Genomic DNA, 288,358 nt, shown 5'->3' with positions numbered 1-288,358 from the left:
CAGGACTGGTTTTATAAGGTGCATGCAGGGTTTTGGACAGCAGCTATTGAAAGACAAGCCACTCATTGAATATTATCCCTTTCTGGCAGCAAGATCAGTGCAGTCAATTAGCTGTAAAATCTGAATCATGTCCCTGGCAGGCAAGCTTGGAGAGGAAGCAGCTCCACCTTCCTGCTCTGCCCACAGAGGTCACGGCATCCACTGCACGGCTCTGCCGACAGCAGCTTGCCAGACCTGTCACAGGCAGCCACTGCAGCAGGGATAAGTCAGGATATTGCTCCCATCACACAGCAGGAACAGCTCAACTCCTGCTTCTCAGCATGACGTCATGGAGGCTTTCCACAATCCCAAGACCTCTGCGCAAAACCCTGGGCAATAAATCCCCCCATACAGCATCACGTATGGATGGACATCGTATCTCCATACATCCCTCAACACCCTTTTACTGCCAGGCTCATTTCTTTTTTTTATTGCTGTAGAATAAAGTCTTAAAACTCCTGACTTGAATCAAATGAGCTTTTAGGTGAAGATCCAGATCCATGGAAACAGAATTGCATTGTACAACGACAGACACAGTCCACTGCCCAGCAGAGATCCAGAACTGGGAAAAACAAGCCCATCAGAGCTCCTGCAGTGAATTACTTGCTCTTGGGAGCTGTTGCTCCCCAGTGACTCTTTGGAGTCAACATCTGAACCAACAGAGTTGTGTTTGCCGTTCTATGTTGGCTACAAATCCACTCCTGGCATATATGTTCCCAGTTTCCACCTCCCATATGTGTCACTAGGTCCTAGATCCAACCCTTCCGTCTGGAGATGACTCATCTTCATCCTCCTCAGTGCGACAGGGATTAAACCCAAGGCATATTAACAAAGTAGAAGGCTTGCCTTGGACCAGGGCCAATTTCAGCATGTCAATAATTTATAAAAACACATTGCTCTCCAGCCAAGCAAGTTTCAGTTCCTAGATGATTCAGCAGCAGTGCTACAAGGAAATATGGATGTGAAAAGTCCCTGTAGGAATTTCTGTGTAATTCTGCATTGAAATAAAAAGCCCTGAGACCAGCAGCAGAATGGAAATTGGGAATTAAGGATCATTCCTTCTGTGCCTGCAGGGACTGCTAAAAGCTGGGAAATTTTTAGTGGAGTTTCAAGGCAGGAGGGAAGAAAGAGCAAAGGCAAAAATCAGGGAGGCAGAAGACCCTGAGGTGGAGAAGGAAGGGAAATACAATCCCTGGTTTTGTTTTGGCTACTTTTCACCAGCTGCAACTCTGTTGTCACTAAAAACATTAAAATCCTGTGGGCAGGTAACATGAAAATTGGAGTGAGAAACCTCATAAAACACATTTTCAGAAGGCAGCCTGGAAAATGGGAAGTAGAAAGAGCCAGGGACAGCTCCAAAGCCCATCTGAACACTTTGGGTTTTGGATGTGATCCATCTCTCCTTTAAAAAAGAATGAGAAAAGAAAATATAAAAGGAAAAGTACCACATAACTGCCCAATGTAAATTAATTCTTGAAAGGGCATGGGAAGCCAAAGATTAATATTTCATCTCTTCTGACCTCTTTCAGTTCATTATCCTAATTGTGAGCTTCAAGACTCTGCATGCAAAGTCAGCAGGGATGGGATGGCATGAGGTATAACAACCCTTCTGAACAGATTCCAGTGGGAGATGGAGTGAAGGGGACTAAGAGCTATAAAACCACTGCAATAGCATGGAGTAACTTCAAATGGAGTTACTGGACAAATTCCTGCTTGCTCAGAAACATTTTCCACAAGAGAGCACACCCCCCACTCCCTCCTCTTATCCATTGACTCTAACACCCCTTGCCCTGTGATGCCCAGAGTGCTTTGCAAGGTCAAATGGCCATTTCTGAGCAGCCTGAGCCAATGCTGGACTCACACCATGTCACACAGAGCAGTCTATTCCCCTCGAGTGATGTTTTCCAGACTGCTCCTGGCAGAAGCCTCACACTCACCTGTGTGCAGCCTAGTAGCCACCCCACAGTTTGGAGAGAAGCTCAGCATCTTGTAGGATGCAATCCCGGGATGAACCCAGCCCTGCCTCCCTCTCCGACCTGCTGCACGCCTGCCTGCCTCCATCACTGTTGGTTCTCCACACAAGCAGCAATTTAATTCTTCTTTTCATAAAGAAAATCCATTCATATTTTACTATGCAGCACAGACCTTACCATCTATCCTTATATCCATGGGAATCCCACCATAGGTTCCCTGACAGTCAGGACTGGCTGCTGTACTCAGATTATTGGAATCCTCTGTATTTTAACTTCTGCTGGTTTTAATTGCTGCTCAGCACTGACATTTCCAAAGGATGCTTCTTTGCTACTTTCGTGTAGAGCCTGTTTGTGTTCTTTGCTCGCTGCTGTCTCTTCCCTGGAGCCCTGGCTAATGAATGCAGCATGCTGATGACCCTTCCATATAAATAGTTTAATATTTTAAAATAAATATGGGATGGTGCCATGATTGTGTGGTATTTCATCCAGCCTGCAGCACAAGGAGCTGCACTGACAATGGCAACCATGGCTTTGTCATTCTATTGCTTGTTTGCCATGGAAAGCAAGGGAAGGGACTGCGATGTAACACAGAATAGAATAACACAGCAGCAGATGTGTTACTCCAAGTGTATCACAAGGAGCTGCTCCCCATCCCTGCACAACAGAGGAATGCAATAAAGAGACCCTTTAAGTCATTATTTGGTTACTTGAAGCTATAGGACAGCAATATTATTAGCTGAGCCCCAGAGTAAATCAGAGGAAGGTACATGGGAGGGAATTCTGTTATATTGTGTTTCCACTGTGTTGCAACAGAATTAACACATTAGCTTGACATGTAGCTGATATAATTTATTCCTAATTTTAGAGCAAAATTTATCCTAAGCAGTAATATTAAAAACCAAACTAATAGTTTGGAATAGAAGAAAGACAGAAAGGGAAAAAGCCTGAGATCAGGTCAAATTTTTCAACATGTTAATTAAGTTTTCAGCCCATCAACTTCTGTTGTCCTAATTTTCCTTCTGGGTGTATTTGGATTTTTGCTATATGTAGATCATGTGGGTTAGATCTAAATTTGCTTGTCCCTCACAACCACTTCTCAGGCAGTAAAAAGCTCCTAGAAAGTTCACCCAATGGTACCCAAGGATTGCCTTCACTCCCAGGTGGCAGAAAGCCAGGATTGATGCTCCACAACTTCCACTCCCAGCCTACAACTTTACCAAGGCATGGGGTGTGAACAGGGACTGCTGCCAAGGCAGTGATTTACAGCAGCGCAATCCATCCCCATGGACAAGGAGGAGCAGCGATAGCTGATACCAGCTGTTCCCCAAATGTTTCCACTGAGAAGCCAGCTTCTGGGCTTAAAAACCCAGCTTCCAGACTGAAGAAACCTACTTCTCTGGTTGCAAGCTTCCTCCTGCAGCCAGGCATCCTTCAGGCTCGTTGTGCTGCTGCCTTCTTGCTAGACACCTCTCCCTTACACCTGCTTTCCTCAAGGGGGAAACTGTGCACAGCCAGACCCAAAAACGTGCCCTCCTGCAATCCACCCAACTCAGATAAGCACCTTTTCCCTGCCAAATAGTCATCTGAGCTCTAAAGTGCCAAGTCCAAGCCCCATCAGCCTTTCTTATGAGCCCAGCTCACTGGAGAACCAGGCAGCCCATGCACACCATGGTCCTTTGCCATGGAACAGGAACCATTAGACAGCCTCTTGCAAATGGATGGGGATTGGAAGGTCAGGGTTATTTTAAGTGACTCTGCTCTGAGATTATTGAGGAGGAAGTCTGAAGCTATACCCAGCCTCTTGGTTGCTATTTCTGACTCTTTCCTCCCTGTGCAGCTTCTTTCAGTAGTGGTGTCTGCAACAGCACTGTAAGGGAGGTGTCTCTACACACCCCAAGCCTCACCACCATAGGTGCATTTACCCCTGAAATGGGGAGTGCTGTGCATTAAAATACTACCCTGGCATGGCATGGGCTGTGGCTGTAGATATTAGGAAGGGCAGAGTAGTTGGGTGCCCTCAGGAGGGGCAGAAAACAGCCAGCAGCTCTCCTGCTACAGTTTCTGGACTCAAAGAGAGAAAAAAAATATGTAACGAAAAGACCCTTTCAAAAATCAGCTTTACAGAGACCAAGGCAACACCTGCCTAAGCCTGAGAGCTCGGAGTGCATGCTGAACTCAGGTGAACAGCAGAGAGGTACAATTACCTAATTGCCTCTAAACTGTCATTTACTAAGTGTTTTGCATGGTGCCATGGCCTCTGGAAGAGACAGTCCTTGCCCTGAGAATCTCCCCCCACGCCACCCTGCCTGTCAGACTGGCTCCCATCAGCCAACAGGGTGATAGTCCCTGGGGGGCCCATGGTCCCCACGCTGCCTACCTTTCCTTCACTCTCTCCTCTGCTCCCAAACAGCCAAACACTTGCATTAGTTATGGTTCACTGACTGCCTGAATTTATACATATGTATATAAAATAATCAGAAGTGCCCTATAGATTTAAAATTCCTCTGTGAGACAGGGTGGGCATAAGTGCTACGCTATTAACCACTGGAAAACAAACCTGAAAGGATTCATTAAGCAAGAGGGCAGCTGGGAAATAAACCATTTCCCCCATAGTTTCTGAACAACTGCAGTTCACAAAACATTAAATTTCTAATTATAAGCCCAGGAAGTTTTAATGTAAAAAAAGTGACTTGTGAAACAAAGTATAGGTTTTTCTGCTCATTAAAATATCCCCCGAGTATAATTTCCTTGCCCTTAATCCTGAACCTTAAGGTTTTCACAGATAAGTAGGTAATTAACACAAATCTGGTTCAATTACACAGGTCTTGCAGCATTGCAGGTCTGGCAGTAATGGAGCTGGGTCCTGCTGGATGCTGGGCTCCCCTTTGGGTAACAGCAGCAGGGGGCCTGGTTATCCTGTGGTGTTCCTGGATCACAGACACTGCAAAGCTGCATCCTTGCTCAGCTGCATTTGAGGGAAAGGATTTCACACCAAAATACATGGGAAACAGAGGGCCAAATCTTTGAGGGCATCACTTTCCCAGTGAGAAGCAGCAGCATTTACACTCCTGCAGATCGGCCCTAAACACATTATTCTTCTCTCCAAGCAGCACCGACTGCTCTGCGTCATCACAGACGCCAGCGCGTGGCAAAAAGCCCTCCTGGCAAGAGGGCTGGTGGCAACACACAGCTCTGGGTTGGCTCAAAGCAGTTGCCTGCTCTGTGGTGCATGTCAAAGAAGAGTTTTGTGAAGTCAGCTATGTGGTGGGGAGGAATGAAGTTGTCAGGCAGGTTTGGATCCATGGGGAGAACAAGCCCTATAGTTACCAGGCCCCCTGAGTGAAACTACTTCTGCAGTGCAGGGGTTGGACTGATCCCTCTTAAATCAGATTGGGAATCTCAATCCTGGAAACAACCCAGGCAACCTCAGCCTCAGAAGAGGAGACATAGTTCTATCACATCAAACAAGTCCCCTTTATAGTACCTTGCACTCAGGGGAGAAGCCCAAGGCACGTTTCATTTTAAAGGCAAGGGCTTTCTGCAATTTGCCCAGCTTTATGCACCTCACCAAGGCCAAACAAGGCTTAACACCAAGATCATCTGCCTTCCAGCCCTTCTGGGCTGACTGACAGCCGCCTCTCCCCTTGCATTTCAGTCCTGGGTTTTCTGCATTTATCACAACAAATGCAGTCATACGTGCCACCACAAGTAGCACAAGGCAGGAGAAGCTGAAAGCAATTTCTGTTTCATGTGGGAAGTAAATCTCCCAGTAATGCACTACAGCCTTCTGACCCTCCAGCCTGGAAACCAGAACATGAGAAGCAGGAAGCACAGCAGGTAGAATCCTCCTTCAGCCCTTAGACTGAATCCAAAGCTGCCTCTGCACGTGGTCCATGGCACAGCTCCAGCAGCAGGACCTTCTGTGCTGAGGGACCACAGCCCCACACCACCACTGCCTGCCCCAGCTAAGGGGGACTCAGGCTCACCTCTCCTGACCCAGAGGCTTCTCATTTGCAGGGTCTCAGCCAGAGCTGAGCACTTTGATCAGGGGACTTTGTGATGTTTGTTCCAGACCACCTTGAGTGGAGATGTCAGGTCCCCCAGGGCAGCTCCATCACACCAAGCTCTGTGGGAGCAATCCCCGAGTGCTTAACAGCAGCTTTCCTACACACCACTTCCAGTAACCAAGTCATTTCTCCCTCAAGTTTTGAATGAAAAATAAGATGTAAAACCAAATTATCCACTGTTTATGTACATAATTCCCTGTGCATCTGGATAAGAGCATGCCCATAGCCTCTTTTATGCTGCATCTGATTCTCATTAGGTACTTGTGATTCCTTCTTGATAAGATTTTATTGCTCTCCATGGCACTCTGAGCTATGGCCAGGCTCTTTATTCTCTGCAACTGCCCTGGTATGGCCAAGGACTGCCCAGCCCGACCTGATCCCCAAAAAGCTCTGTCAAATGACAGCCCTGGTGCTTAAGAACTAGAAATAAAGCCAGATCTCTCCAAAGTTAATTTTGTGAATTGGCTGCTGGGGCTTTGCTTACAGTAACTGAGACCAGAGCAGGGGACCAACCAGAGGCAGAGCCTGTGCATGGCCTGAGGCAGCACAGCAGCAGAGCAACCTTCCTTTGGACCAGGCCAGGCTCTGAAGGGATTCTTTAGCAGTTAAACTTTGCATGACTCTGTGGGCAATATTCCAAGAAAAGATATTTTGCAAATATATTTTTCTTTCTCTGAATTACATCACTCCTCACTCTTCTTATCCAAGTACAAAAGCAGATTACAACCTGTTTCTGGGTGAGCAGGTAGGAGACACAAAGGGAATTTGGCTGATTAAGTATTAAGCCTCATCTTGAGAAATTTTAGTATTTTGTTCTTCAGAATCTTGGTTTGACCAGAGAAATTAATGTTCTGGGACATGCACAGAAACAGACCAATTTCTTTCCTATAATTATTGTCACTTTCAATTGAGGAGAACATTATCAAATATAGCCTTTGATGCATATCAGAAACATCTACCTGGAAAGCATTCCTGCTTGTAAAATGCAGATTTACCTTGCAATAAAAATCCCTGCAGTAATCAGCAGCAGAAAGGTTTAACATACTTGAAGATTTCTTCCACTGACAAAGGAACAGGAGAGCTACAGATTTACTCTAAATCAGAACTTATTTATTAATTCTTCAGAGTGACAGAGTTACTCTCATACAAAATCAAAGCCATAACTTCCCACTACCATTATAGCAACCCCACAAAAACAAATAAGCAAGAGCCACACAGAAAAAAAAAAACCTCACAAAACAACCAAACTCAACAGTTTTTCATGAACCGCTGAGATACCTTGGCAGCTCTGATTTTCTGGTATTTTCCCCATAACCAGCTCTTGTGAACAAAGGAGTAGGAAGAAGAAAACAAACAAACAAACAAAAAAACCCCAACCACCTTTATGGCTTATGGGAGTCAAAATTCAAAAATTTCTAGGAACATCACCTGGGCCTCCAACTTACTGCACAGGAGTCTAAAGTCTCACCTGCATGAGGTCTTTTCCCTGTGCCAAGAGATGAGGTTCTGTGACTCTGTGCTACCTTTATACCCCTTATCCACAAACCAGCTCAGCACCTAGTGGCCAGAATTAACTCCATTAAATTTATAAAGCAATTAGAACTGGGTGAGCAATGCCAAAAAAATCTCAGTGAAAGTCCTCTCAGCTTTTTAAACAAATTCATTCCAGCTGGGTTCATGCTCGTAGTGCATCGGCTTCCCACACAGATCCCAGCATGGGAGGTCAGAGGCAGGAAAGGTTTTGGAAGGGTGACTGTTAAGTGAGAATTAGAAGCTGTATGCAAATCTGAGCTTAAGTGAGGGCCTGTGCAAACAGGAAATCCTCCCAGGCCACGTGAATTAAATGGCTAATTAAATCAGCACAAGCATGGGTTCCATGAATGAGCTATGGGTCAGGGATTGGGGGAAAAAAGCATTCATGGAACTGATTAATTGAAGGGAGTTGTGATCTGTCTGCAAATAATTCAATTGAGCAATTAGAGCTGGGCAAGGAAATGTTTTTGCACGTGGCAGATTCTGAAATATTTCTCTGTTTTAGCTTAGGACAAAAGAAATAAAAGCTGAAAACTGAAAGAAAATTCAGACAAGGTCCATCCTGAATCTGCTTACATTAGTTTGAAATGTTTCTTGTTTCCTCTCTGGCCTTATTATAATTCTGTTTTATAATTATTTTCCCTTTGAACATCAAGAACATGGTTCAGTTTGCATATCTGGAAAGCAATTTCATTTTAAACATCAAAAACATTTCAGAGTGTTAAAAAAGCTTTGTCAAAACATCTCTTTTCAAGGTGAAAAAGGCATTTTCAAGAACTCATCATTATTTTGGGAGGAAAAAAATCTCCCAGTTAAAAATCCATGACCCTCTCAGTTCTTTAGCTGCTGCATATTACTGATCTCTAAAGGCAAGAGCCTTGGAGGAGGTTTTCTCAGTTACCTTAAATGATACAACGCATCAAACAGTATTTATTAATTTTCCAGGTATTGGGAACAGAGTATAACCAAGTGAAGCAGGACAGAAGCATCACAGTTCCATATCTCTTACATCTCAATCCACAGCTCTTCTTCTAATTATCTTAGTGATCTTAAATGAGGTGTCAGTCAAATCCTCAGCATTTCTCCAAAGACAAGACTGGGGAGATAAGGTTTCAATGGACCCTCAAAATGACAATGGGGTGGGTCAGTTCCCATCACAAAAGGCTGTAACACAAGCAGGGCACAAAGGCAATGAGGCTTCCTGCTCTCTTGGACTAAAAGTGAACAAATGTGCAGTTGGCCCTGGAGGAAACACCGTGTAAGGACCTGGTCTGACCCCAAACACCCTTTAAAGCTCCCCAAGGGAGGGCCTTTACGTGTAATTTGAAGAAGGCATTGATTAGGGTTTATTAAGATTTAAGATAACTTTGACATACAAAAGCAAGGAGAATGAGTTGGTCAGTTTTCATCATTTTGAAAGTTTCTCCGCCACATCTTAATGACATTTAATCAAATCTTCCATGGGAAATATTTGATTTGGTTGATTGAGTCTGAAGAAATGAAGTTATAAAGTTTATCTCACTGAGGATGGTGTGCAGCTCACAGCGACAGCCTGTTCGAAGTGACTGGCTCAGGAGTGGGATAGGACACACCCTCTCAAATACCACCTATTAATTACCTGGATGTTGGGATTAAAAATTACCATAGGAAGAAGGGCACGAGGGTTGCAGTCTGGATCTCACACATCTCCTCAGTCCAGAAACTTTATTCTTTTTGATCCTGTCTGTGTATGATTGCCACATATTTCACCACGACATGAGTACCTTTGTCAAGGTGATTAGCAATTTTTTATTGCTTCTCTGATAAAGGTGAATGAGAAAAAGCTTCAGCTAACATTGCCAAAGCTTGAGAAAGGATTACTCATCCTTCACGTCTGGATGCTAAAATTAGTCTTACACAAAAAGGTCGTTGGAGCAAAAAATCCTGAATTTTTAATATGATTTCTCTTAAAAGGCCTTCCACCCCAGGATCTCAAATCAATTTAAGTAGAAACTGTAAACTTAATTAGACCTCAGAACAACCCTGCCACTAAGGCAAATCTCTGATTAATGGAGAAGTGTCTATCAGGGGCCAAATTCTGTCCTGGCCAAACTGGCAAAGGCATCAGAAAGACAGACAAAACAGCTGAAAAAAGGCTGAAACAGAAACTGTCCTTTTAAAACACTGGATAGATGCAACCATCACAGACCAAAGTGTTTTGGAAAGAACTCCCTGGAGAAAGAAGCCCTGGACATCCTGTGCTGCTTCCAGGCGTCCTGGGAGCTTGTAGCAGGATGAGGTGGAGCCTGGGGCATTCCTCCTGAGGAGAAGAGGAACAAGCAATCCAAGGTGTCCTCAAGCCCAAGGGTTTCTCCATGCCCCCTGCAGAGCAGTGTCACATGCAGGCTGCACGGTTCATCCCTGAGGTCTGGCCCAGCAGCTCAGTGACACATCACCTGGGCAAAGCAAATAACACTGCAGATAACACTGAAATAGCAACATGTCTCAACAGTTGGCAAACTGTTGGAAAGGTGACTTTATTTTGCACTATGCCCAGGGACAAAGGACTGGCAATGTAATGACAGGGAAATGTTTGATTCCTGACTGGCAATAGAGAAACTGGCAGAAGCACCACCTGGCTTTGCGCAGCAAAGAAACAAGGTCAAGGATTTCACTCATCCCATCTGTGATGTTTTTACATGGCATTTTATATTACAGTGGGAAGAAGAGGTCTTGTCAGAAATCAAGACCCCCATCGTCCAGGAAAAACTCCAGATGAGAGGCAGTGTGTGCCTCAGAGCCATGTGCTCCAGGTCCAGCTCCCCAGAGTCCTCTTCAGGGAAGTAGAGTCGGTGGGATATTGGGGGGACAGCGGATCTCAGATGGATGTGCTGCAAAGACCTTACAGCTCTCCTGAGGAACCGCTGGCGTGGCTGGAGCTCACCAGACAAGGCTGGGGGATAAGGGGGATGCAGATGTAGTGAGGGTCCAGCCCACAGGGTAGGAAATGAGATCCAGCTCTGTCACAGCTCCCTGTGGTGGTGTTTTACATGAATGTACTCCCTTTTCCCTAGACACCTCTGTACTTCACTGACAGTGTTGTAACACCAGCTTAAAGCCTTTTGGATGCTGTAAGCATCCTCCCGCATGAATTATGCCCTCAGTAAAAAAACAATTTCCACTCCCAGTTTCTTCAATTTAAGTTTTCAGACGAAGATTTTGGCTTTGTATCCGTGCTTTTGACAGACACGGGCCCCCTGGGCCCGGTTTGGCTGCACTTACACATTTTCAGTGGAGCTGCACTGGGAACATGGATTTTCTCCCATCCTTCAGTTTCCTAAACCTCAGGTGGTTTGGGGAAAGTTGGTGCTGAAGATGCAAAGAGAGAGGTTGGCAGCAGAAGCGAGGAGCTATTCCCTGTGGCAAGGCTGTGCTGGCTGTCCTCAGGGAGGGGTGCTGGGAGAGGAGACACAGGGCTGGGATCTCCTCCAGGAAGGGATGGGCTCAAAGGTGGAACAGAATTTTCTGCTGGAACCTCATCCCACTCCTCTATAACTCTGTCAGCCCCTTCACTTCCTTCACTGTCCGGCTTAGGCCACTGTCCTCTCCTTCTTGGATCTTTAAGGTCTCTTCCAACCCAAACCGTCCTATGATTCCAAGGGAGCTTTTCCCATAGAGGGCATCCAGGTATTTTCCCTGGATATAGAAATCAGGCTCCTCAATGGAAATTCAGCTGCATCCTGTGTAGAAAAAAACGTTGGCTAGGTAAAGGCAAAGATGTAAACTACAAGCAGAATGAAGGAAGGTTTTGCCTTATGGTTTTACAAGGCTGGTTTATAAGATGTGTGTTACTAATGAGATATTTGATGTAGGCAGTTTACTAATGCCAAACTCCCTCAGAAATGAAAAGGAGTTTTACCTGGGCAACAAGAGTATTAAAATGGCCCCAGAAACTCAAAATATTTGGGATGGATAGTTAAAAAGGAAAGAAGAAAAAAAAAGAAAAAGAAAAAGAAAAAGGAAAACTCCCTCTGGATTTAGTGTATAGTCGTTAACAAGGTATCCCACAGGTAGAACATGATTTATTGAAAACTGGAGAAACTGTCCTGGTTTTGCTAGAATGGAGGTTTTTGTTCTGCTCAGGGCACTTTATATGAAACAGATGCACAGTCGATAAATCAGGCTGTCCTGCAGGAAGCACAGGCTGCATTTGCTGTATAAATTATCATGTTCTTTGTAGGTAAATGCTATGGATGAAAACAGGGGTATTCTTGCTTCTTAAAAAACATCAATTATTACTGCTGGAGCAAAGAATTGGCCTGTAGGATGTAGCAGCAGAGAGAACAGTCAAGGCAAACCTCCCTACAGAAATTACTTTCAGAGTAAGTATTTGATTAAAAGAGGAGACAATGGGAATATTTGGAATTTATGGCCAGCAGGACGTTCTACTTTCTCAAGTTTCCCTCGGATTTTTTTCAAATGGCTGCCCCAAAAAAGCAAACACATTCAAGTCCTTTGAGCTGATAGGAGCAGCAGATCCATTTGCAAACCCCTTCTTTCTTTTCTTGGCAAGGACATTAATCAGCACTCAGGCAGTCTGCAACACGCCATGAGATTTCCAGTGATGCTGTGAGGAGCCACAGCAGGGAAAGCAGCAGGACACAGCAGTCAAAGGAGGAATTGTCTTTGTTTGAGAACTGCTAAAAATATGTATACAAAAAGCTGTAACGTGGGTGGCTTTTAGTAAGAATTTAGAGCAAAAGGATATTATGGTTTTTCAATAAAACTGGTGAGGAGTGATGCCATGGGAGGGGATTTCCTGGAGTTTGGTTCTTGCAAATGATAGATTCGTGAGAGACAGAGCAGAAGTTCACCAACTGCCATTTCTGCGTGGCTGTATTTTCATGTGCAACATTTCCGTGCCTCGCTCCCCACAACATTAAAAGTCTGCTGAAAATGGGTGTTGTTTTATTGAAAATGTCAACTACCTAAGCCTAGGCTTAGGTGAAGGCAGTGTTTTCCTGCAGGAAGGCACTGAGGAGTTCTCTGAACGGAGCAGAGCCAAGGGCACATCGCCCCTCGCTCCATCCTGGCTCTTCCCTTTCTTTTTTTTTTTTTTTCATTTAAACTGCATAAGCTGCAGATGAAAAAATATATAAATAGTAATTCTATATATAGTCCCAGGATAAAACTGCAGTTCATTTTTGACAGCTGACAAATCTAAAATGGGCAGTGTAAGTGCATTACAAAATGATTAAACCTTAAGTTCTCTCGCCCCCAGCTACAGGGCCGCATTAACATTACATTACCCACTGAATAATGCAATTGCTGCAGTTTTATGCCAACACAAAAATATAGCCAGAATAGCCCTTTCCCTTCTATTTACAGCTTGTGTCACAAAAGCCATCTTCCTTGTGGCAGATACAGCTTCCGCTCACTCGCCTTTGCTCGGAGTCAATAAAACAGGAATCCTACAGAGCTGAAGTTGGTTGGAAGCATTTCCTTGGGTTTAAGCCACACAAATGGCATGTGCGATGGGCCTAGGCCTCTGCTCACAAAATTACAGAGGTATCAGACTACATATCCCTGGGGCTGGGGCTGAAATCAATACTGGGTACTTGGGAGAGATGTAATGGATTCAATCTGACCAAAACTTTAATTACCATTTTCATTATGACACCAACTTTTCTATCTCTGGATCTCGTTGAGGTTAGGCAAAATAAGTCAGAGCATTGTGTAACGGAGTGTTGAATATTCCCATTATTTACCCCTCACCAGGGAAGCAGTTCCCTGCAGCAGGCAGGTCACAGGCAGAAGAGGTGGGTAGAAATCGAGTGTCCACTAACCCACCCACCCTTTCCAAGCTGCAGAGGTGACACAGCCATGCTGCCTTTGTGATTTACCATCATACTGGGATTTCTGGACTCATTGATAGCTGCTCATTTCTTGCTGCTTCTCTTTGTGGCATGACATGAATGACAAGATGTGAAAAAAATAATGTGATGAAGGAAAAAGGAGCCTGGCAGAGAAATTTAGGGTTGTCAGTTTGTTTTTTCCCAGCATAAACAGTTTTCTCTGTCTGGGGGACAGCAAACTGGGATTTAGGATGCAGGTTTTAAGAACCCAGGAAGTGGGAATGGTCCATTTGGTCCTGCCTTTGCACGTGTGAAGGGCTCTTTCCTCTCCCTCCAGGTCACATTCTGCTTTATGGTACTGACTTCACTTAATACACCATGGTCCCCTTCAGCTCAAGAGAACAATTAATGAGAGCCCCATTAAAATGCAATGATTTTCATCCTTCCTTGCCTGGCACCCTTGGGATTTAGCCAGGAGTTGCCCAGGGCACGTGTTCCATTGAGCTTCCCAGAGAAGGCACCTGAACAGTAACTCCAAGGGGAACCTCCCTAAAATAGCATGAGCTCAGATCCTATAACTAATACCTATTTTCCCAGAAAACTCAAAGCCATGATTGTAATGAAAGCCAGCTATCAGACTTTCTTTTTAAGCAGCCTTAGCTCAGAAGGAAAAGAAACAGCATCATCCCATTACATATGGAGTGCATTTTCTCTGGGGAAAAAAAGAAATCACTCTTCTTTCAAAAAGTACCATTCTGTCAATATTGCTCCTGTTCACAAAGAGGAGCTGTCAGACAATTCAAGCTAAAATTGGCATCGCACTAAAACCTCAGTATCAGGACTTGAATGAAACTGAGCTGGAAGCACTCACAGTATTACACTTTCACCCAAAGTTTCCCAACTGCTGATTTGATCTGTGTGGCATCGATCCCTGCTCCCTCTGAAAGGCTTGATGGCTTTTTCCTCTGTAGCAGCATGCACAGAAACGAAGAGCAAATGAAGAGCAGGGAGGTTTCTGGGCTCCCCAAATCTCCCTCTCCAGGCAGTTGCCCACAGTCGGTGCCTGCAGGGGAGCTGGCACAGGTGGGACTCGGCATGTGCTGGGACTCAGCCCCTCTGCAAAGCATCTCCATCCTACAGAGCAGGAATGGAGGTGTCCAAATTACTTAAATGAAGCAGCTGCTCTAGGAGAGAGGGAGAGGAATTTTCTTGTTTGGAGTTATCTGACTTCATGGAGGAATTGAGGGATTTTTTTCTATATTCAGTCTTAATTATGAAGCCCCATTGAAAACTGCATATTTGTGCTGCCTTCATGGGGTGCTGCCAGCAGCAAACTGCACTCAGGTGTGTACCCCAAACTCCTGCCAAAGCAGCGTCTCCCCTTTTGCTCCTTGTTGCCTGGGGCCAGGGGTTGGTACCTTGGGAGCTGCACACACCATACAGCCTTTGCCCATGCAGATGCTGGGGCCAAAGCAATTCTTCCTGTGTGATCAAACCAGGAGTGAAACGTAACCCACTTCTACTCCTGCCACATTCAGACTTCTCCAGGATGCTCCTCTTCCCTCTGCTGCCTCCGAGATCTCTCCGAGGATCACAGTTTTCCTTCCACTGCTGCTTCCTCCATGGGTCCCTTCTCTTCCCCGCCTCTCGCTGTGTTCCCTGGTGGGTGATGGTGCCCAGGGTGCAAAGCCACACGAATTGTACCATCACTATTAGCATCCTGTGGCTCCCTCAGGAACATGAATTTCTTTCTGTGCTCTGTCTTGGACTGACAAAACTCAGCTGCTGCATAGTGGCAGAGTTAATTAAGCTCCTCTCCAGGTCCCTCATTACCCACCGTTTGCAATACACAATTTGTTTGCCAGCACCTTGGAGTGTTATTGCTGTCATTTACACCATTCAGTGGTATATAAAAGCAACTGTTTATCTATCAAATACAAAACAGCTTTTAGGATTAAAAAAGAAAATCCTGGGGTTTTCTCTAATCCTGGCCAGGCTGTGTGCTGAGGGGAGACCTCGCTCTGCATGGAGCAGGGCTGGGTTGTTAATGTGTTGTCTCATGTCAATGCTATTCCTTTTCCATTTGGTTTGAGAATTTCTTGTTGCTGTTCTTTTGTACTTGCAAATGGAAAGGAAGTAATACAGACATGGAGAGAGCTTTTAAAGACACAGGGAGCAGGATTTGATAGCCCCATTCAAATAATTCCCCCATCAAAATCCTGTTTTCTGACTCAGAGATAGTTGATGTTGAGTCCATCAGATGCAGGTGAATAGCCCATGGGGTTAAGGACAGTTCTGTAATAGACTGTGTGTTGGAAAGGGGAGAAAATTCCTCCCAGAACTGTGCCAACACTGGTAATACCCAGAGTACCATGTTTAAGCACCCCGTGTTTCTGTACCAGCTGCAGTTCTAGACATGTGCAAAGACACCCCACCAGGCTCCTTCTAAATGTGACTTTTAGAAAAAGAACCACAGTAAATCTATCAGGCCAGAATAAGCAGTGATAGTTATGTCAGTTCTTTAATCCAGCTACAGTAGCTGGCTCAAGAAAAAACTCCTTTAAATCCCACTGCCTTGCTGCAGGCAGCCAGCAGGAAGCTCTGGTCAGGAGGCTGGGGCGGACAGACGGGCACAGCCAGCAGCTGCACACCGGTGTAGTGTTGGTGCTAATGCAATTTAAAGTGGATAAATATGAAAAATAGGTGCAGGGATGGCCAGGAAAGAGTAAATCACCAGGAGCCAAAGCATGTTTAAAGAATAGGATTTGTAGACATCTCCTGTCTGAAGGATTACATTTAAGTGTATGATAAGCCATTTAATAAAGCTCACTATAGCACAAAGTGCTTACTTCACCATCACAGGAAAGGAGACTGGGAGAAATGAGTCAAGTCTAAATTTCTCTTTATCCTCCCTCACAGAATAGTATTTTTTAAAAAGCCAGTTTGCTCAGTTATTCCCAATAACCCTGTGCTCTGTCCCTTCTATATCCTATGACTGTATGAACATGCACTCCAGGTGGGCACAGATTCGTGTTCCCAAGTCAGCTGTTGCTGTGATTGCCCAGACCAGTTCTGCAACACTGAGCCTTGGTCCCTGTGGGGCTGCACCACGCAGGATGGAAGCACCTGAGAGCATTTTATGACTTGTGGAGGACCTTATATATCTGAGCCAGCTCAGTGGCTTAATGCAGTTGTACTATAGTGTCTGGAAAATTAATATGCCAGCATGTGTGCCCAGACAGGAGTCTCTTAATAGAGACTTCTTGCCTTTACCATGATAATGGTGTTAAGTATAAGCTGACATACAGCTGCAGAAAAGGTCTCTGAGGAAGCTCAGATGCACAAGTGCTGGGAAAAAAATAAAATACCTTCAATATGATACTGACTGCCGGGTGACTTTTATATCTGAGGGCAGTTGTGTATTTGCTGCTTATTCTAAGAAATCATCTCTCCTGAGCTTTCATTCAGTGTAAGGAGCTCTCGTTCAGCATAAGGAGCCTGCCCGCTCTCCTGCTGCCTTTTATTATAATTGTATTGACTAGAATAATGCTGCCTTGTGGGCAACTTTGAGAGACCGTGCTGAACTTTGAGAGAGGTTCTCTGAGGATAAGAATGGTTGATAATAGATACAGGGCTCGCTCAAACCCAGACAGGCAGCGAGGCAGCGCTGCAGCACTAATCAATTCCATGGAAAGCTGAAATCCGTCGATGCGAGTGCTGCCCAGACAGCGCAGCGTGGATTAAGGGCTCAGTTCCCCATCCTCTCACACTGAGGGGGTTGGCAGTGTTTTGTAGCTTGCTGCCTTTGAACTTCACTCACACAAATAACTACATGAGGGGTCTGGTGGTGAAGCATTCATCCTTGTATTGACTGTGGATTTTGGCTTTCAGGCTGCAGTCTGTTCTATTCCCCTGCAAAAGCAGGCAGGCAGCCTTGGTGTCTGAAAGGTGGGAGGGGAGAGGCAAATAAAAAGAAGTCGAAAAAGTAATAGAGTTTGTGTTTAACAGCGATGGATGCTGCGTGTGCCCTGAACACACCGGTGCCAGCGGCCAGGGCAGCGCTGCCTCTTTATCTGCAGGGCTGTGCAGCTCAGCATATATTACCTGTAGTAATGTGCCTCATATATACAACTGCCTTTCTGGATATGCTTTGAAATGTTTAATGATGTGTGGCTGAAAAGGAATGATATCTTCCTAATGAAATGCAATGGAAGGAGTGCTCACGCACATTAAGACATCTTATCTGTATTGGCAATTAATAACCCGGGAATTAAAACAAAGTATAAAACCTAAGAGTTTTAGCTAAAGCCACGGGATATGAGCAAATGAAACCCAGTCAGGTTTCCACAATGCTTTGCTGTAGTGAAATCCAGATGTCAGGGAACTCCACCTATCAGCTACTCATTTCTTTTAGACTGTGGGCTTCTCAGTGATTTTATGTCCCTCAGCTGTCTTGAAGTTCATATATTCATGTAATTATATTGCTATAGATTTTCCTCTCAAGTCAGTGGACATGTTTTAAATTAAAATAATCAAGGGCCAACTGCTGGAGTTACCAAATGTTACAGTGAAGACTAGACTGGATATATCACAAACATTTATTCTGGGACCCAACCTCAGTGGTTCACCAACACTTTGACTCAAATCTTTGTGGAGCATCTAAATCAAGTTCACTAATTTTTACAATCACTTTGATAGCAAATTAATGAGTTAAACTCAATGCTTTTTCATAAAGAAATGCATTCACTTAGGTGACAAGTGATGACAGAAGACTGTACATTCTCTGAAAAGGAAGCAAGTGGGATTAAAAAGCCTAACCCTAATGCTTGGTTATGATAAATATTCTTTGAGAAAAAAACCCAAAAAACGGTTGAAAATCTGGATTGAATTGGATTGGATTATCCAAACTATCAGACATGAGGAATATTGAAATACTGCTCTTTGATTTTGCAAGATTACTTTAGTGGATTCTCCTCATTGTAGAGAAAAATAAAACAGAGGCCAAAAGTTATTCAATCTCATAGTCTCCATTTTAAAAATAGAGATCTTCTGATAACCCTTGGCATATTGCTCTTGCACAATTTCAATAAGTGAAAAGAAAGATTTCAAGCTTGCAGCAAAGTTCCATTGCACTTCAGTATAATGATAAATTGTTTTTCAGTAAGGCGTTCACAGCGTGCCTTGACTAGGCAGAAATATTATTTGCATTCTTCCATAAAGAACTTTAAGTTAAAATCATTAGCCACCTTATATAATTTAAGATGCAAAGAAACCAATATATGATTAAAAGTGGATCACAGGGAAGTGACTGTAAAACTGAATTTTAAATGAATGATTTCAGAAGACTATCTTCATCTCCCATGCCTTGTGGTATGTATTTCACCCTCCCTAAAGATTTAATAAAAACATTACTCTGTCAGCACTTGGTAAATATTAAAATAATAATACATGCCATAATTACTTTCCAGACATTACTAACGTGTTCCGATCTGCATAAAGCTTGACTCTCAAGTTACACCAAAACTTTAAAGAGGAGGAAAGTGGTTTCCTGTTCCTACACCATTTACAGGAGGGGCCAGGTTAGTAAAAAGGCTTTGTACCGAGGTGGGTCCTTGTCCTCATCCCAGGAGGCAGATCAAGACATGAACCAAGGGGCTGGTGCACACTTGACTTCATCTGGCTTCTGCCTCCCACGGCTGGAGGGGACCCCGCCCCAGCCAGTAACAAGCAGCTGCATGTATGGATCTAGCGGGGGTTGTTTGTTTAGGGACAAAAATGCACATTATAATAAGAGAATGGCCCATCCTGCTAGCAGAGGGACCTCTGGAGAGACGCTCCAGGCTGTGTCCTTGAGCTGGCTGCTGCTGGAGTGTGGTGCTGTGCTGGGGAGGACAGGGTGAGCCCATGGAGAGGGGATTTTGGGAGACATAAGCAGTAGGAAGAGGAAGGGTTAGTGGCACTGCTGTTTATCAGGGCCCATCACCACATGCCCATGGACCAGTGATTAATTGGTCAGCCAGCGTGTATCAGGCAGTTTCCTGATTTCACATTTGTATCCTGTTATCGTGCAGAAGCTGTAGCAGACGGAAACTAAAGGTGGGAGAAGAGATGATGACGCCCTTGGTGAACAGGAAAAGGTTTCAGTGTCGTGGCTGCTGCAGACTCCATGGTCAGCAACCCCTGGACACGCACAGGCTGTGCTGCTGCACACACCTGGAATGGTGACACGGACCCACAGCCCTCCTCTGATAAATCCCAAGCACCTGGGGCACACTTTGGGAATGATACCAAAAAGCCCAGCCTGCACAACTTCTGCAGGAAGGTGTCAGTAGACTAATGTTCTGTAATACGCAAGGGGCTGAGAAAAGTATTTCTTCTGATTTCTTTTTAAAGCTACATATTATTTCCACACCATTGCCTTGGACATTTGAGATGGAAATTGAAGCACATTTAGATTTAGTATTTTGGTCTAAAACCAGAGGTAAGTGAAAACGGTTTCTTATGCTGCTCTGTTGCATTGCAGATCTCCAGATGGGGCTGCCGTGTCCACTGAGGCCGCATGGGCAAGGGAAGGCAAGCGGGGGGGTTCGGTGGTGGGAGGCAGGCACTGGGCTGGAAGACAAATACAAAATGACCCAGAGATGAGAAGGCATTTTTTGCCTGTGGGGCTGCATAAATCCTTGAGCATTGTCATCCCTTTTCATCCAGGATCCTTAACTGAAGACAGAGAGCTCTCACCGTGATAAGCTTGTGGGACTGACCTGCAGAGCCTCACATTAGACAGCTTTGTGCTCATGGATTTGCACCCTGGTGACATGGGGATGGGATGAGGAGAGGGGTCAGTGCAAGGGACGGTTTGAGCTGTCTCTCCTAGGAAGAACTACCTCTCTGGGTGTCCCAGAGGAATGGAGGTGTTATTCCTCAGTGCTCCACTCTTGCTTTTGTCTGGGACATGCACTTACACAGCCAAAGAAAGGAATTGCTCACCCTGCCAACCTGTCTGAGCAATCTGCTCTTTAATTTTGATAACATTATCTTATGTTCAGTACCTAATGCAGGATGATTTCATATTTTCAAAGATTTTATAAAAAAGTGTGTGTGCATTTATGACAATTGTAATAAAACAATAGTTCTAATGGGAAGAAGAGCCAACACATTTGCAATTCCCTTTCCTGTAATACGCAGTAATTCAGCAATCCTGTCATGAGATAAGAATTACTTTGACAAGAATTTTCTTTTAATAGCTCTGTCTGAAACAGAGTAAATTTCTTTCCTAGTCATTACAGCTCCTGGCCTGCAGTAAATGCCTGATGACTGAGTAAAACCGTAAAGGCAGCAGCCTGCCATCACCCACATAAACAATGCACACACCACCATCGCTTCAGAGCGTTTGAAAAGCATTTCACATCCTTGACTGTTTAAATGAAGCCATTAAAAGACTTGGAAGTGTAAGTGCTCTCAAAGAATCCTTAATTAATTTTGCTGATTTATGCCTTACGCTAAGCATGGGAGCATGGGGCTGAAGCGGAGGGTACACATTGAGAGCGAGATCAAAACCATTTACTTGTAGGAGGCATATGGACAAAAAATGACATGTGCAGTCAATAAAGCTAAGGAACTATGGCTGTTGGGCTGAAGGGTTAGACTGGGAACCTGGTGTGATATGTGATGCATTTCTTGATACGAATTAATGCTAGAAAAGCAGCATGGACAGTTCCACCCAAGCCAATCCCATGTCAGTATGTGGGTCTGCAGTAAGAAACCTCTGCTGATGGCAGGAACTGGCTGAAGCACCCACCAGGGCTCTAAGTAACAGGCAGTTGTGTGAAATGTGGCTCCTGAACAAGATGTGGGATCTCACTGGCTTTGTTTGACCTTAGAGCTTCCAGTGGCAGGTTCTTCAGCTTGTTGTTGCTGTACGTGTCACAGCTAAGGTAAGCTTCCATTCTCCAAGTGCCTACAGCTCCTCAGCCCTTTTCAGTCCAAGAGATTGCTTTGGGAATGTCTACCAAGCTGCTGGGTGGAAGTTTGACTCAGCAGGTTTTTCAAAATCCAGGACTTGTTTAGTCCTTATCTGCACCACACACTGTGGCTCTGTGTCCTTGCTGTGGCCACCCAGCCTTCCTTCATGGGTTTCTAATGGCATCCTTGGCACTGGATATCCAACACCACACAGCTCCCTGTTCCTTATCCCCTCTCTCAGAAAAGTAACTCACATGCAAAGTATGACAACAAGTGAATCTGTAAATCTCTAAAGGTCACACAGCGAAAGCACATTCAATTGAAAAGTGTCTAGAAGTGTTTTAGCTCCATCAAGTATGGTGCATGACCAGAAATATCTGCAACAAGGCACAGAATATGTCCCCAGGCAGCTTGGTTTTCGTAGTCCTTGTTCTGAAAAGACAAGACTGCAAAACTGAGCTGAAAGCAAGAATTCTGTGTGTTACCCCCAGGTCTGAGCAGCTCTGTGACCACGTACAGGCCCTGGCACACACCTCGATATGGGGCTGCTTAAAATGGCATTTTACACCACCAATGGATTGTGCTTAATGTTTAGCAGATATAGCACAGCAGTCTCAGCAGATGTCTTATCCAATTGATTCTTAGCAAGTTCCTCTCTTTTTTCTGCTCCTGAGTGAAAATTGGTTTCATTGCAGCATCTAAATGTGATGGGTATTTTTAGATCTATAATTTATCATATGGAACTAATGAGGCTGCTTTTATTCTATACAGTACAACACACGAATAAGAGCACCAAACTTTCCCAGACCCTGCTGGGATAGCAAGTAAGACCACAGGACTCCTTTCCTATGGAACTGCCTAATTTAAAATCAGTTATTTTTGCTTACTACAAGATTTACAGCTTTTACTTTGGCATTCAACAGACGTGCACAATCCAGTTTTCAGCCCTGATCTCCAAATAAAGTGGATTAGAGCCTGAAAGTGTTTCTCCCTTTTGAAGACAAAAGGAGAGCCATCCTCCTGCAGTAAATACTCTCGATCATTATCTGTGAAACACTGAGCAAAAAATACATAGTAAACATTTGTAACTGAAAAAATAATGCAAGCAATCAACATAGCTTTATCTAAGTCCACACAATTTCCTTGGTGTTTGTGATAAAAGGAAAAAAACACAGAGCACATGAAATTCCCTGAAATTTAGGAGCCTGGGTTAGCCACAGCTCTGCAGGACATTGGTCTGCAGAAGGCACAGGTGTAACCAGCCCTTTTTTAGGGCATTGGGTTTGGAAAAAACAGAAACGGTGGTTTCTTTACTCCAGGTGCTAAAGCATTATCGTGTCTTCTGTTGTCTTATGAGGAAGAATAACATGGGCATTTTTGAAGTAAAGCTGATGTCCAAGCTGACATAAAGCAGTTCATTGCCCATAAGCAGCCTTAAAAAGCAAAAATCCTTACACAAGGCAAAACACCTGCAATGTCCTAAGGTTGGCCGAGACCCAGGAAATGAAGGGAGCTCTCAAGGAAGGTTTTTTTGGAGGGAGCATAATGCCTTTCCAGTGCCTAAGAGTTCACTCCAGACCAGTCCAAAACATAATACAGATCATGGTGTGCCAAACCAAGGAGTTGCATCTCATCCAAAATGGGCACAAACTCTGCAGCACTTCTGAACGGGACCAAAGGTCTACTAATAGGAATAAAGTGTCTCTGACCTGGATCGGAGGCTAGGAGCAACACCTGCAGGGAGAAATGATCACCTTGGGCTCCTGTAGGTGCCTGGAATGCCCATGGCTCCTCCAGTCTCCCCTGGGGAGCTGTGACCATCACCCCACACCGTTGCTGAGGCTGCTGGCAGCCCTTGCACCCCCAGCAGCCTCCAAGACCCCCTTACCTCTGCCAGAGCTCAGACTAAAGCTGAGCCAAAAAGAAAAGTGCTGAGAGAGGGTGACCTAAAACCAGTCTAACCACTCTGCTCTCAGAGCTGGGCTGAGAGCAGCTGGGTTAGACCAGGGAACTTGACCCGTCATGTTTTACCACACAATCCAACATGGGATGAGAAAGCAGCTGCCTCTGCTGCCGCCCGACAAAGAGAGAAAAGAGGACACAGCTTAACCTTTGCAAAACATAACTCTTTATCACACAACTGCTGTGAAAAACCAGCCTGGCAAACACAGAGCTGCTTGAAATGGCAAAGGAAGGCAAGCACATGTCAAGGACACACTACGGGAGAGGGAAATAAGAAAATCCTGAAGTTCAGAAGGAGGAGCCAAGCTCAGCTGTGCCCACCACGATGACAGAATGGCATCTGCTGAGCTGCAAGGTGGCTGTACTTGTGGTGCAAGCGGCCAAGGGCATTTGTTTGTCTCCCCCATAACTCCAAAATTGTTTCATGCTCACTAGAAAGTGTTCCTTGTTTACAGCCAAAGCAAAGATATTCACTAAAAAATAAAAGCATCCCAAACACTGTACTAAATTTAATAGTCATAGAAGCTCCCAAACATTCCTGGGCATGTATTTCATTGATCCAAAAACTTAAGGTTCAAGGAATTAATTTACTAATGAGTCAATAAAATGAACCCACATGATATTTCCAAAACCAGAAAAATCTCTTCATTTAAATTAGGCCCATTCATTTTCCTGAGGACCATGAAAAAGATATTTTTTAAGTGCAGAACACCCACGACATCTGTTATCTCTAACTAGGATGCAGTTACTCAGCAGTCCTACAAACCAGAACATATATTTTTCTGTCTTTAATTGCTGTTTAGTTTTCTGCATTATTAATGATCAGTATAAAGTGTCCAAATATGCCTCCAAAAAAAGAGTGCCTTTAGCTGAAGGACTGCGAAGTTTTTGTTCATGCTGACAGTGATTTATGGCCGCCAAGAAATGTGTTAGATTAGCAACTTCAGTAGCACTGTGTTCAATCTGCTCCATCAGAAAAGTGTTTGTAGCATTTAAAGGCTACCATTGATTATTATCTTAGCTGAAATACACATTTTTATGGCTAAACTTGAGCTGACATCCCGGTCTAATAAAACTTCCTGACAATCAATAGCAATTAGCATGCCCAGCCCTGGATTCATGTGATACCAACAGAGGGCTGGGGGGCTCATTGTCCCCCCATCCTGAAGGGCAGTGCCTCACTGGGTCGTTGCCAGTTCTGCATCCCTGAGCTCCTCCTGCTCCCATACTTCTGGCCTGTCCAGACTCCAGCCTCAGAATTAGAGAATCACAGAAAAGCCTGGGTTGGAAGGCATCTTAAAAATCACCTAGTTTCAACCCCCCTGCCACAGGCAGAGAGGCCACTCACTAGGTCAGGTTGCTCAGGGCCTCATCCAACCTGACCTTGAACAGTTCCAGGGGTGTGGAATTGTTCAGCCTCCAGAGAGGCTGCTGCATCTCTCCAAACCGGTGCGCAGTAAATCAGTTCCTGAGGCGTAATTCGTGAATATAAGTGGGGCCATTACTTTTCAGATCCCAATTTATTTTGAAAACCTTCATCCCAGTTCCAGGCCAATGCAGTAAAAAACCCTAAGTGCACTAAACTAAAGATCCAACCTGTTTTCTGCCTTGCATCTTTCAAAGCAGTCAATAAGCATACGGCTTACTGGGATCAGTGGCCAAGAGCTGGAGGAGGACACGTGGGCAGGCACTGCACAGTCACTCAGCTCTTTGCTAAAGGGTTTTTCTTTCTCAAGGAGAACAGAGCCCCTGCAGAGGCAGGCTGCAAACTCTCCCCTGGGCTCCGGCGGATACTTGATGTGATAGCTGAAGGATATCTAATAAAATGACCAAAGTCTGAAACAATGCAAACAAACATCAGCTGCAAATTGATCCGAAACCTCTGCTCATTCTCTGACCTGTTACTGACACAAACCTTCTTCCTCAGGCGGGGAAGAAGAAATGGAGGTTACTAATTTGCTCCTGATAGAAAGCAGAACCCAGCTTCTTAAAGATTACGGGAAAAAATAAATACAGCAAAATGTTTCCTAGATGAAAGGTTTGAATTATTTTATACTCGTTAATTGCTTTTCGTGTCTAGCACACACTGTCATTTCCAGAAAAGTGCAGTCAGAGACATACAAAGGGGAGAAAACTTTGCAAGCTCTTTTTGGCTTCAGTGGGTCCCTGTTGTTTACCCAAATTCAGCCAGTGGATTACTGTTTTTATTCCATTCATGTTCTCAGAACTTGCTTTATAAAGAGAAATGCAAAGTCATGTGCACTGCTACATCCATACAAATGCACGTAGAAGAAGCTACGAGCTGTTACTCTATTTTACATTATGCCCTGCTGTACAGCACAGTGGCTGGGATTTTTTGTCATTCATACTGTGTTACCCATTACACTGAGGTTTGTGGAAATTTTCCTTGAAACTGATGGCATGGCAAACTACCCTGCTTCAGGATAGATATAAGAGCATTTAGATCCTTATGGAGCTGGAACAGGAGCCAGTGCCCAAAGGTTACACACGAGGCAGGAAGGTAAGTGTGTGAGCAGATATCTGCCAACTGATGCAGGTATCTGCATGTGAGAGAGCACACAGGTAATATCACAGCTGGGAAAAAATGGAAAGATGGAAGGTTTGGGCAGTGTCTGTGCTAGAAAGAGGCTTACAACTACTAGCAGACAGTGTTTTCTGGTGTTTGAAACGTGGGAGTTAAGGGAGGTGTAGGTCTGCATTAATTCTTTTTTATATATATATATACATATATACATATATATATATGTAAATATATATATATATCAGCAAGATATTTGGCATGCTTCCTTGTCCAGACAGCCTGATGCCCACAGCCTCTGTACTGCCCACGATCCGAAGAGCAGCTCTGGACGAGACCCTTCATCCCATTTCTCCCCATTGGAAATGGGGGGGGAGGGGGAGAGGAAAGAGCACTTGGAGAGGGCTTTATACATGAAATTGTTACTCAGCCCTTGGTCCCGAGGGAGAGAAGTGCCTTACTTGGCATGTAAAGGTAATGGAAACAAGGACTAAAGTCTAATGAGAAGAAAACACCACACCGTTTATTAATTTAGGCTTCTGGAAATTAGTTTGCTGAACTTAAGGACTAAATACAGGTGTTAAGCCCAGCCATTCCCACACTAAATTACATGCTCTCCCTTACATACATAACCACTGTCTATTTAGGGTTTTCCCATATTGCCTGCCATTATGGTATCTAGGCAATGATTCTCCTACTAGTAACTTGATACCTGTTTTTACCGTCCTGCTAAAGTACTAGCTAGTACTGCTGTAGTCTGTCCTGAAATCAATTCCTAATGTTACTGTAGGAGCAAACATAAAACTTGATGTATTTTTCTCCAAAGGTTAATATCATATGTTTCTGATTGAGCAAGGAAAAAATTATTTCCTTACAGGGTGGATTTTGTTATGTCTCTTGTCTCTTGTACAGGCATGGGGAGGAGGGGAAAACCCGTAGAGGATTAAGATCAGGACCAAGACCCCATGTTATTGTGTAAAACCCAGCTAGGGAAGTGGTTTCAGAAAGCTACTCTTGAAACTGAGACAATTTGGTGGTTTCTGTCCATATTCCTGTGGGCAGGTGTCCACATTGCAGGTGACAGCACCAGTGAAGAAGTCAGAGCTGGAAATGACAACAGGTACCAGACCACCCAGAGGGACAGCCTATCCTAAAGTGTACAACCAAAGCTTTCCTTACTTTTTTTTTCCTTCTGGTTGGACAGAAAACAGATTTTCAGCCTGCCTGGAGGTAGGTAGATATATCCATCAGGAACACTCTTCCAGCTTTGCAACTGAATTGCATCTGACTCTGTCCAACCTCACAGATGTTTCACAGGAAATGTGCTGTGCTCTGATACTGTTACATGAATCAGCCAGTGCTTCTTTTTGGTATGCTCTAAATTGCATGATCAAGCATGGCTCTTAATAGCTAAGTGATGATTCATTTATGATGGCACCAGAACAATCCAAGTGAGTTTTTACTTTTTATCCTCAATGTAATGCGCTCTGTGTATTCCAGTTTCAGCAAGGTCTGAGCAAATTCAATACTCAGACCAGTATTCAGCACTTTCTCTGCACAGATCTAAACCCAATTGCTACTAAAACTTTAATGAGACCAGCCTTTTGCATTAACTGTATAACAAGAAACACAAGGTTGCCTCAGGTTTGGGGTGTTTGCTCTGCACTGGACGTAAAGGGCTTTAGTCTCAGCTTATGGAATCCTACATAATTCCATGTGTTTTAACAGCTGAAAGAGGAGATGGAGAGACTCAGAGGGTCTCCAGTTGGGGCTGGAGATGAGCAAGCTGCAGTGCCCTTCTTGTCCCCAGCTCCTTAGCCCCATTAAAACTAAACTCAGATGCATTAAGTACATTCCCAATATTGCTTTTCTGTGTAAGCAAACACAAGCAGGGAGAGAGGTTGTGTGATGGGGAGTGGAACACAAGACAATCTTTTAGAGAAGATGATGTCTGTGATAGAAAAAGAGGTAGGGAATGCTTGAGTTATACAAACATTCCTGAAATAACAGGAAAACTTTAGCAGATGTTTCCTCCATCTAATTTTCCCCCTTTCTCCTCTTTTTGTGTGTGGCTTTGCAGATCTCTCTGCTTTCTAAAAACTCCTTTTGTATGAAGGGCCCACATTAAAATGACAGGCTTTATTTTTCCAAAAGACAACTGCCAGAAATGAAACCCTAAATGCTTGTTCCAGAGCCAGGCAAGGATCTCTTGGGAACCACTGGGAATTCCACCCCTATTTCTGATTAGGTTTTCCTCAGCAGTGTAGGAGCCAAATTCTCAGTTGCCTGAAGGCTTTCATCTCAATGAGAATCAGACTCGGAGGAGCTCTAAGGTATCAAATCATATTTACTGTCTCTGTTAGTTATTGGCAAGGCATCTGGAAATACCTTGGGATTAGTGTTTTGATTAGAATACGATCATAACTTTATAAAACACAGATAAAAATGATCTCATTTTTTGAGCCAAGAACTCAACAGACTTGAGGAAGGAATAACTTTTAGCAACACTTTCTACAAGGAGCTTTAGAAAGGATCAAAATCCACGGCTGAGCAGAGTGAGGCGATCCCTGACAATTTAGGATTGGAACAAGGACTTTTGTCAGCTAATTACTCGGCACCCTCCTAGCACAGTTTGCTCGAGCACCCTCTAATGCTCTTGGTCACAGCAGGAGCTGGCATAGAATCCATAGAATCTCCTGAGTTGGAAGAGACCCACAAGGATTATGGAATCAAGCTCCTGGCCCTGCACAGAGCAACCTCAAGAATCACACCATGTGCCAGTCCGAATGCTAACAATGCAAATGGATGGTAGACAAATCTACACTTTTATGGTGAGCAGGACATCATTTGTTCCTGTGGATCTCAGTGGCAGCAGTGGGTCAGCCTGGCCCTAGAAAGTTCTACCCAGAAATCCCCCTCTCAGTGAGCAGACACAGTGAACGTGAGATATATATATATATATATGTGTGTGCATACATATATATATACACACACACATATATATATTCAACCATATGACGGTGACTGGGGTAGGGGAATAAGCAATAAAGAGCCATAAAACGAGGGGTATTTTAGGGTGGCAGGTTAGGGCAGAAGGGCTGAAGCACACAGCTCCTCCTTGGGTGTACCCTCGGCTCTTCCGTGTGCTTCCCCCCTTTACCCGCTCTACTCACGGTTCCTTCCAGCAAAAGCTGTCTCAGTTTCCTGCTCTCACAGCAGAAAGGGTCCTTAATCTCACTCTTTATGAAAAGCAGCACACAGAGAAAAGGCTAATAAGTGACAGATGATGAAAACACCCTGCCTGCTTACCAAGGGTACTTCCCACCCCACGTGCAGGGACACACCCACGAAAGGGGCCCGTTTTCCAAACAAATTTTTCATGTGCCATCCTTAGACTCTGGGGTGTTTCATTAACGTTGGGAGTCGATGATCTTACACGTCTTTTCTAACCTAAGGTATTCTATGATTTTGCTTTGGAGGGAAGAGGCGGTGGGAAGCCGGGAAGGGTCTCCTGGCAGCCCGGGCAGCCTGCGGGTGGCTTTGCCCTCTGCTGGATAAAGCCAGACCTGCTGATTTTGTCCTGATTGCAGATATTTTTACCAAGGGGAGCATCATATTTAGAAAACAGTTCAGCCCAATGAATATTTTCAAACCTACTACCTTACTCTGTCTAGGCAGCTTTTTGCGTTCAAGGTCGGAATAGGCTGGGAAGGAGTGGGTCTAGGAGCACGGATGGAAGTTAAGGGAGTGGGAGACAGACACTGCATTGCACAATACAAAAAAAAAAATAAAAAGGAAGAGAAAAGGCAGGCTGTGTCTGCTGTCCTTTATTGTGACCGTCCTTGTTTCTTTGCAACCTAATATACTCACACCAATTTCAAGTGAGCCTATCAAGATGCCAAATCCAAAGTATATTTCAGATATTGATTCAAATAAAGCAACTGAAATACATCTTACTTTGAAACCTATTTGCAGTAACAGGATGTGCCATCTGCTTCTTGCAATGGTACAAGCCAGAGACTTCAGTTCCAGAGACATATGGAAAATGTGAAGGGCTGTATTCATTTTTGGATATGAAGCTTCAGGAGGAGAGGCCATTGCCTTCAAAATCCCATAGGGGATGAGGTGCTGGGAGCTCCTGTGTGACAGCCCTCACTGGCTGGCCCTGGCTGGAATCCTGCTGAGGGTGGGAATGGGGGGAAGAGTGCCAGGGCTATCTGAAACCACCTGGTGGCTTGGCAGGGGCAGGAGACAAGGACAACAGCCATTCGAGTTTGTGCCAGTATTTTGGGGAATCATTAGATGGCTCAGTGCCTGGGACCAGCAATGGGAGTTTAAGAAGAAGTTTTGGATGGGAAATAACTCCCAGAGGCAGAAGCATTCTCCTTCTCCTTGAAAGCATTGATCAAGCCTACCATGTGCTTTTGGTTGGATTTGGAGGAGGGGGCTGGTTCCCCTGGTCGCAGCAAACATCTCTGTGTCTGTCCCTCACACGGGATCTGACTGGATGACATCCCTCTCTACCATGATACCCCCAGAGGAAAGAGAAATGCACTGACTCACCACCTGGCAGTTTGCAGCCCATCATAAAACCAGGTTCCTGCTTCAAATAACAACAAGGACTATTCACAATACAGCCATCAACAATTTCACCCCTTTCATTTATGGTTTAAAAGACCTTTCTTAATTTTGATTCCAACACGACAACAAGTTCCTGAAGGGTAAACAAGGTCTGAGGAGGGCAAATGGTTTATCAAAGGTCACCTGTAGTGGCACTCACACAGTGACAGATGAAACAAAGTGGTTCAGACCACCCGTGTACCCCTACCAAAAGAAAACTGCAGGAATTGTGTTTTCTTATCATCCATCGGTTCAAAAAGATATAAACACAAACACATCTACAGTATCATCTCCTTTGACTGATTCCAGCCCAGTGCCATTTCAAATAGCTGCAGGATGAAATCCAGTTATTTTGTATTGGCTGTGCTGCACTTGAAAGACAATAACATTAATTTTTATTGTAACAAACAGCCTTAATTAAAATTGCAAAATAAATACATAGTCATGCAGCCTTTTTCCATGTTGGAGCTTGGCATTAATCTTTATTATTGTTATTAAGTGTTAAGAGATGAGAATATTTTGATGAATAAAAACAGTGCATATCAAATCAATGCATTTTTAAAATACATGTTTAAAAAAGGCAGTGGCATGAACATATGACTTGTGAGCTCTGAGGCTGTTATGGCCAGATAGATAAATGCCAGTAATTCATCATGTGCTGTGGGGATAAGAGAGATCAGCAAGAATACTTTTTATGAGTCTGTGGCAAGCAGGCAGCTGTGATGTGCCTGGTCCGTATCCCAATCTCAGCTCCCATACTTCATCCTCAGCTCAAAGATAAAGCAAGCCTGAAACTTTGCTGTCTGTTCTTGGGCACTCACAATAATTGTTTCACAGTAAGTAAAACCAGAAATAAATTCTACATTCTTTTGCCTGGTTCTCAAAAGAGATGAAATCTTGGAGAGTTTCAGCTTTCTTTATTATTTCAGTGATTTACAATCAGAAAAATGGGAGTTTATATCCATTAAAGTTTGATTTTCTGTTAGAAACCAGACCTAAACTGAAGTCAAAGATCTTGAAAATGGAAGTTCAGACAGTCTGTGCTCGGGGTCTTGCTCAGGACTCAGAAGATTCTCCAGTTCATACACCTAGAGGCCCCGAGGTACCATCACTATAACCCAGCTCCTCTGTCATCTAATGAGACCTCTGAAATGTACCCAGCACTTCCCAGATTTAATCCAGGAATTCATGATTGATGGAGAGGATATCTAAGAGAAAGAAACCCACCTTAACTCAGAGACTACAATGAACACAGAATTTGCCACATCCCTTCATAAGGGGATGTCCCAGAGCTTAGTTACCTGTTAATTTACCACATCCATTGAAAATGGTTTGAGTGATTGACTAACTTGGTAGTAAAAAAATCTGACTTACTTTAGGCCAAGGTTTGTTCAGCTGAACACCCTTGCTGTCCTTAAGGTCTGATTTCAATCCCCAGCTCTGCCCCAGCCATCCTCTGTCACCTTGGGCAAATAACTCCCTCCCTCTGTTGCCATCTGCCCCAACAACACATCCTTTGTTTGCCTTGTCTGGTTCCATCATAGCTCTCTTCCAGCTGAGGATTTTCCTGCAGATACATGGCACTCACATGCTAGCAATTTGCTATCAACCATGACTTCTATTTGCTGTACAAATATTTAATAACAATTTAAATGCTGGACTTGATGCTGGATTTAATCTCACCAACAGGTTGGATCAAATCCACCCAGCTGTGAGATAACTCAAATTTGATATGTTAGTTCAGAATTGTTTCTTCATCTTTTACAAATAGAAAGAATATATCAATTACAATATGTTTGCATTCCAAATTATTATCATTTCAGTTAACTAATTCAAGAGCCAGCCCTCTGAGTGCTGAGGTATTGCACATCCTCTGAAAGGGGTGGGAGGTGGCTGTAAGCCCTATTAGCTCTACAAAAATACTCACTGGCACTTTCTCAGTGGGTAAGGGTAAGAGCAGGAGTCATATGGGGACTTCACTGTGCACACCCAGCATATCTAAATTCCCATGTTGCCCATAGTTTACACCAAAAGTACACAACCATGGCATGGGAAAGTAAATAACTCCCCTGCAGCCTCTCAGTGCATTTTCTATGTATTCTTTTCCTGTACCCAGGACTCTGTCCGGGGCTTCACCTCACGTTGCAGCTGGGCTCTCACACGACTCCAGGTTCAGAGCACTGTGCCCTGTGGTGAGTGGTGGCACGGAGAGTGGGTGACCTGCAGACCTTCCCAAACCAGACACCAGACACCCATTGCTCAGCTGCTCCTGTGTGTGCAGAGAATTTCCCTTAATTACAGAGGGGTAACTTTAAGTTCAGTGCTTGTAGGACACAGCTGGAGATGAGGAGCAAGACCCCAGATCTGAGGGTCCAGGCTGCACAGATGTCCTCACTCTGCCCTCATGCACAACCAGAACACACTGGCCAGTGAGAACATCTCTTTTTTCAGCTCTCTGCCCTTCCTGCTCAGCAGTGAACTTTCTCCACACGTGGAATTGTATTTAAGGTACAAATAGGAGGTTATCCTTTCCCCCTCATCCCTCTATCACAGCCTACTTGGCTTTGCAGTATTGTCACTCCAACACTCGTGCAGCTGAGTCAGGCTACGAGTGTGCTTGTGCACATCAGCCCAAGAGAACCCCTCAGCTGCAGCATCATTGCCTGTCCCTTTGAGGAGGGATTAAATCCCCTCATACAAGGGATAGTCTGACCTGGCCAACAAGAGTCCTAAAAAAATGACTAAATGTACTCCTAATGCAGAATGTGTCTCTCAGTGAGAAGCTCCACTGCCTGAAAATGGTGATTCACAGTGAAGTTAAAGTCACTGTGCATTTTATCCTCCCTTGTACCGGTTAATACAAAGCAGTTACACTGATGAATCTCACCAAGAATGTCCTAGCTGTGATGTAAATCAGTGTAGCTCCACTGAAGTGATGGAACTCTCCACAGTTATATCAGTTGTGGAGCTAGCCCTATACATATTTTCTAGAGAAATAGCAGGACTTCAGACAGGGAAGTGTGGTCTAAACGACTGAACTAGTACAAAACCCCCAAATGCAGAGGATACAGAAAGCACGAACCAAAAAAATATCTCCCCTTATGGTTCTGATACCTTTTGATACTGTCAGCTCATTTCCATTAATTTATAACAACGACACTTTACACTCACAGGAATTTTGCCTCAGACATCACTATGGTCAACTCAGGATGATCAAGTCCAAGCAGGAAATAACAAATCCAACTAAATCACACCTACAATTTTCTTATGGGATCTATGTATGTATTTTACCCACCCCAGGCATCCTCCCTCAGAAATACACAGTTTACATGCCTTTGGTATTTTCATGGTTCATTACTCAAGGTAATTTATGACAAGTTTATGTTGCTACAGTACATCATTTTGTAATTTTCTGCAATAAAACCATTGCACTGACTAGTCTTGGTTCTTTATTACATTTGAGGTCACTTGAAAGGGTAATTTCATCTACTGAACATTAAATCATGCAATAATTCAATACTTTGAAGATATTTGAAAGGAGTACTCTCTTCCTCTTCTGCAAGAGCATGTGGCCAGCACTGAGGGTAGCACAGAGCCATGGCCAGGTATGGCTCAGCTTTGGCTGGACTACTGTCAGGGTTGCAAAACACCTTGGTGGTCACCTCTGAAATTCCTAATGTGGTTGGAGTACGCTGGGTGGATATGTATGACATGGATAAGCTGAATGCCTAATTTTTTATTAACAGACATATGTGCACAGGGCCAGCACAGTGGATAGATTCATATTTTAGAAAGAACTTTGGGATGGATGGAGGAGCCTGTGGATGTGTCTCAGTAGGGTTTCCTGCAGTGGGAGCTAACCAGGCTCTTGAGCATTTTCTCCACCATTGCTTACACAGCCAAACCATTGCAACCCCTCGAGATCCTCTAAACTTGATGAATTTGCTGCTAAAATGGTCAAGGAATTGTAGCTGCACAGGAACTGTCTAAGTAATAACAACAGAATAGCTTTAATATTGCTCCATATCCTACAGCTTTACCTCAGACCCCCGAGGACTCCAGGTTTTGCCCACACCAGTGAAGAGCAATGCTTTGTATTCAGGGTGGTCGTTGTGGAGTAACAACTGCTGTGGTGAAAGAAGTGGTTCAGGGGATTAGCACACCAATGTTTTTTCTGTGCAGACGCCATAAGGAAGTTCTCCCACCCCTGCCAAGAGATCAGAGCCTTCAACGACGTTTTTAAATTGTCTCACCATAAAGTTTTAAAAACAATGTTTAAATCATCTGCCTTGGGAAAACTTGAGATAGAAGAGAATAGGAAAAAAAATCAATAACCTCTGGGAGGCCTGAGCTGCAGACAAGTTAAGCAGGAAAAAGGGATGTCCTGAACAGCCCAGCACCAAGAGCAGTGATTCTGACTGCCAGAACTGCTGTTGAGCTTTTGTGCAGTATTGCCAGAGCTGAAATGGAGCTCAAAAGAAGGAGAAACTCTTCTATTCCTCTACCTTGCAGATCTTTTTCTTCATCAAGTCTCTCTGGATAGGAAAACTTCAATTTTCCCCTCACTGCATTAAAGAAAGGCAGTAAAAACTGGCATCAACCTTGTTTAAAGCAAAGTGAGTCTGGTTCAAATACCATTCCATGTGCCTTCCTTACTGACAAGCCTTATTTTGTGGGTGACCTCAGTGGCAGCAGGATGTGGATCCTTTTTCATTAGAAGAGTAAAAGAGTTGTAGCTGTCCCACCTCTTACTTTTCTGGCTGGATGAAAATTCTTCTTTAGCAGGCATTGCAAGGGCAGGTCACCATCACAGGACCTCCTAGAGACACTGGGTCTGTGCCTGGCCTGGGGTGGATGGTGCAGGGAGAGCCACAAGCTGGCATGGAGCTGGAAAGATGAGTAGGCTCCAGCAGAGACTCTCCATCCTTGACTGTGCACATCCTAAATGAGAGCCAGTGAGAGATTCCTGCCCACCTCTACCTGTTGGCGCTCACCACTCTGTGATGAGCAGCCCAGGCTCTCTTATTTCAGAGCTCAGCCACATCCAGTTCAGGAGAGAAAATGATAATGAGCAGAGTGATGGAATACCTCCAGTGACTTGAAGAAGATTCTGTAATACACAGAAATGTGCTGATTGCAAGTGTTGATGCCTGGGACACGCTGAGGCTGGAAACTGTTCATATCCTCCTCCACTTCTTCTACCTTCTAGGATTTTCCACTGTGTGCATTTCTCCATCACTTCTCTTCTTTCTTTACAATTAACCCTTTTGTTGTCCTACTAGCACCTGTATTTCACTGCTGCCTCTCTCCTGTCTTTCTTCAGCAATGGAGGGGAGGAGAGAGGATAAGGTTGTTTGTAGGGAATATTTGGTAGTTCACCTTTGCCATCTCACTCCCTGGCTACTTAACCACAGAGCTGTTCAGGAGGAGCAGGGGTAATTGCAGGAGTGCTTGGACAGCAAAGAGGTCGGAATAAAAAGATAACTCGGATGCTCTGGAGAAACAGCAGGCATGACCTCTGCTCTTCAGTTGTACCAGCCCAGTGCTTTGCTATTTCATCCCTGCACCTGCCCTAACTAAGCCTGTGGCTGAAGAAGCTGCGAGTACCTGCAGAGGAGAAGGTAGATGCAAGATTTCCTAGGAGATCTTCACTTCTCGCCTTCCTCCTCACTTAATGGGGAAAAAGTAGCCTTGGATATGGACTTTTGATTTATGAAAGAAGGAACCCAAACACACTCTGTTTGTTTCAGCTGAGTTGTTAGTCATCAAACTAACTCTTGCTCAGTCTCCAGTGATTCCCAGCTTTTGCTGTAACAGCCTGCATTGCTGTTTCCCTCTGAATTTCAATCAGGTGTCATTACCATGTGCTGCCCACATTCTGCTCAGGATAGATGCCTCTCATAACATACTGGAATTGCTCAATGCAGTGAACTTATTCTCTTTAAGAACCTGAATCACACTAAGTGCTTCACTTACCATCTGCTTTTTTGATTTGCTTACTCTTCTGCTCGCACTGTCTGCAAGAGCCATTTGTTTCCTTGCCTATAAATTCATGGTCCAGAAGAAACTGCAGCATTGTCAGCAGAGTGCTGAAATATGGTTTGAGAATGGACCTACAAAAGAGGCTGGAAGCAAAACTTAGCACACAGTCAAACTATCTGTAATTGGATTTTGAGGCCAAAACATTATAATGAACAGAGTGAAAGAAATAAACAGGATCGTTTATTTTATTCCATCATTAGCAAACTCCTTGGTTACGTGTGATAATTGCTGGCAAAGATTTACATACAGAAATTGTGCCTGAAAATGTTTAAGCCCATTTCTTTATAACAGATCCACCACCAGCATACCAATTACATGACATAAAGTGTATTGAGCTTAGAGAAATCCCACAAGGCTTTCAGCAGCATAACCTGCTAGCCTTTCCCTGCTCTGTGCTTGGGATTGCTTCCCGGATGGACTGATTTAAGCAAGGAATACACATTCTCAGCAATCTGTCATGTATGTTTACAAAATTATCTCTAGAGAAGCCTATAAGTCAGCCTGGGAATGAGAAGTGACAGAAGATCAAGATCTTCAGTCCTCACTCTGGTAACGTATTCATGGATCATAATGGGTGATTTTGTGTAAGCAGGGCACGCGGGTACGTCTCCATTAAGAACCTTTCTTATCAGTCTGTGTGTTTTAAAAAAGCAAAGTTTAGAAATTTGCTAGAGTTTACATCCATTAAAATAAAGAATTAATCTTCAGCTTATTCCCCTGAGAATGCACCATCCTGGGGGTTGACTTGAAGGCCACTGATAGGAAGAAATTTATTGACTTCAGAACTGGAGTCCAGTGAGTAAAAAGCCAAAATGCAAAAAGGCAGAAGCTTGGAGAGAAGGGAACAGCCATACCCATGAGTATATAGAGATCTCCCTTTGGAGGAAGGATATGCAAATGAGAAAGGCATCTGCTGGCTTGTTTTGTGAGCTGGGTTTTGATAGTGGGGGGACTAGAAATAGGAAAATACACATACTTTCCACTGCCTCTACCTGTTTCTGGGCTAACCTGCCTATCTTTTGAAGAAAATAATGTCAAGACTTTGACTCTGAAGCCTTTGCCAAAAAGTCCCTTCCTTTCTGTGTACGCCTGGTTCTCCTGCAGCGCAGGGAAATGGAGCGGCAAGGGGAAGATGGACGTGACAGATGTCCAAACTTGAGCCAGTCATCTCAGCTTTTGCACAGAGTATCTGGGTTATAGAGCACATTGCCCATTTGCAGCTCTGGATGTTTCTCCAGCTCCTGAGGCAGTTTCCAGTGATCCAGAAAAGGAAATGTGTTAAGGACACTGGTGCATCTCCTTCCCTCCAGACAGGCATGGTGGGAATGGCCCCCAGCCAGCAGCACTTCAAATGCCAGTGGGGCAAGGCCAGGGCTGGTGTTGGGTAGAGACAGGGTGGGCAATGCTGCAGTTTAAGGTAGGTGGGGAGTACCTCTTCCTGGAGCTGCAGACTGCAGTACAAGCCATAAACTGCTATTATTTACAATTCAACAGATAGCAAAGGAGATGGCCAGATGAGCAAATCAAAAGAAAGACTCCGTTTTCCTAGTGTTTTCTCACTGAATTCAGTGGACTTGGTGAAAGGAGGCAGCAAAAATCAGAAAGCAGGAAGGAAGCAAGATCAACAGCCACTGTCCCCAGAGCTGGAGGTCTTTTCAGATCTAAAAGTCCTAAAGAATATCTGGGCTGAATTTGGATCTGATGGTGTAGCTTATTTCTCAGGCACGCTTGTCTCTAGCTCAGACATTGTATGTTGCAATGGCATTACTCATTGGTTGTTTTTTCCCTCCAAATACAGAGTAATGATTATTTGATTATTAGACAGCAGCATTATTCCCTCATTACTGTTTATAAAAGCAGCAGGAGAAAGGCATGGATACTGCAGTGTGGCTGACAGAATGGGCAGTAAGACCTTGAGAGGGAAGTTTGTCTTTCACTGTTTAGGGTGTTAGAGTGCAGACCTTAACTCTTCCTGGACCTCAGTGGGGAGACCTAAGATCTGGATCTCATGTCTTTTGATATGAGCTTCAAGATTTAAAAAACTCCTCTTTGAAAGTTTACAGACCCCCTTAGAATCAATATTTAATGCATTTAGAGGAATGACCGGGGAGAAGTGACCTGTGAGAGAAGAGCAGGGTACCATCAGGAAGGTAAAGTGACAGGCTGGTAACAGCAGAATGACATTTTATAATTGAGAGACCTTTGCTGCAGGTTTCACAGGGAGAGGGAGTGCTGACAACAGCTGATGTGTCTTGCTCTGCCTGAGCCCTATCCCAGCCCCTGCCAACAGCCAGTCCTGCTGAACATGCACCTGACCTTTCTGGAGGAGCATGAAGGAAGAGGAATGTCACATTTGCTGAGGACACTGTAATGTAGCTTCTGTCTATTTCATGCACATACCTTTAACACACCAGGTTGGTGAAGCACCCCACTGGAGCTGCTGGCTGAAATGCTTCTTGTGCTGTGCCACTTTCAGGCTGTACTTTCTAGTCTAAGGATGCCCTGGAAGGCAGGGAAGTGAGGAAACCCAGATAACCCAGATAAAATCGGCAGAGAAGGTCCCTGGTGGAATGAGGGAGGGAAGGACACAATCTGTGCTCATACATTCTTCAAAGCCTGCCATGAGGCATTTTACAGCCACCCTAGGTCCTCCAGACCCATGGAGTCACAGGCATATCTGCTCAGATGTATTACCTGGGATCTATTTTCAGCATATTTTCATATTTGGGCACAGCCTGGGTTGGTGCCCCACTGTGCTGGCCATAGTACAAGGACCATAGAGCCGAGACTTGAAGAGATGGACCCAAATGGCAGAGCTACAGGTAACACAGCATGGTAGGATGGCTTGGATTTTACCTTCCAGCCAAACTTTCCTTCCTTTCCAGTCATTTCATTCTTTCATGCTGCTATCTTTGCTCATTGGAAAGGCACATCTTGTACCATTTCCCCCCTTCCATTTTAGTCCCAATACTGACAGTGGAATGAATTAATGGCACAGTCTTTTCTAGTCTAGCAATCTTTGTCACAAAAGTGAGGGAAAGCATGCAGTGAAAATGAAGATCTATCAGCACTGCCATCTGACTGATGGCTCACTCTGAGAGCTGATGTTAAGATGAGAACAGAAGATGAAAAAAAGAGATCTCTTTCTTATTTTAATACCACGAACAGTACACAGAACCTGTATCCATCTTTTTGACAAAGGCTGTAATGAAAATGGCAGCATGCTGGAATGTCACCATACCCCTGTGATGGGCTGAAATTTCAGCCCCTTCCATGGGGACTGCAAGCAGTCAGCTGTCTGCAGGTATTTGGGTTAAAAATGCCTGTCACTCCATGTACTGCATCTTGTCATCACCTGGATGGTATTCCAAGCCCCTTACACCACACAAGTTTTATCACACATCCTCTTTTCTAAGAGTTAATTGTGCAGAGACACCAAGTGCACTGTGTTTGTTTCCTCAGAGTCAGTAACCAGCCACATTTGATGCATGCGTTTTTTATATGCAACACCAGCCAAAAAAACAATGAAATTCATTACACACATCTTCAGCTGTCACGCTGCAGGCATGTTCTTCACTGACCTTTTCCTCTGTTCCAGCTTTTAGGATACCATAATCCTCTCTGAACTTTCACAGGAGCAAAAATAAGGGTGTTTTTGCTTTCTGTATCCCCTGGCAAATCTTACTATTCCCTTTTGTCAAGACAAAGGCACAGCTGGATACTACACAGTTAAGATGCTGTTGTCCTAGGAACAACCTAGGAAAAGTTGGTTTGGACTTTAGCTCTGCTGGTACAACTTTTTGTGAATTTTGAAGACATTACTTGTGCCCAAATCCATCCTGGGAGGAGGAACAGCCTTCACCTGAAAGAAGAGCTGTGTGATTAATACTATACAGGAACAAACAAGGCAGTGTGATGCCAGGGTGAAGGATAAAGTTTTCATCTGCTCCCTTCCCTCCAGCAAACCAGCTTTGCTCATCAGTGGGAGCCCTTCCCTTATTGGATTTCAGGACAATCCTCTGGCGATGAGAACTTTTCCTTTTCACCACTATGTGGATGCGAACCATATTCCCTTTCCTTCCAGGGGAATATCAAGATTGCTTCTTGGAGATGAGCCTTGAAAAGGGGTTGGGATACAGGCAGCAGGAGAAGAGAAGATGGATAATCCAGGGGATTGCCCTCCTGACTTCTGAATTCAACAGTTTCAGCAAGGGATGAGGCAGGCCCTGGACACCTTCTCCTTCATCTTTGGCAAAGGCAGTATGAGCCCATCAAGAGTCTGGTGCTGATGGGCCATGACAGGTATGCAGGACTCACTCTTTCCAATAGGATGGGGTATTTGGCAGCAATTCAGCTTCCTTTGTATTGGATCTGTCCTGTTCCAAAGCCCTGGGCTTACTAATCCTCACTTGTTTCCTGCTTTGAGCAATTTGCATAGTTATTAGGCCCAGCTCTCATTCTCTTCTCTAAAACATGCGGAGGACAGGGCTGAATGAGAGGGAAATTTGATTGCTTAGTATTTTGTCTGCTTGTTACTATCGGTAGGGAGCAGCTACACAGCCTGGCAACAGCCTGCAGAGAGTCTGAACTGCTCTAAAATTAAAAAGACCCAGATTCACACCTCCTGACTCCTCATTCTCACAGGCCAAAAGAAAAAAAGAAAGGGAAAAAGAAAGGCAGAAAGGAAAGAAAAGATGATTTGCTTGCAGAATGTTTCTGTATGTGTATATTTTTCAGAAGGTTAATTGGAAAGGGTGTTTCTATGCCAACAGGGGCTGAGAACAGACGGCTGAACCTGGAGAAGCATCCTCCCCCAAGGAAGCATGTTGGATGCATGGATTGTGTGGCCCAGTGGCTGCACACGGAGCAGGCCAGCAGGAGATACTTCTCGACCGTAAGTCTCCCTTTTAGTGAGGCTGGAGGAATTATTTGATCTGTGCCCTGCCCTAACTCTGACTGCTTCTCTGGTGGGCTCCAGTCTGTGATTTTTGGATCTTCCCCTCAAGCAGAAGTTGGCAGCACTGGGCTGAACTGGACACCTGAAGAGGGAAAGGCAGATCCTTCCCATTCTACACACACCTGGTATCTCCTTGGGAAGGGTCAGCAGGATAAGAAGAACATGCCACAGGCCAGTTCAACAGCCAAGTCTGGAGCTGCTGGAATGGCTGCTCCCCCTCTCCAGTAAGGGGAAGGCACTGGGGGATGGTGGTGATCATTCAGCCCTGTGGCTCTCCAGGACTGGTGTGATGTTTGCCTTGGACAGTGGAGCCGTGGTTTGACTGCAGGGTTTAGAAGCAAATGCTATCAAGATACCAAGTATTTGACATTGTGAGGTATTCAGATCATAGTTATCTGTTCCAACCCTCTTCCCTTAAACATATATAAAGTCTGGTGATGAGCACAAACAGTGTTTTAAAGGGAAACCTTTTTAATAAGTGCATATCAAAGCTCCAGATAAAAAGAGAATACTATGAAAATTCGGCTTAAAACTACTGAAAGAAGGCAGATTATGTTGTGGTTCCTAATGACTCATTTTTTACGCAGGAACCTTAATTTAAGATGGCTTTCAGGACTGTCTTGGGAGGAAGATCCTGCTCCACACACTTTTCCATTCTGAGACATTTGAAGTGCAGATGGAGAAGGAGGCGGCTTAGGCGGCCTCTGGATGAGAAGCTACAAATAGGCTCTAAATGGAAGTGTAAATCATTTATTCTGGGTTTCTGAGGTGAGTTACATAATCACAGTGGTAGACAAGTCTCCAGGACATTCAGATCATTCTATCCCAGCTGAGTTCAGCACCTTTACACAGGTTTTCAGAGGAAAAAACTAAGTGCCCTACAAGACCAGCTGAGGTCTTGCAGCTGGACTGATCAACACCCCTTGGGTCAATCACAGTTTTGGCCCTTGGTTAAAGTAATTTCTGTCTTAGCTCACGTCTGCAGCAATTGCATAAAATTTTACTTTCCCCAAGTTAATCTCAAAAGAACCAACGCCACTTCAATAAGCTATTTCTTTAAATCAGCCTTGGAAATAATTACCAAGAGACAGTGCAACTACAAATCTGTACTCTGCTTAATGGCTGAGCCACTTTTCATATGGGACAAGACAGCACTTTGCTGCCTGCCATGGTCAGTAAAGAAACCACTGAACAGCTCTGCTCCTCCCTTTGATCTGCAGCCTCTGCTGAGGTACTTGCCTGCCTCAGGGTCAGTGCACTTCACAGCTTTAATACTTGCCAGAGGAGTTAGTCAGAGTGCCTAACATTCATCAGAAAAATACCTTTCTAGTGAGTGTTGTGTGCCCCTGTATCTGTTCTTAATCAACACGTAGGTGCTGTCTGCACTGGAAAGCTTTGCCAAGGTAACACTGAAATGATGGCTTAGTTTATTCAAAGAAATGACATAAGCTACAGCAAGAAACACACTGACTCTAGTTACAGTCACAAATTATCTCCTGGACTGAGTTATAGATAAAAGTTCCACCAGCACAGCAATGCTCCTTAGGGATACCATTTTTTCATGACATTTCTAAGCCAGCACAAGTCATGTGAAGGCAGCTATGCCAGCATAAAACTTCTTTTGCCAGCAAAGAAGCGTTGGCCAAAAAATTTAAATTCTTAACTCTTATTGCTTTCCCAGGAGAAGTTTCTAGCATAGACTCAGCGGTAATTTGAGCACTGGGGACAGAGTAATCTACTACATTTGAAATCTCTTCTCTCAGCAAGGTAGGGAAGGTACCTCCCAGAGCTTTTATTCTGTGCTATTTGCAGGGCCCTAACATCATGTAATTTTCTTCTTGGTTTATATAGCCAGAGTGTCTCTGCATCAAAGAAAATGTTCCAAGCAAATAATTTAGGAGATGAGCCACTTCATTTGTGCATGAGAAAAAACTTGTCAGAGAGCTGTGAGGCAGCAAATGGCATCAGCCTCACTGGGCATGTTCCTCACAGTGGATGGTGCTCGGTGCAGGTTCATCCACAGCACCCTGTGCCCAGCCTCAGCAGCTGCAGCAGCTACAGCTGATTCTGCTACAGCAGAGAGGAATGGGAGACAACCTCCCCTACTGCCATAACCTGCGCCCTCAGCAAGTGCCATAGGAATTTTCAAAAAACACCTAAATTATGGGATAATAGCACCTAATTCTACTGATTCTTCATAACTGCTTGATGTGTGCTTTGAGCTCTGCCAGGCAGGTCCTGCTCACCTCCATCAGATCTAGAGCAACCAACCAGAGAGGGAGGGAGGAGGCAGAGCTCATGTCCTGCTTGAAATTCCTCATGTCCCGACTTGGATGTGGTGTCTGTGCTCTTGGCCATGCTATCTGGATTGTAATGTTTGTGTTTCTGCTATTCTCTAGGTGCAGGGTTATAAAATTAGCATTTACATTCAGATTTATAACCCAGTAAAGGCGAGTTCCCTCTAATAAAAACAAGCTCATTTATGAGACCAGATTTCAGGCATGACTTGCAAGAGGGAAAACAACACCCTGTGTGATTCTAATGGCTCACACCTCAGTGGGCAGACACAGAAGACTGCTTTTTCTGCAGCTCTGCTTCTGCTCTCAGCCTTCCCTCATCTGTGCAGTGTCTGAAGTCCTCTGATGCTGCTCTGAGCTGCAGATGTGGCACCGACCCTCTGCAGTTATCCCAGGTCTCCGTGTATTTGCCCTGGAGGAATGAGAACAACTTCAAACCCTGCCTCAGCTTCCCATCCCATACTGATAAACACCCTGGGCCAAGCTTCCTGCCTGAGGTGCCAAACGGTGGCCACAGAGGCTGGGCAGAGAGAAAAGCCCATATGCTGCTGCTGCACTGCTCACGGCCATTTAACACAGGCAGGCAGCGCTCCTCGCGCTCTTGCTGCGGTAATTTGTGCCTGGGTCCATCCCCATACAGCCAAGTGTCCTTCTGCCACCCATCCCGAAGCAGGAGACTCTGGAATCAAGGGGCTGGAAGGCACCTAAGGGTGGTTTTGGACTGGCCACTTTGGGGGAACAAGGGGGATACCTCAGAGCATACACCCAGAGAGATTTTAGCCTCTGACGCAAAGGGTTGTGAATTACAGGACAGGAAAGCACAAGCAACCAAAGACTGAAAGCTACAATTTCTCTCTCTGTATTTACTATACCAATAAAATATCTTCATAGCAGCTGGCTGTAATGTAAATCCTCTTTAAGAACTAATGGCTGTGCAGGGGACCATTAAAAAAACAGTTCCATCATTAAGGATGTTGGTTGGGACACTCTTTGTGGTGTTATTCTACAGGGAGTGCTGCTCTGCAAGGCTGCATGAGCTGCTCTGGGCTTCAATGCTCTGCAGCAAACTGGCTCCCTGGCCCACGCTCCAGATAACGGCTGGATTTCAGGGGGGACTTTCCCTCTCCAAATCAACAATTTACTAGAAAACAGCAAAATCAGCTCCACCTTCCTGCAGGCACCTACCTTGGCCTCTGGTCAGAAGCTGCTTGCTGGCCATGGAGCTGGTGGGGTCACTAAGTGTGACCCCATCATAGCCAGGAAAAGCTCAGGGCACATAGAGGGGTCTGAGCACTGCTCCAAGCTCAAAGCCTTTCCTATGATCCAGCACAGGACAGTGCAGTGCCCTGCTGCATTTCTGTGCAGTGGTTGTGATGCACTGTTCACCAGCAAACCCCACCTTGTGCAGCCTTTCCCTCTGCCAGCTCGTCAGCCTTGCATGTATTTTCAGTGCCTTTTGAATGCAACACTTTCATGAGTACATTTAAAAAAAAAATTAAAAAATCAGCTATCACCTGAAAAACATTTAATTAGTTGCAGAATCAGCTCCTTTTGAAGTAGTAGTATAATCGTTCACCTCTCTCTTTGTTCCTGGAGCATCTGCCTTTAATCTAACATCTTGCAGGCTTTGCAAACAGTGCCTGGTTCTGTGGTGCTGAGCTGCTGGGATGCTGCACTCAGAGGATGCTCTTCCACACCAACAGAAACTATTCCTGTCCATCTCATCACATCTTGGGGTCAGACTTGACTTCGTGGTGCCATTTGTCTGGAATGCTGTGAAGGACACAGGGCAGGCTGAGGAGCGCAACAGAAGTGATCAGACCAGAGAGCCAAACAGTGATGCTGCTCTGCTTGATGGCCTCAATCCAGCTTTGCCTGTGTAGGAGGGTATTGGGAGAAACAAGGATGAAATCAAAGCACGCTGCAGGGATGAGAGCCTGGGGTATCACACTGATCAAACAGCAGCTGCCTCTCTCTTTCTTCCAGCACAGCATCCTTCCTCAGCTGTTCCTCTGTGCAGAGTTTTGGGATTGCCTTGTTGTGCACTGGGCATATTGGCACAAGCCTCACCCCAGTCCCAGGGTACATTGGCCCACGAGCAGTGGGACCAATACAGCCTCTGCCCAGCAGCCTGGAAACCCTCAGTTCCCTCATCCTCTAAATCTTCTGACCTCCACTGGGTCAGGCTGGAGCAGCTACACCAGCTGTGACTCCCTGCCTGGCCAGCAGCCTGCACTTGTTCACTTGTGCCCAAGCCAAATGAAGCAGATAATTGCTGACCTCCTGCTGTGGTGGCTCCTGTTGGAGTAATCTGGGTCACTCTGCTCAGCCTGAGACCTACATTCTGTATCACCACTGAGGTCTCCTCACTGCTCTTCAGCTTGGCTGATGCTGCCTAGTGGGTCCAGCAGGGACTGGGGAGGGACAGACAGTAGTCCCCTCAATCTTGATTTCTACCTTCACCAGCTACAGATGAGGCTCCCACATTAAGTTATGGATGCTGTGGCGCCTCTGCAATACCACAGGCTCCACTAGTAGCAGTCTCTTATTTCTCAGGTGATGGAGCAGATGCTGAGCCCAGCACCCCAAGTCCAGCACCCCACGACTGCAGCCTCTTCCAGCAGCCGCAGCCAAACCCCATGAAATGGGCTGACTCTCTCACAGATTCAGATTTATGGTTTGCAATGTGCTTTCAAGCAGAGAAGTTGGCATGAGGAGCATGCTCTTGCAGGGTTCTGGCTGGCAGCTGCCTGGCAGCATTTAATCAGTTGTGTTCATGAAATCTGACCCAATCTGCACCTGCTGACCTTGGCCCCAATACTTGCAACAAGTCAAATGAACTCAGGCTCACAGATCCATCATTATCTTTTTCTAAGACCTGGTAATCATCCATCCAGTGCATCTTGATGATCTTCATGGAATCAGCACACAAATTCCCGCTTGTATTTATCAGATATTCACAGAGAAAGTGTCCTGTGTAAAGCAAAGAGAAAAGATCATCCATGTATAAGACAAATGAAAAACAGCTGCATCTTCACAGAAAAGATCTCCTCCTGGCCATGTATTTGGGTAATTACTGCAGAATTTGTGTCTCCCTGCTTCCACATAGGTGTAATGGAGAAGACAAAAGTCTGAGTTGCTCATTATGAACCAACAAGCCTTGGTTCCTTTCTCTGAGGTCCGAGGGGTCTCACTCCTCCATGGCCAAATTGTCTCCATGATCACTTCAAAAGAAGAAACCATAATGATGAGCTCAACCCCAGTGAGAAGACACAGTAAGAGCAACCACTTCTGTAAAAAAAAAAAAAAAGACAATTTGCCACAAAGGTGACAAGGAAAATACCCTGTAGGAGGAAAAGTAAAGAAAACATTGCCTTTGGAGACTTTTAAAATGGATGCACGAAGGTAGCCAGCAAAAAGGTTTCATTGAATTTGAATTAGATGAGGATTTTGATGAGTTCATATTATTCTGTTATTGAGGTATTTGAGATAAGTAAAATGAGCCAGCAGAGGGTGGGTGGTCACATAAAGGAGAGTCTCCAAATGAAAGTTCATTTACTAATTATGTAAAGATTAGCAGAGAGCACATGGCACAGTCCAGGGCTCTGCGGGGTCACTCAGACGAGCACGATTTTCACACTAAGGGATTGTTCCTTCCTTTCCAAAACTCATCAGACCTTCACAACAGAGCCCTACATGGTGTATCCACAACTAATAGTGTGTCCTGGCTGAATGTCCCACCTTGGCCATCAGGTGCTCAGGTTTGTGCATGATAGCACTGAAGTTGTTGGTAATTCCAGAGTACATTACATCCCGTTGACTATGCTGGAAGCATTAACTGCAGGGAGAGTGGATGTTGTAACTCTCTATTTTTACAGCCCATTGAAGTTTTCACCTTGATCATTAGAAACCACAGTGCACAACAGATGGCTGATTGACGCCATATAATTTGGCTTTATCACAGCCTTTCTCCTGACTTTCCTTTTTTTGGGGTCTGTGTGTGAATCTTTTAGCATTTCAAATATAAACTTCATTATAAACCATGTAGTAATTTTGTGACTGAAAAGCTACAACCATATCATCAGGAACTGACCTTGGAATTAAATGTTTTCCTCTGAAGTTCTGACTTGATAAAATGTTCCTGCATTTCCATGCTTGGTGAAACTCATCATGTGAGTAGGCAGCCGTGAGATTTTCTGGGTCTGCTTTCCAAGCTTGGCTAATCACACAATTTTAATAGCAATAAATCACTATTTCAACAAAGGGCTGTCTCTTCAGCAGAGACGTGCAACTTTTACTCACAAAGGTATGAATTTATCATGTTTATTAATAGACATGCTCCACTGCTTTGTCTTGCTTTGTGTACTGCAAGCAATGACTCAGCCCTGTGCCATGGGCATACAAATATTATTAATAAAACCTGATTCTGCCACATTTAGACAGATTATGGACAAACGATAAGGAGGGATTTGCATATAAGCAGCCCCATCAGAAGTATATGAGAGAGGATCATAGTTTCTGGTAAATTAGATATGCCATTTCCTCTGGGGGAAAAAAAAAATCTAAGATTCACATGGCCTATCAGAAAGTGTGTTATAGCCTCAAATGTTGTAAATACTCTGCTGGTGTTCGCTGTGATACTTCATCTTGTCCATAAGCAAGGCATGTCAAGATAGTTCCAGAGGAGGATTTGCAGGGCTGAGGGAGCTCTGCCCGTGCTGGGGATGGGGTGGGTCACAGCTGGGCCAGCTCTCTGTCCCTGGCAGGAGCTGTGCTCCATCTCGTTCCTGTACATACTGCAGAATCAAGAAAGCAGGGATGTGCTCACCAGTTTTCTGCTGCAAACACATGCAACTTGCAGCTATTAATTACAGGCAGCAGATTACTCATTGGAATTAAGCTACAATCCTTCATGGGTATCCAACGACCTCCTAAGGTCTTTCTTGGGGTCCCAATTCTGTCCCGCTCTTCCCAGGGTGCTGCTGTACGGGTGGCAGTGGGGATGATTCAGTCACAGTGAAGTGTTTTACTTTGAGGCTTTCAGCTGTGCTTCATGGCATCAGGACGTCCCTAATCAACCCCCAAATCTCGCTGCCAGTGTGGGAGCCCTGTGTGAAGACATCTGGCTCCACTGACATATTACTGCTGCAAAAGGGAAACCAGCCAGCACTGCTGATAGTTGTCAAGGCCCCGAAAAATCTCCATACTGGGGTGCTCTCAGTACCCGCCTCTTATCATAGCTGATAAGCACCACCAGCATAAGAAAACCTACAAAATACTAGTAAACAAGGCTTCCCAGGAGGGAGATAGACTCTCCTCCTTTTCCCTCCCACTCTCTCTCTCTGTGTGCAGGCAAATTTAGCAGTGAGCCAAGATTTACAGCTTTAATTATGAACTTTAGCCCAAGCAGTCATTCTGGAAATATCCTCATGGGGGAAATGGGGAATGGGACCTGGCGTGCGCAGTGAGGTGTACAGCTGTGCCTCTGCTTAATTGTACTGGTTCTGGTCCTTCACTGAAATGATTTCATGCGAAGGGATTTTATCTCCCCTCCTGCTTACTGGTGGTGACAAGGAAAAGAAAATGGGAAAAAAGGGAGCCTCAATCTGTCTTTTACTGTATTATCTAATAAACCAGCAAAAATTAGCCTCAGCAGCAAAGATTAGCCTCTTTCAAGCTCACACACCTTAATTAAACATGTTTAGCTCCAGCTGGCAGCAAGCACAAAATGTTTTACACTGTTAAAAGCTGTTCATTTGTTTTACTGTCCAGACATCCTATTTTTTTACACCCAAAGCAAATCAGGACTCCTAGAAAGAGCCTGACCAGGATGGTGAGTCACAGTGTAGAAACCTCTTTTCTTGTTTCAGAGAGAAGGCTGCAGGTAAGAAGGTAGGGAGATTTCTGTAACAATATCACTTGTGAACCATTTTGCTGAGAAGTAGCACAGACCCTGCCACCATGACTGGGGGTCTTGGTGCTAAAATAGAATCTGGTTTGAGTACAGATCTCCAATAAACAGTCCAGCTAATGGAGTTCATCAGTGCAGTAACAAGCTGGGTCTGACCTCATATTGAAAGTGTAGCTACATCATGATGTGCTTCTGTGTTGCTGAGCCTATAACCCAGCCCTAATGAGGGCTGTACTGAGACCGTGGTTCTGCAGAAGAACCAAAGCAGAAACCAAAGCCGTGTAGAAGGTCTTTGTGTCTTTGCTTATGTGGCATTTTTAGTGAAATAAGCTTTCTGTGTAAGACTTGTGTGATTCTTCCCTGTGAGGATGGGGAGGCCCTGGCACAGGTTGCCCAGAGAAGCTGTGGATTCCCCATCCCTGGAAATGTTCAAGGACAGGCTAAACAGGGCTCTGAGCAACCTGGTCTAGTGGAAGGTATCCCTGCCCATGGCAGAGGGGTTGGAACTAGGTGGTCTTTAACACCCATTGCAACCCAAGCATTCTACTATTCTCTGATTCCAAAAAGGCTATTTGGTACCAGGAGCTTTCTATGAACTTAACAAGCTAATGGCAAGAATCTGTAATTTCCTTCTGCAAAAGGTTCAAGATACTTTGAAAAGCCCAAGTACAGGGAACAAGAAGCAGCTCAGAGGCACAAAATTCAGCAGCAGCATTCCACCTGTCTGAGGCAGGGAGCATCAGGGGACACCGTGCTGGCAGTCAAACAAGCAGGTGAAACAGCTGAACCTGACCCTGGGCTGGCCACCTTGAAGTGCAGAGCATGGTTGTGATCAAATTTTGAAACATGTTTTTCACAGTATTATTCGTTAGACACAACAGATGGGAGCTTGCAGTTCCCTGGGGAGTCGGGATTGGCCGACACCATCTCTGAACACATTCCCTGATCCCATCCCCTCTGGGCACACCGCTGCGTGGCTGATCCCCGGCATGGGCAGGGAGCAGTGTTATGGCTGCTGAAAGATGACATGCTGGGAGGTTTCATTATGTCACATTTGACCTTCCCAGCTTCCCTAATAGATTGTTCTTGTCATCAGGGCCTAACAAAATGCATTACCTTGCTGGCATTTGCTGCTCAGCAGCAAGTACAAATCTTAGCTCCCCAAGCTTCATTTGGACGTCCAGCACACTGATTTAGAAAGTAACTTCAGAGGCTAAAAAGCTTAATTTTTTCTTCCTCTGAAAAGATTAAATTTTAAATCTCTTTCTAAGAAGACATTTGCAGCTGAGCAGTCCTTTTCAACTACATTTCTTTCTTGATAAGATAGAAATTGAAGTACATTAGAAAAATGTTCAACCAAATCAGTATTCTTAAATATTGGTGTGCAGAACACAGAAAAAGTGCCTTTTCTTCTTTATGAGGTCCAAGAAAAGCCCTCCAAGTACTTTTGAAGACCTTGCTTCGCACCTGCTCTGTGCTTCTGCATCCCAAATACCCTCTTCATTATTATTTGAAGGCTCTCAGTTTTATGGTTTAATTTTCAGTTCCATACCATAGTTAGCTCATAGCTGGTGTTTGTGGCCTGTCTTGCCAAAGTTCAGTAGCCACCAAGAAAGGTCATTTTTTCAGCTATATGCTTTAGGTATTACATCACTTCCTGATGTCCCTTTCGATCACAGTTTAATTAGACTGACGATAGCTGTGAATAAGGTTCCTAGTTTTGAATTAATTCTGTTTTCTGAAGGTCACACAATCCTGTCCTTCTGTCATCCTCTCCTAAACTCTGTTAGACATAAGATCTTCCTCATGGTTTCACTCTATGCTGGTTAAATTTCAGAAAAGAACCCATGAGCACCACTATCACTGTCATTGATGGAGAATTACCTTCAGTCCTGTTTTGCAGCCATGGTCTTTAATCCACTGATCTTTGACCACATGCAAACAGAGGTTGTGGAATTCCTCTAAAGACTCTGAAAATACTCACCTTCACTTCCTTTGAAGAGAAATATGTACATATACTTTCACTCTCAGCCCTTCTTTCAAGACCTGCCTGAAACTGCGTAAGATGATGTACTTCCTTTACTAGAAGAAATATTGCATCAACTGGAGTTCACTAATGCACAGCCAAAAGCTGTCATTAAGTGATTGATCATGCATTAAAGATAAAGTAATAAGCTTTAAAACAGATCTGGTAAAGGAAAATTTAACTTACTTTAAATTACCTATAGAAATAACTCACCTAAACACTGACTTAATTCATTATGATCGGTGCCATTATAATAAATATCAGATATATTCATAATTGCATGGCATTTATCTTCAGTTAATGACCTGTAGAAAGGTTATTAAATGGGTTTCATCCTTTGGTTACTATAAATGGAAGAATTCGCTGAGCTGGTTTGCAATCTCTCTCCTCCTCCTGAAGAACAGTTACTGCTGAGCCCTCCTGCAGCACAACAAAGGTGTTGGCCAGCCAGTGGTTCTGTGAGCATTAGGTTTGACATAAAGTCACTTAATCTGGTGCTCCTCACTGCTGCTGCAGGTACTGTAATCAGCTGCATTGTCAAATCCTAGAAGGGAAGTGTGAACTTATCTCATGGCCCCCGTTTGGGAACCATGGCCTGAGAAGGTGCTTGGCCAAATGCTGTGTAAAAGAGCTCATCTTCCATGGCTGTGTCTATTCCCTTGTCAGTGTCCTTGGTTTCTCTAAGCTTCATTAAAGCAGTGGGTGGCCAAGCAGGCTGAAAGACCTTTTGTTGCTAATAATTCACCTCCAGGTCTTTTGGTTCTCCTGGGATCTCAGTTCAAGGATGGTGGTTCCTATCATCTCTGGTACCCTTAATCCAATTCTTCCTGCCTCTAACCGCAGTTAATGCCTGCAGTGCAGAGAGAGCAGCTGCCTGTCCTGGCAATTAATGGCTTTTCCTTGGCTGGTGTTTTATCTATCAATCTTCCCTCTCTGAACTAATTTTAGAAGCTGGATTCAGTGCCAGCTTCACAGATGATCTTTTCATTTTGTAAAGGTGTTTGGCTTTGTTCACTAATAACTTAATTAGAGGTACTCTCCAGATTCCTTCTCTGCTTATGCAGCCCTCGCCCTTTCTCTTTTCCCTGTGTTCTCTTTCCATCAGACCGGTACGTCAGAGCTCAGAGGACCTGGGGTGATGAAACGTGGGAACACTGATGAGTCCGTAGGAGGATCAAGGGCTGCAGCACCTGAGAAATGGTTTGTTGAAAGCCTCTTTCAGTTGCAGCCACATTAAAATGTCCCCTCTTGATGAAAAATGGGGGTGTTCAGGAATCTGGGAGCTTAAGGGAGGAGAGGGGACAGACGTTTCACAGGCCACACAAAACTGTGAGGACTGGCGGTGTGCCAGATGGTTGTGCTGCCCTTCAGAGAGACCTTGGCAGGCTGGAGAAATGGGCTAACAAATACAGAATCCCATGCCTGGGGAGGAATAACCCCCTGAACCAGGACAGGCTGGGTGCTGCCAGGCTGGAAAGCAGCTCTGTGGGGCAGATCCTGGGCATCCTGATGGACACTGAGCTGCCCATGGGGCAGCAGTGTGACTAAAGATAAAGAAGGCCATGGGTCTCCTGGACTATCACCAGGTCAAAGGAGGTGCTCCTGCCTCCCAGTTCACACTGGTGAGACACATCTGGAAGGCTGGGTCCAGCACGGGGTTCCCCATTACAGGAGAGACATGGACATGCTGGAGTGAGCCCAGTAAAGGGCCACAGAGACAATGAAGGGACTGGAGCATCTCATCGATGGGGAGAGGCTGAGAGAGCTGGGACTACTCAGCCTGGAGAGGAGGAGGCTTGGGGGAATCCTGTCAGTGTATGCAAATACCTGATGGAGGAAGTAAAAAAGACACAACCAGACTCTTCTCTGTGGTGCCCAGTGAGAGAACAATGAAATACACTGAAATACAGGAAATTCCACTTAAACATAACAAACAACTTTCTTACCATGAGCAAGGCTGAACACTCAAACTGGTTGTCCAAAGAGACTGTGGTTTCTCCTTCCTTGTGGGTGTTCAAACACGGTGGGACACGTTCCTGGGCAACCTGCTGTAGGTGACCCTGCTTTGAGCAGGGACCAGGCAATCTCCAGAGCTGCCTCCCAGCCTCAGCCACTTGCTGATTCTGTGATTTTTGCTATCTCTAAGGCAAATGACTTCCATTACTTTCATCAGGGTAAATTTTGTCTGCAAATGTTTCTGACATTTTCTGAATTTCTACCAGAAACTGGTGTTGACTCTTTCCTTTCAGGAGCAATAACCATCTGTCCCAACTCCCCAGATGAAAGCTTTTACCTCTTATCAGTAGGTATAGTGGGAGAGAAACAGCAAAGACTGAAAACAGCTTATTGTTTATTGATGTTTGACTGAGTTTATATCCTTTCTGAAAGTCTGCAGCCTTGTGTATGCTAACTATTCTCCTGGATATCCTTCCTATGGATATAAACGTCTCTTTTTTTAAACTCTTTAATAAATTCTTGGCCTCAGTCAGAATTCCTGGAGGCAAGAAATCCCTAAAAATGTGTTATATTAATACAAAATATATTACTTACAAAAAAGTCTGAGTCCAGGTGTGATGGATTGTGCAAAGCCTTGCTTGGATTTTTCCAAAAATGTGACCTGAGGCCTAGGGCTGGAGGAGGGTTGTGATTTGATGGTTTCCTGACCCTTGGCAAAAGAGTGCGATCCAGCAAGACTGAAACAGCAGCCTCTCATTCCAGTGTAACTGTTTTCTGGTTTTATTTAAATTGGAAAGGGGAAAGGGCTTGGGAAGCTGCCAGTGTTAAAGCTTTAGTCACTGACAAGGTAAAATATACTCGAAAATACAGACAGCTCTCCTTTCGCAGCCACAATCACTTTAAAGTTGGAGCTAAACCTCTCCTCAGAGCAGGTACAGGGAGTATGGATTGCATTGAGTCCTGGCCCTATGAGGCTGGGAAGAGATTTGGTGTCTAACACCAGGCCCAGCCCTGCTGAAGGAGGGGATGGTGAAGGGATTGACTACTTTGCGTTGTTTAATTGCCCTCAGCACTGCAATCTGCAGCACTTTGCTAAATTATGGCTAATGTTCAGCTTTATTTCTTTGTGAGAAACAGCAGCCAGTAATGAAGTGCAGCATTTAGTCAATGGTGATAAATAATTCCTTTCTTAACCAGAAAAGCAGTGGGGAAAAAAAGAGCCATAGCTGGGCAATCAGACTCTTCTTTTCTCTCAGATAACATCACCAAGAAAAAATCAGGAGCTTTAAGGAGTCGATGTCCACCCAGGAGTTTATTGGTGCAACAGGGCAGATTTTTCTAGATTTGACTCTGCCATCTTATGTTTAAACCTCAAGCCTATTCTCTCTCAGGCATGCATTACAAAAGAGATTTTAGCTCTCTGCCCACATAACACTTTCTTCCCTCTTGCTTGAGCCTCCTGCTCTTGGCAAGAGCAGTCTCCTACAGAAACAGATGTTTCCCTCTTGCCTATCAAGGACACACTGCTCTTGGGCTGAGGCTTTCTGCTTGCTGGTAGTACCTGATGGGTAAGCCATGCTTCCCTCTGGAGCTCCCTTCTTTCCCTCAGGAAACCCCTGCATGCCCTGGGCAGGCCTGCAAGAGGAGACTGAAGTGAACAGAAGTTTCCCAGAGCTTTTGCTGTATGTCTGCTTTCAAGTATAACAGGGGTATCCTGGGATGTGTTAATCCCCCTCCATCAGGGACTGATTTGGCTCCCTGTAAATGCTTTGGTTGTTTGCACTGTCATTAGAATTTCCTCAAACAAAGGGATCTGCTGGCATCCCCTGTCAGGGCCAAGGAAAGGTTATCAAGAAAACGATACAGACTGACTGCAGAAACTTGCTCATAGCCCCACCAGCAGCTTTCTTTGTGACTGGGGACCCTCAAGGTTCAGTCTTTGTTCAGAAAACCTTAAATTTTATGCACGAATTAAAACAGGTGACTGAGATACCCTGTAAACTCTTGCTGGCTGGTACTGCAGCAGTTCGTAGGTTCCGGTAAGAATAGACCAAATGTCTAGGGATGCTGCTGGCTCTGCCTGGATCCTGGGTGTTTACTCATTAGTTCTTTGTGTGCTTTTCCCTGCAAGGTACTGTTATCAGTGTTTGGAAAGAGGGTACACACCAGTTACTGCACTCGGCTTCCTCTGTTCTGTGCCTCATTAGTTGTAGCCCTTGGCATGTTGATAAAACGTTATCTCCCAGATAAGCTGAACAGACTGTGTGGTTGTCTTGACTTGTGCAGTAATGCCTGGCCTTTGCCTCTCTGGGAAATAGTGGAGCGGAGAGGGTACACGATTAAATTACCTCCTTGGAGGTACTGCCTGTGTACCACCACCACAAGCACTGGTGTCTGAGAGGGGATTTGAAGACGAGCACTGAGAGGTGTCCTGGTGTCCTGGCCTGGCAGCTGAGCAGTGGCAGGGACAGCAGACCTGGTTAAGAGCCAGCTGTGCTGGACTGGGAAAGCAAACACCGGCTGGGGAGGGTCATGCTGCAATGGGCACGAAACAAAGGATCCCTCTATACTTGAATGTCTCGTGACTGGGGGAATTTTGGTGCTTTCCGGGCCACCTAACCACTCTGCCTTTCTGCAACTCTTTGCCACTACATTTGGGCTTGTCCAATATCTAAGGAGTGGGAGCACCTGGTGTTTTGGTGTGGTCCAGAGCACATCATGAAGGAAGCTGAGGCTCACCAAGGTTTGAAACCACATTCTTGGTATACGTGTGCCAGTAAAGCAGCACAAATCATTCCCTCTGAGTCCTCCATGTGCTTTCTCTGCTGTTCCTGCACTGGATTCCCAGTGCAAACACAAAGCAGGCGGGACCTTTTCTGCAAACCTCTCAGTGATGCATGGCTGTCAGCATTAATACAGCAGAAGAAGCTGCACAACCATCTGCAGCACTGACAGAAGCCAGGCTTGATCCATGAGAGCACTGTATGTTTTCAGCAAGGATCAGAAGACCAGCTTACCAAGGAGTAAAACAAAAGAGCTCATCATTTAGTACCCTCATCTTTCCATTCCTTCCAGGATATATATTTGGACCCTGTAAAGTTCTAGCTTTTATTTTCTTCAGCTCTCTAGAGGGTGAAATGGCCAAGATCCCCACTCCAATGAGATAAATGTGGCTAATTCACAGGTAGTGCCATTGCAAAGGGCCCAACCCACTCTCAGGCCTTCAAGCAATCCATGTTTGGTGATCTCTGCAGATGGCTGAAGTGGCTCAACTCCTCTCTAGCAGAAGCGTTTTATGTTCTCCATAGGGGGAAAAAAAGGAGAATAACTGCATAAATTACCCCTGCAAGCAATCTCTTCCCTGTCTTCCCTGTCTGCTCAGCTCCTAAAGGACTAGTATATACTGACTCTAATCAGGCTTGTCTGCTCGTGTCAGGAATTTCAACAAGAGGAAAGAGAGGAGATACTCTGCCTTCCAACCAGCAGAAAGCTTCCTGCAGCAGAGATTGCTCCCAGGGGGCTCAGGCCCTTTTCTCTCATTGATCAGAGGAAAAAGTCACTCCCAGGCATTACCCACTTACCTTGGCCTTTGCTTTCAGCAGTAACAAGACCCCAACTCCCTCCCGATGAGCGTCCAGCTTATATTTTAACAAGGCTGATTTTCAGCTGGGAAATGCCTGGATATTGTCCTGCTTCTCCCATTGCCCAGGCTGGGCTGAGTGTGACCATCTTCATGTAACATAAGCCAGTGTAACCACAGCAAAGTGGCAGAGCTTCACTCTAATCTCAGTGCAGGGAAGCAGGATCATGAAAGTGCTCTTTACAGGTTTCCTGTCCTAATCCAGGGAGAAATTGCTCTCACTGTTCACTGAAGTTAGGGAATTGTAGGGGTTTGTACTTTCCTTTAAAGAGCTTGCAAGCCCTGTAGAGGCAGTGCCTGTGTTCTGTGTTTTAGCACCTGCAAAAACCACTCAGATCAGCAACTTGCCAGAGCTACAGAATACATAAACCTGGTATTTTTGCATCTGTTTAGTATGGGCTGTTAGTGGGAACCAGCTGAGTAGGTTCATGTCTTTTTTGCAGGAGAAAGCAGATGACACAAAATCCCTCTCCTTGTATTTTTAAAAGGAGGCCAAGAGAAGTCACTTCTCTCTCCTGCATGAAACATTCAACAGTGCCCAAGCTCATTATTTGGCACATTTTTTGTATAAATCTCTAGAAGCAAGGAGTGCAGCTGGGAAAAACTGCAGCCTACCAGCCATGAGACACTCGTTTGGATTGACCTGTCCCCTCCCACAGCTTCAGCTGCAGTGGGACCAAGCAGCCCCTTCAGACTGGCTGTGCATTTAGAACTGCTTTCTTTGCAATCAGCTGGTACTTCCCAGCCCTCTCACAAGCCATGAAGATCTGGAAGCTGTCTGGGGAGATGGGATGAAGCAGAAAATAAGAAAACACCAATACTGAGTTGTTAAATGTCTGAATGGCTGGAGCACGGCTCAAAAATGAAACGCCACTCGCAACTGCACTTGGAGTGAGAATATGATATTAAATTGTGAGAATACTGCATTAAATTGTCCCCTTCTTCTACTTGGGCACCACCTGCTGGCAAGTAATTAAATTAGCATCATCAGCCAGATATTAAACTCCGCAGTCCTGGAGAGTATGCCAGGTTTTTTCCAGATTATTAAGCAAGGCAGAGAGGAGAATTTTTTAATCACCTTATGCACACCCTGTACCAGCAATTAGTTACTGTAAATATAACTCCTTGTACATCCCTCCTCTTTAAGTTTGTGATGATTTCTTATGGTGAATGTCTTTGGGCACTACTTGCTCTTGGCATGTGCATGGGAAACCAGGCATGTGCACGGCACAGGCACAGCCACTGTGCTCATCTCAGCTCTCAGTGCTTCTCATCCTACCTGCAGAGTACCCCTGGACCTGCCAAAACACAGACAAGACCAACATGGGACTGGAAGGACAATCATAGAGTGGTTTGGGCTGGAAAGGACCTTAAAGCTCATCTCGTTTCACCCCCTGCCATGGGCAGGCACACCTTCCTCTATCCCAGGTTGCTCCAAGCCCTGTCCAATCTGACCTTGGACACTTCCAGGGATGGGGCAGCCACAGCTTCTCTGGGCAACCTGTGCCAGGGCCTGACATACCTGGGAGCCAAGGCTGTGTAACTTACTATAATCCCAAAATATGAAACAATGGGACTGAGAAATACCAGCACACCTTCCTCAGGCATCCCAGAAGGAGCCACAGCAGGAGAATGGCCCAGGGAGCAGATTTCAGCATGGAAGATCTGCAAGAGGGATACCAGGAGAGAGTGGTCATTCTTAGGAGCTGCAAATAGGTTTCTGGGAGTTTTGACTTCATGTCTGACACAGATTAATCTTCCTTTGCAATGTTTCATGCAGGAACAGGAGCAATCCCCATGCTCAGCAGTGTAAGCCCACTCAAGCTAGCCTGGCAGCATGGAGCTTATCTGCAGTCTTTAGCAATAGTTTGCATCAGCCGTTCCTCTGCTCTTGGCAAAACATTTCCTGCAGCCAGGGCTGGTTTTGCACAGGTACAAGTGGCTTCCTACCAGCTTCTTCCAGCTGCAAAATGGGGAATGTGCAGGCAGGGCAAAGGAGAACATCTAGAGAGTGAAGACAGGGACATATTCTCAACATGGGGATCAGCAAGTCTTCCTCTTCAAGAAGTCATGCATACTGCTGTCCCTTGCAAGAAGGAACAGACAAGTTTTCTGGCTAGTGACTCTACCCAGGACTGCAGAAAAGGGAAAGGGCAGCTAACACAGCCAAATTCTTTCCCTGGGCACCCAATGTCATGTTGTGGTGCATATCCTGGTGGTGGGCTAAGAGATGACACGTAGTACCCAGTGCTCATCCTAAGAAGCTTCCTACTCAGCTTTTGGCTGAGAGCTTCACAGCTGATTCCCAACATGCTGTTCTGTTTCTCCACATTGAGGGGAAAAAGGATAACCAGGACTTGGATCCTGAAGGCTGAGGGGAAATGAGAAGCAACATCCAAATTCCTCATTGCTTGCAAGATGTGTGTACACCACAGGAGGAAACAAGCCAAGAAGAAATCAAATTAAAAACTGTGCTTGTGAGAAATTATGCTGAGAGTGAAAAAGTTCCAAACTATCATTTTTGATGCAATCTGCTGTTGAAGGCTTGTGGTCTCACAGGACCCCTGGAGCTGTGGGAGAGCGGTGTCAGGTGGCTGTGCAAAGGGGTAGGGAAAGCCTTGTGAGACATACGGGAGCATTTATACATTATCTGCCTTCAGCTGGCTGCAGAAATATGTGATTTTTATAAACAGAGGGGCTTTTGGGAACCTCAGCCTTGCTGCAGGGCAGATACTAGTCCATTTTCTTGGCTATGAGCTCAGGGAGACAAGAACAGCTCACTAAAGCCAACATGTCTGTGAAGTTCCCCTGGACCTAAGTGACAGGCTCCCAATGGGATCAGGCAATTTCAAAACCTTATCCCAGTATAAAATCCAGCTTGCCTAAGCAGCCAGCTCCCATTTCCTCTGCATAAGATGCACAAACAGAGCACAAAAATAATAATGGCAAGAGAAGGATGCATGGCCAAGCACACCCCTGCTGTGTGCCAGCCCCATCTGGGAGGCCTCTGGATGAAATGCAGTCCTTAGCCCAGGGAGGAGAAGCCCCTGGGAGAACAAGAGTGGGTGGAAAGGCAGCTTTTGGGACCTGAATTGCTGGTGTTGGGTGTTCCTGGGGTAGCCATGGAGAGAAAGTCCATCCTGGACCTGACCTGAACTTGTCAACCCTGATACCCTGGCCAGCTTACTAAGGACACAAGGCTCTCAGCATGGCTTACAGTGCTTTATTCATTAGCTCATTTACTCATTAACTCCTTGATAAAGAGCTTGAACAAAAGCCCTGCTTTCAGATAGCACCATGGTGCTTATAAACCTCTGCAGAGGAGAGAGGCCCATGGCAGTCAGGCATCCCAAATACAGAACTATCACTTGGGGGCTGCCCAGGGATGTGACCTGCTCCCCAAGAAGACCTCCTCCTTGTACCAGGGGCCGGGAGATGAAGTCTAGTGAGAAATGATGAGAAGGAAGGGTAACCAGGAGACAGTAGAGTCACTCGTGTTTCCCTCAGCTGAAATGTCTGTTGGTATCGAGATCATTACAGGGCCACAAATCTGGGTAAGGAAAGATGCAGGTGAACATCATTCCCAGTTTAAAGATGGCAAAAGGAGACACAGTGCTGGCATCTACCACCACTTCACAGCTCCTGTGTGTTACCTTTCTCAGCAGCATCTTTCTCAGGAGCCTTCTGAGAAGGCAGAGAACATTGTCCAAAGCCTCTGGATAAGAAATAAGGATGCCAAGCTTTAATTAAATTTGTTATTAAAGAATAAAACTCACTCAGAAGGTAACTTTGCAAAAAAATTATCATATCCTGAAGAATTCTTTGTGAGAAATAGAAGCTTAAGGGAATCAAAGTAGAAATGCTTCCTCCTTTATCAGGCAAGGGAACAGAAACCTAGGCATTTAAAAGCAAATTCTGGGAAAGGACCCTGCAATGTGTAGGATGAATGGAGCTGCAGGTGGGATTCATGCAGAAGGAACAGAGGAATGACCTGAAGCTGATGACAGGATTTCCTGACAGTCATGCATCTCTGCTTTTACTTGGCGGCCCTGTGCCTGCTTTGTGACATTCAAAGCTGTTTCAGGTCCTCATATGGGTAGGAGAAAAGTTCTCAAAATGGTCAGAAAAGGGGATTTTTCAATTAAAACCCTGAAAGATCTCCTGGACTCCTTCAGCATGAAGAAATGCATCTCTCCATTTCCTCCCTGCAGTAACAACAGTCCTCCAGCTCTTAGAGAGACACGACCAGCCTCACAAAATGTGCTGCTCCAGAAATTGTATTTAGGATGAAAACTGCACTCCCATCTGGAAGAACTTGGCCTTCCCCTGGTCATTGCTATTTCCTGTAGTCTGAAGGATATGGTTAAAGAAGTGCAAGTGGAAGCACTGAGATGCTGTACCTGGTAGAGCTGCAATTTCTCTGCTACATTTGCCCAAGGGGGAGTGATGCAGCTCCTGGTGGCACCGGGCAGCAGCCTTTGGAGGGAAACAAACCCTCTGCCAGCTGCAAGCCTGCCTTGCTTTGTACATAATGACTAGCACAGGCAGGAGTTGAACATGGCTCCAAGGCAGCACATGAGAGAAAAAATAACCAGCCAACAGTGAAAAGGATTTTAAACATAATTTGTGAGCAATAAGACTTTCCCATGCTGGCTCAGTCTGACAACCTCTCCTCATACAAATTTCAGTGAAGGTTTACCCTAGTGAAAATACAGTGAGAGGCTCTCTTTTATATGTGTTTTAAAGTCTGTGCAATCAAAAAGCTCTTTGAAGCTCCAGGAGCTGTAGACATTGTCTAAAAACATCTGCTTCTCCTTTTCTGCTCTATTTTTCCTCAATGTGAAATGAAACCAATCAAGCTCTTGTTATGGAGGGGAGGCAGGATGGCCCTGTGCTGACAGCCAGGGTTATGGACTGGGACTGGCTCTACTGGGAGGGGTTGGTGGCACCTGCACAAAACAGCAGTGCTGGGTTTCCAAAAGCCAGGCTCTGCTTCCCCTGCTGAGATACACGGGATTTGATCCAGCATGCTCAGGCAGACCAACATTGCTGCAGTTGCTTCTCCAGGTATTTGCTGTCCCCAGCCTTGGAGCTCAGCTCCCCATCCTCTCCTGCAGGTCTGGATGGGGGATTCTCTCTGGATGGCTGATGCTGGAGGACACATTCGCCTGCTGCTTCCCAAAGCTCAGTCTCAGGAAGCTTTTCCTTTGGTTCAGTCCCATCTATGATGGAAAGGAGAGCTTGATGGATGGCAATGTGTCCTCAGAGAGCCCAAAGAGCTTCCCACACCATCCCCATGCCCCTAGCAAGGGAAGAACATGCTGGCTAGCTCACGGCCATCACATAGATCACTTTGAGTTTACTGTGTTCAAGCAAGCTGGAGAGAACAGCTGTGGATTTGTCATTTAAAAGCGTTTTAATGAGAGGAAGCTCATTTTTCAGTGCAAAAGCAGAAGCTCAAGGAAATATTACAAACTGTGAGCATTACTTTCTGCTTCCTTCACAGCAGGTCTGAGCCATCTCATCTGGTGCATTATGAAAAAGTATTTTAGATTTTCTAAAAAAAAAAACCCAACCCAGGAATGATAGTGCAGCTACCTTGCTGCTTCTCCCAGGAGGTAATTGCTTAATAGGAACATCTCACTGCGTCAAAGAAAAATAGAATAACCAGGCTCTTTAGATCTTCTCCCCAGCTGTTACCTACAAGTACCCACAGCTGCTGCCAGTAATTTCTAGCTCCTTATATACCACAGTACAAGAATATCATCACCATAAGCAACCTCATTGTGTAAGAAAATAGTATTTACTAAGCTGGAGTTGATTCCACAGTGACAGCCAGAGTAACATGTTCTGTGTTCCAGGAGAATCAGGGCTGATCCATCCTCAGTGGCAGCCAGGGCTAGCACCCACCTGGAGGTGATGGGTTCCTTTTGTGCAGGTACCTTTCTGCTGAAAACCCAGCAAGCACAGCCAGCAGGGATCAAACGTGCAAGGGGAGAGAGCTCAGGGTTCCTCAGGTGTTGTTTTTGCACCTGAACCCCTGGGCTGAACAGCAGGTGAAGTGGAAGGAATAAGCATCCAGACCAAAAGCACATCTTCAAGAGGAAGCACGTTTAAGCAGAGGGTAAACTGGAACACATTATGTAATTCTGGAAAACCTGCTCAGAGGCAGTGCTAGGGCAGGTGAGGGGGTCTCTCACTGTGGCCCAGTGTTCCCACAATCACCCAGGGCAAAGGTTGTGTTTCAGAGCATCAGTCAGCCCTTCCCTAGCACCCCTAGCCCTGCACCAGGTGTGACTCCTGAGCTGAGGACTATTGGAAGGGCAGGGACTGCCGCAGTGTCACTCCTTCGTTTCCTCAGCACTTTTGTCTTTCTGATATCCAGCCCCAGCTTTCAGTGATTCTGATTTCTGCAATGGCATACTGATTTCTGCTCTCCTCAAGACAACTTCACATAGCTCTTAATCGGGTCTCTAACTGCTGCAGCTGCTGGCTGCAGATTCCCTGTTTCTCCAAGGGCCTCACTCTCATGCTGCTGTGTCAGGCAGGGTGGGCACTAAAAGCAGAACAGAGCTCTTAGTCCATCCCATGGTGTGCTCCTGGGCTCTGTGCTGAGGTTTTTCTCACACTGGAGGTGGGGGCTGGAGGCTCCTTACACTGGATATCTGGTGACTGAGAGGCAGCATTGATGTGCAACACGTGCAGCAAAAAAACTATTTGGGAAAATGAAACGGAAGGAGGTGGGAAGCTCAGTGTAAAATTCTGTGCTCAGCTTGAGGCTGAAAATCAGTGTGTTGTCTATTAACTCACCTGGTTTCTTCCCCCCCATTACCCTGACAGGTCCATCAAAGCAGTGCAGCTGAGTAGATTTTTGTATGGAGACATGAGGAGTGATGATTTGGCATTCAAAATGGGTACAGTTGATGCAGCAAGGAAGAAGTTTGGGGGAGGGAGACTTAGAAATAAAACCGGAGGATTTTAGGATAAAGATTCAACCTCCTTAAACCACACAGACCCAGAAACACAAGGGAAATAATTTTTAACGTAAGAAAAGTAGAACGATGTCAAAGCAAATTGCAATGCAGCGTGAGCTGCATCTAGTGGCCAAGGAGAGTAGTGCTTGGCTTTGGAGGAGCAGTCCAGCCTGGTAGGAAAAGCGACAGCCAGATCCAGGAGTGGAACCAATGCTTCTCTCCTTGCTGCTCACACTGGGACCCAACAGCAATCATCCTGCCTGAGGAAAAGGAGCAGCTCACACTGAATCCCATCTCAGCATTTTAAACTACACCTGTTCTAGAGGTGCCACAGGTGCCTCCTGACCCAGGTTTGCAGCAGCCCTCAGAGCCTGGAGGGGACGCCTCTGGGATCAGCTGCAGTGAAACCAGGCTGGTGCTGCTGCACCACTCCAAAGAGGGCAGCGTGGGCAGGAGATTCGGGCAGAAAGGCAGGAAATGCAGAGCAGGCAGTTTCATGCGTTAGTGAAGACACCCAAGAGCTGCCAGCACAGGCTAAGCCAGTCCCTGCAGTTTCGTATTCTGCTCAGGGCTGTGTAATCCCTGGCTGCACATTATTAGAATCCTCTGCATTTTCTCCTCAGAATTTTGACAGTATATTGATAACTCAATTTGAAAGCCAAGGTGTTTCCTTGACACAGGACTTTTTCTAAATGGAAGGCAGAGTACATCAACCCACGGCACGATTCATTACCCTCGACTCAGAATGTATAACATGTCAGGGATAAAGCCGTGAAGTTTTGATTTATAAAGGCTAATCAAGCAGACAGCTATTAACCAAGGGGCAATGGATTATTAAATGACAGGAGAAACACTGTCAAAACACCTAGTTCTGACTCTTGGAACATATAATTGCTCTTCTTATCTGTCCCAAGTCTTAGGTATGAAAGTTAAAGCAATCCCTCCAGCTCAGATACAATTTGAAACACAATGAGGACTCGATTCAGCATCTATTTAAGCATTTAAGGCATGGCAAGTAATTTGAAACTCTGAATAATATTGCTGAAGGGCTTTCTCAGAGTACTCAGTGAGTTCAAAGATCAAGACCTGGACACTACCTGCTGCAAAACTTTCAGTAAATTGCCCTTGACTGACAGCAGGGTCAGTTTTGGGAGGCACAGCCTGGAGGGATGTGGCACAGCCCACGACAGAGTGTAAGAACAATATCTATGGTCCTAAAAATAATACTCCTATCTGAGCAGGCTGCTAACCAAGCAGAGCTTCCATGTAACATGACTCCCTACAGCCAGCCCACCTTCACTTAAGTGATTCTAGTCAGGTAATGTCTAATAGCATTTCTCAAATAAGACAAATTTGACCATAAAGCAAAAAAACCTCCCACCATGCTGCTCTATCTATTCAGCCTATTTTCTCATAGGGCACTCCCCAGCTTTCCCTTCCACCTGGGCCAGACTGCTCTTCTGGCTCTAACTCATTCCCTGATAACCAGCTAACTTTGAAGACTCTTCCTTCTCTCCTACCCTAGTGCCCTCTGAAAAAGGAGAAAGACACCACCCTTCCCCTCCAGAACTCTCCCATCTGCCTTTTTAAGGGATTGTCACACCCAGCCATGTCAGTGATTGACTTTGATTCCTGGATGACTGGCATCAGCTGAGGAAGGGAGGGAACACTGATCCATTAAAGATAAAGCTGAGCAGTTACCTAAGGAGGGTTTACCAGCCTGGGCTACAGCGAGTTCTGCTCCAGATCAAAAACTTTTTCAATTGAGGAGTGCTGCTGTATGGTGCTTTTGGAGCACAGCAATAGGGTGGGCTGGAAAGAAATAGTCAAATTTTCACTTTATTTTTGCTCTCAAAAATCAAGCTACAGCAAAGCTCTGTTTCTTGCAGTCATTAGCCTTCAGTGTGAAGGAGCTGGTGCACTGATTTTTCTTCTTGCACAGTAAGTTGATCTTAAGCCTTTCCTGAGTATTTTCCTTAGATGAAAGGCTGACCATGTTCTAATCCCCTGCTACCAACCAAGCCCACAATTTAAGTTCTGGGTTGTGTTTGGTTGTTCATATAAGACAACTTTGTTTCCTAATTTTCATGGATGCCTAAAGACAAACACAAATACTAATCCTAGAGACTTTGGAGTTACCCTCTAGCACATTGTCCTGTGTCCAGGGAAGTAGTTTCCCCTTAGTATAGTGAATGCATTCTTGCTCCCTCTGTTTCACAGAGGGGTTTTGCTGTCACAGGTGGATTAGTGCTCTATCTCTCCTCTTTGTATAGATTTTCTTAATCAATCAGCCTGAGATCTCCTGTTGGTTTTAAGCTCTGAAATAATTTCCTGGCAGGCCTAACCTGAGCAGCTGTGTGGCCTCTGGGGATCTTGGGAACCACAGAAGGGGGAGATTTTTTTGTGTCTAAGGGCACTAACAGGTGGAAGGAGAGAGAAAGGACATGACAAAGTCCACTGATATCACTCCCATGCTGGTGGAAACAGTCTGTGAATAGTCACTCAGCTTCCTCTGGCTGGTGGATATCTGTGGCAAGGGAGAATGTTGGTGGCAAATCTCTCAAATAAGGTTTTCTCTTAAATCAATAGAACTACTTTCCTTTGAAAGGGATTCCTTGGCTGCTGCAACACAGTTCGCATTGAGAGAGAAAAGAGCCATCAGGTTTAGATGTCAACAGTGTCATTTCAGTGGAGGCAATGTCTTGCCTCCATGTCAGTCCTGATCACATTTCTGGCAAGACCAGAGTGAGAAGGGCCATTGATTCTGTCCCTCTTTGCTGGAGAAAGTATCTTCAATGTTGGCTGACTGGAGAGTTTGGCTGCTCTCTGACACTGCAGTCTTGGCTGGTAATTGAAACCCTCAGGCCTGTGGGCAGGCACGGAGATCTGCCAAAATTTCGTGCCTAGGTGTCTGTTCCTGGCTCCAGTGCAGGGGATTTCTACTGGGAACAGTCTCCGTCCTGTCCCTCCCTGCAGAGGGCTCTGCAATCCAGCAACCAGTCCCTTTGCTCTACCCCTACAACTCCACAACAGGAACTGTTTCACTTTCATCCTGGAGTAACAAAATTCACTTTGGCCCAAATAACTGAGTAGTTTTGATTTTCAAATTGCTTTATCAGTCTGAGAAGGACAATTAAATGTGCTGGGGATTACAGCTGGGATGGCAGAGCTGCAGGAGAAGTTTGAGATTTCTTCACAGTCCACTGGAAAGCATGTTTTAAGTATGCTGAAAATGAAAGGTTAGTGCTCTAAAAAGGGTTCAAGAGCATTGATACCTTCAGCCTGAGGATGTCAAGACCACATTGTGAAATTGCATCAATACCTTGAAGAAACAAGGTGCCACTATGGCTGCAGCATCAAAAGTAATGTAATGGCTCTTATTTGCAATCAGCAGGTTAAAGGTTTTCTCTGAACTGCAGTGCCTTAGTGGAAGATGTTTATAGTGAGCCTGGCATGGTGAAGTCTGTCACAGCTCATTCAGTGTCTGCAATAAAGCAGAGCTGCCTCAACAGTTCCCAATGCAGTATTTTTCTGGCTGAAAATACTGTTACAGCACATTGAAACTGTAAGTGGGAGAATGAGAGGATTTTAAAGCATATTTAGGCACAGGAGTTTTCGTAGGTCAAAGGGGGAACTTATCATTGTGGTCTTCTTTTTGTTTTGAAATTGTTTTGTAAAGTGTAATGAAAGTCAAAAGCTGGAAAAGGCTTTTCTTTTTAAAAAAAGCATTCAGTGTTTCAGTGGCTTCCACTGTGTTCTCCAGTCTCCCTGCGGCAACCTGGCCAGAACACAGAATCCTCTTCCCCTTCAGGCAGTCTTGTAGGGTTTGCAATTCACTTGATAGCTCTTTGGACTTGCTTTTTCAGGCTGGGCACAGCAGGCAAAGACTGTGGCTTAATTGGGCTGATATTGCTGAATTCGCCTGCCACTTGCTGAAGGAGACAGGGCAGACAACCAGTGGGGTGGGGGCTCCAAGGAAGCTTTTTGATTTGGGAAACCTATTTTAGAGAAAAGATAATTCTTCTGGCATCTTGGAGAGGTTTCTAAATATGCTCACTACCCCTCACCAGGAAATGCAAAGTGTCCTCAGGTGTGGCTGGTCCAGCAGAGCTCTCATGAGCCTCTCCAAGGAGAGCTGAAGATGCTCCTAAGGCAGTAAGAGATGTCCTGTGTGGCACTGAGGCTCCACACTTCATCTGTGACAGTTTTATTGAATAACCCAGGTGTGCTGCAAGAGCATTAATGTATTTTTCAATTTTACTGGACCTTTGGGAGAAAGGTATGAAAACCAAGCATATCACTTAGGCTTCCTGTGAGAGCTATTACTAAATCAGCTCACAGTTTTTTCCCAAGATTGTGTGCCTAGTTGGCTTTTCTATTCTAATTCAAGAGGGAAAGGAAGCTGGAATTGTGTGGCCTTCATTCTCTCTTCTATTTGTACATGTGTCTCAGGAGATGAATTATTTATGATAATGTAATTATAGAAGTGAACAAACAAGTGTATTGTACGTTTTTCCCCCCAGAGAAGCTGCAGTCTGTGATCGGGACACTAGATGGTAGCGTCAGTCCAGAAACATTTCAGTGACGTCTGACAATGCAGTGACACTAAATCGTGGCTGTTTCAGTGGGATTTGCTCCTTGCAACATGAAATTTGAGGTGAATAAGTTGTGATGTGGTAACGTTATTCAGACCCAAACTTTTTGCAGCTAGGTTGGAAAGCTGTAAACAATTTCTAACTGTTTTCCAGAAACTGAGATCTTGAGTATGATAATTTTGCAGTTAACCATTGCTGCTCTACATGAAAACCAGTGAAATCTCTATTTCTGGTGGTGTGAGCACAAATTCTGATCAGAAAAGAAACCCAGACCCTTGATATCTCAATCACTGACACCAGTGATGTTAAGGAAGATTCACAGCCATGTTCCTGCTTGCTTTGTTTAATTATGTTTCAGTGTGAGGTTAAGAAAAAGTGCATGTGAGATGTGAAAATCACCATTTTTAATTATTAGATATCATAGATTGACTGAGAAATTAATCCAATTCTGACTGGGAATAGAACACAAGGATAAATCAGGCATATATTTCTCCTAATGTGACCATTTTGGTTTCAACAAATTGCAAACTGGTATTGATTTCTATACATAAACTATGAACAAAAAAGAATTACAAAACTTCTCAGCAGCCTGAAAAGTCAATACCAACCAAACTAGAATGGCATTTAGGAGAGAGATGCTCAAATGATGAAAATAAATAGCAGTAAAACAGCTTCTCACTTGTAATTTTTATCTAATATTGTATCAGGTCTGTAATGCTTTGCAAGTGTCATCCAATGCATCACTGGTGACTGCAGAAATGTGCAGAATTAATAAAGAAGGTTCCTGGATATGGAATAGCTCCAGCCTTCCTGAAAGGTTTTGGTTTGATGTATGATATTCCACTGATGAAAGTATAAAATCTATTAATTCATAAAGTGAGTCTTATTCTTGAGTTCCAGCAAAAGAAGCCCTTTGCTCGTGGCCCCAGTTTCATACCATGAATTTATCTTTATCCCAACAGGCATCTTCAGCTGTGAAACTGTGTGGTTGTGTCACAGCACTTCTGACAGGAATGCCTATGGAGTTGCAAACATGTGGATTAGAATAAAATCTGGTTTAATACTTTGCTTTAAACAACCTTTTAACACCTGAAGGAGAGGAAGGGAGTAGTGGGTGTGAATTGCCTGGCTGCACATAAAGGGAAACCCAGCAGGAAGGGGAGTATGGACAGGGATGACTGGCATGCTGTGAAATAAATGGGCATGGCAAAAAGCCAAAATATAACAAATATTCCTCAGAAGATATGGGATTAGTTTTTCTGGAGATCCTTTCTGTTCTGTTGTCCTGCTCCTTGAATGTTACTGTCCCAGCATATGATAAGCATTCATAATTTTTAAGGAAAGTGGAAGGAGAAAGGCTTTCTCACTAACACGGGCCAATCATCATTTTGCACTGAACAATCTTCCTTTCCTATGTTTTGGTTTCTCCCCTGGTTTAGAGCAGAAGATGGAGTGGGTGGATGGGAGAGCCCATAGGGATGGACATCAGCAGAGCACAGCATGTGTCATCCATCCATAAAAACACAACTTCCCACTATCATCCCAGTGCCACTCCATCCCTATGGATGGAGCAGGTGCTCTCTGAATGCATCTGCTCAACTCTTCTAATGTTTTGCTCGAAACTGGGAGTTCTGATCCCTCCTCCCTTGACAGGTCCTGTGCCTCTCTCAGGCTCAGCAGAAAGGGAGACCCAGCAGAATGTTCTTGCCTTCTTGGAGAACTCTTCAAAGTGCTGGACTGTCTTTTTTCAAAGGAATTTTGATCAATCTGCTGTTCCTTCAGTAATCTACTCTACTGAGCAGAGAAATCCCTGCTAGACAAGAGCCACTGTAGTTTTTAGGCTCAAATGGTATAAATCAGTTTGTTGTACTGGTTCTGCATAGATGTAAACTCTTGCTAAGGATGGGAGGTTGTTGCTTTCAGTCAGATGAGGGTATTTCAAGTTCAACACAGACTGTCAGGCTGGAGCTCAAATTTTTATTTACTTGTGCCCAACTGCAAGCAAGAGCAGCTCTATCCCTTCTGTGAGAAATATTACTGTTTGACTGGTATCACAGTTTGAAAATAAATTAAACTGAGAAGCAGGTGCTGCATATGACCAGACAAAGAAAAAGTTCAGGAAGCCTTTCTGTATCTTCGGATCAAGATGAATTTCAATAAACTTGGGTTATTAAAAACACAAGCAACATTTACTTCCTCTTTTGACTTGTAAATTAACCTAAACTCACATAACCAAATCTGATGGGAATTTATTTTCAGCTGTAGAGTTCACCACAGACTTAAAAGACAAAATCATAATTGCATATTGTGGACTGCTTCTGCTGCAGAAGTTTCCAGAGCAAAAGTCTACTTTAGTGAAAGGGGGTTGTAAACTTAAAGAACAGTTAGAAATGCAGAATTGGATGTTGCTCATTCAAATGTGGTAAGGATTTTGATTTGGATCCTTTCTCCTTCCCTTTGAAATGCTATTTACCTACATCAGAGTTTAATAAGGTTAATGTGTTAGATGTTCCCCCAGTGTAAATTCTATCAGTGGGAAGAATAGTGCCTGAATAAAGTCCTCCAGCTCTATTCATTTGCTTTCAATGTGTCAAATTAATTTTGCCACATGGGTAATAAAAGCTGTGCTTCTGTGTATTTCTGTAAACATTGTACGATTTAGAAAGTGTTTATGATTTCTTTCAACAATGAAACTTAAACTGTGCGCACTCCAATATTGGTGAGTAATTTCAGAAGTGACTGAGGCATGTAATTGAGTTTGTCAGTGTAATTGTATTTTGGAATAGATAGTGGTGTGGTTTTTTCAGTCATTAGTGAGTCTCGTATTTAGTGTGCTGATTAATTCTATTAGAGGAGTTAATTAGACTGAGAAGGCGGGGGTGAGGATGGATACAAATCACTCTAAAGCACTGCATTTAACTCAGAGTTGATTATTCTGTGCACAGAGAAATGCTGCCTTTCCCTGTTTTGGACTCACGCGTGTGATTAGAGCTCATCAGTGCAGCCCCACGCCTGTGACAAGGACAGACGATGAGTACGGATGCAATTCTCTCTCCTTTCAAGTGTGAACTTCCAAATTAAGGCACTGCAGGGTACAGGGATGACCAGACTTCAAAATAATAAGCTCCTCTGCATACTCTGGAATAATAAAAATAGTAATTACAATATTTCTGGCACAGCCTCCCCATATTGTTTCCTGTAAAGAAAAAAAGGTAATAAGGAATAAAGAGGAATCACTGAGGGCACTCTCTGGCTTTGCAGACTTCAGAAGAGCTTGGGCTCCAGTCTTGACATGGGAGATTCAGAAAGGGGGGATGGAGAATTAAAAGAGCCTCCTCTAAAGCCAAAATATGCAAAATAAATATACACACAATAGATTTTTAAGCAGCATTTGGTGTGTAATTTTTTAATTACCTGGAATATTTCCAATCAGACAAACACAAGACACTGTCAGAAGAGCATTAAAGCAGGCCTTGAGGCATCAACGGAGCTGCACAAAAAGTCAAGGTCCTTTATAAACCCAATGTACATGCTAGAAGATGGTGTAATTTTCTGGAAAACAGTCTCAATCTGAATAGGCATGAAAGAAGGATACTGTCAAATGAAACAGTGGTCAGGACAACTCAAAATCCAACAGTCGGCAGATTTGCAAGGAATTGTGAGGCCGTGTCAGGGAATTGCTCCCAGGCTGCCTGGTTAGGCATTACAGCGCTGTCAGTAAAGATGCCTTTTATCTCCCAACTCCTTCCATGTGCAGATAAAGCAGCTGTGGTCAGTACAGGGCATATTTTAGTAAGATTAAGAGTGGTAACATCTGGTGAATTCACATGTCATGAACTGCTCCTTGCCCATGTACAAAGAGCCCCTGTTCCCATGCCTTTTTGTTTCCCTTAGATAATGGCTTTTCTGCAGCAGAATCCGACCGATAGGTTATCGGCTGGGAATGGCAACACGGCTCACAACAGCACTGTGGGAAGGGACGATCAGGAACTTTCAGCATTGGGAAACTTCACATCGGAAGCCAGCTCTGATAATCCTGCTGAGAGGAGAAGAACTGGCAAGTTTCTCTCTGCAAAACATAAGGAAAAGGAAAAGGGCCCTGGAAAGTCACAGGAAGGTGAATAAAAACTTCTTGTCACCAGCCTCCTTCTGCTGGTCCTGGGAAGGACCTCTTGGCTGCCTCTCACCAAAGGGCTGTGCTCCACAATGTCAAAGAAAACAAGCAAGGGGGCCAGGGTTCTCCCTCTGAGATCTCAGCTTGCTGGAGACACTGTGGGTCTCCTGGAAAGAGTTAGAGGAGCTGTCAAAGCCACTCACCTGCACCAATAAAGCTGTTTAGTTCAGGTTTGGTGGTGGTGTATGGACAGCCTGACAGATGCAGCTGAGTGTGGACAAAGACCCATTCCCTAATCTTCTGGAGCTGCTGTTTCACTTCTCTCCAGGGGCTTTGTTGCAGGTTTGACTTGCAGTTAATAGGAAATGGAAAAGGAAGACTGAACCTTCCTCCCCACTGTTGACCTCCTCTTTAGGAGCAGTCATCTCCATCCAGTCCACTCCTATCCCCAGCCCTGTAGAAGGGAATATGAAGCAGGATTCCATGTGGTCTTACAGGACATAGGCGGCAGTGTGGAGTGATGGCAAAAAGGGATGTGCAGGAGTTCTGGGACAGTCAACACGTGCCCCAACAGCTATGAGAATCTGTGCTCCCTTCAGCCCTCTGCTCCCTGTCCCTACCCTGTCACCCATGTCCTTTGGTCTCTGAGAAACTCTTTTCTTTGAATGAGATGATACTAAAAATGAATTACATCAAGCACAGAGTGCCAAACACACAGTTCATTTTTCTTAAAGCAAACTGTATTATTTTTACAGTTTACATTAAAAAATAGCTGTAGTTTGCATGCCACAGTTCAGCTCTTCAAATAAACCCTTTAGCTCCTTTCTTCAGTGACATCTCCCAATATGTGGATTGTTTCAGCCATGGTGGCTGTTCTGTATGTCACTCCAAGCACTTTCCATCCACTTCCTGGGAGCCAGAGATGGGATTTACCTGATAAAAACTCTGAGCTGAGCAAACAGCTGGCAATGAACTATTTTTTTTTTTTTAAATTTATCCTTGTCTGTACAGAAACAAGTGCAGTTTATTTCTGCCAGGAGGCTGATGGAGCTGAGCAGTTGAGGTGAGGGTCATCCTTGAGTTGGAGCCACAAACCTCTCCCAGGAGTCAGGGCCACCATCTCTGCAAAGCACTGCTGGGCCACATCATTGGGAGGGAGGACCCATCCAACCCCATGGAACAGGGAGGAGTCCAGCTCTCCAAACCTGTGAAAGTCAAGAAAATCCTATTCTATTTGAGTCTTTTCTTACAAAGATCCATCAAAATACCCCAAGGGGTCATGCTGAGCTTGTACCAGGATGGCCTTGGTGTGGTGCTGGTCCATACTGGTTGGAAGGGGACGGAAAATGGATCCAGCGCTAATGTTGCACCCACTCCTTCTCCTAGGAGGGACAACCCACCTCATGTTTCACTAACTCCAGCAACAGCCTTTGGAAGAGACCAGGTCTGTTAATACTCTTTTTTAAAAAGAAGAAGGACCTAAATCACAGCATGACTGAAACAAACCAGTGGCTGAAGAAACCATGTTTCCTGGTTCCAGGGATGTCAGGGATGCTCCTCTGGGACAACCTGGAAATGCACAATTATTTGGGCACCTTAGGGCCATTCAGTAGTAAACTTTTTCTTAGCTCTGCTTCCTGAGTCAACTAAGTCATTGCATTGGCTCACAAAATGACTTGAGAACAGATGTGAGTAATTCCTATGTCAGGGAGTTGGATTATAACCACAACTACAGGCATAATTAAGATTTTCCTTCATTTCTCTTATGAGATAAAATGGAAATATTAGATTAACTCAGCTGTGCTGTAAGACTAACTGCAGAGAGTCTGAAAGACGTGTTCACATGTAAAGGTCACTGCATCGCCACTGGATCATTATTTTACTTACTTTACCCAGTAGTTAAAATGCATGTTTTCTGTCTTTCCCAGGCCTTTCATCTTCAATTGTCCAGGCAGCCAATAAGGCAGAATAAATGAGGAGCATCCAAAAGTTGTACAGTTTAAGGCTTTCTATCATTATGCAAAATCTGTATCATCATTAATCACTTTTTTTTTTAATGAATTTGGGGACTAGTGTTTCTGCTGCTAAGTACTCAAAGGAGTTATTAAATTTATGGCTGTCTGGTTCCTCCATCTGTTTCCATAAAAATTTACTGCAATTATTATTTCAGCAGAATTTCTAAACCCTGCCAAACTGCATAAGAACAGGGAAATCTACTGTAAGCATGAGGGGGAGCTAATGGCATATAAGTGGCAAAAAATCATCTAAAATCCAGATTAAACAAGTCTTGCCTGTAGTTTGGATGAGGGTTAAGGCAGGAAAAGGAAGACTGACAAAATTAGGAGAGCTGGAAAAAATCCTACCCATCCAGGTCCAGCTGTCCACTGCTGGCTACATGCTAGGAAAATATTTAGTTAATTTTCATTTTCTGAAGGAGGCAGCTCCAGAAGCATGTGGGCAGAGCTGCTGAGCACACAGGGGGGCCATGGGGCACTGGGCAGTGGGGTGGCAGCTGGAGGCAAGTACCTGTCCTGGGAGGAATTACTGGGAACAGGACTCTGCTTCCTTGTGCAAGAGCCCTGGCGTCAGGGGGCCTCTTGGATTTTACTACACCGAAGCTGTGGCCAGGAGCATTGCTGCCCTATCACTGGCAGAAATAAGCTGCAGAATATAAACCTGTGCTTCTGCAAGAGTCGGGAAGGAGCCTTCACCTTAGAGTGTGCACATCAGGCATTTGAGGAGGCCATGTCCTGGAGAAGGACCAGTGTCACACCTTTCTGGTGCATGGAGCCACAGTGCTCTCCTCCTGCACAAGAGAAGTCCTTCGCCCTGCTTGAATTTCACAGGTCTGTGGCTGTTTGTAATAAAATGGGACAACCAACATTTTTATGGTCAAAGGTTTGTGTTTTGTTCCTCGTCTGCCACATTATGCTCCTGTGGTGCATCACAGCTTCTTGGGTGCTGTATGTGATCATATCATTGCAGTTCCCCCTTCAGATGGCTTCCCTGGCCCCATTATGCACCTGCTTATTATCTAATAAGAGGGATCCCTGAGTCTTTATTTTCACTGTATTTATGACAGCATAAATTTTTGCAGCGGATAAATTTCCATCTGCTTTTAAGAACAGTGGGAAGGGCTTTTCCTTCTCAGGAACGAAAAGTTGTCGGGTGTTGCCCAAGCTAAAAAAAAAAAAAAAGATGATCCAAGAAAGACTGACTGACTGGAAGGGGTTGGCTCTGGTGTGCCTGAATTGCTCAGGAGGAAGATAATGAAGAGAATGAGGAGAGCAATTGCTTCAATAAATAAACTGGAACATGTGTGAGACCAATACCGCTGGGGGCTGATATATGCCAAGAAGTCTGTTTTTAACATCTGCTCTTCAGCAGCCTTAATATATTATGACCAGATCAATAAATCTTCTGCTGCTGGTGTCAGACATCCAACAGCAGCCAGAGACTGAGGAGGAAATACACACAAAGAATATAGACATGCTTACCTATTCACAGATCCACACATACAGGCATTTCTGTGCATGTGCAGTGTTGTACCAGTGGAAGGATTAATGTGAAATCAAATCTAAAATAGTGCTTAAGTAGCCCTGACACAGAGGAGCCATGAGTGGCTGATATTCACTCCCTGAGATGTCTCTTTTTCTGCAGAGCATAAGATAGAGGGTTGCTATATTGCTGGCAGCTCATATCCCACTCAGTGCATCCAGAGATGCAGTATGTTCCTTATCCTACTGCAATTAAAAGTCTTTTCATCTCTTGCCAAGGCTTTTATGTGCTGCAAAGGCTGAGGGAACCAGGTGAGGTGGTATAGGCATAATGGCCATTTTTAAAAGCATTCTTACCAACCTGCAACCATGGGCAAGGAAGGGCAGAAAAGAGGAGCAGGGGGAAAAAAAAGAAGACAAAAGGAGGGACTGAGCAAAAAATTCTGGCCAGCAAGCTGCTGTGATGATGGCAGAGTCTACACTTGCAGCAGGATGAACACAAATGTCTGTTCTGTCCTCTGCTTCAGGGTATTGTCCCTGCAGTGCCTGGGACAAGCCCCACATGGCTGTTCCACAGTCTCCCCATCTTGCCCTCCAGCCCCTGAGATCCAGCCACAGCTGGACACAGGCCTGGCAGGAGCAGAAAATAGGGTTGACCATGAACATCTTTCATTCAGGTGCAGTCAGATGCTACCTGTGCAAGGTTATGCTCAGCCCATCTTCTTCCCCTGCAGTGGAGATGATGGGGAGCACCCACAGCATTTTCTTGCAGGCAAGAAAGGATGTGAGAAACCATCTGGTTTCTCTTTCTTCAGTCAATTTACTTTTCAAGCCCAGGGGGAGTCCACTGAAGGACTTGGCACAAAGATTGATGTTTGGCCCTTATGGTATTAAGCAGAACTTGTTCATTTAAGACAGGACAGTGGCTTGGAAGAATAGAAGGTTGTGACCTCTCTGATGCAGCAACAGTTCTCCTGACAGAAGGTGATAAATAAAAGAGTCAGTGCCACAGAGTGTATCTGAAAGCTTTGCACTGAACAATATGAAAAATGCTTGCTATGACCCCAAGAACCTTTACATCAAGAAACCTCCTGGGCCCATGGAGGTAAAAAGGTCTTGCTTTAAGTGCTGCCATTGCTGGGTTCTGGGGGATAGCAGGGACTCCAAAAGCACACTTCATTTACTGCAGATGTCTGATTTTTTCCCTCAATATGGCTCCAATGTGCTTAATTTAATGACAGACATGGACCTGGAAACTGAGGAACTTTCAGCTTTTGTGTTTATTTAGCCACTCAACAGAACACCAGCTTGAAATGGTAGATTTCAGATCCTTTTTATTGCTGTGTAAATAGCAGGGTTCTTTCAGAGAGTCAGGTGCTCTGCTGGGTGTTACTGTAATAACTGCTCACAGTCCAGTCATCCCTATATTACAGCTGGAATATGTAACTGGGGCTCCTGCTTCTTCCCGGAAGCAGGATCAAAGTTTTTGTAGAATCACAGAATGGTTTGGGTTGGAAGAGACCTTAAGTTTCTAGTTCTAACCCCCTTGCCATGGGAATTTTCAGGAATTAATTCCTAGGACAGCAAACTGGCCTGCCTTAGACTTTAGGTGGTCAGACATCCATACCAGGGACAGGTGTGGCAGTAATGCCAAAGGAGTCCACTTGTTTGATCACTCCTGATATGAAACCAACAAGTGTTTCTTAATAAGCACAATACAGCCTAAACTAAAGCAAAGTATTGATAACCCACCAGATTACCACAAAAGTTGTATGTTAGAGATAAAAAACCAAGGAGCTGCCTTAAAAACCTAAGGAGTTTGAGAAATGCAACATATTCAGGTTCTTTCTATTTTTGCCTGAACAGCTTTGAGCTTTTCACTCAAAATGAAAATGAAGGCTAAATGAAATGAATACTGCTCTAACATCACCCATCTCTGGGGACTGAGGGAGCTCAGAAAAAAATCACAGTGTTGTAGGAGAGCTGTAATGAATTTGCTGGAGCTGGCAATGGCACTTTCATGTCAGTCACAGACCCTGCTGTGGGCAGATGTTACAACCCAGGTCAGCACGGTGCTTCCCACCTGCAAACACCCTGAGCAGTCTGATGGAGAGGATCTGAGCTGGATGTGAGGTGTCATCACATTCCTGGCTGCCACATTGAAAACTCATCCCAAGTGATGTGCTTGCAGCCAAGGAAATCTTGGAATTGGAGTCTGCCTGAATTTTCTGGTTCTGCACACACTGCAGTGCTTTCCAACATTCACCCTTTCTTCCTCCTCTAGAATCACATTTCCCGTAATTTCAAGTGTGGTTTCCTGCTGGGCGAGGACTGTGCGAGGACTCTGTGCCAAAATCCTCTGCAACTTTTTGAACCACTGATTAATTGAATGCCCTTTGTAAGAAGGGGGAGAGTCAGCAAGACACAAATACAAAATGTAAAAGCGTTTCGGATACGGGTGAAAAACGGCATTTTCCATTCCAGGAGAGCCAGCACAGCTCTTGGGAGGAGGCAGGAGCGATGACCCTGGTCGGGAGGCTTTATTACTTTTGCCGTGCATTGCTCTGGCTCAGGGGAGCATCCCAGAGGTCTGTGCTGGATGGTGTCAGAACCACTGCGCCAGGCTCTGTGCTACAGACACTGCTGCCGATTTCAGGAGCTCTCTAAACACAGAAACAGTTTAGTTTGAAAGGAGACATTGTTTATTCCACACAGGGTGCAAGGCAGAAGTTTCCACAAATCAAGTACCACAAGGCGTAAAATGTTACATCTATTATATGGTAAAATTTACATGAACCCGCCTATCTAATATAAATTCTCTGCCTGCCTAATGCATATTTATTTGGGTAATATGATCTTATGCAATGCTGGAAACACAAAGTTTTTTTCTATTGTAGAAGTTATCTGATGTCATCAGTTACGTTTACAAAACGTGGCAAAATTCATCCTGAAGTGTGATAGATAAATGTTATAATATTGGCTTTCTCCAAATGTTAAAATGAATGATGTTAAAGTATCTTTGTTATTGTAATAGATACATGTTATAATAGTGGCTTTCTACAAATAGATGCTATATGTAAAAGTAGCTTTGTTATAATGATACAGTTTTTTAACAACAACTAATGCCTTTATTTCTGTCATTAACTAAAAACTTAGACATAATAGTGAAATAGCTAATAGAGTTATGCTTGTGAACTGCCTGCTTGGTTGGATTACATCCAACCAACGTGTGTTGAAGACCCCTGCTACTGATATGCCAACTATTGGCAGCTACCGTCTGCAGAAACCATGGACCAAAGGCCACTCTGGAGGTGATGATAAAAACTGACTGAAACCACAGCCAGGAAATGCGCGTGCTGTAAAAAGGCAGATCCAAGGAGGAGCCGTGCTAAACAGTTCCTGGAACATGTAAACCAGCTTAAGGAAAAGTTTGAATATGCATAATTGATGATGAATATGCACTATGATGCAATAGGACAGGTATGGAAAGGGTGTCTCCCAAGTTAACAGGTGTGCTCTTAGTCGAGTGCCAAAGCACCCAGCGCTGTGAAGTTTATTATCTTTGTCCCTTATTGTCCTTTATTAAACCTTTAAATCCTAACAGGAGAGTGAACCTCGTTTTTCACATAAAGACAGAAAATTCAGCTTGAAGACATCAACATCAACTGAGGAAAAACTCGATTTCAGGACTGTTTTTCCCTCAGGATATCATTTATTTCCAGGGCGCATGGAAGAACTGTTTGCTTTCCAACCAGACCCCAGCCACGGGCAGCACGCACCTCTGGCGCACCCACCAGCACTTCAGGGGTGCCAGGAGGAGCCCCTTCCCCCGCTTCGAGAGCGGCTGTGCCGATACTGCACAGCAAACCGCCGCTAAGTATGAAGCAATTAACACTCGGCGCTAATTGCCGGGCGCCGCCCGCCAGGCGCAGGCGCAGTGGGAGCCGTACCCACGTGACCGCGGCCCGGGGCGGCAATATGGCTGCGCCCATGTGCGCACACGGGGTGTGCCCGCAGCGCCGGGCCCGGGCCCGCTGAGCCCTCCCGGGCCGCCAGCCCGGACCGCCAGGCCTGCATGGAGCCGCGGGAGTCCTGGGCGGCCTTGGCGGTGAGTGAGGGGACCCAAAATAGGTTGCTTTACCTGGTGTGCAAGAGCCCGATCCACACGCAGAGTAGAGGTATATTTACAGCTCTGCGCAGAAAGGGGCGCTGGGTGGCAAATCCGCAAAGCCAGCACTGCCACTACCAGAACTTTTCATTATTTCTGCTCTTCACTGAATAAAAGCATAACTGTGTAACTACAAGTTACATAGTTCTCTTATTAATTAGTATTGTATCTTTATTGGTTAATGATTGTCTCGCTTCCCATGGTAATTAGTCCACACCTTCAGTCTTCCTCTTCCTTTAGGTCTGCGGGTTTCCCGGATCGGCGGCTGTGATGTGCCCCTGCCGGAATTACCTTTTACCCAATCAGAGCTGATTCAGCTCAGTTGACAGGCGTGCTTTATTAGTTTCTTACTCTTCTTTGGGGTTCTGTCAAATGTCCTTGTGGCCCATAAATTCTGCGTCCTTAGTGTCCACTATCAGTGGTACATTGTTCCCAACATTTGTTAACCTCCCTCTAGGTCTGACATTATTGAAACATATGCAGCTCTAAACTTTATCAATTCTACTGACAAGTATTTTGCCTTTCAAACACATGGACATCACGTAGAGCCTGTTGGCTGCTCTGTTTCAACAATTAAATCTCTTTTCTTGTTGATTGGGCTTGAAAGTTACAAGGATCTAACATCAGAGAACAGCCTTTCTGAGGAAAAGTGTTTCATATTCCACATTTTGTAGCAGGCCTGACCATTGCCAAGGTGATGAGCTGAGCTGAGGGGTGGCCACAGTTTGTGGCTTCAGCAGCCACTCCAGAACCACGGGAAGCCCCTGACCCTGTCTGTGAAGCATCTACTTAGTGCTGCAATCCCCACCCTAAAAGCTGCTTTTCCATGTGTGATCTGAGCAAGGGGGTGCAGCCCCAGTCACCATAGCTGAGGAACCCCTTGGAAACATCCAGTGCTCACTTGTCGGTTCTGTGTGGGAAATCAGGGATATGATGCCTTGGGCTGGTGTAGGGAGAGCTTCAGGAGAGCTCAGATGCTCTGAGGCAGATGGATGCAAGCAGTGAGGTCATGGCTTGATGCCTTGGAATCAGGTCCTGGTTTTGCTTAATCGTTGTGATGGAGTTTATAGAGTCATTGAATATCCTGAGTTGGAAGGGACCCACCGGGATCATCCACTCCAGCTCCTGGCCCTGTACAGACACCCCAACAACCCCACCCTGTGCCTGAGAGCATCATCCAAATGCTCCTGGAGCTCTGGCAGCCTTGGGGCCGTGACCATTCCCTGGGGAGCCTGGGCAGTGCCCCACCACCCTCTGGGGGAAGAATCTTTTCCTGATACCCAAGCCCAGCCTCCGCTGGCACAGCTCCAGCTGCTCCCTGGGGTCCTGTCACTGATCACAGAGAGCAGAGGTTGGAGCTGTCCCTCCACTTCCCTTGTGAGGAAGCTGCAGACCCCAATGAGGTCTGATCTCAGTCTCCTCTTAGCTAACAGGTATGTCCGGCTCCTGGTGAAGGTTCTTTTGATAACACTACTGTTACTGACAGGTGGGGGAGAAGTTGTGTTCTAGGTGTCTTATTAACCAAAAGTCATTTCTCTTTTCTGCAGTTGTTGCAAACACACAGCTATTGTCACCCGCTGGCAGGTGCTCTGTTAGCTACCTCATGAATTTAAATGACATTTAAGATACAGAACTTTGAGAACTTAAAGAAGCAATTAGTAACTTTTGGTTCATGTTTTACCAGATGCCTATATTAAATCTGATCAATGTTATTTTGAGCAGATAAGGATTTTGATGAAAAAGAGTGAAGAAGAATCAATGCATTCAAAATAGCAACTAGATTAAAAGAGTAATTAACTTATTGATTAAACCTTTAGCAGTAGATCGTGAACAGCTCTCTGAATCCTCTGTTACCCTGAAAAAAATTATCAGTTAACACTCATGTGATTTGTTTTCAGGCAGAGTTAAAAATCTGTGGAGCTGTTTCTTGTGTGCTAATCTCTCTGAGGTAGCCTTCAAACTCTGTTTTCTGTTCTGAATAGCACTACATCTAAATAATCTCATAACAGATTAATATTAACTACTGATTTTTTTTTGTTTTATTTTAAATCAGTTTTTCTGTTTATATCAGCCTTTTCCTCATATTTTTGCCAAATAATTATTTTCTACCATCACCCACGTCATGGGGTAATTTAAAAAAAAAAACCAGTCATCTAGAAACACAGACAATGGAAGAAGATTGAGTCCTAGTTGAATCAATATTTTTAGGCTTTTGTTTTATGAATTCTTTGGATAAAAATCTTCCTCTTTTCTTTATGACTTTGAAACCTTTATTTAACATGATTTCCAGTACCTTAAGGGAGTCTACAAGAAAGGCAGAGAGAGCACGTGGTGATGGAACAAGGGGGAATGACTTCAAACTGACAGAGAGTAGTTTAGATTAGATATTAAAAAAAAATACTTACTGTGAGGGTGGAGAGGCCCTGGCACAGGTTGCCCAGAGAAGCTGTGGCTGCTCCATCCCTGGAAGTGTTCAAGGCCAGGCTAGATGGACTTGGGACAACCTGGTCTAGTGGAAGGTGCCTTTGCCCATGACAGGGAGCTGGAAAAGTTCCCTTCCAATCTGAACCTTTCAGTGATTTGATTATTTTTTTTTCTGTAGGCTTTTATTAGCAAAAGAAAATAAATCAGCTTTACTTTAGGCTTTGTTCAACAAAGGCAGTGAGGGAGTGTGAACACTTTAAATGAAGAACTTTGCTGGAAAAATGTGAATGTGCTTTCTAGAGATGCCTAAGGGGGGAGCAGAATTGCTTCAGTCTCTCCCTGATTTTATCACACAACTGCTGGAGGTGTTGGTCATTCTGTGCTGTCTCTTGATAAGAGACATCCGCTGTCTTGCTTTTCTGTGGAATGGGGAAGTGTTGCATCACTTTGCTTGCACTATTCAAAACACCAAAATTATTTTGAAAATACCTTAGAAATGGTTTAAAAGTCATAATATCTATTACTTTCTTTTGTTGAACCCTCCTTGTTAAAGCTGTGGAAGATGTTGAGTTCTGTGTAAGACTATCAGTTTATAAACTGACCTCAGGAAGGATACAGTCAGGAGTGCTTTGGGTTAAACACGCCTCAGGTACTCACATGAGCACCACAACTTCACCCCTGAAAATATTAATGCACTTTCCTCCATGGTTTTGTCTTGAAGGCTGGTGGAGTTGCTGGTGTCTGTGTTGACTTGATCCTTTTTCCCCTGGATACTGTAAAAACAAGACTACAGAGTCCTCAAGGATTTAGGAAAGCTGGTGGTTTTCGTGGCATCTATGCTGGTGTTCCTTCCACTGCAATAGGATCCTTTCCAAATGGTAAATTTTCTTTGGATTATACTTTGTCTTCTTTAAATAGTAGCTTATGTCACATATTCATGTCTGTGGCTTCCTCTCCTGTGGGTGCCTGGATTCTGTGAGTCCATGTCCAGCTATGAAGAGCAGTTTCTAGAATTATAAAGCACTGAGAAAACTTGAGCAAGGCTGGAGTGAAGGCTGCTGCATGTTTGCTCTGAAAAGCAACCCTAATTCCTTGGAAGCACTCCTGGATATAAGCCTGTCCTTTCCTACAGGGTCACCCTAAAGCATTTCTGGGCGCCAAGGAAGGCTTGAGTCTTGCTTGTCCTGGACACTTGTCATGACCCACTCTTTCTTGGCATTGGAAATGAATGGAATTTCAGAGTGCTTGAGCACTGGAGGTGTTTGAGTTACTTGCCCTGGGGATGCTCTGCCCATCTCCCTGAAACAACAACACTTAAATTGTAAAGACATCAGTAATACTTTTGAAACTGAGGGTTTAAAAGAGTTGATGCTTGTAGTCCCTGCAGAGAAAAGGCATCTGAAACTCCTGATGCCTTTGTCCATTTTGTCTTTGTAGGGAGGGATGAAAAAACAGCAATGTGTGCTGTTGGACGTAAATGTTTAGGAGAACTTTGCTGACAAATCCACTGACACCTTCAGATGTTTGATGTCCTTCATAAGGTGATATAAAAAAATTCAGTTCTTGGCTGCTCTGTTATCTCCTTTTGAGGTGATAAGCATCTTTTGATTAGTAGAAGGCAATTCACATGGCCCTTCTTTACAATTAAAATCTGTTCCCCCTCAAGACATGTCATTTTTTTCAGTATTTACATCTCCAAAATCTGCACTGTAGTTTTATCTTTCCTATGTATGACTGAGAACTGAAATTATCTTTAGGAGAAGGAATAACCCTTAAGGTGTAAGTGCCTTTGTAGTTGACTGCTGCAGTGAATAAACACAGCTCGTGTGTTTCTTGTTCACTGCAAAGAACTTCTACAAATCCTTCGGAAACTTGGAAAAAAATTTTATGGAGCTAAATTCAAAATATTTAACTGACAGTACCTGGAAAAAAGTTATTAATAAACTGCTACTGAAACAGTTTTGCACATTGCAGAATAGCAGAACTGTATCAATGCTTTTTGGGTTTGTTTTTCTTTTCAATTAATCAACTGATTTGTTTGTTGTTCCCTTCCTCCCCCACTCAAACGAAGGACCATCCATTCAATTCAACCAAGAGACCTTCCCTCCCTCTATCTATGGGTATGGAAGATACCAGTTTTTCAAAATGTGCTGGACGTTCATGACTAATTAACACATCTTTCTGTAGCTCACTACTAAATGTGGCCTGGAGTCCTGACACCTTTGATATCAATGGGAGGTTTGCCAGGGGTGGCCAGAAACATAAACTTCTGAAGGAATTATCCCACAGATTCTGTTGATACTGTTGTACTGTTTTGGTGTAAAAATACCCTGGTTTTAACTACAGCTCTGTGATGGAGGAACAGTGCAATGATTGCATGTATTCTTGAATTTCAGCTGCTGCTTTTTTTATCACCTATGAGAATGTGAAATCTGTGCTGCCCCATGGATCTTCATCATACTTGTCCCCTGCAACACACATGGTGGCTGCGTCCCTTGGGGAAGTGGTAAGAAGGAAGTTCATCTATTGTGTGTCCATGGGAGGAGAGGAAACCATTCAGTTATGGAAACTTGGGTTTGGAGTCGTATTTTGTGACAGTTCTTACAACAGCCTCGTTTCTCACTGTGGGCACAGTGCCTTGGGGCTGGGTGTTGAACTAAACACCCCATGCTGTTCCTGCCAGCACTGGCCACCTCTTCTCTCCTGTTTTTGTCACACATAGTGTGTCCTGGCACTGCACTGATAAATTGGAGTGCAAATTGTCTCTGCAGATTTGAGGTAAGGAAATGGGCTGTATGGAAACAGGCTTTTCTGGCTCTTTTGCAACTTAAACTTAGCTGATGGCGTGGGGCAGAAAAATCTGTTGTGTCTGTGGTTCCATATTCTGCTTTTATTAACTGATTTTTTTCTTTTCTTTCCCGTGGGGGCTTAGCTTAGGTGTGTGTTGGTCCCAAGCTACCAGGAGTGTGGAGATGCCATTTATTTCAGCTTAACACCAGGTGCCTCACTACTACAGCAGCACAGCCTGGCTACTTCCCATGGGAAGCAGCTCAGCTCTCCCTGCTCTCTGTGGGATCAACTTTGACACCCAAGTAATTTTTATTCTTCCATGGAAATGTTACTGATTAGATTGAATGAGATTTAGCCAGGAAACTTAATTTAACATACCAAGCACATGAAGATAGGTGAGTGTAGCACCTATAACCACTCTGGTAGTGGTAGATGCAAGGTGATAGGCGTAGGGCTGGGTGGGATTTGTTTGTGTTGCTGCCTCAGGTGGATTCTTTCTGAGCTTGGTTAGAGCCTGTGCTGTCAGGTTATAACTTCTAACTTAAGGCAATGCGCAGAAGTTAGTTCCATGAAGATTCTCTAAAGGCTGTTAGAAATCATCAAGAGGTTATTTACTACCATGGCAATGCACAGCCCTAAAACTTCTTGTTTGCATGATGTGTCATGGAACAGCAGATCCAGGAGGTGTTTTGAGCTTCTCAAGTGCTATTGCAAAATCAAGCAAAATGACAATTGGGCTTGTGAAGAGGTACCAGCGCTTTGCAATAAAATCCACTAGAAGTAAAAGTCTCTTCTTTGTGGAATAGGTTATTTATGGTACACTCCCTGTGCCTGTGAGGATCCTGTGAGAAAATTACAGCCGAGTAATTTAATCAGCAGTAGCCAAACACCAGGTGGCTACAGAGGACTCCTTTCAACAGAACCTGTTGCCATTTGTTCCCCATGCTGGTCTGTGACCTTTACAACTCAGGTGCTTGCTGCTTTCATTTTGGGGCTGGCAGAGATGGTGCAGCGCAGTTAAAGGAGTTGCTCAGGGCTCATGTGCTTGGCTCTGGCTACTCTTAAGGCCAGAGAAATGTGTAACAGTAGCCACTGAAATGGCAGAGTGGCTTTATGGTGTGGGAACTACCATGTTGTAACAGCCATTTTCTGCCTCATTTTCCTGGTTTTTGCTAGCTTTTCTTCTCTTCTTGGAGTGATGGTATGAGGGGAGAACTAAGCTCTAAAGTAACTGAGATAGGTATTTAGAGATTTGCTACAACAAATCTGTAATAAAATAGCACAAACCAAAACGTTCTCATGTATGTTTTATACAAAGTCTTAGTTGATCAATAGAAATATATAAACTAGTCCAAATTGCATCAGGGTGAAAGTTATAATTACAGTTTTATTGATTAGTCGTTAAGTTTTAATCAGGGCATAACCACTGGGACTATTATTTTGTCAGTAGGTTTTTTGATAATACGTACTTTTCTTCATTTTATGCTTCATGATATAATTGCTTTTAAATGTGAAGCATTAAGCCAAAGACTGTCATGTTAGGATTCTTGAAGCGTGTCTTTGCATTTCCACACTGTTTTTTTACAAAACAGAGAAATTAGGATTTATAGCAAGAAAGCGTTGATGGATTTCTAGTTTTGCTGTTCCTTTACTGATGAGTATAAATGAGTCAGATACCTTCTTGTGCATCAATAAAATGTGAGTATGTGCAAAACTTAAATGTGTGTTTGTGCTGACTAATCTGTGTTTTGAATGTCACCTGCTAAAAACAGTAAAATAGGTAAAGAAGAAGAAATACGATAATATGTGAGAAATCAGTCAGATGGGAACTTTTAGTTGTTATAACAGCCACTCTCCTGTACTGTTTACATTCTGTGGAAACTCATGGGAGAAACAGCCCCCTGGTCTGGTTTGGTCCATTTTTCCCATTCCAGGCAGGGGGACACAAAGCCAAACAATAAACAGGCATGGGTTGGAACAGTGTTTTGGTTTTTTTCCTTTTAGGCAGGAGGAATATAGAAAGCTAATCTCATCTCCCAGAGTGAGATAAAGAAAAGAACATACAAAATCTGATCCTGTTAAGCATAATTATTTTTTCCTATAACCGAATCTTTCTGTATAGAGACTCTGAATATCCCATAATACATGAAAAACTGCTTACAAAGGCACATCCAAAACTCTAGAGGGCAGATACATGGTGTATCATCTCATCAAGGAAGGAGAAGGTTGAAGAATACATGAGTTGCCAATGGGGGAAAAGCCCTTATTATACCACTTGTGTAACTGAAATCTGGAGATAGAAAACACACTTAATGCATCCAGGACTTTGGAATTTTTCATCTTGACTCTGCTTTGCCCTGTATGTTTAGTCTGCCTGTATCTTTACAGTGAGCTGCCAAATGTGCTTGGAAAACATGATATCATAGGGAGTGGAAAGGAAAACCAGATGTTCTGAAATTTTAATTTTAATATTCTAAGGCAATATAAGTAACTTGGAGAAGGAGCAGCATTTTTAACCTCCTAGTGCCCATTTTCAGTAGTAACCAGGTGTGTCTTGCAGGCCCAGAGTTAACTGTTCAGCTCCAGATTGATTTGTACAGATTTTTTAATGTTGGTTTAATATGAGTGTGTGTATTAATTACAAGAAACTTTGCTAAATAGAAGTCCCCCTCTGAGCCTCTCCCACCAACCTCCTGCAAATGTGGTTTTATGGGACAAGTTTAAATTGTCCCAGTTTGATGAGGTTTCCCTTAGGAGTGCCAAAGTGTTTGGATTCAGCACAGCTAATTTGGATCCAGCACAGATAATTTTACATCCCACTGGCTTTTCCATGGAGGTGAGAATAAAGTTGTTTGGCTCACATTCCAGAGAAGGGAGCTGACAACAGCCCTTTCGCAGCTAATATTTAGATACTGTTATGGTTACAATCTGAGCTGTGCAAGATATTAGTGAAAGTTTTGGGTTGTTGCCTGTAAATATTGGGTTCACTCTTATCTTTCTGACCTTTTGTTCTTGATGGGCTATTTTTGATGACATTGTCTTTCTTTTTTTTTTTTTTCCCTACTTTGCAAGACAGCAAACTGCCTTGACTTTCAGAGAGGAAGTGTGGGGGAGGACTGAGGACCGGGATGGGAGGGAGATGTCCTGTTCTTTTGGCAGCTGGTGGTAATGACCATGCTCTGGAAGTAGATCACCAGCTGAAGTCATTGAGCTGCTTTTGTCCTTATGCAAGTTTCCAGAGTACTTTTGGATTAGCAGTCTGGAGATTTGAAAAGTTCAAAAATTTGTCACTTCAGTGGGGAGAGAGGATCATGTGATTCCACAGGGCAAGGTGAGGACAGGTACTTCAAGGTGAAATTCCAAACTCACTTCTGTATTCCTGTGTGTTACCACTTGAGGTACTTCTGTGATAAGAGCAAAGTGTGTGGTTCATCTGTGATTAGCATCTGACCCTTCATATTAATAACTTCGGAATTTTTTTATCTGCTGTTGGGAGGTGTCAAATAGGAAAACTTCAGGAATTATCTTTCTGGGGAATTAATTTACCTTTACTAGTATGAACTTGTTTCTTAGAAGAAGCAAGCTTGAATGCATGCAAGTTTACAGTTTACAAATCATGACTCTGTAGAATGACATTTTAATTCAAATAAAAGAGGAAAGTGTATGTTTATTTTATGCTTGTGGGGTTTTTTCCTGCATAAAAAGAGGCATTCTAGACATGATGGACAGCACTGTTGTCTATCTCTGTCCACTAATCAGCCACTTCTTCCCTCTGCCCTGGCAGCATTGTTTGAAACAGTTAACTAGTTTCAGTTTAATAGAAGAGCAGGAATCTCCAAAAGTGTATTGGTGTGAATTCCATGAGACTAACTGACTAGGTCAGAGAAGAAAGTTGTTTTTAGTGCCTGTTCTGAGGAAAAGGCAGAAGCATGAGTCAGACAAATCCGCAGAGTAATGGAATTAAAGTCTCCAGCAGGATAATTGGCCAGGGCTTTACAGCATGGTAAGCTCTGGAAGATCAGCTTGCAGGAGCCCAATCTAACAGAGACGAGACAGCCACTCACATCAGACATGAAGTTAAGATTTTAGGTGTTTCAAACTCCAAAACTTGCATGTTGGAAGATGTGACTTTTCTGTTCAACAGGCTAGTTGGACACTATAGGGAGAGCTGATTTTAATTCAGCAAAGAAGTGGTGAAGTACTTGTGTCTAGACCTTGGGCTAATGGCTTTGAATATTTTAGCTATCCCTCTTCTACAAACTGAACTTATAAATGGACAAAACTGTTCTGCATTTTTGCTTTGCATCCTATCTCCTCTCAACCAGTGTAGTATGTGCTGGCAGATCACAGTATTCAAAGTAGCGTGCAAATGACAGCAGTCAGTGTGTGATGGGACCTTTTCCACAATACTGAAACTTTTTTTTCTATTTTCATTGATCAGTGCCTGTCATTTTAGCTGTGACTGTGCCTTTTGTGCTGTGCAAATCTGGCTGCACACAGGCTTTGAGAAAGGGAATACTCCGACCCTGGCAAGATGAGCAGTGATGGGGAGTGCAACAACGTAGGTGGTCTTTTGAATTAATTGTGGTGGGGCTTGAAGTATTCATAAATTAATCTATGTGAGGTCAGGTCTGCAATACAGATGCTGTAGGATTTTTGCCAAATCCTTATGCAGGAGCAGTGGTTAGGAGGTGGTTGGGAAGGTGAGATTGCTGCCTTTGAGAGGTAGTGGAGGAAGAACAGAGAGTGGATGGAAACTCAACTCAGAGCAGCAGCTGGGAATTGGTTGTAAATAAAGATGAATGGAGGCATGAATCCACAAATGCTGCCAACAAATTCATCATACAATTAGAGGCTGAAACAGCAAATTAAGAACTGTCAAATACCTAGCCAGCCACCCACACTGATTTTCTCTTGTATGCTCCATGCTAACTGCATCTTCTTCATCAGCTGCTCTCCCCACACTGCTTTGTGTAACCTACTCGGTTCAGGGCTTAGAGAACACACTGCTTTGCAGTAAAGTTCAATGTTTGTCATGTCTTCTGATCACAGGGCTGATATTCAGTTGATTTAGAAATATTTGTAGCTCAGAGTGTCTAGAGAGGAAAGCTAATTTGGATTAAAAAGTTATAAGTGAGGAATAAATAGTTTTAAAGTATTTCCTGATGGATTTCCTGACTTACTGTACCAGTCAGCTTTGGAAATGTTTGAGACACTTTGGAATAAACTTACCTTGAACTAATGTTCTATGCAGGTTGTCAGGAATAACTATGAATAGCTCCATATGTGGGCAAGCCTGTAATTCTCTAAGTAAAAAGGCTGAAGGAAAGAGTAAGGGATCAATTAAAGGAAAATACTTAATAAAATACAATGTAGTTGAAATTTCCCTGATCTGGGCCAATGTAACCCCAAGAGAGTGAGCAAATTGTAAAATACTAGTCTTCTTTCAACAGGAGACTTAATGTGTTTTCAGAAAATATTGCCTGTGTTCTCTTGCCTAGAACCTCATTAACGTCTGTCCTCCTGTAACACAGACTGACCCCACTTGGCGCCGTGGAAACAGTTTTATGCTGGATGGGATGCACCATACTACTTTTGCTGAAAGAACAGTTTGGCTGGTGGATTTAATGAGTTTCTTAAACCTTTTAAAGTAAGTTTAACAGACTTTCATGGTGGAAGTGTTGCTGGAAAAGATTGGATCATGCAGATGGTTCTGTACACTGAATTAGGGATCTACTACTTTTCTTAGGTTTTAAGGATTTCTGTGTTTAAATGTGGTAGTAGTTTGTGATTCAAGCATCAACCAGGTTAAGGAAGATTTTTTTCAAGTTATTCAGCTGCCTGATTTTGCTGCTTGAGTTCAAACCAACTGCTTGTGATCGTACTGAAGAACTTCAAAATCTGTGGGACACAGTTTGTGCTGGTGTATGAGAGGTGTGTAGCATCAGGCCGCTTTTGGTAAGTTTTAGGTCTGGTTTTAAAAAGGAAACAGAACTCTACATTGATTAAACATTAAAAGACCAATTGATTAATGCAAAGCACACAAACTTTCAAAACATCTGCAGTGAGAAGTACTTCTGCAAGGAAGTGTTTAGTGTCAGCCTTGTCAGCTTCACAAACTTTCCCTGTTCTCTGCCTGTTAGCTGATGTAACTGGAGTAAGAGTTTCTCCTTGCTGTGAACAGAGCTTGGCACAAATTCCCACTGCTGGAGGAGAAAAGTTTTCTGAGGTGTATCTGACATGTCCAAAGGAAAGGTAGGCAGGGAACCCACAGCAGGATTTGTTGGGAATGTATCTGGGCAATTGAAGAGCCATATGTGGGGAAGGAAATCTGAGAGGGGCAGAAGCCCAGTAGTCCTGAGAGGGCTCCTGAAATGATGGATGAGGAGCCATCTGGGCACTTCAGGCAGTTGGGGTGAAAAGGCTCAGCCATGATGGCCATGGTGAAGGAACAAGTGTGTGGTGGTATAGGTGATGCTCTGAAGCAGGAAGGAGGGAGCTCTGGAAAGTAATGAAACAGAGCTGACTTAGATTTGAAAATGACAGGATGAAATAAATCTTCAAAACAGCTCTGCAGGTTCCAGGTAAAGTTATCTAAGGTGGGAACGTGGAGGAAGTTGAAAATGTTAGTGGAGAAACTCCAGTTTTCCAAATGCTTGTGTCATTTGGTCCCCATGAATGGTCTCATCTCTGAAATAATATGTTTTTAAGCTCTGGGGGGTGCTGAGATCTGAGGGATCTTGCTGGGTGAGACTGTTCTTTGAAGAAATGTTTCCTACCAGCATACAGGGGAACTGCAGTTAAATTGATGAAGGCCTTGTTGTGTCAGTCAGAGGAAAAGATGGGACAAAGAGCTTGGCGTTGTCTAAACTTTCCCATCCAGAGCCCATTAGTCAAAACTTCTTCTCTCGATGGGGTTTAAATTAGGAGTGGAGTCACCTGTTCATGACCCCAGCAGCTTTACACAGGACTGAATTTCACTGTGCTGGAAGGGCTCTTCTGTGCTGTGCATGAGAGTGTGTGTGGGGGGAAATAAGATTTAGCATATGCTGAGGCTTTGTGCTGAAGGTGAACACTTTCCCTGGGGCTGGCATTTAAAGACTGATAGTGGACAGTACGAGTACTGGGCAGTTCTGTCATCCCTGGAGACAATTCCCTCATTAAAATAGGAGTTAATGCTTCCATTCTGTATTCTCTCTGCTCTAGCAGGCAGCACAGCCTGCTGACAGCAACATATGGAAGGACTTGTTCACAACTGCAGTTGTGACCCACAGTGAATTACCAACCAGAGAAACTTGGATTTTTGTTCTGTCTCGGTCAAAAGTGCAGCAGTTACTTAGACGAAGGTTGATTGGTGTTTGAAATGTTTTGAGTTTGTGATTGCAGCAGTTCAGGTGCTTTGTTCAAGGAATATAAGAAACCAAAGGACAAGTGGATATTACATGTTCCTCCTCTTTTCTGCTCATTTTCCTGGTGGTGGGAAGGGTGAGGCAGTTCGTCCTCCATCTGCAGCTCACAGCTCATGTTCCCTGATAGCTAACATTTCCAACCCAAGAGCTGTGACCACAGTTAGAAGCATTTATTTGGAGGCTGAAATACTTTGCTAATCTCATAATATTGCATTCATTTTCCCCTTCTGTTGAAGAGGGGCATCCCAGGGAGATCTGAAGAACCAAGCATAAATTTACAGGGTTTGGAGAGGCATGGAAAGCTGCAGTGCTGAATTCAAGTTTTGTTGAGAGCCTTTGACTTGAACCAAGAGGGACATTTCCCCTTTATTCTCCAGATCCAAAGGAAATCAGTGCAATTTAAGATCTTTCAATTTTAAACTTGACTATTATTTTAATAATTCAGTTATCTGAGAAAGGGAAAAGGACATTTTTCATGTTTCAGATTAAAAATGGTAACTTCCTACTTAGAAGGGAGCATCTGACAGAAATTGAGATGTTCATATTATGACAAACTAACCTATTTTGGGAAGCAACATTTTTTTAATATTAAAAAAAAACCCCAACCAAACAGAAAACCAGCAACAAAGAAACTCGAGCTCCAAGGTAGCTAAGTCTGCAGCAGTATGGTCAGGGCTAATGCAGGCTACACTTAAAAACCCCACAAACCCCAATTTATTGCTGCTTCTCTTTGAATGGGGTTTTAAAGTTGTTCTATTTTTCTTGCTTATTTTACATTCTATTGCAGCAGGCAATCTTTCTGACCTGCAAAAATGGGGTGAGAGATTAGGATTTTGTTAGCAGATTGACTGCAGCTAAACATATGTCCTTTGATAAATCACAGTGTCTTTGTTGTTGTCATTTTTGTGCAGCAGCTTTTCCTCCCTAATAGGGTAGTGATTATCTTGCACAGGTATTGTGAGGTTTAGCCTAAAGTCTCTGCTCTCTGGATACAAGGTTTTATAGTGTCATAAATTATATTCTTATTTGATTAAGAATAAACTTATGCAAATGTCATTTAAGAGAAACTGTCCCCAGGCATGTTCCTTTAGTTTTGTGTTAAGTATTGAATTACATTTATGTGGTGAACATCAATTAAAGCTTCCCAGCCTACTCAGACAGATAAAGTCCTTAAAACTAGCTTCCTGCTTGAGAAATTTAAATATTAAAATCTTTTAGAAAGGGTTCTAAAGGGTTTAAAGCTGCAAAAAAAGAAAAGTTTTCTGGAGCTTACTCCATGCTTCTGTAATAAATTTTCAAGTAGGCTTAGCTATGCAAGCCAGAGATTTGCTCAGAGTCATTGAGTGCAGGTTCCTAAATCACCAGGTGCTCACAAATTCCCTAACAATTCTTTGCCCTCAGACTACCCTTCTCCTGCCACGGAGCAGAACAGTTGGTGGGATTGGCCTCTATGCAGAAGTTACAGTTTTAAGATCAGGTGTTTCCAGTGAACTTAGGTGAGCCCATAGAAAAGCCTTTGGGTGGGTTCCTGGTGCTATTTTCAGCAGATCTTATTTTCTGTTTGCTACAGCCACATTTGTACTGAAAAAAAAAAACAAAACCCAACAAAACCAAAATAACCCTGTTTAAATTGGCATATATAAAGTTTCATGGCATTTTTGAGGCTTTATGTGCACTGGTCATTCTTCACTATCAGTCAGAACAGCCAGCAAAATCTGGTTCCAGCATAAATCCAACCAGGAGATGGCAGCGTTGATTCATGCTAGGAGTACCGAAAAGTTAGAACGCTTTTCCCTGAGCTGACAGAGGAAAGAAATTACCTTAATTTAATTAGAACATTCACTGTCTTAGCAATGCATAGATAGCTGTTAATGAAATAGACCTGGTTTTAGCTTTTGGCCCTGACTGGCTTATGCAAGTCAGTAAATTAAAAATGAACGCAGGTTTTTGTCTAAATACTGGAGTCACCCTTTGACCTGGTAATGATTCAAGATAAGGATTTTGAAATTCAGTGCCCTCTTTCTCAGAAGTCATCATGGCATTAAAAAGCTGGGAAGGTAATAGGTGCTAATATTGTCATTTCTGCATACCTGCTCTGTAAACTAATAATAGCTTTGCTTGTAGCTGAAAAATCAGGTTTTCCTAACACTTAAATTTAAAAATTCTTGAGCCTTTGGTTTCAGTATTATTGTCTTCCTGCCCTTATGGTATGTATACATGTGCATTGACATTGTGTTACCTGACCAGGTAAATAAGGAAGGAGCTTATAGGGCAGCACCTGAACTTTCCCAGGGTCTTGATTCTGTCCTCTTGCTCCCATCAAAAGATGGGAATAACTCCTGGCTCCAGAGCTTGCTTGGGAAAATGAGCGTGGCCTGGCCTCTATCAATGGGGTGCTGTTGTCTGATGCCCTAATGTCAGCTGAAGTGGGTGAGGGCCCACTTCTGGACTCTCTCTGTGTCTGGAGCTGCAGATGTTCAACACAGAGCTAATTTGTCACAAGGTCATCCCCAAATCCGGTAGGATGCACCAGGAATGGCCTGAGTTTGGTGGGCTGTATCATGCTCTTCTGTGGCAAGCAACAGGCTACATCTGTGTGAACAGCCAAGAGATTAAAAAGCAGTTTCTTCCTGAGACCTGGGTGATTAGGAGCTGAATGGGCCCCCTGTGTGAGGCCACGTTATTGTCTGTGTTCCATGGCTGTTAGTCCCATGGTGGATGCAGGTAAAAGCGTGGACGTGGGCAGGTGCTGTGGGACAGCTGCACAGCTGCACCTTTCACTCTTCCTATGCCATTTGCTTATAGCTTTCATGTCTGAAAATTGAAGTGTGGACTCTCTTGGTGAAGTGTTATCTCACTGGAGCTGCTTGAAAATCCTTATCCAAGAAAGCAAAGCCTGGAGACGTGCACTGTGTTCTTTTACGTTTGGCAGGCTTACCTGGAAGGCGCTGCAGTGATTGAGAGTTGAGATTTTTCTGCACCCGCCCATCCAGGCTGTTACTTTTTTAATAAGATACCTGGGAACTTAACTTGCATACTTCCCTTCAGAGACCTGTTCTCCACATCAAAAGGCTGCTGGGGTTGTTATTGATAGGAAGGTGCATGTGTAGGAACAAACAAGGTAACCCGTTGTAAGTTCTGGTGCATAGCGAAAATGTCACCGTGCAGTCTGATATTGGCAGCTGCAACTCGTGGCTTTTTGAATACCAGCAGTGCCCTATGGAGCCAATCTGACAGCACTGCCCGGGTGACATGAGCTTTATTTCCTTTCAGAACAGCACAATGTAATCATTGTTTTTGTTCTTGTGCAGCCACAGACTCCCTTGTAAGTGCAAATTCAAATGGAAGAAGCATCAAAGTTAATTTGAAATGAAATGCACCCCAAGTAGTCCGGGGGAAATGGAGACATTACTTTGTAGCCACCCTTCTCCTGCCAAAACTGCAGCACCCCAGATGTCAGGAAGCCATGCTGCGCTCTTTGTCTGGTCTTGATTGACCAGATTGTTTTCATCCCAGCCTTTTTACAGCTTTCCTCCTGCCTCCATATTTTTAAGGAATAAAAAGCTAATATAAGGACATGGAGTGTTATGAAGCATGAAGTTCTATAAATATTTATGCTGAACTATCAAAAAACTTGACAGTTCTTATTTTCTTGACAGATTGGGGTCACTTGTTATTTTTGACCCTGAGAATTGAAGAGCACATGGAGTTAGATCTGTTTGTAATGACTTTTCAATATTGTTGTCCAGTAAACTTGTAGGAATGTAACAGGATAACAGACTTTTTTCTCGGTGTCTTTGTGAAAATGGAACTTAAACCTTGTACTGTGTTAGCCATAAATGACCACTCAAGTTGCTGTCTCTGTGTAATCTCCAGTGAATTCCTGTACTTTCTTTGGCACACATGGATTTTCCAGTTAGCTGCTTGGTTTGCCACTTCAGATGGACAGCTTTCACCTGGGCTGGTCTGCATTTGAAGTACTCTGTGATCACCTTTATGTCTAGGAACTACAGTGTGTTCCTGAGCCCAGCACAGGATGATCTCAAGGCAGGCTAAAAATCTGGCAAAGGCCTGTGGTGTTCGCAGTGTTTTGCCACCAGTCCTGTCACTGCTTTAAGTATCCCCGGAGCCAACTGAAGACAAACTCTACTTAGAAGTTTTAAGTGCTGATGAATAGGTGTTTTCCAGAGAGATGAGAGGCTTGTAACTGCCATGCTTCAGGATCCTCATTCTATGAAATGATGTGCACACAAGCTTAGCCCCTACCTGAAGCCAAAGTGGCAGGTGAAGGTTTAAAATCCAAGCTTGGCTTTTTCAGCAAAGCTGGAGCTTTGTGGCAGCAGCCACATTATTACATCCAGCTGCAGAGCCTAGTAAATTTATCTGTAGGAAAGGATCAATCCAATGCTTTACCTTGAATGAAGTGTGGTGTGTATTTTAAGGTAAACCTTGGAATATGTTGTGTCTAAAGCTGACCAGAATGTCTCCCGCTATCGGTCACTAGAGGGCACAAAGGAATTACCAAAGAAAGAAGTTTGTTGTTCTTAGTGTCCTGAATCTCCACTTCAGATCTGTGAAAGTGGGGGGAAAAATTCCTGTGACTGCCAAAAGACAGGATGGCTTAAAATTTTGGTTTCATCTGTGATTTTCTCCACCCAAATCTACTTCTGTTTTCGAAGTTAAAAATTCCAAGGGTGCTTCCATGTTCCTGTTAGTATAATTTTGTGATCAGAAAGTACACGGCACTCAGAACAAACACATAAGCTGCTCATGAACAGCTTTTAAGTCCTATAATTAAAAACCTGATTTCCTCATTTGTCAGGTTTCTCTTCTTGGAAGAAGCGTTTGCTATATGAAGAGGAAGCCAGCAATTGCTCCCTGAACCTCTGGCTCTTTTGCAGGTTGCCTGTCTCATACGGGTTCCATCCGAGGTCATCAAGCAAAGGGCCCAGGTTTCCCCTTCCTCAAGCACTCTCCGGATTCTCTCCCACACCCTGTACCACGAGGTGAGTTCAGAGCAAAATTTCTAAAAATTTTCATCCTTCCCACTCAGTGCCGTACGTGTCCTGAAGTATTCCTACAACTTTATTCCAATTCTGTGCTTTCCCAGCACTTTCCCATCTATTCTGCTATTGTTAAAAGTGATTGGCATATTATGATTGAGGAAACCAAACCCCCACCTCCCCCTGGGACATGCACTTATGTGCATGCTCCAAACAACTCTTTTTTTCCTCCTCTTTTTATATGGGGTACCTACATTTAAAGAGGAGGAAAAAAAAAAAAAGAAAAAGATTTAGCTTCCAGGTTCCAAACCTCTGCTTGTATTTATGCAAACAGTCCCTGTCTGGGGCAGCAGGACATTGCGTCTCTGTGTGTAGTTTGCTGAATGGTTCCCAGTTTTGAAGCAGGCTTTGGAGGGGATGTTCAAAAGGCACCATTTCAGAGAGGCTCTGTAGGAGCCAGGAGGAACTCTGGAAATGAGTGCTCCTCCAGTATTGGTTGCTTTTGGAAAATAAGGGCCTTTGTCTTCTTTTCAGGAGTTATGCTGTTCCCTCCTGTAAAAACCTGTTCACGTCTGTTTTAGCAGAGTTTCACAGGGGGGATTTTCAAGCTGTGTTCCATAAGAGAAAGTGGCTCCTAAAAACAGTGTGGGGAAAAAACATTATACACGTTTTCTGGGTGTAAAACCCAGGGAAAGGAAGACATAAATATAACCTTTAAATGATCCACTTGATTTTTATTTGCTTTCAAATGAAAACTATTGTGATAACCCCGCACAGGAGGGTCACTAGAACTTCTTTCTGTGACTTGATCATTCTGCTTTAAAAGCTGATTCTGTCAAAACCATATGTTTTTCCCTTTCCATATAGTTGGCCAGAGAACCACAAGCCTTGCCAAACACTTGAATTAAGTGCCCTATAATAATAAACAACATAATTTTATATACACATTAAATAAGTTTTAATTGTTTTGAGTATTATCAGCTGGTTAAAAATATAAAACATTTTTCTTGATAAAGGCTCTGAATCAAGGCTAAGGAGGTGAAAATAAAACCCTCTAGCCCTGTAAATAATGGAATACAGTATACAGTGTTATAATCAATACAGTCAATTTGAAGCCGAGGTGTGACACTTTAGGGCTGTAATGCTTGCCTCATAATCACCAATAAATTGTGGTCTTTGACAAACTCATTCCCTGTGGATGATGCTTTCTTTTGTTGGTTTACAGGGTATTCAAGGACTTTATCGGGGTTATAAAAGCACGGTATTAAGAGAGGTAAAACACTTGTCATTTTCTCTTTTATTTTTATTTCAGTTGATTCCTTTGCCTCACTTAGTTTTCTAACAAGAGATAATAGTACAATTGAGATCAGTTGCTCTAACCTTAAGCTCTAAATCCCAGCATATTTCATTCTAGGTAAGTTACCAGCCTGTAATTTAAATAGAATACTGATAATGAGCACTAAGAAAACCTTTGATATATGCAAAAATTCATTTGTCATCCTGTCTCCCAGTTCTGTTACTGCTAAATTGAAAAAGGATGGAAAGGTATATGTTAACATGAGAAAACCATAAAGTACAGTACTGGAAACTTTCTCAAGTCTTGTGATTGCATCATGTGAACTATATATGCCAACAATGGTGAACTGGTGGCATCAGGCCAAGTTTAGCACAGACAGATTTAGGCTTTCTTTAAATATATTCGTCAGCAGATGCTGAGGGATTATTTGTCATCTCTATATAGAGAGGATTGTACTTTCTCTTCTTTTTCTCTTTTTTTAATGTGTGAAAGAAATTCATTTAGTCCCCCAGTCTGTAGGTTTGATATGGCATTACTTAACTCTAAATCAGAAGTATTTCACTGTTAGAAAAAAAAAAAAATAGGGCTAAAAATATTTTGACCTGCTTGGAGAAAATTGTTCCTAAACTAAAATCTTTTCATAAATGTACTGTGAATTCCAGGATTAGTGTCATGGAAGTGGTTGATATGCTGTGTGGACTGAGGGCAGATTATAAAAGAAGTAGAAAAACCTGCTCCCAGTCTAAAATTGTTTCAGTATCAGATCCCAGGAGGTCATCTTCTGACAAAGCAGAAGTTGCATCATGTATGTGTACCTCAAATAGAGAGATCAGGCTTGGTTCCTAGGAAAACAAAATCACAGAAAGGTTTGGGTTGGAAGGGACCTTAAAACCCGTCTTGTTCCATCCCTGCCTTCCACTATCCCAGGTTGCTCCAAGTCCCATCCAACCCGGCCTTGAACAGTTCCAGGGATGGAGCAGCCCCAGCTTCTCTGGGCAGCCTGTGCCAGGGCCTCAGTGTTCCTCACAGGGAGGAATTCTTTCCTGGCATGTAACTGGACACAGGCCCTGTTGTCCAGGAAGGGCTCTCTATGTGACATGTTTGATGCGGTGTGTGTGGGTTTGTCTTCTCCTTACATAACTCGAGTCAATAAAGTAGGTTTGGATCTTCCCCCTTTTGGTTTAAACACAGGCTCAGGTCTGTTGTCTGTGTTGCCATTGATAATAAAGCCAGTTGCAGAGGCCTTTTAATCTTCATTCAATAGCTTTGCTTTTAAAAGCCTTTCTTCATGCTGAAAACTGTTTTCAGGACAGTTATGTTGGCCAGCTCTTGTTACAAGTACAGAATAAAGATGGGTATTACCTAAAATAAGAAACACCAAACTTAGTGTTCCTTAAAGTGCTGACAAATGCTAATGCACTGCGGTCTATTTTAGCAGTTTTGAGTGTTTAAAAAATTAGTTACTTGTGCAGAGATGACACCTGCTTTTCTGAAATGTAACCCCCACCATAGCTTTGTCCTGTACTTATTTTCTGGCTCACTAAACGTGTTATTTACTCAGATTTCATTTGCAGACGGGCAAAAAGGGCCAGTGAATACGAATCATTTTGATTTCTCTGAGGGGTTCTGAATAAATGAATAAATTTAGATCCCATTGACTACAGATTTTGCATACTAACAGGTAAATAAAGCACATGGTTGCTACTGTGTGCTATTCTCCTTAAAATTTGTTTTGACATATGTCAGGGTGGTAATTAATTTGCAGACCATATTCATGGCAGAGTGTGTGACCCTGCTGAGATAACTTTGTTTACTCAAAATGGCAACACTTTGTTGGAAATTTAATGGGGGTACTCTCCATTATGTATATTCATAAAAGATCCTTCAGAACTGATTTCAGTTGAAGTATTGCTTTTTGGGAGAATCTGTCCAATAGAATGAGAAATAAATGATTACCAAATGAAATGTGCTTTCTCTTCAAAATGAAATAAATCGTAAGTGATGTTTAAAAAGAAAAAAAATCTTTGAATTTAACACTGTTAAGACTGATGCATTTTTCTAACACCAAATTTTGTAAAGCAATGTCCAATTGACTAACAACAGCTTTTTGCACCTTCAGCTGGAGCTGTTGTAAGCCTGACATTTAATCATGGTATTTTTCCTTCTCTTTGAGTACACTTCTTCCTTTAGGGGAAGTCTTTATTTTCAGATAAAAATCTATATTAATTCATTATTGGACACATCCAGGTAGCTCCATAGCATATATAGGCTGATACTTAATTCCAGCTGACTTTTATATTTACAAGGTTTGTTTACATGCTTTGATTCTCTACCTACACAAAACCCTTTGTTTAGTTGTAGTGGAGAGGGAATTTTTGGGTAGAGGGTCTTCAATACATGATTTTTCATTAAAAAAAAAATTGGAAGACGTTGGGAATATTGATGCTTTTCAGATGATGATATTCTTGTGCTGGCAAAGTTCTTGAGCTAGAATTTAAGAAAAGTTAATTTTAGCTGTTGCATTGGGATAAAGTTTTGTGTATTATATCAAGCAGATTTCTGGGCAGAGATCTGCTTGGCAGCTGACTGAATTTTGGTGAAAATAAGTCTGTTTATAAATGGAGTGTGGTGTGGAAGCCTCATCTTCTTGCCTTAGCATAGCGGATCTCTTCAGGACAGCCTTACTCTGCTCCATGTGATTGGCTTTAGCTGCTGTGCTGGTGCAAGGTAGTTGTATCATCCTTCATTTTTGATTCTCACTCTTACTTATCCCCTTTATCTTCTCAGAATGCTTTCTGAGCAGATGGATATTAGAAGAGAAAGAAGGTGGCTAAATATGTAATGCTTTTGGAAATAACTTTGAGTGAACCTCCAGGCTTGAAAGTTTTGACTGTGACTCTTTTCACCTTTTTGGTGCCTCTTCTCTCACATCTCCATTACATTTTGGTCTTTACATCTTCCTTTGATGTAGTTACACTGAACTAATCCTAAAATGGAAAGGGAGGTGAGGTACAGTGCATCATTCTGTTGGCAGTAGAAGCCTGAAAGAGACATCTGTGCTCCAAGAGGAAGGCTTTTGTAATAAAGCACAAAGTGGGAGTATGGTTATTAGGTTGCTCAATGAGACTTTGAATAAATGGCAGAAATCAGAGGCTGTGAAATGATGTGGAATTCCCATGATGTCATTTCCAAAGCAAATCCAAGTGAGAATTGCCCCTTCCTATGACTGTAGTGTACCAGTGTGCACCAGTGTGGAACTGGATCATGCTACTAAGATCAGTCAATGAACAGGTAAATTTATTCACATTTTCCACAGCAGAGACAAGTTAACTGGTAAAATTTCCAGCCATTGCATAATAAGGCAGGAGCAGACTATAAATCCACTGTAAATCCTTTAGAATTCCTAAATGGGAATGGAGTTCTGCTGCTGAGATCTTATATAAGCAAATGGAGCCAGATTTTTAATTCCTGCGTAATTCATTTTATTAACTATGACCAAGTAGAACATCTGTTAAAATTCCATAATGTTCAGTTCATGGGAAAAAGAAAGAAACCCCTGAGTTCCCATTGGAGCTCTTCCATTTCCGTTAATGTTGCAGGACTCCAGATGTCTTAGAGGACGTTATTAGAAATGAGGGGACAGCACAAAAGAAAAGGAAGTGCTCTGTCCAGTTTCCCTGTGTACAATGAGTTACTTCACTGGCATATCTGTGTGCAGGTTGCAGCTTCACAGTAAATCTGGTGTCCCTTCTGTCCTGAATTACCATGGTTTGGAAGAAGTGAGCGAGTCCAAAGTGGGTGTTCTGTGTGCTTTTAATACAGTTTGTCACTTGTAAAAATATTACAGAAGGACTGGCCTCTAGCTTGGAAGTAGATTCAAAAGGAACTAAATTAATATTGAACTTTCTTAAAGACAAGGAGGATGGAGAATGACTGGCTCTCTGTAACTCACAGATGTCTTGGAAAGACACTGAGTCACTTTCAAACGTCAGTCTGTGCAGGTAGCCCTGGCTGAGCTTGTCCTCTGAGTAGACTTTTCTGAGACAATTCAAACTCTGCTTGTGTTGGCTTCTATTCAGGTGGAGGTGGCAATGATGCTTTACTTGAGAATGTTGTTTCAGAACTCAGAGCTCTGAGTTTGAAAGGAAACCACTGACAAACCTGACCCCACTTGGGTACCACATGCTGCTGGCCTTGCTTTAGGTAAGATAGCTGAGTTGCCACTTTGGGGAGTTCCAGTTCTCTAAGTTAGTGCAGCTGTGGGTTGGTTTGGGGGGTCTGTGTTTGTGTTTTTCCCTTTAGTATATGCAAGGCAGAGCCCTGAATGGATAAAGGCAGCTGCTGCTGTCTTGGGAGGGAGAGAGTGATACAATAACTTTGGGAGGAGAAGGACAGCCAGTTCAAAGTGTGCTGTTGCATTAGTGAGTGGCAGCAGTGTCACAAACAGCAGCAAGTTCCAGAGAGCCAAGGAGAAACATCATCTCCTGAGGAGGAGGTACTGCTTGTTGTATGTGTTCTGCAGAACTGCTGTTCTTTTACGAGGTGTGTCCCAAAAGGGCTGGGGAGTACCTGCAGTGCAGCCTTTGCGGATGAGGAAGGAGCTAAAAGTGAAAAAAACAACAACAAAAAACGCTCTTCTTAAACAACTTACTGCCTGGGAGGGGGAAACTAAAGCAACTAGCAGCAAAATGGGCCTTAAAGGCACACCTGCTTGCATTTTCCTAATTTTAAAGGAATGAAATTTTTAAAAAATCAAATTGTTGGTGAACAAAGGATATTGAGGGGGGTTTGTATGAAAATGTAAAACCCAGCTGAGATATGTTGACCCTATTGACTGAGGGTTGGAGGGGATTTCTGAGGGCTGAGCTCGATAGGGCACACTGCAAACAGGGAACCCAGTTTGTTTATCCATTTAAGGTAGTTTTGCATGCTTTTCTTTTGTTAGGACATCTTTATATAAATATCCTGTTCTCTGAGCTGTTAGAGGGGTTTTTTAAAGTTTATCTCTGTTGCTGTAGGACAGAAAGAATGCTGTTAATACATTCTTTCACTTGCACAATTAAAACTTTGATCTTTTGTCATTCTCTGTGTATTACAGAGCAGATGTCGATAGAAATAGGCAAACAGGACACTATCTTAATACAATATTTGGAAAAATAAACATCCTCCTTAGTGAAATATGTGCACTATCTGTCTTTTGTTACCTTCTGAAAAACTGAGCTGGCTGTATGTTATTTTGTGACTCTAGATAGGTTAGGTTTAACCAGAAATTTGCCAGGCAGGAACTCTAACACTGGTTTTGACTCTTACTGAGCAGCCAGCATTTCTTTGGCTTGGGTGTTTCCATATAGAGCATCAGCAGTCTCATGAAAGGGATGGGGGCTGTAAAATGGATTAACGAGCATTGTGGAAAATTGTGCAGAGCTTATGTGACTTCATGATTAATGGGAGGAAGTTGAAGAATAAGTCCCTGCTTCCCATTGTAACATCTCTTTGTCTTGGAAAGCCCATCACTGGAGTTGTATCAGCTCTTGTATCATTCCAGGTATCAATATTCAAGGAGTTTTCATTTTGAGGGGGCTGTGAGGGTTAAAGGTAATTCTTGAGGGGTAGGAGCAGGAGACAAGTCCGTGCTCTGGGCTAAGGCCTCAGGCACACCCTAGCTTGTGACCTGGAACACCAATAAATGGGTAAAATGAATAACTCTGCTGCTGTAGGTTGTGCTCATTACCTTCTCCCTGCAAATGCTGGAATAGTACTTGCAGATGAAAATGGAGATCTCACAAAGCAGTTGTAAATGACTTTTACAGACTACAAAATAACCCTGGTTTTCCTGATTTACCAGTTGTGGGAAGTAGGTTTTGTGACACGCCTGAATGGTGGACAGAATCCTAAAGCAAATTCCTTGAAGTTTGGGGTCAAGGAATGGGGTTTTTTTTGGCTTTTTTTGGTCAGGCATGTTTACAACCAAGATGTTCTGGTTGAACAGTCTCTTTCTCAGGCCAGGTGCAGTATCCATATAGATTGGCCAGAAGCAGAATTCAGCTATCCTTGGTGCCATGGATGTGCTGTTTACCAATGGAGCACACAGTTACTGCATCTCTCTGACATCAGTGGGTATATTCAGATGAAAAGAATTCCATATATGCGGAGTATTTCTGTATTTTGAAAGCTACAGCCTCGCATCTGGGGTCTTTGAACAGAAAAACCCTTGGAAAGCCATGTGCACTAAAAGGACGGTGTGTGATGTGATAATGCAAATTCTTTCCAGCTGAATGTGTGTGCAAGCAGAGTCTTGCAGGAAGCGTGTCCTGCTCCAGGCTTCCAACAAAGATACCATTTCCATACATTCTCAAAGCAGCTTACTAAAGTGTTTCTGCAAATGCAGCATTCGTGGTGTAGGAATGTGTTTTGTGGGTGGGTAGCAGCACTGTGGGCAAGAACAAGTTGGGAAGAAAAGAATACTGTGAAGAAAAAGTTCTGGTTTTCTTTGTGCCGTGATATTTTTGTTTCTTTTGTTGATTTGTTTTTGTTTTTTAAATAACCTAGGAACTCTATTTGCTTTACTGATTGCTTTGATTTTTACATTTTTCACAATGGTTTGAATTTTTGGCTGAGTGGTGGCTTTTAGTTTTAATTCCTTAGCTGCATTCCAACATGGGCAACTATATTTTGTCTGTCTAAATTCTTTCTGTAGGTCTCAGTTCCTGTTTTGCTAAGTTGTAGAGTAATCCTGCTGATGGCTGGAGGGTTGCTAGGCTGTATGTGGTGAAGGCCATGTTTCGTTGGTGCATGAAGCAACTTCTCTATAAGTGTGCTCAAGAGGGTAATTCTCTAATCCTAGGAAGATATATATGTATAGGGCATCTATTTATATAAAATATGTACAAATATACACGTGGATGCTTCTGTATGTAAAATATGGTATTGCTTTTAATAATTTCTTGTCAAGGGTCTTGGACTCTCTGAAGCAACTAGACCTGTAAATGTGTGTGGTTGGTCTGGAACAGCAAGCAATTTAGCAATTTCCTGAAAGTACAGGACTGTTTTTCAAGGATGAAATTCTTGCCTGAAGTAGACCAAAACATGATTTTACAGTGGAAGACTTTCACTTGCAGGATCATACTGCTGTCAATATTAATAGCACTTACCTGTTTTTTATACTTAGGCTACTATTATCTGGTTTCTCTGCACCTGCTAAAACCAGAAACACAGTTAAAAGAGTCAGCAATCCAAGAACTGAATCTGTAACCCAAAGATTATGGTGAAAGTGTGAAAAAGAAACCAGATCTATGGCAGAGAGATTATGTAATTTATCAATTATGCTAATGATTGGAAGAATGGCTAGAAAGGCACTTGTGAGAGTGTGCCACAAGAACAGTTCTTCCAAGTGCTTAAGACACATCATGCTTCAATTATTTCGAAAGACTACCTGCTTATTATCTAGCAGGCAATAGGAATTGATCCCACTGTTTTGAGTGCAGGAGAAGTGCCCCTCAAAAGAGAAAATATTGAAAGCCATACCTCTCTTCAGGATATTTTAAGGGCCAGAATTGGCTGGTTTTAGCGGATGGAATAAATGCAACAGCTTTTAGCTTGGTCAAAGGGGAATCTCGGGAGTGCGGTAGGAGTTCGTCCTTGCAGTAAACATTTTGGGCAGGAAAAGCGAAACACGCGGATTGGCGTCCCTCCGTCGCTGTGGCACTTCCCGCGCTCGGACAGCAGAGGGCAGCAGCGCAGCGAGCGCGGGGCGAGGCTGCGCATCCTGGAGCTGGTGCTTTAACCCCGACCCCTGGCACAGGGAGCTCCGCACTGCAGGTGGTGTTGATTTCATTCTGGGAACCAGCCCTGTTGCATTTCCGAGGACTAACTTGTGTGAGGAGATAGAGGGAGGTTTAGCTTTTATGGGTTCCTATTTTTTAGCTTTGACGAGGTTTTCATTTGATATGAATGGATTGTATAAGGTCTGTAGCATTCCCCGTGTGTTCTTGCCCCGTGGAGTAATGCTCATGTGCCATGAAGAAGAGGAAGGAGGATGTCTGATCCCAACACCTGTGCTGAGACTTCACGGGCTGTGTAATCAGCTATTTCAAATTTTACTTCACCATCAGTTTCTGTTAGTATTCTGCATTTCTTTAGCTCATGTGTTTCTAAGAAAAATACAATTAAATGTATATTTTTTGGGATAATGTGGTGTGCACCCTAATTTGAAAATCTCATGTCACTTCTTAGTGACAATGTAGTTGGAAAGGCATATGGGAGGTGGAGCAGGGTGGTAACATGATTTTCAGAATTTTTATAGAAACTTAGGCAAAGCAGGCCTGGTGTGTGTACTGCAGATGGAAATAGTGCTATTAAACCAGGCTCTTATCTCACTTTTATTTTTTCTGTTAATTTTATAGAAGCCAATAAAGAGTAAGTGCTGCACATTTTATGTTGGTTGAATATGTGAAAATTGTGTTCTTGCTTTTCAAAGCCAGCAGGTCTAGAGTTTGGTGTGAATGTTTTGGCATTGCTCTGCAATGCTTGGGTCCCTCTGCCAGATCTGGCTATCCCAGGCTTGAATCTTTTCCAGTTAAAGGCTGCTGGTGATGCACAATATGTGACATGGATAGATTTCTGTCCTGAGGAGACTGAGGCATCTCAATGCTCTTTCAGATAGAGGAAAGCCTCAAAAAGAGAGAGAATCATAAGCCAGGATACTAGCCCTACTTTCCCATGGGAGAACAGCCAGTACATTGTATTCTGTGTTTGCATTTGGCATTGTACAGTCTCTTAATGTAAAAGAGAGGGACAAATAAAGAAGGTTCCATGACTATCAGAATAAATAATATGCTGGTACTTCAGTGGGAGGTTATTTGCTCCCTTTTTGCTTTTGCTGATATGAAATCCTGAAGTGCAATAAAACATTTTAGGAGGCTCATAAAATACAAGACCATAAGGTACTTAACTGAATCTTATCTTGCTGACTTTAATGTACTGAATGCCAGCTAAAGCAAAATTTAGCCCATTATTAATTTTACCAGTGGCTACATCCCTTACAACTTTTGGGTGGATGTTTCTTACCCCTTTTTCTCCAACCTTCCCAGCATTTTGCCTCATGGCCTGTGCAGCTGTGCTGCTGATATCTTTTCTATTTCTGGAAATGACCCATGCAGTTAGGTCAGTTTGTTTTAGCCTCACTTCTTGTTGCTGAAGTAGAATAGCACATTTCCCCTAACTGCATGAAAGCCAAGGTAGACAATCTTGATAAATATGATTAATGGGTCTCTCTACTTTGCTCTGCAGCTGAAGGCTTCCTGTGATTCTGTGTCAGCTAGGCAACAGCTCCCCAAACCAACCTTTACATAGAAAGTATGTCTCACATTCAATTATGCTGTTAAAGGTATTTTTATTCCCAGGTTTTGCTGTAGGAAAGTCTTTGCAATTGAAATACAGTAATAAGAGTCTGAAGACATATTATTGGCAGGAAAAGCAGTTCATAAATATTGGTGAGTTTGGATTTCTTAACTCAGTCCTGTTACCTAGAGGTTTGTTTATTATGTTTCCCAAGACGGAATTTAAATCTGGGGCTAGCGAGGTGTTGAATTCCTTGTCCTGATCAGCAGGACAGGAACTATTATAGGAGATAGTGACAAGTGGTGGCAGCTTTGAGTCGATTATAAGTTGTCAGTACTTGGGATGTATTTGTAAGTTACTGTTACGTTTATCTCCCGTAATGTGACTTAAATGTGGTATTCCTAGAATTCGACAGAAGATACTTTCTGAAGTATTGTCAGAAGGAAAACCAAATCAGTATCATATTATCTTGGTGAAAAATGTTATCTAGAGGCTCCAGCAGTTACTCAATTGCTCCTTCACAAATGGAGTTAAAGAATATGGTGGGGGAAATACCCATAAAATAAATGTGTGATTGGTATTAAGGAACACTGAGCTTGCACCTCTCTGTTAATCAGCAAGCACTCAAATTTGTGAGGATATTCTGCAAGCTGTCCTTAAAATTCAGAGCCCCCTGCATGTGGGAATTGCTGGCTGCGACACAGGCTGGATCCATCCAGCTTTCCTGGTGACTGTTCTGCCATTGTAATTGCAGCACAGCAGCACTCTCAATAATTGAGTACAAGCCTTAATAGCAAATAATCCTCTTCAAGTTGTTCCCCCTCCACTGCAATCAGAGGAGAGCTTTGTTAAGGCATTAAGTAACAAATTAGCTACTAAATACTGGTAATAACCTATTTCCCAAAGATTGCTTTTTAATTATAGCCTAAGCTGTGTGATTCCTGAAATCACTTCTCTGGCAAACCAGTGTTTGTGATAATTTCCAACCACAGTAAGTAACTGGCAAAAAAAAGTAGTTTTTAAGTCTTTACTGCTATCTGAACAGATTTTGCTTCTATATTCCTGCCTGCAGAAATACTTAATCAGTGTTTCTTTTCACTGCTGTTAGTATTTCAATTTAACTGTATTAGGCTGCTGTGAAATTATTGTTTTAGTTTTACTTCCACGTACAATATGTGGCTTCATTAGATTTTTAGATAGTGTAGATATTTTTTTCACTTAACCATTACAAGAAACTTTTCCTGTGAGGGAGAAGGAATTAACCACTTTATTTTTTTATGTATTAGTTAATGCAAACTATTTATTTTGCTAATCCGTGTTGCAATAACTAATTAGAAAAGTAAATTAGGTTTAAGCTTTGGCAAGAAGGGATTTTTTTTTGGTATATTGATTGTTTTCTTCCCCAGATTTCAATAAAGGCTGCATGTCTTCTAATATATCATTCCATTTCCCTTCAAACCCGACTTTTTTATAAGGGAGCACAGCCATCAAAATTGGCAAGCATTAAGCTTGATAATTAGTTCAATATAGTGACCAATTCTGTGAATTACAAGTTCAAAGCAACACATGGACATGGATGAAATCAGATTTTGGCATTTCTCACTTAGATTGTTTCAGGACCCTGGAGGAGCTTCTTTGATCTGTAAATAACAACTGTGGTTCAGTGTCTTACTTAAAATACATCAAACGCATTCATGGCTTTTGCTTTTACATGTAGATCTGACTTCTAGTTACAGTTTTGGATCAGACTAATAAAACTGTTTATGTTTTGAGATTTCCTAGAGAAAGCTACCAAAGATAGCTCTACTCATTCTTTATATTTTAAGAAAAGCAGCAAAGATTTCTCTGGTGTGGTGTGCACCCCAGACTACATCAACAGATGCTTTGTGAAGTCAAAAGTGACCATTTCCTGTCATGCAGATCCTCTAACAACCTGTTGGCAATGGGTGTCTTCTTCTTCTCTTTCAGCTAAAACAAGTGAGCCAAGGGTTTATTTTCGCTGTGCTATGTGGTAATCTCATTTCCCTGCTGTATCTTGCACAGACCAGTGTTTTTGCTAGTTCTGAACTTTTTTGGGGGGTTGAACGGTGCTGTGCAGACAAGTAGCTGGAGATGACCAGTCAGGCTCTATTTGCTACTCCTTAGAGATACACACAGGTGCTGACCTAGTTCAGTAAGAGTAACTGCACTACCTCAGGCTTATCAGTTGGTTATAAAAGAGCTGTATGATTTCTTGGTAGCAAAGGAATGTGGGGAATTATGACTTCCCAGCGTTTTACCATCACCTTTCCAGCTGAGTAACTCCATTCCTCTAATTTGACTCCCAGTGTTTGGCTTAGAAAAGTTCAGCATCCAGGGGTGGTGCAATGGGGTTTTTCTGCTCCAGAGTTCTGTAATTGCCTGAGTTCCACTCAAACAGAGTAATGTGAGCTTTGGGGTCTACTGAGGTAGAAAGTTCTTCTCCTATACAACCCATAATATACAACTCAGTGAAAATTCACTGCAACCCTCCAGCCCCCCCCAAAAATCATAAGCCTGAAACTTAGCTGAAAGACAAGCTTCTTGTCTAAGCATCCCTGTCCCTTCTCTGGTTATACTCCCTTGATACCTCACACGTGGAGCTTTTATTTCTGTGGGTGGCAGGAGACAAAACCCAAGCAGGCAGGTCAGATTTTGCCTGATGGCATTAGCCCCGTGTTCTGTCCAGTATCTTGTCTCTCCTTGGGACCAGCTGTGGAATCCTCAGGAAAGGCAGGAGGTAGGAAAGGTGCCCTGCTGTGTCTCAGGCTCACAGCTGGCAGCTGTTACAAGACAAGCATTCAACCTCCCTTCAGTGAGTCCTTGTTCTTACCAGCACCCCTGACAAAAATGACTGTAGAAATAAGGACTACAAATCCTAAACTTTCACATTAACCCTTTTAAATGGATGCAGCTGGCTTAGAGTCTTCTTACACCAATGATTGATATTTTGCGGGGGAGGCAGCTTATATTTATTATATGGGGAAACAAATTCTCCTTCCTAGTTATTCCCCATCTATCTTTCCCTTCAAGACTCTGCTCCAAAACACGCTTATTTCTCTATCCTGCCTTGCAAAACATCATTTTACACAGATAAACTTTGAGTCTCTGAGGGCCAAATCATGCTCCCATCACTGTTCTCCTGCTGACTTCCCTCTCAGCAGAGTTGTGGGCTGACAAGTTGGGTCAAAACTCAAGCCCTGTGTGGCAGAGGCTTCTGCAGGGTGGCTGCATGATGGTCTCTTACCTTTGTTGCAAAATCTTTTGAAAATTGCAGCTCATTGTCCAGAAATCATAACCAGAAGAACATCTAACACAGTTGTGGGTAGACAAGATGTTTCAGAAAGAAATTCTCACCATGAAAATTCTTGGCAGCTTTGGCACAGCTTCATCCCACACCTGTCATGCTTGGCAGAGGTTTTCACTTCTGTATCAGGGCAGGTAAAAAAGCTGTACACATCCAAAACACCCTGAGTTATATAGGTATAGTGTGACATTCCCCAGTGTATTTACCTTTTTAGTACTCTGAAAAATATGCCCATTTTCTGAGTGCTTACACTCCATCCTAAAGTAATGAGTAGGAATTCCATTTTGGATTCACAGCTCTGTCACCAATGCTCTCTTATTGTTTTTTCACTTTTCTTGTAAGTCTAGATATGTGTTTAATTTGTTAATTTTGAATTTTGGATGGTTGAGAGATGCTTACTCTGAATATTTAATGGTACTAACCGTTATTTTGAGAGCATGTAGTGCCAGAAGGAATGCAATTAGAAACTAAGCCCAGGAATTTCTGTGGCAGGTCAGGCACTTCTGGCCTCAGCTGTCATTGACTGGAAGAAGAATAAAGCTCACAGTGCCTCTGCAGACTACTGAAGCATCCCCTTCCTTGGTGTTATGATACAGGTCATACAGTCTGTTGAGAGACAATATGAATGTGCCTGGTGGATAAATGTTCTCTGGGTAAACTGGGATGTTACTGGTTCTTCTCACCTTTTATGATGCACGTCTCAGACTGATGTGAATACGTGAAGTATGAGCTGCTTTGAAAAAACAGAAATGTGCATACATCTAACAACCATGGAAAAAATGTCTGAGGCATGAACTGGATGCTGTGATGCAAACACCAGCCAGCAAAAGAGCCCTGATGTGTTTGTTTTCATTCCTGTACTTTTGAGAGCCTATTTCATGATTGTTGATGCTTGATGCAGAATTTTAGGAGGGTGTTTGAAGAAGGCAGTGTAGTTGTGTGGCTTAAGAGGATGGTGAACCACCACGGCCTCCATGACTGAGGGCAAACTCACCTTCCCTAGGTAGTCCAGATTCCTGTGAAAGAAAATAAATGACGGAAAACAACAATTTGAGATGAATTTTGAAGACATAGTTAAATCTAAATTCTTCAGATTGGCAAACCATGGGGAGAGAATTCTGCCCAAGTTCCCACTGGGCTGTGCCTCGTTCAGAGGGGTGAAAGGCAAGATGCAAAAAATCTTTAGTTCTTTGTTTTACTCTAATATTGGAGTCAATGTGTTGCACAGATCTGCGGGTCAGGTGAACATAAATTGTGCAGTTGGAATTTATCCGGGCATTAAGTTAACCTCTGACTCACCCTACAGTGGTACAGCATTACAAATGTAGTCTTCAAGGGAGGATGAACAAATTTCCTAAGCCACTGGGCACAAACAACACCTTCAAAACCAGCCAAGAATACCTCCTTGTTCCACTGTTCGTCACCCCTCATGCCCTGGGATGTATTTATTGTGGCTAACACTAGGAAAATGCAATCTGTCTGTTTGTGCTCCAAGTGACTCAAGGTACCTCTCCTTGCTTTGTCCAGCTCATATTTAGTTCTGTGTTCTTTAAAAGATTTCCAGACCACCAAGTGTGATGAATCTTAGCTCAGCATATGAATCTCAGTGGTTTGACAAATTAACCTCTTTTGTTAATGTACTTCAGCAGAAGGGAGCATAAAGAAGGGAATGCAAAAGCATGGTTTTCTTGACAGTCTCAGCTGTTTAGGAATTAACTAATTCAGGCCACAGGAATCTTGTTTATTACTGAGGCACCTGAAAAGAATGTCCTCTCACCTGTGATTTTATTTTACCTTCATGCTCTCCCAAACCCCACCAGACACACAGAGCTCCCACTAACAGTGGGAGCTTAGAACTTCCAGAAACAAATAAAGCTCAGGTATATGAGTTGGAAATGGATCTTGTCTTTGTAAGGGAACTACAACTACTCTTATTTCTTTTCCTAAGAAAAGAATTTCCTTTTTCTGGATTTCCCCCCTGTTTTGAATTTAGAAAGGGAGCAGAGCTGAGTAGTAGTGGTAGGAAGAAGCCAACTCAAGGGTCCAGTACGAACTTTGTCCTAAGAAGCTAACTGGAAAATCCTTCATGGGTTATGGGGCAGACACTAAACATGGGACTTCATGCTGAGGTTCATGTTTGACCTCTTAGTCCCCTTGGAAGTGATGATCTTGGAAGAAGATGGCTTAGAATGACTTAAAGTATTTATTTTCCAAAGGTCCATGAATTGCCAAAGTTTACTGTAACAAAATACTGTGTATTTAAAGAGAATTCCTTCTTTTTGAGGAGGAATGTGACCTTGATTAAATTATTTCTATTTTAAATCAACTTTAAGGTCCCTGGAACCTCTGAAGTTCTCAGCAGCTGTTCCTCAGATGTCTCCTGGTCTGTTGGCCTCACAGATTTCCCTATCTCCTTGGGAGGACTGAGGACTCTGAACATCCTAAACAGCCAGAGAGAACATTTTGTGGCCAAGAAAGACTCAGTGGTGCCCTGAGCTCAGGAAAGCACTCTGTAAATGGTCTCCAGAGCTTCCCCACAGAGGCTGTGTGTTAGAGAACCCTGCTAAAGAGCACTTCAGCCTTAATAGTTGTACACTGATTCCCAAACACTGGATCTTCTTTCTGCTGCCAATCTTTCTTTTGTGCTTTATGTTTCCTTTGAGAGCAGAATGCAGGCAGAATCTCTTCAGCTCTTGCTTTGCTCTTTAATCCAGCACCACAAACCAGAAATCCTCAGGGTTTAAGCAGCTTCACCATTTATTTACACAGGTCTGCAGCAGCTTTTTGTTTTCTTTGTTGTTTCATCTGTGGTTTCCCCCCCCCTGCTGTGCTTTGGATGGTTCTGTGTTTGTAGGAAATTCTGGAATTCTGTTCAGCTGCCTGCACGCAGCCTCCCTGTGCATTCACCTCATCACCTCTGCACATGGTGCAGGACAGGACCAGCATCCTGCTCCCAAAGCCATGCTACCTTTTCTTTACTGAAGTAGTTCTGCAAACAGCACAGCCACAGTTTCCTACAGATCTGTACCCACAGCACCTCTGCTTCCCTATTGTGCTGACTCAAGCTCTGCTTTTGTGGCCCCAAAACTGCCTCCTCCAGCCCTGAGCTGTTGGTTGAGCAGATGGTAACAGATGCTGGGCACTTCCCCAGGTGCTGGTTGCCAGCCCACTGGTTGCCTGGCCAGCAACACCAACAGCTGTTGACTCTTTCTGCAGTCTTTCCTGCAAAGTGGGGTTGCCAAATTGAGACTCTTGGCTCAACCAAGATGCTTACAGATGTGTTTGAGATTTTTATTTGATGTTCACATAAGTTTTAGGAGCTCTGTGTTTGCTGCTGTCTTATTTGCCTAAAATCAGATGATGAGTTCAAAAGCTAAGGAGGGGGGGGAAAAGAAGGCAATTTGTGCACCACTTCAATAGCAAAGCAGTCTGAAAATGGAGCTCTGTACAGTCAGAGACATGATGTCAATAAATATCCTATTGAATGGCTCATGTTCCATTACTTACCAGTACAGTAGTGAAATAATTAATTTTTGGAGAGAGATTACTAGCATATGGTATAGATGGAAACCTTAGTACTGATGAAGTATCATTATCCAAACGAAAAGTTTATTATCCAGACATTGTGTAGTTGCAGCTGATGGAAGGCAAAACCCAACAAGGCCAGTGAAATTTGGATCAGGACCATGTAATAGTCTTACTAATAGGCAAAGGCATTGGGTTTTACCATACTAACAAAATATTGCCATTTATTGTGTGTCAGGTACCCATTGAAAATACATGGGCTGCAGTCCAAATACCTGTGGAGATTAACAAGTTGAAGTTTAGTTCAGGGCACTCCTGAAACCACTAAGGTATGAAAAATGATGAATACTTGTTTGTACAAAGTGTCCTCAGACTTCATCAGGGCAGATGTCCTTTCAGGAGTTGTTATAGGTAGTCTGTGAGTAACCAAACCATGATGCACATCTGAGGCACCACTTTCCTTCTCCTGCTAAATATGAGACTTTAATTGAAGATTTAGTTATGGAATTTTGTCTGTATGAGCAGAATTCCGTAGTTTATTATAGTGAAATGCCTGAAATAGCAAAAAAAAAAAAAAAAAAATCTTATAAAGGAGGATCAGGGAGTTTAAAACCAAGATATTAGAATTGCATGGTGTTGCGTGTGCATTGGGTTGTGGCCTTTACCCACTGAGAATCAGACTTGCAAATGATGTGTGCTTGCAGATGTGGAGCTTTTCCTTTGTTGGTTTATTTACAATTAATTGTATCCATACCAGATAACTGTCACAGGTACTTGAATGGGCTTAGAAATCTTTTTTTGAAGAGATATCTGGTACTTTGCTGCTTTTAAGCTTTAGCACAGTCAGTTGGGTTTTATGTAAATCTGTCAATGTCATTTCCACCACTGGTGATCTTATTTCTGACTGCAAGCACTACTATTTAATTCTGTCAAAGGTGTTTCTGTAATTAAATTTATAGTGCAGCTTAATAACAGTTCAGAGAGCATAAAACTTCCAATGTGTTTTAGTTCTATTTGAAAATGGATACCCAGGCTACATTTTTGATCAGAAACAGTAAAATTGGATAGCGTTTTGTGACCCTAAAGCTTTTCTGTTCAATCACACCTTGACATTCCATGTCACTGGGTTGGAAAAGATTTTTGTACAAGAGGGTTTTGAAGTGTTTTAATACATTGAGAAAAAAATCCCAATGAAACAGAACTGTTGGCATTTCTGTGTATCAAGAGCTGTTCTGCTCTCCAAGCTCCTGTTAACTTAAGTGTGAAGTGCTTGACTGAGATGTTTGCAGGGTCAGGCTGCTTCCAGGCATGGAGATGGAAGATATCCTGGTCTCCTTACTTGATGCAGCATCTTGAATTATCAAGAAGTTACTAGTACCTTGTCTCTCTCCTTCTTGTATTTTTCCACGAGAATAACCAGGAGGTAAAAGAAATGTTGCATAGCAAAGAAATGATTAAATAGTCCTTTGACAGTAAAGAAATTACAGCATTAGAAAATCCTATTGACCAAAAGTATTTTTCAGGTTTTAGGAACTAAAGTATCATGAATATGGACATAGTACAAATGCCCAGATGCCACAACTTGAATAAATTTTTTAATCAAGGATACAGGTGTATTTTTGGATGAAAGAATGCAGCACTGAGCGCTGCTTCCTTTTTAGCCTGAGCTTTACCCCAATATATCCTTTAATGCCTGTGTTCTGACTAACAGAAAACCTTTGATTACCAGTGCCTATAAAGAGCAGATGGTATCTTCTGACTGTGTTTTAATATGAGTATGGATTGAGACTGTGCATATTTTAAATCAACTGTGTCTGTAAACTCCATTCAATGTTACCTGTGCTTTGAAGAACTTCAGATATTTAATATGTCTACAGACATCTCATAAATTCTTATTCACACCACCTGCTTCCATGTGCAAAGTTCCTGCTGTTACAAGTAGAGCTTTGATGAATATTTCGATTGCACTATAAAGTTCTTTCCTTCAAAGATATGGATTTTCCTCATGGAAAAAGCTTTGTTTCTGTTCAGAAACACAAGGAGAAAAGGACTATCTTATGTCTGCAGCTCTCTGTTGTTGCAAGGGGGGTGGGAATGAATAGTTATTCCTAGAGCTGTAAAGAGCAGAAGATAAAGGATCCTATTATCCCAAAAGATTGGTCAAAAAACCAAATTTAGTCTGTGCTTTAGATTTTTGGTACTAAAGCCATCTCTTCCCATAGTTCTGACATGATTGCAATATTACTCTGTGTTTGTGACGTGCTTGTTAATCTTGTGACCTTCCCTCCCTGCTCTCCTCCACCTTTCCAACCATTCATCGGAAGTATCAGAAGTCCCAGTTACAGGAACCTGGCTGGACTTTCTTTGTTTTCCCTCTCCAGGAATCATCTATTTAGAATGAGATAGACTTTTACATATGCAGCTGTGTGAAACTCCAGCACCCTTTCCTGAAATGGGATGCTTTAGTGCCTCGTTAATACCAGTTAGAAATCCTGCTTTACAGCATTACATCAACAGGAGCAAGGTGGAAACACAAGTGGAAACACTGGGCTGGGGGCTGAGGTTCTCAGTAGTGCTTTTGAGTGTTGTTCCCATCTTTGTAAAGCTGCAGGGTTCTTGGGAGAACTGTGTGCCCCATATCTGGCCAGGAGGTTTATAGAGCTTTAATCAGTTATCTCCTTCTCTTCCTCTTCTCTTCCTCTTCTCTTCCTCTTCTCTTCTCTTCCTCTTCTCTTCTCTTCTCTTCCTCTTCTCTTCTCCTCTCCTCTCCTCTCCTCTCCTCTCCTCTCCTCTCCTCTCCTCTCCTCTCCTCTCAACTCTCCAGTAGAGAGCTGTTTGATCAGAGTTGACTTTGTGAGGTCTCCCCTAGAACTTCCTGGTTCTTGGATGACACTTGGAAGATGTCATCATTTAATGGTTTAATTTTATCCTGGAGCATTTGGGTTCCATGGAAATCTCTGGTATGTGTGTACATACACCCCTGTAAGAGGAAAGCTGAGATCTTGCAGCTATTAAAGATTGTTTGTGTTACAGTGTTAGGGTCTGACCTTTCACCATCCTGATAGAGGGCTCTACAAGAAACCTGGATCACGTACATGCTGTTTTAGGCTTCAAAACCAAACTGGGAATTTGCAGATGTAATATGAATGTTCCCTGTGTTGCTGGAGAATAAGATCCACAGGTGAGATGTATTCTTAAAGAAAATGCTTATCCAGGTTTTTTCCTTCAGGGAATTTATGCTTCTGAATGCAGCAGTAATTGTGAATGGAAAGGGGTTGTGTTCTCAGGTGGACCTCACGTGTGTTCCCATTGCGCATCTGAGCTGGCACATTATGTTTGGGTCCTTCAGCCACTGCTGTAGTATGAATAATCCACAGAAAACTGATCAAAAGCGAAGCCTAACTGTTTTACTGACTGTCCTCTTGGCAAAAGGTTATCTTTGAGCTGATGACCTTCTAGTCCAATGGACAAGATGAAGGGCTACCATTTTTCCCAGATGTCAGATGCAGAGAGATTGAGTGCTTCGCCTGAGGTTATGCTCTGAACTTCCTATGCAGTTGGGGAATTCTCCTCATTGCCAGAGCAGTTTCAGAAATGAAAGACCATCCTGCTGCCTCACTTAAGGGTTTTTGTTGTGGACTAACAGTTGAGCACACACGTGGCATTTTGCAGCACACTGAGGGTGAAACTGTCACACTGGCTGACTGCTAATGATCTACTCTGAAATTCAATGTACGTGTGTGGGGACTTCTCTCCTGTTCACTTTTGAGCCCCAGATAACAAAGTCCTGTAGCTCAAGCTCCTGCACCACAGCGAGCCTCAGGCTCCACAGGCTTGCACAGACTCTTAGGGCTGTACTTGTTTCCCACAATTTTCTGCGTGTTTGTCTTTAAACGAACCATGAAATGATTCAGTGCCCGCATGTGGTTTTAATAACAAGCGTATGTGGGCAAATGAGAAAATACAGAATGTTTGACTGGAAGTTTCCAGCACACACTATGGGTTAAAATCGAAGTAAGTTTGTAGTGCAGTGTTGTCAGAGTTGGTTAATTACTTTGTGTTAGGTGACATTTTAGATGATACTTTTCTCTCTAACCTTGTAACAACTGCTGAGTGGTGGAAGACTAAGCTTAATTAGGGGGAGATTAGGAGCAATAATCTCCAGCTTGATCTTCACTGGGATCTCATTGTTTTTCTGGGAAGTTTGTGTCATGTTGTTGGTTTTTCGGCTTTTTTGTTTGGCTGCTGTTGTTGATGTTTGGGGGGGGGTTTGGCTTTTTGAGAGAGAGAAAGAAAGAAAGTGCAGCAAGTAGCTTTCTGATCGTGTTTACCTGAGAGTTATGTCAAGGGCTTATGCTTCTACATCTTGAAAACTACAACTGTTGTAGATCACCATGGCTACAGGCGGTCTTTTCAGAGTCTAGAGCAATCCTTCCCTTTGCCATGTGTCCTCAGCTTTGCAAAATGCTTCTGAAAAGACTTTGTGTCCTTCATTATTATTTTGTTAGAATGAAATAAGGTCTCAGATTTTCAAATTCACTTTTCTGTTCTCTTTTCCCACCTCAGACGTGTTAATCTCTGATGTTTCCTCTTCCACGTTTTACTGAAGGGAGATTTACATTCCACTACCCTGAGATCAGAAGAAATTTGTTGCTGTCAGACGAGAGAATCTTTCAGACTATTCTAGATCTATGTTTTCTTTTGCTCCCAAACTTGAAGGGTAAATGTTGGTTTAGACTTTACCAGCCTTTTCTAACAATCTGACTTAAGTTTGCTGATGAAAAGCACAGTGAGAATTGCCTTTGGCAGCCTTTAATATCTTTGTGTAGGAAAAGGAGGTGGAAGAGCAATGGCAAAGCCACAGGAAGGTGAAATGATAAATAAAGACAAGTACTTGAAAATTTTCTGTGAATGGGAGAAGAAAAATCTGTTCCTAAGCCTGTGATAAGGAGGTGAAGAAGTAATGACTTGAATTGCTCTGGGGAACTATCCAACAAAGCAGCACCTGAGCTGATCATCTGTGCAGTCCATCCATCTGGAGAGGCTGCTAATACAGGTTAGACAGACTAGCTGGGAACAGGCCCTGCCCTTGGTCAATGGCCTTCAGATCTTATTTTCTTTATCAGGCTGTAATTCCTGTGAAAGGCAGATGCAGTTGTAAGAGAGCAAGAAATGCAAGGGAGCAGAGCAATTCCTCTGACAGCTGTGCTTTAGGTGATGTGCAGAATAAGAGACTTAAGTAAAACAGGTGGATAAAGCCTTTAGAATTTGTTAAATTCCATGTATCTCCACTTGTGTTATTGGAGGAGTTGTTTTTCTCAGGAATTTTTTTTTCACTATCTTCAGTGTCAAAGCCTCTGTGAGTGTAGAGGTCCCTGAACTTGGTGCACAGGTGTGTATATAAGCTGTGCTGGGCTGCCTTGGTTTCTTCTCACTCATCTTAGAGCACCAAACCTGATTGCAAAGAGGAGCTACATGAGTGTAGGTCTGCTGGAAGCTCTGGTCAGTGTAGAGGTCAGAAATGACAGCACAAAAACTGTGGTAAAATTTGCTGTAAATCCTGCAACCTTTATGTAGCTGACTTAAATAAAACTTACAAAAAGTATTTTTAGCCCAGAATTTTGAAACATCCAGGCACATGAGCTGGGGAAGGCCAAGTGGTGTGTGTTTTGGGGGTACAGAAGGTTTCAGGAACACACTGAGGCTGAGGGAAGAGCAGTTCCCACAGCTGTTCCTGCTTCCTGCTTCAGTGTGGAAGTGGATCTGACCCCAGGCAGTTTGTGGGACTTCTCACAAAGTCAAAGGCTGTAGCATCCAGGCAAATACTTGCATGTTCCAAAAGGGAAATGCACTTCTCTGAGGCACAAACATCCCAAGGTGCTGCAGATGATAACACCTGTATGCAGTTATTTTATCTCTGGGCTCATCGGGCCTTAGGAGTGGAGCAATATCTTAAAGGACCTGTCACAGCAATCCTTGTTTGCCCCCAAGGTGTCTCCTGAAGTGCTCCTGCAGGTAATTAATCACCTAATAAAACACACTCTTTGACAGTAGGTGGAATTTGGAAATTAATTTGCACCCCTTAAATGAGGCTTCTAAAACTGTAATTATCACGAAAGAAAGAAATGAGCTGTGTCAGGTGTGTAAATGATTTATTTATCAGGAATAAACTGTCACCCAAGTGGCACCTAGCTTGCAGTGTCTCGGCTGCATTTCTTTAAGCAATTAAGCAATGGCATTTGCCTTCCTTCCCATATTTGCAGGTCTTGGGGCGAATCTTCTGTTGTTTGGGAAGTGTTTGGTACAAAAGTGACCTGTAACAATATTATAGCTGCCTTTCCAACATTCTTTTTCTTTAATGTGTGATCACTTCTTGCTGCCTCATCAATCCCTGCTGGATGCCTTATCCACTGAAGAGCCTCTAGCCTCGCCAGAACTTGTGCAGCCCAGCTGGCCATTTCGATTTCTCATTATCTCTCCAAATGGTGGATTTTGTGAGCTGGATGTTGGTAGCAACAGGAAATAGAAAGGGGAGGAAGTTTTAACTAGTTGGCTGGACTGCATATGGAATAAGTTACCTGGAATAAGAGGAAATCCAAGATATCTGATTCTCTCTCTCTCTTCTTTTTTTTAATGATAGAGGTTTAAAGATGCCTGAGAGATGTATTTTTTGAAGGTTGTGAGAGAGCACTTTTTAAAAGAATCCAGATAAGTGTGAGAACAGTAACATTTTAAAAGCAAATCGTTTACAAAAATATTTACCTTAAAAAATACCCTTTCAAAAGTGTGTTACCAAGGTGTCTGACTGTGCACCAGAGCATCTGAAGACTTACTTTAGCTGCATGTGCAAAGGGGACGTGGGCTTCCCTGCAGCCTTCCCTGCAAAATTGCCACTAACAACTGTTCTAGTTGCTACAGCTGAAATGCATTTGTTGCTGACAGTGTAATTGTTTGGCTTCAAAGGGCATACAGTGCATGTAGTCTGTGGGACATGGAAGAAAATTGTCTCATTATTATATATTAATCTTACATTATTGGTGCATTTATTTCTGAAAAAGCCCAAGAGGATTTCTATTCACTTGTGTCAGACTGGCTTCTAATGCACAGCTCCAGGGAAGGGCCGTGCTTCATTATTTCCCCCATACTTGTTTGCCTGAAGTTGAGTTGACTTGAAAAAGGGGTGAGGGTGCTCAGCATCACTGGCTTGATTCAAAAGTTCTACACACAGTGAGATTTCTTGAGTTAAAAACCCTTGAGAAAAAAAACGAAGCAAGGGTGAAATCAGTTCCAGTGTCCTTTTGATTTACATTTTAGTCGTGTCATTCCTACACCAGAAGTGACTTCTGCTGCGAAGCATCACAAACACAAACAAAACAGGGTGCCATTCAGAAAAAGCCCCTGTGATGTGATTAGATTGGCGATGCCATATTGTAGCTGTGAGAACTGACAGATTGAAAACAACTCGTGTGAGCAAAAAATACTTGTGATGCTGACTCTTCACTTAGGGGCATGAGTTGGAATAATGCTCTGCAAAATCCTTTCAATATAAACTAACATGTTTCTTCTTTTAAGTTTTACCACAAGGTATTTTTGCTGTATTACAGAGGTTTTTCAAAGTGTACTGGAAATATTTTTCATGCAAACCAAGTGGCAAAAATTAAATGCTCAGGAATGCAGCTGAAGGAGCAGTCCAACCACCCTGAGCATGTCCTGGTTTGCTTGAAATATGGTTGCCCTTTCCAGGTACTCAATTCATCTTGAGGCCAATTTTAACAGTGCTCAGTGCAGAAATGGCTGTTATGACATGCCCTGAACCAGCTCTGGTTCAGCTTGTGTAAATTCTCCATGTGGGGTGCTTTTGGAGCTGACAGGTGGAATTTTATTGTGATCCTATTTAACTATTCTACCACAGAAAAGGCTTTTGGAATTTATCTTACTGAGTTGCTCTGTGTTGCAAAGCAAAAGCACAAGTTCTTTACTTTGTTGTTTTTTTAACCAGCACATCTTTTAAAGGCTCTTGCTCAGGGTAGGATCTCCCCAGTGTTCAGCTGTGCTCCCCAGCTGGGCACTCTCCAGCTGGTCTGGGGGCACAAGCCATCATGTCAGGGTCTTTTCTGTCTACTGGGAATTCCCAGCGTAACAGGCTATATTCACCATATCCATCAGCATTTCAGAAAGAATTTGGGAACCTCCTTTCCACCCCAGATTAGTCCTAGGCCTGTGACAATGATGATGAAAATTCCATGCCCATGGAAGGGGGATTGGAATGAGATGATCTTTAAGATCACTTCCAACCCAAACCATTCTATGATTCTATGACTTCCAGACAAACTCAGGTCATTCACTGGCATCAGGTCAGCTGAGTTTTTCAAATTGCATGTGAGAACACAGAATCAGCACAGTTCACAGATTTCTTTATTCTTTTCATGACCCCAAAGCCCACTAACAGCACATGGTGATACTATTTAAAGAAAGGTGTGAATGGAATTATATCCTTTGATTGAAAACCACAGTTGATTTTTGCTCTTGTATGCAGATTTTGGTTGTTTTGTCTGAAGTGGTCTATTAGCACTTGCCCTGAGATAAAAATTGCTTTTTAACTGAAGAAAGGATTCTGGCATGAGTCAGAAAATCCCAAAGAAGATAAATGAAAAATGTAATTAAAATACCTTGAGTTGAAACATTATGGGAATTGTAATGTAAAGCTTGCTAATCTCATTAGAAAAAAATCCTGGTGTAAGTCACCTGGTTATATTATATGCTGCTAACACCAGCCTGCTCCTTTTCAGCCCAAAAAGTTACAAAATTGTACTGTAAAAGGGACTTGCTTTGACTTGCTTTGAAAGCAAGTGTATTAGGCAGCAGCCTTGCTTTTCTTCCTTTTCTCTTTGGTTCTTAATTTTCTTGGTAATTTTTCTTTTCTGCACTGTCTGGTGCCCAGTTCCTTGAGTCCAATTTGCACTACAACCTCAGGGACACCATGTCTTTGATCAAGATCAATATTTTTTATTTCAGATGCTGCTTCATAGTTTTGTTGAACTAATTTAGGCAGATACATCCCAGCCAGGCTCAGGGTGAAAGGAGCATTATCCATGCATTATGGGGACTGTGAGTAGCACCCAGAATAAGGCATCCAATCCGTCCATAAGGCTCCAGGAATAGAAACAGTTCTAGAGACCTACCTAAGGGCAGCTTTCCCAAGCAGTTTCTACCCTACTGTCCAGTGAAAAGGTAAAATTTCAGGAGATTCCTCGTGGCTAGGGAATGTCTGGCTATTTCTCAGCAACATTTTCGTGTTCAATTTTCTTTCCTCTCAGGTAATGCCTGTTAGCATGAAAATTATTTCATTGCTGGCTACTTCCCAGCTGGAAAACAGTTGGGAAGACTATGGTTCAAATCATATATATGTAAATCCCATTGATTTTGTCTGTGAATCGCAGATAAAATCCTGTACCTACCCACACAACTTGAGCCATTGCCCTGTGAGTTTTGTGAATGTACCTGTGACAGCAGGGAACTGGCAAATCTGCTGTTACGGGCATTTGACATGGCTGCAAAACCAGCGAGGAAAAGAAATCATTTCAGTCAAACCTTCTGGATGCAGAATGGCCTTTAAATGAATTTAAGCTGTGAGAGCAGCATTTCCCATCCCTTGGCATTTCCCATCCCATTCCCTCTGGAGGCCATGCTGCAGTGGGCGTGCAGTTTGGCTTTCTCCTTTTGGTGTCAATGTTTTCCACAGAAAGAGGTTTCTTAAAGGGACCATCAGTGCAGCAGATGCTGTGCTCAGACCTGCTGCGTGAGAGAGGAGCGTGCTGGGAATGGTGGGATCTGATCCCATCGTGGGGCCCTGGCAGTCACTGCTTGGCTGTGGTGCTGAAGCTCTTGATGGAGCTCCAGTCATGTTGTTCCCGTGCCTTGTCCCCTCTTGGGTGTTTGAGATCACTTTGAGCTCCTCACTGTATATCTAAAGTAACACACAGAAAAGATTACACTATGTTAGCTGGCTTTTCTCTTCAGTCACCATGTTGCTTGCAGCCCCACATGAGCAAAAGCACTTTGTTCAGACATCAGTTCTACAAAACACTTCGGCCCAGCTCCAGCTCTGGAAGAGCTGGAAGATTATTGATAAGCTGGGAGTGTGAAGAAGACCATGGAGTTTTGAGAACTTGTGTTTGGTCTTTAACATCTTTAAGGAATAATTTTGTTCCCATTCAGCAGTAGTGAAAGCTGTTGTCATGCCCAACTGGCAGCTCATCCCCACATGGCCACCAGTGGGATCGGGGCAAGGATTGGAAGAGAGAAATTGAGAAAACTTGTGAGTCGAGATACAGACAGTTGCACAGGCAAAGCAGAAGCCAAGCAAAGCAACACAAGGAATTCATTCACTTCATGGACAGGCAAGTGTTCAGCCCTCCCCAGGACAGCAGGGCTCCATCACACGTAATGGGGACTTGGAAGACAAATGCCATTGCTCTGAACGTCTCCCTTCCTTCTTCCCCAGCATGACACCACATGGTCTGGGATGTCCCTTGGGTCAGTTGGGGTCAGCTGCCTCTGCTAGGTGTCCCCTTACTCCTTGTGCACCCCCAGCCCACTCACTGGTGGGGTGGGGTTGGGAGCAGGAAAGGCCTTGTCTCTGTGCGAGCCCTGCCCAGCAATAACTAAAATATCCCTGAGTTATCAACACCGTTTCCAGCACAAATCCAAAACACTGTTCCATACTGGCTGCTGTGAAGGAAATTAGCTCTAGCACAGCTAAGCATGTGCTTAAGTGCTTTGCTGAGCATGGAGGGGATGATTTATGCTGGTAAGGTGGAAACTTGGTAGTGTCTACTTTGCTGATCACAGCTCTAAGCAGGATTTCACAGAACAAGTGTGAGCGGCTGTTGTGCTCTGCAGTTCAGTTCCCTCAGGCCCTGCCGATAGCCCAAAGCTACTCCTGGGCTGTGTGAACAGAACTGCAGGATGAGAAAATGAAGAAAATAAGGGTTTGTATGTGCTGGGATGTTCCAGTTGTTTAGTTCTCTCACCCACCAAAGCACCCTTGTTCCCCTTGATCTTATTCCCAGGCTCTCGTAGCCTGGCACACTTTCCTCCCATCCGAGCTGGGTAACCCAAGTGTGAGAAATTGTGCAGGTTTAGCTTTACGGTTAAACATTGTGATTATGAGAGATTCTCAAGGAAATGAGGTGCCTGTATAAAGACGTGCAAAGGAGCTCAAAGGCTTATGATGAAAGCATCTTCTCCAAAACTGGATTAAAAAAAATCACTGAGAGTTATGGCTTTTATTTCCACAGTTCTTACACCGGTGGTGCCATTGTACAAGCAGGATTTAGGCTCCTTTGAGGAAGCCTGCAAGAGGTTCCTGAGAGCAAACCCTCCCTGCTCTGTGCATGCAGCCAGCCTCACTAAAGTTTTTTCCCAGCTTGCTGACAGGCAGGAAGTTGGGGGATGCAGCCGTGAGACGGCTTTCCCAGGGGCTTGACTGCCGTGGACGAGTCTGCACGTCCACACCTGGGAGGGCAGCGAGTCCCAGGTGGCCCAGCAGTGTCCAACCCGACATCCTACAGCTGCTACCTTGGGGTGGGGGTGGAAGAAATGCTCCATTAGGAGCAGAGTAACTCTCCAGCTGCAGTGGCAGGGAGGTCTGCTGGGTCCAGGAGGCTTCCTGTTTAAATAGTTACAGAGTCTGCAGAATTGGTTAAACTGTCAGAAAAGAATTATAGAGGGTAAAAAAAAATAATAAAGGAACCATCCTTCCTGTATCTGTGTGTGCATTGTCTAACTGCTCCTTTGGGCTCAACCAAATGCTTGCTGGGATTTTTCAGTTCACTCTAATGAGTTTTAGATTAGGTCTTTTGTAATGTAGAATCAGATTAAAGTTTGTGGAATTGTAGCTGCTGTTCAGGAAAGTTTTAATACGTAAAATCTAAGGGAAATCTTTGTCATAAGGCAATAGGTCATTTCACTTCTGCAAGACCATGTCCTGTGATTGGGCAAAAGCAATGCAACTGTTTATTAAAACAGCTGAAAATGGCACCCACAGAAGGAAACTAAAGCCCCATTTTGTGAGATACAAAATTCTGAATGTGAAGTAAAATACCTTTACATGGACAGTATTTCCTAATAGGAATTTGACATTAGTCTGCATTCTTTCTCTCTGCCACATGATGGAGATAATGATGTAAGATATATAAAGAGTGCTGCACAGGCCTTAAACTTCAGAGAAAGAAGTTTCAGCTTGGTTTATAGCAGTTGTTCCATTAATGTTGGTTTTGCACTAGCATTGAGTATGGAGTAGTTTTCTCAATAGTATCCATGAAGTGTTTTGTTTAAAGCAGTGTTTGCTTACTTGTTCTTTTTGGTATGGTTTGGATTTTTCTTTTTTTTCCTCCACAAGGGCAAATAAGCAGGAATACCCTTACCAAATAACCAGGGGTAGTGATGCAGCAAAATACCAAAGTCTGTATTTGGTAAAACATTCAAAAGAACTTGGTTAGCTTACATTAACTGTATTGGGACTTTAAATTGTACTTAAATGTTAATGGTTTGGGCTCAGATATAAGTAAGGCTGCTGTGTATGTTCTGTGAAAGCAAGGAATTTGCAGCAGTTCCTGTTTAACAAGTTTTAAAAAAGCACATCCTAGAGCCTGCTCTCACCATGAGATGGGTCTGTGCATCCTGGGAAGGACATGGTAGAATCCAGATTAGTTGATCTTTGTGTTGTACTATTGAACCTTTGCATCTACCCTCTTCTTTCTCCATCTAGAGCATCAGTCCTAATCCAGAAGCTGTGTGCAAAATTCCCAGCAGTTTCAATGGCCTTTGGATCTGACCAAGATGCAAAGGCAGAGATGGATTTCCTCTTGGAAATTTTTTTAGTGATACTCAGAAAACTCCTGGCAAGAGATGTATTTAATTTTTATGGCAAGAGCTGCTGTGTTATATTTGTAATCATAATGTAGTAACAAGACATTTGTAACAAAGCTAGTATAGGTTGAGATATATCCAGGATGGGAGAAACACATGTTTCTTCCCCGTCTGTTTTTTTGGGGGTTTTTTTGTGGCTGTTACTCTGAGGACAAGACTGCCTTTGCTGATGCCAGTGCAATTACAGCTGCACTGTTTTCCAATTTTTTAGACTGAATATTTGCTGGATGAAGCAATACTCTCACTCCTCTCCACAGATCCACCTGCCATGTGAGTCAAACATGCTGTCTTTGATTCAAATCCTGGGTTCAGTTTTGGGCCTCTCACTACAAGAAAGACATTGAGGGGCTGAAGCATGTCCAGAGAAGGGAATGGAGTTCAGAAGGGTCTGGAGCACAAGGAATAGCTGAGGTAGCTGGGGGTGCTCAGCCTGGAGAAAAGGAGGCTCAGGTGGGACATTACCACTCTCTGCAACTCCCTGAAAGGAGTAGCCAGGTTGGGATCAGTCTCTTCTCCCAGGTAACAAGTCCCGGGGTAAGAATAACAGGCCTCAAGCTGCAGCAGGGGAGGTTCAGATTGGACATTAGGAAAAAATTCTTCACTGAAAGAGTTGTCAAGCATTGGAAGAGGCTAGCCAGGGAAGTGATTGAGTCACCATCCCTGGAGCGATTTAAAAGTAATGTCGATGTGGCACTTGAGGATGTGGTTTAGTGATGTGTTTGGCAGTGCTGGGTTAACAGTTGGGCTCAATGATCATAGAGGTCTTTTCCAATCTGAATGATTCTTTGATTTTGTGAATCTATGCTGCTTGTTTAATTCCTCGTGCTTAGGTTCTTATATCACCTGATCCACCAGTCCAGTGTCCACTTGAGAATGTTTTTTTCTTTGATTAGCATTTCCAAGTTTGTGTTTAGAGGCTATTCCTTGATAGGTACCTTTCATAAGGCATTTTTGTAATTATACTTACCTTTAAAATGTCCCATGTATGTAAAATGTCCATTAAGATGCTCTCAGAGTCAGTGAACTGACGTGCTGCCCAGACAGTGTGTGTGTGTGCACCCATGGGCTGATGTAATAGCTCCTCCAAATGTTAGGAGTTTTTCCTCAGAAGACTTTTTCCAGAAATGCTGCTCTCCATGCTCTTGGGTTCTGCTCCTGTTTTTTTCATGAGAACAAAGATTAGTCCTTCATGCTCCTAAACTCAATGCATGTGCATGACTTAAAGGCATTACCTGCCAATAAATGGGAGATTAGCTGCGGCTTGTGTATTTCCTGATCAGTTCAGGTTTTTTCAGATGGCTCGTTGTTATCCCGTTTCCTTTAACGATGGGACACTTTAATGAGTTTGCCATCTGACATACATCTGCTTCCTGTTAAACAATACCTTCATTCTTCTGGAGCTGCTAAACTCATCTTTTATCCTACAAGATTTTTATCTGTGCCCTGAAAACAGCATGTACAAATCGGTGTCAGCATATTAATTTACTTGCTAAGGGATTTTTTTTAATATGTTGTTGAAAATGAATAGCAAAACAGGCATCTCCTTTAATGCTTATTTGTTGGAAAATGGGAGAACATGGATATTATTTGTGTAATTAGGGGCTGGTCACTCCAGCTCATGTTTGAAATCCAATAAAATCGACTTTTGTGGCTGACATTATACAATCTCTAATAGTTATTCTGTTCTCCCAGCAGAGTAAGAAGGGGTTGGGGGTGGAATTTGATGGTTTTAATGTTGTTTCTTTGAGGAAAGAGCCTTCAATAGCTCAATGATGGTCTGTGTCACGTGTGTGCAAAGTTAGGGCTCTGTGATCATCAAGATTCTTAAATCAATCCAGCCTGCATTGAGTTTGTGCATCTGCCTCAGTGCCTCTCTTTTTCCCATGTTTTGGGAACACGCAGATTGTTGTGCTGGATCTCTGACTATATCTTTCCCCTTCCCTGGTCAATATTGCCCCTGCAGAAAAATATTTTTTCCTTTATTTCTCTTTACTTTTTAAATCACAGAACCTTTTTCTCATAGAGGGTAAACTGAATTTTCCTTTTACTTATCTTTACTACATAATATGCCATACAAGTGGCTTTTATAATGAGTGTGGTGCTATTATAAAGAGGAAATGTGGATGTGAGGTTCTGCCACATAGGTCCAAAGGACATCTGTGAGAATGGCTTGTAACCAAATTAAGGGACCCTGTGGGGCACATAGTGTTTTGTCTCGGAAAGGAACTTAGCTCCAACCATTCACATATGCCAGGTGACAAGTGGAAATACTTTGGGGTTAGAGCTGGGGAAACAGAGGAAGCAAGGTGCAAATATTTATTTGAGAGTTAGCGGATGCCTGAACCAGAATAATGACTATAATTCAGGAATTTTGTATTTCTTCCCATTTGTAGCTTGCAGTTTTCTCCCAGCTCACACAGGGTTAATGTTATTTGCTTGAAAATGAGGGAATTGCTGATTACTTCAGGTGGCTGCTGGTGCATGATCTGAAACCTTTGTTTTAATTATACTCTTGGCATTGTTGAGATTGATGTTTCTACCACCCTAAATGCCATTCCTTTGTCTCTGGCAGTGCTGCACAGCCGCATGTTCAACACTGAAGGCCTGTGAAAAGTTGTTTGTTGCAAATGCAACTTGATAGTTTCCCCTGTGATGGCTGAGCTTCCCATGGGGTTCCACCTCTCTAGCTTCCTGCAGTTGTACAGGAAGGTGCTGTGTGTGAGCTTGGTCTTTCACTGTTTTCCTTAAGGAGTGAAGCCAAGAGATCTTCCACGGTCATTGCTATGCCAGCGTTGTTAGACTTGCCCCAAAAGCTTTGTTTGTTTTTGCATCAGTGTTTATTAACAAAGCCCTCCATCATTTGTTTAACATACAAACTTGTCTGTTCTTCCACCCTCTCCCAACCTTCCATCTCACAGAGCTGCAGGAACACAGCTGATGGCTTTGACAGTCTTTTATTCATTTTAAGATTACAAATTACCTTCTTGTAATTTGGTTCCTTGTGGAGTCTGCAGTTTTTCGAGGAGGGTCTGGGAGACAATATTAATTGAAGCTTTGCAAGAGAATAAGTCTGCTTTGTCAGCTCTGGGATATCCCATCGATGATGGGTCTTAAACCCCTTTACCTTCAGTCAGTAGAAAAGCTGTGAAACTTCCAAATCTTCTTGATGGTGGCTATTGCTATGACCTCTGACGTGACCAGGGGCCAGGCTTGCCTCATTTCATGCTGTCTTTTCAAAGCTCATCCTGGGGAAAGTATACTTATAGCTGGAACATCAGTTTATCATAATCCAGATGTATTGGGCAAGTGCGTGAAGAATTTTAGGAGGGCAAGACACTGAACCAAAGTTGCTGTGATTATTAACAGAAATGTTTAACTCCAGTGGGCTGATAGGGTTGTTTATTCTGCTTTAACTTGAACCTATTAAAAAGACTTTCTATCCTTTATAAAGAAGCTAGGAAAAAACGGTATTGTAAAAGGGACTTGGGTAAAGGAACGATTGTTCTCCTTAAATTTACTGTTTATGCATCCCTAGAAAACAATACATTTTTGCTATTCAGAAGTGGGTTATTAGACTTTTCTTTGCAATTACAATGGAGAAGGCACAGTTTGGCACAGCAGCTCAGTACTCCTCATAAATACAGACTTGGACAGTGATGGCCCCTCTGTCCTTGTCACGGTGAGTGCAGGTGACAGGTTGGGTGCAAGTTTGAGAGCTGCCCTGTGAGGATGAAATAGGTTCTCCCTGAAGTGAGCAGATGTTCTTGCTGCTGGCCCTTGTGACATTCATACTCTCAAAATCCTCTTCATAAGTGTTTGCTTTTCTCCCATTGCTGTTAATGTAGGGAATAGTGGAGGTGTGGGTGAGAGCAATTTCTGGGATGGAGGTGCATTTTCAGGAACACTGAGAAAGCTCTTACAAGGTGAGCCTGTTCCTTGTCTGGCTGTTTATGCCAATCTCTCCTCCAGTATTTACTCTAACATTTGTAAAAACAGATAAGTCTTCTGGAGAGCAAAGCCTGCTGAACTGGGGACAGGGAAAACCTGAATAAACAAACATGTGCCACAGATTAGTGAGAACATCTGTAGGTTTTATACTGTTTTGAGAACACATACCACAGTTTTTCATTTCTTATGCTTTTTTGGTTTCTCCCTTTCTGTCTCTCTCTTTTCTTCTTCTTTTTAAATATATTGCTAATAAAGGTTGGAGGTAGAAAGCACAGCTGGACTCTGCATGACATGCCACTGTTTAATTTCTAGCTTGGAGGATGAGAAGAAGAGTAGTTTTATTGTATCCTAGAAGAGAATAAAGCCACATGCAAATACCAGCCATGGACATCTGTTTCCTCTTTGTGTGAAAGAATTCTCATATTTGGAAGGGAATCCCAGTTCTGAAGGGGCTGATGAGGTTTTGTTTTTTTTCTTTTGGTTCTTTCCCCCATTCTTTACCACTCCTTCAGCATGCTGCCCTTGCTCTGGCTGCTGTTTTCCTCAGGACAATGTCAGCTTGCAGTTTAGCATCAGATATCAAATGGGTGAATTTTGAGGTACTTTAAAATGTTGTGTTGTAGTTACAAAGAGCATTATTAAGTTCCTCCTTAAATTTCTTTTATTTAATTAAACCGTATTTGGTGGGAGGACTTTTGCTCTGTCATCAATCTTCAGTACTTACAGGTTGGTATTTTTCTTTAGAAGCGAGATGTGTGTATCTGCCGCTCTGGCCAGGAAGTGCAACTATTTCTAAAAGTAACTTATTAAACTTAATAATTTAAAATACTTTGTATCAGGAGAATTAAGTAGATGTGTAGAAATAAGCATCTGCAAAGTTCATTAACTTAAGTTAGGCATCAGGTGCTAAGGACTACAGGGATTAGAGTAAATGATAATTTCACTAACCTATAAAACATTTTAGAATAATTATTTGCAGCTGTCTGGGGGCTTTAAATTTGCCTTGTGTGTGTGTTTAAGGGTTGACTCTGATGAACAAACAGCACAGTTATATAACATTAGGCCAGACATGAGAACTGGTACTCTCTGTCTATTTTATATTAATGTCGAATGAGAGGTTGGTGGAGCTTGCCAGGGTTTCATATTTGCTGGCAGCAAGTTACCCACATGTGTGGACCACATTTTTATTGTTGCCTTAGCCTATTTCAGGCAGAAATATCTCTGTTTAACAGGGTATGATTCTGTTCATTGCTGAAGAGCTTTTCTTTTAAGAAACAAAATACGAAAAGGAATGAAATGCTGTAAGTGTTCAAATTAAGAAGTGTCCCCAGACTGCAAGATTTTGTCACATCTGCTGTGGTGGAAGAATAAAGGGCAATAAGCCATCTAAAGGCTTTTTCATGGTCAGATGAGCTACCCTTGCAGAACTATTTCTTTTTGCGTATATTAATGCTACTTTTGGGTGTGGGCTGTTTAGTCTGGTCTCTTAGGGAGACAAGGCTTATGCAAGCAGGGTGTTTGCACACATGAACACACAGCAGCCTGCACAGCCCTTCCACATCTTGACCACGGAAATGTGGTGGAAGGACAGAGGCTGCAAAGATAAATAGGAGTTCCTATAACATTCTTGAAAATATGTGTGTGAGGGGAGAATAAAGGTGATTAAGAGGTTTGAGGGAAGGTTTGCAATAGGAGCTGAACTTTCAACAAGGGGTGTGGAACAGATCTTGAGAAGAAATGTGATGGAGCTCCCTGTCATGGGAAGATTGCCGAATGTGGCTTGGAAATTATTTGGCTTCAGAGAATCTGATGACAAAACATGAATCTGCAGGAAGACAGACTCCCTTTCATTCCAATACCCCTGAAATTGCTTGTGTGGGTTTTGTTTTTAAGTCAGGATGTCAGACAGGATTCAATGGGTGACTGCAAGAGATGTAGGACATCTCTTTAGGATCTTCTTAGTGCAGCAAAGGTGCTGCTGGTCTGCTTGGTGATGGTGGTGCTTTCTATTTTGTTGGGGATTTTCAAGTTTTTAAACTAGTAAAGTGTGACTTACAAATGTTTAGACCCTTATCCTGCAGCCCTCCTAGAGAGGAGGGAGCCCAGTGGCTGTGCAGGTCCCACTGACACACATCCAAAATCTTCCTGGGTGTTTCGGATGCTGTGCATTGCTGCATCCCATGGGACATGTGGGGAGAAGGGAAACCCATAATCCCCATCCAGCCCTGGCTCCCCTGAGCAGGACACAGAAAGCAAACACCACTAACAATGAAAATCAAATAGCACTTGTGAACGAGTTTCCCCTTTGACTGAAATGCTTCTAGCTAGGAGATATAAAGGGAATTATGTCAAAAGCTTCCCTTGTTGTCTTATTAACAGCTGCATCATTTTACCACTCATTCGCAAGCATAAAAAAGCAAAACTTGGAGGCTGTACTTGAAAGCTTGTTTTGTTTGGTGTACAGCTGGATACAGAGCATTTCCTTTTTTTTTTTTTTTTTAACAGATTTGAAGCAAATGTGTTGGTTATTGCTACTTATTTTTACTTATTTTTTTGGTCTAGATATAGACGATTATGTTGCTTTTCGTTTTACATTGCGAAGAAATTATTCCATATAACTTCAGTTCAACAATGCTGCAGTAACATGTGGGTGTATATATATCTTTTCATAAATATATCACCACACATTATTGTCAAAGATCTGGACTTTTTCACCCAGTATTAAAAATGAAATTTAATTGCTACACTAGAGTTTCAAGACCCTGATAAATAAGAGCCATGTCTGACCTTTATTGTGGGGCTCTGAGATGCCACCAGGGATATTGCTCGTTGTCCAAGATGACAAACTTCCTCTGAGATTTCAGTTTGTCAGCTCAATGTACAGCAGTGACATTGATTTCTTCTCACTGCCATTTCCTGCCTGAATAGATAACAAATTTTCTGTTGCAGGTGTCTGTCAAGTTTAGTTTTGCCTGACAGATTAACTTAATTGACTCATTTATTAATCATTACGTGCAGCACAGGGAAGCAGACAATACTCTTTGACTCCTGTGATGTTGAGTGGATGTTCCATTTCAGATTCCTTTGTGTAGCTTGAATTTAGGTTTAATAAGCCATTCATATCTCTAGTGAACGTTTTTAACCTGACATCACTCAGAGCAAAGATATCTGCATTACATAAGCGTGATCCATGTTGAGTATCTACTCCTTTTAATGGTAAAAGATGCATAAGTGCTTTCTGAGACGAAACAATTTGATATATGAACTGCCAAATCAGCCTAAACTAGGAGGAAAATTAAGAATGATAAAAGGAGAAGAAAACAGGTAGTTGGAGGAAGATTTGAGTCTGGGGTTGACTGCCTAACAGAGAGGAGGCGATAATGCAGAAGCTTTAGGAAGGGGCAAAGCAGACCCGCAGATACAGCTGTTGGGTGATCCTAGGACAGGCCAGTGTTTTCCTGGAGACCCTTTTCCCTAGATCTCTTGAGACAGATATTCAGCCTGGAGATAGCAAAGGCAGGGTTGGTACCAGAGGTAGGCATTAGACAGGGCTTCTCAGAGTGGTGAAGGGCAAGGAAGAATGTAGTGGAGAGCTTTGTGGAGGAAGAAATATAATAGAAGGCATAAACTTGGAAAATGATGTCTCTTGTTGCAAAGTGCTTCAGTGTGTTCACAATGAAAACTGACTGATGAGTTGAGGTTTTTATCAGGGCAAAATCTGGGAAGGACATGGAAATGCAAAGGCACTCCTGGGACAGGTGGCAGCAGGAACGAGCCTAGACAGAGATACAGGCTGTTGCTGGACAGAATAACCCCGTGTTACAGGCAATAAGAAGAGAACCACCAAGCTTCTCCCTGGGGTTTTAGTTGGGTTGTGGTAGCTCCTCACAACCTGCTTTTAATTCTCAGCGGAGCCTGTTCATGGGAGATCATGGGAGATGTCCAGGAACGTTTTTGCAGCTGATGCCCAACTGCAGAGCCCTGGTTGCAGCACAACAGCTCAGCATCTGTGAGGGTCTGCACTGCTGAAGATGTTTTTTTGCCAAGCTGTGTTCCTGGCCTTGGGAACGTGTTTCTTGAACCATCCTTATGGCTTTCTTGGCTGACTGTCAAACCAAGAATGTCCCTGCACTAGATCACACTGCTTATTGCTCTTCTAGGCCACCCTGGTAACAATACATTAACCTCTCAGCAGGGAATGTGATAAACAAAGTAAAACTGCTTTAGTGAAACCAGTCATTTAATGGCAGCATACATAAAGTGTCCGTAAAGATTTGTAAGTGTAATAAGCTGCAGTTCACTGAGGGAACAATAACTGTTCCTAATTTAGCCAGTTGAGGAACATGCCAACCCAATTTGCTTTTGTAACATTATGTTGGTTTTTTTTTTCTTTTCCCACCTCTCCAGATTCCTTTCTCTCTGGTACAGTTTCCCCTCTGGGAGTCCTTAAAGGTAAGTTCTCTTTAGTGATGGAAATGTAAGTTACACATTTTGCAAAGGTTTTCCATGGTAACTTATCTAACTCGATTATTTTGATTATGGGTGTGTCCAAGAATCAGTAATTATGTGCCAGCCTACCTGTGCATGTGAAGATCATTTGCCTGAATATCTGAAAAAGAGCAGGAATATCTAACCACTGATCTGTGGCATGCAGGCTAGATTTTACTCACAGCTTGCCAGAAATCTTATCTTCGGCTCGAACTTTTTTTACTGCTTAAAAAGAGTGGGAACCACCTTGTGTTGTGTGATTTCTTTTTTTTATTTATTTTAACTTTTTTTAGTGTTTTGGTCTTCATGGTAAAAGGAAATTGCGAATGAGAAAACTGTTTCAGCCTGGGTTTTGTGAACATCACTGAAAAGCTATTTTGATTGGCTGCATGTACTTTATTTTAAAATCATTTAAAGAAGGTGTCAGTAGATGATGTTTTAACAGTGCAGTTGTTTGGAATGATATGCTGTTCTCCCACCAGCAGCTGGTTGCTCTGTTTACCATGGTCAGAGTCACGATCCAGATTTTTGAGTGGACAGTTGGATTTGAAGACATGTAATTTCTCCATCCCTCTCTGTTTCTTTGAACTCACTGCAAAAGATGAAAGGAAGGGTTTTTCAAGTGCTTGAAGGTCATAGGGTGGAAGCACAAAGAATTATTGCAGATCATTAAAAGCACTGTAGCAAAATATCTTTATAAAAGAGGAGCTGGAGAGAGAAACTTTCTTCTTGGTAGGAGTGCTGGACTTCTGAGCAAGCTCGTCATGGAGACCCAAACTGGGTCCTTGTATGTTGAATTGGGACAACAGTTTGTCCTCTTGCTGTGTGTCTGTATCTGGGGCTGTTTGGGGGGGACAAGTCCACAGTGTGAATGTTTGCATGTAGAGGCTTCAGGGAGTTCGAAATAAAGGTGAGTCCACAGGCAGGAGGAGAAGGAAAATCATCAAGAGCTTTTGCAGAACTGAGCTGTGTTCGTGGAGGATTCTGTAGGTACTTCATGAGCTCAGCCTGCTGTGGGGTCTGGGTATCATCCCACTGCACAGGGGAGCTTGGGCTGCCTTATTAGGAATCTGTTTCCCTGCCAGTGTCCAGGAATGGCTTTCTGTAAACTCTTCAGCAGTGGTACTGGCCCAACCTGCTAATGGTTAGTGCAGCAGCCGTGTTTGGGAGCAAGAGGTGGCAGTGCTTAAAGGGAAAAAGTGCAGTGTTCGTGCCAAAACCACATAAACCAGAAACATTGTGTAGCTGTTTTCAGAATGTAAAGTTGTTTTAACTAATGTCCACGTAGCTGTGACAGTAAAATGTATTGTTTGCATTACAGGCTTTAAAGAAGACAGTTTGAATTTAGCTAACTGCAGGAGTGAGTCACTCAGAATGAGGCATCATGTTTAATCTAAAGAGGTCAGTGCAGATCCGAAGAGAAACAAAACTTGTGTCAGTTTGTTCCACAAACCTGTTGCATTATATTCTTCTGATGTGGAGTCAAGAGTAGAGAACTGCAAAAATCAGTCTGGCATACTTAGTCACTTTGGCTCAGCACAGGGAGAGAGAGCTTAGGGTTTGTCATATCAAAGCCAGGCAGTGAAAGCAGAATACATTTTGTTTATCTGAGTGAAGCTCTTAAAAAATTGCCCTGACAGTACAACAAAGGACAAAAATCATTATGGTCCCATCAAGAGGATGGATGTGGCCAATAGCATCACTGGGAGTGTGGTTGAGGATGTAGGGCTCCTCACGGGTGCATGAAGGGAGCATGAACAGACAGTAATTACACAGAAATAGAAATGCAAAGGACAAGAGAAAAATGGCACGAAGCCTGAACAGAAAAGAGTTATTGAGATGATGCCTGAGGGACTATTCTGCACTGTATTAATAGGATTACTTGAGAAAGTAACTGTGGGAGCAGTTGTGTCTGATGTGTGTGGGCCATCTCACTGAGGAGAACAGAACAAGTGCTGTGGCTGTGTCATTTTTAAAACCATTAGTACGAAGTTACATAAGCTGATGGAAGATAGACTCAGTCTTATGATTCCCTGAACAAGCTAATCACCATAAAAATGAGGAAAATCTTTCCACTGTGAAAGGACAGTTAGAGAGGCACATGGAAGAAGAAGAGAGTTTCCTTTTCCTTCAGATATGGCTGACTGCAGCCAGCAGCAGGGTGTTAAGCTTAAAGAAGCCTAATAAAGGCTTGTCATAGGTAGCAAACTGTGTGTTTCTATATCCCATTTTCTCTATGTGCTTTACTCCGAGCTGCTCTGGTTATTCCTTATGCGTTAGTCACAGAGTTTACATGCACAGTTTTCTCCTGTCTGTGAATGTGCACCAGCTGTTTCCTGTGAGAGCAAACTTGCATGCCATGCACTAAACCATATTAAAAGAAGAGGGAGCATTGTATAGATTACTGAACTATAAGGTTACGTTGGCTGTGGGTGCTGGCAAAGGGAGGATTGCAGTAATTAGCAAGAAACAGATACTGCTTCAAGTACAAGTCTTACTGATAGTGACCCAGGTGAATACACAATTTAGGAACAGGTAATAGACTCCTTTCTTAGTTCACAATGGCTCAAGAAACAACAGTAAAGTAATTATGGTGCTTTTAATTAAAAATAAAGTCTTTTTAAAAAAATATTTAGGTAGCATCCACTGCTATAAGGTGTGCTTAATGTCCTTTCTCTTCTCAGTTCTCCATTTTTCTCAATTTTTAAAAATTTTGTTTGAGGCACAGATTATTGCTATAAACCAAAAGAGAGAAGGAAACTGTGCTATGGTGTATCAGATTTCAGGACCTTGTAATTCCCAACCAGGGTGGGGTAGTGTAGCTCTTTTCTGTCTCTTTAGTCCAAGTCTTGCAGGTAAAACAATTTTGAATTCTTCTCAGAGTTCAGGGAAAGAAGGGAACGTGTTACAAATTTTATTCACTTTGCTACACCAACCCTCAGAAGACCACCGTGATTGAATATTACTGTGACAGTTTCATCAAGTTTACATTCTTTTGTGTGGGGTTAATGCTTCTGATCCCATCTCAAAACCAGGTGGCCCTGAAGAAAGGCAACAGAGCATAGATGTAGTGTTCTTCCCAAATACCAGCCAAGCACAGAGCCTTCCATATTAGTTCAGGTTTTGGAATTAATGTTGTAAGATCCAGTCCCCTTGTTTGCTGCCATGGAATTTCCAGGGTGCCTCAGTAACTTGCTTTGGAAATACTATATGTGTGTTCTCCACTGTGGGAATTTCACATTGTGGGCTGTGTATTTGGCATGGAATTGTTGTGGGTTACACGGAGCCTGGTGTAGCTCCTGCTTTCACCCTGCTGCCAGGGCTGTGCAGTCTCTGCTCAGATGACTGTGGCCTCGTGGAGCCCATGCCTGCTGTCTTAACTTTAATTCTCTTCTGTTCAGACATTTTATTCAGCGCTTGTAATCATCATATCCGAGTTCCTACCAGCAGCACATAAGTGATTTATCATAAGTTTCATGTTTTAATCCATAATTCTTTTCTTTTAGAACTGAGAAAAAAGACAACTTTCATTTCTGCTGGGGGGGGGGGGGCGCATTACAGAAATACAGGGCATCAGGTGGGGTTTTTTTCAGTAAAATAGCATTTTAAAACCCTACAGAAAATCAAGATTCTCTGGTAGGTTTGAGTCCAGAAACATTTTTTCAAAAATGCCTGTTTCTTAAGACTCAGTGGAAATGGTCAGATCCCGTGGAGAACAGTGCTGTGTGTAAGATAAACCCTTCTCAGGTGAAACAAGACTCAGTCCTCTTGGGTTTTATATTTCTGCATGTTGGCTGCACTTCAGAGCCTCTGAGAATTACTCAAATGCAGCTGTACAGGGAGAATGGTCTCTTTATAGACCAAATGTATTGTATGTCTGGAGAAAAGGCTTTGGTAGGCAGCGAGGAGGGAAGGAGCAGGCGGGACAGGAGGACATAGGCCTCAAATGAGTTGACTTAAAAACAAGGGGGTTTTTGTTTGTTTAGTTGGTGGATTTTTTTAAGGAAAACAAACCTACTGTCCTGGGAACCTTTTGTCTTTTTCATTAGACAGGTCTGACTCTTAAGATCAGACGCTTGGACATTGCTAAGACTATGGAACATCAGGGTCAGCCAGCCCTGCCCCTACAAACCCAACCTCCCTGGGAGGGCTGGCACAGACTGTGCTGCTCCACTGGCCCAGGAGCTTCAAAGAAAGATAAAAATCTTCAACTGACCATGCTCAAGGTGATGTCTGACTCTTCTGGCACTCAGTGGGACCAGGATTTCAGTGCTGAGCAAAATTTAGAACTCTTAGACTTCCTGCAGATCTAGTGAGCCCACAATTTTTTATCACTGGTTTTAGCAATAAAATAATTTTCTCAAACCTGTAGGTCTCACAGTATAACAGGTGTTATACAAAAAGAGAATGGGGAGAGTCCAGCCAATCCCCTGTGAGGCTGAGCAGGATCAGAGAATTGGCTGGGTCAGAACAGGAGTTCCATGGGTTGGTTCTAAGCTAGTTTCTGCCCACACAATAGAGAGCAGGTTTGGGGTTGGACTTAAGTCCTTTGTTTTCTGTTCAGGTGCAGCTGTAACCATAGGCACAAGGCACTTGTGTTGAGGGGCATGTGCTGGTGCACTGAACTATAGATCTAGAGGACAATAGCACATGTGCTCATTTGCTTGGTTCTCTTGGTTCCCCCCTCCAGAGAGCTCAACTTCTGGGGGCTGGTATAGGCAGTATAGGGTGTGAACTGATTTTAGGGTCAGCTCAGCCTTGCTGTTGGTCATCAGTGAAGATAGATTTTGAGATATATCTTGAAACTTGCTGTGCAAAGACTGCTTGATGGCTTTCTGTGGAGAGTGAAGACTCCAACCTTGGTTGAAGTTCATTGCACCTGATTTTTAAAGTTAATAAGAAGGAAAAGTTTACAGAATACTTCTGCCCAGGCAGGTGGGGTTCTCAGCAATAATATGTGTTTATAACTCCACCATTGAATCAATAAACCACATGCTATTTCCCTCCTAAAATTTACAGTCAGATCTGTTGCTGCTTAACAGGGCAAGTAGAAAATAGAGGCATGCAGCCAAACTAGGCCTTGAATGGCTCTTTCCCTGCTCTACAGGTAGGTGACTGTTTTCCTTTTTTCCTGGAGAAGTCTAGTATTTCTTTCCTCTGTGCTCAGCTGCATGTAAGTCAAGAGTAAATGAAACCCAGGCCCAGCTTTAAAGCCATTTCCTTGCAGGCAGTGTAGTAAGTGTTCTACCATGCCTCGCTCCCTCTTTGAGTAACAGTTGGGCTGATTTTGGGATTAAGTCCTAATGGTTAAATAACACTGTCTGCCATTTGCTTAGGTGCTGAATCAGGAAAACAGCTTTGCACGGGGCGTTTGGGGGCGGGATGTAACGTGTCCATGCCATGAGCAGAGCGGCTGCATTTTTCTCACAAAGGAACAATGCACCCAACAGCTGTTGAGCAAACAGCCCTGGCTTTATTGCTGCCACAATAAGTGTCATTCACGCTGTCCTGGGGCACAGCCCAAGGAATGCTGCACACCATCTGCACCAAAGGGAGAGAAACAAATGCAACCCTTGCTCACAGCACTGCAGGCACGTTTGGGGAAAAGTCAGATGGCCTTGGATCATCAATGCAGCATTTAAACAGACCAGAGGAAAACAGGCTTACACAGTCCATAGATACAGAGCCAGATTGTGATGCTCTTGGTCATGCCCAGGCCACAAGAGGTTCTCTAGAAGTTGCTGAGCTTGCCAATGACATCTGGGGATGTTTGAATATCAAAGAGTTTATTTGGACACTTGTTATTTGCTGAAGAATCTTAGCAGATTTATGTAATCCTTCCATGTAATTTATTCACACACACCTATGAAGCACAGATCTATTAGGCAGTAGCAGTGCAGGTACTCAAGGAAAACCCTGCTGGCTTTGAAGTGATTTTTTAGAAGTGCTTTTTCCCTCCCTGTATGTCCCTTTGTGCCACGGAAACTGGGTGTAGCTGTTCTGCCTTGCCATGGGAACGCTGTTTCGAAGAACATTTCCTTTTAACCAGGCTTTTAGCACATCCATTTTGATTTACATCCAAATGGGTCACAGACATCAATGCAGTATTATATGGGCAGAAAAAGGGAATGAAATGCTTTTAACATGAAAAATACGCTCTTGCATATAGGCCAACTTTTGTTCTCTTTCAATTTATCTAGGATTTGGGTGGGTTTAATTCTAGGACTGAATTCAGTACTGGCGTAAGTGAGCACAACTCCATTAGTGCAAATGGAGTCTCAGCATTTATGTCAACAGTGAACTTAGATCATTGAATTTTTCCCATGTTTGGGCTTGCATGTTTCCTGCAAGATAATATACGCATGTACTTGCCCATATGCTGCACATATGCACATAAAAATCCACTGAGGAGGACTTTTGGTTCTTTGTTCCGTGTTGACTTTATGTATAGAAACTGCAATCAACTTGTGAATTTTTTGCTTCTCCTGTAGCTAATGTGCCATGCATCTGTAAGGGTCAGCCATGCAGAATGCCACGTTGTGAGTAAAATCCCTAGTAGGAAAGGCAAACATGAAAATTGCTTTTCTTTCCTCAGTCTGCAGGACCGCACACGCACACAGATCCATGTGATTAATTTGTACTGATTTTTTTCTCCCCCGTTATCATGAAGTTGAACACTGTTGTGAACAGAGGGGTACATAGAGATACTATAGATACTTATCATTGGAGTGAATTGTAATATTTATTCAGCTGCAGGCCTCAAGTGTAGTGTATGCCACGAGTTCTGGCTTGAAGAATAGCAAGGCCATGGCAGAGATGTCTCATTCTCTGTGATGCTTCCTGCAGTGTTGGCGGTGTTGGGCTGGTCATCAGGTTTGAGAGAAGTGTGAGTATTGCATTTTCCTGGATTACCAAAGCTTAGATGTCCTGAATATAGACCATGACCTGGCTGCGTTGAGAACACAAAGCTGACAGCTGATTTTTGCCACAAACTTTTACTACAAATGCGTGGCAAAGGTGACAGGCATGCACAGGTAAGAGTTGTGTGCACTGGTCAAAGGTTATTGGCCATCTGGAGGCCAGGTGTCCTCAGCACTCTGAGGAGTCCACGTTTGTGGGCACCAAATACTTACCCGCAGTATTTAAAAGCAGGGGGATGTATTTGCTGCCCACAAACATGGACAAAAGGAAAAAAGTAGTATTTTCTTTTTTTGTTTTTAGATTGAATGGCCTTTGGTATATCCTGAGAGTGACTTTTCCAATGCTCCCTCTGCCCAAAAAAATAGGGTGTCCTTTTTTTCTCAGTATCAAAAGAGCTAAATAATGTTTGTGGTGAGAATTAGGGGACACTGGCCTATGGAGCAGTAAGAAATGGGATCGCTAGGAAGAAAAATAGGGTTCTGCCCACGAATAAAACTTGACCCTTCTCTGTGAACATTATCCCTGTGAATAATTGGAAATATGCAGTCAGGCTTCCCGCTGTGTCCCATCCCCTGAGGCCACACCCGCTGTATTGCTTTACATGGTGTAGCAATGCACAGCGAGATTTACATATATATCACAGAAAAGTGTTTACAAAAAAAAATTAACATGTGATTGAGCTGGGAAGCTGCAGAGGGCCCCAACTGTATGAGTTTCCATGCGCTTCAGCCAGAAGATTTATTTCCAATTTGTTATTCATAAGGGAAGAGAGAGAGAGAGATTGGGATGGGGTCCTTTGAAGTAGAAAACAAAGTCTTCTATTCAGCCTTCCGCTTAATAGAATACACATGACACAGGCTTGGCATGGCGGCCGCTTTCATGTAATGTGCTCCTTGTCATTTTGCTTTCCTAGGCTGCGAATGCTAGTGAGAATGGGTATTGCCCTGGAAAAGTCAGGTTACCCTCTGCAGCCTTCTGCAGCAGGAGCACAGTGTGAGCAGGTAGAAGGCTTTTTGGTGATGGTGGTGGGGAACCCAAGCTGAGCCAACTGCTGCAGTCGTGTTGCTCATAATTCCTGGATTGTGTTTTACGTTGCAGGAGCATGTGAAGAGAGAGCAGTGTCGTTGGGGCTTCTGCAGGCATTACATGGGCACTTCTGCCCTTTTTTGGAGCCTCTGAGCTGCCCCCCTTGGGCTCTGAGCTCTGCCTGACCTGAGCTCTTGCTATTATCCTCCCAAGTGGAAAGCTCTTCTGCTTCTGTGCAGCATCTAGGATGGCAGAGTGTGCTCTAAGCACTGTATCACTGCAGTAACCAGCAATTTTGTTTAAAGTCAGTGTTTTGGGGAGATCTGTATATGGATCCTATGTTTCTTTCCAGGAACAAGGCCCTGGTTTTATAGTAATCTAAAAACCTCTAACACCTTCTGTGCATTGCCCTGTTTTAATGGTATTTAAACCCACTCAAAGGGTGAGTGTTTTTGAAGAACTTACAGGCCTGACTTACCACAAAGCCCTGTCAATTAGTTGGTCCACAGGCTATGAGAGAAAACATGTGTTAACCTCCAGCACATCATCCTGGCCCACAGCATCGTGTGGTTAGAAAGAATTTGGACCGGAGTCCTGCTGGTCCTCTTGGCCCTGTGACACTTGTTCCTCTTGACTTCCTCCAGGATCATGTCCTCATGCCGTGCTTCCCTCTTGCTCTTCTGCATGTTCAGGTTTGGAGCTCTGGGTGAATCACCGAAATTGGAGATGGAAAGAAACACATGAAGTCATCTCATCTTGCCCTTGCCAGCGCAGGATTATTCCCCACAGTACAGTCTTGAGTGCCTTCTCCAATCTATTTTTAAATGACTCAAAGGAGAGGGCTTTCCTCTCCTCCCTAGGGAGGCTGGCTCCGCGCTTCAGTAGACCTCACTGTTGGGGAATTTGCTTCCTGTTCTCCAGCCTCAATTCTCCTTTTCCCTAATTCAATTGAACTGTTGCTGGCTCCACCCTTTTAAACCATTTTCCATATTGCATGACTGTTGCAAATACCTGTTGTCAATTTGCAGGCATAATGGATGGGAATTCAACACCGTTTGCCTTGCTTGGCAGAGGCTCTTTGTGCAGAGCTGCACTAGGAAGCCAGGCTTTATCAGAAACTAGATTTTAGAGCTACATGCCAAGAAATCAGAATGACCTTTTCCCTCTTCTTCGGACACTGACATTAACATAAAACCCCATCATGACTGAGAATATGCTGGGCTTCTGGCAAAGCCATGAACGTCTGAATTAATGGGCTGGTTTTCCTCTTAGTCCTTCAGCAGCTCTTCCACAGTGCATTTTTACATGGCAGCAGTAACTGTTCTGGGTTCGCGGGTTTAGCTATAGATGTACAGATGTTTGGAGAATGTTTAATTAAAAAATACAGTAATTCTGTTTTTATCAAAAGAAAGCTGTGGCTCCAGCAGCTCAGTTTCTGAACCCTGACTTTCAATTCAAGGTTTCTTAAGCACCTGAAGTGTTTTGCAAATGGGTGCTGAAAGTGGGATTTATGCTTTGACAACACCCAGATACTCTGGAAGGTAGTTTGTCTAAGAGAGTGTGTGTCCTTCTTCCATCAGGACTGAGTTGCAAGAGAACTGTGTGTCCAAAGACTGTAAGTTATTCCAGAAAAGCATATTATGGTTTTGAAGAATTATGAATCTCTATTTATTTATTTATGAGATGAAAATCAGTTTCTGCTGTGGGTGACGGCAGAATAGCAGCCCATACCGAAAACACCAGGAAAAGAATGGCTAGCATTAAAGAGGCTGGAACCCCTTCAGTGCTTTCGTACAGCAGAGCTGCAGCTATTTAGCTGTGGCAGGGTACCAAACAACATTGTGGCTGGCCATTGTTGCTTGAACAGTTTGATTTTTAAAACATTCAACTGAAATATAACCACCAGCCAAGTTGGAAGAAGCGAGTCACAAGGACAGCATGTTAAATGAAGAGTCAGCAAACAAGAGAAGGGTTCTCCTGCTCTAGCAGGAAGTGGCTGCACTGCAGACCAGGAGCCCAAGAGCAGTATCTCAGCCTAGCACGGCTATCCAGTTGCTTTTAAGAAAATTTTATAGTACAGAAGTAACATGTCTTTAAAAAGTAGAATGGCACAGCTATAAAATAAAATTGCTGATTTCTCTGTGGTGGGCCTCAGAAGGGCCGTGGATCCCATCCCTTTTTGCTCAGTACTGATCCTCACATCATAAACCGGAAACCTCTCCTCCAGACAGCTTCCAGTGTGAAGTGTTTCAGGAGATGGGAAAGGGGTGATGGAGCAGGGTGAAGGAGGAGAGAACACAGTGACTGTAGCTGCCACGGTAAACCCCTCCCAGCAGACTGGCCTTTGCTGCTGGTACTGACCAGGCTCATCAAATAGTGTGACGTGACTTGAGAGGTGTTTTTGGAAGGCACTGTTTAGTTGGGGCTTTAAATGTGTGTGTTTAAACACTGCTGTGAGTTAATGGATGGGAGCAGGGTGTGTGGGAGCCATGGAGAGGAGGGTGTGTGGTCCCTAATGACACCAAGTGAAAAACAGAGACACACCTGCTTTGGGATATAATGGGAGTGAGAAGAGTAATTTCTTAATGATGGGGGTTTTTGGGCAGTGTGAGGGGAAGGGTTGGTTTAAGAAATGTAGGGGAGAAAACAGGACTTGTATCTGGTGGTAGTGGAAGCTGTTCATTTTAAATGGGAGCCTTGGGTACATCGAGGCTGAGCTGATACTGGTTCTTGCATGCCACTCTCCTGCTCAGTGTTTTGCTTTATGCTGTTTTATCTGCCAAAAAGAAAATAAATTCACAAAATATTTGCAAAGTTGCATGGCCACAGGCTTAAATACATACATATGAATTCCCTGAAAGCAATTTGCTTCAAGCCCTCCTCAGTTCCAGACGTCTTTCTCACTCCATCTGCTTGTTCAAATACACAAGCTCCTTGGGAAAAATCACTTATTACATCACTCAAAAATGCCACAAAAATAGCTTTTCTCTTAAGTTCCCATCCTCAGAGTTAACTCACATGGGGATCAGATAGATTCAAGCATTTAATAACTTTTTATTTTCCTTTCTCTTTAAACACAGGATCTCTGGTCATGGAAGCAGGGTCACGTGGTGGATTCTTGGCAGTCAGCAGTCTGTGGAGCTTTTGCAGGTGCAAAGGATTACATGTTATACTGGGAAAGACTAAAGAAGAAAGGGAAAAATGTGCAAATCTATTAAGTATAGCAGAACAACATTCCTTTGTAATTCAAGTTTGTTTAGAAGAAAACGGATCCAGTTGTTTGGAAATACGAAAGTCAGCAAAGGAAAGAGAAGAAGAAAAAAAAAACTCAACTAGGGTGTCTGTTTGAAAGACAACCAATTTGTTTTTGACAAATTTCTGTTATTTAAAAACTGTGGCCCTGTCAGTCAGGCTTTGTGATTATTTCAAAGTTGATTTGTAAAATCCTCATCCAGGAGAAACCTTGCTAGGGTGGGGGTTTGTGCAGCTGTTCGCTCTGAGCACTTCCCCAGGGGCTGAAGTGATTGCAGAGGCCGTGATTCACCATTCCTGTGACAGCTCTGACAGCCACATAGATTAACTAGAGGCAGGAGAGCAGAGGGCCAGCACTGCTCAGCCTGGAGGCAATACCTTCTTCAGCAAAAAAACCCAGAGGATGAAACATCTGGGCAATCTCCAGACACTACAACAAGAATAAAGAGTGGCAGAATACAATACTGCACTATTTATTACCAAACAAGCCAGAAGTTAATTGAATTTTTCAGTAGTCTTCTTGCTTGATTTTAGCCTACTGTACTTGTTCCCAAAAAAACAAAAAGAGGGGAAAAAAATCAATTAATGACTCATCAGTATAGCTGACAAGTTTGAGGGAGGAGAGATTCAACTGTCTTAATAGAAAAAACAGATTAATAGTAAAGGGATGGATAGCCAGAGCTTTTTCCCCACGGAGCTAAAATACATGTTGAGATTCCAAACCAGTAAGAGAATATGTGGAAAAAATAAATCCTGTTTAAAGAGAAATGATAGCATTTCTTGAAAAAGAGATTATCAAAAGCAAAGCTTGTTCTTTGATAGCTTACAAAATCAGAGTCATTACACTGTATGTAGTTTTTTAAAAATAAGTTCTGTTAGGGGAAATGAAGTATTAATAGCAGCAGAATTCCAGCAGAGACTGAGGCTTCATTTTGAAGGGCACAGAAACTGCATAGCTGAGGGGAGGCAGTGTGGCTGTTGCTGTACAGAGTTAAGTAGATTGGGTGTGTGAGCAGTGAGGGAATGGTTTAGGTAGAACTGATTCCATTTTGGGGCCGAGAGAATATTTTAGGTGACCTCTTGTGGTCTTGTCCAGCTGTATTTTTTCTGTTTATGTTGATGGGAAGGGAGTTTTATTCTGCTTAAGATCCTGCTGTTGGATTTTACACTGACTTCATCAGTCAGTGCAAACAAAATAAGAGCAAATGAAGCAGATCTTTCATTTTTCTTTTGAAACAAATCAAGCTAACAGACTAAAAATGCTTTAAAATTCAATCTGTATGTCTGCAGGTGTGATGGGGATCATTACCTCTGTTGATTTCTTTACAGTTAGATTGATACAAAAACTGCGTTCAGGCATGTTCAGAGAGCTGGAAAGGTTATCTGATTTACCCAAGGCCTTACAGAGTAATTTCCTGAGGTCCAATTTGGTGTCTCAGCTGGAAATTTAGCCCAGTGCCTCCAATTCCTTCTCTGTATGTCCTAATTCTGACCAGTTGTGCTTGGACTTGCTACTATTTAATGGATGTTCAGCACTGTCTGCTCCTTTTCTAGCAGAAATCTTGCAGAAGGAGCGCCCAGAGGCACAGCTGTGCATGGACATGTGCTCACTGTCCTTTGGCACACACTGGGGACACCAACACTTGGTGTTGGAGGAGACACTAGGTCCTGGAGCAGCACAGAGACTTCCAGGTCCATGTGGTGGTAGATGAGACATTTGGCCTGGTTGCCTTCCTAGGCTCTATTCCCCAAGCACGAATCTTTGAAGAGCTGGAGTCGTAATTTGTCGATCATGTTGTAATTGGTGAGGATGAATATTCTCTGAGTTATCCTTCCTTCAGCCTGGTTTTTCTTCTCTGTGCTTTGTCTCCCTATTCTTTCCTTTTCACCAGCAGTATTGTAATCTTCCTTTCTCATGTGTCCTTTGACGACCTGCTTCAAAGCTTAGGAGGTTGAACTCTTTTTGGATCAGAACCTTCCCTTCTGTCTCCATTGCCTCCCCCTGAGGTATGGAACAAGCTGGCTCTGATATTGATCTATTCTGGTACCACATCCATTCTATTTCACTGAAAATATTTAGCCTTTTTGCTGAGGGGAGGCAGTGGAACAATAATTTCCTGCATTCTGAACAATAGATTCCAGAGTTAAAAATTATTGACTACCTACATGTAGCTTCAGATGAGGGAAGAAAAAGCCAACCAAACTCTTTATCCCTTTCTTTCCATCCCAAAACAAAAAAATTAAAACCCCATCAGTTCGCTGGGAATAAAACAAGGTGGATGTGTGCATAGAAGTGATTTTAAATCACTGTGTTATAAACCTTAAAAGGCAAATGTTATCCAAAAAACAACCTTTGCACACAGATATGCTGCCAAAAGCCACCATGGTGGTGGTGGGATGGTGAAATCACACAGACAGGCTTTTCTCCTGTGTTCTTTGTTTGAATTCAATACTTTCTAAAAATATGTTAGAGGTCCTGAGGGGCAGGGTAATAAGCTGAAAGAAACTGAAAGAAAAGTCCTGTTTAGCTTCCCTTTATGGCACACACACATGTGTGTGTCTGTATAAGTTGGTTATAACTATTTGGTGAAGACAGAACCAAGAGCAACAATCTGTTGAATTGCATCCCCAGTGCCTGTGAAATGGCAGCAGTTTCAGCCAAAGTGCTGCAAGAGGCCCAACGCTGCCGTATTGAGCCCTCATATGTAAGATAGATGTATGTGATCCACGGGCTTTTAATGGAAATATAATAGGCATGAACATAAATATTAGAGATTTGGAATCCTCTCTGACTCATCTGTTAATAATTTAATCCCTCAGTGCCTTGTCCAGCTTTATCATCATCTTTGGTGTCTTAACAGAGATGTTTGGAGCAGCCAGGGAGTGGGAAAAGGTGATACCTGAGCAGTCAGTGGGGAAGAACCCAAGGGTAGATCTAAACGAGATTTTAAGCCTGAGGTTGTGTTTTAACCAAACTAAGCCTGAGGTTGTGTTTTAACCAAACCTTGCCTCGTGTCTGAACTGTTTGGGCACCACCCCAGATCTGGGCAGGGTATGGAGGCAGAGGAGGGAAGCATGTCCCCATACAGACATGGTTCTGGTTTCACCCCATGCTCAAGTGTTCTCTGGATTTAGACTGCCTGGCTGGACTACCCCAGCCCTGCAGTGTACCAAGGCAGGCTATCCCAGGAGAGCTTCTGTGTGGGTTTTCTGTGTTCTCCATGGAAGTAGGTCAGTGGCAAGGAAATCCTGCCATTGGGTATTAGCTGTTGGGAAAGAAGAATACTGCCCTGGAGCAGCAAGGTGATCCCCAGCTTGTCAAAGAACCTAATGTCCATTTAATGTGACTGAAAATTGCCCCTGTTAAGCTGCCTTCTTTGTCACTGCCATAAGAAAAAGTGTGGCTTAACATTAAGAATTAATGCTGTGTGGTGACAAAGTCACCACGAATGGAGGTGCAAGTCCAGTGAGTCATAATGCACTAATGAGAGCTTTTTGCACATTAACAGGGAGGATTTCCCATCACTTTTGTTTTGATCTAATCAGCTCTGACAAGATTACACACTGTGTCTAAAAGCCTCTTTAACTCTATAGCTCTGAATAAATTTTTGAGTAGTTCTCAAGATTTCCCTGCAGAGTCTGCTTGGAACATGCTCCTAACCCTGAATTGGTTAAATCTCTGGAGGGTGCAGTGCTTTGTCTTGGTATTTCTGCTGAAATCCAAAGACGTTCTCAGATCACTTCGCTCTACTTTAGGCAGGTGGTGTTCCCACGCTGATAAAGGGCCAGAATAACTTCCTTTTAAAAAAATTTAACATGGTATCAGTAAAATAAAAGTTCAAATAAGAACTTATTGATTGAAGAGTTCTGAAAAAGACCATTTGTGAACTTGGAAATCAGTCAGTGTAAGAGGATGCTGTGAGGTTTAGCATTGGACCTGAGCCACTCAGTTTTTCAACCTGGAAATTGGGATGTGATCCTGAATCGGTCCTGGGTAATCTCCAGATGTCAGTACAGAAAGTAATAATGAAGAAAGCCAATAGTACAGTTCCACTGGAATTTTTTTTCTTTTCCTAAGATGAACTAATTCCAACAAGGAACAAATTGCTGTCTCTTGAAGTGAGCTTGACCTACAGAACAGGACTGGTATTGCAGAAGAGAAAGTGGGGGTCTGGCCGTATGACAGGAGCTCAGAATCAGGGAGAACCCCTGTAATGGCCAGAAGGATTCCCTGGACCCTTGTGAAAAGGGGAGGAGAAGTTAAAATGGTACAGAAAAGCAAGACGCCAAAACTGAAGGAGAACTTGTCTTCCTCCCTTCATAGGATCTTATTTGAGGATTGTGTACCTTTTCCTGTAGCAGCAAATTCTACAGGCTGCGAGAACCTAGGGTTATGAATTGTTCCCAGGTGAAGTATTTCACTCTGCTCTGATGCTTTTAGTTGTGTATGACAGCTAAAATGGTAGAAAGTGCCAGCAGCAACCATGGGGAATATCTTAAGTCTTCAAGTCTTTTTATTCTTATTGCCAAATAAAGGTAAATCATTTTCTGCAGATGTCTGTCACCAGCACTTCCATCAAGGACTGGTCACTGGGAAAGTGTGAGTAGCAGGGGGATTTTCTGTTTAACGTCCTGACTTGGTAAAGTTTGGCTGCTCAGCTGATGTGTGAACGTACAGTGACCATTGTAACTTCTTGGGAGATGGGTGATGAATTTTCCACTACTGCACGAAGGTTTATTTTCCCAATAGAGGAATTTGTCACTCTGCTAGAAGTACTAAAGAGCCAAGAGCCTTCTCCCATGTGAAAATCCATCTTTATGCATGTTTGCTGAGCCCAAGTCATCCCCAGATCTGTCTAGGGCAAGGGAGAAAGGAGCCTTCTCCAAGACTGAGTTGGTGAATGAGCCTGGACACAGACTGCCTGCAAAGGTGCCTTTTTCTCCATCAGCTCTGCAGAGAAACCAGGATGATTTAGGAGTGGGAGTCTGGATGTGTTTGGGCCTTTCTTGTCCACCTGATACTCTGATGCTTTTCCTGGTTGCTGATTAGTGGAGCAGACTCCAGCCTCATGTGGCAGTTCTTGGTGAGTTCAGTGAGAGCAGGAATTGAATGATTTATTTAATAAATAAGTGATTTAAAGATCCATTGGGCCCTATGGTGTATTAGTGCACTGCACAGCCCTCCTATTTTCAATGAACAGACAGTTTGCATCTGTTGTATCAATCTGGTGATTGGAAGCAGTCAAGTTTTAAGTTCCTTTATCCTGTTCCTGGGTACCTCTGTACTAAGCTTTAAGAGGTCACTGTAAAATTATCTTGAAGTTTTAGAGTTAAGGCTGGAGAATATTCATTTTGTCAGACTCTGTCTTCAATAAAAAGCAGTCCCCAGCAAATGCTAGCTTTAATCTCATGTTTTTGTCAAGCATATACAAACTTGCTTTTAATTTAGCCGCTATTCTGCTGCTTGTTGTGCTTATGAAGCATTTTATTGTTGCTGTTGCCATTCTGAATTGATTGGTAAATCTGTACCAAATACTTCCCAGTGATGAAAAAAGAAACACTGAAATTCAGTAACAAAAGAGTAGGGAAGATCCAGATGTCAGCTGGGGAAAAAATGAAAACCAATCAGCCTTGATTAAACTTTTCAGATAAGAATTTGGGAACATCATGCCAGGATAAATTGTGTTTGTTCTAATCACTCTTATCAGCCAAGACTGAAGCTGCTGCCAATAAGAAACTCTCAGGAATAAATGCATAAAAAAAGTTACAGAGATCTGATAAGGGACATAAGTTAGTCTGACTAAAGTGTTGCCATCAGAGCTGGGTGATGCTTTGTGATTTTTTTGCTTGACACAGGCCTGACAGCCATGTGGTTCACTGTTTAATTTTAGCTTGGTCTGTGGGCAAAGGAAGGGCTTCTACATCCAGACTTGTAAAGCCACTATTTTCCATGGAGATTATTTTTTACCATTCTAAAAATACATTGCTGACATGAGTACCAAAGTTTCTATCCAGACCATTCTCTCAAAGCCTTTTGGTCACTTACGCAAAAACTGGCTCACAATAAAAGGATTTTCTGACCTTAAAGAAGGTCCAAGAATTGACTGGAATTTAGTTTAACTTGCTCATAGTTTCTGCTTTGACTTCTTGAATACAGCCCATTTTTTCTGCTTTTTAGTGAGGTATCACTGCTAGAAAGCTTCCGGCATAGTGAACCACATGGGCCAACCTAATGGGAGTGGAAGCTGCTCCTAAACCAGGCATTTGGGCTGTTCACTAACTCAGCTTTCCTGCTATTCTTGTTTGAGATCCAGGGGACTGCACATGTGCCTTACTGCATCTCCTGAACTGTCATGGGACATTCCTTAATGAACTGTAAGAAGTCAAGTAGGGTGCCAGCTGGCCCAGCCTCCTCTGTCGGAAAACAGAGGTTTAATATGTTCAAGTTAAGGTGGTTGAGAGAGAGAGATGCAGGTAAAAACACAAGCCAGCAGGGAAAATGGATTTTTTATTACTTCACAGATTTTAGAAGAAATGTTTTTTCCCCCCTCTCCCATCCCAAGAAAAGAGAGATCAATTTTTCTACATTCCATAAAACTTGGAACAGAAAACAGATTATTTTTGGCTTATTCCCTGGGTACTGTGTAGGCTTCAGTCTTTGGAGTCACTTTGTTCCCAGCTGTAGCAGATACAGGATTTATACAAGCTCCAGAGGAAAAAAAAAATTAGGAGGAAGAAGAAAGATTTCAGAACTAGTCTCTTGCTCTCTTTTCTCCCCCCTTTCTTCCCCTTTCATTCTTCACTTACTGCTGCTCCTGCATTTCAGAAGTTTCCTTCACTTTGGCTCTTCCTCAGCATGAATTACTCTTTTGAAATATTTTGAACAGAGGAGGGAAAGATTAGAGTTGATTTTAGGATGGGGAAATAAGGCAAAGGGAATAAAATCCTGGGAGGAAAAGCAGCAAAGCTGGTCCCTAGATAGCACAAGAGGCCAGGCTGTAGTCACAGGGTTAAAATACAGAGCCAGACACACACATGTTTGGGGATGAGACATGCAGATGGATAAGCTGAAGATTTCTGGCTTTCAGGAGGAAAGTCACAGCTGAGCTGGCTGTGGCAAGTGACAGTAATGAGCTCCAAGGGTGAAGTTTGGGAGTGAGTAGAGAATAAAAATGCCCCTGAGAGTAAGATGGCACTTGTGGCAGCAGACTTCTGACAGTTTTCTAAGACCCTTGGGCAGCTTCACATTGTTGTTATCCAAAGTGGAGCTGATTTAATCTGTTGGAGATGAGCTCCATCCCAAACACTGACTTGTCTTTTTTCTTTGAAACAGTCCCAGATCCAGTTTGTGTCTATCTACTGAGGAGCCCAAGCATATGTGTTTCAGATACAGAACATGTTTCTATCTTTCTAGCATTTACATGGTCAGACTTTAATTCTCTAGGCAGAACACAGTGTGACTGGTTTATTTTCCCATCTCTGCAAATGAGTAAGCAGTTTCTTCCTTCCAAACTTGCTGTAGATGTTGGAAGTGGAATCTGTTATCCTTGCAACCTTCATATGTTCGTATATGTACAGAGTCCAGAACAAAAAGACAGTAATTCCCCTGGGGATGTTTGGATTTACAGTTAACCAGCAGAGAGCTGTTTTCTAAAGTCAATACACAGTAACAAGGTCTGTGTACAGACCTTGGACAGACGTACCTGGGCTCTGACGTGAGGGAACGTGCTGTGGGCATTAATAACAGAGCAGTGTTGACCACAGCCCTGGGAATTATAGGCAGTGTGGCATTTATATTCACACAACAATGTCTCACTTGTGCTTGGTATTTTAATTTTCTCAGGTGGATTTGCAGCTGCAGTCACCACACCTCTCGACGTAGCAAAGACGAGAATTATGTTGGCAAAGGTAAGAGTGAACAAGGCCACCAGACAGGCTGGTGAATGGCCTGGGTATTCCAGGGTTTCTGTAGGGTCGTTACAGACTGAAATCCAGCACCTATTAATAATCATTTCTGGTCTTGTCCTCGAAGGCAGGAGTAGATGTGAACAGGCACTGCATGCAGAACTAATGAAATTGTTGTGTTCCTTTCCTTGAATGCTCCTCTCTGGTCCTTTCCCAAAGGAGCTGTCTGAAACAGACTTGGGCTTGTGCTCAGCTTCCAGAATCTCATGCAGTGTCTTTAGGAGAAAAGCCTTGCAGAGTCAGACACCCAAAGTTAAATTGCCCATCAGGGATTTATTCAGCTGTTGTTTTGAAAATTCAGAGTGTGTGTATGTCTTTTCTGAGGAGGGCTTGGTACTGGGTTTTCTGTCCTAAAAAGTTAAGCTACAGAGATTGTGATGGGGGGTTGGCAGAAGGAAGATTGCTTATAAGATCAGTGAGTTTAGTAAGTTTAGAAATTGCTACTGAGTCTGATGTTCCCATCATCATCTCATTGACCCAGAGCAGAGCTGACAGCCACAGAGCTAAGAGCCCTTGGCAGGTGGATGTTCCTAAAGCCTTTCTCCCAGCCCTGAAGAGAGCTGTTGTGTTGGTGAAGGATGGGCATTGTGAAGTTTCTGTGGGTGTTTTTCACCCTGTTGCTCTGGTCTCTCAATTTGGGGTGTTTCTTGTTGATAATGTGCACCTCCCCAGCTGAGTCACATCTATGCTCACCATGTTGCTGTGTTGTGTATCTGTCATTGCTGGCTTGTGCCTGCTGCAGCTTCTTTGTCTTTGGATAGTGTCAGTGATAAACCTGTAAGAACTGGGTTTCATTTATCTCTGCCTCTCTCCTGAGCAACCAGGTAAAGAAATGAGGATGCTCTGAGGTGTTCTGGGACCATTCCATTTATATTAGTCATCTCACATTAACTAGGTCACACATGGAATTTAATTGTCTCTAGTCCTGCTGTTTGTCCTCTGTTTTGCACTCAAGACAATTTTCACATGCATTTCACTACTCAGGGGTTTTTTTGGTTCTTTTAAATCTAAAGGAGCAGCAAAGTCACTTGTTGGTGCTTCGAGACTGTATTTTTATTCATATCTTACTGCAGAATCAGCTGCTGGATGTAGAGCTGAGTGTAGTGCAGAAGGGACCGGGTGTCCAGTTCTGAACTAACCAGCTCTGTGACCTTGATTGCTTTGTTCTTCTGTGCCTCTGTTTCACTTTGTGTCCTTTATTTCATTCCTGGAGACGAGGAGCTTTTGCCTGTGCCTGGGGTAAGGAGGTCGTTAGGATGTCTGTAATTCCTGTCATGTAGCACTAACCAGGGACAGGTGCTCAGTAAATAACTAAACCTCTGCCAACAGTTCCCAATCTCTCTCTCCCTGTGGTGCAGGCTGGTTCCAGCAATGCCAGTGGGAATGTTCTGGCTGCCCTTGGTGGCATCTGGAGGACACAAGGCCTGTCAGGGTAAGGACATGCTGCACCTCAGGGGTTGTGTGTCTGTGTGTTAGGGGGGTGTGAGAGGATGGGATGGGATCTGTTTATATTTAAATACTGGCATACAGAAAAGCCTTTTGATTGCTGTACACCTGGACAGGGAGCAACAGTCAGGTAGCCAAGAACAAGTTCCTCAGGGAGGTTGAGTGTCCTCACTTTAGCACTGGCTGGGGGCAGTGTCCAGGGAAGAGCACAGAAAAGGGGCATTGTTGGGAATGTATCCAACCTCTAAGCCTAGCTCCAGGTGTCAGAGGCGAGGGTGGCTTTGTGTTAATAACCCATGATGGACTTTTCCCTGTGAATGTGTGCGTTTGTGATTTGTATCCATTTAAATTCAGGCACATCTCGTTGCAGCGAAGACAACAGTTTTATTTGAGGGGTGTGAATCACCTCTCCTGAGGTGTTGGGAAAGGCCAGCATAGGATCCACATGCCCCTTATGGACAGTTTTTCCTCCTCCTGGCAATTTCTTTAGATTTGAAAGCACCAGCAAGGTCTCCTCTGTTCCTTTCAATTGTCCATTCTTGCTGCGAAGTGCAAAGTGAGCAGGCAATGCCAGCGTGGGGAAAAGCTGAAGCAGATGGAGGGAGCCGTGTGCTCCCTGACTTGTGCTTTGAACCTCCTGTTAGGTCTGGCCTTGAGCACGTGGCCCCAGATTTTTGCAGTGTGGAACGCATTGCAAAAGCGCAAGTTTTCTGAGCCAGGCTTGAGTACAAAGAGTAGGTCTGAGCAGCCACAGATCAGCTCTCCAGGGCTTTCCTGCTGTAGCCAGAGTGTAGGAATGTTCTGGGCTTTCCTCTGACCGGCTGTGGAAGTCTGGGGTGATGTCCATCCAGTCTCTTAAGTGCCTCACTTTGTCCAGTCCTGAGACAGAGAATTGCTCTCCTGACCTTGGAGCAGTGTAGGAATACAGAGTCTTCTGCTAGTGTTTCTACAACATTTTGAGGTGTCAAAATTATTATTGAGTTTTACTGACACTGCTTCACTTACACTACCTTGTCCTCTTTGAGTGTGTGTCTTATACCAGTAGTTGGCCTCTGAAAGTGAATACATGTCTTAACTTCTCCAGTCCATGAAGTTCAGCCTGTGCTTCCTTCAGCAGGGCTCATGTCTCACCTGCCTTTGGCCTGGAAGAGAAATGAATGGGTTTTTTTGAAGCTTGGGGCTTTTCCCTGTAATTTTCCCTAGGTTTTTAACCCTCTCACTCTTTCAGGGCACTGTTTTAACCTTTGTTGCCTGAAGCATTGTGCACATCGCAGCTTTGCGGGGGACAGCTTTCTCAGAACATCTGATCTCTGCTTGCCTGGCTAATAAAAGTTCAACCCTCTTTCTACACATGTGGGAAATAATTCAAAACAAATTGCAGGAAGTTCCTGAACACCGATTCCAGGAAGGTATCCAGCTGTCCCCCCCGGCAACACTCAGGGATGGGCTGTCTCAGGTTTGCCTCTTGGAGGGGATGAGGTGATGTGGCAGTGGATGAGTTTGGGGTCCTACATGGCTTGGTGGACTCTAAGGCATGTTTTGAAAGGGACTGGAAGAAGTGAGGCCATGTCGGCTGCTGGTGGAAGTTGAGCTCTGAAGGGTGTGAAGAGGCCTGGATTTGACTGAGAAAACCTGCCCCATACCCCAGCCAACAGCAGAAAGTAAAAATGTATGTTTGTGTTCTTTTCAGGGTGGTTCAGCAGTGCCCTTTTCTAAACAACCCAGAATTAAACTCTGCCCAAAGATAGTACCAGTGGACTAGGACCAAAGGGAACACAATTCAGTTGAAATCAAAACAATAAGAGATCTGGAGAAAAAGTAACATGTAAAGGAGGCCAAGCTGCGTCAGCTGCAAGGAAAAGGAAGAAAGTCTTGGGAAAAATAAATGCAGAGGCTGTCATGCCTGCTGCCAATTATAAATCTATTAATCAAAACCAATAAAAATGTCAGGCTTTTTTGGCCAGTTGCAACATGACATGATTTATGGCTCCTCTAATAAATCTCGTACTTGAAGAGGAGGAATTCTGATGGCAGAAAGACACATTGCTTATTGCCACCTTATTAAAACCAGAGCACAGGGCTCAGCTTCCTGGTCTGCACCTAGTAAATCCCTCTGCTTCATGCCAAGAAATTCCACATCCATTTCTGTCCAGGGAGAGCCAGGACTGTGGTAGGGGTTAGGATAGCAATGGGGTGAGTGGATCTGTGCACCTCTTTGCTCTTGCCAGAGGGGTAGAGGAATCATTCACAGGAAAGGAAGTTTGCATCTTGTCTGACAGCTTTTCACACAAGGAGATGGTGTTTTAAAGCCATGGATGAAGCTTCCCAATTCATTGGTGAGAAACACAAGGATTATTGGAGTGGTAATGCTGGTGAGGTGGCCTCTGTGGAGCTGGGGATGGAGCTGGTGGTTTTGCACCAGGTGTCCTGTCCTCCCATGAGCTTCGTGGTTGGAGTGAAGTTGGCACGTGTGAGGTACCGATTTAATAATCCCTCAACATCGTTTAGTTTTATTTGTTGAAGTGTGAGTTATGAATCTCGATTTCAATGGAAAAGTACCAGAAGGGCACATGCCTCGGCAGTAACAGCACATGCACAGAGAAAGGCTCTGTTACTGGGCTACCCCATCGAGGGGAGGAGAGCAGCTCTGCCTCTGAGCAGAGAAAATTGTCTTCAGGGAATACAGAAGGGTCCTATCTCTGGGGGAATTCTGCCAGGCAGCCAACCAGGGGGGAGAAAGCCTCCACCACCAGCCTGCGAATTACACCCCGAGAGGCGAGGTAACCCTGTTGTGGGGTGAGACTCTCCAGACTGTCCACTAATCTCCTGTGAATGGGAAAACCATGGGAGGAGCTGTGGGATATAAAAACCATTATGAACAGCGTCACTTCGGCTCATTGTGTGCCATTTATCGGCTGCCCGAGGCCTCCCCGAGGAGCCCCGTGCCTGGCGCTGCTGCGGGCCCGGCCCTGTCCTCGCTCTCCTGCCCAGCCTCTGCTCGCCCCGCTCGGCGGCCCCGCTCAGCCTGCTCGCCCCTCGGTCCCTGCTGCCCGCTGAACCCGAGCCATGCTGCTCCTCACAGCCAGCCCTGCTGGCTGCTGTGCAGAGCACAAGCTGCCCACAGAGAGAGCTGGGTGCAGAGCTGTGGCCAGAGGAGAGCAGCAGTTTGTGTCAGTATGGCCACCTCATTGGTCCAGAGGGTACTTCTTAGGTTACACGGTGCTTTTTTCAGCACTGGCCCCTCTGTGCTGTGTCCAGGCCCTGCATTGCCTTACCATCTTTCCCTGGGAAGTGGTGGAATCAGCAAGCCTGGAAGTGTTGTAAAAGTGTGTAACTGTGGTGCTTGGGAACGTGGGTTAGGGGTGGGCTTGGCAGTGCTGGGTTATTTTGGGCTTGTCTTTTTTCAACCTAAATGATTCAATGATCCAAAGTCTAACTGCAGGGGTCCTGTTAGTCTCCTGTTAGGAACTGAGGAGTGGCAGAGTGCCAGGTGAAATCTCCAGAGAGCAAATCCAACTAGACAGCAGACCTCTACCCACCAGAGTGGTTTCTGATGGGGCCAGCAGAAATAAACCCAATTTATCTCATCTGCTGATGGGCGCAGGCATGGCCCAGCAGAGAGCAGTTCAGATCAGACCTGCCACAGAGCTCTGCTCTTTGGATTTGGGACCTGCCTGCAACTGTTCAGCTCTGCCCTCATGCAGAAAGGGAGCCCATGGGGAAAGTGTGGAGAGGCCACGGGTGGCAGGTGGGAACAGGAACTGGGAGAAGCAGGGCCAGGATTCTTGGAAGTGATGGTTGGTAATAGGGGTTGCCAGGGATGCAGCTTCTGGGTTAACTCAGTTATGGGCCCCTGTTTGTGTAATAGCTGTGTCTCGAGTGGGCTGTTCTGGAAACAAATATCTGCCCCTGCTCCCGTAATGAGGCTCCCTAATTCGGCAGGAGAGGGATGGTGTGTGCTGCTCCCTAGGATTTGCCCTACCAGTGCTCTGTCCATACATGCCTTGTACAAATTACTCTGTTTTAAAGCTGTCATTATGGTAATAGACCCAATTGCTGTCTAGTAAAGCCATAAAATGTTTCCATCTGCCTGTGTGCTCCAGGCTCCTTTGCAGAGCTCATTATTGTCAGAGGTTTCCCTGTGCAGCAGGAGCAGGGAGCTCCTGAGCAGCCAGGTCTCACCAGGAATTACACCATGTCCCGCTGTGGGCACGCTCTTAGCAAGGACCATGCAGTGTTTGGAAAAGCCAGGGACAGGATCCCTGTGGACCTCAGCCAGGCCGAGGGTGATAGATCTGGAAGGAGGTGGGATGCCAGATGGATTCAAGCCTAATGTTTAATCCTTGCTTGCCACAAAGGAAGCCTGTAATCCTCTGGGAGGATACACTGGCCTGTCCTGAAGATGTTAAACCAACTGTGAGTTTAGATGTGTCAAGCAATTGGCTTTGCACAAGTTTCCTGTTAATTTCAAAGAACTATGAAGATCAGGCACCTAAAAAAGGTGAAGGTGCCATAAATTGAATATTTCTTCTCCTTCACGGCTATTGCGTGTTGCTGGGAATGAGCCGCTGCAGTGAGCAGGGCTGTCTCTGCAAGGGGGAGCCCCTGACACAGAGGGGCTGGTGGGGGCAGTGGAGGACAGGATGTTCCCACCTGCAGACAGGATCTTCCCAGTCTGCAGCTCTTTGTGGGCATGTGTCCGAGCTCCCCTTTCCAGTGGCCCATAATAGCCTCCTGCCTTTTCCTTCTGCACCTGAGGAGTGTGGAGAGGGCTTAAAAATCACAAGCTTTGGGAGTGCTGTGTTGGGGAAGCCCAGACGGATTCGTTCAGTGAGCAGTGGGGTGGGATTTAAGAAACCAGCAAGAGAGAGTTTTTCTTGGCTTTGTCTTCCGAAGCCCCTGCATCTGTTCCCGGTTTGTCCTCTTAAACTGCTTTTCCTTTGCCTTCAGCTTGTTCGCAGGTGTTGTCCCACGGATGGCAGCCATCAGCCTGGGAGGCTTCATCTTCCTGGGGACATATGAGAAGACTCGGCAGCTGCTGCTCTGAGCCAGCCCGGCCGCTCCTGCGGGGGGAGAAGCCGGAGAAGCCGCCGAGGCAGAGGAGGAGTCGGGCTGGGAGCAGAGCCTTCCTCCAGCACCCCTCACAGCAGCTGTCCTGCAGGCTGAGAGCCACTCTCCCTGCTAGAGAAAACTAAATCCTCCAATAATCCAGCTTCCCAAACATGAAATTTTCCTGCATGGAAAGTGGGTGAGGTCATTGTGAAGAGTTGTGCCAAAAAAGTAATGTTTGGGGGGTAAACAGCTAATTACGGTGGCTGCGAAAGGCGTTATTAGAACTCCTGCAGGGAAAGTGTTTTGGAAAGCTCTGGCTCGGGGGCTGTGGGGAGGCTGAAATAAAGCAAGTTTTCATCGTTCAGTGGCACCTGCCTCGTAACAGGGGAGGGGAAGGGGCCGATAGAGTTACAGCCTGCTGCCCTCCAACAGCACCGAAAGGATTCTGGCTTGGGAGAGCTCTTTGTAAAAGACAATAATCCATTTGTTTCTGATTTGAGCTGTATTTGTGGAAGTTTATATTCCTGTTTATACGTACAGGTGCTCAGCAAGCATTCCTGTGAGGAAGCCAACGCAGCTTTATTAATCACACTCACATTTCTCCAGTAAAAGCATGGGCTTGTATTATTTTACAGCAGTGCTTGTGCAAAGACATGGAGCTCTGCCTTCCTTTGGTCTTCATCCCTCAGCTGCTGAAGCAGTGGGAGGATGGAAGTGCTGAAGCACGGGAGGGAGGCTGGGAGGGTAAGGCAGGGAGAACATCGGAGTTCTGCCGATGTAAGGGTGGATCCCGAGGGCTCTCAGGGGGCTGCTGGCAGGCAGAGCAAAATTCTGGTGCTGTTCTTGTGTAGGAAACAGAAGCTGCAGCAGTCAAAACGGTGCGGGGAGGAGTGTGAGGAGACCTTATTGCAATTACTCAAAATTATCACCAGAGTCGGCGCTGGCGGTCAGGTTTACAGCACCAGCTTGGCTGAGTGGTGGTTGAGGAGGTTTAGCTGTGGAGGGTGTTTCTGAGGGCAGGCAAAGCCAAGGGACTGTGGTGGGTGATGGGTTCCTGCACGGCCGTGGGTTGGGCCATGATACTGGGCAGTTCCTCATGACTGAGCCATGCCAGGTCACTGGTTCTGGTGGCACCGTGCGTGCTCCGTGCTCGCTCCGTCCCCGTCCCCGTCATCCCAACGCTGATGTACTGGGGATGATGTGCTGCCCTAGGGTGCTGTAATTTAACTGTGAGGCTGTTCCCCTCATGAGGACGATGTGCAGGTGTTCAGAGTCTGGAGGGAGGGAGAACAAATGCCAGACCAGCTTAATGTACTGACCAGGGGACACAAGTGACACCAGAGCCCCTGCCCAGAGCACCAACAGCCCAGGCTGGATGTTTTGTTACACAAATGACATGTAGTAAGACTTTGTAGAGGCCAAAACTTAGAAAATAATTGGCAGACAAGTAAAACATAGAGAACAAAGGACATAATTCTTAAAAATAATCTTCAGTTAAAATTGGGAATTCAGCCAAGTCCTGTCTTGGCTGGTTGGTAGTGCTACTCGTTACCATGGCTTGCTGTAGAGGTTGTCTCTTTTATGACATTCTATACATGCATCCTGTATATATGTATCAGATCCAATTTTAGGGGCTGGGAGGAAGATTTATTACTCTGTCTCAAAAGTCTATCACATTTTCTGTTTAAGCTCTTTAAGCATGGTGAGGGGGTTAGCACTACAGTTGATGCATTTAATTACTTGAGCTGTAAATAATTATCTTTATGTCATTGGGTCCAAATGGTGCATTTTTTGTTTTTATTTAATGTTGCAGAATCAGTTTTTGTCATCACCTCAGGCCCTAGCCTCTTAAAGCCTCTCTCAATTTTAAAAAATTTTAACTCCTACATATGTTAAGGAACTTTGAGTATTCTCAGACAACCTGTTTTATACCCAAAGTGATAATTTCAAGGGGGAAATAGTTTTAATTTTTAAAAAATATACAGAAACTGAATTGAGATTTTTAGTTAAAGCAAGAATTCAGGCTTATCTCCAAAGCTGCCTCTGGAATTTCCATCCAGGGTGGGGTTGGGGTTTGGGAACACCAGAGGTGTTCACAACTGCTGCTGAGTCTGGTGCTGTCCTGGCCGTGTTTTTACTTGCACACATGCTCACTCCCCCAACTGTTCTGTTCGCACTGCCAAGACAGGGGGACTTGCCAGATACTAAAGCAAGCTGATACATTGGAAATGTATTTCTTATGAGTTCTGTATTGTATTTTCCAATCCAGCCCCAAATTCCACCCCATCCACATGCCAGGCTGTCAGAGCCTCATGCTGTTCCCCAGGATCTCATGGCCCAATTTCAAGAGCAGGTACTTTGGCAGTTAATCTCCATTTCCATAAGAGAAAGACAGAAAAGAGTTATAGCAATGGATTAGAATTTTATTTAATTTTCAACTGAAACTCCCAAAAGCTCACTCTCAACAAATCAGCCGTAATATTATAAATGAACCTTTATTAAAGACACTTCAATGCCATTTGTTAGACACTTCAATATCTTACATGTTTTTCAATGTACAACATTGTACCAAATTTTCTAATAAATAAATAAATTTGTACACAAAAGTAATACTTCCTCTTTCACATTGCCTCTTAGAAGCAGCAAATTCACATATTTAGTGGAAGTCATAACATTAGGCAGTTAACTTTATTCAGAAACATTATTTTCAATGTTAACATGGCAAATATGCTTTGTATCCACACTGGTGATGACACTGCCGCCAGCAAAACGAGCCCATTGAATCATTCCCGTCTTCCCTGTGTCCCTGGTTCCACGAGTCGGTTCTGGAGCACTTTTCCCTTTAGCGAAGGGAAAACTGCTCAGTTTATAATTTTCTAACATCCATTTCCTTTGCTTTGAATAAACTTGGCACTCAACATAATTCACCACCTGTCTCAAAGTGCAAATGTGTCAATAGTCAGGGACTGGGACAGACAGGTACTGGCTGAATTATGCCTGGCTTCATCCAGGGGCAGCTGCTGCTCCCTGACCCTGAGGGCCTGAGGTCTTTCCCTCACAGGAGCTGGTGGCTCTTCAAGCTAAGGCTGGGTATGACCACCTTGTAATAAAACCAAGGGGCAGCTTGCAGCCACTCCCTGAAACCCCATAGGTGCAGTAGCACTGGAGCAGGTCCCTAAGTAATGGATCTGAAGTGAGCATGAAGTGTTTCTGCCCTTATCTCTGCTGCTTGTTCTGAACAGCAGTCCTGGCAAAGGTGGATTCCCAGACTCAGCCTCAGTGGAACTGGTATTTGAGTTGCTCCATAGGAAAAAAGTGACAACCCCCCTGTGATAAACCTGCCCCAAAGTAGTCATCACCAGAGTTAGCAACCTCATGTTAGCAGAACTCAAATCATCCATCCACAGGTACCAACAAACACCACCAGAAAGCAGCCTTTCTATAAATAAAAAGCATCATTGTGAAGTCAGAAGTGACAAAGATCTGTTTGATTGAGGTGGGCATTTCTTTATTACCTGCCCCCTCCCATTAATGGACAAGCTTAAAAGACCACATAAAAACATTTGGGACATTTCCATTTAAAAGTCTGTTTCAACCATGAATCCACAGTTTTCCTTATAAAACAAGTGTATTTCTAACTAGCCCAGAATTGCTACACAAGGCAGTGTAACTCACTTGAAGGTGGTATTTTCATATAGAGAGTCTGGCTGTTCAACTACATAGTGTAATATTATGTTGCAAGGAAAAAAAAAGTATTGGATGAATTAATGATACAGCTGTCCCCTTAGGAGTGCAGTTTGGTTTTGTTGTCAAAACAGCTCTATGGTTTCAAACCCCCCCAGAACAGATGTTTTTTGGGAGTGAAAATGCATTATACTGGCATGGGTTATTTATTCTAGGCAGGGCAAGGCTGGATCATTGCACACACCTCAGACAGGTGGAGCTGGGTCCCTTCGGAAGGGGAAGGGCCTGTGGTGAGGGCTGTGGTGCCCAGTGCTGTGCCAGCACACATGGAAGGTAACACCTCCTATGATGATATGTTTGAAAGGTGCACTGTTATGAGACCACCCCTGGTTTACTGCTCAAGTTATTTATTTTGGTAACTGCTTCCCAGTCATAACAGCCTTTTCCTCTGGTTGTTTTGGGGCTCTGTACTGTTGCCGAGTTACTTAGTGCCTCCTGTGTGGTCCACTCTAAAGTCTCACACAGTCACAGTTCAAATAGTAATTTTTACAAAGTTTTGAAAAATAATAGAATTTAAGTTCTTCCACCAACAGGAAAATATCAGGTTGCTATGTCATTGCTCACTGCTTTTTTTTCTTTATAAATTTCATTTGACACAGTTGAACCTCTCTGTTATTAAATGTGTTAAGTACAATAAATTTCCAAGGGGAAAGAAATTTGTGCTAAGTAATGCAATTGAATCACAGAATGTCTTGGGTTGGAAGGGACAGAATCACAGAATTAACTAGGTTGGAAAAGACCTTTGAGATCATCAAGTCCAACCTATGACCTAACACCGCCTTATCATCTAAACCATGGCACTAAGTGCCAGATCCAGTCTCTTTTTAAACACCTCCAGGGACAGTGACTCCATCACCTCCCTAGGCAGCCCATTCCAATGCCCACTCTGTGAAGAATTTTTTCCTAATGTCCAGCGTAATTTCCCCTGGCACAGCTTAAGGCTGTGTCCTCTTGTCCTGTCAGTAGTTGCCTGGGAGAAGGGACCAAACCCCACCTGGCTATATCTTCCTTTGAGGGAGTTGTACAGAGTGATAAGGTCACCCCTGAGCTCCTTTTTTCCAGGCTAAACAACCCCAGATCCCTCAGCTGCTCCTCACAGGATTTGTGTTCCAAGCCCTTCACCAGCCTTGTTGCCCTCCTCTGGATGCATTCAAGCATCTCAACCTCCTTCCTAAACTGAGGGGCCCAGAATTGGACACAGCACTCAAGGTGAGGCCTCACCAGTGCTGAGTACAGGGGAAGAATCACTTCCCTGGTCCTGCTGGCCACACTATTGCTGATCCAGGCCAGGTGCCATTGGCCTTCTTGGCCACCTGGGCACACTGCTGGCTCATGTTCAGCTGCTGCCAAGTCAGTACCCCCAGGTCCCTTTCTGCCTGGTCCCTGTCCAGCTGGTCTGTCCCCACCTGTAGTGCTGCAGGGGTTTGTTGTAGCTGAAGTGTAGGACCCAGCACTTGGACTTGTTAAACCTCATATTGTTGGATTTAGCCCATTTATCCAGCCTGTCCTGACCTTAAAGGTGATCTTGTTCCAGGCCCCTGCCGTGGGCCAGGAGACCTTTCATTAGTCCAGGTTGCTCAGAGGTCCCTCCAACCTGAACACCTACAGGGATGGGACATCCACAGCTTCTCTGGCAACCTGTACCAGTGTCTCACCACCCTCACAGGGAAGAATTTCAATTTCTTCCATATCTAACTTAAATTTTCCCCCTTTCAGTTTGAACTCATTACTCCTTGTCTTGTCACTACAGCCCTCCTTATATTGAGGGCACCAGAACTGTGTGCAGAACTCCAGGTGGAGTCTCACCTGAGTGGAGCAGAGGAGGAGGATCATCTGCCCACAATGCTCTGGATGCAGCCCAGGACACGGGTGGATTTCTGGGCTGTGAGCACACATGGCAAAGGCATGTCCAGCCTCTGATCCACCAACACACCCAGGTCCCTCTCCACAGGGCTGCTCCTGGTCACTGCTCCACCCAAGCAGTACCTGGGATTAACCCAACCCCGGTGTACATGGTATAAAGGAACTTCCACTGAAAAGAGGACAATCCCTTTGGAACGGTCTGGCTTTTAAAAGTTATGCTTATGCATTTAAGGCACCAGAATTATTTCTCTCACAAAGTTTAACAGCAACCTGATACTGAAAACAATATTGCCAAAATTGTAAAATTTCACTCAGTTTTCCATGCACTAAAGATTAAAATAGCCTCTGTAAAAGATATATATTTTTTTATATATATTTATATATGAAAACTCTTATGTACAATTGTATCAAATACTTTTCTCTTTACACAATAATCCCTTGCATTTATGTGCTTCATATGCAAGTTGACTTTTGAACACTTCATACTTCTCAGGGAAGTTTTAAACTATGTACAATCAGATGACGCTCGAACAGGAGTTTGTTCCCCATACAAGCTTGTTTCTCATACCTCAGTTGGTTGCCTTTGCCAGGCCATCAGTTCGAGATTCGAGGTAGAAGTAAGTAGCCTATATACTCTGTGCAAAAAAAAAAAATTTAAAAAGTAATAGTGTGTTTGTTAATTTGCACATGGCAGTCAGTGTGTGCTCTCAGTCCAGAGACCTGTTGGGTAGCTTGGGCTCGTGACCAGAGTTGAAGGGCTGGGCTGCGGTGCCACTGGGCAGGAGAGCCTGCTCCACTTCTGCTTCCCTCTGCAGATCCAGGAGTGCTGGGGACATTTCGGGAAGCACATTCAGTTGTTTTAATGACCCTCCTGCTGGTGAAGCTCTCACCAAATTAAGGTTGTTAAGCTCTGAAGGCTTTGCTGCTGCTTGTGAAGAGCCTGCAAAACCCCAAAGGATCAGCATGGTTAGGTGATGCTCAGCCTGCTATCTTCCATGACCCTGGAGGTCTTTCCCAAGCTTAATGATTCTATTCTGTGCTCAAACCAACCCCACCGCTGCCATCCATGCCTGTGAGCTAGTTGAAAAGGCTGAGGGGAGCACATGGGGCTGTACCACAACCCCGATGGAGCCCCTGGGGATCAAAGGTGACCCCAAGGAAGGACGTACCGTGCGTGTCTGCGAGCAGCGCGCTGGCCATGCCCTCTGGCCTTATCCTGTCGTGGTTGCTGGGGTAGAGGGTCCCGTCTGTTTCCACCCTCTTGCCACTGGCAATCCCATTGCAGGGCTGAGCATGAAGAAGGCTGGTGCCTGCACCCCTCTTCCTATGGCGCTCCTTGCTGCTCAGTGCATTGGGGTGGGTGTTTTCCACAGTCTTTAGGCTCTCAGAGTAGCACTCGGAGTCCCTGGGGTAGATGTGGACGTTCATGCTGTCCGTGCTGCTGCTGCACTCTGTGCACACCACGGGCAGCCCATAGCCTTTGGCAGAGGAAGGGAAAATCAGCAAAGGAGGATGAGCAGCTGGAAGTGGTCAGCACTGGAGCACACAAATCATGGAAGGAAAGGGCAATTCTGTGTAGTTCAGGGGGGAATCTCTCATTAAATAATGTGGACACTTTGTGATTTTACACAGGGCTACTACACACCCAGTTTTCAGAACTCTGTAGCCACCATCACTAAAGGTAGTTCCAATCAATAGCTTTAGTTAGGGATTCTTTTTCACTCCAAAGAAGTTGTAACTTTCTTTTTTTTTTAATAAACTATGCATTTATTTCCTTTTCCAGACTTTCTAATCAGGGTAGAAATGCAAAGTGGAACTCTCCTGTAGCTGCTTTAAAATACCAAGTTACCTTTCTTATTTTTGTACTGCTGCTTTACAAGGGATCACCATCAGCTCACACTGTTATCTCAAGATACATTATTACTGGTAGTGGGAACAACAGATGAGCAGAATTCAAAGCAGCAGGAGTTTCTAATGTTGAAAGTTAATTTCCTTAGTGCACTCAACAACTTTCCATTATTAAACTTTACATTAGTTTCTTCTAGAGGGAAATTTGTTTCATTGACTGGTTTTCTGTGGCTTTTACAATACAATGTTAGAACAGAAAGCACATCCTAAAAATAGAAAAGTATGCGTGTAACACTGTAAAAATTGGCAAAGAGCAGAGGCAGGTGTAGTGCCCAAAACAAATTTTAAATTTTTAAAATAAATAAATAAAAAAGCTGAGCTTTGAAGTCAACAGCCCTTTTAAAAGAGCATGAAAAAATTTAACACCTTCAGTTTTGAAAGTGCTCTCATATTCTAGGAATATCTCAAATCAAAATTCCCATCAGCCAGCTGGACAGAATGGCAGTCAGGAGCTTTACTCTGCCTCTTTCTGACAGTTCCTCAGATTCCAACTATCCACGCTTGAGAGAGGATCAAAGCAAGCAGGAGAAAGTAAATTTTCTGTGCTTGCACCTGATAATCATTCTGGGCTTTTTTTTCTCTGAAGGTAACAATTTCTTGTGTTAATGCTGTCTGACTTGGAGGGCTTTGTGATCTGTACAAACACGAAATGCCTTCCCAGATTAATGGGTTTTGTACCTGTCTTATCTGGAACAAGCATTCCATCAGTCATGTCCTCAGTTTTCCAAGTGTCTTTATTATAGCTGACACACAGCTTGGGCTGTCTACAACCTACAGCAGGAGCTTCAACATCTGGACACCTTCCAGCGTCAGTCTGACACATACCTGTAACAAACAAGCCATCTGGTTAAAGATTACAGCCCTCTGCTCACACTTAGGTGACTTGTTGGTCTTATTTCTACTGGAAAAATGGAGAAAAAATAGCAATGGAGAGAATAGATAATTTTCATCTAACATTTAACAGAATAAATGCTGCACAGTCTCAGGAGCATCTTAGTTCAGAACTCTGAACTTCTCCTTCCTCATGTGCTGTGTTTAAATAGTGTAAAACCCCAACATTTAATTTCAAAGCCTGAAGGCAGGGACAGGCAATGCTAATGCATTTTCTAGTATAACTATGTGTAACTCTGCTGCCAAAAAAAGAATCCAAAATTAGCAAAAAACCAGTCCTTGGGGCCTGACTGAGCAGTTTCTGAGGCAGTCAGCTTGTGGGAACACTTACTTCTGGGAGAGGAGAGCTCTGTGAAGTCAAACACAGATCCCTGCTCTGCATAAATGCAGGAGTTACATTATGAAGATCTCTGATAACTCAGAACAAACACAAACACAGAAGTACTCTGGGCTGTGATTTCTACCTCCCATATCAAGTTCAGATCCAGCATTACAGAATGATTAAACCATTTCTCACCATTGCTGTCAATGTGTCCTTTGGGCTGCTGGGTATCCACTCCAATGGCCACTTCCTGCCTCTCCGAGAGAGTCCCTTGGGAGGACAAGTAGCTTGGCACGTCAGGAGGCACAATAGTCTCATCTAGAGCAATGGGAGCAAGGAAACCTCAGTTCCCAGCAGGATTTTCAAAATAAATTCACATTTTCAAGGGGGATTTGGGACCAGATCTAGAACCGGTTATTTTCTGTAGGTGCAATGGAAACTGAACTGCCTAAATATTCCTTTCCCCTCAGAAGCCCCATTCCTGATTTTTCAAAGCTTAAAGCTGTGAGAGATAGTGCTGGTAAAGGCACTTTGAGGGTTTGCATGTGGCATGGTCAGTACATAGTAGGTGGAGTAGAACTATTTCTTCAGAATAAGTAAATCCTTCTCTTTCCCCTGAAATTCAGTCCCCTCTTTGAGTCAAGCCCTCTGCCTCCTGAAGTCAGGAGTAAAAGTATTCTGCACAACAAGCTCTTTGATTCCCGTAAGCAGGAAATAAGTCTTAAGCCTCCTGGCTGTCCTTGGCTTTCTCCATTTTCTATCAGGTAATTTCAGTTTCCCTTGCCATACAAAATCAAGTGAAACTCAATTATATCAGGCATGAAGCCCTGGATTTTCAGGACTGAAAAAAGAAGTTATAAAAGAATCCCACTAATACATCACACTGCTAACAGGCTATCCAAGACTTCCTACCTAACCCATGTCTTTAAAAATCCTTTTGTACTCTGCCTAAAGCTAAGCATAATATAGGAAGGCTGCAAATCCCAACAGGCTGGGAAAGTCTTAGGCTGGTTCTTACATACTTCTGTTTTGTTCAGAGGCTGTGTAAAGAGGTCAGGAGACTTTATTCTTACTGCAACACTTATTTCAGCATGAAATTATCCCCTCTGAGTATCAGGAGAAAGCAATAAACGCTAATTCTTTCTTTAAAAAGTAACAGATACCCCCCATCAGCAGGGCTAGCTCTTATAGCCAACATGGAAAAAGGGATTCCATCTTCAAAGTCTAATTTTTCAAGTTTTGAATTCAAAATCTTTGAAAATACAGATTTCCAAAAAGTAAGACAGGTTCCCAGCATCATGGACATCATCCAGACTGCCTCAACAGTTACCACGTATGGTCACGGAAAACCAAAGTAGCAAAGCAATGGCTGCAACTACTGCCAAGTGGAAAAGACCTTCCTTAAAGAGCAAGCCAAGGGGAGAAATGCAGCTCTGAACATGCTTCAGCAGCATGTGAAAGCTGGTTCCAGCTCTGTGAGCCAAGAGAACCAGGGAGATAAGCCAGCTGCAGTTCAGTGCATTGTGTGGCTCCCTGATGGGCCGGCTCAGCCTCAGTGGGACATCTGGCAGCACAAAAGGTTAGAGGGGGCCTCAGGACACTAGAGCTACCTGTGTTGGTGACACTGTACTCTTCACTCTTCTTCCTGGTCTGGTAGATGATGCAGACCCAGACCAGGGAGGTGAGCACGATGCTGCAGACCACGGCGATGGTGATGATGCCCACGGTGGTGCGGTCCTTGCGGCAGCCCAGCGACTGCAGGATGCTCACGTGGCTGTGCGCGCGCTCCGTGCCCAGCGTGTTGGACATCTCGCACGTGTACTTCCCCGCGTCCTCCAGGACAACGTTCCTGACGATCAGCAGCTGGTTGCCCGAGGTGAAGTGGTGCCTTTCCGTCACCACCAGGGGCTGGTCACCTTTCAGCCAGGTGATGCGGGGCGGGGGACTCCCCGTGGCTTTGCACTGGAGAGCCATGGTCTCACCGACAGAGACCACGTGGTCTTCCAGTGGATGGACCAAAGATGGAGTCTCTGCAGGAGAACAAACACAGAAATTAATTCTTAGGGACAGTGTAACATCAGATTTAACAGTGCTGAACATTCCTGATGTTCCTGCAGACACAGCAAAGCACAAAGCAGGCACATGCTCAGGAATATGGCAGCTGCACACCACAACAGATCTAACAACCACAGCTAAGGCCTCACTTCCCACAACCAACTGGTGTTAAGTTTTCCCAACAAGAAACTTCTGAGGACATGGGCCAACAGCTGACACGTGAATTATTTCATAGGGCAAGAGAGACAAAGTGCAATTTCCTTTTGAAGTCATTTTCCCAGAGAGCAAATAGGCTGGTTGAAGGGGCTTCCTCGGCTCAAGAGGAGATGCAACATACAGCTCCTTCTCTAATTTAAGAGGTATTTTTCATTAGTGAACTACAGTGTAAAAGAATGAAACAAGACTAAGCAGAACATTTGACTCTGTCTTTTCTTTATCTGCAAGTGGTAAAGAGCTTGAACAGCCATCCCGCCCAGTTCCCACTTGCACTCGGCCTCCTGGGGCACTGGTGCATCTTACCCAGGACGGTGAGGGTGGCATTGGCCAGCACGGACCCTGCAGAGTTCTGAGCTGTGCAGCTGTAGACCCCCATGTCCTCGATCTTCACATCCGTGATGAAGAAGACGTCGTCGTCGGGCATGACGTGCATGCGGCGCTCGCGGGCCGCAGGGAAGTCGGTGCCGCCGTCCTTCTGCCAGGCGATTTGGGGCGTGGGGTGTCCCTCGGCTGCACACTCCAAGCGTGCCGTCGTCCCCGTCCGGCTCGTGATGTCGTGGGGAGTTTTGATAAATGATGGCAGCACTGATAAAAGAAAACAAAAAAAGGGCATGAGCAATTCTGTGGGGGAAACACCATTGTCTGGGCAGTTCTGTTTTCCTTCCCACAGAGAGGATGAACATGACCATTACCCACAGGCAGGAGGATGTCCACCTGCTTCTGCAGGGTATCTCTGAACTGCTGGGGACTGACCCTGTGTTTCTATAGAGCACACCTGTCTGCAGAATCCATGACACCCCCAACTGAGATCATTAGAGCTGGGATCAAAGCTAATTTTCTTCTGTGAAGACCTGGGAAAAAATCCATTATTTGTCCTACACAGAACTTCCAATCACTACATCCCTCTTCTTTGCATCCCTTTGTTATTCTTGTTTTCATTGGGCAAAGAATCTACCTGAGCAGCCAAAGAGAGGCAGCTAAAGCTGTTAAGAACATGCATGCTGAAGTGCTTGGTTGGATGGCAGCCAACACAAAATGGTGTGTGCTCCTCACAGGGCATTTCTCAGCATCCACTGAGATACAGACAGCTGCTGCAGAGGTTAAGAGCTCACCACCAGGAGTGGACCCTTGGGAAGAACTAAGTGGGTCCCAAGGAACTGTACCATGTACGAGCTCAGGCTGAGGAGAGGAATGAGGAAGCAGCTCCCACTCACCATTAACAGTGAGTCGGGCCTTGTTGGAGTAGGTGGAGCCGAAGTGGTTGGTGATGACGCACTGGTACCGCCCCTCGTGTGCGAAGGTGACGTGCCGCAGGTGCAGGATGGTGGTGCACTCCATCACCTCCCCGTCCTTGGCTCGCACATGTGCAAAGTTCTCGATCTCAGCGTTGTGCAGCATCTCGTTGTCCTTCTTCCAGGCAAACATCATGGGGGAGCTGCTGCTGCTGGCAGCCAGGCAGGTGAAGCGGATGTCCTTGCCAAGGACGGCCACTGTCGTCTCAGGTTGGATGATGATCTGTGGCTTGGGGAAATCATCTGGGAGGAAACAGCAGCAATAGTCAGTGCTGAACTCTGAGGGGAGACTGGAGCAAGCCAAGAGGTGAAATGAGAAATAAGCAGTGCTCTGTAGAGCAGGTGTGCCCCACACAACTCCACTGAGTGGTTGGTTTACGTGGGATTGTTGTTCCTCTGGTTCCTTCAGTGGGCTGAGATGGTCACCTAGTTACCTCAGACACCTACAGGACACCCAGCTCCTTTACCAATGTGGCTGAAATCTGAGAAAGATGCTATGATCCGAAGAAAATATTCAGACCATATTTAGGCTGTCCTTCCTTGTACAATCCATGCATGAAGAGCACGACTGAACTTAAAACCTCACCTCCAGACCTGTATTGGCATGAAGTAGGATGGGAGAGGACACTTAAAGGGCTGCAAGTGTCACCTCTGGGAAAAATTTCTCATGGGAGGTTTTAGTGAGGTGGGGATTGGTCTCTTCTCCCAGGCAACAGGACAAGAGGTAATGGCCTCAAGTTGTGCCAGGAGAGGTTTAGATTAGCTAACAGGAAACATTTCTTCCCAAAAAGGGCTGTCAAGCACCGGAACAGGCCTGCCCAGGGACCAGGGATGTGGTGGAGTCACCATCCCTGGAGGTATTTAAAAGATGTGTAGATGTAGTACTCGGAGCCATGGTTTAGTGGTGGGTTTGGCTGTAGTAAGTTAATGGTTGGATTCAAAGATCTTAGAGGTCTTTTCCAACCTAAAGGACTCTCTGACTCTACGCAGCCCATGCTGTCAAAGCAGAAGCAGCTGTATTTGCCTGTCACCCGACCGGGGTGGAAAGCTTTGCACACTCTCTCTGCCCTGAAGACTGTTGGTTTTAGCAAGGTTCCAAGCAGATTCATTTATTAGATTTCTACAAATGGTGTAATTTAATATCTGACTGAGGTTTAATTAAACAGCCAGGCCTCTGGAACCAGGACTACTAGTGCCTGGAGGACTTGGCAGGCACCGGGAAGCAAAGCTGCATTTGCTTTGTGATGTTGCTGTGGGGATGGAGCCTTCAGAATCTCTTCTTCCAGATGAGCACAGCAAGCCTCCCTCCCAGCCTGCTCAGACAGAGGCCACCTAGGCAGAGCCTGTCACTGGGGGATCAAGAGGGACACTGGAACAAAGCTTCTGCTCCATGTTCAGTGCAAGTCATGCATTCAGCTCAGTTAAATAGTGTTTGCAAAAGCTCATTTTTCCTTCAAACAACCATGTGCAGCTCCACCCAGGATCCTCACTGGTTGGCTCCACTGCACAGGGTTTGGCTCCCAAACCAGGCCTTTCTTTTCCCCAAAAAGCTGGATGCCTGAGCAGCATTAGTTTGGCCTCCAGTGATGATTTAAATTTCTTTTTCTTTATGAGAAAGGTAGTAGATGTTTATGTGTTCTGGGTATTAAGTAAAGCTGCTTTGAAACCATAGCTCAGGTGAAGACTCAACTGAAGTATTTGGAAGAAGCAGCTGTGATGGAGGGATTCTCCTCTGGGTTTTGTTTTTAACTCTTTGTTGTCTCCAAGAGGGAGAAAGATGGGTGAGGAACACAAATCCGCAGAAGAGCTCAGAACACTGCAGAAGGAAATAAAATTACAGCTGCAGTCTTGGTACTGTCAAACTGAGAGGGCTGGGGAAGTGTCTGTGCAGCCCCATCTGGAAGTGGAACAAGCCTTAGTCCCTTTTGATTTAATACTCAGAGAGCCCTGTAAGGAATACTCTGGATGCAAGCAATGCAGTGTGGTTTTGGTGGGAAATAAATTGTAGCCAATGACAAATTTTTAAAATGCAGGCTTGGGCTTCCTTTGATCCCACTGAATAACAAAACAAAACAGAAACCCTCTCATAATAACATGCTGGTAGTCAAAGAAAATGTTTCCCAAGTGACTCCTACCCTTCATACAACCTCAAAACACGCAGGCAAGACTTACCACACACAAAACTCTCTGGCTGGATGGCAAAAATGCTCTTGCTTTTCAGTGACTCAGGATGGGCACAGGTGGCCACCACGAAGGACTGCAGCTCCTTCTCCACTAACCACTGGGGCAGCCACTTCAGCTGGCAGTCGCAGAGGAAGCTGTCGCTGTTAATGTGGCTGCAGGGAAACAAAACCAACATGAGCCTGCTGTGAGTCCTGCACGGAGGGAAGGCTGGGAGGCTCACAGCCCTTTCATGTTAAACACATTCCTCCCGCCCCCCCAGCATGGGTGGAGGGAAAAAAAAGGACTGCAGGGATGTCCTGGAGGCATTAAAGATGTTACAGACATGACACATTTAAAGAGCATTTCATCTCCACATAGACAGCCCCACTCCTGTACTGCAGTGACACTCTGTAGCACCTTGTACTTATTAACCAGCTTGCAGAGTGATCCCCAGACAAGCAGTGTCAGTGAGTTCCTCCTCTGCCCCTGTGGTTTGAGCATCTTTGGTGGGGACCAAATTCAGCACTTTACTGCTGAACAGAGAGAGGACACCCAGCTGCCACTGTAAGGCCTCGAGTTCCCTCCATGGCAGAGCAGTAAGCAGAGAGGCCCTGCCTTCCACTGGGTGAACCTGGAGTTGTGTTTACTGATTAGCAGAAGCAGTAGAGGAGGAAATGACCAAAGATATTTGTGTAAACCCCACACAAACAGTAACTAGTCTGGAAAACAAAACACATTTCTCAGCATCCTGAGATGTTGAGAAATCCTGAGTTCCAACCCCACCATTGCAGGATTCTGTAATTCTGTGATCCAACACTAGCTTAGCACCTTATGTTAGGAAAAGAGGTGTGAAAAAGGGGCCAAAAAAAAAGGGAGCTTCAGGATTAATGTGGGTTTTTTTCAATATTCTGGGCCAAATTATGGCTCAGCATAGCTCTGAGGCCAGTGAAGAACTGTAAATTTAGGGCATTCAGACTTTGGTCTGGTTTGCAAAACTCAGTCTGATCCTTGGAATTAAATGTGAGGATGCCTCAGAGACTGGGAAAATGCCCCAGAGAGAGCTCTTGTCCTGCAATACTAGAAGCTATGCAAGAGCAGGGTATCAGGAACACAGCAGAACCCCAGCTCCAGCACTGCACTGTAAGATGTGAATCTCCTGCTGTTTTTCTACCCAATACCTCAGGAAATCCTGAAGTTTGAAATGAGCAGGAAAGTGAAAAAGAAAGAAATGGACTGGAGAGGGAGGGAATATAGGATTTGATTTTTCCAAGCTGTCCACTTTGCTCTTCTAGAATGATGTGTAGTCTCTAACACACATGATGGCATAAAACCCTCCTGGCTAGTTGGGACAGGTCACAAGATCCTTCAGCATAATGCATTCTGCATGTAAATGCCCTCTAGCTGAACTTCTCCATTTTATAAACATTCCTTCACAGTATCTGGGATCTCACTATCTCTTCCTAATAAGATCAATCTTTCATCTCAATTTTGTTTCCAGAGCCAGTGCAGAAGATAAAGTTTTTAATCACACAACAGACGCACAGTGTTTATCTTCTTCATTCCCAGTCACTGGTATCAAGTGTCACTGCTAACAGTGACCATCTGATTCCCATTTCCAATGTCAGGAGCAAGAACCTGTGCCTACCCAAATACCAAGTAAGTGATTTTGTGTTCCACAGACACTGCACTACTCCAGGGCATAGCAACACACTGACAGTGGATTAAATATTTATGGAGAAGAAGAGAAAAGGAAACCAGGCAAGACTGGAAACAGTGTCTGATAACAGTGCAGAGCCCCAGCCTGGAGCACAAGCAGCAGCTCTGATAACACATCTGTATTTTTACACCAGAAGGCTGGATGACAAGTGGATGCAGTTCAAATGCTGCTTATCACTGCAGTATCAGTCCTGTGTGTGCACCCTAAACACAGGTACAGCAAGGGAGCAGATGGACCACTGGGAATTAAGTCCATGGTGGTGTGAGCAGGAGAGCTGGCTAATAGGACCAGGGCTGGACTTCCTGAATGGAGATGAATAATTGCACAGGCACAAACGTGCTGGAAGATCCTATTCTGATGATCTAATTTCACTCACTATTACATGCAAGATGTTCCTGTGACAGCTCCTCGTGTAAAAATACCCCACAGAGGAGGACGGAGGGGAGGGGCAAATAAATGAGTGGTAATGTGGATAACACCCGTGCTGCTGCTCACGTCCAGGGCCAGGAGGATCCCTCCTGCCTAATGGTGTGAGCAGGGCAATCACTTACAGCTGCTGCAGGCTCCTCATCCTGGCAAAGGCATCGGCTTGGATGGAGCGGATGGCGTTGTCCCCAAGGTTCCTGCAGGCACAACCACAGGCAATGTGAACAAAAGGGATGCTGAGGCTGGGACAGAGCCTCTCCACATTGATTTAAACAATGACTCCAGTAGCAGGTGATTTGGTAGCTCCTTGTTAAGGCCTTGTGCACTTTCGGTGCAGAGAAATGCTCCTCAAAACACCTTTATATTATTAAAGTATTGCTGAACAATAGCCAGCCAACAAAAATTACACTTAACTAAATCACTAAGTCATTCCCTACCCCATCTTCTCACTACGCTTTCTCAGTCTGAGCTACCTCCATCATCCATAGCTCGGAAATTCCTCAGCCCCCTCAATAACCAAAGATAGTCAGGAATGTGGTACCCCAGGCTAGACCTTCAGCAAATATAAAAGAAAGCAAATACTTGCACACTACACAGCATCTGAGGAATTATTTGAAAGTGACTTGGAGAGGATATTGTTGGGTTTAAAAAAACATCCCAGTATTTCCAAAGGAAGGGGTTCTTAAAAGCCTCCCTCACAACTATTGCTAATTAAAAAAATAATTTGTTCTCTGAAAAAGCAGTGTCAGATTTAGGGCTGAAGTCTACTAAGTGACATGTAGGGCAGATGAGCACTACTTAAAGAGGACAATCTCAGTAGAGCATTAAGGGCACCTTTATTTGAGAATGTACCCCCAGTCAGGCAGCCCAGATCTTCCAGTGTGCTCTCGATGGCCATAACATATCATACAATCAACAGCCAATAAAACATGCAGAGCACAGTCACATATACTTGTCTTAATCCAAGAAAGAAGGTTATTCATGAATCACTGCTGGAGTCACCAGCCTTGGGACACAGAAAAAAATTACACAGAGGCAACCAAAATTTACTTCTTGCAAATGGCTCTAAGGGGGTTGTGCTGAATGGGGATGTTCAGTGCCTGCATCAAAACCAGTCATCTGCAACATATGTCACTGCCAGAGCCTGGGTTTAGGAGGAAGTTGAGGCAAAGGAGGAGAGCCTTTTTACTGCTAACAGCCTGCAAACAATATTGTGCAAGTCAAGGTGATACTCCCAAAAATTAAGAGCATGCAAATTTGCCATATGTTCTATAACTTTGTTCCTAGCACAAAAAAAGGCCAAAGTTGAGGCGGACTTATAATGAGAAGGAAGCAGGTGGCCCCCACAAATGGACTGGCTTCTCAGTTTACAAAGACACTATTAAATTGCTAGCAGATTTCTCAAGCAGCTACTTTTGGCAGACCCCCCTTCCCGAACTCTGAGGCATGGTGGGTTACTCACAGGTGCTCCAGGGCCTCCAACCCTGAGAACGCTTTCTTGGCCACTGACTTGATCTTGTTTCCAAACAGAGTTCTGCAGTTTCCAAACATCCAGTGCCAGATAAACAGAAAGAAAATGGGGAGAGGGGGGCAAAAAAAAAAAGAAGGAACGCAATTAGTGTGGCTTTATCTGATATACACACTCAGTGTAAGTCCCAGGAAATCTGAACTGCACAGAGATTAAGAGGGCTGAAGCACACTCACTTTCCTGCTCCTGAAATTAAATCCTTTTATCTGTATTTGAATTTAATAGTGATGACAGCGCAAAAGGGAATGTGCCATATCATGTAAAAAGGCAGGTTTGCTCCTGTGCTTGGGAACCAGCTTGCTGAGTAACAGAAGGTCCCCTCTGTTCTTCACAGGCTGGCTGTGGACAGGATTAAGTGCAGTGACAGTTTAACAAGATATTGGTCTCTCCCCACAACACTTTTCATTTCTGACTTCTTCCCAGACAGGAAAAAGAGTGGTCATTTATTCACTGGTACTTGGCCTGAGCAGCCATCAGCGCACAGAGCTGAGGACTGCCCCTGGGCTGCACATTTACACAGCAGCTGACTGGAGGCACTGCTCATTCCTTCCTTGTAAATACAACAGCAAAGTAACATCATGCAACAGATCACAGCCAAGGGAAAATTTCTAGGAGCAAAAGGCAGAACAGGTAATGTCCAGAGCTGAGGAGTGGGCTTGCTTGCATCTGTGACCAGAGAGCATTCCTCCAAATCAGCAGTGGCATGAAGGGGACTATCACCAGAAAACAGCCAGCTGGAGAGGTCCCAGCCCAGCTGCCATCTCCAAAGCAACAGTTCTCCCTAAATATTGACCAGTGCTAATGGCCAGGGGCAGGGTTCGTGCCAAATGGATGGTCTCCTCACCTGTTTTAATAAAACACCAACCAGTGTTAACTAATTAGGAACTTTTTTTTTTTGCTTTCCTTCCCCAGGCTCCCTCTAAGGTTTATCCTTCAGGTGCATCTGTTACCACCACACAATGTCCAGTGCAAGTCATCACCCACACCTCAGGTGAAAAAAAGGCACATCTGGTGCTGCATTTGATTTTGAGTTTTCCTTCAAGAGTTGTACTTCAACACAGGGTGCAACGTGTATCTGCACCCTAAAAAGACCTAACACTATGATGGTCCCACTGCTTGCTTACTGTCCAGGGAAAGAACAGGGATGGGGCACGTGCAGCCATTCCATGAGCAAATACATTTCCAAGAACTTGTCAAGGCTTTCCACAAAGCACTTTTCAAATGTCAGCATAATTTGGTTATATATTGGCTCCCAGAAAGCCTGGTTTCAAATACCCCCAGCACCAATAGATGTGTGCAATCATGTGTGCCATCATTTGGTAAAAGGGATGTTGCATTAATGAAGGCTTTGAAAAATCCATTAGAATGATTAATACAGTAAATAATTTACTATATGTAAACTCTGGTCAAATGGCTGCATCCAGACACACTGATTTCTGGCGCCATATCTCTAAATAAGGGTGTTATAAGGACGAGGTAAGGATAAAATAACGACCAGAGGAAACAGCCTCAAGTTGCGCCAGGGGAGGTTTAGATTAGATTTTAGGAAAAATTTCTTCAGAGAAAGGTTTGTAAGCATTGAACAGACTTCCCAGGGAAGTGGCAGAGTCACCATCCTTGGAAGTGTTGAAAAAACATGTGGACATGGCACTTCAGGGCATGGTTTAATGATGAGCATGGTGATGGTGCTAGGTTAATGGTTGGAATTGATGATCCTAAAGATCTTTGCCAACCTTAATGATTCTAGTGGAAGTTAGATGGGCAACTGCTGTTGAAAAAATTATGCTGAGCTTGGGTTTGATAGCTGCAGATTTCTATTATTGTTCAGTGGATTTTGGACTTTGAAAATTGGAGATACTGCTGGTATCTGTTTATTTTTCTGTGCAGACATAAGCAGTACATCTGGGGATGGGAATACACAACTATACCACTTGTGTAGGTGCACATGACTTGATGGCTGGACATGAGAAACACCTAACACACTTAACAAGTCAGGCCTCAGCAAACTCATTACTCCTTGCAACTAATTTCAATCAATTTCAATTTGCCTCCACAAATCTGAGAGTTTGAACCCAGCAGCCCCCATCAAAGGGCTGTGGAAGGCTGGAATGTGAAGGCAGCAGAACACAGCCACAATTAACCATCCCACTGCTGTCCAAAACCTCCTCCATGGGGCAGAGCCAGGCACAAGCTCTCCTGGAGACTGCACCAGTGTAATTACATGCCAGACACACAACTCATTGCAGCATTTTCTCCTCCAGCCAGTTTTGCACCTGCAGGAAGATCTCGCTGAGTAAGCCATCAAAAAGCCGGTTACATTTAGCAGCTTGAATAATTAGGAACCTCCTTGTTCCGCAGCGATTCCACCGGTGCTTTTTATGCTTCAGTGCTTCTCTACTCCCTCTTTCTTCAAGCAACATTTTAATTTAGGCCTGTGCTCTCCATCCTGGAGAGCTTCATATATAATTCAGAGAAGGCTAAAGTGACTGGCCTCTCCTTCTCTATTTAACACCTTCGTGTCAGCGAACAACCCTCTCTGTGCTAAGTCCTTTCAGAGGCTAATCTGTGCCAGATCAAAGTGGAACGGCTTTTAAGGCAATCTCCACAGAGCTGAGGTGATTATTAATTCATCAGAAGGTCTCCTCTGAAGTGCCCATTTATTTTTTGTATGCTAATGCATTTAAAGCGGTTGATGGTTTAAACACAGGCCCTAAATCACACAGTGAAATGTTTGCTGTAAGGGCTGATCTTTTATTTACAAAAAAATCCTGATACTCACTTCAGCCTTAGAAATCACCAGTTTGGGATTTATGTGTTGATAAGCTAAAACAGTTCTGAGGAGAACCCTTTAAAAGTGACCACTCACAAGTATTCTCAAAATGCCTCAAGAAATTATAATAAAATAATTTCATGTTCTGAGCGTTTTTTAGCCTTACACTCCGGCTGACAGTGAACGATCCCAGCAAGCTGTCTGTCCCACAGCAGTTCACTCTGTTAAGTAATCAAACCACTCCTGTCTGCCCCAAACCAACCTGATCCACATGCTCTTCCAGGCTATGAAATGTGCTGCAATCCCCTGCACAAACCTTCCCTGCACATGTCCCTCAGCCAGACTCAAAACTGGCCCAAGTCCATGTGCAATGACAGACATCAGTCAACAAAGGAAAGAAAGACATAAACCAAATTTCTTTAGACTTGCACAAGCCTTTAGTGCATCCTTGGCTACTGGCAGCCCAAACCAGACATCTTTTGGAGGTGTTCCTTGTGCTGGGTGATAAACTTCCCATCAGGCCACGGCATTTTACAGAGGAGAGCAATAGCTGCTCTGCTCAGAGCTCCCAGCACATAATCCCACAGGTTGTCCCTGCCCCCTTTCTTCCTCCTTCTGCTCCTTGCTGTTCCTCCTGGCCTCTGCCTGACCCCCACAGCTCATCAGGGCTCACTGCTCCTGCTCTCCGAGTGAATCCTTTTCCTGAACTCTTTCCTTCGATGCTGTCTCCTCTGGATTTATCACCATTCTCCTGATATCTGCACCCAGCATTTCTAACATATCCTAATCACTTGGGGCCACTACTTTTGCTCCCATGCCAGTGGCCCTGTTGGAGAGATGTGTCACCAGCAGTGGTTGTCCCAAAAGGACAGCTCTCTCTGCTCCTTTCCACCAGTTTCTCTCCCTTGTCAAAGCAGCACTACAGACTCATAATCCCTACAGCCTGCAAATCCCACTGGATAAAGTCTCTTCTCCCATCACCCTTGCAGCTGCTCACATGGTTTCACTGGGTTCTTCAGACAAACCAAACACTTCAGTCAGGCAGGCAAGGACTCTTCTACTCACCACATCTGCTCCTCTGCCTTTTTTCTGGCAGTCATAGGAAGATTCCCTGACTCTGCATGCACAGCAATTCTTACTGACTTCTCTCTCACCCCCACACTACTTCTGCTTCCCTGCCTGGCTCCCCCCATCCTTAAATCCTTCTCTGCCTTCTGCCCTACTTTACGTGCAGCTACAACTTGGTTCCTCTCTGCGTGGACCCAGCGACTCCCCTCAGCAACGATCAAATGCCATCTCTGTCTGTGATTTCAAATTTTTCTTCTCTAAGCACTACATCCCCACAAATCCTGCCATGGCTCATCCCACTCCCCGAGGAGTCTCTAATGAGAGCGTGACAATATCCCGCCTGCCAGGATTCATTCCAGCCATCTGCTATCCATCGAGGTACTTTTACTGCACCTCTGGCTGTGCCATCCCAGCATCAGAGACAGCGGCATGGGGGGTGCTGAGAACTTCAACAAAGGCAAGAGGTAATGATTAGAGACTCTTGATTTGTCACAAGCCATCAGAGACTCCTCTGACAGGGCTGATTTATATCACCCATTTCAAATGGAATAGGGACTTGTACAGAGCAATGTGAAAATCCTTGTGAAGGCCAAGCAAGCCATAAACATTTGCAAGGCGCATGCTTGCCTTGGGTTTCTTTTTATCTCTTTAAGAGCCTGTGCCCCATGGTGCCTTTTATTGTCACTGCACATGGGACCGAGCCCAAAAGATCACTCTCAGACAGAGTATCCCACAGAAATGAATTCTGTTTCAATCCTCTGTTGTAACAGGAAGTGGCGTGATTTTTCTCTTCTGTTTATTGTTATTTGCTGCATCAGTCAGTGCCTCACTGAGGATTGCAAGGGGTCGTTTTTGTTGCTTGTTTGCTTTTGGAAGTGAGGAATGGTTGTGCTGAATTTTATACACAAAACCAGCTTAAATTTCTCTCTCCTGTGTGTCTGAACTGCAGTATGTGGCACCATACGTTCACCATTTTGAAAGGAAATAATTGCCTCTACCTGCTTAGAAACATCAGTGCTTGAAAACCACATTTGCACTCTTGCAGTGAACCTGAAAAACTACTACATCTCAGATTTTCTGTTGATTTTTGTCTTGTTCCAAGATGAGGGAGGCTGCATAAAAAGGGACAGACCCAACCCTACACAGGCACACAACAAAACTGGCTTGCAGAATTCAAGCCCAGGGATACTCACAGCTTGCTCAGGTTTTCCAGGCCAGTAAAGGCTCCATTGGTATCTTCTATTGTGCCTGAGATGTCGTTGTGGTCCAGTTCCCTGGGGAGAGGACAAAAGAGAGCTTGGAATCAGCGCCTTAGTCCAAGTGTCACTGTAACAAACAAGTGGAGGAAGCTGGAGAGTGAAGCATGAGAGCTTCCCATTTTCTCCTGAGTTACCAGAAAATGCAGAGTCCTGCAGCAAAGCAGCACTAATCACTTCTCCTGCACTGACACATGGTGGGATGGTGCAAAACAGAAAGAGCCCTAGCTGAAACCCTCTGAGACAGCTACTTTTTACCACGTAGGTTTCTGTCCATTTCTAGTTCTGTGTATCCAAACAGGAGGAGGAAGATTAAAATAAACTGCTGAAAGAAACAGCGGTCCTTAAATGCTACTACCATGAAATAACATCACTTTAGGTATTCTAGTGTATACATGTATTTGTCTATAGCTGAATCCTAGGAAGATGATTTGGTATATTTTCTACAAAGCTGCATTTTTTCTGGCAATGAACTTGAAAACTCAACAAAGGAAAGTGCCAGCATCGCTACACCAGCCTAACTTTGTGTAACCATTTAAAAAAAACCAAGAGAATTCCTTTTTCAGTTAGCTTCTTTTGGCTCTCAAATTGACCATCAATTACAAGAGCCAAAGAGGTCTGAAGAAAAACAAGCACACAGAACAAACAGAGAGATCCACAAAAGCTGTTTAAACAGTCTGTTTAAAAATCCTTCCCTCCCAGCTTTTAATTCCAGCTAGCAATGAATACCCAGCAACACAGACAGAAATTCATCATTTCCAATGCTAAGAAAAAAGAAAGAAAAACTAAATAGGCTTTGTTGGTTTTGTTACATCACTCTGATTTAAAACCTGGCAAAACCCAACACCAAAGCAAACTTCACTATCCAGATAACCCCTGAGCCTTCAGGTACTCCTTTCGCACCTTTTGAAGATGATTATCAGAATGTTTCCAGATAAAAAAATATTAAGACCAAAAAAAGAAAACCAAGTCCCCCTGCATTTTGCAACACTCTTGACACAGGCATCACAGCGTGGCTTCTGGGCTGGGCAGGATAAATACACAGTAACTCACAAGAAGGGAAAAGAAATTTAAAAGAAAGCCCCAGTTGCAATATGGGAATAGCCTTCCCTCAGCTGGCTGCAGTCTTTGCTCCTTTCGCTGCTTTAGGGTGAACTGAAGATGTGAAGGCAGATGGCCAAAAGGCACAATTCCTGGTTCTCAGCTGGCTTCAGCCTGAGACCTGAATCTCATGTCCCTGGAGAACCCTGGCCTTAGCCAGCATCATTGTGGATGTCAAGGTGATCTGTGGATTGCTCTGTGGCAAAGGGATGGACAAAAACTTAACATCCTTGTGGGGTGTGGGTGCACATAATGCTGTGGTGGCCAAAGAGATGAGTCCAGGAGACATGCTTTGATGTGCTGGAATTTCCAGCACCATCCGAGTCGGACAGGAGCAAGTAACATCCTCCTGGAGCTTAGTTTCTACATTTTCCCAACAGTTGCCAAGCCAATGTCTGTTGTTCTGTTTGTTTTTTAAGGGAAAATCCCTTCTCAGACATTTCTCCTCTTCAGTTTCACCACGGGCTGCTGGTCTTTGGAGCGGCAAACCCTTTCCCATGGCAGAGACAGACAAGTGGGAACAGCCTGTAGGAGCTTGACACACACTTTTATTAATTGACTGCCACACATTGTGTTTTCTTGAAAAAGGGAAAGAAAATGGTACTGCTTGTTCATCCAGTGGCAACTCAAAGGTTTAGTGTTAGAAAGGAGGAATAAAAACCTTTTTAACAAATGAGTGAAAATAGAGAGAGGGAGAAAAAAAGAGTGGGGTATTTTAGCCCAGCTCTCTTTGTATTCCAACTCCTCTCCCAGCCCCTGTTGCCAATTTCCTATTCTTTCTGGCTGGCTGAGCTTGAATGCTCGAAGCCTTGTTAATCATTGTGCTCAGAGGTCTCCGGGCCTGACCTCTATTTGAATAGCTCCACATTTCAGCAGTTTCACACCCACCAAAGGCTCCCCAACAATAGCCCATAATTAAAGCATGCTCGGCTCTTTTTCACCAGGTGCAGGACCCAATAGGCCTTTCTCTTTATTAAATTAGAGCTCGCTCACACACTCCCTCTCCATCTCCCCCCTCTGCCCTGGACATAAAAGAGGCTCCACATTCACTGCAGAGCAAAGAGAACGACCAGCTCCCCTTCTCCTCCATTTTTCTTTGGAAACCTTTAGTTCCGGTCTTGACAGCTGCCTCAGAGAGGTCCCTTTCTGAATGCCCAGTGGCTGAAAGGCTTTGGCTTAAGTTTAAAAAAAGCAAACAAAACCCAAACTCACTTTCCAGTCACTTCCTTCACGATGAACTTCAATAAAGAAAAGAGTAAGATGCAGAAAGTCCTGTAAAGAGGGGAGATCTTTCTGCTCCCATTTCCTTTTAATGACTCAGGCCACAATGGGCTTCTGAAGAGGAATAAAAGTATCAAAGTGTGTTCTTTTTCTTTTGAAGGAAGAATTAAATCAGTTTGCTGAACCCAACCAGCCTGGGAATGTGTCTGGTGCTGTCACAAGGACTGTGAGAACTTTGTGGTTTGCCAGATGAAGGTGCTGAGCCTGCAGCTCCCAGAGAAAGGAGGAGAGCAGCCAGCAGCCCTGCAGGTTCCAGTAAGGAGACCGAGACAACACAGCTGCAGAAATGGAACTGGGTTCCTCATCTTCTGATGTTCATAAGACAAGCCCAGATGTACTTCAATCTAACGCAGCTTTTGGGTTAACAGTGCATAATGGTACAGCTGCATCCCACAGAAAGTCACACTGATCTGTCTAATGGGCTCTACTACTCCTAAAACCTTACAAGCTGGTATTTGGATTAGCAAGCTCATTTCCAGTGTCACATTTCCAGGTATTATATTGTGTGAGTGGCTTTAAAATAAAAGTCTGTGGTAAATGGCCACAGCCAGCACTGGATGGATCATTTTGCAATTCAGTATTAAGGCACACGAAACTTTGCCCTTGGCAACTTTTTGGTTTTTCAGGGTTTACCATGAAAATCAGAGCACAGAACATTTCATGAGCCCAACTGCATTAAAGACTTCCAGTTACTTGCATGGTACCTGCAAAAGCTTCTTATTTCTATGACTGGATTGAAGACTGGGTGAAGCTTCCTGTGTTGTTACACTTCTGGTACAGTCAGACCCCAAGCCCAACTTCTACATTGCTTTGTTTTGCCATTGCTTTTTTCTTAACATCATCTTACCCCATAATTTTGTATTTAATATTCAGTTTTTTCTAAAAAAAGTAACAACACAGAAGTGCTCAATAGCACATTTAAGAGGATATTCAAATTTCCAGTGTTGCCAGTGGAAGGAATCATTCCCTGTTCCTTTTGAGTGCAGAATAACCCAAAAGAAACTAATCTTTTCTAAGCATTTCAATTAAAGTCAATATGATAGCATGAAAAATACTGCTATTAGCTGCAGGAATGAGACCTCAGGGATTTCTGGTCTGCTGAGGTGGTTTCAGAAACCTGAAACTGCCAGACATGGCACCCAAGGCACCTCCAAAGCAGAACCATTCAGCAGAACACAAACTGGAGGGAACATGAGTGTGGTCTGACAAAAGCTCAGAGCAACTTACAGGACACGTAAGTTTTTGAGTCCCCTGAAAGCACCTTCTGCAATATGATTGATGGAATTGTGGCTCAGCCGTAGCACGTGCAGTCCCCCGAGGTCTGCCAGGCTTCCCTCATCCAGCCTTGTTAGGTTGTTGTAGGAGAGTATCCTGAGGAAAAAAAGGTAACAACAGCCCTTGTCAATCCATCTGGTATTTTCCAAACTCCTCTGAGCCAACCAGTGCCTGCCTCCCACAACCACCTTACACGAGGTGAGGTACTGGCTGCATACATAACAGCTGGATGAGGAAATAAGACTGCAGCCTGCAAGTATTGCCACAAGATACCCATTGGGAAGCCTGGATGACACTAAGGGAGCAGGAGGCAGTTGGTACCCAGCTATGGGGAAATTTTCTGTGCATTCTACAGAGAGAGGCTGCCCCAGAAGTGACTAAGACCAACAGCCTAACACACACACTGTCAGCTACAGCAGGGATGAGCTTCTCCTGCTCCCATGCAGCTGGGTGAGGGTCTGGGAGTGCCACCCCTCTGTCCCCACAGGTACAGGCAACACTCAGATGGCTGTGTTCAATCCTCACTTCCATTTGGACTCCCTCCGAGGCTTACAGGGAAAAGCAGGCCCTGTTCCCCACACCCTGTGAGGTGCAGAGTGATGTCACACAGATGGATTTTGGAGTTCACACACGCTCTTGGCAGGGTCCAGATTTCTGTACTCAGGAGGTGTCTTATCGTTCTGCACTTGTGCACAGCAAGCCCCAGGCTCTGGGTGTGGGTGCCTCTGCTCCACCCCAGTCCAGAGCCAAAAGCATTTCACCACAAGGCAATTGAATGCTTCTTTTCACGCACAGAAAGGAGGTGTCTGTAGTAAACCAGCCACCTTTCCTTCCTCCCACTCCCCTTTGTCAAGAAGCATTGTTTGCCTTAAATCCTCTCCACTTACAAGAGACTATTGGAGGGTTGGTTTTTTTCCTAGTTTTCCATCTATCTCTTCCCCTTGCCTGTATTATCTCTGGTGTGGGAGATTGTTTTTAAACACTACTCCTGCTGCAGTTTGGAAGCTGGCAGGAAGGCAGCTGCTTTTCTCTCCCAGCAAGGTGCAGATGAGGCTTTGGAGACGTGACACTGAGGGCAGGCATTGGGAAGCTACAAGCCACTGCAGTCTCCTCACACACTGTGCAACGACCTTCTATCCAGAATAAAGCCCTGCTGTGGAAAGCCAGCTTGGACTGTCGAATGAGGGACCTCTCAGAGTAGCAGCAGGCACCAGATTTTCAAAACAACCTTCTTAGTGACCGAGACGTACAACTCACTTCAAAAGATATGACAGTTTGGGCTGCTCAACTTTTGAAAAAGTGGAGTTAGGCAGCTTTGAACAAGCACTGAAATCTTTCACTGTATGGACAACAAGAAAAAAATTTCACTGAGTTTGAAACCTCCAAATTCCTCTTCTAGTACTGCCTGTTAATGAGTCTGCTTAAAAATGTGTCTAGGGCTTGCATGAAACTCACTGCAAAGCCAAAACCTAAGTCAAAACAGACACATACTCCAAAGCACTGAGAGCGTCATTTACTTGGCAAACGTGCAATCTTTTAGCTGTGTGAGTGGGCAGAGGGCAAGCTCTGGAGAAAATTCAGCAAAGATTAATGAGTTTGAAGGTATGGGACAACATACCTTCATTCCTAAAGAAGCTAGAGTGTTAGTTATGAAGAACTGGCATCTGGTCAAAATTATGTCTTCACCTGCGATTAAAGAATTTGGCTTAAAAAAAAAATTGTTCAAAGTAATCCTAAACCTGACTGAGAAAATATATAGTTCCTTTTGATTCTACACATAAGAGTTCCTGCCACAACTGGTGAAGGCACATTCCCTCTGTTTGTTCTGATGTCACCCCAAGATGGACAGACAGCAGCAGGACTTGGAGACTCTCTCAATGGTGTCACCACATGGAAGGTTCCAGAAGCGATTGCACCTGGCGGTAGCTTCTTCAACATTGGGCTCTGCTTCCTGCCACAGGACAGGCCAATTCGCAAAACATCAGGTTTCCCCCCTCAGCAGTGTGGATTATCTGGTTGAGAGAAGCCAGCAGATCTCTGCTGCTTCCCTGACCTTGGCATCTCTCTACCAGTGAGAAATCACTGGAATGAATAAATGGCAATGTTTGTCTACACAACCCTTTTGGCAAGAAGTGGGAGAGCAGCTCCCTGAGCACCATGCCAAAATTGGTACAGAAAGGGGTTAACCAGAACCCTGTTGTGCAGCTGGGGCTGCTGCTGCCAGCCTGTTCTGGACCAGGTACATCTAACATACTTCATTCCCATTGACCAAGCTACAGGTAAAAAGGGAGAGACCCAGCAGGCAAGGCACCATTTACCTCTGATGAAATCCTGTGCTCCCACTGTGGTTTCTTCCATGATACTGATGCTCTAGCACCTGACTGGTGAATACAATCAGCCCTTTCTCATGCTCATAACAAGGCAAGTGCTTTCTTTCCTTGTCAGCTTTTAAATCAGACCAGAGCCTTGGGGTCACATTTTGTCCCAGCAACTGAATGAGAGAAAACTCCTCCTTCAGATGACCAACTCCCTCCTTAGAAGACTTTGAAATTCATTCCCTGTACAACCACAGTGTTTTCTGGTAACTGAAACCCAGTAGATTTAGCAACAGTGGAGGTGAGCAAGGATCTTTCCATGAGGAATGAAACATACACAGATAACAAAGTGCAAGAGTCAGTCTAGATGTATCTATGGCTTCCTTTCCTCACCCTTGAATTTCAGCACAGACCTCTTCTACAGGTACTCTCTGGCTGTGAGAGTTTCAGTTTGGAGATCTGATGGCTCCCTGCAGCAGCCTTACCCTAAAGGCAACACCTGCAAGAGCTTGTAGTACTTTGCGGGGATGTGCTAACACCCACACAATCACCTTTCTCATCTCTGTGACTGTGTCTCTGGCCTCAAACGGCAGCACAATCCTGCCTGGCAGATCAGGCACACCCCAGTGGCTCATACCACCTCACACCACCGGGCATTTTCCAAATCTACCCCATCCTGCACCAGCATGAGTGAGGCCTGCACCCGAGTTTCTGCAATTACTGCTTCTAAGACAGGACAGCTCACTGTTAGAACTGCATGTTGGATGAGATCCCAATCTGTACCTGAGAAAAAGGACTCAGCATGACATGCAACTCCAACCTAAACCTTGAGGGTTTGCAAGACAGTGTCAGGTAGAGAAGACAAGCTTAGCCCTGAAAGGTGCAGACGGGCTTTACCCATCCCATCTAACCCAGGCTGAAGTGAAGCTCAGCACAGGCACCAGATATTTGGTCCTGAGAGCAGAAAGCTCTCAGAGCTGTGCAGTACAGCAATCTGCATTTGGCTGTTACAAGGATTCAACTGTAAGTGCCTTGGCAAGGCAGGTTCGCCTTTTTTTGATGCTTCAGATTTTAGCAAACCACAGAGCACAGTTCCAGTTCTGATCTCTTGCCTTGAAGATCTCTCCATTAACACTGCCTTAATCTAGCAAAATATCATGTGAGGATCTACACATGAAGGAACTGCAGCTGTCCACAGAACTGTGTCAGGCATGTGCAGTTCTGCAGCAATTTGAAAAATTAGGTAATTTAACAATCACACATGTATTTCACTAAAACCAAAAATAGAGTACTTCCTTGTGCCCCCAAAAAATAACCAACGCCTGAACGAATGATTTGGGTTCAACAGAAGATCACAGGGCTGGCATGTTAATTCTAAACTTAAAGAAATTACATGTGTCATGTCCACCTATCTCTGAATCCACAGCCCAGAAGTTTTGGGACTCACAGCTGAGTGGGCACATACCAACCTCTAGTAGGAGAGCAGAGTGAGACCTCTGGCAGCAGGAAGCTGCTTTACTATTCTGCTTTTTGGTGGATAGGAGAATCCCTAACAACATCTAACATTTCCCTGCACCAAGCAGAATGAATTCCAGTTCCACTGACCACGTGTCAAGTTCTCCAAAGAAAAAAGTGAATCTTTCCACAGTCCCACCAAGGGGATAACAGCTACTTCTGTAAATACTGCAGGCACCCATGTCTGTCTCTTCAAAAAGGCTTTGAGCAGTGTCACAGACCCAGAAGACACTCTTGTGGGGCTGCCCTCAGCAGCAAGGCTTTCTTTCATTTATCAGGCTGTATTCACAGCTGGAAACCTCAGGAGAGCAAAGCCAATGTATTTACTTTTCAGCAACTGAACCCTACAGAAAGGATAAAGTGTAAACAGGAGAAATAAGGAGAACTGCCTTTAAAGGGCCAAATCTTTGCTGGTTGAAAGCATGATTGTTCTTTGTAAATACAGAAGATAAAGCAAAGCTTCCTTCAGGCTGCAGAGTTATTTTATGGCAAGTTACAAGTCTTGTAACTCGCTAGCTAAAAATGCTGGCAAGCCACAGCTCATAAGCTCTCCAGGTCTTTGGGCACTGTGCATTTTTAGTGGGTTCTAGCCTTTGTTTCTGGTGCAAATGTATTTTAACCAGATGCTCTGAAGGTTGTAACATCATAAATAACAAGGGCATCACTTAGGAACCTGCAGTTCCTGCATTTCTACAGGTTGATACAGTGGGAGCTGTAAGCCTTGAGAAAATTCCTCACTCCCGTCTCTCCTGCCAACATTACACAACACAACAGAAACCAGCTTACAGCTCATGCAGCTTCTGGCAGAAGCTCCAGCCATCGGGGTTGATGCGGGATATGGAGTTGTTGCTGAGGTGAAGCTGGTGCAGAGAGGAGAGGCCATAGAGAGAGCCACTGTTCACTTCTGTCAGGCTGTTATATTCCAGATGGCTGTGGAAAAAAATCAGAAGGAATTGACAGATAAGCAGCACTGGTCAAATGCTGAAAGGATTTCCAAAAATAACTGGGATTTTTGCCATTCGTACACACCTTCCTGCATACCCATGGACGCATGCATGTGTGGGCATTTCTTGTCAAACAAAGGATAGAAATTCAAGGACAACACAAAGGAAATGCCCAGGAGGAGATGTGACTGCAGAGAGAAGCTCCACTGCAAATAAACTGGGCTTAAAGCATCCCATTCAAGTTTGTATTTGCAGAGTCTCAGCTGTGTGACAGCAGCACCCAGAAATATGCTGCCTTCATCATCTGGGACCTTGCAAACACACCTAAAAGCCAAGTGTGTTGGAAGCTTCAGGTATTTCTCTGCAACTTCTAATCAATATTCTCTGGTATGGAAAGAAAACATCACTAAGAATGGCCAGCTTGGTTTCCAGGTATCCCAAGAGGTAGAATAATCCTGTCTGCAACACAGAGTTTCCATATATCAGTCAAAACAAATTTGCAGAAGCCAGATATTTAAAGACCAATTGAGATCAATGCTGATTGTTCAAATAGTCAGACTTTCAAAGGAATAGTGTCACAGCTTAAAAAAACAATACTCTTTTTATTGAACACCTGGTGAAGCAGTGAGCTTTTTTAAACTGTAGGTCAACTAAACAGCTGGTGCAGCAACTCTGAGCAAGCAGGACAAAGAAAGAAGCACGAGAAGTGGAATAGGTGCCCACAGATCTCTGCTAAAACGAAGAGAAGGATGTGACAGCAGCTGAAGCTGAGGCTGTTTAAGGGAAAAGAGCCCATTTCTCCAACTTACAGAATCTGCATTTTGGCTAGTCCCCAGAAAGCCCCATCAGTCAATTTGCTGATGTTGTTGCGCTGGAGTTTCAGGACTTCCAGGCTGTCCAGTCCCTGGAACGTCAGGCCTTCAATCAGGCGGATGCGATTCCGGTTCAGCTCCCTAAAATCACCAAGGCCATACAAGTTTATTAAACCCCAGTCCTTTCTCACGAATTCATCTGTGCAGCACACAATGGGGACAGCAATGCCAACAACTCCTCTGTCAGTGGTTCCCAGGAGACAGCAGAAGAGCACCGGAAACTTTCAATCCAAGAGCTATGCAGGAAAGGCAGCTGGGTGCGATCGCTTAAACAAACTCACCCTGGGACAGACTTTCACTACAGAGAAATAACAGAGTGCAGCAATTCCTCTTCATCCCTCCTCTCTCTGCATTTCTTTTAAGCCATTGATCCTTCTCATCAATTTTCACACTTCATCCTCCCTCAAGTGCAGACACCATTTGAACCAGAACACTCAAACGTCGGCATTATTTCCCTTACAACCCATTGTTTTTACAGGACTTGTAATTGTCCAGTAAAAAGGTGCTCTGAAACATGCAGGTGCCCCAAAAGGGTGGGCCCAAGAGGAAACTTTATGGCCAAGTTTGAAAGGAAAGCTTTCAGCTTTCTGACAAATGTCACTTTTTTTTTCTACTATCAGAAACTAATAAAGAGTGAAAGAAGTTGTTTCCAATAACAATGTAGTCTTACTATTTTCTGTGTACAAAGATTTCCAGCCTGGTTCATTAAATTTATTTTTAGTTTCCATGGGTGGGGAAGGACCCCTAAATGTTGGCAATATCTTTTTTCTGAATAGCAATATGAACATCATAACAGCACACTTTAGCAACCTACATCAGTCTTATGGATTGCTTGACCCACATATACCAGGTGAAAATCCAATTCTGTAAAATCAGTGGAAAACTTCAACACCATGCACTAAAAGCTGAAGCTGGAGCTTTTAAAATTGATACTTTTCCACACATACAAGATTAAGCTAAAGATAGTTCCCTATTCAGTGTTTGTGTTGAGGAAAATGGTGGAAGTTACAACATCCGAACTTGTTTTGGAAAAGATGAAGAAGCCATAGAGACTTTAAGCTTACTTTTCAACTGCCTAAAAAAACAATGTTGAACTTGCACTCAAGTTGAGTGTAATTAAAGTCAAGTAAGCAATAAAGATTTTGCAGGCCTAAAGTCCCTTGTCGTACTGCATTTCCTGGGCTATTAGTGAAACAGGCTTTGCCAGGAAAAGAACTGTACACAAATTCTACAACACACCAATCTGGATAACTTGCAATTCATTCATGTTTATCTGTAGAGTTAAACAACCAGCTCTGAGGCTGTCATTAAGAGTACCAATTATTCCATCTCTCAGTGCAAGCTGTGTTCCTAAACAGACTGAGTTGTTTTTATTACAGCTCTGCACACGATGCAGTCAAACACAGTGAATTAGAAGCCCTCACTCAATGGACAGTAACTTCCAACTGAGAGGCGACAGACTTTTCAGATGCATATGCTATTGTGTCCCCCTATCCAATCCCAAACTGGCCATAAATCCTGCATGTATGCAGACACAAAGGCACACACATTCCTTGGGCACACCCTGGCTTAAGGATTTGTCTCTCAGTCAAGAGGTTGCCACTTAGAGGTGCAAGTTCCAACAGCATTTGTGGACTTCATGTTAACAGACAGAGGTGGACCTCCTGCCTATCAAATTTGATGGAAAGATTGCAAGGAGCCTTAGTCTGTGCCCGTTTCTCCAACAGCAGCAGAAGGGAAAAGCTCAACCATTAGTGCTACTTTTTTACACATGAAGCACGTTTATAGCTGCAGATATCTGTGTGTCCCCATGCAGGCAGAACAACAACTGTGTGTGTGTTAACTCATCTGAGCTGCAATTTTCTCTGCCCAAATATCACCTCACAGTTTAACAACCTTCCCTCACTGCTTTTTTATTGTCACATAAAGATACCTGTGTGGTCTTGAAACGCTAACATGGCAGCTGAGTTCTGTCATTCTCAATAGAAACGTCTTGCAAACCTCTCTTACACCACAGACACCAGCAACTTGCAAGGGAATGGGTTAGTCTCACTCTGTCAAGTGCAAAAGATGCTGATGTCTGCTGCAGCATCCCTCCCTCCCTCCCCACCTGATCCAAACAATGGCCTGAAAAGCCAAGAGCTACAAGACAAAAAGGACCCTCTCCCAGAGTGCCTTACTAGAAGCTGGCAGAGGACTGCTGCAGACTGGATTCTACATTTTATAGATAGTAGGTGAGGAAGGGTGACATTTGGTGTGCATATCCCCACGGACATTTTGACTCCATAAAGTGTGGCTGAGCTTAATTAAAGTGGACATTTGTACTCACAGTTGTATTAGCCTGGGCAGCCTGAACGCCTTGACAGGAAGCTGAGTGATCCTGTTTTTACTCAGACGAAGTGTTAGCAGGGACCGTGACAGGCTATCAAAAGCACCAGGCTCCAGGGTGCTGATTCTGTTGCTCCCCAGGTAGCTGCAATAAATCACAGCAGAAAAATGAACAGTTCTGTCAGAAATCAGCTTTTATCAGCATTTAGTTGGTCTCCAGACAAGCTGGTGAAACTAGAGAGATGGCTTCAAACCAGCTGGATTTCTGTCTGCACAAAGGGCACAGGGCCTTTCCCAGAGCCTGTGATGAATGTGGAGAATTGCTGGGCACTTCCAAAGAGCTCCCTGACATCCTCCTACTTGCACAAGGCAATCAGGAGTGGAAGCCAGAAACTGGAGACTATTCCAGTGCAGGATGATGCTATTCATTCCCCATTTTCACCTCAGTATCTGTCCCAGAGGTGTTTCTTATTTAGATCCTAGTCTTAGCCACAGGGGGCTGTTTTTGCAGGCCAACAGGCAAACATCAGTCACACCACCACTCTCTTACACCCTCTTGCAACCAGGAGCACAAACTTGAGTGTAAACTTTAATGCAGGCAGACTATTTGCTGCACCTCTTCAAAGGTACCTAAAATACAGATTATTTTATGTCTCTCTGAATAGGCAAACATCCTCCTGGGGGGGGGGGGGGTGTTATTCTGCTTGACCCCATTTTCTTCAAATAATCAGAGACATTTCTGTTCTCAATATTCAGAAGCCACTTTAATGATGAAATAGTTGTTCTCTCTCCACTCTCCTTAATGCACATGGGTTTGCAGTTGTAAAGACACCCACACCTGAAGGATGAAGGATACCTTTTCTCTGCAACACAATTAATAATAATCTGCATTCTTTATAGCTACATCAGAAACAGCACTCAAAAAATAACCTGACAATAGTGACAATATGCTGCCTTCTAGCTCTCCTTTGCACTTAAAATCCTGACAAAAAATCCCATACTTCTTATGTTCATTACTTCTTTTTTTAAAGGTTTGAGGCCCTTTTCTCCGCTGTGGTAACTCAACAAAAGCAGTTCCCAACAAGAAAAACTCACAGCTCCTTTATGTGAAGTCCCTGTGGAAAGCAGCCGTTTCGGATTTCCGTGATGTCATTGAAACTCAGGTCCAATGTTTCCAGGGTAACGTAGGGCTGCAGTTGACTGGCTTCAATGCTGCGGATCCTGTTGTGATGCCTGAAACAGTCAGGAGGAGAAAAAGAGACTATTTAGTTCTCTTAGAAAAACAGAAAGAATATCCGAGGCTGCAGCAGGCCCCCAGGCTGGCCCCGAGTTTGTACACTCAGAGTTATGGTGAGTTTTCAACAGCTGTCTGAGGAGAAACCCACTCCAGAGAGACATTCCCTAATCCCCTCGCTGCTCCTCTGGCTAGAGACCAGCTCACAGGTATCTGCAGGCTTCCAGACACTTTTTTCCTTCTACAGAACCCTTCACTCCACTCATCAGTTTTTCTTCCATTAAGCTGGGCTCGTTCTCCTACAAGCCTGCACTTCCAAACTGGATTTGTTACGTGCAAGGACTACAGGGCTGGTTTTGAATCCCAAAGGCAAGGAGTGCAGATCAGTGGTTTAACCAACCTGCCAAGGCTTTATTCAGAGAATGGGACTTTCAGAGAAGGAAACAAATAAGTAAATACAAACTCAACAGAAGTTACATAACATTCTTAATTCCTAAGTATTCTTCTGAAAATTCCCATCTTTGCACTATGTTACAACAATTTGTAACACACACAAATAAGAAGTCTTGCAAATGTTCTTGCAGGCGTTTCCTCATCTTTTGCTACTTTTGTCCCACTGTAGGATTAGGACAGCTCTGCAGTGCCAGTGCCTGCCCAAGCACCGACTGCAGGATCAGACCCTGCACTCACCTGTGTTTGTTGCCTTACCAGGACAGCCTGAGGGATTCAATCTAAGGTTTTCCTTTAGAGAAGGTCCTGCCAACCGCCCTCAGGGCTTCCACAGCCACTGAACAGTTAAATACCTTTAACCTTTAGACTTCATCTGTATTCAACAAGGTCTAAGTAAAAATCACCCTTCCACCGAGTTCTTTCCTCTGACTCCTTTCTGGCCTGAGTCAGTAGAGAACAGTAATCAATTAAAAAAATACATTGTGCATTAGTCACAGGAGGCAGAGCACATGCCTGATGTGAATTTAGACCAGTCACTGATATTACTGGCAAGGCTTTGAGTGAGGCACTCCAAACGGAGACACTCACCAGACACTTGGGAACTTGCTGAATAATAAGAGATAGTAGAGAGAGTTCAGACAAGTCCTGTGCCTTAATCCATCCAGCTACCTACTGGGTAAGCAGAGGAGGGGACAGCAGCCAATGAAAGCACTCCTGAATGCAAGTCCCAGCTCCCCTGACAGAGCATCAGCTCTTAAAAACGAAAAACTGAGGGATGTCCAACCACAGCCTTTCAGGCACTGAAGCTCACAGCTGTTTAGGAGCCCATCTTCTCCAGCTTCACCCCCATTCAAGGCTCTCCCAGTGGTTCAGACAAGCCCCTTTTGAAGAAAACCTCCTCCCTTTGGCAGCAAATGGCAACAGCACATGTCATGGGACCTGCTCCCCACACCGTGATCTGCTCCTTTACCCTCCCTGTTATTAAAACCAGATTTTTTCACCACAACATTTGCTGGTGTCCGCAACAGGAAAACTGTAAAATCTGCAACCCCAGAACAATTTACTTTTGGGAGACTCACCCTTTAAACAGCCAGCACATGGCCCTGGCTTAACGCTGGGGGAAACAGGCACAGAAACACTACTTTGACTGAAGAGTTTAAATGATAATTAATTCAGTGCAGGCCCAGAAAACATTAAGGATAAATTTTACAGCTCCATAGCAGTGTGCTGCTAATACAATGCAACAAGGTGTCAAGAAAAATCAAAGGAAAGTCATAATTTATGTCTCCAAACTGGTTATTCCATGGGTTACTGGCACACAGGTCTCCACAACCACAAACTGTTTCAAAGGCAATGACATGGCTGCTATCCAAATGACCAATATTCATTTACAGCTAGGAATAAAGTCTGAATTTTCACATCCATGCACCTAGTAGAACAGAGGTACACTGAATTTAGAGTACGGGGAGACTAAAATACAGGAAAAATCACTATACCCAGAATTTTGTGACCTCCATTAACTAAACACATGGACAAGAGGAATTTCTTTCCCCCCAGGACTAGTTTCTTTTTCAATTAACTTGATCAGTAGAATCACAAGTTCAGAAATTTTAATCTTTTTTTCCTCCTCAAAAGAAGAGCGCCCATTAAATGTGTGTCCAAGCCTGATTCAGGAAAGGACCTCAACACAGACATAACTGAAAGCAAACCACGAGCACATTTTCTGGAGCTCTCCTGAAGCAGGGGCTGTGAGTTCAGCTCTGATCTCATCTAAGCTGTGATGGCTGAGATGAATCTGGCTGTAAATTAACAGGAAATGAAGGCTTGTACAAATGAACATGGAGAATCTATAAATCACCTGACAATCCCTGCACAGGGCAGTTAAGTCTGCAAGGGACTGAGAGCACAGAGTGAATTTGGACATGAAATGCTCTTCAGAAGCCAATGTTATTTTTTTGGAGTATTAATATTTCTGTGCTTTGGTTGCTCAACATATATCCACTGTGCCCGCCTGCCAGATCTCCCAGCCCGTCCCAGAAGACAGACTCGAAGAAGGGAAGAAAAGGACAGGAAAGAACTATTTTGTTTGAGCCACATTCGCAGTTTCCAGGTGACTTCTGTTTGCCTCTTACTTTTCATGTGCTGCAGCTGGCAGATGAGATGGATACGTTATTTTACACAGGAAAAAAACATGTGATATGAAGGCAACATCACCCAAACCTTTTACTAGCTTGATTACAATTTATTTTTCATTCTTTTGTTAAGAGCCCAAATGTGATTTAACCCTTACTCTTACTACTTGGATCCTCTCAGCTCTCCTGCCTTTGTTCCCCTGTTCATCGCAAGGGTGTTTTACAGAAAAAAAAGGACCAGCAATGTTATGAATTTGCCTCTCCCCTTTATCACTGACTGGAAAAGGGCTGGATTTTTCCCAACCACTTCACACTGGGTTGGCTTCAAACGTGACAGATCAGATTTTAGTACCAATTGCCAAAACCAGGCGTTAAAGCACAAATAATTGGTGCTTGCACAACCAACACCTCCAGGTGTCTTTTCCTCTCCCCACTCCGTAGGCATCACAGCCTGGAAACAGCTTTCCCTGCCTCACTTCAGCCAGTGTTACCTCAAGAGTATACAATGACAGGGCTTCAATGTGAGATTGTGCAATTAGAGCCTGGAGTGGGAGCCAAGTCTCTTGGTTTCTATTCCCAGCTCTGGCACCGACTCATCTGCTTTGGGCAAGTTAACCCCTCTCTACCTCTGGCTTTCCAATGTGCATGGAAAAGGACTATCCAGCTAGGATAATGCAGCCTGTGCTGAGGACTGAAAATCCAGAGTGAAAGAAGCTCAAGTGAAAAAGAAATCATAGGAACTAAGGAGCCTGTCCAAGTCCATTTAGGTTTGTTTATGAATATGGGAGGATCTGGCTAAAACAACTGAACTTCCAAGTTCACACCCAACGTCATTCCCAGAGACACCTCATCTGCAGCTAATGCAGACCTGGAACTGTAACACCTCCATGCCAAGCTAAGGTAACTTGGAGTCAGCAATGATCACTTTTACACTCTGTACACATGGCACTTGTTCAGGAACTTCTTCATCCTCGGGTCAGCACCAGCTACAGCCGCAGAGGGAGAGGAGAGCTGGGCAGAGCTGCTCCAGCCCCTCAGTTTAACCCACCTGAATCCCAGTTCAACACCCTGAGGTAGCACAGCCTCTTAGCCCTTGCACTTTGCACCGCCCTTGGACAGACTTCTTGGGCTTACAGGAGATTTGGACTAACCTCAGCCAGTTCTTTGCTGAACCAAGCCCATGAGGACCCCATGAGGAAGCAAACGCGCGCTCTCTGCTCCTCTGGGCTGAGAAAAACAAGCAGAACGTTCCAGCGAAGCCAAAGCGTGTTTGGGTTTGCTCTCTGTCGGGAGGGAGCTGAAGGGGGCGGCAGGAAAATAACAGGTGGCGCAAAGTCAAAGGCTTGCAGCATTTCCAGGAATCTCAGCTTGTATTTTAGAGGTAAAGTTACACTTTAATCCCGATGTGTTTCCTCATTTGAAGCGTCTTTGTGAATATTTATTTGATAAACAGGCTGTGAAACATTTTCCACCAGACCTAACAGGGGAAGAATTCACCTTCCTCTTTGCAGCAAGCAAGGAGAAACGCCACTCAGTTTAATTTATACTGTAGCTTCAACCTCCTCGCGTGAAATGGATGCAAAGAGCAGCACAAACACATTCCTTTGCTGTTTGAGCCACATTCACTCCCCCCAGGTGCTGCCCACTCGAAAGCTGACAGCGGAAAATCCAAGCAAGCAGACCCCCGGATGGGAATGCGTGAGGGGCTTGGCATTGCATTTAAATCAGCCCAAAACCTCCTGGTTTAGAGAGAGCTTGAATTAAGGCTGCCGTAGCTGCTGCGAGTCTGCAGCGCAAATGTTCGGTGTGAAGGGAGGCTAAAGTCAGGGAGAAGTCACATGCCTGGCCTTCATGTAGTGTCAGCTTACAGATCTGGCCGGGCTCACCAGAGAAAAAGGAAAGCTGTAATACAGCAAACCTATTAAACCAGCACCTGTTATAGGCATCAAAAATAAAATCGAGCTTCTAAAGAGGGGCTCCACACCTCGGGCAGGGTTCTGTTAATATGCCAGCACATTTTCAAAATTAGCGTACGAGGGAGATCACAGGACTAGAAAGAGATAGGATAGATTTAAAACGTTCAGGGTTTGGTTAGTATTTCCATACTGACAAAGTATTGAAGTAATGAAATGCTGGAATCAGAGTGAGTTATGGGGTTTGCTACTGAAGGACAGGCAAGGTTTGGTGCCAGAGACTGGCCACGCAAAGAGAGGGACTTCAAAGGCAGAGTAACCGGAGATGGATCACATACACTGTGACTAACACATGCCTGGAACTACCTGCCCTCCTCCTCCTCAGCTCAGAGGAGATGGAGATCCAGTACTGATCCTCCTAGAAACACAGAAGATCAAAGACATGGATTCCTAAGCTTTCACCTTACATGATTTGCCATTTGATTTTAGCCCATCACTCACTACACAAACTCAAAAACTGATAAATAAAATCATGGTTTCAGAGTAGAGTGCAATGCAATTGCCTGAGCAATTTTCCTAACAGGCAAGGAGGGTAAATGATAATCTGGAAGATGAATTTGTCTTTACAACAGCAGCAATATCAATGTTTCTGCTGTTCCTGGTCACCTTATTACAGTCAATAATCGGAGATCTCTTGAGTGATTTTTATTAACGTATGGAAAGAAGGAAGGGGAACAATGTCCTCAGGACCTGCACATCAGCTTTGACTCAAAGTTCAAACAATTTATCAGTGCAGAACTTCTTATATGATTTTAACATTTTATTTATAAATTTTACTTCCAAAGACTTATTTCAGAAAATTTTTTTCTCTACTGTAGCCTGTGAAATGTCTGCCTTGGAGTAGAGTGAAGCCACCTCTGCAGCAGAAGATGAAGTAAACATGCAGGTGACATGCTGGAAGTCTGTGCCACATCATCCTCTAGCTCTTCATATGAGACCTTCCCAGAAGAACTGAACTGGCTGTGCATGAGCCCTCACACTTCCCAAGTGCTCTGGAAACCCCCACTAGTTGTCTGACACTTTGCATTGTCTTATCAGCCTTTCCAGAATAATCCATGAGGCACAAGATTTTGGACTGTCACAAGAATGTGTATTTTTATCCAGCACAAACACACTGTATGTACTTATGGGAACGGCCCCACTGTCCTTTCAGAGTAAGGCTGCATGGGTTATTGTTTGGACAGGAAGCAAGGATGCATGGAAGCAGCCCCCACTTTTCTCAGATGCTCTGAATCACTCCTTCCCCTGAGGAATCCTGGTAGATTCCCAGGCTGTCACAGATACAGCTCTGTTTGTTCAGGTGCTGGCTGCACACACAACAAGAGCAGAGCAGTGGCAGGCCAGGCAGCCACTGCATTTTAGGGTCAGCCACACAAAAAAAAAACCAACCCAAAAAACATCACCCCCAAAAAGCCCAAAACCGGAAAACCAAACCCCAAACAACCAAAAAAAGCCACCTGCACAATTTTTTATGGATATCCGAACTTTCCCTTAAAGGTTTACGTGCTCTACCCAAGACCATAAATTAGGATCTTCCCTCTCCCTAGCACTCCTTCAAAAAAAGGTCTAGGATGCAGCAGACATAAAATCCATGACCATTTCACAGTGTTTTTCACTTAAAATCATACATAGGAATAATGCAAGAACAGACTGATGGACCTATTCCAACTATATTTAACTAGAGCAGAAAATCTGAAGACAATTTCTTCATCTGCTGTACATCAGCTTCAAACCAGATATATTCCAGGGGACTTTTATTTATCAGGTCATGTTCTCACCCTGTTTTGTGGTTTAGGATGGAGAAGCATGAGGCAAACTACCCCCAGCTAAACACAGATGGGACGAGACAGGGGGTTTGAAAAACAACCTGGGTTATCGGGCTTTTTTGAAGGAGGAGGGGATGAAAAAAATTCAACCTTTCACAGTGAAGTGACTGTCTCTGTTCCAGGTCATGGATGTTTGGAGGCAGAAATCAGTCTGGGGGATGAGATTTGCTAATTCACCCCTTTGGGCCTGGGAGCAGCTGCCACCTGCAGAGGGCTGTGCTATGAACTCTATTCCCACAAGCAAACTCTTACTCACACAAATAGTTCCACTGCAGTCAACAGGACTATTCATGTGAGCCCAGTGTACCCAGGGGCTGTGTTTTCCCTGTCTATTAAAGGCTACTCTGTGGTCACTCACGGGACCAAGCTCATCTGCCTCTCACATTGATGGACTGAAACCACTGACCCTGTGCACTCCCAGTGGCCTCAGAGCATCCTTGTGCCCAGGGTACCCAACCATGGGCAGATGTTATCCTGCTGCCAGGCACACTCTCACAGCTCTTTCGTAAGGCAGCCACATGGACAAGAGGCAGGGATCAAGCATTCTCTTTAGAATCTGTCATAGCAGCTGGACATAAGCAAAGGCCTGGATCTGATGAATAGTCATTAATGGGTTTTGTTAGGTTCAGTATGAACCGCATGAAGGAAAGCCTTTCTTCTGTTGTAACCAAAACCACCACATACCCAAGTGAGATACATATTCTCTTTGAATATTTCTGCACTGTAAACTTTCTGACTTCTTACATGACCTTATGCTGTGTGCCAGATCCACTGAGGTAAGTCATGTCATTTTTCAAAGCTCTCTCCCTCACTTTGATCTACATTTCCTTTCACTGGATTTTGACTTGCCACCATATGATTTTGGGTATTTTTTGCAATATACAACTTCCTAAGCCTTCAGCATTTCATTCCACTATGAGAACAAAATGTGTGGGACAGGCAGGATTAGAAGTTAGTCATCTTTGAAACAGAGGCTGTCTTATCTCTTCAGCAGATTACACAACCTGCTATGACATGAAAGCAAATTAAGATTCCTGAAGACAAGACAGTCTCTGTTACAGGCACAGTCCCCCCATCAGCAACTGGGTGGTTCTAAGAGGACCAGCTCTCTTCTGGTTACACAGGATGTTTCATCAAGATTGTGCTCTGCAGCAGCTTTTAAAATGATGCATTCACAAAGGACACAGATCCATTAAACAGGCTGTGCAAAGCATCTCTCATTGTCTGGCACAGCTCCTCTGTAATGAGCCTCCCTGAACTTTTATGAACTCAGTACCAGAGCACAACCTCATGGCCTCATGTGCAGCTTGACCCCAAACCATCTCAGTGATTATATGCAGAGCCCTGAGCGCATCCCTCGATGGAGGACACACCTGCAAGGGTTGGGGCCACATATCTTCAGCAGGGGCTGCCCAGCCAGTGATGCAGTTTGGCCAAAGGCACAAGGGAGGAACAGGATCTCTAAGCCACTGAGCACCATCAGTGCTGGTTTTGAAAGGGGCAGTTTGCAAGCACTCACAGCTGCACTACTCTTTCACCCCCTCCTCCAGCTCTCATTCCAAACCACTGCTCCCGTCACTTCTCACATTCCCTGACCTCCATCTGGAGCAAGCACTGAGAAAGGCTGCAAAGGAGAGGAGAGGCTCTTCTGAGTGCTGAACTCTGCTAAGGAGGAGAATTGTCCTATGGGACAAAAAAGAGAAGAAGGAAGAGGAGTCATATAAGGTAAATGGCAGTTTTCATACAAGAATTCAGGAAACCACAGGGCTCTGCACCAGCTGTCTGAATGGGGTCGTGGGGCTCAGCAGAGACTCTTTGAAGGAAGGGCTGCATCAGTATTTGAAAGGGGTCATTCAGTTGCTGGCGGATGACAGTCAGGTCAGTGTTTCCATGTTCTACATCTCATGTCTTTGGTCTGCTACTCTCTTGCTCCACCACTGGCTTTTCCTCTTATGCTTCTCCTTCAAGGGCTTTGTTCTGCTGCTGATACATGCCAGCCAAACTCAATTTTCTATCACAAATTAAATGCTTAAGCAACTCCTTGAAGCCAAGAAAGAGGCCAGCTTCACCCCACCAGTTGCTGCTCTGATGAGTTCCTGCTCTCCACAGCCCCACACTTGCACGGCACCCACGTCAGGGCTGCTGCCTAGGCCCCCCACCTTATCATTGGCCTAGAAGATGAGTCAGGTTTGTGATAAGGAAGAACAGACACCTAAAAATCAGATTCAGCCCAGATGTCAATGGAACTAGCACAGGGCAGGAACTGGAGCAGAGAGAGCAGCCTCCTTTCATTTCATTGCCTGCAAGTTTTGCGCTTCTAATCAACAAGGATGGCATTTCCATTTGAAAGCCAAGAAGGTCCAAAAGCACAGGGCATGGAAGCACTTTTATCCTTAAATCCTGATACTGATTTTAGTTTCTCTTTGTGTAATACATGATCAAAGTAAATAAGATCCACCACAGCTTCTCTTAGATAGTGCATGTGTTCTGTGGGTGGTTTTGTTTTGCTTTTGACTCTCCACGGGAGTGAGGAGGGGAAAATAACACAAGTGGAGAAGCAATTCAAGTGCAAACCAAATGCAATGGCTCTGCCCATGATGCTGCAATTTTAATCCAACTTGTAACTGCAAGCAGATTTCTTGATAGCATGCACTGTCTGTGCCTCTAAGCCACAATGTGACACAGGGGCTTTTCCTACCTTTGACAGGAACACAATGAAAGCAGGTGGATTTAACTCCACTGACGATAAGAGAGGTCAATAAAGGACAACACACTTGAATACATCTTCCGGACTATCAAACTCTTGGTCTCATGGAACTTGCGGCAGAAGCTGCTAAAAGACCTGCCTCTTGAAAAAGGCAGCATTTGAAGAAACACATTTTTGACTGGCCAGTCAAACTCCTGTTAACACTTGAGAGATGTAGATAGGCTGGCGTTTCATCTGCTCCAACATGACACACACTTGTGCTCTGTTGAAAGGGCTTATCTGTCTTGTCAGCAAGGTCACAGGAACAGGGATTGCCTCTGGGCAGAATTCACTGAGCTCTGCTTGGCTCACACTGCTCAGCCTGCAAGAAGGAATAGCTCCTATGTGGAAAAGCAGTGGTCAAGTTAGCAAAGAAAAGAGCTGCTCTTCACAAGTCCAGGCACCCTGTTACTAATAAAGCTCATCCAGTAGGAAGGGTGGCTCTGGGAAACCCCAGAACAAGGTGTCAAAACATCCAGGGAAGAGAAAATTTGGGTTTTAGGGTAGAACCGCCTCTGGCTGGTGTAAAATAGGCTGTTCAAGGTTCCCTGGTGAAGATCTTGTAAAGTGTAAGCATTCACCACTACTTAGCCAGTAAGTTCTTCAAGCTTCTTTAATAAGACCATTTACTTCTTCAGTTCCTCTTATTTTGAAAAAGATGACTGCTTTCTCAAGAAAACAATCTTCAGGGCAAAAATATCTTAGTAAGATCACCAAAAGGTGTTCCTTTTCCAGGGCACCTGAGGGATTACCAAAAGTCCAATCCCTTGGCCTGATTGCTCATTGCTAATCACCACCCTGTTCAGCAACTGCTTGCACACAGTGTGTGATCTGCAGTAGATGGACTGGACAGGAGATGATATTTAAGTCTAAAATCCATGAGCCATTTATAGATTCTTTCTTTTGCCATCAACTCTTAATTCTACCTCTCCCCAATTCGTTTTTATCTGCTCAGATCTGACCACTAACACAGTTGTCTTTTCACTCGGACAGCCCTGCACTCCTGTTTCATTTTCCAGCTGCCTTTGCTATTTTCCCTGATGTGCAATTGCACATTAAACGGTTTGACAGGCAGAACATGTACTCACCCGACCACTTATTCCCAATCAATATTCACGTGGAATTCCTGTTAACAAGCACAAGTTATGCACACACATAAGGGAGGGCGGCCTCTCAAGTGATCACTTCATCTGAAGGTGTGACAGATCACTTTCTCATCTACCTTAACCTCCAATCACATTTTCCACACCGCACACCCCCAGCAGGGCTGGTTTTGCAAGATAATCACTTTTGACATGATCTCTATTGTTCACCTCTGCAATTAACTGGGGAATTTGACATGGGTTAAAAATAAGAGAAAATCCAGCACATAGCTGGCTTTTATTCAGTTAGAAATGAGCTTTCTATAGACTTTTTTGCTAATCTCTTCCAACCTGAACACGGCAGGATCACATTCAAGTGAACATTTTCTTCACCCTACACTATTCCTAATGGTGCCAGTGTTTCATGGCACCCAACTTAAACCCCACAATTCTACCCGCACCCCTGTTCTTACTTCTCTGGGCATCTATCTGATGCTCTCAGCAAGCACCACTGTCTACAACCAGGATAACTGACAGTGACGACTAACTGGTCAATCTCAGTAGGGAAGCAGGAACACATTCTGAGAGCTTCCTGATTTTGTGCAATTTTGTCAAAAACTGAATTGGTCAAGCTTTCAGAGAGGAAAATGGGTAGAGAATTTTACCCTGAAATAATTTAACTTGCTTTTACTGTAGCTTCAACTTCACTTTTACTCACCTCTGAGCAAACTTAATTGCCATTACCAGCAGTTTTTAGGCAGGAAACTCCAATATGCTAAAAAAATGTTCAACACAGGAAGCTATTGATATTTGAAATCTGCTTGGTCTGTGAAGATTAACAAAGGAATTGCTTTTGTAGATGTGTGCTTTATTTGCCATATGCCATTAAATGTGACAGTCAATCTACCACAGATATTAATAGTAGCAAGTTTGGGCTATTCTAAGGCTCAAATATGAAGCTATTTTTCATACTGACCTTAACAAAAGATCATGGTTGCAAATGACCCTAACAACTGATCTAGGCTTGATCTGTACAGGGACAGAACTTGGAAACCACCTTGTGCATTGTACATAAAATATGCACCTGCCCTCGGAGATGCTTTACATCCAGGAGTTCCATCTGCGCTGAGGAAGATCCTCTTCAGCTCAGAGGAAGCAAATCCGCCCAAAGCGGAATTTACTTTGGGGTGTAATGAATATGTGGGTCACGCACAAAAAGATCCTCTTCCAGTATTCCAACTCCCAACCTTGCGCTCTGTCCAACAAGACCGCTCATGTCCTCTCCCTCCTCCAGACACATACTAACCCATCATGGCCTGCTAAGCAGCACACAGATGCCAGAGCAGATCTGGCCCAGCTCAAAGCAATTCTCTACAAGAAGAAGCTGCCACGGCTGCACAAAACGCTCATCCTTGTTAATACACAATAGAGTAGCCTCCAGGGGTAACTGTTATTTCATGAGCTGCCACCAACTTTCACTATCTTTATCCTCTGGCCAATTTTTACACTACACTGTATGTGCCCAGATTACTTTCTGATGCTCTTTTGTTGAGTCTGATAACTGTGTGCTTTACCGCTGTTGCTTTTATAGAAGAAATGATTACTCATTTCCCTGCAATAGCCTCAGATCCTTTGCCATTTCCATGTGCTCGTGTTATATCTAAAAGCTCAAAGAGGATATGCAAATGATTAGAACAGTTCCAACAACCCAAAAGAGAAGTCAAAACAGCGTCTCTTCTGGTGCTTGGGAGCACATGATTAATGACAGTTTCCTCCACTGGGAAAGGCTCCTGCAGTCTTTGGCCTCAAAAGCTTGCAGACTTTACGCACCAGAGCCTTAATATGAACTCTGAGCAAAACAAACTAAAGAGGTGGGTTTCAGAATATCTTATGCCTGTACACTGCTGCACACTGAACAGTCTGACTATTGGCATTCTTTTAATTTTCCCTTTCCATATTAATATTTCACATTCAAACCCAGAAGCTCAGTAGTGTAGCCTGTAGTGTGGACCAAACTCTCAGAATGCAGCTCTCTCCATCTGTGAGGGGAATTGCTTAAGCAAACACTGCAGAATTGGCCCCTGCAGACATTACACCTTGTAGGTGATGCAAGCAGGGGTTGGGGGTGAATCTGTTCCCACTTATGTATCTACACATGCCTACACCACTTTGCCTTAGCTCCCAGAGAAAGTTTTCTTTGGGCCAGTAATTAGGAAGAGTGGAAGGCAGTGTGGTTTTCTGATCTGCCCAAGGCACGTCCTGCACACAAGCAGAGCCTGCTGACTTCAACCAGACCCCGCACACGGCTGCGTCTGAGTCATCTGGATTTTGTGCTTATGAGCACAAAACCTCTTGCTGCGACCCAGATGGAATTAACAGAGTAGTCTCCTTATTTCTAATTGTTAGATCATCCCTTTTTAACTCCAGCAAAGATGACTTGCAGATTAAACCCCTTGGGGGTCAAGGCAGTTGTTCTGTTTGTACAGCAATTAGCACAGCAGGATCCCAGGCCACAAATGGCCTCCAAGGCTACGTCTGTACTATCGTGTTAGCTCAAACCTCATTCTTCCTGTAAGCCAAACTTCCCAGCTCTCAACAACGCCTACACAGAGGTTTTTACTCTGGCCTAGCCAGGAACAAGAAGTGAGCTCACACCTCGTGTAGAGACCAGCTCAGGCTTGAGCTGTGCTCTATGAACAGCACAGATGCAGCAGTTTTGAGCTCTTCCCTCTAACAGGGGTCACCCTGGGAGGCTGCCCTGGACAGAACTCCAGCTGTAGTTCTGATGCTCAACCAAGTCTGCACCATCTTAAAAGCAAAGATGAAGTGAAGTCACAGATCTCAACCCCACCACCCCAGCTCCCGGGAGATCTTGCAGAAAGATTTCTGCAAGAATTTGTGAGATCCCACTCAGAGCAGCAGGGCACAGGCTGGTTGCATTGTTTCAGCTCACAAAGCAAGACACCTTTGTCTTGGGTGAAACCAGAACAGCAGCTCAAAGAATCTAATGGACCACATGGGTTTTCAGAAAGAGTCTCTGCAAACCCCATCTGACAACTCAAGTGAAGCAGTGCAAACAGCACTAAAATAACAGCTGCTTTCCCAAGCCTTCGCATGAAAGAATGAGGCAATAGCTCAATAGTGTGATCCTGATTCTGCCACATTAGGGACCTCTGAGACCAGCCAACTTTAATCTACTATAAAGGTCTAATGAGTGTCAAAGAAAATCAAGGTTAGACAAGACACAAGGGTCACAATCTTTACAATGTGGCTAATTTAACTCAAATTATAATGGAATCCCCAGTACTTAAGAGGAAAAGCTCTACAAGAAAGCATGCAAGTCAAATGGAAGAGACTGGCTGAAGTCTTTGACCTGTTTTACCCAACATCCAGCTGGAATAGCACAGAATACCCTCCTTTCCATGAGGATCATGCTGCCCCAACCAGCATCTGAGCTCATCAGCCCTTCTTCAAGCAGTCCTAGCATGTTCCCTGCCACTCCCAGTTTCCAATTCTCCGTGTATTTAGTTTTCAAATTTTACATGATCTATTTTGCCTGGGACACAGTAGATCACTTACCCTTCTCCTATTAGCTCTCTGTTTAATTACAGTTTAATGTGAATTGATCGTTACATTAATGAGTCTGTAAAGAAGATTGATTTTCTTCAAGAGACTTTTCTGCTCAGTTTGGCAGCAGAGTAGGCCTATTGATTTTGCTTTCCCCAGTAAATACACTGCAGTGTCATTGCATCTTCTTGTGAATCAGCTAATCCTATTTCACACTCTTTTGCTCCAAAAATCCCTATTCTGAGCTCCTTGTTATCTGTGCCTATTCAGAGCAAGATGATGGGGCCAAAGTATCTTAAACAGCTCTGCCTGTTGCTAACACACAGCTGACTGCTGTGGGTCACTGTCCCCTTTGTTCCTAAATGGCTGGGGGCTTAAAAGACTTACAGTGAAAGAAATGAAAGTTATTTTTAAGTGTTTAATCTGTTAACTTCCTTAATTCCCAGTCAGCTATGGATGTGGCAGAGTGTGCTCTGTTTACCACGCTTGCTCCAGAGGTCTGGTTAGCACTCTCCACTGAGCCCTACAGCTGCCCAACAGCCTGTGCTGGTGTGCCTGTGTCAGAGGATGCTGACTGAATCAGGCTTGGAGCCAGGGCAGAGGACAAGGATACACCTCCATCATCCTGTCCAAACTCCCCAAAACCCCTCCAGGATGCATTTACCCACATGCAGCTAAGATGCAGCAGTGAAGACAGGCCCCAGAGTAAGGGCTGAGCTTGTGCCTGCTTGGGGGTTTGTAGGAAACCCATAATAACAGACCAGTGCAGGGTTGATTGCAGCTCCTTTAACCTGGCAAGCCTAAGAGTCCTTCCACGCAAGTTCATGAGGAAGTTGGATATAAACAGACTAACTTCTGCAAATAAATGGTTTCTTCCATTATCCCTTTCCCCACCAGATCAGGTAACAGGGTCTTCTCAAGAGCCTTCAGAGTTAACACACTGTAGCTGCACTGGGATGGGAAATCCTCAGCCAAGGGCATGTCAGTGAAAACATCCTGCCATCAACTCCCAAATGTCCAAGTCTAGGAACTGTAACTAAATTACAAATGCTGTGGGAATTTCAGGCAAGGTTCTCCTCTCAGCTATTCCAATGTAATTTCGGAATGAATCCAGATTCAGTCTCTCCCCCTCCCAGCTGAATTTCCTGGCTTTTGTTTGCACTCACAGATGTTTGCATTTAATGTCTGTCTTTATTTGGTAACCCGTACATAGATTATTTTTCCCTTCTGTTCTATTAAAAGCCTTATCAAGTCCCTTATGTTTGCTCTCGCTGCAATGAACAACTTTGGCAATATTTTCAACATGCAAGACAAACAAACTGATTCTTCGAGGAATAACTAAACTGAACCAAACTTCATGGCAGCATATTAGGACAAAGCATTTTTGATACATATGTTATGTCTGCATCCATCTGCAGCCTGGGACATCCAAAGGCTTGCAGAAAGCTTTGAGAATTCTCTCTTCAACAGATTCTCACACGCTTACATATATACTGAACTGGCCTGTGGTCCTCACATATGTGGGGTCAGGCAAGTTCTGGGTGATGGAGACAGGTATGGAAAACCCAAAAGCAGTGAATGCAAACCAAAGCTCATTAAAAAAACCAAACAACAACAACAAGAAAACAAAACAAAAAAAACCACCCAAACAAAACTTTATGCAAAAGTTGAGTTTAGCAGTACAGCAGATGTCTTTCTCCCAGCCCCAAAAGGAGAAAAAGTGTCTTCTCCTGTTTAGGAAGAGCAGGAGATGAAGTAACTCATTTAGGAGGGCTGTTTTGAGTGACAAATATACAACCCTTGCTTTTATAATACATTAACAGTCCTTTGGAAATACTTAACCACATGCTATATACAAAACCTACTTCAGAGGTTTGTGAGGTAAACACACTTCACACATTTCTAAACACCGAAAAAAAAAGGAAATGTATTTATTTTTCTTTAGCAGTAAGAATACACTGTAACACTATACACTTAAACATAAACCAGTTTCTCAGTACACAAGTCTTCATTATGAGTCTTCACCCTGGGTTTGGTTTGGCAGCCTCCCCAATTATTACTTCACAGATTGGAAGGCCAGAAGAAACCAGTATGACCATATAATCTGACTCCTTACATCATACAAGGCTAAATAACTTTACCCACCAATTTGCCTATCAAGCCCATTAACCTAGGGTTGAACTAAAGGACCATCTTTTAGGAAGCCAACCAATTGATTAAAGACTCCCAAAGATAGAGAAAGCTTCACTTCCTCAGCAAATCATCCCAATGTGAGTCAGCAACATCGACTGAAGCAGGTACGTTAAAACATCTTTCAGGTTATTTTTATCTCTGATAAAAATTAAAAGGAAATGCAAGGGGGAAAAAAGTGGCGTTCTCTAATAAAAGCTAAACAAAGAGACCCTTGTTGCAGAAGTATGACAGCAGCATTACAAATCCCACTATCAGAGTTATTTACGTGTAGCAGCTGAGAAGAGCATTTTGGATTTCTGGAAAGTGATACTAAGCAGGTCTGTTTGGAATACCATCCTTTTATCATTTGGCTTTGTACCTTCTCCTTCCTTCTCCACCACTCTAAAATTTCAGAGAAGCTGTAAATCTACTGCCTTCCACCAGTCATTATTCCTCCTTTCCAAACTGCTTATTTCATTTCAGGAATAAAAAACCCAAAGCTCCAGCAATTTGGTTCTTTGCCAACAGCTAAATTAATAGCAAAAATAACAACAGGGGCTTGTGGAACTCAAAGCATTTACAGACTTCATGAGAAAGAGAAGCTGATCTGGGGGGCCTAAAACTATACCCCTGGATGGCAAATTCTATGCAAGCTTTCCATCCGTAAGTAAGATTTCTGGAGCTCTTTTTCAAACCCTGATGCACAGCACAAATGTGGCAGCATGGTAAGTCAACAGATCAAGGCTGCCTCAGAGTAAATCAGAGCCTTTTGAGCAAGAGAGGCCAATGAGCTGGAGGTGTGGTCACAGGCATTTTGCACCACAAGAAGTACCAAACCCATGGAAAATACAGATACCTGCCTGCGGGTGTCCTGCAAGGCCATGCAGGCTGGAAGCCACCACTTGAACTGCTCTAGCACTTTGTTGAAGTTCCTATTAGCTATAAACACTTCCCAGGAACCTGGGAGGTATCATGCATACCTCAGCAAAATTCCTTCTCAGTGCACATTACAAGCAGACACATGCAAAAACAATTTTAGAAATCCACACTCTTTAGGTACTAAATAGTTTGATATTTTAATATTTTATTCCCTTCAGCAGCACCATCAATCCAAGATCCTCACTAGCAGGTACACGAGGGCTCTCAGGTATCTAATGCTTCTGTGGTCACCTAAACTACCAAAGTTAGGAACTTCAAACCTTCTGCAGATCATGCTTTACAATCACTGCTCTCTCAAAAGGAAGTGTTAAAAAGAAGTTGAAAGAAACCATAAAAACAGGTCTGGAATGAGGACCCTACAAGATTAAGATATTAATAGTCTCTGGCTTTAAGAGGAAAGAAGAAATGATCAGAACAGGGCCAGGAAAAAAAAGAACAATAAAGAAAAGATAAAATTTAATAGCGCAAATATGACCTAATGGTTGAAACCCAAAGACAGAAAAGAAAAAAGAAGTTTTATTCAACATGTGGAATTTACTGACATAAGTTACCACTGACCATAAGCACCTCACACAAATCATGCTATTCAAGATGTTGTTTCTTAAATAAGGTGCCAGCAAACCAAAAAATGAAATCTAGAGTCAGCAGGAGTGTGACACACATGGAACTCTCAGAGGCCACTAAACCCGCCCCACAGAGAGCCCAGAGCCAAAGGAGGTGGCAGTGACTTACAGGTGGAGGGAGCGGACGCTGGAAGCAGCGGATCCCAGGGAGGGAATGGCAGTCAGCTCATTGTTGTCCAGTCGCCTGCAAGAAACAGAAATTAAGGGTTGAAGCCAAGCATCCTGTGCCCAAGCATACAGGAGCAGGAGAGGCCTGGCACTGACACTGGGGCGGAGGCCTCCTTCTCAAGGGGTTTGCCTGGACCTCTGATGGCCACACCTTACTCTTTAATACGTGAGAGCCACCATCACTAGTTCTACCATACTGTGTTTACAAGAGCAAGGCTTCTTTTCCCCCCTGCCACCCACTCCCTAAAGTGTCAGGGAAGAAAGCATTGTGCCACAGCCCTCCACTAGGCCTGTGTTTCCAGAGTCATCACAGAGTCAAGCTTGAGACAGGAGATTTTTGCACCCAAGGCCATGGGTCCCACTGCCTCAGGACAGGAATTTAACCCCTTCCCCAAGCAGCAGCCCCTGCTCAGCCCCTCCACACCAGATCAGGGCCTGAGGGCACAACCGAGTGGCCTCCTCTCCACAACTTGTCTAATTGGGCTAGTAACCTGCCCATCGTCAGAGCCTTCAGCGATTGGCTCTGTGCTGGACATAGAAGTTTTGAACAGCTTTTTTTTCCCTGCCCCCACAAACCAGGTTTTGTTAAACCAACACACCAGGACCAGCTCTGAAAGTCCCAGAGGGATTTCCCCACAAAGCCAGCAGGACACAGTGCTGGGCACAGGAATGTCAGCAGGCACGGGGCCCTGCTCCAGGCAGCCGGGGAGCACAGGGAGCCCCCGGGTGAATGGAACCGCGGGCCACCCGCTCCTGCGACCACCAGCACAGAAACGTCCCCTGCAAGGGCCTAATGCTCGAAGTGTTTTTCTGACTGAAAACAGATCCTTGCCACGTGACTGGCTCTTCCTCGGTTTAAAGAGCCCTTGTTTGTACGGTGAATTAGTCAATTAATTACTGTAACAGTCGCTCGTCTGGCTGCTTGAAAATTACCTAATTTCTCAACCTTCTTGCCCACTCCCCCCTCACGCCGCTCGATGCAGTGATCACAGCCAAGCCCTGTCCAGGCTCCCCAGGACGCCCAAACACCACCTCAGATGCCATTGCTCCTGCTTGAGGCAGAGCCTTGCAGGGTCACTGCAGGCCTTCTGAGTGCTTCCCTTCCACAGGGAATCCTGAAAAGATCACAATTTGGGTGCAAAGCACAGCATCCCAGAGCTGCACAGCTGAGGTGTGCTAAGCCACAGGCACGAGCAGGGGCAATCCTAAATTATGTTGGGGTTTTTTGCTCCCTCTTCTTTCCTTTAACACTATTTTTGGCAGGTGGGAGAGGGCAGTGGCACATTTATCCCAGAACTTCCCTTCTGGCTCCTCTGAGAGGAGGCAAGATATTTGATTTCACGAGAAGTTCCAAGCACTGCTGGGATAAAAGCTTTCCTCTGCCTCTGACATTATACCCGTGCCTTAAAACGTAAGGGAAAAAAGCCATATGCATTGCAATTCAGCAAGGAGCTCCACTCTGCAACTAAAAGCTCACTGTTGCTCATATTACAATATGGTCTAGAACTTTCAAAGGTACAGAGCAAGCTGGAAAGAGCATTAAAATGCTTATTTGTGGCATGTTTTCATTAATATCCAACTGAGCATCTTTTGAAGAGGAAGGACCTTGGGTCAGCTCTGGTTAAGCAGCTCCGACACCAAACAGCGTCTGACAACTGGTCAAACCCTCCTCTGACCTAAGTGTGATATTCATATATCAGCCTCCTGTCACGCCAGGAGTCAGTCAGAAGTGGTTCTCCCACCTCATTTTCTCTCTTGGCTCACAGGCACCACTTGCTGACACAGAGGAGACAGCCAAGCTCTCTATTTGCCTGGGATTTTCCCCTCATCTTCTCTTTTCCCCCACGAATTGAAAAAGAAAAAAAAGAGAGGGGAAAAAACCACTCAAAACAGAACAGCCAGGTTCAACAACTTTAAACTTTCAGTCTCCTTTCTCTTCCCCAGCGCTCACCTTTGATGACACAAACCCGCTGCCTCTGGATGCTGAGCCAGAGGAGGAGGGGGGGGCCACCCATATAAAATATTTACAGTCCAGTTGCCAGGCTGGTGTCAAGCTGAAATGGAGCCTGCTCAAAAATAGCACAGCTCTCCAGAGCTTTCAGTGAAAGGCACTTTAGAAAATAAAAGGTGAGTTGTTTGGAGAGGAATTTTAGCATGGTTACTACTTTCTTTGCTACCAATGAGCTTAGAAAGCCTGAGAGCCGTGAAACCTTCAGTGGATCCCATGATCCATATGACCTGTGGAAACCCCAGAAAGGACCACAGGGCCTACCCCACAGAAGCACCCTCCATCCATCCTTCCAACCAAGGAATGAGAATGGATGGACCCCAAGGGATTGTCATTAGATGAAGCCACCAAAGGGGATGAGAAAAAGATCATGTGTCCTGAAGGAAAGTAATGTCCCAGTCCAGCCCCTACCCTGAGCCTCCAACACTTATTGCAGTGCATGTGGGACCACAGGGTTCTGCATCACTTTGAGCCACTAAATTTCATCCTACACAGACTTAAAACTTTTTTTAAAAGTTTCTCATAAAGGCCACCAAAGCAAACCACACAAACAACTACCTAAACTCAGGGAAAGGGAAAAGTGCAGGGTAAATTCTATTACTTTATCACAATCTCAGTAAAGCAAAACAGAGCATTGAAGATAAGGTACGAAGTTTAAATCTTTTGGTCTGCAGATATTTTCTTAAAATCAAGGGACAACAAAATGTTTTCAAAATATACCACACTAATTATTCACATGGAGAGACACACACAGAGTTTTAAGCCTTGTGTAATGCTCAGGAACCACAGGCAGCATGTTTGAAGCATCATGGGAGGTTTCAGGTCTTATCAATGCATCTATTATTTGGGGCAATCTCTTTCCCTGAGGGTGCCTTGGTTTGCCCAGCACAGCATGCACAGAGAAACACTGACTTACTCTCGAGACATGCCACAGCATGATGCTTACTTCATGAATGTTTGTAAAGTGCTTTAAAAAAAACCCTCAGAAAGAAGATGCTCTGGCAATATAGATGTGGTTCTTCTTGTGAAATGAAGTTTATTTCAGTGGTCTGTGGTTTAGCTCTTATTCAAAAGCAACCAAGATTAGTAGATAGGGCTTTTAATAGAGCTTCTCCCTCACACTTCCCAGACCCTGCCTTCCAGGCTGTGCTCCAGACCTCTGCCTCCCTTCCAGTCTCCCATTTCTGACTGCTCCCTTTCCCTCCTACTCACTCTTCTGCTCTCTCCCTATTCCCGTCTTTCTGACACAGCAAGCAGCTCTTAACTGCCCATTACTTTGTGGCCTGCATTGCTTATCTCCCCTGAAACCCTGACACCTTTTCATAGTGTTTAACTGTTCAGTGCAGGGCTTGTCCTGCTCTACACGCATGCAGCACTTTAAGGCTCAAGGGAATTCCCTACCTGGGGAATCAGAAGCCACACACATTTCCCACCCCATGCTCCCTGCAGTCACACGCCTTCAGGCACTTCCATGAATAAAAGCTATTGCTAAGCCACAGTCATGTTAGGATAATTCTGATGTCTCATGGGATCAGGGCTGCAATTCTTTCCTTTAAGCACAGAGCAATTTAAGGCTTTCCACAGTTTAAAGAGAAGTTGAGAAAACAGATCCTACAGGCAGTGTTCCACTGACCCACATCACTTTCTCTCTAAAGATCGTGAAGAGCTGATTTCAGAACACTGCAGTCACTTCTGATATATATTCCTCACTTAATCATGATCCCCAGCAAGTCCCTACTATTCATATAAAGCAGAGGAGCCAGGGGCAATCAGGCCAGGAGAGAGATGCTACATTAATCCCCATAGTCCAATCCAGCAGGCATCAGTAAGGGAGAATTCCACTTTTTGCCTACTTACGAATCACAGGATCTGGCCCCTCCATGAGTCCCAGAGCCAACACTTAATGAAAACAGACAGAGGACAAGAGAAAATGCTTGATAGAGCACAGTATTGTTTCTGAAAGGAAATGTTTTCTCAGTTTCCCATGAGGCATCAGTAGCTCTTCAAACAGAGCCCAAACCTCAAGTATGCCAGCGATTCACCAGGCAAACATGAGCTCATTACCTCAGCCCACCGCCTGCAATTTCAGTCACTTTCGTTTTTCAAACCCCAAAATTGGAGCTCCAGGAATCCCCGTGAAGGGTTCACAATACAGCCCCTCTCTGAGTGAAACTGCTGAGCCTTCACAGAGATCAGGAGCTTGGAAAACCTGCAGTTCCCTGAAACGGGTTTCTTTCATCAGCAAGGCGGGCCTGGCACAGCCACTCAGACCTTCACCAGCTCCTCTTTTCCCCAGCAGAGCAGAGACAGCCCTGCTGGTTTACCCTCTCCTAGCAAAGACTTCCAACAGAATTTGTTCTGGTTCCAAAAGGAGCACAAATGTCTGAGAGAGGAGGAGACACTACACCTTTGTTTCCTGGGAGATTTGGGCTAGGTTGGCATCAGGCATCACAATCCAGGCTGTTCTGCCTTGCTTCAGGGTTACACTTTCAGCAAGGAGCTTTGTGTGTATGTTCAGGTGTGCCAAACTGCTCCCTTCGAGCATTGCACAACACCAAGGGAGGCAAACTCCAATGATTTCCAGTAACAGCTCTGCTGTTTTAATTGGGATGTTGTGTTCTGCTAATTGATTGGTTTAAAGAAAGCAGCACAGGTACAATATGGAGGGAAAAAACCTCCACACCAAGTCAGACCTGCTCATCAACTTAGCTAAAGGAAGGTACTGTCTTAGGAAACGAGATACAATTTCCTCCTGGCCCAGAAGCAGCCCTGGCAAAATACAATTAAAACCTTTGAAGGAATACTTACACTTCCTGCAGGTTCGACAGCTCTGCAAAGGCAGAAGGATCAATCTCTGTCAACTTGTTGTAGCTCAGGTTTCTGTTAAAATAAAAGACAGTGAGATCAGCAAACTGCAGTCACCCTGCTCAGCAAAACAGAGTCATCCTAATTATTCTGGATTGCACTGGAGGGTTTGGGTTTTGGCTTTTTTCGAAAGAGAACTTAAACGGGAGAGAAACTTAAACGAAAGAGAACTTAAACAGCACTTTTCTGCTGAATACACTAGTGAGTTTAGTTCCCTGACAAAAATGTTATCTAGCTCTCCCCAAGCTTCTTCCTCTTTTGCATTAGATTAGTGTGGTTTTAATTTGTCTTCATATTACACAATTACATTTATTATTCTACTATTGGTTATTCACAACCACAAAACTAATCACAGATGAATAGGATATTTCCTGACAAATTAAAGTCTGAACTGAAACAATCAACAAACCTTCCACTAAATATTTTATAGCTATATTCACATGGAGTATTTTTTTATACCACTGTGTGTTACAAAGGAAATACTACATATATAGGTTTGTACACTTACTGTGTGCAACATAAAATATATTCTACATTTTCTAACAAGATTATATAATAAGTATATCACTTAACGGTGATATTTATTTAATCAGTGAATACAGCTTGCAAGCCACACAGTAGTACACACTTTGGTCCTCAACAACCCCAGCCAACGCTCTCCAACTATCCAACAGCCCAAATCTAATCTGAATCATATTCTAGCACTGATGGGTGACAAATGGGTTGTGCCATATTATCTGAAAGCAGCCTGGTGGGAGAGCAGACCTGCCTCACAGGACATCCCTGATTGGAAACACATCCAGAGCTCAACATGCTTCAGGCAGGAACACACTGCAAGGATTGCTAGGGACAGCAAACAGGCAAAATAATGCAAATTAAGTGCCAACTCCAGAAACCACAAGCAAGAGCTTTGCCACGCTGTGCTGTAGCATCATACTGTGCAACAGCAGAGTCTTCCCTCCAAGATATGCAGTCTCAGCACACCACACAGGACAGGTCGAACCTGCAGCTAGGGACTAACCAGGAGAACACAGATGAATAAAGACCAAGTGACTAATGGTGCAGAAAGTAACAAGTGCTTTAATTACTATTCTCTATGCAGTGCTGGCATGTTTCTGTTAGTGTGTAATCTAAAGAGGGAGGAGGCAAATTGATGGGTGGTAGCAGAAAAACAACCACAGTAAATTGTAAGGAAATTGTGAGGGGGACTTCTTTAATTTCACTTTGCTCCACACCCTGCTCTAGGATATTACCCTGGGTAAAAATCAACCCTCCTGCCTCCTCTGCAGGGAGGTTACACCCCTCTTACTGCACCTCTGAACACAACCCAAAAGATTCATGGCCTGATTTTAGATAAGCCCTCAAACATTGAGCTGCTTTTTCAAACCACCAAGCCAGTCTGACTAGAAAACTGGCCAATCTTCCCTGGTTTGGGTTTTTCTTTGCTTTAAAACTGTGCCCACAGAAAGCAAGCAGGTCTGGAACCCAAACAGGTAAACAGGACCTAAATCACCGAGGCACCTACGGAACTTTTACCAGTGCTCCATGACCCAAGAGCTGAGGCAAGCATAAAGAAAAGGCAGCTGCCAGAAGAGCATTGATGGAAAATGCCTCTTGAAGTGCTCACACTAACACGCTGCATTCTGTGGCAAAGCAAGGAGAAATCCAGGCTCACGGCAGCCTTACAAATACCAAGACTTGAAAGACTACAAAGCTTACCAACTCTGCATGACTAGCAGGAAGTGATAAACACCTCTTTCAAGCTAAAAAGCAGATATTGATCACCTGCCCTCTTGTAATGCATTTATGGGAAGTCCTCAAAGCATTCCCCTGCACGAGGGAATCATTTGATGGCTCTCACATCACACCATTCACCATCATTTCAGAGCAGCCAGCTCTGAAGGCAGCTCCTTACATCTTGCCCAGAATGTTCAAATTTTTGCCAATACCTGCTGTGGAAGAATGCTCTACAAATCAACAACACAGGCGGGCTCTTAACAGAGCCTAGAACTGAAGCTATACAGGAGTGTAAAACTTAACCAAGCATCTCAGTTTAAAATATGCTGTCCTGTAAGCCCCTACTGTCTTTTAAAACACTCAAGAGACCTTTAAATCAATACCAGCCTACAGCAGATATCCATTTCACTATGAACTCAAAGGCATTTATCTAAATAAAAGTCAAACTGCAGTTTAAACTCGGAGTGTGTTTGAAAGCCAAGTCCATATTATTCATAGCACAATTACGAATTAAAGTGCAATTTGCCCACAGATTATATTACTACTTTTTTTTAAAAAAAAAACCACACAGTAAGATCAGGTTGGAGCTTGTCCCTGCCTGATCTACAGTCAAAAAGAGAAAATACAACAGGTAATGTCCTACAGGCTCAGCACAATAATGCCGACACAGAAGTATGAGTGACAAACTATAAGGGGGAAATAGAGGCAGACATGACCATGCATGAATCCGTTTTCATGTATTTCTGTGCCTTCTACTGCAGCCAATCTTTACATTTTTTAAGGTAACATATTTCTCCTCAACATATTCCTCTGCAATAGGCTAAGAGGCTATTTTATGAAGCAAGAAACAAGAACATATGCACCAAAACTAATCATCCCTACACTTGCCAGAGGGACCAGATCCCTGGCTTAGCCTGTGCTCAAGTACTGAGTGACACTGACGTGAACCTCTGAAGTTCACAAGTGAAAAAACAAAGATCTTCATAAATTAAAGGATTTCACGGCCACAGTTTAATGTCACCCAAAGTGACTTTCTGATTATTGTTGCTGCCATTCAGGACATCTGAACATCCAAGTCACTGCACAAGTAGCTGGCTCTTCCGATAGCACAGACAGATTTTGCTGCTCCAGCAACATAAAGACTTTCCAATACTTGCTGCAGAAATGCAGGCGAACTCCATCTTTTTGCATGCCAAAGTCTTCAGTTCTCCCAACACTACTCACTCCAACCACCAAGTATCCTCACTAAACGGACAATACACTGTTCAAAAATCAGTGGGGAAATGAAAGCTAGAAATACAGTCAGTACAAAATAAACAGGAGACTTGAAATTACATAGATATGCCAAAAAAAAGTTTACTGAGTTTCCAACACTAGATGTATGTTAACTTATATTAAAATACCAAGAATTTCTAGCCTGAAGCATTAGCAATGAAAGGATGTGTTTCCCAGAACTCTGATCCCCTCACTAGGCAGTATTTGGCATGCCAGTCACAGCATTTAAGTGAGAGAAAGAATTAACGTGCTCCAATAGATAGATCATTGGGACTGGGAGTCAGGAAACCTCTGTCTATTCCTGGCTCTCTTAATCTCCTGCTGTGTGACCGGGTCATGTCACATCACCTCTCCAGAGCTTTTGTTTCCACAGCCACCCTTTGTCTGTCTTGTCTATTTAGACTGTAAATAAAATTGAGGTAGGTATTGTCTTGGTTTGCCCGATGCTGATGAAATGAGGCCTCAATCTTGGTTGGGCTCCAGTAATGCAAATAAATAAGGGAACTCAAAACTTGAGGTCATGGGTGCACACGATGGTCTCCCACCCCTAAGCGTGGGTCCCAAATGTCCAGCAGTGAACGAAGCACTGCAGGGGCTTTAATGTCCCCACCAGTTTGGCCTCTCTGAGCTGAGCAGACCAGCAGTGCAGGCTGACTGGAGATGCCAAGCCTAGGGGCACAGCTGTCTTATCAGTGAAAGCTGTCACATTTACTGTTCCTCTGTAGCACAGAATGCACTCCTTCTTGAGGAGCCCCTTGGGATGATGCCACACAGTCACCCAATGATCACTGAACAAATGCTTCTGCCATCAGGTTTCCAAAATGTCTTCCTCAAAGAAAGAGAGCCATCAACTCCCAACATCAAAACCCTGCCCTTTCCCAAATCAGCACTTGCCCTACCATCTGAGCTCTCTCTCATCCTGGGCATCTCTTCAAAGCCACAGTTTATAAAGCATCACCTACAGTGTTTTATGCCAGTTCCAAGAGCCCATGACTTTGGGGTGCGTTCGGCCCATTTCCTGGCACCTGCACATGAGGTTAGCTGAGCCCAAATGTGGGACTGCCCACAAACTGCCCAGTGCCCTGAGCCTGCTTCTCTGCATAGGTACATGTTTCTGTTCAATTACTCATGGAAGGATATTTTGATCCCTCCAAGGCAACTGTGAAAAGGAAACAGAATTCAATTAATAGGAATTCAGGACAAGAGCCTGGGCTGCGAGTTCAGGGACGCATCCTACGAAGGTTAGAGTTTACAGCTGGCAGAAGAGAAAGAGCAGAACCACGAACCTGAGCGACCCCTAACAGTCAGATTGGTTTTTTCGTATCAGCTTCTATTGAACAGGGAAAGGTGGTGGATGTTTTTAAACTTTATTCTGACTTCCTGGCATGAGAAGTGCTCTGCATATTATTTATCCATTACACACTTCAAGTCTTCCTTGTATTGGCTAATCCAACAATGTAGGGTTTTCCCCTCCTGTCACTAAGATGCCCATGATCAGGAACTGAGAGCCTGTTAAATCAATGTGGGAAGGGCCCTGTTCTGTCTTTTCAGCCATTCCAGTCTCTAAATAAGAAAGCAGTGTTTGCCTTCAGCTGGCATTGTGAAAGTGGCACTGTGGATCGCTGAACACTGCAGACACTGAAATGAAATTGTTAAATAACTGGTATATTCAAACTACCTCCCAAAAGAAATAATGCTGTCACAGAAGGAGTCCTCTTGCCAGTGAGGAAGGATCAGTCAGTTCTTTGACCTGTGAGAAGCCAACCTTGCCCCACTGGGCAAGGTGCAAGGTAGACCACAAATTCATGTACAAGTTTTGGCTCTGCTTTGGGACCTTGACCAGTGTAGAGAAAAGCTACCTCTGTTGAAAACAGAGGTGCCTGTCTGGCTCTCCAGACAAAGGAACAGAGACATACATGGTTCCTGGTCTCTGCTCACCACGACGACGGCTGAATTCTGTTCAGCAAGGTGAAGGTTTCCAACCCTTACGTCAAAACCATTTATCTGTCAGTGCAGAAGATTATGTCAAAAGTGTTTCGGCACCTTTTGATGACAGCCATTGGAGAAAAGGAGGATGGCTTGAAATTCTGTCACTGCCAACTGTGGCTTTCATTAAACACTTTGTCAACCGTTGTCATAACACAACTTTTCATTGCTCCTGCACAAAAGGGAGCCGAGGGCCCAGAACAATTGAGCCCTGCAGTAGAAATTCCTCTGGCTCATCTGTTGAAAGATAGCTGCCTAGTCTGCAGCTTACTGAATAGGCACCATCCTCTTCCCACATGTTTGTAGATGGCTTTACAGCGCTGGAATGGAGGCCCCATGCACACTTGAGTGGGTATGAAAAGCATGGCTGCAGCTGAATTAGCCTGGGGATGGGGGCCAGGGGAGCAAGAGAGGGAGCACACTGCCCATGCTACAAGTGTACAGCTGAGCAGGAAGAAAGCACACTCAAATGTCTCTTTTAAACAAGCTTGTGAGGTGCCAGAGAGATGGCAGAGTCCTCATTAGCAGTGACAGGTCAGCATTAATGCTGAAGCACAAAGCCATCAAAGCAACTGCATGGATTCAGGTGGTTGTATGGACTGTCAGGAAAGAAAGAAGTAGCTTTAGTCCATTTTTGATTCCTGTGCACAGGACAGGTCCAAATTCTACTCCCATGAGGCAAGAAGCAGCCAAACAGCTACTGCAGCCTCTTCTCATCAGACCTGTGCTCCAGTCCCTTCCCCATCTCCACTGCCCTTCTCTGGACATGCTCCAGGACCTCAATGTGTGTCCTGTAGTGAGGGGCCCAGAACTGAACCTAGGATTCATTGTGTGGCCTGGCCAGTGCTGAGAGCAGGAAGGTGATCACTGGCCCGGTCCTGCAGGCCACACTATTGTTGGTACAAGCCAGTGTGCCACTGGCCTCATTGGTCACCTGGGCACTCGCTAGCTCATGTTCAGACAGCTGTCAACCAGCACCTCCTGGTCCTTTTCCACCAGGCAGCTTTTCAGCCACTGTGCCCCAAGCTGAGCCCCTTGATTTCTGTTACAGGGTACTCCGAGTACAGTGTGCTGCCTACAAGTACAAAGCATCCCGCTTACAAGAGACTCCAAAATGGAGCACAGAAATGGCCCACACCAAGCATGGGAAAGAGCTACCTCCTAGAAGGTAAATACAGGGCACCAGAGAGGTGAATGTCTCAGATTGCTGCTCTAAGTGCTTTGGAGAGAAGGGGACTCTGCAGGACACAGGGAGGCCACACAGCACCCACATGGGTGAAGCTGTGCCCCACCACTGAGAGGATCTGTTAGTGGCTCAGCTGATGTGCTCACTCAGGCTTTACTTATGTCCTTGTTCAAAATAGCAGCAGCAGCAGCATCATATTGGCTTGGGTTAACAGCCTGCTCATATAAGGGGCTTTATGTGCAGGAGGGAGTCAACTTAAGGGCAGCCCTCAAGCCATAATATGAACTAATTTGACAGTGAAGACAAACTTTGAGAGGTCATCCAGACACCAAGAAAACTGCACCATGAATCACTCTCAGTCACAACCAACGATACCATCTAAAGGAAATTCCTGTAGCATGATCCCCAAAGAATTGATACCATGCCGATTCCAGAGGATGCGTGCAGCCATTAATGCAAAGAATACTAATTAAAACCACATCACTGAGAAGCATTGTGCCAGACTACAGTTTAATTTAGCATGTGGTTGGTATGGTTCAAGAAATTTGGGAATTATCTTACCTTCAAGTAACTTTCAGGGACACACTTTCAACCTTGACCCTTCCTCCTGCTCTGCCACTCTGCACTCACAACTTTGGGTGTACAGAGAGCACATATCCGGCAGAGAGGTGCCTGGTGAGCACCCACCACAGCTGGTCAGCTCACACAGGACTGTAAACGTAAATATCTCTATCATTGTGGACTGACAGACTCCAACAGGCAGCACAGGATGAGCAGCCACACTCTCAGGGCTGAGGAAGGGCAGGAGTCCTCTGCAGGAGCACTGGGTAACACTGAACTGCTGCTGGGGCTTCCACATCTCCCACAACAAGAATTTTTACAAGCTTATTTGTCTCTTTCAACAGGGCAGTGTCAGGTTATTTTAGGCCCTGTCTGGCTTACACAAATGTGTTTTGACAAAATCTAGGATCCCATTTCCTCCTATTTTAATAATCTTAGCAAAACTCAAGTTGAGTTCTTGTCTGCTTTTTTCTTTTATTTTTCTTGGAAGATCATCTCCTCCAAACACCCCTATTTTATTTCATAAGGCAGAAGGCTTAGATGTAACTTAATCTACATAATCACACATATATGCAAATACTCCACAACACATGTACAAAGCACCTGGGTAGCTCAGGTACTCATGGACCTCATGCTATGACTCTGCACCATCAGAAGAGACATGAGGATACTCATTTCACCAGAGCTTGATCCTGGCCCACTCAGCAAGAGTTTTCTCAGTATTTCAATTGCTCCATGTTCCAAAAAAAGTGAAGTGAGATTTCAATAAGTGAAGTAATTTGAAAGTCATCCAGTGGTCTCAGTGGCAGGGGTAGGACTGTGAACCCCTGTTCCTGCAGTGAGACCCCCCCAGTCCCAGCAGCACTCGTGGATGGCACATGAAGAGCCCCTCTGTTTCCTGGGGACATGTACAGCCCTCAACAGCAGCTACACAGGGACTCAAACCAACAGAGGATGGCAGGGCAAAGGAAGCACGAATGACAAGGTATCCAACAATGCTTTCTCTGCTTCTGAGAAGAGCATTAGCCACGGGCACACAGCCTAAAGCCACTGAGGCCACAAACCCTCCTGGTTAGGGTCACACGTTCCTCTGCTCCCAACAAGACAGCCCAGTCAAAGGCAGCATTGTATGCAGGGAACAGGGGATGCTGCAAGGGTTAGGGCAGGCAGGATTTAATTGCAGCAATCTTTCTCTATATTTGCCTCTTTTATTAAGCTGCACTGCCTGAAGGAGACTGATCCTCTCCAGAACACTGAGGCATCAGCTCCAAGGATTGCATCAAAGCAAAAACACATTTCAAAGGGGGCATGAGCATCTAAATAAGAATAACTGTATTTAATTTCACATAAAGCAATCTTGCTTTGCCACGTGTGACAGGTAAGCAGTTGGAAGGAAAAGCAGGATGTGGAAGGATTTTTAACCCACAAATAAAACTCCACCTGTCATCTGCCCTGACACCCATAGGGTTTGTTCTGGGTTTATTGCTTTAATTAAAGTGCTAACTACTGCCATGAGAAAGACATATCTTAAAACCAAAATCCTGCAAGTTGGTTGCTCAACTGTGTATGACCAAACTCACCTTTTTCTAATTTGATAGCAAATTTCTTTCTTGGTGATTTTGCATCCACAAAGCAAAGCACACTGTGTCTTAAACCACTGAAGCAAAAGCTGGATGGCCCAGCTCATAAACAAAATACTTACCAAATAAATTGCTCCTGCTTCCATCACTGCTGTGTTTCTTTGGTAAATCAATAAAGGCCATGACTTCTTTACTAACATTTTCAATTAAGGTTCCCCACTGTGTATTCAACATATTAAACCAATTTATTGAGGATTAACTATATAATTTACTATACATACCTACCTTAGAACTGCTCAGCCTCCATTAACAATAACAGGCTACACTGATAAATCAGCATTAAGTGCTATTTACAGTTTCAAAAATGGCTCCTTTTGCAAAGCAAATATTTTCATCTGAAAGTTGTGCAATTCTTCACAAGTACTCACAGCAGATAAACCATGTTAAACCTTTGGCTTTTTCAGATGTTTGGGAAGACCCACAGCAGCATGTTTGACTGCTGGCAATCGAACCCTCCCACCACATGACTTTGCAAAATCCAGCTGTGGTTTACAAGTTGAGCGCAGAGAGGAGAGAGATAACTCAGAAATTCCTCAAACACTGTTCAAAAGTTTCCATGATTTTAGAAAACTTCCAAGGTCAATCATTCAGTAATACTGAATAATCCGTATTTCAAGTTTTCTCCTAGAACACAGAATTGTAATGTGCTCTGCTGTCTTTGGGGATTCAAGTGGTTTCAATCCCATCTGCAAGTGTTTCTGGTAAGCTCAGAGACCTTAACAGCCTAAATGATATTTTTCCACTGCTCCAACACCACTGTTCATCAGAAATAATAATTTAATTAATGCACAACCCAGCACAACATTCTTGCTGCCACTATCCAGCAGCACCTCATATGCAGTACTGCATTCCAGGATGGGGGATCACCAAGCCCTGAGGAAGAAATTTCAGCACACAGCTGGAATCACCCCTTTGCAGAGCCCACCATGAGTGAGACTTGGCACAGCCCTGCCCAGTCAATCATTAATGGTGGGGAGAGGGCACACAACCCTCTCCCACTGTGTTTGCTCAGCGCTTCACTTGCTCGTGGCTCTTATTAATAGTTAATCAGGAAGGCCTGATCTCCCCCAAAAAACTTGCTTGCTTATTTGTGCACTGGTTAAAACTAGTCAAGCAAAGAGTTGGGGGAAAAGTCTTTAAAAAACAGCGTGCAGATTTTTCCCGCACTCCAGGCTTGCTCCGGCTTCTCCTGCACTTGATGCTGCTTTTCACCCACACAAAGGGGCTGCACCACCTCCTGCTCTCACACAGTGATGGTACCGAAGTGTTTCTAGAAGCCTTTCCCAGAAAGAACCACTGCTGTACTGGTCTCCACCTGGCTGGCCACAATACACGGCTGTTTCACTGGTGACTGCTCCTCCCCAAGCACCCAGTGCATCTGCTGTGCTGTCATCCAGGAAAACTCTCAGCAGATAACACAGACCTGAAGCTCTGCCTCGTTAGATGTGCTGCTAAGTTTAAGGGGCCAAGGGACCAGAGCCAGCACAGCCCACCCAGCTGGACCTGCCAGGACAGAGGCAGTGGTCATCTCTCCTGCCTCTGCTCCTCTCTTCCCACCTGGTAGCCGTGACTCTGGCCTCACAGAACACCCAGACAACTCTGCAGCTTTTCATGGTGCAAATAAAGCCCTCTCTGATCCCAGCAGCAGTCCGAGTGGAATTACTGCACTGGACTCCTTGCTATGCCCACCATAAACTCACTCAGTTTGAAATCTACTGGAACAAGGACATTCCTGGCACTTTCCAATACCATGGGCTGAAACTGAGAGGTTGGCCAAATCCAAACATCTTGTGTGTGGAAAGGAATGCTGTATATAACCTCAAACCATCTCAAGGACTAGTACCCATGGGCTGGCTATGGCTGGCAGCGCTGCGTGCTGCAGGGCCAGCTCTAATTCCCCAGAGGTGTGAGGAACACATGGCAGACAGCTCTCCATTTCCAGTTTAAAAATAGTTCTTCTCTGTAATAAAGAACAGCACTTTAAGGGCAAAACCTGAAGATTTTAAGCTAAAAAAACCCCTAAGCTGACCACCCTGGCTGGAGGTGTGTGGTTTACACAAGCACCCACCCCCTTTCCTTTCGAGTAATCAATGGCCAATCATAATGCACTTCCACTCCAAGCACTTTTGTACTGCCAACAAAGCCCCAAGCAATTTAATGGATTTCTAACCCCAAATTGGAAGCTGTACTACATCCAACTGATTCAATTTGTTCAGCCTTAGAGGAAGCCCCGGGAACAAAATGCTAGAAATAAAACCACATACACTGATAAAATTACAGAAATAGATACACCAAGAAGCAAATGTTCTTTCCCTTTTATCTGACCTCCAACTTGGTTTACTTGACCTTCAAGATAGAAAGGCTGCCTTTAAAACAAGCCATTTCCACCTAGATCAAGAGTAATGAGAGTGTGCATGAGTAACTGTGTGTGCATGTGAGTGTGTGTGAGCGTGAGTGTGCTCTATAGAAAGTACTTTCCTACCTCGATGTTAACATCAGAGTCAGCTGTCAGGACAAGCATTCAGACTTTTTGGCGTAACTCCTGTATTGGTTTTTGCCACTGGGACAGCAACAATGTCAAAGCAGATGGAGCTGAACCCCAAGTCTGTGCCCAGAGAATGCAACAAAGTCATTGAGAGAACAATTAAACCTACTGCTGCTTTACATGCCAGCCTTCACATTCCTTATATACAGCAGAATCTCACATGGGTACATTCACGCTTAAATAACTTGCACATGTACATGACTTTCACCATGTGCATTTACAGACACAAAGGCAGTTTAAACACAAACATGTATCCATGCATGTATGCATGAGGCATTACAATTACAGTGATGTACACAGCTAGAAAAGCTTTATCAGGGGAATTTGGGACAGCTGTACAACTTACGACTAAGCTGTGAAGAGTGCTGGTAAAAAAAATCTTTATTGCGCTCTGCCCCAGCATATAATGTCACATCTTTTACAGAAGCACTATTTTAAAAATCTTTGAGAGCTTTACAGTTTTTATTGGTGCTGTTTTTCAGCTCCTTCCACTTACAAAGCCAGATTTCTGTATTAGTGCAACTCAGATTGCAGAAAGCCTCAGAAGGAAAAAAAGTTATAGGCAATTAAATTTTAGAAAGTTCTTCAAATGAGCTTTCCTTTTTCAAGTCCAGTATCTCATAACTTTGCAGAACTAAAAGTCAGTCCTTGTTGCCAGTAGCTGCAGATTTTGCTCTTCAGGTCTCTTAACCTTTCAGGAGCCCTGGGCAAACAGGGCTCCAGGCAGAGCCAAGGGGAAGCAGCTGCTCATTTGCTCCTGCTCCCCACCTCTGTGTTGGGGGCACTGGAGCTGAGCTCAAACCCTGCATTAGCATCAGTCAGGCACCAAAGCTGAGCACACAATTCTCTTTCAGATCAGAAAGGTATTTTTTCATCTACTTCAAAGGGCTATGATGTACTTTGCTGGATGGATGCCTTGATTTATTATTCAATGAACTCCCTCAGATTTGCACAGTTTCTCAGCTAAAAGCATCACAGCTAATTCAAAGGGAATGTAGATGTTTACGGTTCAGTCCAAGAACAAACTTTCCCTTCTACAGGTTTTTATCCTTTCCATGTTGCAGAGGGATGGGGAGGGGAACACGTCCCTATTCTTTTGCTATGGGAAACAATTAAGAACCCACTCACTCTCTTGCAAAATTGCTGGATTCAGAAGGTACTTGATAAACTAATTTCTTCTTTTAACTATTATTACTGGAATCATACTGCTCCAGTTGGCATTTCAGATAAGATTTTTTGCATAACTTATCTTCATTTCTGCTCAGCAGAGGATGTATATGTGTCACAGGAGCTCCAGTCCCAGCTCCAAGGACAGGGAACCCCTTCATCCAAATGGATGCTGCAGTCCAGCAACAAATTCTGCAGGAAGATGTTAAAAGGCAGGCAGGTCCTTCCCTCTTGCTTTGAGCCCATCTCACCTGGGCATAATCCAAAATAGATGCCATCTTAAACTTACCTAATGGCCTCTAAAAGTATTTTTTAGAAGTCTAATAATGAAACTCCATGTGGGTGGCCACCTGGCTGCCCTGAAAATAGAAAGCTAATGCTTGCAATTTTGCCAGTAACAGAAATACCCTTTCCCTCTTCCAAGTGGTCCTTGCAAGCCCAGGCACCGTGCCAGGGGCTCACCATTCACTACACGACCTGCAGTTCTCACAGGGCTCCTTGGCTTCCCACCAACTCCTGCTCCAAAATATGATTATTTGGGAAACATGAATGCAGAAGGTGCTTACAAGGTTTGTTATTGCACAGTGAGGGACACAGGTGCACTCACTGCTTGGAAAATTCAAACCACGTCCTTTTGAGAGTAGACAGATTAATCTCTATGAAGAGAATAATAAGAAATGTCACCATTTCAAGGAAATCAGAGAAAGAATAGTTAGGGCTTGTGGAAAGCACTGCTGCTCTAAGCACACACAGCAATGGGAAAAAAGTGCAGCAATTGACATGCAAAGATGAAGAAATCCTGAGATGAACCATGATGGAGAAGCCAAAGCACCCCACAAGAGGGGACATGGGAGAGGTTAAAGCGGACAAGCCCAAGGAGACCAGAGGGTGACAGCACCTCACCTGGCTGAAAAACCACAGGAAAGGAACTCCTGTGCAAGTCATCACCACATCTGTGCAGCCATGAAGAGCAAATAGCTGCAGCAAACTGCCAAGCTGTGACCTGCCTGAAGGGGAAAACCTTCCTCAGTGCTTCCCAAAACTGGGCACTGCCAGGAGCAGGACCCTGGGTCAGACGGGCAGTGTGGGAGCACATGCTGTGCACACTCCCTGTTCCCGGCTGGGCCAGACTTCAGCAATGCCACATTAAAAAACACATTTTCCTCAATTTGTCACAGCAAGTGAGGTATGAAATAAAAAATCTTTCCAGATCTTCCAAACCCTCCAAGTCTTTGCAAACCAATCAAAACTGTGTAAAAATAAATTGCAGTGCATTTTATAGGGGAAAATAAACTCTACTGCAACTGGAAACACATAATCTTGCTTTTCTCTAACAAAACCTACAGGAAATGGCTCTGCAAAAGTTAACTAAGTGATACTGAACTTTCTCCAGGGTGTTGTATAGGAAATAACTGCAAAAATGACTGCCCAATTTAACCTTTTGTCCAGACTGCACTACAGAGCCACACCACAGAGGTATCTGGCTGATGTTAACAATCCTCTGGTGTATTCTCTAGAACTGCAGCAGAGAAAGCAGGTTATCTCACACATACTCACCCTTGCCACAGCACAAAGCCCAGGCAGCCAACTGCTGATAGAGAACAGAGTTTTACAGTTTTCCTCTTCTGTGGCCAGCAATTGGTTTTTATTTTGTTTTTTAAAGATGTGGTGCAAAAAGCAGAGCAGATGCCTGCGTGCCCTGCATTCAGACCTGTGCCAGGCTGGCAATGCTGACATACCAAAGGTGACCCATCCCCCTCTACATCTGCCAGACCATCCATCCAGTTGTTAGAGATCTCATAATATGATACTGGAGTATTTCTGAGTGAAACCTCTTTTAGCATCCATCACCAACACTCACTGAGCTTCTCTCCCTTTACTCACCACCTCCACCACCCCAGGAGGGGCTGCAGCAAACACCAGGGAAGGATCTTTTGCGCCCAAGGCATTTCAGGAAGGGCACATCTGCCAAGAAACCTGGTGTCAGTATTAGCCTGGAGCTCTGCAATCACGCAATTCCACAACCTGAGCCAAGCTGCCCTCCATCCTTTCTCCTCCACCATCCACATGCTCCAGAGTAGAAAAGGTGCTGCTGCAAATACAGGAAACAAGGTTTTCAGCCTTCATTTCTTTTAGCTGAAAAGGAAGAACTTCGGCTTTATACATACATATATACATATACATACACAGCTATATACACACACACCCCTACTGAATCCCCAACATCTAATTCAGTCTTCACTTTCCATGAAATACACTGTATTGGGGAAGAAAAAAAAATCTAAGAAGAAACCAAGGCTTTTCCATACCCCCACAAAGCTGGGGTCCTGTGTAATTGCTTTAACCGGGACAGAGCTTCAAGAGCTACAGAATTCTGCTTGATCACATTAGCCAGCAGGAAACCATTTCATTCTCTTTTTTCAGCAAATTTGACACCACCACCAAAGTTGCTCCAAGACATATAAAAAAACCACACCCATAGGGAAGAGAGCCAAAAAATCAGTCTAGAGCAAGGGAGGCTCACAGTAAAATGCCCCCCATGGAATGACACTGAATTCAATATACTGAAACAGCCACTGGGAGGGAGGCCAATACACAGGAATATTGCAATCAGCCTTGGGAATTAGCTCTAGTAGGTTGTTTCTTTTCCTGCAGCCCCATGCTTACGTCAAGTCACATGAATACAATTACATAAACTGTACCTTTTCCATGAACACCTTCACTGGGATAAAGGTTCTCATTTTGCTCCACATAAAACACACCCTCCACAGGTTTATAAGCTTTAATTGCTTCTACCATTAAACCCATAAAAGGTGCCCAAATAAGTCTATTTAATGGTTACACATTAACCATCATACACCTCCAGGCTTGTGTAATCCACCTATTTGCTAAAGCAAGAAACTGCTCCTAGGCAAACTTTTGAAAAATGTTGCTGCTGCTGAAAATGTTCCATTTCTGTTTACTAATAACTTTGTAAATTGAAAACTCCTACCCATATCTGAAGTTTTCTGCTTAGTTCTTGTAGGGAAAAAGCAAGCTGGTTTTCAGCACACAGAACCAAACATCTCTCTTGTGGCTGAGTCTGGATGCTGGTCCATAAGGCGACACAAGAGCAGTACAAATCCAGGCTGGGAAGGACTTGGGTGAAGAGAAACACATGTGTGTGTGTGTGTGTGCGCCCGCAGAGACAGAGCTCCTCTGAACCCGAGGAGAACAAGTCCCTAGGAAACATCATAAGCCTGGACAGCCAGGAGCGGGGAAGCTGTTCACATGAGCAGCACCAACAGGAAGCATTAGCAAGGGGTTCTAGGACAGCAAACACCCAAAACACTTATTGGCAATTAAGGTCTTTCCCCCAGTGAATTCACCCATCTACCTTCACTTGCTACTGGGTACAGACACACTGCAGGGTGTCTGCAGCTCCTGTGGGCAACAGCAGTACGTGGGACAGCACCAAATAAATACAGCCTTACCACAACAGCCCCTGAACGAGCCACTGCAGAAAATCTCTGCAAGGCTACCTGAAAAAGCTCTCTTGCAACACTCCACACCCCATGGACGAGGAGGGCTGACAGCGTTTCAATTCACTGCCCTGACTAAGGGGACATCAATCACCTGGTGCAGCCCAGCTGCTCTCGTTATGGCACTAAACGTTACCTTGGGCACTGACAGATGTCCTCGTGTGCCATCACCCACCTCACACACACATGCAGTTGACAGCAGGGACACGAGGCCAAGCCCAGCACCCCCTGCCTCCTGTGGGATTGGGAGAGGGTGAGCAAGACTGAGCCAAGCAGCCTGAGTGTGATTAAGTGTTGATCAAATCCAACTATTTCATAAAGTTTCTGGTATGCCCAGCCAGCTTCAACAGTCTCTGGACTTTGCTGTGAAATCCCTAGGATACTTACGATAAGCTGGCAAATGGCTCCTTAGATGCCTTTTTTTTCCCCCTCCTCTTTAATAAGTAAAATGCACACTGAAATCCAGAGATGCACTCTGACATCCCAGTGCAGCTTCCTTCTCCAAGCACTCCCTGAGCACTCTCAGCACGGGCACCAGAGCCCCACACTCTTTGACTTGGATCCCTATGAGAAGGGATGATTCTATGGGCAGGACCCTGAGCAACCTGGTCTAGTGGGTGGCATCCCTGCACAGGCCAAAATGACTGGAACTAGATGGGTTTTAAGGCCCCTTCCAACCCAAGCCTTTCTGTCATTTCAATGATTCCATGACTGTGGAGATAGATAACATCACTTTTTCCCTAAGCAGGTCCCCCTGCCCCCACATCCCCTCTCCCACACCAGCCTCCCAGCCCATCTGCAGACCCACTTCCAGGGGGGCAGACAGACAGGGGCACTTCGCACCTCCCCACCATAAACCTGTCCAAAGCAATTATCCAGCCCCGCTCCAGCTGGGAACACACTGCTGCCTCATTTATAGCACCAGAGCTGCAAGGGCAGCAGGCAGCTGGCCCCAGCTATGCAGGGAGAGAAGCTGAAAGTCTCCAACAGCAGAGGAAATGCAAACACAGGGGGCTCACACTAACTGCCCCCCTGCCTGTACCCATCTTAAAAATTAATCCCAATCGTAAAAGCTGGAGGGCAGCCTGTATTTCAGGCCAAATAATAAGGGGAGGCCTTTATAAATAAGGAATCATTTACTATTCAGAGGGAGGGGAAATTATAAAGGTTATTTAAATTAAAAACAAACCACACAAACAAATAAACCTCACTGTCTTTCCCCCCCAGCCCCACGCTGGCTGCCTGCTCCACACATGTTATCTGCAAACCGCAGGGAAAACCGTTCCCTGCTCCGTCCGTGCTGTTTCACAATCTGCTCGCTCTGAACCTTACACCACGTCGGGAATTAAACAAACATTTCCTCCTTCTTCGGGATTTCCCCCTGCCCCATCCAGAGCTCAGCTCCAAAGTCCAGCTGAGCAGCAGGCACGGGATTGAGGTGGAACTGTCAGCTCGGAGAGGTCAGCACACTCCCCACCACCTCCAACAGCCCCTCAAAAGCATCCAAGGGGTAGCTGCTGGTGGTGACAGAGCACACAGATGCCCTTGCATTGGGAAAAGCGGGAGGAAAGCTGGGGTGGGCATGTGTCCATTGGAGCCTTCCACAAAAAAACGCCCAGAAAACAGGAGAGGGGTTCTGTGAAACCCTGAGCATCCATCCCACTGCTCCACTAACGGAGAGTAAATGCACCAAGGCCACCAAATCCCCATTCCTCATTTTTTCATGATCAGTGGGGGGAACTTGTTTGTAGCCATGCTCACAGAGGAAACAAGGCCATGGATGTCTGTCCTCTTCCCAAATAAGTCTAAAACTGGGACAAGACCAGAGGGCTGGGAAGAGTAAGTGAGCTCCTGCCAGGCTGCAGAACCAAGGGCAGGCAAGGGAGGGAGATCAGCCAAGGGGCAGCACAAAACCTTTGCCCTTGGATGGCCTGGGCCCATCACTGAGGAAAACAGGAGCCCCCCACACTCCTAAAATACACCACAGACAGCCAAGGTGGGAAGGGAGGGCAATAATAAAATACAATCCAGAGATAACAGGAACACACTGCAGAAGTCAATTAAAATCTTAGTCAGCCCTGGAGACACAAATCCTCAGGAAACCAGACTTCTTGTGCCCATTTCCATGCACGTTACTGAGATTACAAGTAACTGCAGCAGAAAAATTCCATGAGAAGTCTTCTCATAATCTGTCCATGTTACCAAACAGGTTTATGTTACAAATTTGGGGTTTATCTTCCTTGGAAAACTCTGGTCATAGCAGGGAACCAGCAAACCGAGAGCATGATTTAAACCGAGAGCATGATTTAAACCGATTTAAATTGGTTGGTTGAATTTTTGTGCGGTTGCTGCTATTTAATGGCAATGCCTCATTAAAATGTGGGATAAAGGAAGCTTTTGTTAATGACCTGCTCTTTCCCTCCTCATGTACCTTCCCCTCAGGGTTTGAGATCACATATAAAACACATCCCCAAGCTCCTCAAGGGATTTCCTTTTTTTTTTTTTTTTCCAGCAAAGCTAAGGCTGACAAGACTTGACATTCCTGAAATGTTTAAATGGGGGAAGAGAGAGAAACAACATTTTTTCAAACCCACTTTATGCATCAGAGACAACCAAAAATTGGCCCAGGGCCAAAAAAAACCCAAAAAAAATCAAAAATATTTGCGAGATCATCTTAAATACTCCCAATGTTCCTGATGGAAAAGTCCCCAGCTGCACAGCGGACCCAAGGCCCCATGCTGAATACTGCGCATTCCTGGAGGGAGCTGCGGAGCAGGCAGTCAGAATCGACAAACCACCACACAGAGCTGCCAGTCTGTCCCCGAGCACTCCATGGGGACAATGCCACCACCGGCATCGCCCACAGCAGCGCTCAGGCTCTGCAGGGACCAGCCTCCCCCTCCAAGCAGGTGGGGAGCCCTAAAAAAAACCCAAAACCCACATCCCAGGGACTTGGTAATGAGCTTGGGATTAGGAAACCAGACTAATGAAGAGGCAAGAGCCAAGATATCCAATTTCTGCCAAATACCAGGAAAAGCACACTGCAATCAGTAGCCATTATATTAATTAATTCATACACCAGCCTATTTTGTAGCTTTTTCCAGGCTGGGATTTCACTTTCCTGATGCTGTGGGACAGAACTGGGCAAGGGAAAGGGCGCAGATGGAGCACTATGGCTTGCAATAAAACCACTAAAGGTGATACAAACCAGATGTGGATGGTAACCCCATGTGTTCCGAGAGGTGTTACAGCTCCATACGTCAGACACAGCATGTCAAACACTCCAGAGCAAGCACCCACAGCGCCAAAACACACTCAGGAGTGGGGAGCATTCCAAGGGGTGCAGAATGGGTTAACAGGAACCCACCGAGCTCCACTGGCCAATTATCCTTCCTCAGTTTACTAGCACAGAAATTTGGGCACCAAAGAGGACCACAGTGTTCCACTTGTGCAGTAAACTTCTTTCACCAACATCACTTCACACTTTCTAGAGTGCAAAGTTCGTGCTGATATTGTTGGCTTTCCTGCTCCCTGCTTCTTGGCACCATCCCTCCTTCTTGGCTGTCCATTAATATGCAATCAGTACATTAAAGGCTTTGTTCCACAGGCCCAGCCAGGCTGCAACAGCCTTTTCCAGCAAGTGCTGTCTTGTGCAGGACAGACATGCAAATACGTTTCAGTGCTCCCAAACAGTCAAATTAAAACCCCAAGCCCTATATTCCCACCAACTGGGTTTTACAGAACAAGGAATTACCACCATCAGTGCCAAGAGTGTCCAAAGAAAACCTGGAAACTATACTGAATTTGCACCCATTATGCTTTACTCCTCTATGCACTGAAGTTTTGCACCATTTACAGACTGACTGATCCGAGGTTCATGGCAAAGGCTGCCTGAACACACTGGCAGTGAGAAAGTTTCCACCACTTGTATTTGAATGATGAATCGGTGGGATGCTGCAAACAGTCTCCCAGAAAATACCACCTGTTTTTTCAGCTATCCTCTCTAATCTTCCAGATCTGAGCAGGAAGCAGGATAGCCCTGCCTCATTTACCATCACTGTGGTTGCATGGAAAACCATGTCACCATATATCAAAGTAATTCCTGCTCTTTTGGGAGCATTTTTTGAACGGTTCTGCTCCCCACATGCCTCGCTCCTACGAGCTCCTTCACCCAGCAGCATTCATTTCAACCAGGAAACCAGTGCAGCTCAAGTTCCCCTGTAGTTCTCTACAAAAACAACCCATCAGCTGCTGGCTAACAAGCTCCTCAATTAAACACCTTGTATTTCCTTCACAGACTCCTCTTCTCCTGCCCCTGGGCTTGACTGTTTCAGCCTCTGGTCCAGCCCATCCCCTCCTGGCCCACCCAGCATCACCTCCTGCCCTGCTGTCCAAACAGGCACAGAAAACTTACCCCAGCCTCCCATTATATATTATTAAATCCTGTCTTACTTTTCTTCCCTAGGAGACTAAACACAGGCTCTTAGTTCAATATAAAACTAAGTACATGCTCAAGACAGATCAAACACAGTTTAATTGCAAGGAGTACCAGAAAAAGCACTCTGGCCATTTTAAGCCACACTAATAAGTTTTCGTCCCAGTTTTTCAAGAGTTGCTTATTATGGAGATGAGCCCAACTGGAAAATCAAAATCAAGAATCCCTGAACTCTGAAGGAAGGTTTATCTGAGCTTGGGGCCATATCTGCACTGAATGCAGCACAGCCAAATAACATTTTTCCATTAGTTTTTATCACTATTGCTTTGTGTTCTCCCCCATGAGCACAAGGTCCCATCAGAATTTCTCCAGACGGCCCCCAGTCCCATAAATTGTTAGAAATCTGGACTTACATCAGTGGGATTACAGGAGAACAGACAAATGTGCGCATGCTGGATGGAAAGGGGACATCACAGTGCTTTCAAACTGGAGAGTATTTTTCATTTATAAATAAGTTTACATTTTTTGGATCCAGGGGCGGACAACCCGCTCAGTCTGTACTGAGACCAAAGAAATATCATGTGTGAGCACTAACCACAGTGTAGCAAAGATAATAAACAACAGACAGGCAGCCATATGCAGTGAGCCTGGTGGTTTTGGTAGGGGAGGCAAATTAAAAGAAAGAGAAACACCAAATCCAGCAACCTAATCACAGCTAAAGGACCTACTAAATTCCAGAGGGACTCTTTTGTCCAAATTTGGCTGCAGGAGTAACCTCTAGCAGGGACCCAGCCCCCTATAGCCCACTGTACTAATGCTCTTAGGTCTCAGAGCAGGTCTCAGACCTGACACAAAGGAAGGCCAAGCGCAGGTACCTGCAAGCAAGGAGGGACAAAGTGATGTCCAGGTGGCCATACCAGGCAGGGGCAGAGCACAACACGGAGTGGCACACAAGTCCTGGGGCAATGCTCTGGGTTAATGTGCACAAGCACAGTTCAAATTCTGCCCCAAAACAGACCTGGTGCACTCTTCTAAATTTATATAGGAAACAACTACAAGAAACAGGAACTTAAAACACACTGTGCACCTTGCAAACAGGTACCATGTTTGCAAATATAACCTTACGGGGTATGAGAACAACAGCCTGTACTCAGCACCCGGCAAGCGAGGGCTGCTACGGGCAAAGGTTTGCTGGGCTCCTTTGGAAGCCTCCAGCCTCCTGGACTTCACCATGAGAACTGACTGAGCTGGACTGCAAACCTCCTACAGCAGCCTCTGCTTTCTCAGCAAATAAAGCTGAAATGAGTGCCGACATCTGTATTATCCATGCTTTTACAAATATTTTTGATATTACGTTAAACAATATCCTTATACCCCACAGAAGAGATGAGTCTTAAAAGGAAGTGGGACAACTCTGCTTGCCAAGCTGAGAAACCTGGACTTGGAGCATCTCTGTTGAAATCAGCCTGCCAAGACCAATTTGATGTGTTTTATTACTGCAAGGAATTCCACAAATATGCTGGCAACTTTTGAGCGTCAGTGCGGGTTCCTAGGTAGGAAAAAACCGCCTTAAAAATACACATTTTCTGGATTTTGCAAACATTTACCAGATGTAAACTCATGGGCAATTCATCTGCCATGACAAGTGTGTAGACATCAAATCTAGCAGAAGAGGCTGAGCACCCACCTCTGTCGTGAGTGAAAGTCAACAGCCAGATATGCCTGGCTGAACAAAGGTTTGTTTTCAATTATATTTCAAATTCTTCTAACAATAACTGTGTGGCGTCTGGCACCAACACATCTGAGCCTTTGAAGTGGTTCTTGACTTCAACCGGAAAAAGGGGGAGAGCAAAAAAGGGAATCAATCAGCAATTTCAGTCTGACTCAAACCTCTTCTCTGAAGAGAAAATGTTAATACCACAATCCCCCAGCACCATGAATGTGCTCACAAAAACAAGGAAACTAAAAAAAAAAAAAAAAAAACCTATACTTGGGACAAAACAGCAATGGGTCTGCTCTGGGGTTTCACCTTTAGAAAAGGTAAAAAGATACACAAGGTTATGAGATACACGAGTCAGTGGTCCCAGACACAGGAGTCTTCCTGCCTCCCAGCACCTCCTTGCAGCTGCTTTGGGTGTTGTGACACTCCACATCCCCTTTCTGGTCACTCATGGTCATGCCTCTAATAAAGAGCTCATGGCAAGAGACATCCATCCAATGCATAAACCCAATGTTTGGAGCATCCATGAGAGACCAGGACAGCAACATGGGTTCTGCAGAGCACAGACTGTGGGGTGCTGGTGGCCACCCAGCCGAATCACCTCTAGATGTGCAGAGAAGAACATTCCCAGGAACCTTAAGCAGGTTTGCAGTACCTGCAGGTACAGGAGTTGCCACACACCCTTATTCCCCTTTCTTTTAAGTATCTAAACTCCTTTTCAGATTTAAATGACACTAAGATCACTGGGGAAGTCAGTGCAAGAACAGGGGAAGCCTCAGTTTTAAAATCTGTATCTTTTTTATCTGGTTTATTCAAATAAGCACAGCTGTAATTTAAGAACAACAAGGTGGCAGAGCACAGCAGCTCTCAAGACTGGGAATGGTGGTTTTGGTCAGAATTATGTTAATTTAAAGAGGGATAAAAATGCCTTATTCGTTTTTCCTAAGCCATGCCCAAGTCCTACCAACTCTTTCTTAGGTCAGGCAGTTTCTGGAAACATTTTCTGGCTTAAAACATTTGCAGAATTTCAAGAATTTGCTCCACAAATCTTGAGGCTGCTTTGTTCAGGAATGCTGACATGTGGGCAAAGGGAAACCAAAACTTTCCTTGAATGCTGGAAAAAACTTTAAACCCTGCCCAAGATGAAAAATGCAACTGTCAAAATGCTGAAGGAAGTGTGGGTTTTCTGTTGCATTTCAAGTATTACCCTGAACCCGTTTCTTCCAGGAGGGGAGCGTGGCTGTGCCAGGACAGCCTGCGTGCCTAGCAAGGCTGATGGCCTCCATGCGCTCCCCTCAAAGCAGGGCTGGAGTTAGGAATGAATAAATAAAACAGTCTTCCAGATCAAGTTTTCTTGGCCTTTACAGAGATGATCATGCTGTGAAAGAGCTCTGGGCAGAGAGTCTCTTCTCCCAGACAGGATCCATCCACATCCCAATGCCCCCCCATCCACAAGCACCAGGGGACAAGCCACACTTGGTCATTTGCTTGCATGGCTCCTGGGACAATACTTGACTTTTCCTCTGGAAATACCCATTGCATTCCATGAAACTGAGAAAACTAAACCTCTAGCTTATCCATAAAGCCTAATGTTTATTGGGTTACATTAGGTGAGACAGACCTTCACTGCTTTAATTACAGGGCCATTTTCAGGCCGAGGAGTCTTGCCAAAGCAATGCCCAGCTCCTGCCTGCATCAGCTTGGCATTTATTCCTGCCCTGCTTCCCAACAAGTCCCCATAGACACCATGAGATGAAGGCTGGAGGGATGCTTTCAACCGAGGGAGACCAGTGTTGTGGTCTGCAACAAGGTCTGCAGAGCAAGGCTGGAAAACAACCACTGTGGCAGGCTGGGCATGGGTCAAAGAGCCACATACTGCCCCAAAACACCATCAAGTCTTACACACAGAGTTGGTTCGCCTTGGCTTGAAAGCCCCCAGTGGAAGTGGCCACAGTGGATGGTGAAGGAGTCAGGAACTGAAGGCCTGGCAGGGTGAGTGGTGCTGGAGGGCTCCCTCCTGGCTTGTCCCCTGCCTTTGCCCCCATGGACCCAGACCAAAACAGGCATCCTGCAACCCCCTCCCAACACCACGGGAATGCCAAGAGAAGGACCAGCTCTGCTCTTCCACATTTGGCACAGTCAGGTGGCTCCAAAGCCACCCAAACAAGTCAAGAGGAATTCTGCACTTCAAATCTAAAAAGCAGGAAAACCGTCAAAAGGCTTTTCAGTTATGACAGACCATAACCTCCCCAAATTATTTCAATGCACGTTTTCAATTCACTTCCAATCCCACCCCAGTCTCATGAGGGCTGTTGCTGTCTATTACACAGCATGTTCAGGAAACTGACTTCCCAGAGGATTGGAAATTTTCCTGCCACCAGCTGCCATCAGCCCAGGGAGCCTGCAGGGATGGGATGGAGCAGCCTAGATAGGTGGTGGTCCAAAGGGAGATCTGGGGAATGATGCACCCTGCAATGGCAAGAGACTGTTTTATAACCAGCAGTCAGAACTACTCAGGAAACCATAGAGGAAGCAACTGGAACTTGTTGGACAGGGAAACTTCCCCATTTTGTTTCCAAATGCACAGACCTGTAAGCCTGTGCTGAATTCCTGCTCTTTTAACAATGTATCTCGCAAACAAAGCAACATTAACACACAGCCCCAGAAGTGCTCAGCTGCCACCTCCTCCTCCCCCAAAAGGCTGGATCTGTGTTGTTTTGACCTGAAAAAAACCCCATCTATGAGAAACCTAAAGGGCTTAGTGGTGCACAGCCTGTTCCCCAGCAAGCCCCATGCTGGCATTACGACTTGCACACAGGGCACTTCAAGCCCTGCCTTTGAGCTGGCTCAAGTATTCCCAGCTGGAGAGAGAAGCAAACAAAGTAAACAGCAGGACACAGAGCCCAGCCAGCCTGAGCACACCGTGCTCATCACACACCGCAGCTGCAAGAGGAAACATCACTGAGCACGGGCTGGGCACAGGGACATGCAGGGAATGTGCTGGGAAAAACCTTGTGCAGTCCGAATAAAGGAGAGCCTGGGAGCTGCAGTAAGCCTGGGAGACAGGCAGAGGGATGCAGCACAGTCCCAGTGTCCCTGCCAGCTGAAAGGACAGCCTAGGCTCTTGTGAAGCAGACCACAAAGTGGTAACACTTGAGACAAGTGCTAGGAACCGTGAGAGAAAAACTGTAGTAAACAGCCTGGGCTGGGATTTGGCATCTCCCGAGGATGCTGCCCGGCTGCATGGCTCTGCCTTCTCCTCACAGGGGCTGTAAATCCCAGATCCCTTGAGCAGCCAGCGAGGGAAGGGGCCCCAGGCAACAGTCCCTGCCCCGGTGCTGCCAGGGGGATGCAGACACCCAGGGCCACTCCTTCTCACCCACAGCTGACAGCCCAGCAGGCCATGAAGGCACCTTCTTCCTGGGAATTCTGCATCAAGAGGAGCAGCAAGTCACCAGAACCAATCCCTAGCTGTGGCCGTGGCAGTCACAAGAGCTTGCTGCTTTGGCTGAGATGCTCCTCCACTGCACTGGTGACATCACTTTAGACACAGAAAGCCATGCTGGTCCCCAAAGAGGCCAGGATTGGGGTGCTTTCTCCATGGCATCCCCTGTTCACAGGAGCAATGCAAGGGGTAACCCAGCACCAAACCCTCTGCTCCTGGCTATGGATATCAGGTTAATGCCAGCACTATTCCAGCAGGACTCTGAACACCTCTTTCACCAACCTCCTAACAGAGGTAAGCACAGCCTTGTCTCACAGCTGGGTCTCTGTCATCCACTTCTCCTGCAGGGATGGTTAAATAGCACTGCTCTCTCCCACAGAGATTCTTTGATTTCTCATACAGGAAAATCTCACACTGCTTCCCTTCCCTCAGTGGGGATACAGCCACTCTCCTCAGCCTGCTGCCTATGGGAGAGATAGACATTCCAAAGTTGAGTTCACCCCTTAAAGTAAAGCTGGTCAACAGCATCAAAAGCTCTGGGAGAAGAGAACAGACACATGGACCATTGCACAACCTCCTTCCTCAGGAAACCTGGGCAAACAGCAGTACCTGCCTCAGAGAGATTATTGCACCAGGGAGGAGCAAATCCAGCTGTTGTTTTAAGGAGACAGTGTAAGCCAAACACATCCTGTTAGGTCTGTACAAGTTTCTGTCTGAGGAGATTAACTCAAAGACCAGTACATGTCTCTGCTGGTAAGGTCAGCAAGGATGAAACCAGAGCTCCTGGAAGAGCTTCAGCTCACCAAGGAGTCAGAAGCCAAGCAACTTCACTGGGGAGCTGGACTCAGCCTCACAGAGATAAATAGATGCTTTTACTGAAGCTGCAGGAGCTGAAGGAGTCCCGCTGCATGCCTGTGGGCTGGAGGGACAGGCTGCCAGCTCCTCGTCCAGCAGGCAAAACAAGTGACACGACTCTGGAAAAAGTGCTCAGAGATCAGGGGTGAAGCCTCAGCTCTGCAGATCTCCTCCCAAACCAGAAAACTTCTTGCCCACTCACATAGCAAAGGCAGAGTCTACCTAGGTACCCATTTTAGTATTATTTTCTAACTTACTGTAACAGGAAAAGTTTATTTATCCACTCTTATGAACTGTCATTCAACCCCTTAATTTAATCAACCTCAACAGCTTTTGGATGGTCACCACCTCAATAACAAAGGTTGGAAAGTGGGAGAGGAGATATACAAGAAGTTTACAACCATGTGAAACAATAAAGATGGCACGACTCTCACAAATCTTTCCAAATCAGAGAAGTCTAAAAATACACACTATCCTTTATTTACTGATTTATAAGCAAAATGCATGCTGTACTCCAAAAGAATCCAAAGGTGTTCAAAAGCCAGAAACTCAGACTTAGATGACTTGTTTAAGGAGGAAGAAGAATGAACAGACTTGTTTATAGACCAACAGACAGGAACAGCACAAAAGTACATTTAGCAGAGAAAAAGCACAAACTATTATGACACCTTTCAAAATAAAACATCACATGGTTTGTTTGAATCTCCTAAAACAGGAGAAGTCTCCCCATATTGCCAAAACAAATGAAATACAAGTGTGGATATGACTCTGCCCCGGTTCAGAAGGAGACAAAGGTTTACAGTGAGTTACATGGACAAACAGCGCACGGGATGCTCTCCTGGCTCCCAGGAAGGCCAGACCACAGGCAGCAAAACCTCCAGCACGAGCCAGATGCCCTGTGTCAGCAGCACCTGGCATTTCTGCCCATGCCTTTGCCATCACCACACAGGTGGGTGAGTGATGAAGTAACTGGGCATGAGAGAAGGGGAACAGGATCAGGAACATCCAGGATCAAGATATACCTCCTCACCCTTTGCAAATGAGAGAGGTCATTGCTGACACAGGCCATGGACACACCCCTGTCATACCCCTCCATCCTCACATTTCCCTGGGGCTGCAAAGTCTCACGAGAGAGGAGGAAATCCCATGGCTCCATGCACCTTTCAGCTCCAACTCAAAGCAACCACTTTGTGCTGGGAAACAGCCAAGTTTGGGCTGCCTGCTCATGGACTGGGCTGCTGCAGAAGAGCTCATCCTGTGCAGACTGCTAGAGGACATTTTCTAAACCTGTGCTAAAGGACTGTTTCTAGTGCTTTTCCACAGCTCTGGAACCCAGGTGAATGGCAGAGCCACAGCAAAAAGCAAGCAAAAGGTGCCTGGGGCTGCTCCCCAGGCAGCAGCGACGGCAGAGTGAGCTCCAGGCTCCCCCCCTGCACACAGCGCAGCGAGGAGAGGCACCAGTGTTTGGACAACTGGAACACATTTAGGGGGCAATTTTTCACAGGGCCTCCAGCCAGGCCGTTTCCTACGATCACTGTTTTATTACCCAGGACACAACACATAGACCAGCAGCTCCCCCACCCACAAAGTCTCCCACCACCCCACTCCTACACAGACATCACCCACAGCGAGCCCCAGCGGAGCACCTACGCACACAGGACACCACCAGCACCGCAGTTATAAATGCAACTACTACAAATCAGTGTCCAGCAAACCTGTCACCTCCAACTGAGTATCTTCCACCAGTTCAACCCCAGCACCTATCTGCACCAGGGCTCAGCCAAACACTGCCACACACGCTGCATGCACTGCCCTGCTGGACAGCCATCACTTCTTAGTATTTTTTATATGACAGATAACATTGAAAACTTGTGTTTATATTGGCATGCAGCAGGCTAAAACACACTAAAAGTGAAGTAATAAAGCAGCCTGAATACCAGCTAGGCAAAGTATATTTGGACCTTGCAGGTCAGTATTTTGGAGAGAGGCTCATGAGTAGCTGGTGTTGATGGTGAATTCTCCAGAGCAGAGGTGTATTCACAGCATTGAAAGACAACAGGGTTCCATCCTGGCAAGTGCCCATCCCAAAATCACAAGCTTCAGGCAACCAGAGAAACATGTAAGTGGTGAGGATGAATCCCTGTCCCTGTGTGTGGGCAAGTGGGAAACAGCACTGCCCAGACCTGGCATTCTGAATTTCTCATTTCCTCCTTACACCTGAGGGTTTGTCTGCCTTCCTGTAGGGAGCAAAAAAACCTAAAAGTTGGAGGAGGTGGTCTAGGAAAAAGCATTTCAGTTCAAGATTTCACAGCCAAATTTCCACTGAATTCAAGAGGGTGTGTTCTCTAATCTGAAAGGATTCATCTAAAAAACAGGCACCTTCAAAGGGGAAATGTTTGCAATATGCAACTGAGTATAGTTGAGTAGGATTTACAAGAATTACATTTAAGACTGCACCTCTCCCAATTTCAAAAAATGAGACTGCCCCAGCAGGCCCAAAAAAGACACCAAAGGAAAATTCACAGAAGTTACTGCCCTGTTATGAGCAGCAATATCGACACTACCCAAACCCTGCCTCCCACCCTGGAAAAAAAAGACAAAAAAAGACAAATTCCCTTGCACATAAAATCTTTATCTCCAAAACAAAGCTTTAGGCAGCTAATGCATCTTTAAATGCAACTTGTGTATAACATTTTAAGAATCTGTAGCTCTACATCAAATTGTTCAGTTGTTATGTCTCCTATACTTTTCCTCCTGAAATCCCCACAAAGCCACTGTGGGAAGCTACAAAACTGCTATGGCAGGTGCACATAACCAACCATCCTGTTTGCACATCCAGCATGGTTAATAAAAACTACACAGATGGCTGCAGTTTGAGACCCTTCCTTCAATTCTTACTCCAACTGCAAATGGACCCATGTGGAAGTGAACCATGTTCCTGGAATTGGACGTGACACGTCATCAGGTCTTGAGAGGTGTCCCTAAAATAGCAGGCCCTGCTTCTAGGCATCTCCAAAATTATATGGTTGTGGCCTGAGAGACAACGTGCTGAAAACATAATGAGGGAGTGTAACATATTACATATGTTGTGGTCCTGCTCTGAAGCCAGAGGAGGCTGGGGTTGTAGGACTTAGGCTGCAGCACAGGACTTGGTTAACTATTAATGGATGACTCAGCTACAATAATAATAGGTATTTCATGTCGTGCATTAGCACAACGGCACCCCGGTCCTTGACTTAGGCCTCTGTGCATGCTAGGAAAAAAACAATATATCGTAGTACATCATTTAATAGCTGGATGTACCAGGAAACAGGTATTCTTCCAGGGTTTGCAGTTCCTGCACACCCTGGAGCCTCATACTCTGCTTCTTTCTTCCCGTGCACTGAAAACCAGCAAGGGACCTCAGAAGAGAGCTGTCGGGGGTGCGCAGGTTTGCATGAAACCACAACACAGGCCCAGGTGCTTTATTTATTGTTTTTCACCAAAGCTAACTTCTATGTTAAATCACTCACTCCCCTCACCCTGCAAGAGGTGCTAATTCCTGCCCAGCCCAGGTCCTGCAGAGCTGATCAACCTGAAGCCTGGATTTTCCACAGATGGCTCTTAGAAGCAACATTAATCTAAATTATCTCTGCTGCATTCATCCACATGATCCCATCCAGCTCCACGCTGCAAGACAAGGGAGTCACACTGGGTGATTAGGTTAGCAGCACAAAATGATTGTGTTAAAAGCTGATGAGCTGAGCTAACTCAATCCAAGGTGTCTGGCAGGGCAGCCAATGAGATCAATTAAAAGCCCTGCAGCCCTAATTGAGAGTTTCTGGGTGCGGCTGACATACCAGTCAGGGCCAACACACAAATCAGGGACAATACACAAGTTCTGAGCAGAGCTGGCTACTGAGGAATGAGAGCCATCATCCCAATTTGCAGCCACTCTAACTTCAAGACAAAACCTGAACCCCTCTTCGGGGGATCAAAGCACTCCAACCCCAAAGGCAGGCAGTGCTTGGGCATGCCCAGGGTGACACTCAGCAATTCCCAGCTGCCCTGCTGGGAGACGCACGTATATTCATGAGCACCTGGGCTCATGAAGCAGAGTCAGGAGGGCATTTCAGGGACAATTCTTGGGGGATTTGCCTCAACATGAAACCACCTTGAGCCCTTCCAGCAGGCTCTTCTGAAGCTGCAGTCTGGGAGCATCCTTCCAGTGCTCCCGGACTTCCCTGCACCAGGTGAGGTTCACACATCAAATAAAGCCCCATTTCGAAGAACTTCTACATCTGCCTAAATCCCCATCAGAGACAGGACTCCAGCAGCAGCTTAAGCAGGGAAGTGAAATCTCACCCATGCTGGAGAAAGCATTTAAGTACCTGAAATGCTTTGTTGAAGTGTCTGGGGTCCCAGACGTGTTACATGTTATGTCTACCACCTTTAGCTTCTTGATGCCAACAAGTGAAGGGATAAGACAATCAACCTCGCATTGGCTCCTTAAATTCCAAGCAGGAAATCCCGCAAAGCTCAGCCACCCCCAAACCTTACATCCAGAAAACTGTAGAGCACTTTGCACAAGCAAAGAAAAAAAAATATTAAGCTGTACCTAACACATAATAGTTGATTTTTCTAGAGAACACTTGATGGTGTATTAGTTTCTTTTCAACTGCCTACTGAGACGCTGGTTCCTCTTCCCTGGGAATTTTCCCTCTGCAGCTCCTCCTCCCCCAGCTCCCAGACCATCCATTCTCCCCTTTTCAAACTGCACCCATTGTAAATGGCACTGAATATTAACACAGCCCATTGAGCACTTGCATCTTTTGTATGGGACCCCTGCGTTTCAAATTGCAGTCACTGTAGAGAGGAAAAGTCTCAAAGTGATTAAATGCCATGAAGTTTCTCAAAAGGGGAGAGGAATATGCAGAGGAGACTGAGGGGGTCCTAGAGCCTTTCACTAGAAGCCAGGGGCTTCTGTGAGAGCCAGAAGGGCTTAAGTGGGGGTATTTTATCCTTTGTTATCAATCAGGTATTTACTTTTAATCCTAGTCTGATGAGCTAATTTCTGCCCCGGCTGTGGCTCAGTGAGGGGTGGAGATGAGAAGCTCAGACAGCAGATGCAAGATGCAGAAGGTTCGCTGTTAACTGCTGCCCTCCTGTAGGAGCTGATAAATAAATACTGCGGCATGCTGAGGGTGGTCAGCAAATCCACCGACACATGTTCACACAGGAAGGGTGGATTTACTTGCAAGCACATGTATTTATTTGTGCTTAAGCAGCAGGCCCGGAGAGGCACTGCTTTGCAAGGAGGGGCTCTGCTGTTACCCACCGGGGCCAAGCTCCAGCGCAGGAAATGCAATCCCGCAGGGTCCAGAGCCATCCTGCAGCCCTGAGGCTGGGCACTATCCGGAGCAGGGCCACTGGCAAGGACAATGCTCCGGGAAGCACCAGATCTATGTGTCACTGCAAGCCATGCAGGAGTTCTTTCACAAGCACCACCAGCTCCCAGCACTGTCCCACCTGAGCAGGAAAACCTCCTTGGAGCACCACCCAGCAGGGAACCACTGGCTTCGCAGGATTGGATTTCCACTGTTGCCCCAGGAGGAGGGAGAGGGACCAGCCACCTGCACCGATCCACATCCCTTTGCCGAGCCATCCTTCCAAGCGCGGCAGCCCATCCCCGGGCAGCCGGCACACGCTGAGAGCTCCGCAGCTGCGCGGGGCCAGGAGCCCAGGGTGACCATTACTTAATCTTTGTTCCATTATTTCAGCAGGCCTGGAAGCAGGACATGCAGGAGAGGTGGTGCCAGCAGCACTCCCCCCTCCCAGCACTGTCAGCAGGAGAGTCCCCCACACCACCTCCTCTTCCAGCATCTGCAGGAGCAGACTTACTCCAGAGCCCAAGAACAAGTAATGCCCTTCTCCCAAAGGATCCCATGCAACCAGCATCAGCACAGCCCCTTACCAAGCAAGCAAAGAAGCTACCCTCACACGTGAAAGCAAAGCAACAAGAACTGATACACGAAAACCCCAGTTTAGCATGCAATTTAAGTTTATAGGTAATTTTGAACATTCAGCTTCATTGCTTTGGACAAAATCTCTTTGTATGTACACACTTGAGCACAGCAAGAGACTGCTCCTGACTTCTAGTTCAAATGCACTTCCAGGCCCTGAAACCACTGACAGGCACCCACAGGACTTTTAAAAGCATTCAGACACTGCCCTGATCTCTCCAGAGAGCAGCAGCACCATGCAAAGAGCCAACCCGCACGCAGCTGGTGCCTCGGGGCAACTTATCCATATAGCCAAACCCTGGAGCCTTCCTGAGAAACAGAGAGCAGCTCTTAGCCTAGCTCTCCTGGATACTTGAGGACGCTGCCTTTTCCCAGACGTGCCAGGCACGTGCACACTGACCCAGAGGCAGAAGGGTCCATGTATGGATGGTCAGTATGCCCCAAACATCCCCTAGTCATTTGGGTTAAATATGTACAATACAGCTGTTTAAAATTAAAACTTTCTTTCCTGCAGACCATGTTAGCAATGAATTAGCTATCCAACCACAGCCACACGGCCCCCTAAATCTTCTCACCAAAAATCTGTACCTAAAATACTATTGCTTTATCACTAAATAGGAAAGGAAAAAAACCCTTAATCATACATGATACCTAAAGGAAATCTCTCTTCTGTTACTCCTCAAAAATCAAGATTCATGATGAGAAAAAAGCAGAGGATGCGCCACATCACCAACAATGCTGGAGCCCTGGCTTTTTCGGGGCACAAAGCATTCTGTACTTCAGCTTAGCCCTAAACTTTATGCCACACTTAACACTCTATTGTAAAAACAAACTTCAGACTTAAACACCACAACACACAAAACACCTCCAACAGCTTCAAGGGGAGGGACTGCGAAGGAGCTCTGTGCACATCAGCTGCCCAGCAGAGTTTGATTCTCCCGGCTGCCCCCACGGAGCAGGAACCCTTCCCAGCTGCAGGTGGGTGCTGGTGCAAGGACAGGATGGGTCGTGGCAGTGTTACAACGTGCCCTGTGCAGCAAGTCAAGAACACTTATATAACTGCTACACAGCGCTGAACTGCCTGTTGCTTTTAAGAAAAACAAAACCAAAAAAACCCAAAAAACATCCATGCCACGCTACATCAAATGTGAGCGACTCCAGCCCCTCTGCGTATCACCTATTCCCTCTGAAAGCCTGGGAGAAAAATTACAACTTCGAGCTCTGCTGCCAGCAGAGAAATAACAATAGTTTCAAAAAGCCCCAGTGCTTTTCCTCGGTACTGATAGTCCTGTTGACAAAATACGCGGCGTGATTAAGTCTGTTCCAGAACCCTCCCCGGCTGCCGAGCCGCATTTCCAACCCGACAAACAAAAGCTTTATCTCCAACACACTGAAAACCGATTCCAAGCACTGCCTCAGCATTGTGGCTCTCGTTAGGAATAAAGATAAACTGCTAAGGAGGGATTGTTCAATAGCGCCTTAATGAAGTTAAAGCACTGCCACCAGAGTCACTGGAAACTGGATTTATCTCGTCTCCTACTAGCGATCGAACATGCCCAAGCTTATCACCCCGGGGAGCAGACACCTCCGGCGGGACACAGCCTGCCCAGAAGGGACGGAGATGAGGGATGCACAGCTCCAGCATCGCCTGTCTCTCCCCAGTTTACGGCTGGAGAACCCGCACCCCCTGGGCAACACTCCCGCATCTGCCACGGACCACTGCAGACCTTCACGTTTGCCTTCTTTTTCTTTAAGAGGGCACGTTAAAAAAAATTAAAAAAAAAAAAAAATCCAAGAAGCATCAGAGATACTTGCACAGACGTAAGTTTTCTCTAGCACATGATGCTTTTATAGAGGACATTAAACCACTAAAAAAGTGTGTTATCAACTCTCTGCACAAAAAATGAACACTTATGATCCCACCAAGCCTGAAAAACATGCTTCATCCCTGTGTTCACAAACTGAACTAGGTAACTTTAATCACTATTTGGTAATTAGAAACAGTATTACTTTAAAAACAAAATATTTGCAATAGCTTCAGCGTCTTCTTTTTATAGTAGCTGTGGAGAAAGGAAAAAGCCTTAATGTTGCATTTTCAGATACAAAAGCCACCATTTAAACCAATTCTTTGGTTAGTTTGTAACATACAAAATTACAAACTGTATTCTAAGTGTCTAAAAGATCAGTCCACAGGTCCATAGCAGAAGATTTACACGTGCTGTTACTTCACCAATAAAATTTAAACTCAACACAAGACACCCCAAAACCTGCTCCATTTGAAAAAGACACTCCCGGGTATTAGCACTCCGGAAAAGACCACACAACAATAAATTTGTTCTGTCTGGGCTATGAACGCACTTCCTTGCCCGAACAAAGATACGCTGTCCTATTTTAAGAGGTGCATGGGAATGCTGGAATTATTACAAGCTTGCTCTGAAAGGTGATGGAAGGATCCTTCAGAGCAACTCAGCAACAGGTGAATGGGATGAGTCAGGGCTTTAATGCAGAGGGCACACGTTCCTCTCAATATGACACATGATAATTTCACATAAAACAAGGCATTTCTGCAGCCAAAAGCAAATACCACCAGGAGAACCTGACAAACCTTTAATAATTCTTCTTAATAAGGAGCTGGATGATCTCCAGCAACATTTCAGTGTCCATCCTCTCTGCTGGCAGAGCTGAGGAGTATCTATTACAACCAGGCGTTTTAGAGATTCAGTAATATATAAATCTATTCGAACAGCAGAGAGGCCCCGAACAGAAGCGCTGTTTCCCAACTCTTCCCTTCTGGATCCTGATTTCCTCAAGTTAATTAATAGTTGAGGGCACTTATTTTTACAAATTTGTGATTGCACACACATACTCTCAGTGCTCCTGGACTGTCAGTGCTGAGCACACTTTTCCCCCCAGATCTCCTGAGCTTCAAGTGTCTGACGTTTAATTCCAGCTTTGACCAGCCCAGAGCAGCGGTCACACAACCGGAGCAGACCCGCTGCCCTGCCCGGGAAATGGCAGTGACACCGTCCTGCGCCTGGACACGAACCTGAGCACTTTAAAACACCCTTCTAGGGATAAAAAACATCCCACGGTGCTGCAGCAACCACCAGGTGCCGGGCTCTAAGCTCAGCTGCCACCCAGGACATACGATACACCGCAGCCTTATAACTTCGCTAGACACGCAAGTACTGAGGGAGCGCAGCCAGCCGCGCCGCTTTACTGGAAAACACCTGGATTTTACTGAAATTCCCCAGAAGCCCTCAACTCCCTTTCGATCCCTCGAACTTCACAGCCTAAAAAGTTGGCAGCATTAAAAGCCAGAAGGGCGGGCGCGGCCGCGGCGCTGGGGTTCGGGCACCCGGGCGCGCCCCGCTCCGCCGCCCCGGGACGGCGCGGATGGATGGACAGATAGATGGATGGGTGGACAATGTCCTAATAAGGATTCGGAAGCCCAGGCTAGCCGTTATCTCCAGCAGATCCCATCGCTGAGAGGCCAAACCCGCTCCCGGCTCCCTTTTCTCCGGGAGACCCGGAGGCCAGCCCCGCATGGGACCGAGACACGGGGAGCCCCGAGCTCCCACTTCTCACCCGGGACCGGCATCGCACCCGACGCCTCCATCACCCCCGTCCCCGCGCCGGGTGGGCGCCAGAGGGGACACGGGATCCCGGGACAAGCTTCGCACCGCGCAGCCCAGCAAGGCGCTAGCGCCCGCTTCGCTTACATAAATAAACCGGAGTTTCGCGGGGATTTTTGTTTAAAGTTTTCCTGTTGTTGACAACAAGCCAAAGAGCAGTGGTTTGGCTGCCCAGACCCCTCGCCTCGCCCCCGGTCCGTCCCCGCGGGTCCCCCCTGCCGCTCCCCGCCCGCGGAGCCCCCCCGGTACTCACACGTGCCGCGGCCAGCGGGGCAGGTCCCGGGGCAGGGCGGGCAGTGCCAGCCCGCCGCAGCTCAGCGCGTCCCCGCCGCAGGCGCAGCCCGCGGGGCAGCCGGCAGCGGCCGAGCCCAGCAGCCCCAGCAGCAGCAGCAGCGCCGCCGCCGCCCGTGACGGCAGCGCCATTTTGTATCCGGCACCGGGGAACGTCCGCGGCGGGAGGAGGCGGCAGGAGCGCTCACGCCGCAGGCGCTCAGCGCCGCTCCGCCGCCCGCAGCATCGCCTCGGCCGCCGGCCCCGCCGGGCGCTACGGCACCGGCATCCACCGGGCACTGCCGGGAGGATCGAGTCCGCGTCCCCGCCGCGGGAAGCGCCTCCTGCTGCTCCTCCTGCTTCGCGCCGCACGGCTCGGGCTCGGGCTCGGCGGGCGCCGGCGCTGGCCGGTCCCGGTGCGCTCCCGCGGGGTCAGACCCGCCGCCACAGCCGCCCGCCCCGAGCGCCGCTCGCCGCGGACCCACGTTGGCGACACCGCAACATGTAGCCGCGCCGCCCCCCGCGCGCCCGCCCATTGGCTGCCGGGCGGCCCCCGCCGCGCCGCCATTGGGCAGGAGCCCCCCCCCCGCGGGGCGCCGCGGCGTCCCATTGGCCTCTGTGGCCCGTCAATCACGGGCGCCGGGGCCCGCCCCCCTTTCCCACTCCAGGTGTGAACGCGGGCGGCCGCTGCCCCTCCGCGCTGCCCCTCTTAAAGGGGCCGCGCCCGGCGCTCGCTCCCCGCGCACCAAAACCCTCCCTCCCGTAAATCTGGACAATCTGCTGGAACACCGGGGCCTGAGGGCATCCCTGCACCCCGGCGTGTCCTTCTCCGGACGCCACGAAACGGCCGTGGGACTGCACTCCACAGGGACACGCGTGTCCCGCCATGACCCCGTGGCAGGAGCGGATCAGGTATTCACGCGTGTTCCAGACCACACCTAAGCAGAGGCTGCACTTCCCAAATGTACCCTTAGGCGTGGAAGCCCAGCACACGGCAGAGGTAGAGGAGCAGGCAGCCCAAAGCGGGTCGAAGCGTGACTCACCAGGGAGCTGCACCAAGAGCATTACGGGCACAACTCATTTTAGAGCAGCGATGCGCTCTGAGGACTCGATTTAGAGGCTGCTCCCGAGCTCAGTGGAGAGCATCCAACTGGCTTTGGTCAAGTTTGGATGTGGCCCAACACAACATTTAGGGGAGGAAGCTCACGGAGTGTTCACCCACGGCAGGCGGGAGTGTGATTTAACCCCTTACAGCAGGAGTTGCGTGGGGAGAAGGGGGATATTTTAGGGAAAGAAACACATATCACAGCCCAATCCTGCTTCCACTACCTTCGATTAAATTTGCAACCTTCTACTGCAGATTCCTCCTCAGCGCAGGGACAGAGCCGTATTTCCGTCCTGTAACAGAACAGGGCATTGCACTGCAGGATGCTTCAATCATGCTGTTCATCATATGTATCTCTTGCCATAAAACAGCCTGCACAAGGGCAGTGGCATTTCAGGCTGCTCAGAGTGGGACCCAAGATGTACAAATTCCTGAAAGTCATCAAAGATGGATTGGTGTCACCTAGAGAATAGATTGATTCAGCTGAACAAAAAAATCGGGTGTGATGTTGAATTTGCTGATAAGCCCAACCAAAGAAACTCCATTTGGCCCACAGGTTGTGAGAGTCCCATGCCAAAGCCTCAGTGTCTCTTCCCCATGCAGAATGTGGAGTTTGGGCAGCCTCACAAGTCTCATGAGGAGGATGAAGGCACATCTGTTCTCCATGCCCACGTGTAAGAGCCAGCAGCAAGAAAAAGCAGCACGCTGGAGCATTATCAGCAACTGACAGAAGAGGAATGCAGGTGACAAGCCAGCCTTTAGAGTGATGAACAATTTGGCTTTCAAAGCCTGGGCTTCAGTATTCCTGCCTGTAGTCCTAAAACTGGGCAAAAATCTTGCAAGGTCTTTCTTGACCATCAGCATCAGTGATTGTGGTGATGAAATGCTACCTTGATGATGATAGGGAAGATGTGAGAAGAGACTCGTTTTTGGGAAGCTATCACTCTAGATGAGGACATTCTCACCCCGTGCCTATTCTTGTCTTTTAGATTTCGTACAAATTGGTCAATGGAACCTTGAATTTCATCTGAGACAATGCACAGGGATTTTCTAGCTTACACAGCCAGCTGCCTGACACAGACAGCAGTCAAGTCTTCTGCTGGACCCAAAAGCACTTTTATGGAGAGGATTTCTTCTTCTCAGTGGGAGAAGGAATCATAGAAATAAAAAGACCTTTTGCTTCTTTTACAGTGTTTTCAGATTTGACAACCAGGCTTTTCAATTAACTTTAAGAATTCATGTTAATATTTTTTAAGAGCAAGAGGGTAGGTATGGGGTTTCCCATGGAGAGAGAGAGTTTTAGATAACCTTTATAAAACAGAAAGCTAGAAGCAATTCTGCTGGAACCTGGGTCCAATCATCTCAGATGTGCACAAGATACCCTTGCACGGAAAATAAGAGCAGCTGGTAGGAATTGTGCTCTCCCTCATCCCTGAGTCAATGCCTGTGATGGAGCCTGTATGCAGCATGGAGGATGTTTCTTCCTCAAACCTCATTAAATCTAATTAAATAGCTTACAGAAGTATTTATGAAAACAAATTTTAAAATGGCAAAGGCATGCCAACACGGAAGATACTTCTAATTCTGCCGGTGTCTTTTTGTGGATTTGGAGTTGGTTCAGAAGTGCACACTTGGAAGGTAATTGCTGACAGCATGCAGAATCCATCAAGCTATAATTAACACTCTACTATTATTCTAATTGCCTCACTCAAGCTTCTGTGTTTTTTAATTGTAGAGCAATTCACCAATAGAGAATTTAATTGCAATACATATTTTATACATTTTGGGACAAAGTACCATTATTTCCACTTCAGCAAAAATGTTCCTCATTTTTTAATAGCTTTCTTTATTCCTTTCTGGGATTTTAAAGTTTTTTTCCCCTATACAGGAATTTGATTGCAACCTCTTGTGAAATTAGCAATGATATAATATCCAGGAGTGCCTGGAGGCTTCAGTTTGGATCACGACTCTGTTAAGCTAGGAACTGTACATACATGTATCAGACACAGCCCTGAGGAGCTTGAAATCTAAACAGAGAAAACGAACTGAGGTGAGAACAGAAGTATTATCCTGCTTTACAGCTGGGGAAGCAGCCCCAGATGACTCACCTTAGGCAACCCCACGCTCCTGGGGCACAGCCAGGAACTCACACGAGCCCTGGGCTCGGGGCACCCTTCATCTTCAACATGAACTAAGTTTGTGTCTACTAACCACCCAGGATCTACAGTCGCTTTTCACAGGTGCCTTGACTTTCAGAGCAAGATGCAGCATTAAGGAGGAGCCCTGGTGGTCTGCAGAGCACCCCAGAGGTGTCACACTGGATGGAAGACAATGGCAATGCTGTCAGGCTTTGGGAAGGATGCATTTGACTTCTTCTGGGGCAGGCTGAAAGTTGGAGGCAGTGAAAAAAAAAAGGATGGACCTTTGCTCATGTTGGCTATCCTTGCATTTGACATTTTTCATTCTCTTCTCCATTCACTTCTATCTATAGGGCTACAAATTCCTCTGTAACAACATTTGTCTTCTTCTAATAACTTTCATGGTGGCTTTACACCCAACACGAATGGGTGTAAATGACTGATGCCATGGCTACAATCCCTTGTATTGTAACGCTGGTGCATTGGGGTGTCAACAAATATTATCATGGTGCCAAATACTTAAGAAGTTTTCAGCAGGTGTTTTGTGGACAGTGTACAAAGTCACAGTGATTATTCAGCACAGCAACAGTCACATTAATACATCTCTAGCAATGGCCTTTGGTGTTAGCTGCTCATGATTTGGCTCCTGCCATCCAGGTTGCTAGAGATGGTTTCTCTGGTATGACCAGATCAACCACAGCATCAGCATTCCAGAGGTTTATTATATGTTCTGGTTACACCAGATCCACAAGGACAATTTTATGGCTTGTTGCCACCCAAAACTGGTCTCTTGTCTCTCTTGGATCTCAACCTTGCTCCTCAGAGCTTGTTCTGTTGGTACAACCTGCAAGATGCATGATGTGATCCACAAGTGCCTAGAAGCAATGACTTGTGATAACATTACTTCTCACTGCTTAAATGGGTGAAGCCAATTCAGCTTAGCAGGAGGCAGCAAATGACAGTGAGACTTAAAGAAAGAGATGATCAAAATCAAGCTTCAGTGTAGGGTCACTAACAGTGCTGACATGAAAGTTTACCTTGCAATGACACATAAACCTTTTCTTCTCTTGAAGTTAGAGGCTGGTGCTTGAACTCTGGTCCTCCAGGAATACAGTCTTTGATCAAGACCAGAGCACGCTTTGTTAATGTGAAAGTTCACTTGAGTAGCTGCTGTCATTTCATTTTTCACAGGCAATGGGTTAAATTGTTCTCTCAGCCCAGGATAGCACAGGCAGTTAGCAAAAAATGGTGCAAATAACTAGATCCAATTAATTAAATCCAAGTTCTGTCACAACTTTGCCACCTCCGATTCTTTTTTTTTCCCCATCCTGAAAGACTTATTTTTGAACTGTTGTATAAATGTGTGTGTATTTGTCTCATCTTTCTAAAAGCAGACTATCAAAATAGCATGACAGCAGTTTCTTGTCAAGACAGAAGGGAGAAAGAAATGGACTGTTAACACTAGAATGTTGCCTGCCAATTGGATGGGCAAAATACATGATAAGAGTGAAAGTTTGAGTGTAAACCTGTCATACTCAAACCTGGAGATTACACTCATTTGCTTAAAAGCTTTTTTTTTTTTTTTTTTTTTGTAGACAAGGCAATGGATTGACTCCAAGAGCAGGAAGAAAGCTGGTAGACCTGAAGCCTGAACACTGTCTGCTTGGATGACACATTTCAGCATAACATTGCACTAACCATTCTTGAACTCCAAAATCCAGAAGTTTGCCCAAGCCCAGGGAGAGATTTGGCCCCATGTGCGAGCTGGCAGGCTTTGGGCTTTGCTCTTCAGATCTGGACTTGGACTCAGATCTGTGCCAAGCCTCCAACAGCAGGAGCAGAGCTGGAGACACAGCTATTCCCAGCAGTGACTAGTGCTAACAGTGTTTATGCCATGAGGAGTTCTATTAACTGGCATAATAACCATAATTACATGGTGTAACCTCCTCTCATTGCTCTCACCTCTAGGCTGAGATGGAAGAGTGACATTCTTGCAGCCCCAGAGGAATGTGTTAGATGAAATGATGCAAGTGGAGCAAGGAAGCTGGAATCCAGCTGCAGATCAAATTGGAGTCACCTGCCCCTGCCCAGAGAATAATGGAAAAAAATAATTAGAAATATTGGAGGAGGAGTTTAACTTCTCTTTCAGATAGGGATGCTTTAAATCAAGACTATTTCTTCACTCTGGACAAGTCTCTAGAAAGGTCTAGAGACTCCATGTGCAGCTGAAAAACAGTAGATGCTTTATTTTGCTGTAAGCTCTTGCCTCAATGTAAGTGGGAAAATGAGCCACCAACTTGCCTAATAAAAGTAATGAGCTCTAAATTGTTTTCAGAGTAAAGTTTGTATTTCCTTGCTGATGGCTGTTGACTTCCATGGCAAACAAAGGTAACTCATCCTGCCCCAAAACAACCCCCACCTCTCTGTGGGCTCAGATAAGGAAAAGTCCACATGGAACAAATGCAGGGTGCCCTCTGAAAAAAACTGCGAAGCTGAATATTTATTTAATAGCTCACTGTCCAGTCTTTATTCTGCAGATGAAGGGCACCATCAGCAGGGGTGGTCTCTGCCTGGCAGGGTTTTCAAGGCAAGTTTAGCTGAGGGTTGCACAAGTTAGGGCTGTCCTCAGAGGTCCAGATCCCATATAACAATTAAAGGAAGATGATTGCAGAATGACCACAGCAGCCAGACTTCGGAAGCATCTGGCAAGCAAGCCCTGCCTTACAGGTCAGAGCTAGTTTTTCCCAACTGTTGTCCTTGATCTTTATCCATGCTGGAAGTGGGGCAAGATACCTTGTGACAACTTTTATTGGGACTCATTTACTGCCTCTGTGATTGCCATGGGCTGTTACTACCAAACTGTCTCTTGTTGCTTCATCTGGCTGGAAGATATTAAGATTTGTCCACTGCTTCATCATACTTTGATCCCTTGTTTAGGAAAGAAATCTGTTTCCTTGCTTGAGTGCCTCATTCTTGGCTAGGGATTGAGCTGCAGGCTGATATTTCTGTTTGGCCCTTGAAGCCAACTCTTAACCACACTTCTTATCCTGCTGGTACCACCCAGGAGTGCATCAATCCTGCAATACAAATGGCACAGCATCATTATATGAAGAACAAAATATGTGGCAGGGCCCTGCTGTGGCTTAGAGGCTCTGAGAAGAATCTCTCAAAATATCTTAGACATCTGCCATGTGTAAAATCTCATGATTGTTCTTCAAATTCTTCTGTGGATACATCAGCCTCTCCTCTGCTCCTCTATTGGTCTCCCTGTGCCAACACATGTGCTCTTAGCAGCAGTGTGTAACACAAGGCTTGTTTTCCTCCACAGTTCTTCTACTTGTTCAGTACCTGAGGTGTTATCCTCCAATTCGAGGCACCCTAAATCACTCCCATAATGCACAGTTGAGATGGCATGAAGGATTATGATTTCATGTGGGAATAAGGAAGAGCAGATGAGGGCTTAATAGACACAGATCCCAGTTTATGCCAATGCCATAACTAATTAGAAACAGGGGAAGCAAGTAGATGGAAAATGTCTCAAACTTCTCTCAGAGCCTGCCATGGCACATGAATGAGTCTCTGGCATCACCACGCCATCATTGCAGTAGCTGGACAACCTTGTCCACGGATTCAGTGACGGGTGTTTGGAATTTGTACATAAGCTCAGTGTCTTCAGCAACACCCATTTCTCAGAACACGCCTTCACCTCCCATAAGATGTGAACAACCACGGGAAGTTCCAGGGATGCAGAACAACTGTTTCCATTGTATCCCAAGAGGATTGCATTCCTTTTGCCTTAAAGATGCTGTTGCCATCAGCTCTACAGAAAGGCACACTGCAGTGTAGAGCTCACACAGAAATAATGAGATTGAATCCCTTACCAGCTTGTGATCTGAGGCAGCACTGTTTGAAGAGGCACAAGTTGCCTTATGCCCCCTGACACCCAAATTTAAAAAAGAGAAAAAAACCCCCACAAAACCAGAACACTCCACCATGATGTAATTTGTCTCTTAGATTAGAAGAAACTACATAGAGATTTTAGCCTCACACGTGCTGCTCCAGAGAGGAGCTAAATTCAGCTAGGATTTCTTTTTGTTCTTTAGCTTTCATATTTTTCTCCAAGAGGTTTACATTACTCCCTTTCATCCCATTTGGCCAGAGCCTCTCCATTCTGGTTACCCTGGACAATATTTTCTTTTGGAGAATCCATAATCAGACACCTTGAAGGTAAAGGCAGACCAACCAATCCCCTCTGCTCCTCACATAGCTATGGTAGCATCCTCTACTCCTAGGGCACAGAGAGAGAGCTCTTCCTGAGAACAACTTAGGGAACAAGCAACATCCAACAGAACCCCCAAACAGGAAAACTGGAAGAAGAAAACAAAAAATGCTACTCTTACCTTCCACTTACCCCCCTTGTGATGAGGTTTTTGCAGTCGCTGACTCCAGCTGGAAGCAATACAGTAAAGAGCCACATGCCCTGTGCCCAGGCTTGCTGAGAGGAGGAAGGGGAGCTGAACTCCTTCCCTACCACCTGATGTTGCACAAGCCCTTAGCTACACAAACCTTCCCCCTGAACCACAGCTGTCCACAGCAGAGGTGAACTCTCCTCTCTCCAACATCTATGGGGTGCAGGGTGTCTGTGCTTGGGTCCCTGGATGGGCTACACCTGTGGGCTATCAACAGGCTGTCTCACCTCCCAGGCACCACCTGCACTGCCCCAAGCCTTTATCCTTCAAGGGAGCCTTAAGGGTGAAGTGGCAGGTGCTTTTCTTTTTGGTTTGGTTTCTGTTTTGTTTTGGTTTTTGTTTTTTTTTTTTTTTTATATGATGGACTTGCTGGCTATTATGCCAGAAATAGCAGAGCTATGCTTCAGGTCACTCCTTGTTTCTGGCCCTAGGAGTTGTCCTTTTCTGGGGAGAAGGGAATGTGCCTAGGGTGTGCTGGATAGTTTTGAGTGCATGGTGGAGCCTTATGACACTTGGAATATCTGTCAGGATCCCAAGCTACAACATGAGGGATAAGTGAATGAGATTCGCTTCTCTTGTTAAATGCTCTTTTATCAAGTGCTATCTGGTTTTGGGTTGTTTACCTCCAGTTTGACTAATAATTGCTGAGTGGCTCTGAGCTCCTACATTGAAGTGGTGCCTCTGTGTGAGGTGTTTCCTCGGAACTTCAGATGCCTTCTCTGGTTCTGTACGGAGTTCAGACTCGGATGTGGTCAGGAGGGCTTGTTGCTTCCTGTGCTAGGAGCATTTTCCGATTGGTTCCATCAGGATTGATGGTTGCCCTTGGCTCTTTGCCTGAGGCTGTTGAGGCTTGGGCATTAGTTCTCTTAAATGTCTTCCTCTGGCAGAGTGCAGCAGAGACAGGAGGTGTGTGTGTGCCACAGTGCTTGTAGGCAATGCCCAACTTAGCCTGGCTTACCTCCGAGATACCCAGATTGCATAGACTGGGACAGCTTCCTCACATGTGGCAGCCTCCAGGCGACTGGAGTCCTCCCATAGATCATCCATAATTTGATAAAAGTTGGCTCTCTGTATTAATGTAAGGCAAACCGTTGGAAAAAGCCATTAATCACAGCAAGTGTCGGTGGCTGCTGAGTGCGCACCTGCAAGGCTGCAGCCTTGGGAAACAGCATTTGAGCAATCTGCATGGCTCTGACAGAATGCCTGTGAGTTTTTCCCATTACATCACTGCTGGGGCCGGCACAAAGGCTATCTGGGTTGCTGTGGAAAACAATTCTACTTTGATGACTGATCCAGGCATTTATTTAGGCAAAGCAGAAGCAGTTGCATTGGCTCATTTGATCTGTGCTGTTCACGGGAGACAACTCAGTGCATGCTTTTGTTATACTTGCTCTTGCTTGCAGAAGTTCTTGACTTTTTTTTTTATGAACAAAACTGTCTATCCCTTCACGTGGCAACTGTGCCAGTGTCACAACCTTAATCATCACTCAAATTTTCCAGATGGGATTTTTTCCAAAATCTGGCTCAGAAGAATTTGCCCACATTTAAGGAAGTCACTGAACATGATACTGAAGAACTAGAAAAGCATCTGTATGTTACAAGAAAATAAAAGACAGGATGCAGCATGTGCAGGCATGGGTGAAAATAAAACAGCTGCTTGATTTCTAATTGCATGCTTTGCTTTTACACAGGAATGTGTCAGTAGCCCCCTGTGTCCTTTTGCAGTAAAGATGCAAAAGTTCCCTGAGAGAGAAGGAAATCTGTTACAAAAATCACACTGATCTCTGGGGCTGTGGCTGGAGCACCTTGCAAAACATTTACTTATTTTTTAAAAATTCATTCTCTTAACATTTCTCATATGTTAGTGGCTGTTATGAAAGGTTTGATAAATGGTTTAAATGAAAGACTTGCAGAAATGGCCAACTGACCCCTTTGAAATTTTGTTTACTCTCTATCTAGATATTAATTAAGATAAATTGACCTTCTGAAAAAGCCCCCAAAAAACAAGTGGGGCTTTCAACAATGTAGTATATGAAAATAAAAGGTGAAACTTGGTGGGAGAGGCTGACAAATGGATGTTATGCTTTTCTCAGGTTTATATCATATGCTGAAACAAGGTGTCACTGCAGGATTTTTCTGTGTCACAGCAGTTTTATCCTGTTTTAAATGTCTTCTAAGGGTTAATATTTCTCACCCTTAAAGCTGTGGGAGAGGAAGGGGTTTTCAGCTCCTTATTTTAGAAAAATTCTCAAAATTCTCCTAATTTTAGAGAAAGGCCACAGTAAATAGCAAGGCATTACTGGTTGAAATTGCAAGAACCCACAGTGAGGAGAAATCTCCTCCACCCTTCAGTAAGGTAAAGTCACTGGCAATAAATCTCTCCTCCTAACCCAGTCTTTGAAAGATTCAGCAAGACTTGTCCATAACTGTTTCTTGCATAAAAGGTAGTTCTGGTTGTCCCACTCTACACTCACAGGTTCACCAGCACCCCAGGGCAGCTCCAATGGGAACTGTCTCTGTTCCTTCTCTTCCTGCAACAGGTCACACAAGCTGTAGGCACTGAAGATTTTTAGGTCTCCAAAAACCAGGAGGACAGCCCAGGGCGTGGCTCCAGCCAGGAATGCCTCTCCTAAAACCCTGCACACCCTAATGCGGAGGATCGTAAAAGTGGAGTCCGGACAGCTGGAAGTCACGTCTTTGGGATAATGGAGTGTGCAGATTTGCATTGTGGTGTATTTGATCCAGACTGAATGTCAGCTCGTCAGGGTGCTGACAGAGCCCATGGTGAGAGTCCCCTCCACAATGTCCCTCATCAGAGCAGTCTTTCACATCCTCTGCCTTTGCTGCTAGATCATTTGTCGGCTTTATGAGCTCTAAGAATGGCACATCACCATCTCTTCCTAATTCTTGTAACCAATTTTCCACAAATATTATAGGGTGTGTCTATTTATTTATTTATTTGTTTGTTTTTGCAAAAGGGATTTTTACCTAGCTTTAACGTGTCCTCAAAGGCCTGCTGCAGTGTGAAGCTGGAGGAAGGCAGAGCTGTGTGCGTGCCTGGTATCGCCTGCATGCACCAGACCCTGCAGCTACTCATTCCTTCTTGTGCAGGCAGCTGAGAGCGTGACAATAGCACTTGGATGTCATCCCATTTCCTCTCCCTTAAACCTGAGTGTTGTCTTCCAGGTGTTACAGACGTTTTTGAAGTCAAAACACTTGCCAACTCCAATTAAACTTGTGGTTTGCAGACAAATTGGGAGCCGGCCGGAGAGGAAGCTGGCAGGAGAACAGCTTTGTACATGTACGGGGTTCCAGGACAGCTGAGTTTCCAAAAATTTTGTAGAAATAGTCATCAGGGCAGAGATGAGATCATAGTGATGTGCCCCTGGTAAGAAGGGTACAAATGCACAGCTGCATAGTGTCTGCAGTGAAGGACTCCTCAAGAGCAGGGACCTGCTGTGGTTGGGTAGGGGGTACTCCTGTTAGAGACTGAAAATTGGAGAATTCAGATTTAATTTGTCCAGCTCGTGGTCCCAAAGTCCAGTCTCAGTGCCAGCTCTCTGGCTGGACCGCCTGCAGGGGCACCAGGGGCTGCCTGGGCATGGTCTGCTCATGGATTTTTTACAATGAGGGTGGTGTAACACTGGCACAGGTTTCACAGAGAGGTGGTGGATGCACCATCCTTGCGAACATCTGAGGTTAGGCTGGACAGGGCTCCGAGCAACCTGATCTGGTTGAAGATGTCCTCACTTGTTTCAGGGGGGTTGGACCAGATGGACTTTTAAGGTCCCTTCTAACCCAAACTATTTTGTGGGGGTTTTTTTTTGGGGGGGGGGGGCAGGGGGAGGGGATGGTAACCTCTACATTTTCCCTCCTTCCCTCTCTATTTGGCTTTTACAAGCTCCAATCCTTCCTTTGCCCCGATTCAGTTCTATATTCCCCACTTACTCCCTGCAGGACCTGGTCAGAAAAGGGCTGATCTACTCTCACCTCTTTGCAAATGATTTCTGGACATTTGAGGTCTCTGTTTATGCGAAGTGTTAATCCAGTTAAGAGGCAGCTTGGGTCCGTTTGCAATGCATTTCTTTAAAACGGAGAGGGAAAGAATTTTCCCAAACCGGGAATATTTCAGACACCTTGTGACGAATGTTTTTCAGATTGCATAAAGACCATGTTCAAACACTTGGGTTTTGTTTGGGGACAAGGGAGAAGTTATTTTGATCCTTTTCCTACTTGCAGTATAGGGAACAGACACATTTTGAACAGCAACATAAAGACCTTAAATTTTGTCACTCACTTGAAATGAGACACTTCACCTGGATTTAAAAAATGGATCAAAATGGGACACTTCACCTGGATTTAAAAAATGGATCAAAATGGCCTCAAAATTAAACATTTCCTGCACAAATGTTCATTGCGAAAATATTTTTTTTTTCCATGGGAAAATATTGTATAGTGGGGAAACTGCTCATTAGTTCTAGCATTTGATACTATTGGAGAAGTCTTTTACAGTTTTAAAAAAAAATTGCTTCTTTTTTTTTTTCATTCACTCTGCCAGCCAAAGTGGAATCTGAGACTAAAGTCAGACACAAAACCAGGAGGAAGCAGTTTATTAGACTGGGGGTGAGTTTTGCAGCGCATCTCGCTGTCCTGCTTTAGTGGTCCTTCCAACCTGGCTGGCAGCATTGCAAAAGCACCCACAGAAAACGTGTCCCTGGTGTTGCAATGATGTTTGTCTCAGGATCCTGGTTCAGCTCTGGGGGATTTCCAGCCCTCTTGCTGCAGTTACTTGCTGTTCTCTGCCTGCAGGCACCACAACCAGCTCCCCAAGTGCCTGTGTGCCCTCTCCTTGTGCCATACCCTGTGGGATTTTGCTTGCTGCACCCTGTCTGCCAGGCACCACTTTCATTTACTGCCCCTGCTAGACCTGTAAAAGCTTCATGCTGATGTCTCTGAAAGCCTTAGAGTGCGCTGTGCTATGGCAGAAGAGAAGTGCTTGATTGCTGTGGTGAATGCCAGGATAGAGAGGACTGGGAAACAGTGCCAAATGACCCTTTAAAAAATACTTTCTACTGCAAATGTAGGATTTTGTATGTTCCTTGTAGGAAGTGTTTCTGGTCCAGGCACCGCTGGGGCATTTTAGAGGTCAGAGCTGGGGAGCTGGAGACCTCCAGGGAGGTCTGTGGCTCTGATGGCTGGAAACAAGCTCACATCCACCGTTCTTCCCACCAGCAAGACTTTTCCTTAGCCGTTCCCAGCGTTGGTGGCCCTGTGGTGTCCCAGGTGGCCAGGCAGCATCTGGGTTTCCAAAATCAGTCGCTTTGCCTCATCCTGCGAGCAAGAGCCATGCCCTGCTCTTTGCCCACCACCCCAGGAAGGACGTGCAGGTCTCAGTGGGTGATACTTGTTCCTCCTGGAAACATCTCTCCTCCTGCTGCCTTCTTCCTGACTGTGTTTCTGTTTTTCCTCTCGACTGTTTCTCCATCCTCCACCTCCCCCTGCCTCCATCTGGTTTCTATCTGGACTAAACAGATGTTTTTCCACTTCTTAAATGTCCTGTACGCTCACCTCACCAATGTCTAACGGGGATTGTTCATTCTTCTTTCCCCAGGTGTAAAACTTGAAAAACTGGAGGGGCTGGGGGAGAAGCAGCTTCTCTTAATATCTTGGTGTGCATTTAGTGCTGGTGGAGGGATGAGGGAAACCTTTCCAATTACTCACCTGGCAGCCTAGAACCCTCTTACTCCTTCCAGGTCCCGTTTCCATTGCTAGTGTATACAGAGGATCAGACCTGTGATTTATGCTGGGGCAGTGTGTATAATATTCTCACTTTCATGTTATAAATGTTTAGCAAATCCACAAGGTATCAAAAGAACTTGTGGAGGAGATTTGCTAAGAAGGGCTCATGGATAAACCTTTCGGTCTTGGCTGCAAAGCAGACATATACAGTTTATTGCTTCCCCCTGCTGCAGAGTGACAATAGGTTAAATGTAGACTTTTCCTTAAAATAAAAGTTCCCCACTTTGCAATTCAATCAAGCGGTATCTGTCATGCAGAGGTCTCATGAAGGATTTATTCCCATTTTAAGTAATGTTTTGGAGGTGCACGCTCCATATGGAATACATTAGGCAGCGGGAAGGTTTGCTGGCATGCTCGTGGGGCTGGGAAGGTACATGTGCTGTGGGCACAGGGGCTCATCTATGGGGATCTGCTTTCCCCTCGCCCTCTTTCTCTCTTTTTCCCCTTACATGGCTCTGAAGGTCTTTGAGGGAGGGTTTTCCCAGCCTTCCCATGGAGGGAGCTGAAGCATCAGAGCCCACTGCCAGGGGTCAGGCAGGAGAAGGCCCCCAGGTCCCTGCCCACTGAAGCAGGAACCCAGCAGCTCTCCCAGTGACTGTGGGGCAGAAATCCCAATGCTCATCCCAGCTCAGGTCCTTGAGACAGTGTTGGCACAGCAGTCCCCAGTCCCTGCAGGCCTTGCTGGGGTTGCAGAGGTGGTCTCTGAGCTGCTTTGAGTCCCAGAGGTGCTGGCAGCTACTGCTGGTGTCTCTTTCTGCTCAGCTCCCACAGGTGGACTGAGGGTGGGACTGAGGTGAACAACCATCTTTTTCTCTGGAAAAAACCAGCTGCTTTCTATGACAGGAACTGAATGACCAAGTAAAATAATGTAATTTGGAAGCTGCTCTCTTCTTGGCTTTTGTATTTTTTCTTTTTTTTTGTTGTTGGCTGGACTCTTTCTCCCGTGAAAACAGCAACCAGAGATAGGGTAAGCAATCAAATCCTTGCATGGCAAGTGCCTGCCAGGTATCACAGCTCTCTGCCACCTTGGGAGGTGGGCACTGGCCCCTGGCCACCCTGGCTTCTGGGTCAGGCTCTTCTGCTTTGCTGTAGGTTATGGAAACTGTCCTCCTTGGAGACCGTATCTGTGAGCACTGGCATTTTCCACGCTGCCTGCCAAGGGGGCTGCGCAGTGTGGATTAGTGACTGAATGTGAGCACAGCCTGCTCTCCTGGGGAATTTGGCTTTTGTCAGGCACCAGCTGCTGGGACAAGAGCACCCACATTATTCTCTGCAGGTGCCTGGCTGCAGAGGGCTCTTTGCTGTGCCACAAATGAGCTGGGAGAGGTCCCCATGGTGTGCTTGGGCACTGGTGAGGAGCAGCAGGGGGTGGGATTTTCTTCTGCTGTGAGTTTGCCTTCATAGGTGTCCTCTGTAAGATCCATGGTCAGAGGGATGCACCCATTCCAAGCAGGTGTGAGCACAGTGCTGCACTGTTAGAGGGGCTCAGAGACATAAAATAGTGGATTGCATGGAGTAAAAAACCAAACAACTAAAAAGCAACAACCTGATCAATTTGAGGCCATTTTAATCCAGATTTACCTGTTACACAGCTATAGGTTTGCAGCACTGTGCACCTTGGCACTGCCTTACCATACTACATGGTCACAAAGTCTGCAGCTTCCCTGCTCCCTGGGACTTTGGGAGTTTGGGCACATTCCCTGCAATTGCTGCCAGTCCCAGAAAGAGCAAACTTAGCCCCATGTACCCCAGGGGAAGCCCATAGTGTGAGGCAAAGGGAAGAGAGGGTTTCAGTTGCTTTTATGAAAGTACATTGTAAAGACAGAGAACACCCAGCCCCTTTGGCCAGAGGGAGCTGGGTCCCTGCTCAGCACTGCACCCATGTGAGGTCCCTTCAGAGAAGAAACCCTTCTCTGGGTGAAGTTGGTGACCCTCTGCAGCAATGCTGGTCTGTGTGACACCAGCACCACTGACAGCAGAAAATATGTTTAGTTCTTCACAGAACATATTTTCCTAAACTTCTTTCTAACCTTGAAGTCTTCGGCCAGAGTTTTGGCATTTCATGTTCCCCAACCCAGTGAAAGCTGAGACTTGGTGTGGAGCGCAGGGGGTGCAGCAGGCGCGTTACTAATGGGATGTGAAAGTGCCATATGGTCCTGAAAAATCACTGTCAGTGAGACAAGGTTGAGGAGCCCCACCTCAGAGGGGCACGGAGGGAGAGGCAATTAATCATGCTCACCTCCTAATAAGCATGTGAGCTCCAATACCAACCAGTGCTCTTGTTGGAGGAGCAAAACTTCAAAGCCTGTGGTGCCCTGCAACCCTGCAGATGCACAGGGCAGTGCTGAGCCGAGGCTGCATCCCACTGGAGTACAGTGTGTGCACCTGAGAGCACTGAGAATCAGTGACAAATGTGATGGGGGTGGCTATAAATGCTGCCTTTGGACAGGGATGTTGTGTTTTACAGGGCTTCACCTGAGGTGTGCAGCTCACAGCATCCCCTGCTTGTCCCAACAGTGGTCTCTGTGTCTGGGGGAAAGTGTGCTCCTGGGGGTGTCCAGCTGGAGAACTTTCACTTCTCTTAAAATGTGAGGGGTCTGCAAAGCCAGGAAGATTCAGCTCCCAAGAGCACTTGGCTGTGCTGGCCTCCCCGGGTCGGAGTCCTCATCAGATCCATTGTGTGAACGCAGTGCTTAATAAACACATCCCTGAAGCCCCCAGCTGAGTTTCCCCCACTGGAAAATCAGCAGCTCCTTTTTCTTTTATCTTTAAGCTCTTGCTGGATGAAGCTGAAAGTGGTATTGGGGAAAAAAAAAACCCCTGTTTATTCAGGCTTTTCTTACTTTAACTGACTTCCCTTTGTCACAAACACCTCTATTTCACACATTTCCCTCCTGCAGTACCGTCCTCTGGCCACAGACAGGCTCGTTCAGCCCTTTCCACTGTGAGCAATGATGGCACTGGGAGGAGGGTGCTGGAGGAAGAAGCCCTTCATGTGCCTCAGGGAGTTTTTCCCTGCTTTCTACTGAGACTGGTTCTCCAAGAAGGGCCTTGAGGGCATCTTTGAGTTTGCTCTCCTGTCTGTGCCAACGCTGGATCTCCCTGAGGGGCTCAGCCCAGCAGTCTCAGCCCAGCACTGGCACAGCTACTGCAGGAGCCACAGCACTTCATGTGGGGTATCCAGAATAAAGGAGCTCAAACCAAGCTGTCCTTGGCTCGTGTTTAGCTCTGGTTAAGCAAACAGGCTTTGCAAATTCTGTGGTCTGAACAAGCTTCCACTTGTATTTCCACATGCGGCATCGTCCCGAGCTGTAACATAAAGCAGATCCCATAGAGGCTTGTGTGTGGGAAGACCTCTGCCCAGGCAGGGATCAGCCACCCGTGTCCTCCTTCTGGCAGTGCTGTCCGGGCACAGAGTGCCTTTGCAGCATGGAGTGGAGAGACCTGGGGGCGAACGTGTGTGGCATGTTGCTTAACTGTAAAAACCAATACCCAGCCTAGGCGAGGGCTTTTGCTGGGAGTTTTTTTCAGATGTCTGAGCCTGAAAATTAGTGTGTGTGCACACATCTTCATCTCCCTCTAGTCCACTGTCAGCCCAAAAAGACAATTTCCTTTTCCCACAAACTCTGCCTCTCTCCTGTGCCCAGGAAGGCATCACTCTTCTGAGCAGCACTGCAAAATGGGTGGCTTTGGTTTCCTGCACCCACCCTGGTGTACCTGTTGGGGGAAGAATATCCATCTGATGAGCACAGTTGTGTCATCAGTCACAGGGAGGGCCCAAGAGCAGCCAAGCTGGAAGCAGCTGATGCTCTGAATGGGTTTTGAAGACCTCCCACTTGCTGTGGCAAGGGACACGCGGGACTTGGCTGAGCACACAGGGTTCCAGTTGGGATCGAGCAGCAGCAGTTATATATCAAGTTATTTCTGGCAATTCACCATATCCTAAAAATATAGTTCATTAAAGTTTCTTGCTGTAGCAGCTCTTGTGTCTCAGTAAAGGGAGGTAGGCTACCGAACCAGCTGTGGGTTTTTCTGTGAGCTTGCTTACTGTAGTTTTGAACTCTGTTGCTCAGTTTGCCAACTGCTGTTCTTTCTGATGCTACCCAGTTGTTTCGCATGGCCTTGAAGTGGTTTCCCAGCTATTTGAACTCCCTAAATGACAATGCTTCATTATTGTCTGATGAAGAAGTGGATTCTTCTGTTTATATGTAAAGGTTCCCCTCCTTCCCCCCTACCTCCCTCAACATATGCAAAGGCACTGCAGAAACTGGAACCAGATAAAAAGAAGAAAACAGGCTTTAAAAGCAAGTTCTGAAGTGTAAAGATGTGAAGGCCACTTAGAAATCATTGCCTTGCGCTTTCTCTCACACTGTGATTCATTTGGTCCAATCCATCATTGATTCAACATGCTCATGGGCCAGAGCCTTCAAAGACAACTGTGCATCTGCTTTAGCCATTCATCAAGGAGGAGCACAAAGGAGAAGGGCAAAGGAAAATGTATTGCCAGCTCCCTTTGGTGCTGTTTAATAGGTGTGAAGGAAGGACAGTGGAGAATCTGGGTTAATGAAAGCCAGGACGACTGAGGAAGTGCCCCCAGGACATATATTTTTCAGCCTAGGTATGGACCTTGCTAAATTTGATTCTTCAGAGGAACTTCAAACACTGAGCAAGAGAGCCAAAATGAGGTCAACATACAGAAGAGTAATCCAGTGCAGGTGGATGTTCTTCCCCAGATGTGGCCACCAGTCTCATGGGGACACCAACTGGAGAGGGGCTGTGGACCATTCAGCTCTGTTGGTTTTCATTTCTCTGAGAAACAGCGAAGTATTTTCAGGGAGATGGTGCTCTGCTGCTCCAGAGAGCTCCCATAGCCTGATCCTTAAAGATCTGAGGCTCCTCATTCAGCTGCAGCTCTGCCTGCAAGTTGCTCATCTTGCATGTTTGCTGTAAGCGCAGCCCTGGTCACTGGACCAAGCCCAGATGTCGAGCTGTATGCACGTAGTCCTGGTGCAGGACCTGAGGGCACCTGAGGGATGCCTGAGCTCACTGACTCCCTGCTAACACAGGCATCTGTTCTGTGGGGGACAGGTACCACTGAGCCATCTCCCAAGCAACAGCACCTCCTCTGACCAACCCAACCTGGTGGCAAACTCAAATTATGGGCTCCAGGGGAAAGTATCTTGTCTTAACACAACCTGAACAATATTTCCTTGAGGTTGCTGGGCTTATTGCTTGTGTCATCTGTGACCCTGCTGAGCTGTCTAGTGATTAAATCAGGGCTGGTTTACTTCATGTGTTTCTATTTATTTTCTTGCCTTCTCACATTGTTTCTCCTGGCCCTCCTTTACCACCCCATTGCCCTCCCACATTCTCTGTCCCTCCTTCTCATGCACCCTTCCCCATGTAGAGTGGAAAAGAAAGAAAGAGATAGCTGCTTTTTAGGAACAGGTTTGACATTTGTTTGTTCACCTTTAAAACCAAAACATGTTGGAGGTGAAATATTCTTCTTGTAATTCTCCAAGTCTGTAGGAAAAAACAAAAGGAAAAATAAGACTATAACCCGTGAGAGTATCATGCCATCTGCCTGCACAGCCCCATGACTCTCCACACACACGTGTTCAAGTGATGCCAGTGGACAACAGCAAGTGGGACAATAGAGAAGAGGCTTGGTCTCCACCTTTCTTCCTGTCCAAGCAGAGTCATAACTGCAGGTGGGAGGTGTGTGAGAGGCCCTTGGTGTTTCTGATGCTGAATCCAGAGTGCCACCAGCTGCACAAGGAGGGTGAATTCACAGACGACCTGAGTTGTTCTGGTGTAACATCTTTCCCAAAGAGTGTGAGGTACTTGAGATGTGACTCTGCTCTCATTGGCAAGGACAGGAGTTAATATTAACAGAGTATCAGATTTTTTTTCTGGGCATCCTTGAAGCTCACCCCAAATTCCTGGGCCAGCCAACCCTTGTTTAACAGAGAGGGATTATTTGTCCTTCTTTACTGTGAGTTTGTCTTGGTGAAGGAAGGTTGTTACAAGTTGCACAGAGGGAAAAGGACATTCTGTACAATACCACTGGGAGGGCTCTTGGCAACTTACTGGCTGGTACAGATCAGCAAGTGATAGAACATGTCTGATGTTACTTACCTCACTTTGGGGGAGGTTAAGGCCTCCTGTGTTCTCACCTGATACTATTTATCACTGATATTAAGTTCTTTTCAATCAAAGATACTTTGCCTGAAGTTTTCTGAAGACTCTTCCAAGTAGTTGAGCAACAATTTGTTCTCGGAATAAACCAATTTGCAGCTGGGGCCTGAAATGCTTTGAAGAAGATGAGTTTATACTTGCAGGCATTCTGCTTTGTGCTTATCTTGATTTGGCCTTGCAGATCTTAGTCCAGATTTATAGCTGAGCGCAGTCTTCGGCTTCGGCACGGGGAGGGAAAGTACTGTGCTTCCCAACAACATGTGAATGGATGAGCGCTTGTCCAAAATCTTTCTCCTGTGAATTAAATAGAGCTCCTGGACTTGGGTAATGCATGGTCCAGTGTGTGCTCCTTTCTCTCCTTTCCATACTGCAGGATAAAGATGGAAGCTGCTATGAATTATTGATCTTTGTGCTTCAGTTCTGTAAAATGAGAGTTTGAGGTTGCAACCTCCCTTGGAAAAGTTTGGAAACTCTGGACAAGAAACCTGTAGAAGTTCTGTGAGGTTTTTTTTTTCATTTTAGTGCATCTGTCACACAAACCCTCCTATATCTATATTTATGTGGTTCATTTTTCAGTACAACTGCAGTGACTTTCTTTTTTTTAAGTCTGTATGCAGCAGGTTGGGATTTGCTTTTCTTGGCTGTTTCCCCTTCAGCCTCCGTTAGTAATGCCCTTGCTTTAGCTTTTTTCTCTTGAATTCCCTTGAGTTCAGTCCATTTTTGAGCTTTAAAACTAAGAACCAGGAGATCTGTGCTCGTTTGCTTGCAGCTCAAATCAAACACAGCCACTCTTCTCCACAAGTTCATCATTGTTACAGAAATATTGTAAATCATTCTTGTGAGTTTTGAGTTTGCTAATGAAGAAAGCAAGACAATGTCTGCTGCTAAATGAGTGTACTCATGTTAAAAGGCTCTTGATGGGAATCCGGGGCAGTGAAGTCACATAGCCCTAGTCTGGGTGTGGTCAAAATTGCGAGCAGACATCGGGTTTAGATAAAACAGAGTTCTAGCACTAGTGAGCTTTTATTGAAAGTTAGTAGCAGGGATGTTGACCTTATGTTTGGCAAAAGTAGACTACCCAAAACATGTATGCGAGGCAGATGGGGAATGTGATTTAATTAAAAAAGAAAATATTATGATATTCTGAGAACAAAGTGGTAAAATCTTCTGGCTGTGCAGGAATTTCTTTTGAGAAATGGAAGGCACTGAAAGGCAAGGCTGGGAGCGGATGGGATCTGAAATGTCCTTCCACAGGGGGGAGGAAGAAGGACGATCCCAGGGTATCTGCTGGCAGCAGGGTTATCAGTTACTCCTTGAGCAGGGATGGCTGGAGAGCTTCCAGGCACATTTTTCCATAGGAGGGTGCCAGCTTGCTGCAGCCCAGGCATTTCGCAGAAGAGGGTTTGATTGCAGCTTGATAGTGGCAATGGCTCCCTGCCCTGCTGGCACCCCCCAGCCCCACCTGAGCTGCCCACCTGTGCCTGGCCCTGGGGCTCTCTCCAAGCCCCCGGGTGCTGTGCCAGGAGCTTTGCACCGACTAGACCTCAAGGCACCAGGTGATGCAATGGGGAGGAGGGAGCTGAGCACAGTAAACACGAAGGGCCTTCACCCATCTGTGTTCCCATTCATCTGGATTTCCCTCCACCCCTCAGGGACTTTTAATGAAGACCCAGAGCCTGGGATTGCTGGCTCCCAGATTCTCTGTTCTTTGTGAGGAGTGAAGCCCTTTGAAGTGTTGCTGCAGTGAGGCAGGTTTTTGGGACCAGGGAAGCCCCACAGGAGGACAGCTGTGCAGTCCTCTCCCAGTGGGAACGATGTGACCCCGGATTCTTGCAGGGTGGGATAGAGCAACAGAAACTTCCACTTGTTCCCCTGAGGCCTTGCAATTACGCTCTGCTCACTGCTGTCTGTCCGCTCCTGCCGGCCTTCACCCTGTCCAGGGATGAGGCTGCAGCTGCTCCCCAGCCCCACACGAGCAGGGGGGCAGAAAATGGGTCTGTGTGGGGCAGCTGCAGCCCACGCCAGACAGATAAACAAACTGGGGCTTTCCTGAGGGAGGGAATGCAGCCACAGGGTCTCGCTCTGCTGTGGATCCTTGCTACCCACGATTGATGCCTCTCCGGGGACTGGAGAATATTGCTGAGTGGGCAAGGGCTTAGGAAATCAGGCAATTTAAGGGGCTTTTGTGTGGATTGAAGAGCCCCCAGACAGACACCTGCTTCTGAAAATACATGCCAAGGGCACCAGTTGGGTGCAGGACGTGGGAAAGTATCTGTAGGTTGAGTCAATGTGTGCCTGCTGTGTCAGAGTGGGGTCCCTGAGCCAGAGGGAGCTGGCAAGGGCACAGTTCTGGATGCAGGTACAAGGGTGAGCTCCTTGCCTGGCAGAGATGGTCTCTGGTGGGTGATGGAGAGATGCCTCAGCTCAAGGAGGACCTCCCTCTCCATGGGGCTGCTCAGGTACAGCCATCAGCCCTGCTCAGAACATCAACATCCAAGCAGCAGGGTGCCTTCTGTCACAGGCTCAGCCCTTCAGGGAAAGGTCCCCCAACCTCTGGAGAACTCCACCTCTTGAATGACCTCTGAGAGCTGCAGACAGGGCAGTACAGCCTACAACCCTGATCCTCCCACCATCATCCAGTCCTGTGCCTGTGCAAACCCTGCAAGCTGCCTGCACTGGCTCTGGGGGTCTGTGGGGACCAGGGGAAGCAGGTCTGGCTGCAGCTTCCAGGCCTTCATTTGTAAATAAGCACCTAGCTGCTATGGTAATGCTTATTTAATTTCGGCTAAGCATTTCTACAGCTGTTCTGCGGGAATCATGCTGCTTTATGCAAAATGTTAATTCTTGGCTGCTCACAGCTGCAGAAGTGTATTGGCCAGGCACAGTCCTAAGGACAGGTTCTGCTGCCTGGTGTGGCACAGCAGTGTGGGCTGTCCCTGCTTTGGACTTCATGGAAAGTGCCAGTAGCTCCCCAAGACCCTTGCACACAGCTTACACCAGACAGCACCAGTACAGATCTGTGCTAGCAAAGCAGGTTTTAAATTGTAAGTTACCTATGGCGTTTTAAAAGAAAAAGGATGCTGGTCCATTCCTCAGATACAGCTGTCTTGTTCTTTTCCTGCCCTCTGCCCAGTCACCCTGTGCCAGAACTCATGCTGGGTTTCCTGCCTCGACTATATAGGATTGAATCTCCCCTTGCTCCTCATCCAGGTTTTGAATGACCAGGGTGGGTCAAGGTGCAGAAGTCAAGGGGACAGACACTAAACACGTGGCACAGGCACCTATGACCCCAGGGGTTACAAGCTGTTGGTGGAGGCAGGAGGGTGTCAGGGAACTGCTGGGGGTGGTCCTTGCTTTGAAGCAACCATCAGAGCAGAGCTACATCAAATCTGGTTGTGGGATCACAATGTGTCCGCTGCTGCCATTTCTCTTCCTTAGAGGTGTGGGGACACACCAACCATCCCCAAAGACCCCACAGAACCCCCCGCTCCACTCTGCAGCACACCAGAGTCACATTGGTTCCTCTGCAGCTGAAACCTCTCCCAGCCATGAGATCGATAGACTCCAAGGCTGAAAGGCTGCCAAACCATCCTGCTGCAGCAGGTGGGCCCCGCTGGCGAGGAGGAGCTGCAACGAGTGCTCACAGTTCCCAGTGCTGGCTCCTCCGGTGCTGCGAGCAGCTGGGAAGATGCTGCTGTTGGCCAAGTGTGATAAAAGTCTCCCTCCAGCCTCCCCTGGGCTGGGGTGTGTTGGAAAGCACGGCTTAGTTTGCACTGGGGGTGAAGGCACTCTGCAAAAAGCAGATTTTAGGGCATGATGGGCTGAAGTCAACTCTCTGTTGAAGATTTTGGGGCAGGCTTGGGGGAGCAGCAGGGTGCTCTGCAGCTGGCAGCCTAGTCATGGGCTCAAGGTTGCCATGGGTCCAGTATTGTCTCAGGGGGCGTAAACCTTTGTGCCAGGTGAGATGACACTGGGCACAACCGTGCCACAGACCCCAGATGGTGGTGGGTCCAACCATGCTGTGGTTTCCATCACCTGAGATGACCCTGGGTCCAAGCATGCCATGAACCTGTGCTGACAGTGCTTCCAGGTTCCAAGCTGGCCAGGGCCCCAACCATTCATGATGATGACCTAACATCATCTCAGGTGGTGCAAAGCTTTGCAGAGTTGTTGGGTCCATGCTTGGACACACCATCATCTCAGTCCATGGCTTGTTTGGACCCAGCATCATCTCAGGGGGTGCAAAGCTTGCAGAACAAACTTTGCATCCCCTGAGATGACGCTGGGTCCATGGCATGCTAAAATAAGCCCACTTTGACAGGAGCCCGTGCGTGAGGTGTCTCGCAATCTGTTTATAGCTCAGGTTTGTCTCAGAATTTAAACACTGCAGCGAGGACTAAACGCAGCGAGCCCCATGTGGGCTTTGTTATGACATTTTGTTGCAGGCAGGAGGCAAGCTCCGGCTCCAATAACAAACACCCAGTGTTATGACACTTTTACCTTTCCAACTATTTATGCAAGCACAAATATTTTATTTTAAGGTTTGAGACACAACGTTAACATAAAGCAGTCTCATTCCTTTCAGTACGGCCACGTTCTCACTTGGGGAGCTGTTGTTTAATGAAAAGGTTAATTGTGTTTTATAGGGCTGTATTGCCTGCCTACCAGTTTCTGGCTTGGAAGGAGGTGAGGTGAGGCTGCTAGTGCTCGTGCCAAGTTATGGGCTGTGAATACAGGCAGTTTCTAGGAAGAAAACAAAATGCACAACAAGAAGTGGCTCAGAAACATGGGGTTTTGTGGTACAAATCCATTTAGGTGCTACAAAATTAATTTCATGTGAAATAATTTCCAGCTAGGCTACCCCACCAACACCCAGTGCAGTGGAGGATGAAAAGGGAGTTTCAAAGAACAAGGACTATTTTCTGCTCAGCCGTAAACACACTAAACACACTCAGCCTTTCCCTTCCATAGCTGCACCATGTTAAATCCTACAAGTATTTTCCTCTCCTGAGGTTGAATTAATTAACTTGAAATTTCTTAACAGTCCATAATGAGTGTGGAGAGCAGAAGGAACTGAAAGTTTAATCTTGACTTGTCAGCAAATTCCTCCTCCAGCAGCTGAAGGAGCAGCAGCCATGCACTTGCATAATGCCCTGGTATGGCCACCAAACTGTTTTGATTAAATGGATTCTGGGGGTTTAGGAAAACTACAAATTTTATAGCTCTGGTGTTCTCTGCAAAAGTGATGTAAAACATCGTAAAGCTGCCAAACCACCACCGCGGTGCAGGGATCCATGCTGGCCTCCTCTGCAGCAGGGACTGTCAGCCTCAGAGAATGCTGTTAAGAAAATAATTGAGATGGAATTGGCAGAATGGAGTGGGGGGAGGTTTGTGCATTGCAAACTTTTGTTCTCTCTTTCTGAACAGTTAGTGTCTTTCGATCTGTGCTACTTAGAAGCCACGTCTGAATCTGGCCCGGTGTTTGAATTGGACACTGGAGAACTGAGTGTTTCTTTGCAGCAGCATCAGTCACAGCATCAGTAATGGCATCATACCTGAACTTCTCTTCTTCCATTTGAAGAGGTTTAACACCTGTCTGTATCACAGTACTGACTCTTTCTGCCTTCAGAGTGCACTGAAGATGGATCCAGGGGAAATTTATTATCTAAATGGTTTCAGAGTAACTGTTTGAAAGAAGGTGCTATTGGCCCAAAACCTCATGTAGGGAGTCATCCCCTGTCCCATATCCACTCCATGTTGCCACCTGACAACTGCCCCAAGCAGTTGTACCCAGCTTCAGCTGCCCCTGAAGGGTGCACTTTCTCCTGGATGTCTCCATCAAGGTGGCAGAAGCATGCTGTGGTCCCCAAGTCAGTTTGTGCCTCCTCAAACCTAATTCAGCTGGCAGAGCTTGCTTTGTTTGTTCACTCATGAGTGGGGTGATGACCTGGTGCCTTGCAGTAGAAACAGGCTGGAATATATAGTCTGGATGTAGGGCTTTGTCAGCTCCCTCTGTTGCTAAACCTCCCAGAGTTTGGGCTGGATGGAAGCATTGGGAATGGTGCACCCTCCACTGGGAGGGATTGTCTTTCTCTGAGCTTTTGGGGAATACTCCCTCTTTTGGAAAATTTTGATATAGTTTCCTATGGGTTGGAGAGAGAAAATGCAGCTCAGGGTTTCTTAGGGAAAAACTGGATTCCTGAAATCAAATCAATTGCATTAAAATTATAGTTACAACTACAGCCACTCTTTTTTGAGAACAGTGCCAGAGGGATGTACTGAGTATGACTGATGATTCTAATGGCCAAGACCTGAGAATTTCAACATCCCAGGCCCCGAAGAAGAGTCAAACTCAGAGCAGAAGGGGACAAAATTGAGCCCTGTTCACTGCCAAGAGGCAACAGGGAGGATGGGTGTACACAGAAACGGTCAGCACTGCCACCAGACCGTTCACTTGACTCTTTCCTTCTTTTTTTCTTCTTTTATTTTATTCCTTCTCCTTGTCAGCAGAGCAAACCATGCTGCCAACACTGTTGAGACAAAGTATTCAGTGGTGGTAGGTCACCGGCATGGACCAGGGGGGATGTTCTCTGCAGCTCAACCATGGTCCCAGGCGTGCTCTTGGACCCAGCATCATCCCAGGTCTGTGGCACCCTTGGACCCAGCTCTGAGACAATGCTGGTCCAAGCACATTTGCAGATCCAGCATCACCTCAGATAGGGACAGGAGTCATGTGAGGCAAAAACCGTGCTCTGAATGAAACTGGTGGAAAAAATGTAGAATCAAAATACTGTTAAATACTTCTAATGTATAAATGTAAGTTCTTTAAACCTGAAGGTTTAATTGATATTTTTTTCTTCAAATAACAGACTAATGTCAAGTAATTTAAGCCATTTTACAGCAAAGGCAATTGAATAATTGCTAATGGTTTTCAGCTGAATGTATTTAAAGTCAGGTCACAAATCTGAGCTGATTTAAAGAACAAGGGGCATTCCTTTCTCTTGAAAAAGAATTTGGTTAACAATGGCAATTAGAAGGTGGGATTCAAAGGAAAGTTGGAATTTGAGTATGAGCCTTGGCAGAGCAAGAGGAAAAGAACTGACCTGATGAAGAAAAATTGTGAGCAACTATGCTGTGGAGTGATTAAGGAGAGAAAAAAAACCCCTGAGACTTTGCCATTAAAAATTTGAATTATCTTAATGTGCATTAAGGGGTGAAATAAGGTTTTTTTCTGTGGAAATCAGCCTGGTGCAAGATATCCTGGGCTGTGGCTGCACCTTTCATCCATTCCCAGGCTGGAAAATGATCTGGATGTGGGATGATGGGCACTTTGGCTGGAAGATCCCATGGGGACATCGTGGCATGCAGCGCAGTGCAGACTGGCAGGGGGGCACTGCCACAGGCTGTGTGTCTAGGGGTGGTCACAGGGTGAAGATTTAAAATAACCCCCAAGCTCGGGAGAAATACCCCCGAATATTTGCACGGGTGTTCTCAGAGCAAATAAACCTCGCGCTTTTACAAGGAACACTTTATTGATACTGCAGACAAGCTGGGACTGCAGCCCCAAGCTGCTGTTGGGGCAAGCCATTGTTGTGTTTGTTCTCCTGCTGCTGGCTCAGGAATTTGTTGGCTTTGGGAGCTGGCAGGTGCCTGTCCTCACGTTGCCGCACGTGTGTCACCTGGCACTGTGCACTGCCACGTCTGCTGCCTGCCCTTGCCTCTGCCATGGGTGCTCATCCTGCTGCTGGGGAAGGCATTCAAACTTTGCAGCAGGCAGATCAGTGCACAGTACCTCTAAAACTGCTCTACAGAAAAATTCCAAGATGTATCATGTCCCCAGCCTGGGGTCTGAGGGATAATTCAGTATATTCATACCTGTCTCTGTTGCAGTTGTCTCCTGAAGCTAATGGGGACTTCAGTTTCAGTGACATCTTACAGTAGTGGCCTCCATGTCCCAGTGATGAGACTGAACAAATCTGTGCCTTTTGCTGTTCTCTGGACTGGTCTTGCTCTGCTGGTTCTGGAGTCACAGGAGGAGGAAGACAGGAATTCCTCATCAGCTTTCTTCAAATAATAGAAAGTGGATTCCTTGTCTCCTCCTTTTTTGTTTCCTTTTAAGGTAACTGGTTCTGATTCTCCAGAGGGGAACTTACTTCTTACCTCAGTATTTGTTCAGCTTCTCTGAATCCTTCTTTGCCCGGTGTCCTCCAGGGATGGAGTGTCCTGTGGCAGAGTGGCACATCCCTTCTTGTCTCTGAATTGCTCTCCTGGGTGGAGTTTCCCTGAAGGTTGTTCACCATTCAGCTGAGCTCTTCCCTGTCCCTTCTGCTGCTGTGGGTCACTCTGCACCCTGTGCAGTGTTGTGGGCACCTTCCAGAGTGAGCAGCACTGCCTCTCTCAGCACTGAACTTCGATTGCTGTTGCTCTGTTTGCCTTAGAAGATAGACCTGCATCTGCTGTGTGGCTATTTGGAAGGTTTTAAACACCCTGGCCTGATTTCTGCTGTAATCTCACTCTTTTCTTCTGCCAGTCACCACAAGTGGCATGTGGAGGTGTGATCTATTAGCACAAACCTGCATTGAACTTTGTCAGCATCATTCAGGATGTGCTGTGGGCAGTTTTTTCTGGGACTTGCAGGCCTAGGACTTCTTTCTGGCAGTTCAGCAGTGCTCATGAAGCACTCTTGCAGCCCTTCATTGCAGTTCTCATGGGCTTTTCTTCTGCTTTATGGCTCCTGGCAGAAGATCCTTCCTCACTGGATCCCATCTGTTCAGCATCCCAGCTGAGGTAAATCTTGTTAAGGTCTTCTTCCCTGAAGATTCCCTTCTGGATGCTCCTGTTCTCCATCAGACTTTGGCAGCCTTCATCCTGATGTCATTGGGGTGGCTCCTCATCTGAAGTCATGGCTCTTCATTTTCTTTCTCTTGTCCTTTACTTGCTCCCCAGGGCTCTCAAGGCATGAGATAAGCAGAAGCCAAAGAGCAAACAAAGCTACCAGTGCACTTTTATCATCTTTTTGCCTTGGAAAAGGCGCTGGGTCTTGCTCTTTGCTGTTTTCTTTGCTGTCACACAGCTTTCCACTGCAGTCTAACATGGGAACAGTTAAGCAGTGTAAATAGCAAACAGGTTCACGTGCCTAAGTACTTCCAGATGCCCGAGCAGGTAATGCTTTGAAACGTGTTTTAAATGAGTGCTGAGTTTTGACCTGCAGGATAAATGCTGGCTGGCATGACACAAATAATACCAATCTTGAAAATTATCTCAAATTATCCCCACTGGTCGTAATGGTGGTAACAGCTCAGGGACTGCCCCTCAGAGGGTGATTTCCTGCCAGGATCCTGTAGAGCCCTGCAGTGACTGTCACCGACTTGTACCTTGAATTACCACATCTCTGCTAATTATCTGTTTCCTCAGGAGGTCTAAACACAAAACAAATTTTTAATTTATTATCTGTTCATATATCCATGCTCAGCCATGCCCAATCTCTGTCCTCCTGCACTGGTCCTAAGGAGCTGAGCACTGCATGGTCAGCATTGCTCATTCAGAGCTGTTTCTTTTGGTTGACTTTCCTTATGCAGGGATTTTGCAGCTGGTTCCTGCAGGATAGAGGCGTTCTTTTCCCTTCTCTCCCTCTCATTACAAACCTCTTTTTTTGAGGAGGATGGTGCTTGTCTTACTGCAAGAACAGCATTACAAAGCAGTAATAAATCAAGATGCTTACATATCTCCCTTACAACTGTAGACTCCAAACAGCTGAGATAGCCCCAGTACACTGAGGGACATAATTAGGACAGGTTGTGTTTTGTGTCCTTTTAGGAAGAAGATTCTCTGTAACCTCTCACACTTGATATAGCCTGTAAATCAGAGCAGATCAAACATCATATCAAACTGGTACCAATGTGAGAATATTCTTATTGCCGACAAAATGGCAGGCAGGGATTGGAGGTGAAAACCTGGATTCCACTCCTGGATCCTTCAGGAGGACTTCTTGTTCTTTAGAAATCTTGGCATCAAACCCTGGCTCAAATCCAGTGAGCTCATGAGAGACAATTTCTATAGAATTTTTCATTATTTACATGCTCTCTATGTTTATTTTTTTTTTTCCTGCTGAGAATGAGTATTTCATGATGCTCAGGAGAGAAATTTATAGGCAAAAAACATCAGGTCTGTGTGTGGGATAAACCAGTGAGCTGGACCATACACTGTAGTATTGCAGAACAAAATCAAATTGCATTTCTAGTAACTGTTTACAAATGCTTGCTTCTTGGAAACTGTCTTCTATATGTGAACAATGAATTAACCTACCTGTTTAAAATTATTATAGAGGGATTTCTTCGCTTTGTGCTGAGTGATAACAAACATCCAACAGAATTTGAGAGCCCTGTCTTCCTCTAGCTGTTAACATTTAAAGTTTAATACTAAAATACAACATTAAATGAATTATTCTCTCTTAACTGCATTCTGTCTGCTCCCACTTTCTCCTGCAATAGCTGTAGGAGACCTTCCCTAATCTTTCCAATTAACTCGGTATTTCCTGCAAGGCTGACACTGAAGAGGGTAAGAAAGGAGTGTAAAGTGAGGAAAGGCATCTGTCAACTATTGGAAATACTTTCCGTGTTAGAAGTTGAAGGGAGCCCACACTGAAGCCAGATGATCCAAGGAGAACAATTGCAGCGTTGGCTTGACAAGAATGTGGGTGATTTGTTATAGATGTCCTCGCAGTAGGCACCTGGTTGTCATGTTCATATGAGAATACCTTGGAGATATGCTAAACACATATCCTGTTTCAATCAGGAGGGCTGAAGGGCCAGAGCAGGCAAGGTTTGACTTGCATTTTCTGAAAGACATAAATTATCATTTGTTCCTAAATCTCCATCTTTTCAAATACCTTCTCATTCCTCTCTGCTGTCCCACGACTATTTCAAAGCAAGCTATGAGAGTCTGTGTGTTGGGTAGGCAACTGAAAGTGTGTGTTTTACCAGCTGGAGGCTCCTGACCCTTTTTGGGGCTAAGGCTGTGTGCAGAAGGGTTTTGGTGGTCTGGTTTTGACTATGAGCTTTATATAATAGGTCAGCAGAGACCCATTTCGGTAATGCTGCAGTAAAAATATGAAACACTCTCTGGAGAGACCCAGTTTTTCAGCTGATCTGACACATAAACTCTTGGATTGTTGTTTGCTTTGTTT

At 44.8% G+C, this 288,358-nt stretch overlaps 2 protein-coding genes across 4 annotated transcripts; one reads left to right on the top strand and one right to left on the bottom strand.

The window, feature by feature from the left end:
• The first annotated feature begins 80,496 nt into the window (after positions 1-80,496).
• On the top strand, positions 80,497-163,213 carry SLC25A26 (solute carrier family 25 member 26). Of its 3 annotated transcripts, XM_042014507.1 has the most exons (10): positions 80,497-80,646; positions 83,852-84,008; positions 85,527-85,636; positions 98,231-98,335; positions 99,558-99,605; positions 137,107-137,151; positions 148,215-148,284; positions 156,230-156,294; positions 157,710-157,783; positions 162,748-163,213. In XM_042014507.1, exons 1-10 carry the CDS (start codon positions 80,614-80,616, stop codon positions 162,842-162,844), a joined length of 804 nt encoding a protein of 267 aa, XP_041870441.1. In that variant the 5' UTR covers positions 80,497-80,613; the 3' UTR covers positions 162,845-163,213. The 3 variants fall into 3 exon arrangements, with proteins under 3 accessions (XP_041870441.1, XP_041870448.1, XP_041870455.1); XM_042014514.1 differs by lacking the exon at positions 137,107-137,151; XM_042014521.1 differs by lacking the exon at positions 157,710-157,783.
• A 2,038-nt stretch (positions 163,214-165,251) lies between these two features.
• On the bottom strand, positions 165,252-257,890 carry LRIG1 (leucine rich repeats and immunoglobulin like domains 1; the record flags this gene model as incomplete). Its single annotated transcript, XM_042053808.1, has 19 exons — positions 165,252-169,396; positions 169,626-169,934; positions 171,043-171,189; positions 171,773-171,895; positions 173,188-173,607; positions 174,152-174,433; positions 175,063-175,383; positions 177,313-177,476; positions 179,572-179,643; positions 180,909-180,980; positions 186,006-186,086; positions 189,678-189,821; positions 194,342-194,485; positions 195,309-195,452; positions 197,701-197,844; positions 198,795-198,932; positions 216,553-216,627; positions 221,428-221,499; positions 257,448-257,890. Coding segments are annotated over 19 exons (3,528 nt in total), but the record flags the coding sequence as incomplete, so codon positions are not given.
• Between the last annotated feature and the right edge of the window lie 30,468 nt (positions 257,891-288,358).

Source organism: Corvus kubaryi, unplaced genomic scaffold (genome assembly GCF_017639235.1).
Source record: "Corvus kubaryi isolate FWS band 111438036 unplaced genomic scaffold, C.kubaryi_AGA036_p1.0 136, whole genome shotgun sequence".
NCBI lineage: Eukaryota > Metazoa > Chordata > Aves > Passeriformes > Corvidae > Corvus > Corvus kubaryi.
The sequence above is the reverse complement of the archived record's forward strand: the minus strand, read 5'-3'. Positions and strand labels throughout refer to the sequence as shown.

Bases quoted from the DNA above. Each gene is read 5' to 3' on its own strand.
- SLC25A26 (XM_042014507.1), top strand. From the start codon at position 80,614: ATGGAGCCGCGGGAGTCCTGGGCGGCCTTGGCG. The intron at 156,295-157,709 runs GTAAGAGTGAAC...CCTGTGGTGCAG, and splicing joins CGAGAATTATGTTGGCAAAG to GCTGGTTCCAGCAATGCCAG. The intron at 157,784-162,747 runs GTAAGGACATGC...CTTTGCCTTCAG, and splicing joins AGGACACAAGGCCTGTCAGG to CTTGTTCGCAGGTGTTGTCC.